General features: G+C 35.0%; 2 protein-coding genes across 4 annotated transcripts; one reads left to right on the forward strand and one right to left on the reverse strand.

The window, feature by feature from the left end:
- Positions 1-26,117: 26,117 nt before the first annotated feature.
- LOC150107618 (uncharacterized) lies at positions 26,118-92,927 on the reverse strand. The gene is made up of 4 exons (XM_090392139.1): positions 92,423-92,927; positions 67,293-67,433; positions 38,207-38,372; positions 26,118-26,370 (listed from the first exon to the last, which is right to left on the reverse strand). Exons 1-4 carry the CDS (start codon positions 92,925-92,927, stop codon positions 26,118-26,120), a joined length of 1,065 nt encoding a protein of 354 aa, XP_090248265.1.
- Positions 92,928-103,030: 10,103 nt separating this feature from the next.
- LOC150107619 (uncharacterized) lies at positions 103,031-228,485 on the forward strand. Of its 3 annotated transcripts, none has more exons than XM_090391980.1 (7): positions 103,031-103,291; positions 132,849-133,105; positions 138,027-138,178; positions 162,547-162,693; positions 174,531-175,161; positions 198,718-199,420; positions 226,888-228,485. In XM_090391980.1, the coding sequence occupies exons 1-7, from the start codon at positions 103,289-103,291 to the stop codon at positions 227,107-227,109; spliced, it is 2,115 nt and encodes a 704-aa protein (XP_090248106.1). In that variant the 5' UTR covers positions 103,031-103,288; the 3' UTR covers positions 227,110-228,485. The 3 variants fall into 3 exon arrangements, with proteins under 3 accessions (XP_090248106.1, XP_090248104.1, XP_090248105.1); XM_090391978.1 differs by lacking the exon at positions 103,031-103,291 and adding an exon at positions 103,530-104,952; XM_090391979.1 differs by lacking the exons at positions 103,031-103,291; positions 162,547-162,693 and adding an exon at positions 103,530-104,952.
- Positions 228,486-288,358: the final 59,873 nt, after the last annotated feature.

The raw sequence follows: 288,358 nt of genomic DNA on the forward strand, positions 1-288,358 counted from the left end.
CCAGATTTTTCTTATATCTTCAATATTTCCGGTTTCAGTCATCTTGTTGTTTATCATTGTTACTGCTTTTGCTGAGAATTCCTTTGTAATTTCTCTTACAGTATCATGGAAGACTTTTAGGTTGTTTTGTTGGTATGCTTCTTGGCATTTCTTAGCTTTTTCTTCTAACCATTTTTCTTTTGCATAGGTTATCAATTTTGCATAGGCTTTTTTGCATAGGTTATCAACTTTATTTTTTTGTACTCTGTATTTTTCTCTATTCTCTTCATTGTTTTGTTGGTTTACACAACAAAATAAATAGAAAGAAAAAAAATTTTCGCTTGGAAAAAAAAATTCAGGTCAGACAGGGTTAATGCTAATCTGATATTATATTTATTACTTGCATGCTTTTGATATAAACAAGGTTATGTTTTAAAATACTTTTTATTATAAGATTTTTATTCATCTGAAATCCACTATACATATTAAAGAAATACAGTATTATTGGCAAAACAATATAAATTCAGGCCAATAAAAACTGACAGAAAATTACTTTTCTAAAGTGCAATCTGGTGGCATTTGAGATAACCACAACAATTTCTTAACAGTACATGAAAAAGTCTAAAAAAGCACTTGTTTAAAATGCAAGAAGAAAACCAGATTAATATCTCAGAATTATTAATCTTAATTCGTAATCTATATAATCCTTTGAATCCTATATGAAATTAAATACACTTCAATGAGTAGCACTCTGAATAGAGCCATAAGTTATGCCATAACTTAATTTAAAAACTATTTAAATTAAGGGGATATTAAATCCCACATTGTTTTAAAACCGAACAAGAAACTCAAAGATTGGAATCAGAGAGTTTCATGCCGAATATAGTATAAAAACTATAAAAGTATCGGCGAATACTAGCGTGAGCCAATGCAAGTAGTCTTAGAACGTAGTACAAACACGGGCAACTCGTTGCAAAGGTGGGTAATTTTTCAGATTCCAATCTTTGAGTTTCTTATTCGGTTTTAAAACAATGTGGGATCTAATATCCCCTTAATTTAAATAATGTTTATATCGCCGAAATGAAGCCTTTATATTTAAGTGCTAAAAACTATTTTATAAAAACTACGATAAAAAATTATACATATACAATTTGGCGTTTAAATACTGCAGCTGGTGGATCATGCAATGCTGATTTTTTACTAATTATTTTTTCTTCAATTTTACAACAACTTTGTATAGGGCATACTGTTTCTGCCAATATTCTTTCGGTAAAATTTTTCTCCACTTTACCATTACTTCTCCTCCGATTTGAAAAGACATTCACATCAAAATACAAAATCACTAGCGTATATTTGAACAGTCAACTATAACTTTGTGTCTATTGTCAATAATCTGAATACATGCATTTTCATTATTTTCTGGATATAAAATCATTTTACATTTCTCACAAATATTTTTCTTCAATGATTTAATAATGCTCCCAGAAATTTAATATGAATTGTTTTGATCAATAACATTTAGTTAATTTTCCTTTGAACTTGTAGACGATGTTTCTTTTAGTACATTATTAACTGCTGTATCATTTCCTTCATAGAGTGAATTATTTTCAGTCTGAATATTCGAATATTCAGAATTTACATTTATTTCACTTAAAATGTCTAAGAGATAGTGATCGTTATCATTTGAATAATTTTTTCCTGTAATGTCTGAGATTACTTGAGCAACAAATTAGTTTTAGAGCTCTTCTGCATTCGAGAGAAGAAGGTAATAAGTTGCTTTTTCTTCTGATTTGAGAGAATACATTCTCTAACGCATCTTGTGAAAACCTGCTACCTATAATGAATTGCGGTTCTTCTTCAAAGCAATCTTTTGACACATTCATTAGAGAAAGGGATGACAATATCAAACCAGTGTTCACAGGTTTCCAGTAGTACAATAAGTTTAGGAGAATAGGTTTCCACTAAAGATATCTTAAATTGATTTCTGGCATCCTTTTCATCATTTAATGGAAGAGTAACTTCACCTATCAAGTTGCCTCAAACAACTGGTCAGTTGAATGGTTCCAATATTGCCTGTTACATACATTATCTGAGATATGCTATGGAAATTTTAATTCATATTAGCAGCATAAAAAAAAAGTATAATGTAAACCCTAAAGTCCTAAGAAGCCCTCTGCAGTTGCTGGAAGGTCAGTTACTGCTTTCATATAATTATATTTAAGATTCTTAAAAAAAAGTTCTGATTCCAAAAAGATGTTATGTTTAATGAAACTTTCTAAAAATCTTTAAGAACACAGAATAATATGCATCATATAAAGGGGCATTCATTTTTAAGAAATATACGTTTCCATAATTTGTTTTTGCTGTTTTTTTTTTTTTTTTTTTTGTTCACCTAATGGAAATTCTCCAACTATGATACTACCACTAATCAATTTATGAAACTAGTGTTGTAACTTATTGGTTCATTAAAAAATAGGAGTGTTGGTTGAGTATATTTTAATTTTGTATAATTTGTCAAACCTTATTAATAACATTACTATAATCTGTATATTGATGTGCAGGAAAGATATGGTTTCTTTCTTCTCCATTGTAGCCATTGAATAGGAAGGTGAGAGAAGCCTAGTTCCAACAGAAGTTAGTAGCTCTAACTAAAATTTCTATGATACCATATTATTGGTGTGTGTGTGGGGGGGGGGGGTAACCTGTGATAGGTAGGTTTCATGTGAGCTGAGGAAGCACCATAAGGGAGATCTGCGATTGTCCAGTGAATATTCTTTTTCTATTGTGGAAGATGAAATCACTAATACCTGTGAGCTGCTGGTCAAATGGGGAACACATCAGTGTGTCTTAGCCAGCTGAAGGTTTGAGCTTGTATCGAAAACATGTTTTTCAAAATGCTTTGTATATAAATCAGCTACAGGAGGGAAGTGCATTACTCTGCCTTCTGTTTGTGTACGGTATCAAGTGAAGAAACTAGCACAGATATCAGAATTGAAGAGATTTGTATCTGGAAGGGATGTATTTAAGTAAAGTTAAGGTGTAGGGGAATATTGATGAATATTTGTTATGATGAATTACATGTTTATGATGAACAACTAATTAATTAGTTGGAGGAATTAGTGTTTTAGCTGTTTAGAGGTGAAGGTAATTCCACTGTGGGACAGGGATAATAGGTTTATGAATTTTCTCAAGTGGACCGCAAAACATTTGACTAAAAAAATCAGTACTAATTAGAATCGAAGGGAAGTGAAAAAATAAGTATAAATAAATTGGAAAATTAATAATAAAAGTTTTATTTATTCTAAGTCATTACAAGACATGAAATAATAGTTGATTATGACAACTCAAAAAAAAAAATAATAAATATAAAAAATATTTTTATAATATTAATATTTACAATAGATAAAGTTTAATTTGAATTAAATGCTATTTTAATAAATCAAATATTTATATATTTATACATTCTAAAAAAAAATATAAACTCTCATTAATAACCATCACAAAAATTTACAGAGCCTCCTGTTAGTTTGAACTTTTTTGTGTTGAAATAAAATACTTATAATATATATATATATATATATACAGGGTGTTCGGGATAAATTTGACATATTTATAATTAATTATATTTTTCCGTAAGTTACATGTATTAACACACACTTCTCTTCATTTAAAAGTTTGGAACCCTTCTTCATTCATATACAAGATGTCAGAAAGGATGGATAGCTGGAACCCACCTGAATCATGGAAGAGAATAACTTGTATCATGATGATTCGTGCCCGCCATCAAAATAAGGATATTACGACTGCTGCCCAATGCTCCCTGAATACAGTAAAAACAATCAGGCATGAACTAGAGACTTGCAATGGTGACTACGAGGATGTAGCAAGAAGAAAGATCCCTAGCAGACGATCTGATTGCGTTCGTACAGCAGAATTCCTCGCAAATCTGCAGGAACAGGTGTTGAAGAACCCTGGCATTGGAATTCGGGCTTTGTTCGTGGAGTTGCTAACTGTAGTCAAGCCCTGGATAACAAGGGTAGCCAATGGTAGGCCGTATGTATGGCAGCAGGATTCGGCCCCTTGCCACACCTCTGGGAAAAGTCAAAAATGGTTGTCTGAAAATTTCTACGACTTCACCAGTCCAAATGTTTGGCCTCCAAACTCACCAGACCTTAACCCCATGGATTATTTTGTATGGGGCGCAGTTGAAAAAGACACCAATCGCACTTCCAGTAATACAAAAGCCCAGTTAATGGATAAAATTAAAACAGTTTTTGCGGCCCTTCCCAGGGAGACTGTAGCATCAGCTTGTTCGAGGTTCCGAAGCAGAATTGAAGCTGTGATCGATGCTAATGGTGGTTATTTTGAGTAAATCTTGTTGATAGTATTGTAATTAACTCTGCCTGTAATGTTTTTTGTCAATTCATTAAATTTAATAGATACAAAGAAGATTTTCTTTTTCCTTACGAAACTGTCAAATTTATCCCGAACACCCTGTATATATATATAATTTTTTTTTTTTGGGGGGGGGGGTATATTTTGAGGAATTTTTTAAATGTTCCTGAAAATATTTGGGGGAAAAATGATAATATTTTTGGGTTAAGATATATTTATACTTGCATAATATAATTATAGTAATTTAATTTCAGTATTATTTTTTTCCCCGACACTTGACATCGTTTATTAGATGGTCAGTGTGTAGTGACCGCAATTGTGACCACTACACACTGACCGTCAACAACAGGCGTCTGCAACGCAGCGCCCGTAGTGAATTTTTAGTGCTCCCTCAGAGAAATTATTGTAAACTGCTTTATTTGTGCCTATTAAGACGAAAGACCACTGATCATAAGTAATTTGAGTTGTTGACGTCATCTAGTTGCGACCGCTCTCACTACCCTTCACACCACTTCTAACCGTTGTTAGAACCCTTTGTTTTTTAATATGTGTTGAATCACTCTCGCTATCAGTGCAATTATAAAATACTTTGTTTACAAAGATATTTTGAATCTTTTATAATGGATAAACGTGAAAGTAAAAGAACGTTCTATTTTAATGACGATTGGGAGGACGAGTATTCTTAATGGCAAAAGTATTTTTTCTATTATACAATAATAGTGTGACTATTTCTAAAAAAAAAAGTAATATAGAAAGGCATTTCAAAACCATTCCTGCGAATTTTAATTTTGACTATCCAGTGAAATCCGAAATATATCCATTGCTGAACAGCGAGGTTTTTTTAGTAAACCTTTGCAACAGTCGAAAACAGCAACAATTGCATGTTCTAAAATTTCGCATTTGCTAGCTAAGAAAAAAAAAACCGTTTACAGATGGAGATTTAATTAGAGAAGCTAGGTTAGAATCTGCAGATTCGCTTTTTGAAGATTTAAAAAATAAAACCGAAATAGTTTCGGCTATAAATACGTTTCAGTTATCAGCAAGAACTGTAACTAGAAGAACTGAATCAATTGCAGTTTATTTAGAAACAGAATTAGCAAATGATATAGAAAAATGTGTTTTCTTTTCGCTACAGCTGGATGAATCGATAGACACAATTAGCAATTTCAACGAAAATGGTATTTGATGATTTTTCTACAAAAGAAGAATTTCTTAAAATTCTTCCACTGAAGGGGCACACTGGAGGAGAGTATATATTTTCCGTTTTTAAAGATTTTGTGTTATATAAAAAAATTACCAATTCACAAATTAACTTCAATTACTACTGACGCTGCACGAGCAATGACTGGTAAGGCAAATGGATTTATTGTTTTGTGCAGACAGGACCCTTTATTTCCTAAATTTATTGCAGATCATTGTCTTATTCATCAGGAATTGTTATAAGCTAAAACTGTCAATTTTGAACATGTAATGTCAATTGTAACAAAAATTATTAATTCGATAAAATCAAAAGCAACTCAACAGGTTATTTAAATTATTTTTGAAAGATGAAAACACTGAAAATGACGACCAACTATCAGTGGTGCTAGAGCTTTTGCCGCCTGGGGCGATCCCTGAGTTTGCCGCCCCTCTCAATACACGCTAACAATACTACAAGAAGTCAAAACGACGTGTAGGGAAATAAATTAAAACACTATGTTTATTTTTGAAGTAAAACTTTAATTTCAACATTCTAAAATGCTATTTTTCTTGCTTTTCTGTTAGCAAAATCGTCTATGACATTGGCGAAGTCTATTTCATAGTAATGTAGGTAATTCCTAATCAATTTTATTTAGAAAAACTCCTTTCACAACTAGCAACGCTTACAGCAATTGTGAGGAAAATTCGCAGTAATATTACAATATTTGGAAATGAATTCGAGACTATTTTAGAATTAACTGCAAAAGTTCACAAAAGGTTCAAAGTGCCGCCCGGGGCGGACCTCCCCCCTCCGCCTCTCCCTAGCTACGCCTCTGCCAATTGAATTACATACTGAAGTGAGGTGGTTGAGCAGAGGTAAAACACTTGAGCGATTTATTATTCTTTTGCCGCAAATAAAAGAATTTTTATTTTCTAATTCTTCGTAAATATCGCCTCTAGATGTAATTTTTACGAAGAATTAGAAAATAAAAATTGGTTAATAGATCTTGGATTTCTAACAGATATAATGGCAAAGTTTAATTATTTAAATCTACATTTACAAGGGAAAAATTCCCATAGTGCTGATATGATTAGTGCAGTCAATGCTTTCATGTGTAAGTTGGAACTATCGAAATCCCATCTGATGAAAAATTCGTTGAATCATTTTCCAAATGTAAAATATATCAATGAAAGTTTGAATAATGAAACATTCAACACTACATCATATATATAAAAATCATACATACACTATTAGAAGAGTTTTCTTCCCGCTTTGAAGATTTTGCGACTTCAGGACCTGTTGTTAGATTTTTCCTAAATACGTTTAATGTTACTGAAGATGATATACCTGCTAAAATTTCCAATTACTTTGAGCTAAGTAATATAGAAAATTTGAAAATGGAAATAATTAATTTACAAAACAACATAATTTTAAAAGCTCGTCATGATGACAAAATTGTAAAAACTTGATGTTTCGAAATATAAATTATCTAAAAACATCGACTTTTTACAGTAGGAATTTACCTAAATCTTCTTGTACAAATGTATTTATTTTTCATGTAAAACTAACTGTATAGAGATCAAAATAAGCCCAAAGGGAATTAACTCGCTCATTGTTTAACAAGAAATGCAGGAGCAGTGAAATCAAGAGCAACCCAAAAATTCGGCATGTTCTTTCAAGATTGTTCACTAGTCCCATTGCAGGTGACCTTCAAAGTCAATATTAAAAGGGCGCGGCACGAATCAGTAAGAAAGGCCCGTAGGCAGGATTAAGGAAGAAAAGGGGAATGGAAAATTGTCAGCGAATGTTCGAGAACAGTTTTCCAGGGTCTCAAAACTACTCGCACGAGGACGTTAGGGATTCCAAAAGCTTAGTCCAAAGTGCAGGGGCACTAGTGTTTAAAAGGTTTGGATCGGAGATGAGAAGGCCTTCCTTTTCTTCATCCTGAGTGATGATCCATCCACGAGAGACTGAAATCGAGAGGTGCCGTTGTTGCCGGAGGGAAAGACGGCGAGCCCCGTCCACAGATAGTCGCCACAGTCACAGCCGAAGATATTCGGAGGCGACAATTTAAGGAGAAATCTTGCCGTATTGGTCCTGAAGCTCTGACGCCCTTTACGCGACCCTACCCACACAGAAATCCTTCGCCGGGCAGTTCAAGACGCCGGAAAGCCTACCCTATATCCCGCCAGCTGCCGCGACTATTCATCAGTGCGCTGTAATGCTTCGAGGAGAATTCCAAAACACGGAATGGAGGAGAGAACCCCCCCCTCAAGCGCTGGAAAGGGAAAAAAAAAAAAGGAAGACACGTACAAGATAGGAAGAGACCCATGTGAGTCTATTTATTCATTAATTGTCTGTGAATTAAGAAAGAATTCTCTATCGAACTGTTGAATTGTTTAGTTTTAAGGAGATTGTATTTAGAGTGTTAACTAAATATGTGTAATCACTAGTGAGTGAAGCATGAGGCAATTAATTTCCCTTGGAGAAAATATTGAGCTATTGAATTTTCATTGGTTATTTATATGTGTACTTATGATTGAATTTTATGATAGAGTATATTCCTGCTATCATATCATTGGAATGTTTGAAACTCAATGTGGATTGTGTGAATATAATTGTCTAGATTATGATTAAGTGTTTTGAAAGGAATGAGATTTTGAGAGATACATTTGTATACATGTATACTGTATTTTAATTTATGCTAAATTAGGAATGCCAAGCACACCTGACGAATTCATATTATGTGTATAACTTCCTGATAGTTGTAATATAAGGTATGCTTGTTGAAAGTCTAACTGAGTGCGAAAGAATATACTAGAGACCAAGTTGAGTGATTGAGAAAGTCTAAGAATTATTTTCCATAAATGAATCTTGTAATTTCATGTGACATGTACAATTATTAAACCAGAAATTAAATTTATTGTTATTGTTGATAAAAATAGTTGTCTGATTCAATCTTTTGCAATGCACTGATCCTAAAAACACTATTCGGAACTTATAGCGAAAACTCCGATGATTAGAAATGATTATATAGCGAGTAATTATGCCATGAAAAATGAAAAATAATTATGCCATGAAAACTGCAAACCTTGGCTAAGATAGGATATAAGTGATTATTTGTTCTACTAGGGTATGAAAGCTTTCTTTTGCCTATAGGGAAATTTCAGAGGCGCAGTCTTCAAACAAATAAATATCTGGAGATCCCAGGCACGAGAAAAATACTTAAGGTAGAATAAGAAAGAACATACAAAAATTAAGTTAAAGAAAATAAAAGGCTTTAATAAATAATTTACAAAGGCGTTATAACATTGTATCACAATGGCGCACCAGAATAGTTAGAAAGCCTGATGATAAGAAGTATTGATATTATTGGTATTGATGATAGAATAAATAAGATATAGACGATATTGATATAGATAAGTGATATCTATATCACTTATCTATATCAATATATATAGCAGGAATAGAGTATATTCCTGCATACCTTATATTACAACTATCAGGAAGTTATACACATAATATGAATTCGTCAGGTGTGCTTGGCATTCCTAATTTAGCATAAATTAAAATACAGTATACATGTATACAAATGTATCTCTCAAAATCTCATTCCTTTCAAAACACTTAATCATAATCTAGACAATTATATTCACACAATCCACATTGAGTTTCAAACATTCCAATGATATGATAGCAGGAATATACTCTATTCCTGCTATCAGGAATAGAGTATATTCTCTCTCTCTCTCTTTCTCTCTCTCTCTCTCTCTCTATATATATATATATATATAATATATATATATATATATATATATATATAAAGAACCCCCTCCCCCCCGTTTACAAAATGTTCTGGAAGTTAGTAGATAGAAATACTCTTCCTATTCTGAAAAAATGTATTCATGTTGGGCAATTACATACAACTGCGAGACCCTGTTTTCAAACATGGCATATTTAAAATCAAAATATCGATCTCAACTTAAAGACTCACATTTGGATAATTGTTTAAGAGCAGGTACTTCAAACTCTATGCTTGATTATAAAAAAATTAGCAGATGATGTTACAAGGCCAGGTTTCTCATTAAATCCTATTGAATTTATATTTTTTTGTATTCATTTATTATTTTATTTTTTATGGTATTTTATATTCATTCATATATGACAAATATGTTGCAAAAGAGAGTTAAATAAAATGTTAAAATTTGAAATCTCATTTTTTCTTAAAAACAATTAGTCATAGAACCTGAAATGAGCTAAATTGGCTGAGATTGATGATGCGTTTCGCTGTTTCTATATAAAATCAAGAGGGTGAAATCCTGATTTTATATAGAAATAGCGAAACGCATCATCAATCTCAGCCAATTTAATCGATGGGTGTTTCGACAGATTGACCGTCATTGATTCCAAGTTAGTTTCAACCTGGCTTTATGGAGAAGGTGGGCCCGTACGAGGCGCCCTCGGTGTACTTATAATTCAATGCACTTATTGAGAATGTTTGAAAAAAAAAACAATAGCTGCTTTTCAAAAGATATAATCCATCTCAAAATAGATAGGAATGCTTCCAATTATTCTATAATCCGAAGTACAATGTAGAATGGTGTTGCAACGTAATAATTTTGTACAATTATCAGGACTGGCAACTGTCCTATCCTGTCAAAACTTAACCCAAAAGATTATTTTTGATTAGTTTAACAATCGTCTACTATCGAATTATTTTCGGATCCTTTGATTCACGCGTTATTCGTTAATATTTCAAATAGTTTTATCTGAACATGACAAAAGACGAAAAATTGGTTCCATCTTATTTACTTCACTAATCATATAACAGTACTTTTTTTTTTCCTAGTCTTACACCTCTTTAAGAGCCTAGATTCCGTCCTGTCTTTCAATGGTTAGATTATTCGTCCGTCTTAAGCTTGTATTATTTACAGATAATACTAAAAGTGTTGCGAATTCCATTCCACTTGGACAATGATAAGGACAGCAATTTAGTTAAAATACGAAACGTATAGTTCCGCTAGATGGCGTCAATAGATGAAAAATGTCTTCTGTGAATAAGTCTTAACGTCCTACACAAAAATAGAATATAATGTGTAATGGATCGACAAAAACGAGGAAAATTGGGGTGTTTATTTGTTTTTTATTTGTTTGTTTAATGACTTTTTCTTTGCCATCTTAATTTGACCATTAAGGTCAAATGATTTTTGACCTTATAACCTTTATGATCTTTCCGGAATTCGAGAAAATTACTGCACATCAGGACACCATTGTTTGAAGGTTTTTTTTTTTTTTTTTTAACTGGGTCTGTCTCATTGAGCATACCGATGACAATAGTTGCTAGCTCTTGGTTTTTTTTTTAAAGAGTTATTGTACAAAATCTGTTTTAAAACTTAACGTCTAAATATTCACCGTGAAAAATAAAAGAGCAATAATTTATTGTCTTTCCAGAAAAGCCAAATCATGCCTGAATAATTATTAATTCATATATTAGATATATATACTGATTAAGTACGTTATTATGATCGCTACGGACTAATAACACGTCGGACTGGCTTTTCCAGATCTGACAAAGTGTGATAGAGAGCACAAAGACAAGCTTTTTTTGAGAGCTGTCTTCAGAAATATTTTCCATTCTGTCTGCAGAGATTCTCAAATATTACGCCAATATTGATATAGACACGTAATGACTAACATGTCTTTGCAGTTCACAGTATAAAATGGCCAATTGGATTGAGATCACGTCAATGAACATAATATGAATGCTTGAAGTCCCTGTTGTGTTCTTCAAGTCAAGAACTAAATTTTAGAAAGAAGAGTTGTAACCTTGCTATTCATGATGTGAATCTACCCACGAAACCTTGTAAATCCATAGTACTTTAGTACCATGGATGGACGCTTTAATCCGCTAACCTTGTTTTAAAGAACAAACCAGAAATGAAAATAAAATCATCCTTTCCTGGTAATATGTAACCTCACGCCTTGAAAAAGTTCCATGTTAAGTTTCTAAAACAGGATTTCTGGATTGTGTCAAAAATATTAAAAAATAATAATAAATGAAAAAACTTTAACCCTTTCGCAGTACACACACACACACACACAAACCTTTTTTTTAATACTTGTTAATTGATTTCAAAAGTTAAAATGAGACGTTCGTTGCTGGCAAACGTCTGAAAAATGTAGCCTTCTGTAGCAAATATACCAACGGCTGTTACTACTGCATAAAATCTTTGCAAGTGGGTCTGACAGTTGCCAACTTTCAAAACCAAGAAGTTTTTTTTATGTAGCTTGTTGACGGAAATCGTGACACTCGTTTTAACTGATATTTTCACTTTTTGGAGCAAATTTGATTTAACTGAACGGAATAATAATTACGCACTTTGTTTTATGAATCCTTTCTCTGCACCATTCCTATTTATATAATATTGTTTTTGTTAGGTCCCCAATATTGTTGTATTCAAATTCGAATAATATTAACGAATAATCATATAATTTTTTATATTTTATAATATAAAATATAAAAAAGATATACTATATAGATATAATATATAAATTCTACTTTAGATAAGAAATATGAAAAATTTTAAAACTGCTTTAAGACTTTAAAAAATTGGATAGTAAGTCCCATACCAAATAATGAAATCCACCCTAAGATAAACACATGCTCGAATTACAATTTGAAGACGTCCTCTTTTGCCTAGTGCGTGTGTGCGCGTGTTATTTTCGAAGTTAGTAATCAATTCTGATGTAGATTGAGAATTTGGTTCAGCTTTTGCATGTGATACTTGAATTGATGAGTCGATTGTGAAGATTGACTGGACTTTTCAGATGATCAGCATAGGTTCTTTTTAGCATTTGTGCAAGGTACGATTTTTGACTTTTAATCCAACTTTCTCAGGCCCTCTCCTGTTCTCTGCCCTGTGCGAGTCAGTAATCTTCTGCCTCCAGTAGGAGATTTCGACTGCCGGTCTACACTTGGTGGTAGGAAGGGACCACAAAACTGTTATTAAATTACAGTACAGGCCTCGATATGGACTTTTCGTTAGCAGACCTTGACTTTAAACAACTGTTCGCAGTATTCAGATAAGCCAGAATATTACTATATACCAAATGGCCGGCAAGAGTAGAGCTCCGTAAGATCCCGGCAGTTGAATCAGAGATGTCATCCCTCTGACCCTCTTCTCAGCACTTCTCAGCACCAAAGAGAATGTGTCAACAGCCAATGCTCAATCATTAGAAGACACTGACAACTACCTGGTAGTCAGCAGGAAAAAGCATAGGAAGGAGGGGCCCCAGAGCCTGAAGCACCGATGGACACAGCGTCACAGCTCAAAGAAAGAGTCCCACCGGTGATTCTAAGAGCAAAAGATAAATGGTCGACAGTTGCGGAGGTGATGAAAAACTCCGAAATTAAGTTCACGTCGGCTAAGAACTCCGATGAAGGTGTCTGCATTCAACCTGAAGGGGCATCAGACTACCTTCGACTTACTAAAATGATGGACGAGCTGGAAATTTCACACCATATATTTCAGCTAAAGAGTGAGAAAAACTTAATGGTTGTTATCATGGGTCTAGTGGAAACGATAACATCAGGAGAGATAGCTTCTGACCTAAAATCATAAGGCCTCGAGCCGATAAAAGTCTCTCGAATGTATCGGGCAGACAAACGTCCCATGTCTCTGGTTCTAGTGGAAATCAGCAAGGATCAGAGAGAGATCTGTGATCTAAAGACGGTTTGTAAACTAGTGATAAAGACTGAACCACTCAGAAGGAAAACATCTGAATCGCAATACCACTGCTGCCAGAAATACGGGCAGGCACAGAAGCTCTGTAGAGCCAAGTACAGATTTTAAATGCGAAGAAGCGAACCCCCCCCCTCTCCTGCTAAGTGCACAAACTGTGGTGGTCCGCATCTGGTGAACTACAAAGGCTGCACACTGTACCCAGCTAACCTGCTGAAAACTAGAATCAGGAGCTCCAACATCTCAGAAGCATACAACACCTCCTGCAGCAGAAAACCCTCTGCACGCTACAACCCACAGGACGTACACTGAAGCAGTTGCCTCGTGCACAAAACCAGCAGAACCCTCTCCAAGCAATCAAAACTCTGATTCTAATTGCTACCTTAGGAGAGATGCTAATTGCTTTCAGCAAAACTATCCCCAACCAGAGTGATACAAACAAATTCCTGAAAAATACCCAAGTCATATTCTCAATGCTTAATAGATAACCGACTATCTCAATTAATTTCATACAGATTGCATTCTGGAATGCTAACGGTCTCAGTAATAAACTCCTAGAGTTAAAAGAATTTGCAGACCACTTTAGAATTCATATTCTCTTAATTAGTGAGACCCATCTTCGGCCCTGCAACAACCCTAAACTTAGATAAACTTAGATATTATTCACTACTCAGAAATGACAGAATTAATGCCAGAGGTGGTGGCACAGTTATATTTGTCAAGAAAAACATCCGTTATAATGAAATCAAGAAAGGAAGAAACTGGTATTGAAATCAACACCAATAACGCAGGCAGCCTAAAGCTATACTCAGTTTATAACCCTCCTGGCAAACCTCTCTTACTTTTTGATCTCTCTCAACTGTTCAATACTAATGAAGCAGCAATCATGGTGGGAGATCTCAACTCAAAACATCCCTTATGGAATAGTAAAAGTTTCAATAATAATGAGATAATTCTCGACAACTTTGCTATGCTAAGAAACATTGCTGTTGCAGGTCCAGTTGAACCAATGCACTACGGAACGTGAGGCAGACCAGATGTGCTGGATATAGCCATTTTCAAGAACACCTCACATCAATTCCAGCTACAGGTGATTAACGATCTTAGTTCTGAACACAACCCTGAACTCATCTCCAGTCAGACCTACACAAGCTTCACTAAATTTAATGTTGCACTCCATACTCTTATAGGCTCAGTACCAACTATCTCCTCTTGTGAAGAAGTAGACATAGGCAATGATCTAGAAAATACAATTCATGCTGGCTTGGAAGCAGCGTCCACCATTACCACCCCAGCTCAAACCAACCTGCTCTGGAAAGAAATTATAAATCTAATCCGTAATAAAAAAAACAAAATCGTCACAATACACTACTCCCCAGGATCGTCAAGAGCTAAATAGGGCAAACAATTTAGTTCGCCATGTGCTCAATGATCACAGGAACCAACATTGGGAAAGAAAGCTGTGTTCCCTAAAAGCCGAGGAAAACCCGCTGTGGAAATTGGCTAAAGCTCTCCGCACAGATCGTTCCAACATGGAGAAAGAGGCATAGTTTACAGAGATGATGAGAAGGCTGAAGTTTTCGCGGACGCCCTGGAGCTACAATGTAGTCCTAATTACACGTATGCGGATTTGCTTTTCATCGAAAAAGCCCACTGACATGTTCGCTGCGCTCTCCGTCAACCCTGCAGGCGTGAAAATATTTGTCATACTTCGCCTATGGAAGTTTATACCACCATCAAGAAATTCAACAGCAAAAATTCCCCAGGAACTGACGAGATTACCAACAAGACTATAAAGGCGCTCCCAGATAAAGCAGTTATGCATCTGGTAGCCATCATAAATGCAATGCTCAGATTCAATTATTTTCCCGTTCGATGGAAACAAGTAGACATAATCCTCTTTCTCAAGCCGGGGAAAGCACTTCAGTTCCCCCAGAATTATAGGCCCATCAGCCTCTTGTCATGCTTGGGGAAAATTGTGGAAAAAATTATTCTCAACCGTCTACAAGATGAGGTGAATAAAAATAGCCTTATCCCGAAAGAACAATTCGGATTTAGTACTGGACACAGTACAACTCAACAAGTCCACAGATTAGTAGAGTTTATAACAACTGGCTTTAATTGGAAGCAAAATACTGGAGCTATCTTTCTCGATATTGCAAAAGCCTTTGATAAGGTTGGGCACAAAAGACTTATCTACAAATTAATTACAGCGAACATTCCACTATACCTTACTAACCTCGTTGACTGTTTTCTAAAAAACCGGAAATTCTAAGTTAAGCTATGTGGAGTCAAATCCTTTACAAAAAGAATCACTGCAGGTGTACCCAAGGCTCGCTACTATCCCCACTGCTTTTAACATCTACGTTGCAGATATTCCAAGCACATCATCAACCACCATGGCTTGCTATGTGGATGATATTGCAATTTTGACCAGATCTCTTATGCCTTACTTAGCTATGCAGCAATTACAAAATGCAGCAAGTAACCTGGAAAGATGGTTTAAGAAATGGAGGATAGATGTCAATGATGGCAAAAGCACCACCTTACTATTTACAAGAAGAAAAACATCTCACTGAGGAGAAATTAAACTGTTCAATGCAGCTATTCCATGGCAAACTAAAATCAAACATCTAGGTATACAACTAGACAATCACCTCAGTTTTAACCCTCACATTGTATATGCCTGCAATAAATCCAATTCCACAATTGTCCAGCTCTACTCTCAACCGAAGAAGCCAAGTTAGCACTGAAAACAAGCTACAGATTTACAAATCAATCATCAGACCCACTTTAACACATGGATAACGGCTTGGGGTCACACTTCCCCCACTAACATCAAAAAGCTACAAGTGATTCAAAATAAGCATTTCCGTATGATTTTTGATGCTCTATGGTTTGTCAAGAATGCTCTCCTCCATCGAGATGCTAACATACCGGATATACCCACGTTACTTCTTGGGACTGCCTCTACATACTTCACTAAGGCCGCTCTCTACCCCAATCAACTCATTCAAGAGTCATCCAACTACGATGAGAACAAGAGATGGAAACATAAGCACCCGAAAGAGGCAGCTCTGCTCATTGGTACAAGCGCTCTCACACGGCCCTAAATTGGGTGAACCAGGTTCTCGATAATCTTTTTTTCATTTATCAACTGCTTAACGATGAAGGGATAAAAATCCAAAGGATTGTCATCCATCTTGCTATAAAAGTTAACAGTTAACAGTTACAATTCGAAGCTGCTGTTATGTTATGTTATGTGTTAATCTCTTAGTTCGAGTTTTATTTAGTATTGAGCATAATTGAGTGTATGAATTTTGTATTGTGTTTTAGATATTCCAATAAACATGTCATATTTACCTGAACCTGAGTCATGCCTGATTACGATTCCAACTTAGCACTTATAAAAATAGAACCTATTTTGGCGGGAAGGATTTAGAGAGTGAATATAATAATAGATTTAAGTCACGACTGCAGTAATCTGAATCTATACGGCAGTTTAAATAAGATACTGTGTAAGAAAGCTAAGAATCTAGTATTGTCTCCTTGAGTAAGGATCTTTTCTACTGTAGGATACTGGCTGCCGCAGCAAAATATAAATTCGCCAGTATCGGAAGAGGAAACAATCCTAGATATAAGAATAAGATTAAAGTAAGAGAAGAAAGAATAAATAACGAAAGGTAAATATATAACAATAGAGCAGCCGGTAGGGTTTTGATTGTATAAGGTTTTAGGTAAGAAAGGATAGATTTAAGTAAACAGCTAATTAAGCATAAATCACATATTATAGCAAAGCATCGACATAACAAACTGGAGATAATTTATTTCACCGGAATTTGCTTGGAGAATCGTTTACGGAAGAGTTCTTATTTTTTAAAAAATTTTGTCATTTCTGTACTACGAAAATGATGGCATCCTGTTACAAAAAATAAATAAATAAATATCATCTGCAGTGAGAAATAGAAAAGTGACAAGTACAGTGATATTCCTGTTAAAATATGATTCCTGAATCATTAAGTAAATAACAATGTGTTGAATTCATGCAAAATACCTCAAGATTGGGGGGGGGAGCTAAAATAATTCCAATAAAAAATAATATAGGATTTTAAATAAGAGAACGGACAGTATTGCCAATAGTTTGTTGTAGAACAACAAGAAAGGCAGACGCGGGTTTTGCTGATTTGCTCACACTGATGCGGTGTTTTTCAAACTGCAGGTCGCTAAATGAATATCACGGGTTTTATAAAAAAAACTAGCATTTTTTTATTAAATGAAATGGAATAAAAAATGTTCAAACGTGTTTCATAGATTGCATGTTTATAACACGTTCATGCCGGGTTTGACGGTAGGTCCTATTCAAGTCGACCGAGTGCATTTTTAAAGTTTACACAAATTATCCCTACACGTAATACGTTGTTGTGATTTCACTGGTGTCCGTGCTGTTACAAGACGGTTCAAGGTGCAATAAAGTCACTTATTTTTCTTGCAACTGCAAGATATTATCTATCGGGGGGGGGGGGGCTTTTAATCATTACACTGTGACATTTTTATTCGCCTTCTGAAAGAATAAGTTTAGCGAGGAAACTATTTATTCCTATGAATAAAAAAGAATCTTTCTGTGTTTTATGGGTAGCACACTTCAAAGCAAATAAAATATTTCTGTTTTCAAATTGTTTTATTTAATGTGAAGTGTGTTTGTCGTATTTATAGCGAAATAATACAATGTATAAATTATAATATAAAATTGCTGTATGCTGTGAATAGGAAGTCGCGATATAAAATGTATTTTTACTTGTGAGTCGAGGTCAGGATAATTTGAAAAACACTGGCTTAAGGAATATAGCTCGCATAATATCCCTTAAACTGTATTACAATTGTGGATATTATAATAGCGCAGACTGTAATAATTTTAATAACAGACTACTGCTTTTTTTGTTGTTGCATATCGCTTTGATTTATGCTTATCTCTCTTACTTCTCCAGGGTTCGCTAAGTAGGGCTCTTGGATTGAAATTCCAGGAAGAAATTAACAGGACTTCAAGTGGTCGAACAACTCCTCAGCTTCCAAAGACACCTGATACTAAACGCCATCGGCCCCAAAGAGATATCCAGACAATTACAGTAACGCCGGTCTTTTCCCAGCATAAATATATAATTGATATGTAAATAAGTCAAAGGACCATTTCGGGAAGTACAAAAAAAAAGCCATTTGATTTTTCTTGGACCATTTCGGGAAGTACAAAAAAAAAGCCATTTGATTTTTCTTGGACCATTTCGGGAAGTACAAAAAAAAAGCCATTTGATTTTTCTTGGACCATTTGTATTATAGACTTTTTTTTTTTAAGGTATTATTTCCGCGAATGTCTCTTTAAGCTATTTAGCTAAATACGAACTATGTGTGTACTTGAAAGATATACTAACCTAATTAGTATATCTGTTGTTTGAAAAACAGATTAATGGTATCATATCTCAAAGTTATCACTAGATGGCAGCACAACCATCAATCAACTACTTTAATATTATTCCATATAAAAAATGGTGTTTTGGGATTTCTTTAAATATTCCAGAAAGTTTTAAGGAAAATTGAAGAGTTCCTAATATAAAGTGTTTTCTTGTTTAATTCACTTTTACGGTTAAATTAAAATGTTAATTTAAGTAAATTAAAATGGAATCGTCAGCCACAGTCATGATTCCCATAACTGAATTACTTTCAAAAGTAAAGAGGGAAAATGGTTTTATTATGTATCACTACAGATATTAATACTTGCATTCATTTTAACGTGGTATATCCTAAGTGATGATTGAATTTAGCTCAGATATAATTAAACCTATAACTTAATTGCGAAAAATTCTTCTCAGATTAAATTTATTCCTATGTTCTGACGAGCGACCATTCCGGTGAAACAGCACTCAGGGAAAAATGTTTTTCTGGTGATGTTTGCGATGCAAATAATCTTTTGTATTAAGTTGTAATTATAATACAATGCAATATACGATATTTTTTTTTAAAAAATTTATAGAGTCGACGATGTCTACAAAATTCATTTTAGCTTCATATTGCAAAATAAATGAAGTGCAGATCGGTGGTATTTGGATAATACAATAGTAGATATTTGAATCTAAAAATAATTTTTTTTTTGCATGGCGATCTTTTATACTTTAATAATTTGTTTTATGCTTGCAAATATCTGAGTTTTTAAAGTCGATGATCTCTGTTAATATGGAATAAAATGATTTACACAGAATACTCATTTTAATTTTAAGCGAAATGAAACTGCCGAAGTTTCGTATGTTTACATAATTGCTGTTCACTTATATAAAAATAAGAATTACAAACAAAAATCAAATTATAAGGATTTTTAATGCAAAACGATCAAGTATATTTAAAAGAAATATACTAAAAGAAAGTATAATTAAAATTTTCCTTACAAATAAACAATGAATGTGGTTTTACATACTGAACCTAGATGGCGCCACATTCCGGTACTTTCTTTTTGAAATTCAAATAGCATTTTAAAAATTTTATTCTTGCAGAATAAAATTTTAAAAATGCTATTTGAATTTCAAAAACATAAATAAATTAATTAAACGAAAATAATAAAGGTAAAACTATTAATAAAAATAGCAAGATTAATGATAAATGAAATGAACTCTAATGACTGATTATCTGACATGCATGAACCACGATCAAAAAAAATATATAAATAAATAAATAAAATAAAATACTGGAACAAAGTTAACTTGCACTATATTACAAATTTCTTATATCATTTAAAATCGTGATTAACGTTTAAATATCGATGTCAAATATCAATTTAACTTTTAAATAAATGAAAATTCGACCAAGTTTTAAAACAAACTAGTTTTACTAGAGAAAAACTGATGTAATTATAATTTACTTTAAACTGAAAAGGATATATTTATATACGGTAATTTACAATTAAGTAAATTTATTAATAATTTAAAAATAATGATTACAGAACTATTGTCATTTAACTTTCAACGCAACTTAATACCAAATGTCAAAATGCAAATGAAAAAGTTGCATGATATATATAAATATATATATATATATATATATATATATATATATATATATATATATATATATATATAATTACACCAAAGGAGGCATACTACCTAAACTGCAGAATTTTTGCTTTGAAACCTAGCAACGGAACAGTTATGACTCATACAAGTATAACGCATGCGCAAACAGTTCATTGAAATTCTCTGTGATTAAGCAAAGAAAAATTTTCGTGGCGCTTGCAGTTTCATTCTCAGTTATTTGGTAATTGTTCCTGAAAAGATTTGTAAATAATTACATAATATTTAACGTTCATCGAATCACTGTATAGATTTATTCCAGTCATCTGTAGGAAATATATGCGACGCATGTAATATAACATAGGCTTAAATAGACCTCTCAATATTATTGTCAGGCAGTTATGCTATTAGAACACTAGTCTTTTGGGGATGTACAACATTTTTTTATTATTTTATTTTCAATATAAAAACGAAGTTTAAAAACCATGTGTTTTGTATAGTGTTTAATGTTCCTAAAATTAGACAGAAATGCATTTTATTCATGAGGACATTTATACGTTTGGAGTAACAACAGTAGTAGACAGTATTTGGGAAGTTGTGACATCTGTCGAATCGGAAAGTAATTTGGATATGTTAGTAATGTGAAAAATTATTGTTGCTTTTGTGTATACTGTTTTAAAGAATCGCATTAAACTGTTTCATATTTCGATGTAAGGTTTGTTTCTATAATAAAGCATACCGATGTACATGGACATCACTGTACACAGAATTTGCGCACTTTTTTTAACGAATTCCCGTCATTTGCTATTATAATTTTATTATTATTATTATTATTATTATTATTATTATTATTATTATTATTATTACGTGACATGTCATGGAGTTCTAGGCCTCATCGCAGGTGGTCACTCTATATTACCCAACACGTTACTCATTGTTTACTCTTTACATAAGCATCATCAACGTAATCAGAGAAGGGAGGTAAATATTTTGTTTTTGTATATATCACGAAGTCTATAATACAAATGTACTGTCTCTCCAAATTTACTTTTCTTCTTATCTCTCCCCTCTGTAAAAAAAAAAAAAAAAAAAAAAAAAAAAAAAAAGACATTCTGATTGTGTTCATTGGTCCTGATTTTGCTTGATTGTTATGTTTTATGCTCTTAAGACACAATAATAATTATCCATAGAAAAATTCAAAAATTCATGATGACAAACTTTTATTAGAGCTCTGTTAATTAAGTGCAAACAATGTACTCAATATGTAATAGCTGCAATAATAAAAACACGTGTGAGGATATGATTTTTAACATAATAACAATATCAAGTATTAATTTGACGATTAATATATTACAGTATCGATATATATCACAGCCTTTCCTTTGAAAAGCAATGTAACTATATTCTGTATAATTATTTGACATCAGGAAACATTGAAATTAACTGACATTGAAGATTTTATATACATGACAAATACAATGACACATACAAATCGTTTAGTGAATGGCATATTGAGAAGCAATTCGTTGAGAACTTTTAAAACGAATGATTTTTTTTCAGCCTCAGACAAATCATAGAGATACATTCTGATAATTCAGGCAGATGCATGTCATAACAGGATGCCCAAAAAGAAGAAAAGAAAAATTGTAATGTGTTCCTAATTAGTGTTACACACGAATAACAGATGGCACTAGTGACAAAGACAAAATCGAAATTATAGCCATAATGCAAACTATGAAAACATAATGGGGGGGGGAAGTTACTAGACTAAGCAACACAAAGCAGTTTTTATTTTCAAAAGCAATTTACGCAATCTGTAATGCAATGTGCTCTACAAACAACTAAATCAGATATTTTGTGTTGAAGTGATTGGATGCAATAGCAAAAGTAAAGTTTTGCGAATGGTTGTCAGGAAACGGTGGACAAAGTTAAATTGCTCTTAGGCATGACTGTTTATTTAGATGAGAAAGCATTCAACTCAATAACACAGTGTGAACCCACATAACTACTAATTCAACTCCATCTGACTTTCGTTTCATACTACATTGAAGGATATGTATATATATCTTATAAAATTAAATACAATCAAGTGTTTCAACTGAAAATTTTATGTACGAAAAAATATATAATAAAATATTGAATAATTATATATATATTTATAAATAAAAACAATAAACTTTTTTCCTGTCTAGTAACTTTTGAATGTTTGCTTTCCTCTTTATAGCAATGAAGGACATTTTCAATATTTGACACTCACTCACTGGCTAAAGTCACGAAATAATAATAATAATAATTCTATAACATAATCGATATCTTAAAAATCTTTAGACCTCCAAAATATGCGCTTGCAACAATCGCCATTGTATTTTTGCTTAGAACTGCGAATTCTGCTTCACGTTTCATCACCTATGAACTTGTAGCGCCAAATTCAAAGTTCTAAATTCGCTGTGAATAACGAAGTGCTTCCTGCTATTTTAATTGAGTCATTTAAAATATATAAGTAAATAAAAAAATATTTAAAATATATAAGTAAATAAAAAATATTTAAAATATATAACTAAATAAAATATTTGAAATATATAACTAAATTAAAAAACTAAATAAATAAAAAAAATCGAGAAACCCAACCATTTTCTGTGCTGTAAATTAAAGATATAGCAAACGATCATTATAGATATAGATATAGACAGACCAATGATAGTAAACCTTTCTCTGACAGAATAATATATATATATATATATACACAGATTAATAATGTTCTTGGTTTATATAATAAAAAAATAGTTTATATATAGTTTTATGCAACATATTAAATAAATATAAAAAAAAGTTGAATATATAAATGAAATATAAATATATCATATTTAATTATTGAATTTATTCCATTTTTATTTTGAGTGTTTATTTTATCTTTTATAACCTAAATATTTAATTGAAATATTTAAATAAAAATATTAAATATCTAAATATTTAACTATTTAAATAAAATAATATCGCTGTTTTGTAAATTGATCCTTAACAACAGAAGAGAATGATAATAATAATAAAAAAAAACATGAGAATTTTATCGAAAAATGATAGGCCTATTGGGAATCGTTAATAAAACCAAAATAAATAAATAATAAAAGAGTCTTATTGGGTACTTCGTTATTCTTGGCGATATATGGAATTTTTCATTATTTTTAAAATAAATAACTTTAGGTTAAGCACTCGTCGAAATGATCTTTATAAACATATTTTCAGTGTTTATCAAATAGGAACAATATTTCATTTATATCATGCACCTCATCATAAAGTTAAACTATATTAGTTTTTATAATGTAATTATTCATTTTTAACATAGTAGTCAGTTAATTCTCTGCTAGGGATGGATTTGCTTTGAGCGATTGCATTAATGTCTTCATTGCTTCCTAACAACAAACATCCTAGTAGAAACACTTAGGATATCATGTAAAATAAATAAATTCGGTTTACTATTTTCTCCATTTAGTATAAATAAATAAGAAACAGCTACAAGAACATTAAATCTTCGTTTGATTATACCAAGTGCATTAGTTCAATGAAATAAAATTTCAATTCTAAAATAACTACTATGTGGCAATTTAAAAACAATGGTGAATAAGAACTACGCAGTTACCTTTTTTTTTTTTTCATTTTCCATTTCAATTAACTGAATAGAACTCATTTAAATAAAATAGCTTGCAATTGAATAAATGAGAAAATAAATAAATAAATAAACTTTGTTCACTTATTTGCTATTTCCAGTTGCATAAATAACTGAAAATAGAAAACGTATATTTTAAATACTAAAATAAATTAATTTCGACAAAAGTTGCTTTAAGCATAACTACCACTTAAGTATTATTTATAAAATTCGAAATAACATATTGAACAATAGATTTTATGAGTGAGTAATATAAATTAATTGATTAATAGATAAAAAAATGAAAAATTATAAATATTTCGTGCTACATTCAGAGAGGCTATGTTAGCTTATATGTAATTACAGCACATAAAAAATTCAAGCACTTTCCATAGTTATTCGAAGACCGTTTCCTTTTTAATCTCCTATGCATGAGATAAAGGTAGGTCTGTTTCTCTGAACTATTAATCACCTAAACTAATTATTCTCTCATTAAGTAGAGTATAGATAGGTACAAAATCCCCCTTAGCAAGATTATATTAGATAAGAAAGGTATAAGGAATGTCCTAAAGGAAAATAGGTGTTTAATATTAGTGTAATAAAAAGAGTATAAAACTGCACAACAAAGATGGTCTGTCGCTATACTCAAACATATTGCTATATGCTACTGTTGTTTGGGCATATTTAGCTATGATATTTATCATAATGACAAAAAAGAAAAAACTATTAAGCTATTACACAGATTCAAGATGAGGAATAAGAATTTTCCTCCTTCCATTTAAGACAATGATAATTTATTTATATTTGCATTTTAATAAAAAAAATTACCAACTTAACGGAAAAACAAACACGCACATATTGTTATCAGAAAAAATATCGAGATTAGGCTTTTGATTCGACGAAAAGGGATATATACAGTACGTAGAACATCAACATTTAACAGAATACAGGGCAGAAATATTTGTAGTTGAATTAACTTCGGCTTTTATTATAAACAGCATAACAATCATGATAGGAAACGACATCGATAAATAAATATGACAGAATTATTGTATTTACACAGCCAATAAAAAAACTGGTGAAAAGTTGGATGTAGACTCGATAAGACGAAACAAACTATTTCCACCAGACAAGTATTTTATTAAAAAAGAAACTTCTGAAATAAAAATAAAGGTGTATAAGTTTACGAGTAATTATATTAAAAATATTAAGAAACTTTTTTTATTAGATTCAAATTTAAATACTAATTTTTATTACAACTTAATTATTATCTTTCTAATTTATTTGCTATAATTAATAAATTCACAAACTAATTTCTTGAAATTACTAATCCAACTTATATGCCCATAATACTTTTTATTACTAAATAATAGAATGATTTTAATAACATATTAATAAATTATTATTATTATATTAAACACTATATTCTATAATATGATATTAAATAATATATTATTTAATATGATATATAATTATATAGCATAAATATTTATATTATCTAGACTAACATTTAATAAATTAGTATATTTTTTAAAGATATAACGAGAGTTTATGAACTAATTACTTGATAAAATTAATTACATGATTAATTTTATATACTAACTCTGTATACTAAGTTTTTGCATACAAGAAGATAATGAGCATCACGTATCCTATTTAACCATGTGAAATGTTTAATAAATGTTTGCACATAAATCTCATTAAATATATTTTCATCAGAATGTGTGGTTGAATTGAAGTATTAAAGAAGTTATAACATCAGAAAAACGACTTCACATTAAAAGTTTATCCTCCGGTCAGTAGGCTGCGATATTTCATCAGAAATTTCTCTCCTAATATGTATATATTAGGAGAGAAATTTCTGATGAAATATCGCAGCCTATCGGAAAGAGAAAAAAAATATTTTTTCCCCTTCCGATTTCATCAGAAATTTCTCTCCTAATATATACATATTAGGAGAGAAAACATATTAGGAGAGAAATTTCTGATGAAATCGGAAGGGAAAAAAATATTTTTTTTCTCTTTCCGATTTGTGTTTTGAAGATCGCACCAGCTACTGAGATGCGATGTTTTTTTTTTCTTTAAAGATTGCCACAAATGACGAAAATTCCACATTTTTCACTATTCTGTCATAACCTGACTACGAGCTCAGAAAGCATCTGCGAATAATTGTTTTCAACACTGAGTGCAGGCAGAGTCACCGTTTTGTCTCCGTCACGAATAGAAACAAGGGTCAAAGTTGGTTGCTGTCCCCCTTTCCCACTGCCGCTTCCTGCCCGATCAACTAGCATCGGAAGAATACCTTCCGTAGCAGTACTCACTAAACATGGGTCCTCTCCTCGGAGGGCTCTACGCAGTAAATTGGACGGCGGTTTCTTTGGTCTGTTAAAAAAAAAAAAAAAAAAAAAATTCAATAAATACATTAATATTTCTATGATTATTTGTTAAGTTCAATGTAAACGATTGCATATAATAACAGCCATTGACATTAATACGTATTATTTATAAAAATGACTTCTATATCGAAACGTATTATCTTTTAAGGAGAGAATCTGATATATTTTACGATATTTGTTGTGAAATTGTGAATGCTACTATGCTATATTTATTTTCCCAAACTGTTGGCGTTATTTTTACGTATCGCTATATTTTTCTATTTATTTATTTTATTTGTTATTTATTTAACTATTTTAGGAATTCCAAGATATATATATATATATATATATATATATATATATATATATATATATATATATATATATATATATATATATATATATATATATATATATATATATAGTTTTATAAATTAATTTTGCAGTAAGAATAATTTTCCATCAGCGGTACCTTTTATTGGTTGTTTGATAGTAACAGCTGAATATTCGATAACATTTGCACATATATTCGAATTACTGCATATATATATATATATATATATATATATATATATATATATATATATATATATATATATATATATATATATATATATATATATATATATATATATATATATATATATATATATATATATATATATATATATATGCAGTTTTTTTTTTTTTTTTAAAAAGTCGTTCTTCCTGCATATCTTAATTGGTTAGTTTTCCATTTTGTTTGTTTGTTTGTATGCCGATTCTTCAATATCATGTTATAATTCTGTGAAAGACATCTCCTCTTTTTTTCTCCTCATAATTCTGTGAAAGACATCTCTCTTCAACCTCTGCAAGGTTGAAGAGAGACATCTCCTCTCTTCAACCTTGCAGGTTGAAGAGAGGAGATGTCTCTCTTCTGACCTACAATATATGAGCTCGAATCCCACTGTTGACATGGATTTTTGAAAATGTTTTTAAGTGGTAGATGAATTGGGAAACAACCGCCCCCCCCCTCTATCTCTCCATCCATCGCTCTCAAAAAAAAAAAAAAAAAAAAGATTCAGTTGACCTTTTACTCGCAGTAGCATTCAAATCCTCAAACAATATCAGATTTTCCTTAACATGCTGACATTTATTTCTAACCATTCTTGGCTCATTCACATCACCGTCCTTTTCCGCTCATGAATTATTTACTTCTTGCCTGCTCACTGCTAATTGTATACGAAATGTTAAATCCTCCCAAACTTCGAATATTATTCCCACATTTAAATAACTCCCCCAAAACTTTGCTTAAAATTCTTCATGTTTGTTATCCATAACATATATTCAGTAATCAATAATCCCTCTTTTACTGAGTCATACTCTCTCTCATTCCATTTTCCTCTGTTGCCTGGAAATGCATTCCTCGCCAAATGCTCCCTATGATCTATAATAGCTATTCAAAACCAAAATCAACAAATTGCCTCTCTCTTATTACATGACACTATGTATCATGCTTTCTATTTTATCCTATCCTTCTCAACCGTCTAGGACGGGTTGAGTCCCTTCCTAATGAGGGGGGTTATTGTCCTATTAATGCAGTCGGTTCACCACTCCTCTGCTGCATCCCCTAAGGGCGATATTCATTACTGTATCTGTGTGTGTGTGTTCACGGGGACGGTTTACCTGCTTGCGGGATGAAAAACTCCAGATAAACTGGAGGGTGGGGGAAACCCAGCTGCCCAAGACCGGATAATTTGGCTATGGCTAATGAAGATCCTTAAGCTCCTCACATCATCGACGGGAATCGAACCTAGGACACTCCTTCCCCACATAGGGTTGCGAATCGCATAGCCACTATGCTAACAGCGCGCACGCTTTCTATTTTACGATTTCTAAAGTCCTATGCAAATTAGCTAATCGCCAAAGCCGGAATAAATATCGCCAGAGTTTTTTTTTTTGCCCTAACATAAAACAGCTTGAAAGACTTTATAGTCTTTCAAGCTGTTGCAACCTTTCAATATTCTCGCATCGAAAATTCTATCTTTTTTTTCCCCCTTAAACATTCAAGACTCAGTACCGCTCAACTAATTCCTAAGGAAATGACTGCGAAGAATAATTTTTAAAGGATATAATTTGTAATTGCATTCTTATAATGAATCATTTTATTATTGCTTGTTTGTTTTGCTTAATTTTACTATGAAAACTCCTATTATAGCGGAGTAAAAAAAATATTCGTCAGTCAGCCTTAAACCAAGAGTGAAAGGGACTGGAATTCAACATACTCATAATGGCCAAATACGCAACTCAAATACACATACCGGCCACTGAATTAGAAACTTTATATTACGTACGACTGCTAATACCGATCCTCTTCAATTCCGTGCGCATAATTCGGTGAGATATGGTTGGGAACAGCCTTCATTAAATGCTTCGGCCAATTGCTACAAGCAGGGCCGGCCATCTGGGGGGTGCGATGGATGCAATGCATCCGGGCCCCACGATCGAGTGGGCACAGTTGGTACACATTTGTGGAAACGTATTTTTAATTTTTTTGTCTTCTAATTTTGCTTATAAGTAAAGGGATTTCATCGAAAGGATTTTAGGACCCCCGGTAATAATAATATCTCTGTGTTTCTCTATTATATTAGGGTTTTGGCTTAATCCTTTTGATGCTTTTATGCAGTGTATAAAAATTAACAAACACGATTTCATTTTTACCCTAAAATGCCTGCCTGATTGATCATTAGTTTTTTTCTAATCTGTTACACATTTATATCATTTGGCTCGTTATTGAAACCGTTGAAAAAATATTTATTATATTCTTTATATATGGTTAGCATGTTAAGGGTTGTCCACTCCTAGAGCAGAGGTGGACAACCCTTAACATGCCTGCCAAACGTGGCACACCAATGACGTTTTTTTTTTTTTTTTTCCAGCACGCAACCCAGGGCTCATCTTAAAAATAATTAAATAAAAAAATACATTTCAAACATCTTCGCTGACACATATTTTAACTTAATATAATACAATTTTATTAAGTACAGCTATACCAACTAAAAATGCAATAATTAATTACACTCTACAAACTGTTTCATAATAATAAGTAATAAGAAAATTAGAAACAAACATCCTGTTTCCAAGCCATCGATATATCTCTGCGATATACTGATGTACAAGTTTTGCCCAGTTTTCTAAAGTTTTCTAAAGTGTATTTGGATTTTATTAAATCGTAAGTCATTAAAATATGGATTGGAAGTATTTATTGTCAATTAATATGTTTTACTTATTAGATATAAAAGCAAATTTCCTTTACGTTGATTTTCGGAAACTAAAATTTTCAGTTTTTTTCGTAAAATCCCCGCATATATTGCAATTGCTATTTCTTGCCTAGAGAGCAGTTTCCTTGTGTGCATCCTACCCAAATAGCACCATCTGCTTTCCCATTATTTCAAGCAAAAATTAGCAGTAATTTACAAGACTTGAGATACTTAATGAAGAATCCTTCACTAATGACTAATGAACAGACAGCCATCGTACTAGGCCAGTAAAGATATGTGCATATGATTGGTGCGGTATTAACAAAAGATCGCGAGAGTCAAAGATAAAGTCAGCAGACAATTTTTGAATTGAAATGCTAATTCTCTTCAACCAAATTCAATATCTGAAAGGCCATAACAATATTCACTATATATTTCCTAGCTTTAACACGTTTACGAATTTTAACGCTTTTTGTTGATTTTTATTGTTGCTCTGCATTTGAGCTGGAGGGACAGACTCCCACACATCTAGTTTTTAGTGTTTGCCAGTGCAACATATGGTTTTGCTTGTGGCTAAATAGCATAGTTTTGGGGGGAAGGGACATGCGATTCATTAGTTAGTGCTTTTATCCCAGCTGGCTCTAATTGCACTATTTGTTGAGAAATATATTACACAGACTGCAAATGTTTGTACCTTATTCAGTGATAAAATAAAACGACCTGCTTTTACTGGCGTCTGCAGATGTATTAGCTAGTATGGAAGGCGCGTGGTTTGCTTTGCCACGGAAAGCGAGTCACTATTGCCATGAGGTGAACGCGATTAAACTTTTTTTTTTTTTCTATAACGAGGTTACACGAAACTTTTCAATTTCTTTTTTTCGCCAAGTAAAATCAGGGGTGCGAGTTATACGCGAGGACCAGTTATATTCCAGTAAATATTACAGTAATAATAATAATTTGTGAGTTCAACAAATCTTCATCATCGGCCTGTAGAGAAAGATAGGCTGAGAGTCAGCAGATAGTAGGAGAGGAAATAAAGATAGAGTGCATAGTGGTAGGGTAGGTTAAAGAGGCCTCAGTTGACCTGTTTTAGCTGTTTGCCCCCCAGGGGCGTTTCTAAAACGGTCGTTGATTTTTCACTTTACAAAAAGGAAAAATCCTAAAAAGGAAACATGTAACAAAACAAAAACAAAAAAAGTACACAGAAAAGCAAAAATTGAAAGTTAAACTTAGAGGTGGAGGAAGGATCTGGCCCGAGTGATGCAGCTCACAAGGAACTGCACCGCCTCGCTGTAAGCCTTCGCCGCTCGGGTTCTCAGGTCCTACCCCACCTGTGATAGCTGAAACCGGTGAAGCTGTGTACAGAAACCCCACAAGGTACTGTGTCTTTCTTTTGTTGTGGGCAGTTATTATTCTTTTGGCCACCTCACCTCACTTCCCTTGGCCATGTCTAGTTTGCAGAGAGCTATGAAGAACATTATTACAGTAAATACGATATTCCAGTAAATACAATAAATACGATAAGTTATTTTTAAAGCTAGCTATGTGAAATGTATTATCAATATTCAGGATTATGAAGTGGTGTCTGCACGTGATTAGATCTCAACTACGTTAATTTCAACCTAGTTAATAGTGATAGATAAGGGTGAAACCGATGTACTGAAGTAAACAAAAAAAAAATAAAAACATTCCTTGAGTTACTTAAATATATTTCCTAGGAAATGTGTTTTTACTTTATGGAAAATACCAAGAATAAAGATCAGAACTTTACCACCTTTGCAACGAGTTGCCCGAGATTATACTACGTACTAGGACTACTTGCATTAGCTCACTCTAGTAATCGCCAATACTTTTATAGTTTACTATATTCGGCATGAAACTCTCTGATTCCGATCTTTGAGTTTCTTATTCGGTTTTAAAACAATGTGGGATTTAATATCCCCTTAATTTCAATAACATTCCTTGAGTGTTTCTAAAATTTTGTAATATTGTAAAACGTATGTACATATTTAACTTTTTGTTAATTCATTGAATGAAAATATTTAATATTATTTATTTATTCGGCAGGCAAAGCCTAACCCATAATGTCCATGCCAAGAAAGTATCCCTCTGGGTGTCAAAAAAGGAAATCAGCAGAAAAGAAAAAAGAAGAAAATCAAAATCTCAAAAAGTCACAAGTAGATTTGTTTTCATGGCTACAAAATAAATCTGACAACGAGAAACTGCTACGACTTCAGCAATTGCGATTCAAACTTCAACTGAAGAAGAAAACTCCAAACAAGCTACACAACTTTTCAACGAAAATGCAGAAACTGGGATTCGTCGAAAAAGACGCGTCTGATTATACAAACGTTTTGGATACAGCAAATAACGATGAAAACAATAATAACGATGGTGATGAAGCGAATATAAATGATCCAGGTTTGAGGCCAAATATTATAACTGATAAATTTAGATTATTTTGTGTTAAAACCGGACCTAAACAACATCATCAAGACGTTAAGAATGTTGAAGGTAGATCATTTTCTACATCGTACTATTTTAAAAAAAAATGCCAAATGGTGAAACTCAGCTTCGCAGCTGGTTAGTTTACTCAAAAGCTCGAGACTCAGTAATTTGCTTTTGTTGTGTATTATTTTCCAAAAGAAGAGGAAAAGATCAATCAACACGATTTATATATGGTTTTAATAAATGGAGAAAACTGTCATCTGTAATTCGAGATCATGAGCTTTCTGTTGGTCACTTTAATTCTTTTATTGCTTGGCAAGAATTACTAAAAAGGCTTAATTTATGTTCGACTGTTGACAGAACAAATCAAATTAATATAAATAAAGAAACGGAACGTCTAAAATTACTATTCCAAAGAATTGTAGATGTAATTCTATTTTTAGCAAGTAATAATCTGTCATTTCGAGGATCCCATGAAACAATAGGAATACCGAATAATGGAAATTTTTTAAGTTTAATAGAATTATTAAGTAAATATGATCCTGTGCTAATGGATCGTGTAAACAGAATTAAAAATACGAAAAAAAAATAATTGTGCATCATTTGGCGCATAATTCCAAGAGGAAATTTTTGCTGCATTAGGTAATGAAGTCCTTAATAAAATTAAAGACGATATAAAAGCATCCATATATTACAGTATCCAAATGGATTGTACTTACTCCTGATATTTCTCACAAGGAACAAACTTTAACAATTATTAGATATGTAAATTTTGAAGACAAAAAATTAATTATAAATGAGTCATTTATGGGATTTATTGAAGTCACTGATATGACTGGTGAGGAACTAGCAAATTCGCTTTTAAAAAGAATAGGTGAGCTTGATTTAGATATTATGAATTGTAGAGGGCAAGCATACGATAACGGTAGCAATATGAAGGGAACATATAAAGGCGTACAATCTAGAATAATTAGTTTAAACCCTCATGCAATTTATGTACCTTGCTTAACACATTCTTTTAATTTGATAATTTGTGATGCTGCTTCCAGTAGTATATATTGTAAAACATTTTTCGGAATATTGCAACGTTTATACTGTGTATTTTCTGCATCTACAAAAAGGTGGAAAATTATACAAAAGCATTTAAATATTACTGTTAAATCATTATGTGATACTCGATGGGAAGCCAAAATAGACGCAGTCAAAGCAGTGTATACACAGTTTGAACAAACTTATAAAGCCTTAGAAGAATTTATTGGTGCAATTAACGATAACACAGCAGTATCCGAAGCTAAAAGTCTACTAGATTCATTACAAGAAATGCCATTTATTTTAAGCTTATCGGTGTGGTTTACAATATTGTCAAAAATTAATAGTATCAACAAACTATTTCAAGCAAAAACAATTGTTCTTGACTCTGCTTTTAATTTAGTGAATAAAATTAAAAATGAAATCCAAAATTTAAGATCAAAATTTAACACATTTTTAGACGACGCAAAAATGATAGCACGAAACTTGAATATTTCCGAAGACTTCCCTGAAAAAAGAATTCGAAAAAGAAAAATATTATTTTCTGAACTAGCAGAGGATGAAGTTTTACTAAACCCGGTAGAGGAATTTAGATGTCGCTTTTTCAACGTTGTGATTGATACTGTTATTGTACAAATAGATGAGAGATTTAAAAATATACCAATGTTATTTCTTATTTTAAATTAATCACTGATATAAAAACATTAGAAAAAAATGAACTAGAAAACCGCTCAAGGGATTTTGTAAAATATTATAGTAAAGATGTAAACGAAGACTTAATCAGGAAATTAATTTGTTACGAGAATTGATCTTGGACAAAAAAAATGTAAATAACGCGCAAGACATATTGCAATATATATTTTAAAAAAAATAGTTATAATGAACTATTTCCAAATGTACTAACTGTATTGAAAATTTTCTTTACGTTACCAGTTACTATAGCAAGTGCAGAGCGTTCTTTTAGCAAATTAAAATTGATAAAGAATTATCTTCGGTCAAGTATGTGCGAAGAACGCTTAAATGCACTTGCTATATTAAGCATCGAAAAGGAAATTGCCAAAAATTGTAATTTTTCGGAAATGGTTAATGACATAGCAAAAAAAAAAAAAAATCGCATATTTAAATAAATACATATTAAGCAATATACGTGTTAGTAAAACTAGGCTCCTAAATAGTAAACCTATTTTTTTTTTAATTACTTTAAACAATAATTAATTGTAAATAGTTTTTGTGCGCCAGTTGGTGAGCCAGATTACTTTTGTTTGTGTTAAATATTTATTTATTTTAATTATTTTATACTTTTGTTTTGTGTTCAGTAAATGTTATGTTAACCTGTTATATTTCGAATGTGTTTTTTTTTGTTTTACTGCGCCAAAATCATTTGCAGGTAAGAGGTTTTACACTACGTTTATTTCGAATCCTTTCATTTTTACCTTTGAAAAATATTTTAGGGTCCCAAAAGGTTTATTGCACCCGGGTGCCTTTATAGAGAAGGTCGGCCCTGCATACAAGACTTCTCCGACGCCAATCTCATTCCTTACAGACTGTCCTAGAACACAGTTATGCCTCTTAGACAAGCAATGTGGGTTATTTTTTCAATGATTAAACACCCAGGATATCTGATATTTTGAGAAACCAGTCAGCTCTACTGTTTTCAGAATCGTGGCTCGAGCCAAACGGGCACCTACAATAAGCCCTTTATCCAACTGGAAAGGGCCTTTGTTTTTATCATTGCGATCAACACTATGGAGGATTACTGACCAGCATCATTTTTAAATATTGCCTAGAACACGTAGAACACTTTATCTTACTGACGCACTTGACCAAGTATTTTGAATATACACTGCACAAAGGTTTCTAATTAGTGGCCGGTATGTGTGACGTGCTCTTAAAACTATTTACATTTGTTATTGTTCACAGTTGAATTTTCCATCGCTGGTAGTTCATTTTCGCTAGAACCATCATGATGTTTGTCACAAACTTACGTTATCCAAAGAGAGCTCTGGATGTAATGTAGGTAATTAATACTACTGTAAAAATCTGACGAGTGTGTCAAAAGTTGGGCAGTTTATAACATAACTAGCTTTCTGCTTGTACTCTCCGCTTCTGCTTTGCCTAATTTTGCTACCACAAATGACCCAAAGGAAATCAAAACTGAAACGATATGATCAGTTTCAGTAGACATTCTGAACACCAACTTTCACTAAATTCCATTCATCTAGCCACCGCAGGATTTCAGTTTGAGTGATTCTCCTGCTATTACGAAATATACCTATGAAGTATGTGTACATCCCAAATCTTATTCCATTCCGATCAGCCAGGGAGTTGTTGCAGTATGTAATTTATACACTGTTTGCTACTTTATAGTTTCACAAATGATGTGATCAACTACTGAGATAGTAAAAAAAAAAAATCTGTATGGATTTCATTTACTGAATTTCACTTAAATCCAGTATGTCATTGTCCAGAACATTTTGATAAACGCCCATAATAATAATAATAATAATAATAATAATAATAATAATAATAATAATAATAATAATAATAATAATATACAGTCTTTAACAAACCAAAATTTTTAAATATTTTATTTCTGAGGAAGCAATAGTTGTTTGCAATTACGTTCCTATAACTGTAGCCACAACTTTGTGAACAATTAAAAGATATTAAAAATATCGTTCCTAGTTCTGAAGAGCGGTAAAAGTTTTATGCCAAATCCATCAATCAACCTGTTTTTTTTATATATTATTATTATTATTATTTCAAAAGAAGTTTCGAATATCTCCAAACCAAGAGTATGTGTTACGCAGCACCAGATATACACCTGCAGCATGAAATGCGCGAAAAGCTATGCTGCAAAGATAACGCTGCCCATTATTAAATTATGCATGCAAAATGAGCCATGTTGCATTATCTGACCCACTTGAACTGCTGTAGGATGCCAACTTGGCTGAGAGGTCAGATTAGGTTTCCGTTCGCCCAATCAACAAACAACGTGTAGGTTTCGAATCAGATCATGGGCCTAGATGTTTGTGAATGTCTTTAAGAGACAGATGATTTTCATGGTCTGGTGTGAGACAACCATCCTGTATAATTATTGACATCCTGAAATGTCTTGAAGAAAGTTCGATGTTTGATCTCTAGAGCAGGATTAGCAGATTATTTTACATTAGCACATCATTCATAGTAAATGTTCTATAGGCTATTCATATTCGTGAGCGGGACTGTCATAAAAAGGGCCATTTTCACCGTCAGGCGTGACACTACTATATTGGGAAAGTGAAGTAGGTATGGAACTGCTTTTGACTTCTCAGCAGGGGTTGCTAGAAATCAATAGCTGACTTTCGGTAGGCCCTAGGCCTGCCGAAAGTCAGCTATTGATTTCCAATCTGTTTTCTACTATAAGATTCATTGAATCTTATAATAGAAAGATAAGTTTGAGCATGGTTTGAGAATGTAACTATAATAAATTGCATGAAGGCGAGTTCTTTTGTAGCTTGATAAATTATGAAAGCGATTATGCTGTACTTGTATAATGTGAAGTCAAGCGTACACCATTCAGTAGGCTGAGGAACTTTGTGGATTCCGCGGCATAAATGCAATTCGACAGTTCGATAATTTTGAAAATTACTGATATAGAAGTAGGGCTTACAATGCCGAGATCCAAATATTAGACGGTTATTTTTTCCAGTATTCAAATGATATAAAAATACAGGTTTTTCGTTATTAATTAAATATATATTATTTATGATTATTTACATAAATGTTATAAATTCTCCACAATAAATCATTAATATTACTGAATTTGCAAAATACAAATTCAGCTTTGTTTGGTACGTATTATACATTTCGCAGTGGCAGACGTACGCTGTAAGTCAAACAATAAACGAAGCAAAAATTCAATTTTACAATTTTGTAGAATCTGAATAGTAAAATGATAATAATGAAGGCGCCCTTCATTATTATCATTAAAATATAAAAAACAGCAGGTACCGTTCCTCATGATCTGAGTCACAATTGTTTATCTCCTCTTATGACAAGAATGTTCCATTTATGAAAGATGAGTTGAGATATTGCGTGCAGAAAGTTTAATGACTTTTCTGTAAGGATGAATTTATTTTAAATTTCTGAAATAACTAGAGAACTGTATAAAACATTGAAACTATATTTCACAGAGACCTACAAATTGGCACCGGTTCTTCAGTATTTGCGAAGCAGGATACTAAATGATAGCGAATTATTTTCCCTACTCAGCAAACATACCGTAAGGAAAATTATACTTCGCTTAATAAAATGTCTTTCTCCTTCAAAAAATGATGATCAGAATTCAACCTTAAGAAACGAAAATAGAACAGCACATCAGCGTTTCCGCAAAATCTTTCCCAAATAAGAAATTGCCTGACTGTAATGAAATACAATCATTAAAAGAAAAACTTGAGTTAACAATTCATGAAAGACTGTTAACTGTTCCTTCCCAAAGTACAAAGCCTAGAAAATATGGTTAAAAAGGAAATATGATTTTTTGAAGATGCGGAAATAAGGGGGTTGGGTAGGGTAAAGCTGCAACTCGTTTCAGACTGTCTCAGTACATTACTATTATCCCGCATTGAATTTGATAATAGTTCAGCTGCTAATCAAACATGTACCAAAGTTAGATCTAATAACAATAACACTATTGAAAAATTGGGGAGGAAAAATATTTAAAACAGGAATTCAAGTAATTCGTATTTTATTTACTTTGTTGTACCTAATTGTTATCAAAATTTATTGAGAAAAATGTTTATTTTGTTTTAGTACTGGTATTAATACCATTTTCGCTGTTTCATAAAGTGTTCATACCGGTATTGTGATCCGTATATAGAACAAAGCAAATTACGTTGGCGCCATCTGTTAACAACAAGTTAAAACGTTTAAATAAAAATTATTTGATGACTTAAAAATGATATGCTCTTATACGGTATTTAATATGATATATTTTCTGTTGTTGTTGTTCTTTTTCCTTGCAAACAAATAAGCAGCACAAACCTTTTAGTATCTGTCACGTTTTTTTTTTTTAAGAATCTTTAAATAGTTTTATATCCTACTTAGATTTCCTTTAATGAATAATAATTTCAGTTAAATAATTACCTTCCTCTTCTTACAACTGGTGCCTGCTTCTTTTCGTCTATTCCTTCAAACAGTTTATGCAGTAGATCAGTGTTTGATACCCGAATAATTCGCGATCCCTCAGATCTAGTGCTCCCTGCACTGCCTTTCTTTTTTGATTCCTCTGGAGGTGTTATTGGACGGACCTCTTAAAACAGAGAAATTCACGCTAATGAGGACATATTAATATCAAATCATAAAGAATAAGAAAATTGATAGTTTTCGGAAAGTGTGGAACAATTCATGATTTTTACAGAAAAAAAAAAACATTCAGGTCCAGACAGCCCCATTGTTTTTGTACAGTACATAATTACAACTATAATATAAGTAAATAAAACCAAAGCTAATTGACAAAGTTACAACATTCAGAAATAAACTTCAAAAAACCTAACATTTTTATAGTTAACGATGTGCTTACCATTGGATAATGAATGAAGATCTTCATTTGTAGCATATTTAATTATGTTAAAATTTGGAAGACGAATTAAGATATCAAAAATAATAAGGAAAGGTTAAGTGAAAATTTTAAATTTTCCTTAATAATTTCAAAAAAAAAAAAAAACTTTGACATCTGCTTCTTATCTCGCAGTTTATTTTCTTGTCTGTCTGTTAGTCATTCCAACTTAGGCATTCTTATTACAGATATTAGTGCACCTGGGGAAGGAGTGTCCTAGGTTCGATTCCCGTCGACGACGTGAGGAGCTTAAGGATCTTTCTCAATCATAGCCAAGTTAGCTGGTCTTGGGCGTGGACAGCAGGGTTTTTCTCTCCAGTTTATCTCGGGATTTTCCTCCAGCAAACAAGCAAACCTCCCCCCCCCCCTGAATGCACATGGACTACAGTCATGAATATGTCCCAGTCAGATGCCGGTCCTGAGCCCGGATAAAATTGGTGAGTGGGGAAAGTAGAACACACGCAATTTAGAAACAAGAATACCTAGAGGCATAGGGGTAGTAACCGCCTTACTTCGTATTACGGTTGAGAAGTCCAACAAGGATACTTGGAAGGCCATAGGCGCTTAAGTGCCTGTTAAAAGTTTCCGATGATGATAATGATGATAAACACGTGACTCGTTATATGGTATGATATAATTTGCTGTGGAGGTGCCCATTGACTTCATTCCAAGGGCTGTACATTAATACTTATTCTTTATTTTATTTACATTATGTAAATTATATTGTCGTATTAAATGTTAATATTAATATGTTTGAATTATGAGCACTTAATACGTAGAGCAGACATGTTTTCTTGTGACACGAGGGTAAGTAAGCTGAAAACAATCATTTTCTTTTATTTAACAACAAACATGAAAAAAAAAAAAAAAACAGAAATTAATCAATATTGTGAAAGAGAATTTTTTATTTTATTTTTTTTTTACTACACAATAAAATTCGCACACATGAATTTTGCTTTTTGTTTACTGTTGAGATGATAGTCATAATATTAGCAACACTGCATGTTTTTAAGAATTACTAACTTTTGCAGCTTTCTACTTTAAAATAAAAGAATAACATGAAATGTTTTAATTATAACCAGCGTATGTAGAGTCAGTCAGACAAGCCATGTGTTTGAATAAACCATGTTCGGATGCAGTCTAACGTAAGGTACCATTTTCACGCCGGCCTTTTCAATGAAGTAATGCATTATTCGATTTCATAAGTAGATAGAGAGGTTTTTTTTGTGTTTTGTTTTTTCTCCTGAACTCGGAGAAATTTTCATATTTCGTCCCTCAAAACAGTAAACCGACCGGAAGAACACGCAATATGCAAACGTACGGCATTTCAGGAATAAAGATTAACCAACCTCTTGCGTCAAAATATGGTTTCGAACACCTGCGCGATGAAGTGTGGGTCTATGTATAACAGTACACTATACTGTGATTTTCATTGCGATATTTATATATAATGACACAGTAGTATACCTTATCAAAACTGGATAATTACATGATGAAAATCAATTTTGAAAATAGATCTCGAATCTTTTTTTCTGAAATGCACTTTCATAGAGTAAGGCTTCATTTCAAGCCAATAATTTCTTAACAGTTTTTTTTTTTTTTTTTTTTGCTAGACGGGAGAAGCAAGAATGCTTTTTATATTTCCAGTTATCTGTAGAAGAAAATGTATGGATGAGGTAATATAGGGCTATAAGCTCTGATCATGGCAGGAGGGTAGCAGCAATAGCCGAGCCTCAGTTAAAACTTCATTGGCTACAGTGAGGATTTTTAAGTAAAGCCTTTTCTAAAAATTAGAACGATCCTTAGACCACTCCATAGTGACCAAAAGATCGTCCAACTCAGCGTTGGCTCCACTCAGTGACAACCCCCCCCCCGCCACCGAGCAGAACCCCCTCATATTTTCCGGGGAAAAGCGTCCACCGACAAGGACACACACGGACCACGCTGGAACCCCCTTCCCTCGCAGGAGACTCAGATTGTTCCCCCAAAGCAAAAACCTTAAGAGAGCGAGACTCTCGAAACTCTGCGTCCCATTTTAGTCACCTCTTACGACATGCATGGGCTGCAGTGGGGTTATTCTTATCCTGGCCACCAGACGGGGTTCAATTAACTTTTTTTTTAATTTTTTGGCTAGATGGGTGAAGCAAAAATGCTTTTCATATTCCCCGTTATCTGTAGAAGAAAATATATGGATGGAGTGAATATAGAGCAAGTTCTGATCAAAGCAGGAGGGTAACAGCAATAGCCGAGCCTGAGTTAAAACTTCATTGGCTAGAACATTGCTATCAATTACCCTCCCTGGGTACCCATTTTAGTCGACTCCTACGACATGCATGGACTAGAGTGGGCTATTCTTATCCTGGACACCGCACGGGTGGTGGCCAGGATAAAAACCCAATCATATTCTACTGAATTATGCTCAGAAAATTTAGGTGATTACGTTATAATAAATATAAATATAAAGCTCTGATCATGGCAGAAGGGTAACAGCAATAGCTGAGCCTCAGTTAGAACTTCATTGGGTACAGTATTGCCATCTATTTCTATTTCCATCTCTGGGTACCCATTTTAGTCGCCTCGTACGACATGCATGAGCTACATTGGGGCTGATACGTAAGTAAAGCCGTCTGTAAAAATTAGAACGATCCCTAGACCACTCAATAGTGGCCAAAAGATCGTCCAACTCAGCGTTGGCTCCAATTAGTGACGTCACCCCCGACCCCCCACCCACCCACCACCAAGCAGAACCGCTCATATTTCAGTATTCCAGGGAGAAGCATCCACAGACAAAACCCCTCATGGGTTACGCCGGAGAATACCCTATCAAGAGACTCAAAATGCTCTCCCAGGGAAACCCTCCGAAATTCAAGCCCCCACTCCGGGAGCAGAATTCCGGAAGAAACCTGAGAGAGCAAAACTATGCATCCATTTAGTTGCCTCTTACGACACGCATGGAATTATGTTGTGGCTATTCTTATCCCGGCCACCACACCGGATAATTACGTTATTTTAACCATTAACATTACTGACAGGATGGTTGAAGCACTAGTGCTTATCTTATTCCCCTTGATCTGTAATGAGAGTTGTTTGGGAATGAGAGATTTGTGAGCAGTTAAGCTCGCCCTCTGAGGGCAGTTTTGTTAGTTATGATCAGTTGAGAGAAGCATAGCCTTCGGTCTTCTGTGTTTGTAGTAATCAGTCTCATTGTAATTGACAGCTTGTACGATTAGTGGGTTTGAATGTGAACTTGACTTCACGAAGAATTTTTCTGCAAGATTACGAAGAAAGGAGGAGATGTATGAAATGCCGGTTTCTCGGTGAATCTGTGAATTTCTGATGAACCACGGTGCATCCAGGATCATCTTAAGGCATTTGTTTTGGATTCTCTGCAATTTCGAAATGTTTAATCTTGAAGTGTGACTCCGTGCTGGTGAGGCGTAGGTTATGACTGCACGTATTACCATCCGGTATAGAAGCAATTTATTGTGTAGGTTCAATTTGCTCTTGCAGTTCATCAATGGGTAGAGCTGTGCTATTACTTTGGAAGAATTGGAGCCAATGAGATTGATGTGCTTGTTAAAAAGGAGTTTCTTATCCATTAATACCCCAAGATATTTGGTCTCTGATTGCCATGGGAACTTATGACCAGAGAGCAAATGTCTTCTTTAATGCAGACCTTTCTTCTTGAAAACAACATGGCTGAGCTTTTGAGGGGGTTCACTTGAATCCTTCAGTTGGTGAACCAGTTAACTAGCTCATTGATACTTCCTTGGAGTCTAATGATTGCTAGGCGAGGGGTCAGCGATCTAGCTAGAATAGCAGTGTCGTCGGCATAAAGGGCCGTAGTAGTTGTTCTTGAATTGAGAGGAATATCTGCCATGTAAGTTGTGAAAAGTATTAGGGCCAGAAGAGAACCTTGAAGTACTCCCGCCAGAATTTTGCGCCTTGATGACACAATTTCATTGAGTTTTACTTGCATGTATCTTTCATTAAGATATGAATATATGAGTTTCACTAGTTTAATAAGGATATTGTTTTTAATTAGTTTGAAGATAAGGCCTTGATGCCAGACCTTATCAAAGGCCTTGGCAACATCCAAAAATACAGCAGCAGTGTGAAGGTGCCAGTTAAAATCACGAGTGATATGTTCTGTTAGTCGGTGAATTTGCTGTACTGTGCTGTGAGCTTTGCGCAACCCAAATTACTCATTTGGGATTATTTTCTGTTGGTCCACTGCTGATTGTAGTCTTGATAGGATGACCTTTTCTATTACTTTGCCAAGACAGGAAAGAAGACTGATGGGCCTGTAGCTTTGGGGAAGTTGTGGGTTATTACCAGGCTTTTTCGGAAGTATAACGTCCGCGATTTTCCAATATGTGGGAAAGTACTGGAATCTTAAAATGGAATTGGTAATATTAACTAGATGAAGTATGGCTTTCCGTTGGAGTAGCTTTATTATTATATTGATAATGCCGTCAGGGCCAGATGCCTTTTTATTCTTCAGCTGGGAAATAATATTTATTAATTCTGTTGGAGATGTGGGGCTGAGGGTTTCTGAATCATCCTTAGGCTGTCTTAGTGCATTTCTAACTTTACGATGAACTCTGTAAATAAGATTGATATTTAAGTTTGCGTAAGATGGGCTGCATTGATTTTCCAAATTGTCAATTAGGGCTTCTACTTTTTCTTCATCTCAGTGTGCAATTCCAAGATTGGTCTTCAAAGGGGGAAGTGATTGTCTTTTGGAACGAAGAGATTTTACAAACTTCAACATGGAGTTATCTTCTGGGTTGAGTTCCATGAGTTTGGATTCCCATTTGGAATTCCTGTGCATCTGGACGACTTCTGGAACCTTTCTGTTCAAGGAGTTTAAGGTTGATTTGTCCTGCGGGACTCTGGTGTTGTGATATAGCTTTCTGGCCTTATTTTTGACCCTAATCAGGTCCATTATCTCTTCTGGGATCGAGTTGGGAGCATGGAAGAGTGGTTTGAGTGACTGATGCTATTGCTGTGTTAATTTGCCTAGTTAAATTGCTTACTGCTTGGTCTATTTCTTCTTCTTTTTTTTTACGAATGACAGGGGGTAGACCGATGTGGACTGGGAGAACTTTAGAGAGCTTGTCCCATGGTAAGAAAGAATGATGGGGAGAAAGCTGATCTTGAAGTCCAAACCTATGCAGGATGGGATTATGATCTGAGTTAAGCTCTTCTACTGTCTCCAGCTGGTATTGATATTTGATGTTTCTGAGGATAACTATGTCTAATACATCAGAACTTCCTGATGGGCTGTAGTGGGTGGGCTCAGTGGGTCCAGCTACTATTGATGAGTTGAGTAACGTGTAGTTAAATAAGGTACGGCCTTTGGAGTTGATTGACGAACTGAACCAAGCCGTATGTTTGGAGTTAAGGTGTCCTGCCATAATTATGGAATCCTTGGAGCCGAGAATGGAGTCTAAGTCTGCTGTCAATTGTGGAATACTGGAAGGATGGTATGCTGCGTAGATTTTGAGTTTGCCTGCATTATTAGTGTGCACCTCCAAACCTGTCACCTCAAGGTTTAGAGTTTGGGAGTTGGTTAGCGAGTTGTGGCTTAAATAATTTTTAATAAAAATAGCTGTGCCGCCTCCACTAGAGTTAAGTCTGTCTGTCTTATATAAAATATAACCTCTTAGTTTTGGGTTGTTTGATGGTCTGAGGTGGATTCACTGATCAAGATTATGTCTGGATTGTATCTTTTTGAATTCTTGCAGCTCGAGAATTTTGTTTATTAACCCATTAACATTCCATGCTATTATCATGAGGGAATTCGGTTTAAATTTTTTAAACATTATAGAGAGCTGTTAATATGGATTGGGTTTCTAGATAGAATCTCTTTCTGGAAGATGGTGAGGTGCTTGCTATGCTGAATTCATGCAGCATTGTTGCAAGTGACGAGGTTAAAGCTGATGTGAGATTTGAGCTTGTTCGCTCTTGCGATGGAGTCTGGGTTCTTACCGCTTCCGCATATGATTTGGACATGGATGAAGGTCGAGTGCCTTCCTGTGAAGCCGAATGTGAGGTATTATGATCTGAAGGGCGACCTGTTTCGTTGTTTGTGTCATTGCTTGGAGGAGCGTGGCTCGTTCTTGTTGATCCACGGTTTTTTGGGTAGAAAAGGCATCCCTTGTAATTAGAGGGATGTGCTCCTCTACAACTGGCACAACAGGCAGGTGTGGATCTGGGCTTGGTGCAGGAGTTAGTTTGGTGACCTTCACCGCATTTTAGGCATCTGTAAGCAGCTCTGCACAGATTTTGGGCATGCCCGAACCTCTGGCATCTGTGGCCCTGCCCTGCCGATGCCTTCTTCCTTAGAGGTTCAGTTGTGATTTTAAGCTTACAAATGTCAGTAACTTCATAGATTCTTTTTTGTGTTGGAGATTTCGACCAATGCCAGTTGCATTGGTGTTTTATCTGACCTCAACATTCTACTGACTTTGGTTGGAGTCAATTCTTGACTGATGAGGTCAGTTGTGATCTCATCAGTTGTGACATCCTCAGCCACTCCTCTTAGAACCACCTTTAAGTTCTTCTCGCATTCTAGTGCAAAGGTGTGGAAGGGCAATTTAGAGTTGTCCAGCATTTTCGTCATCATGCGGTAATCTGTGACGGTGGTAGGATGAATCTACACCCTCTTCAGTATTTCTTGCCCAGGAGAAATTGATATTTTGTTCTCCTAGGGATCTTGAGACTGAGGTCCATTTATCTTTATCTCGAAGGAAACTGGAGGGACCTTTTCTTTTCTATCTTGGGTGACCTGATTTTGGAGAGTTGTTACATCAGCTTCCATTCCGTCTTCCAATGTTCTGCGTCTTTTATTAGATTGTTCTTCCTGTGAACAATCGAACTGTCAGGGAGTCTTTGTAGGTGGAACAGGTGTAATGTCTTCTTTTAGATCTAAATTATCATCTTCAGTGTTATTTACTTGAGTGAAGAGATTCAAGCAACCAGGATAACCCGTTTCAAACTTTAGTATGAATTTGAGAATGTCAAGTGACATATCTTTGTTTAAAAGTTGTATGGCGTCCTTGATATCTTTTACATTCTCCATCCTTGTATATAATGGGGAAACCTTCGAAAGTCTTATTCCTGACGATCTAGGTGGGTAGTCTATTGACAAATCCTTTAGACTCACTCAAGAGTCTACCAGTTAAGAAATGAGTAATCACAAAAATAGACAAAATGAAGAACGCTTACCTCTATATTTATCATTCGAGAAACCAGAAACTATCACACTTATTCAACTACTATGCGAGCCTCCATCTTAAGTTCCGATTACGTTATCCATAAAGTCCTTAAAAGAACTGGCTTAAAGGGGCAAAGCAAGAATGCTTTTCATCTTCCCCGTTATCTGTATAGGAGAGTGTAGGGATAGGTGTTATCGAGCTATTAAAGCTCTGATCATGGTAGAAGGGTAGCAGCAATAGCCGAGCCTCAGTTAGGACTTCATTGGCTACAGCGTTGCCATTCATTACCCTCCAAAGGATTGAATGAATCAATCACCGCATTTCACCGATCATGATCCTTCCGATTACGTTATTTCACGGTCGATTGATCGTCCATTCCCCCGATTATGTTATGTAAAGCTTCATATAATAATAGAGTTATACTAAATGTGATCATGAAAGGTGTTGGAAAGAATATTTCAATGGTTATACATATATCTTAAAAAGTTCAAAGCGTTTTTACCGTATAGTATTAAATTTTTCAAATCAATGCAGAATATGTAAATTGGAATATATTATGGCAACAAAACATTTAAAAAAAAATCGAAACTGTTGAATGCAAAGAAAATTCATATTGAATTATCGTAAGGTTTAAAAGGGATATCGTGAGATTATGAAATGTAGCATTATTACATGTGATTACATTTTTTAATGACAGGTCGTTTTTCTGGGGCTTTTGACTTCTTCTATTCTGTGATAGAGTAGAGGAATTCAAAGCTCTTTCCCCCCCCCCCCCCCTTAGTTTCCAGGGCTGTACAAGATTTTATTTGATTGTGGAAAGCCATACTATGGCCAGACTGCTAAATCCATCCTTCTACGTTTGGAGGAACACCGTTGAGACATCTCATATAACAGGACTAGAGCTAGCGCTATCTCTAGCGACGTTCTCTTTTCAGCTAACTCAGACGAAGGCCGCCAACACATTGTAAACTGGACTCAAACTTCTAACATGCATGTGTGCTATGATGAACTCGAGAGAAAGATTGTCGAATCTAGGGAAATTTCTCTAGATTCCTCTCATATCAACAACAGCCTGAGTTTCAATCTCTTTGACGCACACGTTGCCTCTGTTCAGTACTGGCGCACTCGCGACAGCGCGTAGTATACGTTTGTTTGGAAGTCAAGCTCGCATTTTGTTTTCAAACACGCTACTTTTCTGTTTGTACTTTTCTGTTATTACAATTTTAAGTCTCTGTAATTCTTTATATACTTCTTTGATTGTGATACCTGAAGATGTTGATCAATTCAACGAAACTAGTGTACTAGTAGTATCTTTTCAAATATATCATGTCATCTTTTTATCCCTCGGTATCAGTAATTAAAGCTTTTTCATAATATTCCAACCGAGTAAAAATGAATTCTGAAAATATATTATATATATATATATAATTATTATATAAATTATGTATACAATGTATTTAATGTAAATTATGTATATAATAATTATTAATAATTATTTCCAAGAAATATAGAGGGCTGGATTATATTTTGTACTGCACTTTTTTCCCGCTTCCATTTTAGTCAGCCATTTCAGGTAGTTAGGTTAGCTTATTGTACCGCTTTTTAAAGTGTCTTAAAGGTATGAAAAGAGACGAATATCTGATTAAAAGTTATCTGAGCGATAAGAATGCTCTCGCTCTACATATTCCTTATCCTTATAAGGACTGGCTTCAAGGGGCGAAGCAAGAATGCTTTTCATCTTCCCCATTATCTGTAGAGGACACTGTATAGATAATAAGGTGTTATTGAGCATTTAAAGCTCTGATCATGGCAGGAGGGTAACAGCAATAGCCGAGCCTCAGTTAGAACTTCATTCGCTACAGCATTGCCATCCATTACCCTCCAAGGGTATTGAATTGAATGGAAACTTTTTTGATAATTTAATTAAAAGTTATCTCGGAGATAAAAAGGCGGAAGACTATGTACTTGATCTGCATGTTGGAAAAGTGATCCTGTTGGGATTTGTTAGGTTATATAAACATATATTATATATAAATATATATTATATATAATTATTATATATATTATGTATACAATGTATTTAATGTAAATTATGTATATAATAATTATTAATAATTATTTCCAATCAATATAGAGAGCTGAATTTTTTCTCGCTTCCATTTCAGACAGCCATTTAAGGTAGTTAGGTTAGTTATTGTACCGTTTTTTAAAGTGTCTTAAAGATATGGAAAGAGACGAATATTTAATAAAAAGTTATCTCGAGGATAAAAAGGCGGAAGACTACGCACTCGATCTGCATGTTGGAAAAGTGATCCTGTTGGGATTTGGTAGGTTAACTATGAGATGCACTTTTAGCCCGACAGCCTTGCCTCTATGCGTTGAACTATTCGATCGTCTTCTTTCGTCGTTACTATTAGCAGGCATGCGAGTGAGGGAGCAGAGAAATCTGCCCAATGTTACTCCACGTTGTTTGTCTTATGCCAGTTCATGGATTTTACCCGGTAAACTATATAAAGAGTTTGTGGGTGCGGTGGATGAGCTCGAAGGGTAAAATACCGCGGACATACTTATAGCCATTTCATATATATATATATATTTCTTCTTTTAAATTTAAATATTTCCATATTTAAATTTGCCATCGTCAATGCCTAAATAACTAAAATGTTTTACATGTTATTAATCACATTATATAGGAAAATGGTATTGAACTTGGAGATGTTAATTTCAGCTCACTATACAGTTTTTTCATGCCAAATTTATTACAACAGTTATTTAGTTTGGTCAGAGAACGTCGGCAAATTGGTATTGAATTTATTTAAAAGTATATGAGATATAATGGGCTTGCGCTAACCCTTTGTAAAGAGTCCCTTGTTCTTCTTGTTTACTTTTTTATTTTTTCAAAAAAGCAATTTTTTGAAACATTATATTAAGCTACAAACTCATACGGTAACCTAACAAAAAATAACTATTCGGCAGTGTTTGGAATTATTGTTTCAACTCCTCCATAACGAATTGCCGGCAAAGGTTGGTCGATTGGTAGAGCCTCTGCTCCTAATGGCTCAGTTAAGTAAGTTTGTGTACGGTTAGTAGTTGGAAGGGGTTCCAATCGTTCGATGCTGTTGGCACACTCTCCCTCGATGAGTCTTTGAACTCCCTGGAGGTGTCAAATAATAATAATAATACGCCCAAGTTTGAAATAAAATAAGCGCATGCGCTATCTTTACCTTCTTCCTTCTGGTAGCCAATCGTATGGATAACCAGTAGCCAATCAAATGTACGTTAAACTGGTCTGTATTAAAGCTCTAAATAGAAAGTATGCTTTTATTGAATTTTGGGACACCCTATATAAGATTTTATGTATTAGTCGTTTAAGCTAAAAACGGGAAGGATTCAAGTTCCATGGAAATGTTCATAAATCCATCCATCTGTTCATTGAGCATCCACAGATGCTGTATGGTCACTCCGATGCTCGGTAATGTGCCACACCAGGTCTCGCCATGTAGTTCTGTTGTTTTCTTTTCTGGAGATTTCAATTCTCTGAAGATCAATCACTCCACACACACACACACACACACACACACACACACACACACACACACACACACACACACACACACACACACACACACACACACACCATCCATCCATCCATCCATCTCATTGACGGCCTACCCTTTCCTCTTTCTGCAGGAAATTTAGCTTCTATTACTGTTCTGAGAAGCCCTCCTTCTCAGAACAGTAATCCTTTCAATGTGTCCAAAATATTTTAACTTATCAGTAGGCGATATCCTTATCCTCTTATTCCGTATGTATGTATGTATGTCATCATCATCATCATACGTATCAAGGATTTAGGCCTAGCATGGCCTGTTCCGGCCTTAGAAGTCATCGTTGAATCGTTTAAGAGGAAGTCCTAGTTTTCTTTTTCCTAATGGCTTGTACTTTAAGGCTTGTTTTGGTGATCTTTCTGTTTTCATTCTTTGAATGTGTTCCATCCATTTATGTTTATATTTTTTAATTTTTTTCTATTACTGGTTCTTGGTTTAATTCTTTCATAATATCTTCGTTTCTTTTGTGATCAAATAGGGTACTTTGCAGTTTTTCTCATAAACTTCATTTCTGCTGTTGTTAATCTTTGTTTGTCTTTTTGTTTTATTGTCCAGATTTCGCTTCCATACATTAAGACCGGTAAGGCTAATGTATGTATGTATGGCATTGAAATATTTTGGGGTGGACTTTTTTTTTGGTCAGAATTAAATGTACAACTAACCCTCAATAAAAAGCGAAGCGTAATTTTTTTTGGTCGTTTTGCGAGAAAGTCACGTTAGACAAACTTGACATCACTCTACGTTTATGCGAATCATAGGTGTAGAGTGAGTAGTGCATCGGCATTTTAAGTTGAAATTTGAATAGCCATTTCAGTTAACGCCCAATAATTACAGATGTATTCCCCAAAGTCTCATAATTTATCATTCAACTTAGTTACGAGGAAATTCGTATACGACGTTAGTGAGAACTTGTTACACATCTATTCTAATACTAGATGAATGAATAAATTTTGATTTTTTAAGCCGTATAATTTTTATACTGAGAGAATAAAACAGTCAAGATAATTTGCATTTAAACTGGGTTTTGTAAGTGTTTTTCAATAGCATCGCATCACGTCTTCTTAGCAAATATATAAATCCTTAAAAAAAATCACAATTTTCAAAAATTCTCGGTTTTATTGAAACTGATTTCTATAACAAGAAACAATAAAAAAATGCTATTGTCATGTGGTTCCATTTCTTCCAATTTAGGATAAATAAAAGATGAAAACTTGGTTTTAAAAATATGCAAAAAATAATTTTTTATTTTGATTTTTAACATTATCATAGTTTTCGACTTTTCAGCTTTTTTTTTTCCCTTGAGAATGAAATTACACAAATGAAACACAGTTCATTTTCTTTAGTGCAGTTACTTTTCTAATTAGGACTTTTTTTAAAAATTATCTATATAAAATACTTAAATGTGATATTTCATTTAGAATTTATTAAAATAATATAAAAATCTTTTTTCATTTTCTATAATAAATGATTTTATAATAATACACTTATATAATTTTTATATAGGTATGCTATTTTTTAATGTTTTTATCAATATATATATATATATATGCACCAGAGAGGGGAGGGTAATGGATATGCACCAGAGAGGGGAGGGTAATGGATAGCAATGCTGTAGCTAATAGCTAATGAAGCTCTAACTGAGGCTCGGCTATTGCTGTTACCCTCCTGCCATGATCAGAGCTGTAATAATAATAATCTTGTTAGAAATGTTGGATTCATTCAATCCAAAATACCCTTGGATGGCCATGCTGTTGCCAATGAAGTTCTAACTGAGGCTCGGCCATTGCTGTTACCCTCCTGCCATGATCAGAGCTTTAATAGCTCAATAACACCTTATCCCTACACTGTCCTCTACAGATAACGGGGAAGATGAAAAGCATGCTTGCTTCGCCCCTTTAAGCCAGTCCTTATAAGGACTATATATGCACCAGGTGTGCGATGAATACCCTTGGAGGGTAATGGATGGCAATGCTGTTGCCAATGAAGTTCTAACTGAGGCTCGGCTATTGCTGTTACCCTCTTGCCATGATCAGAGCTTTATAGCTCAATAACACCTTATCCCTACACTGTCCCCTACAGACAACGGGGAATATGAAATGAAAAGCATCGTTGCATTTCATTTCATATTCCCTTTAAACGAGTCCTTATAAGGATAAGGTGTTAATGTAAAAGATGCTTCATGTTTTGCATTGATAATTTATAAGTTAAGGCAAGTCAATTTCAGGTTACCAGTTTTTATGCACCGGTGTGAGATGAAGATTATATTTTTGATTTTGATATGTAAATCTCGAATGTGCCTTAAAGGAATTCATGCACTGAAACATAACTGGAATTTTTAAAATGTAATAATACGCTGAGATCTGTTTTAGTTTTATGCTAGTTTCTAAACTTATTACCAAGTGATCTAAAATATTAGCATATTGTAGGCTAATTTTATCATCAGCAATATTAACACATAATTGCTGTGAATATTTTTTTTTTTTTTTGATCAGGTTCATTTATTTTTTCCATTCCGTTTTTGAATTTGCGGACTTTTATTATTATTTAAGCGAAGTAGAAGAAAGGCATAGGATTAAAACGATGTTTAAAAATGCTAAATTTCGGAGAATTAAAGAAATTCATTTGAGCAATTATACAGAAAAAGACAATTTACTAAAAGATCTGCAAGATAAGATAAAAGGAATTATGTGGAGAGTTTGGCAGAAGAAGCAGAAAGGTCTGTAGCATCAGGACACATTGAAAAACTGTATGAGGTGAAAACGAAAATGTGCTCTGAAGAAAAGAAGCAAGTAAATGCTATAAGGAATAAAAACGGTTTGCTGCTAACTGAAGATTGTTAGAAGATGGCAAGAACACTTTCATGAGATTTTAAATGTAGAAAACAATATAACTGACTAAATTAAGAGGATATTAGATCCCACATTGTTTTAAAATCGAATAAGAAACTCAAAGATTGGAATCAGAGAGTTTCATGCCGAATATAGTATAAAAAACTATAAAAATACCGGCTAATACTAGCGTGAGCTGAATGGAAGTAGTCCTAGAACGTAGTACAATCTCGGGCAACTCGTTGCAAAGGTGGGGAAAGTTCTGATCACTATTCTTTGGTATTTACCATAATGTAAAAACACATTTCCTAGGAAATGTATGCTGTTATTACCTTTGCTGCGAGTTGCCCGCGTTTGTACTACGTTCTAGGACTACTTGCATTCAGCTCACGCTAGTATTCGCCGGTATTTTTATAGTTTTTTATACTATATTCGGCATGAAACTCTCTGATTCCAATCTTTGAGTTTCTTATTCGGTTTTAAAATAATGTGGGATCTAATATCCTCTTAATTTAATTAATGTTTATATCGCCGAAATGAAGCCTGTTGGCTCTTTATATTTAAATATAACTCACATAATTAGAAATTCCTTAATGGAAGAACCGCCTAATAAGCATGGGTTTAAGATATTAAGGATATTAAGGCATGAACAAGTTGGTTTCAGAACAGATATGAGTGCTGTGCATCCTATTTTTCCTTAGGGAACATCATTGAACAAAGCATAAAATTTGTACACGGAAAAATTATGGGTGGATATCGTTTGGAAAAAAAAAAACTCTTTACATGTTATTGGCAAAGTGCTAACGGAATGAAAGATCCGTAGGCCGAAAATATAATAACAGGAGATGAAATTTTTGCCTGAACTAACCGTAAGTCCCAGAAACCGTGTTTGGAGGTATGAGTAGCTACAAGCATTCCAATAAGTGTCACTATGAAACATAGAGAGCTAATGCTATGAATTTTCATGGAAGAGCTGAAGCCCACAAGTTTGTTGACAACAGCGAATACGTATTGTCTATTAGCATGGATCAATGTACTCAAATCCTAAACTATGAATCAATGCAAATCGTTTCAGCTGAGTATGGGAAAACATTTTTAGTTCTTCTCACATATAAAATGTTGTTTAACGTCCTGTACATTGAATATTCTGTTCTTTTTAAGATGTTACTATAACACTTTTTTCGTATAAAATTGTTTATAGTAAATGAAATTTTTCTGAATGAAGAAGAAATGTGTTAACATTGGATTTAAAAACGCGCAAAATATATTCGTTAGAAATACATTTTGCAGATTTTGAAATACGAGGGAAGATCTTTCCAAAAAATAGCCGTAGAATTTGTTCTATGACTTTGGGGATGGACTGGGAAGTGATGTTGAATATCTGCTGCATGCATTTTAACAGATTTAGAATAGAGTGGGGGAATTATTGATGCCAATTCTGAAGAACAGTACTATGAACTATGATTTGGTGATTAGAATTTAGAGTTGTAGAAGTTGGGGAGTCTGGTTTTCCAGATATATAACTTTTGTTGATTTGTGTAGCTTGTCAAATAAGGAGGAGGAGTGCAGTGTACTCTCATTAAAAAAAAAAAAAAACTGTGAGTTGGATTCGCAATCAAGTGCAGCAGGTATTGAAATCATTGCTTTAATTGCAGAGTTTGAAGATAAATATCCATCCACCATCACATGTGATGTGAGACTAGAGAGGAAGATGAAAACACAGTTGCAAGCTTACAAGCCTATATATGCAAACCACATCAAGAAGATGTGGTTTGCATATATGCTCATCTTCTTGATGTGGTGTAAGCAAGAAGACGTTGATCGAAGCCGAAATCCATACTCGCAGTCGATTAGTTCAGAAGTTTCAGGTATCAGACGTTGACTGCTAATTGTTTTCTACAGTACTTTAAAATGAACTGCAGTGAGAGAGTAAATGGTGGGTGGAGATTTCTTGAGAATGGATTGAATATCGGCTAGCATCCAAGCTGCAGGATAGATATCTGTGGAATAGGAGAGAACAAAAAGGTGACACAGAATAGGAATTAACTCTGGAGCACATAAACATTCAGAACAATCGGAGAAATATCTTCAGGACCAGAGAGATTTTTCGTATCCAAAGACAGGATTCTGTTGATTTCTTTAAGACGTCAAATGAAAGCGCTAAATGTTTCAGACATGCAACGTTTAATTCCTTTAGTAACTTTAATTAAAAGAATTACAGATTTAAATCTTTAAATGCAAAATTTAATTTTCAGTGATATGCTGCCATTTACCGAATTAAGCAAGAATTTGAGAAAAAATATGGCCAGAAAATTGGCATTTTCTGGATAACATCAGAGTAGATCCATCCTAATGGAAAAGAGTTGGACGCAGGGTTTAACAAACGTTATGGCCATTCCTTTTGACAAGAAAATAGAAAGCATGAATTCCATTTTAGAATGATGCAAGTTTCTTACTTTTGGCTTATTCAGAATCACTTTTGCATACGTCGATAGTTTGCTTGCAACTATTTCGTGCTTTGATATAAACAAAAATGGTGGATAAGATATTTTGATAAAAGCCTATTATTCTTTGCACAGCCTTGGCACACTTGTTGGAGAAACAAAGCTTAGGTGAGAGAAGAGAATTTAAAATGGAATGGGGGATAAATGTTTCCGTATCATGAAAATTGTTTCAGTGATAATTGCAAATGTTTACATCAGAAGACAGAAAGCAATAATTCAACCAAGGAAATGAAGTACGAATAAAAATATAATTCCAGATATATGGATAAGAGTGATTGTGTGAATGTTGCTCCATAGAAGAAAAAACACTATATTGTTATCTAGATTACTACAGGATGTCGAACAACATCTATAATTACTCAGAAAGGTCACTAATAAGGGAAGAGGTTTAAAATAATAAGGGCTAACTGGAATTCTGAGAAGCAAGTGAAGAATCTGTATACGATCATCTCTTTGATGAGCATTTCATCAAAAGTTGGAAAAAGTCAGTTGGAGTTTTGAGGAAAAACAATATATCTACCCTATATATATATCTACTCTATAATATAAAATGATAAACTTTTTTGTAACGTTTTTATGTCACGTTTTTTGAAACTCAGAGGGCTACCCTGAGTGTCGAGTCTTCAAAATTCGAGTCATCAGAATTCAAGGAAAACACGGGGGGATTGAGCGCTGTAGGCGCCAGGGGGGGGCATATCCCCCTAGTATGTATATATATATATAAGTAATAGAAATAGAAAAATCCTTAGCTCACCCACTGTACTAATGATGTACACTATAGATTTACAACCATTTATGGGTAGGAGTCACATAAAAAGGGGGGAATTGAGGCGAAGAAGCGAAACAGAATTTCTTTTACGAAAATTATGTGTGATTTTGCAAACTGAAATTTTAAACAAATCTCGCTGAGGTTAGAATTAAACACATGTATATCTGTGAGGTGAATCTAGAACGCTTTGAAACAATTGCATTTATCCACATACAGAAGCGTAGCTAGTGGGGGGGGGGGGGGGCGATCCGTCCCGGGCGGCACTAGGAACTTTTTTGAACTTTTGCAGTTAATTCTAAAATACAGTCTCGAGAACTCATTTCCAAATATTCTAATGCTACTGCGAATTTTCCTCACAACTGATGTAAGTGTTTCTAGTTGTGAGAGGAGTTTTTCTAATTAAAAAGTGATTAAGAATTACCTACATTACTATGAAATAGGCTTCGCCAATATCACCGACCATTTTGCTAACAGAAAAGCAAGAAAAATAACATTTTAGAAAGTTTTACTTCAAAAATAAACATAGTGTTTTAATTTATTTCCCTATACGTCGTTGTGACTTTTTTTGTATTGAGACGAGCGGCAAACTCAGGGATCGCTCTGGGTGGCAAAAGCTCTAGCTACGTCACTGTCCACATGTAATCAATCCACTTCTCTTTGTTTGACTTTTCATGATTGCTGTTTAAACTGAATTAAAATGGGAGGACATGGAATATATTGTAATTGATTCTTTACTAAGTCATTACGCATGGAGAAATTAACCTAACTCCTCTGCAGAGTATCATACGATACATTGGCAGTATCGCGTGATAGCAAAATTATTCTTACTGATTTGAAAAATAGATTAGATACTGTCCAGTGTTTAATCTGTGGAATAACTGTATTCTTACTGATTTGAAAAATTTCTAAAGAGTTATTGTTCGGTTGTAATCGCGACAAGAAGAAATGTTAGGTCGAATACTTATTTCTAAAAACATCAATCGTCTAACATGCTGAAAGAAAAATGGAAAAAAGCAAACTTTGGGGTCATTCAAACTTCCAGTAAGCATAGTAATGACATTACACCATATAATGAAATTTATCTACTACCTTACTGACTGAAGAATGCTTTTTACCTGCGTGTGCTGCCTCACTGATGAAATCTGGAGGTAGAAGTATAGTGACAGAGAGTTGGTTTTTGTGGTATGAAAAAATTTCATGATGTACGCACAGTTCAGACCATCGATGTACTTTCCTATATTGCATAAATTTTATGCAGCACTTTTTATATCCTAACAGAATAATGCTATACATCGCAAAGATCACTGAAGCATGTACTCTCTTTAAAATGTGTGGGATTTCAAGACTAACACATTAAGACCATAAAAGAAAAATAGAGAGAGAGAAGGGGAAGAGAAGAAGTATGAAAAAATGATCGTTTTCATGCATACGAATAAAAAACACAGGAATAAGAGTGTAAGCTACCACCACCGATAGTGGCTTACAGATTTTTTTTTCCTTCCGACTTTCCACTTATCGTACTTTATCTAAAGTGTTAGTAAAATTATGAGGCAACCTTTCTTGAAACTTAGAGAAGCACACTGCATATTACAATATTGATTCTGTAACATGAAATATGTTCATAAACACAAACCAAGTGACATAGGCTGTTAAGTAATGAATAAAGTGCTCTGCTGTGTCAACCATGCGATAAATATCACATAACTTGTCACCATTATCTGAGTATCCCTACCGGATCTAACTGACAAGCAGGAACAGTGTGCTGCACCTCGGAAGATCGTAGGCAAGATCTAATCTTATCGCTATACACTATACTATTTATAAGAGTGCACAGCATTTTAAAGGTGTCAGGCCAGGAATAGGAAATTCTCCATAGGGAAATCGACTGCTTTAACTAACAGTGGGAAAGTTTTTAGTACACTGTGTATTCAAAAAAGAGTTTTAATGCACAAATAACGTATTTTCCAAGGAAAGGTAAGAATGAAAATATAAAACGATGCCCAAGCATTCTCTGCATCAGAGATTTTGGAGATAATTAGAAATAGTAAAAAACCCACAAATATATATTTTGTCATTTAGTCAAGATTACTCGCGTCTGTTTTTTTAGGTGATTTTTTTTTAAAAAAAATCTTACTGTCTGTTAGTTACTTATTAGACATCTGAAGTAGAAAAAAAGTCTTGAACTCCAGAACAGGATTCATGATTAAAAATAAATAAATAATAAACAAATAAATATAAAATATTATTCTACTGATTATAATTTATGATACCTTAATAACTCCAACCTGGGTGCCCGAGTGATTAGCGTATCCGCTACGGATTTCAAACCCATCTACGGACATAGATGCTTATGATTGTCTTTAGGTGGGAGATGATTTTCATCGCCCGGTGTGATACCCCCCCCCCCGCTTATAGGAGGCCTGAAATGGCTAGGTCTCTAGAGCAGGGTTTCTGAACTATGTAAAAAATAAGTAAATATACGATATATATATATATATATAATCAATAAAAATGGAAAATAATCCGTAGCCCGCACGAATGTACTTTAAACTTAAACTTTTCGTATTTGTGAGCCAAATAAAATAAATATATAAAAAATCTGTTGCTTGGTGTTGACAACTAAAGGTTCAATCATATGAAACTGTTATTCAAACTATAATTGCTCTAGGAATAGCAATATAAATTCGCAGTAATGGGAATCCTGTATTTGATTTACCAAAGAAGTCATAAAGGCTTCTTTCCAACGATAAACATTAATATTATCATTAAAACCAAAATTATTAAGGTTATAAAGATTTCATGAAATAAAATGAAATTAAAAAAAAAACGGTAGCATACTCCAGAAATATTGATGGTTATGACGATGATAAAATAAAAACCATAAACAACCAAATCGTTCATAGTTTTGACATTAAAGTCAGACAGTACAGGCCGTGACTCCTAAGTACTATATAGAGCAGGGATGCACAGACTTGTTAAGGCCGACGGCCGCATAGTTGCATTGTTACTTATGGGAGGGCCGCCAAAAAAAATTGAAAGTTATCTACCATATATTGTTTATTTTATTTATACCTATCATAATTGTTACAAAAAAGGTAATAAAAAGTAAGTGAATTTAATTTGATGCGTGACATTGCACTGATTTGACAATTGTTTTGATATTTGGTTCGAGTTTTGTAGTAGCCAACCGCAAAATTGATTCTAAATTTTCATCAGTCAAGCGATTCCTATTTTTCGATTTGTTAATACTGTATTCATGATTGAAAAAGTTTGTTTACAAAATTATGTTGAGCCAAAGAGGCTTGCACATTTTAATGCATTATCTAGCAACCATTTATAATTGTTTTTATCGATACAACGATAGAAGTTTAATAAATTGCCTTCGTTAAATTTATTTCGCTGGCTCTCATCGTTTTGAATGTCGATGAGTTCAAGCTGTGCTGATTCGGGTGCATTTTCGGGCAAAATGGCAAAAGGATTGCTAAATAAATCTAGAACGGTTTCACTTTTTTAAAATCAGAAAACCGATCCTTGAAGGCTGATATCAAGTTATCAATCTTTTCAACATACACAGTTTTGAAGTTGACATTGAACTTTTCAGAAACTTTCTTATAATTAGGAAAATGGATGTAATTCCCTGACTTCAGTTGGATTCGAAATACATTTAACCTGCACTGAAAAGACAAAATGTGGCCGTAAAGTTGAGTAACCAATTGATCTTTGCCTGAAGTCGCGTATTCAACGTATTTAAATTATTAGTATGTCAACCAGAAAGGCTAAGTCACATAACCAATCCGAAGTTTTTATGTCAGGGATGTTTTTGTTTTTTCAGTCATGAATTGTATCAACTCATCGTCGTGCCCTCCCAAATGCTGTTTCAATAATGTTACCAATCCAGAATTAGTTCTTATCATGGAAGGAGCTCCATCAGTCGTGATACCTGATAATTTTGTCAGATCTAAATCAATTTTGGAACACTGTTCCAAAAGCCCAGTGAACATGTCATTACCTTTCGTTTGATCTGACAATGAACTCATTCCAATCAGGTCCTCACTTACCTCAAACTCTTGCATTATTCCACGTGTAAATATTAATAACTGGGCTGTGGAAGTAATGTCAGTTGATTCATCAATAGCTAATGAAAAATAGCCAAATTTCTTTGAAGAAGATGTTAATTGGTCCTTTACATTTTTCGACATTGCAGTAATTCTTCTTTGCACAGTCATCCTGTTTAACTGAATTTTCTCAACATTTTTGACTGATTCAGGACAAACTTTTTTAGCACACAGCTATCTCAAGGCAATCTTTAACGAAATCTCCGTCTGTAAATGGTCGGCACCTTTTTGCTATAAGGCGAGATATTTCAAAACTTATTTCTGTTGCGATTTCCGAATCTTGAATTGGTTTTGTAAACATCACTTGCTGACCTGTCAATTCTCGTTTCAAAAATGAAATCTTTTGTTTACGTAGTTCTTCAGGTAGATTTGAAAATGTAGAATGCAGACTTTCATAGTGTCTTCTTATATTGTATTCTTTTGGTATGGCTACAGCACTTTTGCAAATCAAGCACACGATATTATTAAACGACTGCACAAAACCATATTTTCTGTCCAGATATCCCGAAACTGCCGTTTTTCATCCTGTAGTTTGCGTTTCCTACTTGGCCCTGCTTTATCCATTGTAGAATTTATATTTTACGGTTTCCTAGGGGTGATAATTAATTGTAGCAACCGCACCTACGAAAACAAAATACCCATATGACAAATAGACGAATTATAAAATTTGTTAACATTATTACTAACCAATTATCGTAAGTAGACAGGCAATCGTGATGTCACAGCTATTTTGCTTTGAACATGTACCATTTTTAAAAATTACCTGTCGTGTAACTTGTTAAAGTTAAATAATACACGGTGAGGCGGGCCGCCAGCAAATCAACGGAGGGCCGCGATCTGTGCATTCCTAATATAGAGCATGGAAACCTATAACTTAGTTCATCAGTTATAGGTGCATAATCATATAATTATGCACTCTAAACGCTAAAAGTGACTGTTATGATGGCTGATGCATGTGATTTTCATATTCCCCTTTGTCTGTGGAGAGAGTTATTTGATTATGGATAGTGTTTGTGAGCTTAAAGCTCGCCCTTTGGGGGATATAAGGTTAGATGAAATCAGTGGATAGTAGAATGGCTTTTGGTCTTTTATGATTGTAGTGACCACTTTCGTTGTAATCTGTCGCTCGTTTGATAAGTTTATTTGAGTGCATGGCAACATTTGAGAAGTACTTTACTGCTACTGAATGTAGAATGGAAGCGATACAGGGTGTTGGTGTCATGGTGAATCTGTTCATTTCTGATAAATCATGGAGCATCTAGCATCATACGTAAACACTTGTTTTGCACTGTTTGTAATCTTTGGATGTATGGCTCCAAGCCGGCGAAGCATAAGTATTTGGCGATCATAAGATTATTACCATTGGTGGAGTAATAGTTTATTTCTCGCATTTAATTTGCTACGCGGTTAATCAAAGGGTATAGTTGAGCGATAGCGTTAGATACTTTCGTAGAGATGAGTTTGGCGTTGCTAGCGAATCGTAGACCCTTTGTCCAAATGTATATTTGGACAAAGGGTCTACGATTCATGGCTGTAAAAATGGTGTTACAAACAGGTCATAAATGTTGTAAGTGCCTGTGCACCAAATCAGAGTCCGATCAAGTAACAAAGTTGGAATTCTGGGAAGATCTGGATGAAATATTACAGAAAATACCGTAGACTGAACTCTTGTTTGTAGGTTGAGATCTAAATGGACATGTAGGGAGGATCAATGAAGGATTTGAAAGAATCCACTGTGGTTTTGGATATGGAGAGGAAAATAAAGATGGGAAAATGATTCTGGAAATGTCAATGGGTTATGATTTGTCAATTGTTAATATCTTTTTCTGAAAAAAGAGGAACATCTAATAACATTCAAGAATGGAAACAATAGATCACAGGTTGACTTCTTCTTAGCTAGAAGAAAAGCATTAAACGATTATAAAAATTGCAAAGTTATACCTGGAGAATGTCTTGCTGCCCAGCATAAGTTGTTGTGATGGATTTAGTGCTTAAAAGCCAAAATAATAGTATAAAACCATTAACAAGTGCAAAATAAAATGGTGGAAATTAAAGGGGACAAAATAATATGAGTTTAGAGAGAAATTGACAACAAATGTAAGGTGAAACTGGGATGTGGAAATTAATGAAATGTTGGACCAGATGGTCAAGGATATTAAAGTATGTGCAAAAGAAGGTTATTGGAGAAACAAAGGGGAAAGGACTACATCATAGAGAAACTTGGTGATGGAGTGAGGCTGTTCAAGAGGCATTTAAAGAGAAAAGACGTACTTTCAAGCAATGGCAAAGAACTAAAAATGAGACAGATTTTGAAAAATATAAAATGGCTAAGAAGAAATCCAAAAAGACTGTGAGTGAAGCAAAGATTAACAAGTTTGATAAATTATATAATACTCGAGAAGAAGAGAAGGATTTATAGAGACTGGCAAAAGCCAAAGAACGAAAGACGAGGGACATCCAGCATGTTAAATGCATCAAAGATGAAAGCTAGAAAACCCTTACAAAGTAGGAGTATAAAGAGTAGGTGGGGAAGGTATTTTAAGGGATTGTTGAATGAGGAGTTTCCAAGAGAACAAATGGAACAGGAAAAACCTAATATGGGAGTAATTAAAAAGTGTCAGCACTTGAAGTAGAGACAGCCTTAAAGACAATGAAACCTCATAAATCTGTAGGGCCAGATGAAGTCCCTGCAGAAGTTTAGAAGATAATGGGAAAGACAGGAATTGATTGGTTGGTTGAACTTTATAAAATATTAAAAGAAGGTAAGATGCCAGATTCATAGAGATAAAGCTACTTGATACTAATTTATAAAAATAAAGGAGATATCCAAGATTGTGCAAATTACAGAGGTATCAAGCTCATGAGTCACACGAGTAAGGTTTGGGAACAAGTCATAGAGAAAAGAATTAGGATGAAACTTCAATATCAGAAAATCAGTTTGGCTTTATGCCCCGAAGGTCAATAACTGAACCATTTTTTTGCATACGACAACTAATGGAGAAGTATAGAGAAAGAAGACAAGACTTGCACATGATATTCATAGATCTTGAGAAAGCATACGATAGAGTCCAAATAGAAGTACTCTGGAGAGCACTCCAACGAAAATCAGTCTCATTTTATTATATCTGCATCATTCGAGATATGTGTAATGAGGCGGTGACATCTGTAAGAAGTTCCTGTGGTGACACTGAATATTTCCCAGTGAGAGTTGGGCTACATCAGGGCTCTGCCCTTAGCCCAAGTTTGTCTTCATTGATATTCCATGATCTTACTGAATTGGAATGTAATGGATTAAGACTGAGTAAGACAAAAACAGAAGATATGGAGCGTTGTTTTAGTGGAGAAAGAAATGATGAAGAGAATACCTCAGTAACAATCGAAAATTATATTTGGGAGGGAAAAGAAATGTTTAGGTATTTAGGCTCGGTGTTACAGAGAGATGGTGAGATTGATGAAGAGGTAACTGGTAGAATAGCACGGGATAGTTAAAAGTGGAGACAAGCCAACACTGTTTTGTGTGACAAGCGAACGTGTCCGGATTCGTCTAAAGGAGAGGTTCTATAAGTCAATTGTGAGGCCTGCCATGGTGTATGGATCAGAATGTCGGGCTGTAAAGAAAATACATGAACAAAGGATGAATGTGGCAGAGATGAGAATGTTAAGGTGGATGTGAGGAATAACGGGAAAGGATAAAATTAGAAATTAATTTATCAGAGGTAGTTTGGGAGTGATACCAATAGTTGAAAAAATGGAGGAAAACAGGTTAAGATTTTTTGGACATGTTGAACGGGGCTCAGCAGCTGAAAGTGTAAATAGGACTATGAATCTGAATGTGGATGGGAAGAGGTAGACTGAAAAAGACACGGAGAGAAGTGGTGAGAAGAGACATGGAAGAGTGTGGAGCAACTGAAGAAATGACACAAGAATGAATGAAAAAATAATACAAAAAGAAGACTCGCAAGACCGATTCAAATAGATGGGATAAGGCACGACAACAACAAGAAGATATTGCAGTGCACTGCTTTTCAAGACCTGGCAAGAACTTCGGCTTTATCTGCATCTGTAAATACAATACCCTGTTTATCCTGCATTTGAGAAGAGAGATCTGCGTTAGGTTTATATGAAGAGTTTTAAGGGATTTCCATATTGAGTGGTCTTCTTCAGGACTAAAAGATGTGAGTTTGTTTTTCCACTTTTGTTTTCTGCAGTTTTTGAGAACTTCTCTAACTTGATTATTAGGTTTGCTTTGGATTTTTCGATCTTATGGAGCTCGTGTATTGTGATATCTTTTCTGGGTTTTATTCTTATCTCTGACTAAATGCATGATGTCATCATAGAGAGGGTTAGGTTTATGATTCGATTTGGTTATGGTGTACTGCCAGTGCGTTGTTGATTTGATTTGTGAACATTGGTTATTACTTCATCTATATCTTCCTTTTTTTTTCTCCCTTGCTGATCGGCACTAGACCAATATGTTCTGTTCTGGGATTACTTTGAAAAACATTTTTCAAACTCTGAAGGAATGAAGTGTGGTAAGTTGTTCCTGATTGTGGCAAATTTCAGTAAGATGTGGATCTGATAATAGTCCATTTATCGTTTATAGTTAATACTGATATCTGATGTTTGTAGGATAGCAATATCAAAAACATCTGGACTGTCAAGAGGACCATAATGAGTGGGTTCGGCTGGGCTGGCTACTGCTGTGTAGTTAGAAATCAAATAATTGTTTAATATACGTCCATTTTTGTTTGTCATGTAGATCACCTGATATGATAATGAAATCTTTGGTGCCTAGAATGGATTGGCGTCTAGATCTATAATCAGTAGGGTTTTACAGAGGGAGTTGTGGGCGTAAATAATTTTTTGCTCTTTAATAATGGGTTAATCGAAGTCCAACTGTTTTTATCTCGTAGAATGACCGGAGGAATTCTCTCGTTAGTAGTGTTTGTAATATCTCTTTCATTAATTTCCTCATTCATGTGAATATCCTCGGTCGCAGTTTTGGAAACGGGGATTATGAAAATGTTATGAAGATGGCGGTACAATTTTGTAATCTGATATAGTGTTCTTGATTTAAATGTATTTTATAGCTTACCTATTTGAAACTTTCCGGATATTCTCTCATATTTAATCTTTTATTGTGTTTAGTTGAATTATCACTAGTAGATTAAAACAGGTAAGGATCTAATTTAATTTGTATAATTCTGGAAAATGAAGAGATGGACGATTTAGTCCAAAAATTAGATCGCGAGCAGGCGTTCGCTCTTTTCAAGAAACTGTTAAAACGGTTTGAAAATGAATGCCCAGGATATCTGAACCTGTATTCCTTGTCATCTGATACTGAAGACGAGAGAGCTACATACAAATAATGAAAACATTAACTTGGTGGTCATCAGATATGCTTTCCTTATATAGGAGGAAAGATATACTCCCATAATAGTCCTTATAAGGACTGGCTTAAAGGGACGAAGCAAGAATGCTTTTCATCTTCCCCGTTATCTGTAGAGGACAGTGTAGGGATAAGGTGTTATTGAGCTATTAAAGCTCTGATCATGGCAGGAGGGTAACAGCAATAGCCCAGTCTGAGTTAGAACTTCATTGGCTACAGCATTGCCATCCATTATCCTCCAAGGGTATTAATCACCGCATCTCACGGTCGATTAATCAACAGATATATGCTGCATCACTTTGCAACTTTTCATTATAAAGTATGTGCGCTTACAATGGGTGTATTAAAGATGAGGCCATAATTTTAATTATTTTCTAACTTAAATTTATTAAAATAGAATTAAATAAAAGCACCATTAAAACAAACTGGAATCAATAAATAAAAATAAATATTTCTATAGGTGTAACACATACAATCATGCTTCTGTGGTAAAAACAGATTTTGATAGCATCTACCACGTGACACTAAAATATCATCAGGGAATGATAATATTTTAGTTTATCCATGATGATATTGTAGTCGGCAAGATGTTCACAACGCCATGATAAGGAACTTAGTAATACTTCGAAACTCTTCCGTTCATTTAAATCCAAGTGACAACAAATATACACATACCGGCCACCTGAATTAGAAACTTTTTTATGCAGATATAAGTAAACGTTATTTTCACAGCATATATGCAAAACAGTTGGTCCCATGTCACAACACATTCTAGACAACTATTTAAGAATGCTGCTGATCATATTGGCAGTAATCGTCAATATTGTTGATCACCACAAAAAAAAAAAAAAAAAAAAAAAAAAGGATCTTTCGGAGTTCGATAAAAAGTCTTATCGTGGAGCACAATTGAGCTACGATTTAAAAACAGCAGAGCTGATTGGTTTCTCACTTTTCTCAAAAGGTGAAATATCCCGGGTATTTAATCAGTGTAAAAATCACCCACATCGCTTGTCTAAGAGGAGTAAATGACAGGAACGAGATCGCTGTTGTCTGAGAAGGCTTGTACCGACAAACAGAACTTCCTGCGTGCAGCAATTGAGCAAAAAACATTTAATGAAGACTGTTCCTGACCCATATCCTACCGATTCTATGCACAAGAAATTGAATAAGATTTGTATTGGCATTATCATGCCTATACGGAAACCACTGATTTCTGCGAAGAAACGGAAAGTTCGTCTACAATGGTGTCAGGAACACCGTGACTGGACACTGGAAGACTAGAAAAAAGTCATGTGGCCCGACGAATCACGGTATACTTTGTTCTGTTCCGACGGTAGGCAGAGAGTCTGTTGGCGGAAGCCCCCCTCCCACGAAGCAATGAACCCTGCTTATCTTGTGAACACAACTCAAGGTTCTGTAGGTGGTGTTATGGTGTGGGGATGTTCTGTTGGTTCTCTGATATTGCTGGAAGGTCGGTGTCCTCCAAGGAATAAATGAACATTGTTACTCATCAAGTCCATCCTGCAATGTTGACTTTTTATTCAGCAGTTGATGGTTGTTTCATGGACGACAATGCTACTGTCCCTCGTGTAACAGTTGTTCAGCAGTGGCATGACAGGGACTTCCACTATCTTCACTGACTACTACAAAGCCTGGATCTGAATCCCATTGAAAATATATGGGACAATTTTGAAAAGCAGATCTGGGAGAAGTCTTTTTCAGTCAAATATGAGCCAGTTAAAGGCCAGTCTAGTGAACGCTTGATATGTTGTAGACGTAAATGAAATCCAACACCTTGCAAAATCTATGCCAAACCGCATATGTGCTGTAATTCGAACTAAAGGAAGTCCAACACGGTATTAAATAAAAGTTTCAAATTCAGTGGCTGTTATGTGTATAAACCGGCTTTAACTGGTGGGCACGTTCTAAGAAACGAGAGCGAGGAAATATGTAGAACTGTGGAAAAATACAGGATCCTTTAGAAATTTCAAATCACTTGAACTCAAAGAAAAAAACAGTTTAGCCCACAGCACGCTACAAAATTCTAGTAATATACTGTAGATAGAATCACGTACACTCAGTTGTAACTCCTTCAGTTACAAGAAAAGCATATTTTGAAATGTAAAAACAAAAAAAAAAGTAATTTTATAATGCTGAAGATAATACAAGTGAGCTCACCTGAAACATCTTCTTGAGTATCTTGTTTAAAAAGCGGTGGTAACATCGGGACAACTGCAGTGGAAGGAGAAACCTCACATGCATTATTTGGCTGTTGCCAAAACGATTGAGGCAAGGCCCGCATCTTCATGGGAAGAGGTTCTGAAAGGTACATTTGCCAAACATAAGATAGATATACACATCATTTATATTTTTTATATTTCAAGGTGGCGTTTTCAACTAATTCAACCAATTTCCGGGAAAAAAAAAAAAAAATTTTTTTCGGAATTGCGCTAAGTAGACAAACTAGCCTTGATCTCACCCAATTGATAAACCACAATATTCACAATAAAAGTACAACATCTCAAATGAAACATGCAATACTGCGAATTAAAAAAAAAAAAAAAAACGGCAAGTCTTCGGTCAATTTTTGTCTCTTATGTCATCAACAAAACAATTCGTTAATGATTGGTAAATCGTATTTTTATTCTATATTTTCAGAAAACGAAGACTTACTAAAACAGTCCATATGTTGATTTGAGTTATTAAATAATCTAATGATTGATTAAACGGTAGTCTAGTTTTGTGGTTCTAAAAAACAAAACAAAAAAATGCATGCAATTGATTATAAGAATCCGGTGATTGATTGATTGGATTATTAGACAATGACGGTCTAATTTCAGAGAGCAAACAGCACGCTTGATAAGATTTTGTTGCTGATGTAGTAGACTTCACTTTTCATTGTCCACAACGATTCTGTGGATAAAATTAGGAATGGGTAACTCCTGCAATTCTGTCTGTCGATTTTCCTTAAGAAAAACTGCTACCCTTACTCTCTTAGTGGGGGTAGTAGTTACGAACTAACTATTCTTCACTTGAAAAGTCCTTATAATGGTTCCTCAAGATTTAGATATTTGAGCAACTTCGTTTCATGTCTTTCAAACTAAAGATCATTGCTGAGACAACACACAGAAAAATGCTGTCTCGCAAAGATTCCAGCCTACTATAATTCATCTTATATTGAATAGCCTTAAAGTGGGTATAAAGATTTTTGTGGATAATTATCAAAGTCGATATGCACTCAATGGACTTGATTAGAATTACAATATACACCTAAGGTTTGGTAACTGAGGAAAAAGGCAACTAAGGCCAGCGTTAGAATATTTGTCTGTTAATTGTTAAAACAACACATTTGCCTGTTGGGAAAAACTCTTTGAATTTTGTAAATGAGTGCTTCTTTCTTTATATTTGTTAATTTCATATAAAAGGAGAAGGGTTTTAATCCTGTTAACTTGTCTTCCATTGCAATAGTATCTTCAGGATCTTTCCGTTTTACGTCGGCCATGCAGGTTTTCCCAACCAGATTCCTACGACATTGCAGTCATAAGTTTCACGTAGCATCCTATGACTGTAAATTGCGTGTGTTCTTTTGGCACGATTTCCTGTTTTTGGATGAAAAAACCATTTCACCCTCCTCCCCTGTATGAGACCGGCTAACTCACTTCCAAATGAAAAGTCCTGATAAAGGTTGTTCACGTCCTACACGGGATTCGAACCAAGGTCTTTCCAACCAAAGAACATCGTCGAAAGCGAATGAGCTACCGTTTTCAAACTTCACCCTCTTATACTATTCATTTTTCAGATACAGTCATGAACAGTTTTGAAACAATACTCAAATATTTTTCTTCTGTCTAATAATCTGATCAGCAACCGTAGTATATGTTTTCTATAGATTACTATGAATATATGATATACTTACTGTAGTACAAAATCTATTGCAGATTTTCGAGTTACCATTGTTGTAATTACTAAAATGGGGAGGGGTTGGGGGAAGAAGAAGAGCAACAAACCGTCATCAGTCTTTCGAGACTGATGATGATGTGCGCTGTTCTGAGTAGCGTGGTGAAATTTCGTGTCGTCCCACCCGGGACATTGATCATTCCCTTTGTCCAGCGTATCCACGCTGTACTGTATGCGTTACCCGACCGTTAGTCATTTAGTAGCCGTCTCGGTTATTATTATTAGTATTAGTAGCAGTAGTATTAGTATTATTTTACGGTATCTCCATGGAGTTCGGAGACTCATCGCTGGAAGATCGACTGTCGCGGTTTCGTAGTGCTTATGTTCAAGTAACCCTGATTTTTGCTAAGAGAGATTGCTAAGATTCCATTCACATAACTTTTATTTATAGTGTATTGTTATAATTGTTCTATTTTATTATTAGTTATTGTTGTTAATCTCTTACTGTGGCTAATTTATAAATTAAACTTTATCATAGGTATATGTGTATAGAAAAAAAAAACATAATGTGTATATATACATTTAGATATATACATAATATATAGGGTTCGGTACTAACCTCGAAAGTATACACTGAGGGTTTGGAACGTATCCTCGTGAATAAGAGGGGGGGGGGGAAGAGAACTAACTGTACTTCATTTATATTGTACTAGGATCTTTCGAGAATAACAAACAAGTCGTGACAAGATTTTACGAACAGAGGATAAGTGGAAAGTTCTGCTGCTACCAGGGGGATTAGCTAGGCTTTCAGCGTGGCAAATTCGTAGCTAAGTGGCTTTTATAGTGTGACAATTTCGAAAATTGGTAAAATACCCTGCACAATGGCGACCTTCGCACACCGGTGCCCTTGGCAACTGTTCCAAAGCCAATGTGTCCCTATGCCTCTGGCTGTAACCATTTTCAGAATCATCATTCCCCTTAAGTTAAAAAAAAACGGTAGTAAGGTTTTCAGTTTTAGTACTGTTTAACAAAATAAATAAATAAATAGTCTACTGCACTGTATGACTAGGCATGATGTGAGGTACACCTGTTAAACCAAGTAGTACACATTCATATTTTGTATAACAAGTTTGAAAGTTTCACAAATGATACTCATGGATGTGGTTCAGCTTCTACGCGTAATTACACAAGCATAGCTGAACTTTTTATTTTTTATTTTTTTTATTAATACCAGATGAAAGTAGGCAGGCCATCTGGTTTGTAGTTATTTCAATAAATTTGATAGCTGTTTTATTAGCGTTGGAAATATTGGCGAAATTTAATGGCATGCACGCACACTCAATTTCAAATTTACAGAATGAGAAAGAGACGCCAATGATTAAGATTATTCATGTTTGTATTATATGCAAACATGAAGTAATACACTGAGAATTTGTATTACTAATTTTTTATAAAGTACACTATAATGGCACAATATATAATCTAATATTATGAAAATATTATTAAATTATTTTAATATTATTAAAATTAAAATTATTATTATTAAAATTTTTGACTTTTATAATATTATAATTATTTTAGAAAATATTGCATTAACTAGCATTTTAATTGAAATAAATGAAAGTTTGCTATAAACCTAATTATATTATATATATATATATATATATATATATATATATATATAATATATTTCCAACATCCTTTAGAGGGATGTAATGATGCTACCCTCCTGCCATGATCAGAGCTTTATTTATTTATATAGCTCAATAACACCCTATCCTTACATTGTCCTCTACAGATAACGGGGAATATGAAAAGCATTCTTGCTCGCTCATCTAGCCAGCATGGAGAAGTACTAGTAGAAAGCACTACTCGTACTTTCGTACTAGATCTAGTACTTTTTATAAATTTTTAGTGTTCTAGTACGTTCACCAACAGATCTAGTACTTCCTTCCTTCCGAATGATAACAATAACAACAACATGAGAGTTAGACATTTGAGTTTAATATTTTTCTTTTCTCCCACCTCGCCATATGTCACATTCAGTGACACAAGCATGATTTCTCTTTTTCCCCTCCTCCCTCTCACTGTTCGCTAACCTTCTCTTCCCCCTGATTCCATACTCACGCAATCCGACTGGAATTAGCCAATGCAAATATATTCTTCGCTATTCAAACACTTCTCGTGAGTTATAAGATCATTACCACAATGAAAACAAGTGAAAAAAATTAAATATTTTAATATGAGTAACCACCTTTTATTGATGCACAACATAATTTGGAACCCATTGAAAAGATAAATACAGCCGACAATGGTCAGTTTTTAGATGTAGAAAATGTATATCTAGGGGCGTTATAAAGAGTTTGATAGAAAATGGCAACTATTAAAGAGACTGTAGAAGCATTGAAAAAAAAAAAAGTCAAAAATTCATGGTGTTTTGGAATCAAGTTTTGAAATGAAAAATGCTGTAGGAGAACAAATGATTCCTAATTTAGCAACATTAGTTAAAGCTATACTGTGCCTCCATCATTCATCGGCAGCAACTGAAAGAATATTTTCAGCAGTGACAATAAATAAGAATAAAATAAGAAATCAACTACAAACTCCCTTGATGAATGGGCTCCTTTTGACAAAAGAAAAATTGCAACATTCATCAGCTACAGATTTTGCTATTTCTGAAGAATTAATTTCTTAAAATCTGCCACAAATATCGAATAAATACTTCCAGTGTTTTTCTTGCGAGTGGGAACCCCTGTATATATATGTAAATAGCATATTAAATAACTGAAAATCTAATGTTACATTATTTTAAACACTAAAAGGAGAGTTGTAGAGTAGGTGCCCTTCCTCGATGAGTCTTTGGACTCCCTGGAGGTGTCACGTAATAATAATAAGAAGAATAATAAGAATAAAAATGATATGGTAAATCAATACACATGTTAAGTGCTAGAGTTACAATTGGGACTTCTGTTATGATAATTGACAACTGCAGCTCTTGGACTCATAGATGACTACAGTAAAGTGAATTTTGACTTTTTTTCTTTTCATATTTGTCGTACATGTTTTACATTGAGGTCATCTATCATAATGAGGTAGTAATATCGTAAAATGCCCTAAATAGAGTGAAACAAAAGCAAATAAAAATTTAGTACTTTTTTTTTCAGATCTAGTATATATATATATATATTATTATTATTATTATTATTATTATTATTATTATTATTATTATTATTAATAATAATAATTTTACTCGGTGGGAAATATTATTAAAAACTTTTAATGACTAATACCGAGAGATAAAGAGATGACATGGTATATTTGAAAAGATACTACTAGTTTACTAGTTTCGTTGAATTGATCAACATCTTCAGGTATCACAATCAAAGAAATATATAATATATATTTCTTTTAGTGAAAGAGAGTTTTGAAAGCCAGTTTTGGTGAAAGAGAGCTGATGTAAGGCAAAGAGATGAAGGCTCTGGTGGAAGAGGGATCTTCAGAAGTAGTTGAGTGACTGGAGGAAAGAATGGCAAAAAATTCTCAAGAAGTTTAACTTCAGAACTTGCTTTACTACGCTCCCGAAACTTCGTTCAATACTTAGTAAACCTAAAGAGAAACATCTTCCAACTCAGTTTCCAGGAGTGTACAAGATTTTATGTGATTGTGGAAGGCCATACTATGGCCAGACAGCTAAATCCATCCTTCTACGTTTGGAAGAACACCGTGGAGATATCTCCTACAATAGGACTAGACTCAGCGCTCTCTCTAGCCACGTTCTCTTTTCAGTTATCTCAGACGAAGGCGGCCAACACATTGTGAACTGGACTCAAATTTCTAACATCAATGTGTGCTATGATGAGCTCGAGAGAAAGATTGTCGAATCTAGAGAAATTTCTCTAGATTCTTCCCATATCAACAACAGCCTGAGTTTCAATCTCTCTGACGCACACGTTGCCGCTGTTCAGTATTGGTGCACTCGTGACAGCGCGTAGTCTACGTTTATTTGGAACTCAAGCTCGCATTTTGTTTTCAAACATGCTACTGTCTTTTGTACTTGTTCTGTTAATGCAATTTTAAGTCTCTGTAATTTTTTATATCTCTTTGATTGTGATACCTGAAGATGTTGATCAATTCAACGAAACTAGTAAACTAGTAGTATCTTTTCATATATACCATGTCATCTCTTTATCTTTCGGTATCAGTCATTAAAACTTTTTAATAATATATATATATATATATTTTTTTTTTATTTAGTTCGGAATGAGTGACTGAGGTAGGATTTAAGATGTGTATTTTCCATCCCCTTCAAAAAGTGTGATTGAAACAGCAGTTCTGTTAAGTCCTATAGTATTACCAGCACCATATTGCATTTTCAGAGATACTTATGTAGAATAATAATCGATTATATCTCCTGAGCAACATGCTAGTAATTATTGTACTTGTGATCATTGAAAAGCTTGGGCTAATATACTGTACTCCTCTTTTGAGTAATAAACTCATCGAGGAGTGTCGTGTAAAGGTGATGGTGGTTTGCTGTCACAAGCACATAATATCGATAAAATGACAGAGTATTGTCTTACTTAATTCGGTTTATAAAATGGTATAGATGTTGTCAATAAGATGATGTCACTTAAAACTTAATAGGGATCTAAGTTACATTTATATTTAAAAAATTAGCAAATAAATATCAAATTCTTTACGTTAGGTTTTAGAAGGAGGCGTCTAAAGCAGTTAACTGTTAATTACGACCAAAGCAGCTAAAGCCAGTGTATTATGTCTCTAAACTATAGTTATTCTCCCGTCTGTTTGCATGTTTTGTGGGATGAAAAATGCGAGTTTCGGGGATGAAACCTTTCCATTACTGTATGAAATCGTTCATTATCACTAACAGCATCCAAATTGTCTTGAAAAGTCCGGATATAAAATAATAATAATAAACATTACATGTTAAAGGAATATCCATTATCCTAAATTTTGAGAATAATTTTGAGTTATGTAACAATTCTTCTTCTACCAATTACGAGTAACTCAGAAGCAACTCCTAATGTGACGATTTCTATGAAACTAATTCTGCAGAGTTTAATTTACATTCGAAATCTTCGTAATGCAAAAGTTGTCTCATATTGTAGACAAGAGAGAGAGAGAGAGCAAAAGGTGTTTATTATTATAATTTATTATTATTATTATTTTATTTTATTTTATTTTTTTGTCCACATGATCTAGGGAGCGATATCATTTCGTTATGTATTGTATTAAATAGTGTCGTATGTACCGAACATTGCTTGTCCTAGAACAATGTCTTTTTTTTTTTTTTTCACTCAACACACGTTTAGAACATCGACTGTCAACATTGCATTAATTACGTTTAGTGTAGCCAGGGAAATGTTTTCCTAACACAAGTAAAATGCGATATCCAGTAAACCAAATACGTTATCCCAAAATATCACTCAATGGCATTCTGCTTCAAGGTGTGAATCAACTGCGATATCTATTGCGCTGTTATCGAACCATTTTGTCGAACAAATGGAAGGTTGGTGAATTAGTGCAGGTTCTTGAAGAAATCTTGATTCTTTGATCACCTTAGGAAAAATAAAATCAATACTTTGAAAGTCTCCTTGATCGATTACCAAAGTATATTTACTTGAAACAACGTATTAGAATAATGTGTGTGTGTGTGTGTGTGTGTGTGTGTGTGTGTGTGTGTGTGTGTGTGTGTGTGTGTGTGTGTGTGTGTGTGTGTGTGTGTGTGTGTGTGTGTGTGTGTGTGTGTGTGTGTGTGTGTGTGTGTGTGTGTGTGTGTGTGTGTGTGTGTGTGTGGTTACTTGTACAGTGGAAAAACAGCTGCAAAGAACGGAAGGCCCTATATTCAGCATTTTTAGGCAACGTTTATTATCTATGGATAAAAAGGTTTTCCTAAGTTTGAAATGAAAAAAAAAATCAATCTTTCAAGTCTCTCTACCAGAATTTGAGGAGGACATATAGCAGAAATGGATGCAAATGTATTTGAACAACTATATGAGCAAACTTGTTTGATTGTTATTGCAACTGATAAAAGTAACGTTATCACAGTGTTTTAGATCTTTATTTCCAGAGTTGACAGCTCTACAGGAAGAACTTATTTAAGTTTTAAAAACCAGTACCAATGGATTGGATTTGTTCCTGAAAGTTAAGGAACTAGTTGCATCTTTGAAACTGAACTGAGAAGAAATGAAAATATAACAACAGATAGTGGTAGAGACGTGTAGGTTCTAAGACCACGAGAAACCTATGCAACTTTGCTCTGAAACCCGAATGATTTTCTCTGCATCATTTCAGGAAGGCGCTTATTTTGAACTTCATCAAAATGTCTTCTCTTACTTTAAATTCTATTTAAAAAAGAAAAAGAAAGAAAGAAATCGAAGCAGAACATGGTGATGGAATTTTATTCAGCGGTGAGATTATTGAGTAAAGGTGAGTGAAAATGATTAAACTACCCCAGTTAATTGACACTAAACGAAACCCACATCTAGTATCCTTACTGAAGAAACAAAATATCTTAATGAACTTACTTTGAAAATTAAAGGAAAAAATAAAATCACTGTTTAACATATTTCTTATGTTAAAATCAAATTAAAATGGATCATCATGTAGATCATTTTCCTTTAGCAACCTGCCATTGCAATGTTTTATCTCACTACATTGCTTGTCACTGAAAAGTACGTTAGTATTTTCAACAGTTCTTACAATGAATTCGTTTCAATGTTCATCGATTTTCATAATTATCACAATAATACTTGAACTGTTCATTTTTCTTCATTTTTTAAATTTTTTGTTTTTAATTTTCTAACGCTTAATGTTAAGTGTTTACTCCCGAAGACGAATGTGAATCTGGAGGACACACCAAAGGACTATTGACTTCTCCTTCCAAAATAATGGTGTTTCTCTTCTGTTTGACGATCAAAGCTGCACCATTTCTTGAAACTACAAGTAAAAAAATGCAAAGTTCTTCAACTCGCTACATATACCACTCAACAGTTCCTTTTATGCAGTTTGTTCATTTAATATAACATTTTATTTGATTGAATGGATATTATTTCATGTATTCCTTGACATACTGGACAGCATGATTGTTTTTAAGGTGTCGGGAAGTTTCTTTAATACCAAAGGAAAAAGCAATAGCGGATTCATTCCTTTAGGAGTCATTTAAGGAATCATAAAAGGAGTCATTTTGTTCTCGTTCTGACTCTAACCCGAATTTAGAGAAATCAATTAACAGTATTCATACTTCAAGCTTTTATTCAAATGTTTATTCTTCCATTGGTTTGCTGTTTATGTGCATGGGTACACAAAACGCGACCCTATCTCCGAAAATCCTCTTGTCATCAGTCTAAAAATTCAGTTTTTGCAATGTGGATCTGTTTGTCTTGTTACAGTGACAGATTCAGATCACTTGGTCGATCATTAAGTATCCTTTGCTAAGTTATGTGTAGTTCTTGGCTATCTTAAATATAACTTCAATCAGAAGATATTGATGGATCCTCCATGATGCCATGCTCATGTTTTTTTTTGTTTTTTTTTAACCAGCAGCAATTCCTTTCTAGTGAGGGAGAGTGAATCTTTGATCTCTGAAACATCCTCAACATTTGTAAGAAAAAATCAGGCTTCAAGACGGCTAGTTGGTTCACACCACATTATGGAAATAGCAACCTGCATGTTCCTTTTTCTTTTCATCCGTTCAGTCAGATTTATCTGGAGAATTTTCATCATAGTAGGTTACAAATTATGATCATCACCACCACCAACAACCAAATGACAATCAGAATACAAACAGTCTAGTCTTGTTTGACTATGATTGATTTAATTGTAATTGTCACATTATAACAAAAAAAAAAAAAAAAAAAGGGAAATTCACGGAGCTACGATGATGTCTCAAATTTTCAGAAAAACAAATGCGATCGTAATACCTAATTAGATTCAACTTCATATAGAGCATGTATGTTATGATAGCACACTTCAACTTTCCCTGTACTCTTCAGTGCTATAACACTCACATTGGAATGAATTTTGCTAATATTTAATAATCGAGGATTATTTTTACAATCATTTATAAATAATGCTTATTACTGTTTTATTCTAAACAATAAAGTGATGCAATATTTAAGGACAAACCTTAATATTAATGTACTAAGTTCAATTCTTATTCATGTTTCTAAAATTTAGATAACACGTGTAATCTATAATATAATATAAAAAAAATTATGTGGAACTTCTTCAGGTCGAGTGGTGATCCAGCGCGAAACAACCCCCTCCCTCAGGCTTGCCACGCCTTAAATGGACTTCGTAAAACTTTTGGGTCGTACAGTAATGACCTAGCCGGGAGCATATTTTGTACAGAGCCATCTGTTTCCGCACATTTACATTGTCACCTACATACGACTCTAAAGTTCCCGCCACAACACACAAAGAGTAAGGGTCGATAACCGATTAAAGCAAAAAAATTAAAGAATACTTTAATCAAACAAGTTTATGTTGCTAATTAAATAAATTAGGTAACACAAAACTAATTATAACTAATTATAATGTTTTGTTAACTGTGTGTGTTGTGTTCGGAAGATTTGTCTTATTTGCAGATCAAAACCCGAGTTTTCAGGAGTGAAATCTCTGTCACCTTTCCACGAAACCAATTAAAGGCTTTTTTTTTTTTTGAAAACCTTATAATGGTTCTGGCGTACTAGACTAGTTTTGAATCCTAGTCTCTACTACCGAAGAACGAATGTCTTAACTGCACTGTCATGCTACAGTGACATCATCTAAAAAAGATGGTGTAGAACATTACTATGATGAAGTTTACATGGTATAAGTTTTATCATAGAACTTACACAGATATGGAGCAATATGACTCGATGGTCTCCATGTAAGGAGGCCTAAGAACAGGACCGCTCTATCCACTTGGCAGGAGAAGCCTGCATATATACATTAACAGCAGTCATTCTCTGGAGGGTTGTAATCCTGTCTTAAAAGTTTAGTAGGGGGTTAAATGGGTGTTCGTTTCTCTTTCAGAGAGTGTATCTTCTTATACCTTATGATCGATATATCAGCCAAATTCTGTAACCTCAACTCAACTTTGGAAATCTTTCTCAATTATTTTTAATTCTCTTGTGTGTGTGGGACTGTGAACACGTATTCGTAATATTCTTATACTACCATAACAATGCTATAAATTTATACTTTTGGTACTCACACGCTATATTTTATTCTATGATAGTGTTATTCTACTCATTCGTGTTCTGTTAGATAGCAAATTCTAACTAATATTCTGAATTATATATTTGGAATTTGTGATAGGCTTCTTTTTTCTTTTTGATTATTTCTTTGATTGTATCATCCCAGATCTTCAGTTTTTTTCTTTTATTGAATTTTTTGGTCTTTCCTAAGCTTTCATTTGCTGCTGCATTTAGTATCGTTTTTATATTAAGCCATTCTATTTCTATTTCTTCATTTTGTTTTATTTTATCTAGATACTGGTTAATTCTTTGTTCATATAGCCATTGTACATTTGTGTCATTCAATAGTCTAGTTTTATAAACAAATGTTTCAATTTTTCTTTCTGTTCTTGTTACTTGTAGCCATTTAGGTGGTAATCTTAATTTTATTTTAACAAGGAAGTGGTCACTGCTTATTTCATATCCTCTGTGAACTCTAACATCTAGTGAAAATTTTCATATTAAATGAAAAGAAGTAATCTAATATTGATTTCCATCCTCTTGCTGCCCAAGTATATTTATGTATGTCTTTGTGTTTATAGAAGGAATTCATTATTTTTAGGTTATTATAAACTACAAAGTCAATCAATTTTTTACCATTTCTGTTTAGAGTGTGTTCTCCATGTATTCCTATATTATTATTAATTTTCGTGTTTCCAATTCTTGCATTTAAGTCTCCTGCTAAAATTATGTAATCATTTTTATTTATTTTATTATATATGTTTATTTAGCCCTACCGGTCTTAATGTATGGAAGCGAAATCTGGACAATAAAACAAAAAGACAAACAAAGATTAACAACAGCAGAAATGAAGTTTATGAGAAAAACTGCAAAGTATACCCTATTTGATCACAAAAGAAACAAAGATATTATGAAATAATTAAACCAAGAACCAGTAATTGAAAAAATTAAAAAATATAAACATAGATGGATGGAACACGTTCAAAGAATGAAAACAGAAAGATTACCAAAACAAGCCTTAAAGTACAAACCATTAGGAAAAAGAAAACCAGGACGTCCTCTTAAACGATGACTTCTAAGGCCGGAACAGGCCATACTAGGCCTAAATCCTTGATACGTATGATGATGATGATGATGATGATATTTGGAATTTCTTATTATAATCTTTTTTTGGTGTGGGAAAACTTATAAATTTTACTTAAATTCATTGTCATTTATAAACAATTTCTTAGCTTTTTTGTTTTTCGCTAGTTGCATGCATTGCGTTAATATAAATTTTGTGCAAATATAACTTTTAATGGTTCATACACGCAACGAAGTTTATTGCTTAGAAACACGTTAATCCAATTTAGTTGTTTAAGCCTCGTTAACTGTAGTGTCGTGTAACACGGATATATCGTATATTAAAAGCATGTTGCAACCATTGATTTAAATTTCTTTCTTCGTGTATATTATTTATAATAGCAAAATCTAAGTAGTGACAGATCCAGTAATCTTTGTCGAGTATGGAATGAAAGGTATTTTAGTATCATTTCATTTACATAAAAATTGGAACATTAATAATGAATTACTTTTTCATATGAAAATTTATTTAACGTTGCTATACTCGTAGAAGCACTCTGCATGATTTTCTCATAAACTGTGATGCAAAGATTTTTATCTTAATTAAAAATCTATTGTGCTATAAAATTTTATAAAATAGTTTATGAGAAATATATATGAAACAGTTCAGTGAATGGTTTCATAAAAATAAATAAATAAAATTTATTTATATATTTTTGAGATAACTTTTATTTATTTATTTATTTATTTTTAAATTATGACGTGTTTTGGAGGAGAGAAATCAAAAATTCTAGATGAAACATTTATTAAATGAATATCTAGTACATAAACAAAGCAAACACCAATAAATTATAGAATATAGAAAAGTATAAGAACTAATATATTGTTAGCATTATGGTTCCAGATGGTCTTGGGTATGTGATTCATTCAATTCCTTGGAGGGAAATGGATGGCAATACTGTAGCTAATGAAGTTCTAACTGAGGCTCGGCTATTGCTGTTACCCTTCTTCCATGATCAGAGCTTTAATTTAATAGCTCAATAACACCTTATCCCTACACTGTCCTCTATCCTCTACAGATAACGGGGAAGATGAAAAGCATTCTTGTTTCGCCCCTTTAAGCCAGTCCTTATAAGGACTATTATGGTTCCAGGAGGGAGAAAACGTCCTTTTTAGGACTTCCAGGGTAACGAATGGCAATGCTGTAGCCAATGAAGTTTTAACTGAGGCTCGGCTATTGCCGTTACCCAGCCATGACTAGGGCTTTAGCTCAATAACACCCCATCCACACAGATTTTCTTCATTCAGATGACGGGATAACGAGTCAAGGACTCAGTCCATCTCCCAGTTCTTTTAAGAACTGTTAGCATTATCTAAAAACTGCAGCTACAGTTGCTGTAAAGTTTATGACGTTATTGTCAGCCTATGGGATAATATTGTAGCATAATAACGAGCTAGATTTAATGCGAAAATGTATTATTTTCCTTCTAGGATAGTATTTGTTTAATTAATAATTTCCTTGCAACTAAACACATCAAACTAATATTGAAAATAATGATGGAAAAATTCCGTATTTTGATCTTGGTAAGTAAACCTGAAATTCTTAGTAATAGCATTATTATTATTATTATTAGTAGTAGTAGTAGTAGTAGTCTCCGTGTGGTGGACGGGTTAAGAATAGCCCCAATGTAGCTCATGCATGTCGTACGAGGCGACTAAAATGAGTACCCAGGGAAGGTAATGGATGGCAATGCTGTAGCCAATGAAGTTCTAACTGAGGCTTGGCTATTGCTGTTATCCTCCAGCCATGATCAGAGCTTTATAGCTGAATAACACCTTACATTGTCCTCTTCAGATCATGGGGAATATGAAAAGCATTCTTGCTTCGCCCATCTGGCCAGTCCTTTTGAGGATAAGGATTAGTAGTCCATCTATCCATCCAAGGTAACGGATGGCAATGCTGTAGCCAATGAAGTTTTAACTGAGGCTCGGCTATGCTGTTACCCAGCCATGACTAGAGCTTTTAGCCCTATAACACCCCATCCACACAGATTTTCTTCCAATCAGATGAAGGGATAAAGAGTCAAGGACTCAGTCCATCTCCCCCCCCCGGAAAAAAAAAGTAAGAGGAGGAGGAAGGAGGGTAATGGATGCAATGCTGTAGCCAATAAAGTTCTAACTTAGGCTAAGCTATTGCTTTTACCCTCCTCCATGACCAGAGCTCATAGCTGAATAACACTCTATCCTTACATTGTCCTCTACAGATAACGGGGAATATGAAAAACATTCTTGCTTCGCCCATCTAGCCAAAAAAAAAAAATCATCCCCCCCCCCTTTCTTGGAGGCATTCATTCTCAGCTTCCAAGGATGCCCTCTTGTCCTTTCCCCACCCTCCATAAATTGAACAATTCCATCAACTGAAATCCAATATGAACCTTTCAGAAGTTTGTACGTCTAAATCATATCACTCCACTTTCTCCTGTTTGTTAGTGTCTGCAGTCTACAAATTTTCAATCTGTCTTCATAATCATTATTCCACAATCCTGATATCATTTTAACACTTTCTCCACTGTATCAGAATTATCAAGGAAACCAGGAGACCAGATCTACGCACAATAGTCCAAGTGAGGTCTTATCAAGGCCTTGTAGTCCGCGCGGTTAGCCTAGTAGCTTTGCGCTTCGCAACCGTATGCCTGGGGAAGGAGTGTCCTATCAACGACGTGAGGAGCTTAAGGATCTGCCATAGCCAAGTTAGCCGGTCTTGGGCGTGGGCAGTAGGGTTTTTTTCGCCAGTTTATCTGGTGTTTTTCATCCCGCAAGCAGGCAAACCGGTCTGAGGACACACGGATTACAGTCAGGAATACTGACCCAGCCCTATATCTGATTCGTCAGCCTATGCCGGTTCCGGAGCCCGGATAAAATGTGGGGGCACTAGATGGTACTGTGAACTCCCGTAAAAAAGGGGGACCTCAGTATCATCACACAAAATTTATTTTATTTAAGGCCTTGCAAAGAAGAAAAACGACATTCTTATATTTACATGTGAACTTTCGTTTCAGCATTGCAATTATCTTTTGAGTTGTATTTGCAATCTTTGCTACATGGCCCCTGAACTTCAACTTCCTATCTATTAACACTCCAAGATCCCTAGCCTCTTCAATTTCTTCAAGCATAATCCCACCAATATAATACGACATTGGATATCTCATCACACCAAAGTGCATGATTTTACATTTACTGACATTGAACTGAAATCCATTTTCCCATGCCCACAATTCCAGCCTATTCAAATCATTCTGCAAGTACTGCATATCAGAAGCACTCCTGAATGCTCTATCTATCTTTGTATCATCAGCAAATAGCTCAATGTCATCTGTCAAATCCTTCCCAATATCATTAATGTACAGATTGAATAACAGTGCACCAAGGACTCATCTTTGTGGAACACCACTTGTTACCTTAAATCTTGCAGACTCACTTTTGCAGACAAAGACGATATACCTCCCTTATATCACTTTTAGATATCTGTAATTTAGCCATTCTCTTATCCGCACTAATATTCTATAATCCAAACCCATATTCTCCAGTTTATGCAACAGTCTTCCATTCTGTATTCTGTCAAAAGCCTTAGCAAAATCCAAAAGTGTCATGGTGTATCCATTCCCCTTGTCTAGTTCAATGGTAACATTGTTATAAAATGTGAGCAAGTTGCTAAAGCATGACCTTCCCTTAGTAAACCCATGTTGTTCATTGCAAAGTAGATATTCACTGTCAACCCATTTCTGAATGTGAGCCCTAACCAATTTTTCCAAAATCTTCATCACCATTCCGGAGATGCTGATTGGTTGATAGTTGGATACATCAGTCTTTGCACTACCATTGTGCAATGGGATTACCATACATTCTTTCCATTCCTGCGGAATCTTCGGTGTTCTGAGACTTAAATTGTATAGCCTGGTCAAAGGAAAGCCAGTTCAGCTGAACACTCTTTTAGCACCTGTGCTGATATCCCATCAATCCCTATCGCTGAATTCTTATTCTTATTAGAGCAACAGCTCTAATACCTCCTCTTCATACACCTGTGAGTTTCTTCAGAAGAGAAAGCAGTGAACTCAATGTTGCATACTCAGACTTAACTTTCCGTACAACAGTTGTGACTCTTCTGGGCTGCTGCTTATAATATTCATAACGGACATCATCCCTATGCAGACGATATTCCTTCTACATCATCCGTTTCATATCTCTTGCTTAATAAGTTTACACATCCATTTGACATCTATCCGATTTATTCTTCGAACTCTCGGGACACATTCTGATATTGCATCATTTAAGTATTTTTTTAAATGCCTCCCATGCACTGTCAATATTCTTCCCATCCAGCAACCAATACCATTGCAATGAACCCAGTATACTCCTCGGTTGGTCATAATTTCCTGCTTTTGTAGTTCGGCATGTAACCTTTTCCTGAATGAACTATTCATAAACTTAGTCACTTCCCAAGTGAGTACTGCATGATCACTGTCACCAAGCGGAGGAAGAATAGTTACGTCGCTATCTGAAACACCCTCTGACACCATAATCAAATCTTAGATTCGATTTGATCTTGATTTCCTTCTGTCACATGCTGCTTGAGGAAGTTTTCTCGCAACAGCTCAATAAATTCAGTTTCATTCTTCTCATGAGATTTTACTGCTACCCAATCAATATTTGGATAATTAAAGTCTCCCATTATGATTACTCTTTTCGCGCTCACCTTTTCTATTTGGTGACACATTTCTTCATCACTAGCAACCGATCCACCAGGTCTGTAACACCACCAACTATGTAATTAATCTTGTTAGATTCCACCTCACACCAGATGGCTTCAAATTCATTGCCGCATCAAATACTGTTACTAGTATTAAAATCATAGTTCTCAAAACTAGCTGTATTCAAGTCACCCGATATCATTAGCAGCACGCCTCCTTCCTCTCTTGTCCTGTCTGTCCTTCCTAAAAATACTGTACCCTTTACACTCGATACCAGTTAGTATGTCACTAATGCCTACAATCTGAGGTCCCAACATATCTCCATCCCTTTGTTTCTGATACTCCTAGCATTCGTATATAGACATAATAAGCTACCTGCATATTCTTTTGTACACTCTTGTCTGCAGTCTGTATGACACAGTTCGACAACTTGCAGATCTCTATTCTTCTGTAGTGCCTTATGCAAGTAGACATCTTTGCACATGTTTGATGGCTTCGAACCGGACAAACACAAAGTCGAAATCGTTCTCTCCTCGTAATCATTTCCACGATAATGCCCATTCCCGTCATTAGCACAATTATATAACATTCTGGCCCTTACACCCATATTATCACCATTGCTCCCATTACTCGTATAATTTAGTTTCCCCTGACTCTCTGTGTTAGGCCTCATACCAGTTATTAGGTTTTTCAAGACTCCTGATACTATACGCATTCAGGTGTAGGCCGTCCCTTTATACAACTAATCGTCCCTCACACTCCACACATTGGGGGGGGGGTTGAGACAGCCTTCCCCGTGCCCCCCACGCCAGTAGTGTTGCCTTGTGGTACATTGTTGGTGCTTCAGACAAAAGAAGCCCCAGGAATGAATCACAGGCAGCATGAAGATAATGTCTCAAACAAGGCGTCCAAAGGTTTCCAAGCCTCCTGGACTACTTACATTTATGATGAATACAAAACTCCACACATCCAAAAACTCGCATCCATTCCTTCTATACAGCCTACGCATTGAATCGTTTGCCATCATAACCCTTCTTCTTCTTAATTCATTTTATTATATCGAGGTAATATACTGATGATTTTCACTTTCCAACAACCCTTTCATATCCTCTCTCATACTGAACTAATCACTAGTTAAGTCGTCGGTACCTACTACAATTACGATCTCGTTTATTTTCCTTTTCTGTTTTTAAAATGCATGTGCTATATTTTTAATTTTAGTTGCTGGAAAACTTGACGTTATAACCCGCCTCATATATATACTCTTGAAATTTGGACGGTATTCAAAACTTGTAATAGAAGTAACAAAAGTAAGTTACTGTGATAAAGAGGTGAGCCCTATGGTTGAAAATCAAGTAGGAGAGGATTCTCTCTCTCTCTCTCTCTCTCTCTATATATATATATATATATATATATGGGAATAAATTTTTAACTTGGGTATATTGTATATTAGGATAACCAAGCAATTTTATATGCTTGGTTATTTTAGCTCCTAATCCCAAGTATGCAAACAATTGTTTGCATACTTGGGATTAGGAGCTAAAATAACCAAGCATATAAAATTGCTTGGTTATCCTAATATATATATATATATATATATAGAAAGTTTTTACCTTGGGTATAATATACGTTAAAGATATCAAGCTATTTTAAATCTGGTTTTAATCCATTTCACAAGTAAGCAAACAGACAAGTAAGTCAAGATTTTGCCTGCACGTAGTGCAAGACTGGGTGACCCGCACGCAGTGCAAGTCTTAGGCAACTCGTGGTAAAGGTGGAATAAGCTCTGATCACTATTCTTAATGTTTACCCTTAATGCAAAGCACATCTCCTTAAGGAGATGTATGATGCTATGCATTAATGGCAAGCGGGCCACTACCCAGACCGGTTTCGACCTTATGAATAAGTAAAACCGTCTCTAAAAATTCGGACTATCCCTAGGGCACTCAATTGTGGATGAAAGACCGTCCATCTCAGCGTTGGCTCCACTCAGTGATGGCCTTCCACCCACCACCACCACTACCACCGAGCAGAACCGCTCATATTCCTAAGAAAAGCATTCACCGAGAAAGCCCCTCACCGGGCCATGCCGGAAAACACTCTCCCCGGAGACTCAAATTGCACCCTTAAGGCAAAAACCTTAAGAGAGCGAACTCATAATAGCCCCCACCGGTTTCGACCTTTAAAGACCTCTCTAAAAATTAGGACGATCCCCAGACCACTCCATAGTGGCCGAAAGACCGTCCAACTCAGCGTTGTTCCACTCAGCGACAGGCTCACACCGTCACCGAGAAGAACTTCTCAGCGTTGGCTCTACCCAGTGGCAGGCTCACCCCACCACCAGCCAGAGCCATAATTTCAGCGGTGGCCCTACTCAGAGACAGGCAAAAACCTATCCCCAAGCAGAGCCTCTTAAAGCCAGTCCCCACCAGTTCCGACCCCTACGAGGTCTCATCAGTGAGAGCCAGGCTTAGAAATACCAAGGTTAAGTAATACAGAGCTTATAAGTATTTTATCAAAACAAATTACCGAAAGGTGCTTTGACCTTATTAGATAAAAATCTCAGGATGAGAGATAAATGTAGAAAGTTTTTTACCTTGGGTATGATATATGTTAAAGATGCCAAGCTATTTTAAACCTGTAAAAAAGAGTAAAATATATATATATATATATATATAGAGAGAGAGAGAGAGAGAGAGAGAGAGAGAGAAAGAAAATAACAGAGCAGCTTTCGAGTTAACTTCCCTGGTGTTAGAAGAAAATATACAGATCTTAATATAGTTATGAACTGGATTTTTAGCCAGTTTTCAAGCTCGATTTTAACAGAGATAAGTATTTTTTCTCTTTCCCTGAAGAAACTGGTATTGTTTATTCCTTCAATTTAGCCAAATCTATCCTAGAATTCACGCCAATCTGGCACACTAATACTAGTTAGAATTAAGAATACAGGAGCAGTTGAATGACGTCTTCTCGTCAACTTTCTATCTAGAAACGATGATAGAAATGAACACCGATGATGATGTAGTACGGAAAGCAACTGCCTAGTGATTGATAACTAACAGCTTGAAGAATTCCGACCTTCCCTTTAGAAAATAAATTTCGAAAGAATAACTTTTGCCTGGACACTAAAAAAAAAAAAATCACTTGACATTTAGGGCTGAAAGTCCAATAATGAAACAGATAGCTTTGACTAAAGTGATTATTATTAGATTTATTCTTCTGTATATTCGCAGTATATTGGATATTGAATACTGAGCTTACTAATTCAAATACTACAAGGAGTAAGTAATATAAACCGTAATATAATATTAATTTAATAGTTATAATTTAAGAGTAATATAATTTAATATTGACTTCCCTGTAAACTGCGCGCTATAAAACAAGGTACGATTGAACGAACTTTTTGTAAAAAGATTAGAAAATATTTCCTTCAGAAAATGGTTACCACATTCACTTCCTGTTGATTTTTCTCAATGACTCGGCGTGTGGCGTAGAAATTTTTATGACTCGGGTGCATAGGTCAGTGTCATCATACCAAAGACTGCAAACATCCACATTTTCCTCATAGCCTAAGTTGCTTGACTTAATCTAAAGCAACCAGTCAACTACTAAAGGTTTCTAAGTTTTCGAAGAATAAAGATTTTTTATTCTTCCGTATATTTTCAAAGCACCACACACACACACGCACGCACACACACGCGGGGGAGAGAGAGCGAGAGACGTAGGAGCCATGATTATCGAAAGGTAAAGGGGGGGGGGGAACAGTGAAACGTCAGTATCGGAAATGCTAAAAGCAGACGCTGACATATCAAGCACTAACGAATGGGTTACTAGTGCATACTACAAAAAAATCGTTCGACCGCATGCTCGGCAAGGTGGAGAAAAACTCATTGTACTGCTGTTATTGATGATTGTGATACCGAGGACTGCACGAAGGAATATTTTTTGCACTATGCAGAGATGGAAGGATTTCGTTTGTGTAGAATGAAAATATCCCTTTGAACTACACAACATCCTTACAAAACACAAAATGTTATCAGAAGATTTGTTGTTGTTGTTAATTGTATAAACTCATATATGGCGCTTTCTGATATATTATTATAAATAATTGATACTGTCAAAAAAATTTTTTTTTCTTGCAGGTGATTTTTAGACTCAATTGAGAGAGAAACTGAGGTTTACTGATAGATAAGTTACTATTAGTAATGTCGGAATTTGTATTTGGACTTGGGAAAATAGAATGGAACTAGAAAGTTCCAATGTATACAATGAAAATAATAAAATTATGGAAATGTATTATTATTATTCTTCCTCTTCCCCTGAGAACAGGCAAACTGTTCTCAGGGGAAGAGAAAGAATAATAATAATACATTTCAGTATTATTATACTGAAATGTATTATTATTACAGTTTGAGAACAGTTTGCCTTTTTCTCCCCCTGAGAACAAGCAAACTGTTCTCAGGGGCAGAAACCCTCCACCTCCGTATGAGACCGGCTACCTCACCTTTAGTCGAAAGAGACCAGGTAGAGTTTCTTCACGTCAATGGACGGGAACCGAACCCAGGTCTTTCCGACCAAAGTGCTTCGTCTGTATCGACTGAGCTACGGAGGCTCTAAAATTATGGAAATGTATCTATCTAACTATAAAATCTTTGTGATTTCCATAATATCCTTGACAAAAAATATCTATCATATTATTCAGTAAAACAGTTGTGGTGATATACTTGGAGAGAGAGAGAGAGAGAGAGAGAGAGAGAGAGAGAGAGATCCTCAATCAAATCAATATAAAAATAATCTAGCACAGTTATATGAGGGAACGAGGTATTTAAAACTGAAAGTGTAAAAGAGGCACGTGTTTACAAAGATTTACATATGTTTACATATTTATGTATTTACATATACAGTATATGTATATGAATATTTTTTTGTTGTTATTGTTCAGTTGCGAAAACTAATAACGTAGACTGAAGATCCTTTCGCTGAAAGTATCTAATATAAGTTATGAAAGAAATCAGCAAACGAAAGAAATGCTCAGGAATTGCACGAATCACGAACGAAAAAAAACAAGGAAAACATCAGTCTACCGTGCAGTAATTATCTCAGTTGTTGATAGACAGCGAGGGAGAGAAGGAAATTCCGTATTTAGTTCCACAATATGAAGGAAAGGGAATGTTTCCTACTCGGAATTGGAACTGCGCCTCGCCCTGTCTAAATCTTTGGTATTCGAAAAGAGCAAGAATGATTGCTACGATTGCAGAATAATAAATTATTGGGACCAAAATCCCTCAGTAATCCAAGATTATATTTAATTGTTTGGGGTTAGCAATTTATTAAGAAGACGGGTATAGGATAGTGTGAATAATATGGAATTAGTAACTGCGATTGTCTTAAGCTTTGTTAAACAATCGGATTTTTCTACTTATTTGATGTCCTTTGAGTTTCTCTCAAACTACAAGTATGCATTAATTCACTTTCTACCTGGTATTAATTTCATTACCGAGAAATATTGGCGAATTCTGGAATGCAGTTAGTCATCAGTGACTCACAAGGGCAGGCTTATACTTTGAATACAAAGTTGCTTGCAGCGGATCGATGTCGTAATAACCTTCTTGCTGCATTCTCTGATGGCTTCAGATTCATCACAAAGGTGGACGTAGATAAAACGAATTGGTTAAAATATTTCACTGATGCCTAAACAACCAAGAACAATACAATAGTCTAATTTTTCGTTGGTTGTTTTCATTGAAATGAATGATTACCCTCCCTCGGGTCAAGATAAAAAAACGGTACACACATTTTGATTCGAAACAAAAAAATTTAAAAAAATCAGAAAATAAGTGCGCATGAACAAGGGGATAGCTATCATTTAGAGAAAAGGGTGCTCTAAGGCAGTACACTGCTGCCTAGCAGGTCTCCAGTTTGCTCTTTGATATTTCTTTTGAGTACAATCATTGGTATGAACTAATCACTGTATCTTTAGTTATATAAAATAAAATATAAATATAAATATAAATAAATAAAATAAAGCATAATATTGTTTAAAATAAATATTAGACCCTTTTGTAGCTAAGTAAATGATGACGATGCTCTTTGGTTAGAAACACCTGGTTTCGAATTCTGTTCACGACTCAAAAAACCTTTATAAGACCAGTTAATCAATCTCGTTCTCTGGCCGGTTTGTCTGTCTTGAGAGATTAAACTCGCCTTCGTGCAAATTAGAAGCAACTGATAGACAGACAGACTAAGTAGACAGAATTAATTTCGGTAAATTAAATTTCTGTGAAGTCAAGTTTCTTAGCCATGGCAAGGTACTTAACATTAATGGAGAAATTCGATCCGGAAAAAAAAAATGCTAGTATATTTCTTTAATTTTAATTTATGGTGGAGACGCTGAATCACAAAGTTCTTCTGAAGTATAATTTTTCATCCACAAACTCTTAGAAAATGAAATAAACTTTAACTATAATAAAAGTTCGACTAGAACATAAACGAACATGAAAATAAAATAACAGAAATTACTAAAATATTATATAATTACGATAAATATTATATAAGTGGAATAAATATAATACCTGAATTTATATATAATTATTGTAATTAATGACCCAAACAGTATAAAATTACTATTACTAAAATTATTATTGTTATTATTAATTTTTTTTATTTTCCAATAAAGAACTGTTATTGTCTGCAGTTTATTTTATTAATTATTACGGATACTTTAAAAATTAATAAATTAATGAATATTAACTACTTTTTTTAATTATCTAGTATTATTTTGAGTATATTGAGTTTAAATTATTTTAATAAAGTGAACTTTCTTTATATGAAAAAAAAAAAACAGTAATTAAAGTAATACATCAAACCGTTGCATTTTTTTCATGCAGGTATAATTCTTTAGAACTGTCACTTATCTGTGCGCTCAGCCAAGTTCATTCACTTGCTCGCTCGATTTCAGGAAACTGGAAATGTTTTGTATGTGTTTAAAGGGAAATGATTAATTCTAGTTCACGGTCAAAGAACTTCATATTCCTACATTTATTCATAACACTAAGAATAGTCCGCTCGTGTTCATGACAAAACCTCGTAAAATTCTCTTATGGCGTCTAAGAGACTCCTGACGTCATTGCGAAGTAGATAATTAAATTATCGTAATTAGCAATCCGAGATGTAAATTTGATGATATGCTACAAGGTGGTAATTAAAGGTGGGGGGAAGGCCGCATGCGCTTTAACATACTTTAACCTTTCAAAAGATCAAATAAAAAGATAAACTTTGATGAAATGTCCACCTGTAATATTTTTCGGAACATAGATTAATAAAAAAAAATAAATAAATAATTCCTATAAAAACATTATGTAAATATTTATTAAAATATAAAAATAAGGATAGATTTCAGAAATTTAAAACATGTTTTAAATTTTTACATAAAATTTTAACTATCTTTTAAAAGTAACAATAATTAATTAATTAAATAAATAATATAACTCAAGAATTTTTTTCCCCGTGTGATGGCCGGGATAAGAATAGCCCACTGCAACCCATGCATGCTGTAAGAGGCGACTAAAATGGGATGAGTTTTGCTCTCTTAGGTTTCTTCCGAAATTTTGCTCCCGGTGAGGAGGGGGAGGGATTGCCCTGGGAGAGCATTTTGAGTCTCTGGGGGAGGGTGTTCTCCGGCGAGGCCCGTGAGGGGCCTCGTCGGTGGACGCTTTTTCCTGGAATATGAGCCGTTCTGCTTGGTGGTGGGGTGGGCCGTCACTAAATGGAGCCAACGCTGAGTTGGACGATCTCTCGGCCACTAGGGAGTGGTCTAGAGATCGTTCTAATTTTTAGAGAGGTCTTTACTTACATATCAGCCCATGCATGTCGTACGAGGCGACTAAAATGGGTACCCAGGGAGAATAATGGATGGCAATGCTGTAGCCAATGAAGTTCTAACTGAGGCTCGGATATTGCTGTTACCATCTTACCATGATCATAGCTCAATAACACCCTATCCTTACATTGTCCTCTACAAATAACAGGGAATATGAAAAGCATTCTTACTTCGTCCATCTAGCCAAAAAAAAAAAAAAAAAAAAAAAAAACTTTTTAATTTGAAATTTAATTGCGATTACTTTTTTATTTGCAATTTCTTTTTTATAATTAAAAAAAAATGCATTTATGATCCCAAAATACGCAGTTAAACAGAATTCAAAATCTTGAAAATAATTACAGAATTCTTCATAATAGAAGTGCAACAGTTGTTTGTTGAGTCCAGAAGTACAACGAAATAATTGTAGGTTCTTCAATGACTCCTAATCGTTGTAGATATAGAGAATTCAAAAGCTTAATTAAATGTTTCACTATTATCAGAAAAGAAAAAAATAAGTTAAAAAATTTAATTCCTACTTACCCCTTTTAGATTTGGGTTTATGAGTGGGATTACTTTTCTCTTTTAAACAACTTATATCCTGTACACTTATCATCCCACCACTACCGCTAGCTTTTTTCTTTTTCACACCACTCTGAGTATTTTGTAAGAGAGAGACCGATGATAAATCCTTTTGTCTCTCTCCATCACTGTGCACCTTTAGCGCCTTTTCACTCGATGGTGCTTTCACTTTGGTGTTTTGAGACAAATTATTTGACTTCACACGAAAGGTGTGTCCATGATGGTCAAATCCTGGGGTTCTCACGTACACAGGACCACTGGCCGTGCTACTTCCTCCCGGAGATCCAACATCATCATAATCCACTCCGGCAGCTTCGCTACCATATGGTGAGATGTCTTCTTTTAACAATCCACGGAATGTAAGTTCAGACGGGTCCCCAGCTGCATCATCGGAGTCACTATCACTACACCGGGGAGAAGGAATACCTTGCGATGGTTTCCTTTTCCCTCCTACAATCACATCCATGTTTGTTCTAGTTCCGGTATTGGGACATGAGATGAAACTCCACGCACTTTACAAAACTTGAGTTTCGAGGTTGACATTCACCTCCGGTGGCATGTTGTTCATCGAAGATTAATAATTATCCTTTTCATGGGTATCCCTATCAACTGCATCGTTCTTTGCATTATGTAACGCCGAACATTTTCAAATTTTTTTGCAAGGAGTCAGCTTCATCCATTTGAACACCTTTATATCGCGCAAAGATTCCCGGAGATAACTTTAAAGACATTAATTAATTTCTTAACTTATCTCTTTAAGATATTTTTCAAGTTAACTTTTGCATCTTCTGTATCTTATGAGAAATAAGCCACTTGTCAGCTTAGGTTTACCAACACTCACGTACATACATACATATACACACACACGCACATGCACCTTGTTGCTGGGACTGTAGACGATACATACACATTCGTAACTAAGGACCTGTGTCAATGGCTATCACGTGGTTCTAATTCTGTTTGTTCATTGGCCATATTCAACGATCGCGGTTAATACGTATACTGGAACAAGGTTTTGAGTTCAGTTGCTATAACAACCAGCTTTCATTGGAAAGAAAGGTATATTCGCACATGTATGAATAGAGAGGCTTCTTGAAGTTCTTGCGATACCTCGATAAATGTTGCTGCCACCTTGCAGTGACAATAAATCCATCAAATTAATTTGCTTTCTAAACCATGGTACTTTCTTGTGCTTTTGTGACGTCATTCAAAGGATTTTTTGTCGACAAAGACACCGATTGTCAATAAACCTTTGCGGACAGGTGCACGGAGTTCTCTCATCGAAACCACTTCGTCCACAAATTGTTCAAACGGAGTCATCGATCGAAATTTGGTTTGAAGTTTCCAATGAATACACCCAGAAACGATAAACATAAAATGGCTACTTGCATATTGTCGATTGCGAAGACAAAATGTCCAAACTTTGAAGTCAAATCATATTTTATTGTCGTTAAATTAACAAATAAACTTCATCTCAAAATTCTTGTTTAAATCATCAAACATCAAAGAAACAAATCGAAACTTAATTTTTTTTTCATATCTGAAGCAATAAGTTATATCTGATATTACGTATATAAGATCGGATATATTAGTATATTATATTTATCTTTCACTTCATTTAAATCAAATAACATTATCATAAGTACTATTTGGGCAGTTCTCAAGTATGTGATAAAAAAGCACATTTATCACAAATTTTGATTTTAATTTAATTTTTCCATTAGTCACATTATTAGTCCTAAAAAGGACTGGGAGATGGACTGAGTCCATGACTCCTTATCCCGTCATCTGAATGAAGAAAATCTCTGTGAATGGGGTATTATTGAGCTAAAAGCTCGAGTCATGGCTGGGAAACGGCAATAGCCGAGCCTCAGTTAAAACTTCATTGGCTAGAGCATTGCCATCAGTTACCCTGGAAGTCCTCACTTTGGATACTCAAATAATTAATATTTATTATATATTATTAATAATTTAGCGTGTATTATATAAAATAAAAATATAATTTTACTTTTTTTTTGTTAAATAATTAATATTACTTTTGATGGTCAAATAGTTAATTTGACATTTGATGGTCTTACTTATAGTCCTTATAAGGACTGGCTTAAAGCGGCGAAGCAAGAATGCTTTTCATCTTCCCCGTTATATCTGTAGAGAACAGTGTAGGGATATATAATATATAATATAAGGTAGGTGTTATTGAGCTACTAAAGCTCTGATCATGACAGGAGGGTAACAGCAATAGCCGAGCCTCAGTTAGAACTTCATTGGCTACAGCATTGCCATCCATTACCCTCCAAGGGTATTAATCACCGCATCTCACGGTCGATTCTCCACTCTTGATTGTCTTAATTTTGATGGTCAAATAATTTATATTTATTATATATTATTAATAATTTAAGGTTTATTATATAAAATAAAAATATAATTTTATTTTTTAAAATAAATTTTAATAAGAAGAAAATGTTTAAGATTTTATTAAAAATATAAATTAATTTTATTAAAATATTTTTAAAATAGTTTAGCGAATTATAAATGTCGTTGTTTTTGGTGGCAACAGTGATACAGGCTGTTTCTATTGTTACTTGATTTAGATTAAATGTTTGTTTGCTGCGACTTCATTGTCATGACTACGTGGAAAAGCTATTCAGTGTCCTCACTATTCAAGAATAGTCACTTTTTTTTCGAAACTGTTTCCTATTAGAATATCTGTCATCACGCAAATTTAAAGTAGCATATAAGATAGGCGTATTTCTTCTTTTTATCTCCTTGTCTGTAGTAGAAGCATGGAGTGAAAAATTATTTTCCAAATATGCGAAAGACTCAAATTGCACGTCAAAATTGTTATAATATTAAGGTTCAGTTCAATAGAAAGGTATATCACACATGGAGTTCTGACAGTTATTAAGTTAAACTTAAAATCGATATCAACTAACAATAATAACTGTGTGTTATGTTTCAAAATTATCATATCGCAACTAGTAGTAATGAAAAGCAAAATGAATGCGCTTTGCTCAGTTAACAAAAATTATTGTCTACTTATTATGTAGCTGGAGAATTTTGACAAAATTCCAGGAAATAGATTTCTTTGTCTCTGTAATCGATATAGAATTTAAGAAACATCGTATTCTATACCCTGCGATTATTTGTAAACGAATTTGTATCGATCGAATAGAAAACTCTCTTTCCGTGATGTTTCACTCTGGACTTAGCGCTGCTTGTCCTTTTGACGCATGCGTACTAGCCGCGCATATATTAAGCTCAACAAGTAATTTCGCATCAGAGTAGAAACCAGCTAACCTTGAGATGTCAGACCTATTATTATTGATATTTGCTATGAGGTTTATTAATATTGAGAAATATTTTCGAAAGAAGACTGTAATACAGTGGGTTTCGTAGGATACACCATAAAAATAAAAATATATTTTATTTATATGAAAGGAGAATAAGCGAATGCATAAAAATGGAATGCAGGTAATGTTGAAATTTTTGTGTTGATTTCTTTGCATTGCATTCCAAGTTGCATTACATATTACATTACATATATATACATACGTATGTGACGTATAGCTACTTTTATGCAACATAAATGTTGCTGTGATGTTCTGCACAGTTAAGGGATGGACTCGATATTTCATGTATAGAAATATTTTTTCGATCTACAGAATCATAAAAATCTATAGTGCTGTTTGCAGGCCTGTTCGTAAACTATTTTTGTAGTTGATATCTATAACCGATAGGGAAAATACTCATTTGTAATGCAACATGTAATATTTTTCCCAAATCCCCTGAAGTTTAGGGTAAATGTTTATCAAAGGTAGTTAACTTTTTTTTTTTGTCTTTCTGTTTTTAATACCTTGTACATTATTGCTTTTGAAATAAGTTCTACTTAGTTTAACACTTTTAAACTCGTGAGTCATCTTCTATGTACATTTACTTTTCTAAATTTTGTCCTGTTCCAAAACCGTCTCGAAGACAATAAGCTAGGGAGAATGAATGGGAATACTGATACAACAAAATTCGCATCCTCTTTTTTCTTTGTTTTCCTGTCTTCAAGTGTGCACATTGTAGCACTTCGGGGAAAGGAATGTTAGATCTAAGGGGAGGAAGGGCAATGGTCTTCCGTCCGCAACACACCAATGGATTATTTTTAAACACCGTCGACAACAACAAGGCACATGCAGCCTGTCTTATCGCCTTCTAACCGCTTACAGCAAGCATTTGGCCGCGACAGACTGATCTCAGGCCCTCCAGAGCAGCGACACACTGTTCCAAGAAGGCGGGAAGAACAGGGGGGAGGGATTGTTGTGTCGAGTATCTCACACTCCCAAGTCTCCGTGTTTATCTTCTGGCATCCTCATGACATTCAGGGTTTTGTTAGGTATTGTGTTCTACAGGATTGTGTCATTGCAAATGGGAAAGAATAAGAATATCTGCAGTTTAGTTTGCAGCGCAGAATTGTCTTTTAATATGCTTTAGATATTAACGAACATTGATTTTCTATTTTTTATATATAACAATGAATATTGCCAAACAAAACAAATCTGATACTTTCTTTTCCCTAGCTAATTTGCAACAAATTTTAATCTGTGATAATAGTCATGAAAAGTAAATGAGCAGATCCTTACGTTTTTTTTTTTTTTTTTTAGGCTTTGAATGATTTTATATGATTTTATGAAATTTGCATAATACGCATATATGAAATAATTAGAATTTTTTCACATATGAAATGGTATGGAATCAGTTTTAACACAGCCAATCTAAAAATAATGGTTTAATATATATATATATATACATATATATATCATTAATTTCTATATTATTCTCATCAATCCTTCTAATTTTTGAGAGTTTAAAAAAATTAAAAAATTAAAACAGTCTAAAATTTTTGGAAAATTTTTAGATTGTAATTAGCAATTCATATTTATTTTATACAGGTTATTGAATAATGTATGCATTATGTATATCAAAAATTACAAAAGTATATATTTCAACATTATATTATTATTTATATTATATTATTTTTTTTAACATTATAGCATGCGCGGTTAGTCTAGTGGCTGTACGCTTTTCAACCATATTCCTGCCGAAGGAGTGTCCTAGGTTCGATTCTCGTTTACAACGTGAGGAGCTCAAGCATCTTTCTCAGTCATATCCAAGTTAGCCGGTCTTTGACAGCAGGGTTTCTCACCCCCTCACCATTTTATCTGGGGGATTTTTCATCCCGCAAGCAATAATAAATAAAATAAAAAAATCAAGAATTTGCAGTGCAAATTCTTGATTTTTTTATTTTATTTTATTTTATTTTATTTTTTTATAAATTATTATTAAATATGTCAACATGGGGGCCGAAGAAGGATAGTGATAGCAGCAAAGCGAAAAGAAAAATTGTTAGGAGTCACTATAGAGGCGAAAAAAGAAATCATATTCAAACATGAAAATGGCGTTCGTGTCTCGGATGTTGCTATGCAGTTCGGTGTGGCGAAATCAACGATCTGTACAAATGCTCAAAAATGAAGAAGCGATCAAGGGAGCTGATGTTGCAAGAGGAATGAAAGTTCTTACTAAACAAGGATCACAGACGATTAAAGAAATGGAAAAATTGTTGCTGATGTGGATAAACGAGTAACAGTTAGTTGGTGATAGTGTTTCTGAGGTTTTAATTTATGAAAATACGAAGCGATTACACGAAGACCTGTTAAAGAAAAAACTGATGTGTTCAAAGCTAGTAGAGGGTGATTAAAGACATTTAAGGGAAGAAGTGGCATACATAATGTGGTAAGGCATGGGAAGGCTTCGAGTTCGAACCAAGAAGCTGCAGAGCAGAAAAATATGTGCAAGAATTTAGTGACTGTATATATATTATACAGTCACTAAATTCTTGCACATATTTTTCTATTTTATTATATATATATATATATATATATATATATATATTACAGACTGGCAATGGCTGTTCTCTTCGTATAATTAAAACCAGATAAATAACAGACATCATCATCAGTGGTTCTAATAGCTTAAAGGGCCCAAGACCCTCTTTTATGTAACCTGGATTTCTTGACTACAATTTGGGGTAAGGTGGTTACTATATACTTGTAAGCAGGGCTCGACAAGTTATGAAAAACCTTACTAGTCACGCAAGCATTTACTTGCTCAAGGTTTCCAATTTTTTAATATCGCCCAAAAAGTGCCTGCCGTGGTTGGAAAAGTTATTTTTTTTATTAAATAAAAAATATTCTGTTTTGTCCAGTCTTCTGACAGTAGCTAGATTTTGCTAGCTACTCGTATGGTCACTCCCGTACCTCACTGGGTTTTGGAAGTGAAGTCTTCTGATAGAAGTGCTAGTGTTGCAGATGTCCTTTCCGCACAGAGTTAGTCGGACAATCGCAAACATCCATACTCCTGGTGGGATTTGAAAATGCAGCCTATTGGCTGAAGGACTGCTACGACAACCACTCGGCTAACCAGGCCGGCAGATATACTGAGAGAGTGGAATTAGCACAGGGTTTATCTACAACAAGAAACAAAATAAATGGCAGATACAGATGAAATTCATCAGAATTAATTAAATACAGGGGACATTCCTTTACAAGCCAAATTTCTGAAACATTTGAATATATGTTAGGTTACCTGCAGAATGGAGGAGGGGAGGATGCTAAAATAACAACCAACATTTAAGAAAAGAAACAGAAATTTGTGTGAAAATTTAAGGAGTATTAGTTAATTAAATACAGCTTATAAATTGCATTTTAAGATTTAAAATAAAAGAGGTCATTCTAATAGCTAATGTTTTTTTATTAAAGTAAAATGTTGGATTTAGGAAAGACAGACGTTGCATTGATAATACATTTCCACTAAAATAAATCACATAAAAAAAGGTTTGCAAATTTACTCTCAACTGACTTTTACATATTATGAGAAGCGGTTAATAGAAAAATAATAATAGAATATAATAGAAGAATGAGGCTGTCTGAAACACTTACTGCAATTAAGAGCTTCTATGAGGATATTAGCAGTAATACCCGTCAATGAGAGCAGATCGTTTATATAAATCAGGAAGAAGCTAAGTGAAATGACAGAGTCCCGAAGAATACAAAAAATTCTGTAGAGAGAAGGCCATCCACATTTACACATAGGGATCGATCTGAGAGGAAACTGGTAATCTAATTATACAAGGACGAAGGCAATTCATATAATGGTAATTTATTGAAAAATCCTCAATGCCAGACCCCATCAAAAGCCTTGAAGACGTCAAGTGAAACTGCACAAGTTTCTCCAAACCTTTCCATGAAATGAGTCCAGAGGTGAGGGGTGCAGGCCAGGAGATCTCCTGTAGATATAGACATATATTAATTAGATGTCAATTCTCCAAGTGAGTTTTGAAGAAGTTGACTGTTGATAACCTTTCAAATTACTTTGAGCAATATTGAGGTGAGAGCAAAAAAATCAATAGCTTGATGGCAGATATTTACTATCTTTTTTTGGGGAGGGGGAAACTGGCTGTATATGGGCTCGCTTTCATGCTGGAAGGCGGGTGCTAGCTGGGTACAATTTAGTGTGTAGATAATGAAGAACTGGCATTAGTTCAGGAGCATCTCTTGAGCATTAAGCACAACACATGGAATTCCATCAGATTGTGGTATCCAAGTTTTTCAAGAAACTTCTCATGACTTTCTGGTGGAAGGTCAGAGGAGGCATGAGATGCAATGCTCTAGGCAAAGAAGGAGGTAATATGTCATGGTCATCTATGGAAGAGTTAGAAGAGAAGAATGAAGCCAGGACGTCAGTTTGGCCTTTAGGTGATGATAGAGTGCTAACATTAGGATGAGAAAAAAAAAAGTATCATATACACTGCTTAGAAAGAAGCCAACAGACACCATAATGTGAGAAATATACAGCCATAGTGTCCACCTTAATAAGATGTAGAACCTCCTTTCGCTGCAATGACTGCAGCAATTCTACGAGACATACTTACCACAAGCGCAGGATAGCGATCAATGGGAATTTTGGACTATTCTTCCTGCGGCATGTAATGAGGTCCTCGACTGTTGTAAGGAGCACGTCCCTTGAGCTCACCTAATGCTCTAGTTCATCCCACAGTTGTTCAATAGAGTTGATCTCCGTGTACACAAGCCACGCAGTTACAGACACAGTGCATTTTCTTGCTGAAAAAAGACAGTTCGTAGAAACGCCAAAAAGTATTGCAGTGTCTAGAATGTTCAGATACCTCTAAGAGTTCAATGTTCGTGGCATCGCAATCAGAGGTTGGGGCCCAACCAGGAAAAACAGGACCATACCATCTCACCGCCGCTTCCGAATTTCATAGTTGGGGTTATGCACTCTGGTCCATCCGCCACACCCATCCATCTGCTCGGTAGCTGGTGTAGCGTGATTCATCGCTCCATAACACAGCTTTCCAAGCTTTCACGTCCCACTGTACACGCTCTTTACATCACTGAAGATGACACTGCACGAATGTTAGTTCGGGCAATATAGGGCTTCCGTATTGCAGTCCTATCATGGAAACCCCATGTTGTGAGCCTCGGTTCTGAATGTTTTTGTGCAGGTTTGTGTTCCATTCAATGCCGTATCGGCCGGCGAATGAATGGCGGTTTTTACATATTATCCTTCGTAGCGGCCTACGATCACGTTCAGTGAGGGTGGTAGTTCGTTCACGGCGAGTAGCACTTTCAGTTGATCGCCTGCGCTTCCACCTCAGTATTGTATCAATGACTGTTGATTCGGGATGACCCAATTTGTTAACAAATTGGATGACCCAATTTGTTAACAATTTGCCGAAGAGATAGGCCTGCAACATGACATCCTATCATAATGCCTCTTTCAAACTCCGTCAGTTCCCTTCACCCGGACACAGTTGCATTGACTTGGGAGCTTCATATTCCTCCAATATATACAAACTCCGACCACAAACACGTGACTAGTTAGGTGGCACGATGCACCCACCTTGCCCATGAGAGTGTCTGTCGACATCCTTCCATGCAGTGAAGATAGAGCTTGGTAAATAATAAGTATATTCCTTTAGATACTATAACAAGTTATAGCCGTTTTTTTATTAATAAATTGATATATCGAGTACTAATAAATTGATTTTATTAGTACTCGATATATATATTAATAGATAAAGTCTTGGTTTGTCATTATTTTTACATCTTTCTCTCTGTCGCTCCGGGACAGCATGAAAGACAAAGGATCGTTTTCCGTTTATCTACTGGCATCATTATGCTATGCACGATTTTGTTAGTTATTGTATTCGCTCAGTTTGTGTTATTGCAAATTTAGAAGAATAAGAATTTCCTCCACATTCATTTTGAAGCACACAACTTGTCTTTTAATATTCATGGTATAGTTTAATGAAACGTAAAATCAGTGCAGTGTGGTAAATCGGCGCTCGTAGCGAAGATCAGAACTAATGCTCGTAAAAAAGACAAAAGCTCAATACAAACAGCACCTTTTAAGACACGTCCCCTAGGGCGAGGGCACTGCTCGCCCTACCCATGCTACGGCTCCGCGTAAATTACCCAGAGCTTGTTAACTTTTGTTTTATGGTGCTTTGAATGGTTATATGAAATTCAAATATTTGTATACTTATACGAAAATATTTTTTCAGAGACTATATTATTCAGTTACTCTTAGCTAAATTACTTCTATTCTAATTTGATTTTTTTTTTTTTTGCTCTTATTTGAATTTTTTGGAAATTATAAAAGATTTAAATACTAGTACACAGATTTAGTAGAAAGTAATTCATTTAGTTGTAATTAATAGTTAAATACGAATAGAAAATTAAACGTTAACTGATACTTAAATACCAATTAATAATTAAATTGTAATTAGTAATTACTGATTAAATAATAATTTGTGATTACGTAGTAATTACTTAGGGGAAATACGTTCAAATGAGGCTGGCCAAAAGCTTGGTATTTTTCCTTCCATCAGAAATACCCGTTTTCTTAACCCTTCAGGCTCTAGAGAAAGCTCAAGTAAGCCGAAAAATCTACAATAGTTCATAAAGGAAAATAAATCGATGGACTTATTGTCACTATAAAACTGTAAGCGACATTTATCAGTTTCGCAATATTCGACAGTCGTCTACTGAATTAATAATAACATCACTTCAGTTGAGACGAGCGCCATCTATGAAAATCTATTGAGTAATTCACATCTGTACCAACCGTGTTTTTTTCACACCACGTAATTTGAGATAGTGCCATGTTTTGTTTGTATAAAAACAATTTAAAAAATATACCACGAGATGCACCAGCTATAACGTATTGGAAAGAACGTTTATTTTGCAATATGTTCTTTGAACCAATGCTTTCTACGTGAATGTTTAACCGAGCGTAAATAAACACAATCTTTTTATATAACAGTATTTGTAATTGCTTGAAATATGATAGCACATACGTATGGACGGTAAATAAATATTTTGTAATTGATTAATTAAATCTAAATGGCGTTTACTGAGCTTTTTTAAATAATAGGAGAGAGTGAAATTTCTGTTTTTATTGTCTTATCCTAGCTAGAAGTTTATGAATTAAAAGAAACTAGATTAAATTTATGGGATGTTGTGACATTCTAGAATCTAGAGCATGAAAATTGTAATATGATTTGCTTTTCTGTTAGAATATATTAAGACTTGGATCCATATTCTGAAGAAAAGCAGTCGAACGTAACTTCTTGGATGATTCGGTTAATATAATATAAACTTCATGTTGATTTGTTGCCTTGAAGGTATGATATTTGATGCCCTTGAGGACATAAGGTCATTCATGAGGAACTTGTCTGCAACAAGCACAAACAGATAATATTGCATGGTAATAGTTCAATGTTTTGTGTCGTTTGACTTAATCTGTAAGCACACGTGTGATTGCTGCCCATCATAATAATTTGCATCGACTGTATCACCATTGTGTGGGAGTGTCGTTGTAGAAATAAATAGATCACATAGGTCATTAAGTGATCCTAGGTGTGCATCTGTTGTAAGTTAGGTCACTTTACGGCTGCCAAAAAAAAAAAAAAAAAAAAAAAGAGAGAGAGAGAGAGAGAGTGCAGGCGACACCTATTGGTGTGCTAAGAATATAGGGTTGTGGAGAAATGGCATATTCGTCATGAGTGTAGCTTCAAGACGCACGTGTCGTGAATATTTACCCCCTGATGCGACAACCGACGATTTCCAAGTCTGTGGGGTCGCCACGTGGGAGAGCGTTGGGGCGTTTCGTAACTTCCTGCCGCTATAACGATCACGTGGAGCAAGCCAGCAGGGCTAGCCGTTGGCGAAGCTTCGTAATCCTATTTGCCACAGCTGCCCGTTTGTCTCCCGTCGCTGGCAGGAGGCCAGGGGTCGGAGGTTGGTTGCTTGGCAGTCGGAGGCTGCCGATAGTAGAGATAGCGTTATCTTTCTGGCTCAGCCTGCCCTACCAGGGACTTGTCATTATCGCACTGCCGGCCGCCTACACCCATATTCGCAAACAGTGTTCGATGTTTCTCGCTACTGGCGGATGCGGATATCTGACATCCGCCCTGACTACACTTCCGCCGTGGTGCCAATCACGTGAGCAAATTAGAGATGCTGTTCCCTAAAACATACCTCGGCGCTCTATTTTGCGTCCTGGGTCTTCGCAGCAGTTAGAAATTTAAGTAAGAGTCGAACCAATTTCCCCCCACGGCCGCCAAATCAGCGAACGACCTGACCTTGCCGCCATTATCAGTCGAGGACCGCCGAGAATGGTGCCACCTGAAAAGACGGCATTATGAGGTGAACGGCTGCGGGACAGGGAGGGTGGGTGGGGGGAAGACGGACCCAGGGTCGTAGGGTTACGGAGTTCGCCATGCGGGGTCATGAAGTGAGGAAGAAATTTCATAAACGCCGTAAAAGACGAGCGGGCGGTTAGTCTTTCCCCCGTGTGCGCGCGTGTATGTTTGTGTGTGTGTACCCGCGTACGTGTGTGTGTGACCCTATCATCGGATGACGCAGTAAGAGTCGCGTTCTCTTTCCATGACACGTCGTTCTGGATGTCCTCATAGAAGCGTTTTCTTCCGACGGTGTTACATACCTTCACCTTTTTACAGAAAGCTTGACATGAGAAACAGGGAGACTCGAACGGGATCTTGTTCGGGCCTGATCCCCGAGTCTTCGATCGGAACAAATAGTCCATTAGGTCACTGTGATGGCGACTATCTAAGACCTCAATATCGCGATGGAGACGTGGTGCTGGAAGTCGAGTGTGGAGAAAATAGTGGATTATTGTACTTGTCTAAGCTGTGTCAGGGATCTAAGGGACCGTGCATATTGTTCAGGGATATGTGGTTGACCCCAAACGAGTTCCAGTTTATTAGCGGCCGTGAAACTGCTAAAGATTGGAAGAGAAGCATAAGACATCACGGCAAGAGTATGAAATTACTCCTGTCTAAGGGTATCCTTGCTGTACATCCCCCTGCTTGCGACTGTGAAGGATGCAGGATCAGTTCTCCTGTGGTAAGTATCATTATCTTGTTGAATATGCATAAAGAGGTTTAAAGTGTTGGTCACTTGACCACACACACACACACACACACACACACACACACACACACACACACACACACACACACACACACACATTCATGCATGTTGTTTTCCTTTGCACCATATGGGGTAAAGATGGAACGATCCAAGTGTGTGGCATTAATGCCTTGATAAGGAGGAGCTATTTTTTATAAGCAAACAGAGAGAAAGAAATGGTCTAAAAATACCGTTGGGTGGCGCTGTTGTTCTTTACGGAACCAGATTGATAAGAGCCAATGAAAAAGCGGAAAAACTAAACCTCTTTCTTTAGATCTAATTAACGGTTATAATTGATGGTTAATTTAAGTAACATTTAAATTAAATTCTTTGCAAAATATGTATAAAGAAAGTGGCACAACTACACTAGATGCATCTATCCAACATGAAAATGCTTTGATATTAAGGTAAGCACACTTTTTTTCTTTTGATGAATGAATCGTATCGTGTGTTTTCATTTCTAACCGTATCTAATTGCAGTGTATATAGAAAGTCATGTGACTCCAGTTAGATCGGCTGCTATGACCTCTAGAAGGACTTGAACAATCGATAGTTTTGTCATTGGCCAGTGTCATTTGCTTAGACTCTTTCATCGTTTACGTTTCTTTCCACACCTTTCTCTCGTTAAATGTAGTGGTAGTGCCATTAGTGTCTTTGCCGAGTTTCTTTTATTTGTTCTTGTGTTAAAACGTCTGATACTTGAGTTGCGTAGTACCCAACAGTATCAAGGTGTGACTAAATTTTTCTAACAACCGAGCTTTATTTTCGCATAATAAATCGAAGACAAAAAAAAAAATCTATTATAGATTAGCTGCAGATTACTGTTATGAAAGTAAACGTGTAAGATTTCTTGGTATAATGAACGAGAGAGTGCACGCAAATCCCTTAAGGACTTGAGAATATTTATAGACGCTTCATAAAGAGTTTAAATTAAGTTGGTCTCAAGATGGATGTGACAGAATTTTTATTTTGGAAGAAATACAAATATTTAAAAATTGAAATATGGACGTCATGTATCGCACAAGCATTTATATCTATGAAATGTTATTTTGTTATGTTTATCAATTTCTATTTTCTCTGACAGTTTTTTTTTTTTTTTTTTCTGTGAAATAAAGTCTGATTGTTTAGTTCTTATTACAATCAGTGCCTTAAGCAGCACAGTTCTCTAAATAATCAGGATGCAGATCGAAAAAGATCCATTATTTGAGTAATGTGACTTCTCTTTGTGGACTTAAAGCAATTCATTCTTTACTCTTATTAACGTACATAAAACAGCTGATATGAACTGAGGCTATATTTATTGTTTTTAGCTTACAATGCAGGTTCGACCTTGACAAGTTGTATTTAAATATAATATAATTTTAATATAATATACATTGTGTTTTAATATAATGCAAGACCGAACCTACAAGCTTTATGTTGTAGACTCCTTAATGTAGAGTTCCGTATCTTTTGCATTTTTTTTTTTAATAGTTCGAGTTCGATTGGCAAATGAAAAAAAATTACGATTCATCTGTATATTGCGCATGTGTTAATGGAATTAACATTCCTCCATTCATAAAAAAAATGGCTCAGATATTAAAGTTATAATTATTATTATTAGACCTCCATGGAGTCAAAAGACTCATCACAGGAAGTTTCAGGTTACTATGGAAAATAACAGACAAATGCTTTTAATCTCATGGAAAACAAGAAATCAATTTATATTTATTATTATTATTTTATGTGTGTGTGTGTGTGTGAAATTTGAATAGAGGTTTCTAAGAAATTCTGGTTTAGTAAATTATACCAGATACATTGAATTCTTCAGAATTCCAGTTTCTTTAACTTTCTATTTTTTAATTTATTTTAAATTTCAGTTTCTTAAGTCTTTTAGGAGGCTAGAGACTAAGAAATCTTTAAGTTATTCTTCCTAATGGCTATTAATAAATAAACAAATCTGAACTTATTTGGGATTCCAAACCAGGACATTGTATTTCTAAATCATTTCAGCAATGAACATCCGTAAAAAATAAGTGAGTAAAATGCGTAATCGGATGGACACAATACTTGCATACTCACTCAAGGATTACTTTTCTAGATTTTTTTTTTTTTTTTAAATTTTCTGGTATAATCTAGGTTGCTCCTTTGTCAATTGCAATCTCATCAAGGATGCAAGAAACTTTTAGCCACTTGAATTGAAACAGATTTAGTCAGTCACAAACTGAGGTATACGCGATTTTATTTTATTATTTTATAATCTTATAAAACAAATAACGGTAATAGTCGGCTACTAATGCTACTGCACATAAAGGAAATTAAAAACTACCGACCATTCACAAATGGAATATATAAAACGTTTTTTTTTTGTTTTTTTTTTGACAAGAATTCTCCGATTAGAAGTAACTTATGTCATACTTCACACACACACGCACGCACGCTAAGTGGTCATTCTCCAATTTTTCTTCCCTCTTTGACAAGGGACTCCCTTTCCAAACTCAATCGATATCTCTATAAGATCCGTTCGTAAGAATATTAAAACTTTGGAAATAATAATTTTTAGAATCTTCGCTACTCCCATTCATCAACTCCCCCTGCACAAACTTTTGCGAAAACAACCCCCCCCACCCCCCCAGACACAGATGGGAGTGTGTTTTCACCTGTCATTAGTAAGTAAGGTTCTTCGAGTCGAAATGACAGGAATAGCTTGCTCGATGAAATACGGGATCCGCCAAACTTCTTAACCGACTATCCTTCTTCATGCTGTCACGGACTTGGAACGACGCCAATTTGCATCCCTTCACGAAGGGCAACAGGCTAACAACCAGAGGTCATGTGACTAATCTTTCATATCGCTCTTATCACATCATCTACGATAATTAAAATAAAAGGTTCCTAAAATTGCTTTGCTAATTGTAGGTTACCATAACAGATAGAAGTCCAATAAAGATGGTTCTTCAATACCTGATAGCGTATTTAACGACGTCAATGCGTTGCTGCCAAGAGAAACGTCTCCCTTCCCTGAGTCATATGGGTCCTTTCGAAAGGATCCAATACGCTAGCGTACTGCTTGTGAGAATGCCCACCTCTCCCTACCTTCCACCCCTGCAAAACATTGACGTGCCACTAATTGTATTAGATGCCGTTCGCGTACTTGAACCGAATGGACGCTTTTCATTATCACTAGAACAATACAATACACTATACTGACACCCTTAAGCCATTTCCTATTTAGATACTCACCACTCCTTTGGACATCTATTTAATCTGAAATCCTTTATGAACTGTGTTGGCCAGTTGTTATCTAACATATTATATTAACACGTTTGCAATTTAAGAGAGTCGACACCATTTCCCAGTCATTCTTATCTCATAAATCCGAATAAATATATAAAATAAAACAAAACATGCACTATAAACTAACCAGCTTTTGACTATATTTATTTCATTATCTGAATATAAATATAAAAATTGGTGTATCATACTTTTTCTCTGATTACACAAACATTTAATGTTTAAAAAATAAAATTAAAAAAAATTTAATATATCATTACTTTATAAATATATTTTTATAATAAATATTTGATTAGGTAATGCTATTTTTCTGATTTCAATATTTCCTTCTCTCCTTTTTGTCATAAATTGCTACACATAACTACGCTTCAAAGGTTAACAATAAGCACCCTTCACTCTTAGTGAACAACTTTCACACAACAAAATCCGAACAACGTTATTTTAATAACCTGTTTTTATGCTACTATATATTATTTTTCATCTTAATATCTTTAGGTAATTATACCTCTAATCTGTCCAGAGGATATTTAAATTGTCATCTAAAAAAAGAACGATATAATAGAAAGATAATATCAGGTTTTTTTGAGACCCAACCTTCGTTATGAAGAATAATTATCAGAAATTCTTTATAGCTATTTTAGAAAACTGCATATCAACTTTTAAGAATTATATATATATTTTATTTATATTAATTATATCATTTAATTAATTATTTTAATTTTTTATATATATATATATATATATATATACATAATTATATTAATTATGTATATAATTATGTGTATATATTATATATATACACATAATTATATATATATATATATATATAATTATGTTGTAATTTATATATATTAAAAAAAAAACTGAAGATTCATTTAGAGTATGCTGGTTATTATTTCTCGTTAACTCAAATATAGAAAAACAAAATTGAGAAATAATTTTTAAATAAAAAGAAAAAACAGAAAAAGTACTATTTTCGGTGGGAGTAAAAAGATGAGTCCTATTTAGGACTTCCAGGGTAACAAATGGCAATACTGTAGCCAATGAAGTTTTAACTGAGGCTCGGCTATTGCCGTTACCCAGCCATGACTAGAGCTTTTAGCTCAATAACACCCCATCCACACAGATTTTCTTCATTCAGATGACGGGATAAAGAGTCAAGGACTCAGTCCATCTCCCAGTTCTTTTAAGAACTATTTTCACAGTTAATAACTATTTTCTCCTCCTTAATAAAGCTAAAGTATTCATGAAAGAACGCATACAGGAAAATTATTTTTTCATACAGGGATGGAAGAGGAGATATTCAAAGTGTTCGGCATGTTTGTTATTTAATTAGAATGATAGTGAGACTGATTTTGATGTGAACGGACGTATTATTTTAGATTGAGCCTGATTAGTTTGTTTACAAGGTTTTTCACGAAACGCGCATTGCACTGGCGAAGACACAGTTTGTTTCCTGCTGTCTCCCCCTGCATGAAACATGCAAGAGGTCTAATGGCCGTCAGGCCCCACCGCAATGAGGACCAGTGATGGATTTATGGTTTTATTTAGGGAGGTAGGATTTCAATCTCTGGCCAAGTGATTTCGTGACACTCCTTTTCCATATCATAGGACAGCTAGTTGTATTTTATTGCTGGTAGACACCTAAGAGTGTCTACGGGATTTGCTAGCGGACCCTCAAAAGTCCACAGGATTATCTTTAACCTGCTCGGGACACCTGAGCAATCTTTACTCTTTCTCCATCTGTGTCCTAACACATTTCTAAATTATTGTCATGGCAAAACTTCTGAATGAGGCCAAATTCGAGGAAGTATACAAGGAATTCCTCAGACTAGGAAAGCTGCCGAGTGATAATTGGCCAGGAAAAGTCAAGCTCTTTGACACATCTCCCCCCCCCCCACCCACCCACACACACACAGCAGTCACAGAGGACAATATGGATGTCATAAGTGAAGAACCCATAACTCTGACGCAATCAGATTTTGCACACTCCCCAAGTATGGAAGATGATACATCCCAAGACAGCAATTATCATATCTTGGAAACAGATACAGAGTTCCAAATGGTCAAAAAGAAGAGGAAAATCTCCACCAATGTGGAAGAACCCAAAACAACAGGGATAGAAGCACTCAATGGTCCTAAAGAAAAGATACCACCAGTCATATTAAGGGATAAGGAAAAATGGATCCCTGTCACGTCAGCCCTCAGAGAACAAAACATCTTATTCTCATGGGCCAAAAACTCAGATGAGGGAGTTAAAATAAACCCACTACTGTCATGGATTACAGACAAATGACCAGATTTATGGACAATGCTAACGTCCCATATCACACCTTCACTTTACCCGGCGAAAAGAACCTGAAGGTAGTTCTACGTGAGATAGCTGAAAATATCACTCCTGAAGATGTGAGCACTTATCTCTCCAGACAGGGTCTGTCCTCAGTAAAAGTGAGCAGAATGCTGAGATCTGATAAAAGACCAATGCCTTTGGTGCTGGTGGAAATGAGCAACACACAAAAGCAGATCTATGAACTGACAGTAGTATGCCGACTCAAGATTTCAACTGAGCCTCTTAGGAAAAGAGCATCTGCAGGTCAGTGTCATAGATGCCAAAAGTTTGGACATGCGCAAGAATTATGTAAGGCAGCCTTCAGGTGCTTGAAGTGCAGCAAGGGACACCCGACCATCACATGCACCAAGCCACACACAACTCCAGCATGCTGTGCAAATTGCAGAGGACCTCACCCCGCCAAATACAAGGGATGCCTTTCCAATCCGAAAAATCGAGGATCAACAAAAGTCAATCTTGCTCCTCCACGTAACAACGTTTTAAGCAACCAAACAGATCGTCCTCCAGTCCGAAACACCTCGCCTTCAACCTCACAGGAAGGAACAACCATGACCAAAGCATATGCTGAGGCTGCAAGAACTAAGCCTCCTACATCTCTCGAGCTAGAAAGCTCCAACATAACATCCGTTTTAACAGCCTCACTTGCCACTATGCTGCAGGAATTCAGCTGCCCCTCACCATCTTCCAGAAAGAGATTCCTGCAAGGCACTCGAAACATTATAACAGCCACCTGTCATGAGTAATAAATTCAAATCAAAAGCTCTTAAGATGATCGCATGGAATGCAAATGGATTGATGAACAAGGTTTTGGAACTTCAAGAATTTACAACTCGTCTCAGTGCTGATATCATCTTGATTGGTGAAACACACCTAAGACCAGCTAATAACCCAAAAATCCGTGGATACACTATGTACAGAAACGGCAAAATTAGCACAAGAGGTGGAGGCACAGCCATATATATTAAGAGTTATTTGAATCATAATACAATAGACAAGCTGCAAACAGTAAACCTGGAGGTGACCGGTGTGGAGGTACATACCTGCAATGCTGGGAGTCTCAAGATCTATGCTGCTTATAACCCTCCAAGCATTCCTCTGCTGACAATAGATCTGGACTCCATACTTGGTCCAAATGACTCCATAATAATAGCAGGAGATCTCAACTCAAAACACACAGCTTAGCACAGCTCATCAACTAACACCAAAGGTCACACAGTTTTCAACTTTACAATGCTCAACTCTGTTGTTGTGGCCAGCCCTACCGAGTCCACCCACTTCAGCCTTTCAGGTAGCTCGGATGTACTAGATATTGTCATCTTTAAAAATTTAAGATACCAATTCAAATTGGAATCAGTCAACTAATTATCTTTTGACCACAGTCCCATAGTGCTTAATCTAGGTTATCAGATCAATTCTCTCCTCTGCATACATTCATACCATGGGACAAGTTAGCCAAGGTTCTTCCCGATCACATTGGACCGGTGCCCAAATCAGTAAAAAGGAGGAGATTGACACAGCAGTAAATAACTTAACCATTCAAATTCAGAAAGCAATAGAATCAGTCAGAGACAATCCACTGTCTTCCACCCAACCAACCGTATCTCTGAAGAAATCATGGAGCTAATCAGAGCAAAATATAGAGCCAGAAAGAGATACCACAATATACCAGAGCCCCACAAGATAAAATAGTATTGAACAATCTAAACAGGCAAGTCTGGGAAGCTCTTCAAAAACACAGAAACCATCAATGGGAAACCAAATTGGCTAACATCAATACTGAAGATCATTCTGTATGGAAATTCTTAAGAGCAATCCCCACCAAAAGGCAACTCATATATATCCTATATCATATATCCTACCCCCTATACAAACCAAGAAAGGGACAGTTCACAAAGATGAAGAGAAAGCCGAAGCACTAGTAGATAACCTAGAATCTCAGTGCAATCCATCTTATACAAATCTAAATATCAACCTTATGTACAAGATTCATAGTCATGTTAAGATAACCTTAAGACAGAACCCTGTTAACTCCGAACATATCACTCCTACAAATCCGGCAGAAATGATAAATATCATCTCCCATCTAAACAGTAAAAAAGCTCCAGGAGCGGATGGCATAACTACCAGAATAGTAAAACTACTTCCAAGGAAGGACATAGTCCATCTCGTCAACATTACAAATGCCATCTTTGGATTCCAGCATTTTCCTACTACATGGAAAACAACCACCATCATGCCATTGAAGAGGCCAGGAAAAAATCCTCAACTTCCCGAAAGCTAGACCCATAAGCCTATTGTCCAGCCTCGGAAAGGTGACAGAGAAAGTGATCCTCAAGATTCCAAGCAGTAACAGATAAATTAGGAATTTTGCCCTATGAACAGTTCGGCTTCCGTAAGGCCCATAGTACAGCTCAACAAGTGCACCGGCTGGTAGAAATCATTACTAAAAGTTTTAACTGGAAACTCAACACAGCTGCCATCTTCATCGACGCAGAGAAAGCGTTTGACAAAGTATGGCATCAAGGCCTTCTCTACAAAGTGATAAAATTTAACTTACCAGTCAAGTTAATAAAAATAATAAATTCTTACCTGAAAGATAGATATATGCAGGTCAGGGTCGGCGAAACGGTTTCGACCGTTTCGCCCACCCTGACAACAGGATCTCGGCAAGCGTACCTCAGTAATCTCTTCTGGCACCTCTCCTGTTCTCAATCTATGTAGCGGACATCTCTCTGAACCCAAGAACAACATTCACTGCATTATATGCAGATGATACTGCACTGACTGCAAGATCACTGAGCAAACTGGCAATAAAAGACTCCAAACCAGCACATACATTTTAGAAAAGTGGATGGCAGACTGGAGGATCCAAGTTAACCCCCGGAAAAGCTCAGGTATATTGTTTACTAGAAAGAAAATCCATACCATGGAGGACATTTATTTATTGGGAGTAAAAATTCCATGGCAGACTGAAGTTAAATATCTTGGAGTGATTCTTGATAGTAAACTCCTATTCAGCAAACATAGACGTTACATTACCTCAAAGACATCCAAAGTCTTAGCACAGCTCTACCCTATGATCAACAGACAAAGTAAACTGGACACGCAAACAAAATTAACAATTTACAAGCTGGTAATTCGACCGGTCATCACTTACGCATCCCCAGCATGGAGCCACACCGCGAATTCAAACATTCTAAAGCTTCAGAGATTACAGAATAAATGCCTGAGGGTGATTCTGGATGCCCCTTGGTTTATAAGAAACACCCAGATCCATAGAGAAGTTAATATCCCTTATATCTCTTTCCTTCTCCTAAATCTAGCTGAGAAGTTCTTTACTAAGACAAGTAACTATCTAAACCCGTTAATCAAGGAAGCCTCGGAATATAATGAAGCAGAAAGTTACAAATATAAAAGACCAAAGTCTATCTTAAGTTCAGCTAACTTTACTGCCCTCAATGGGCGAGCATATAGCTCACAAACACTCCATTCAAAGTTCATAAATAAATAAAAATTAAATACGTTTCTTTTAAGATAAAAAAAACCCTTCTTAGTCTTAAAACATTTTAAATTTGTTTTCATTATTTCATGGCCCCCCCCTCAACAAAACCGGGCCCCGAGGGGGCCGCGGCACACAGTTTGGGAAGCGCTGCACTGCTCCATCCGAAATTTCTTAGCCTATTATTTCACAAATAGGAAAGTAGTGTACATTTGTACATAATTTATTTTTGAATTACTGTTTAATTTAATATTTTTTTGTTTAATACTATTACTACTATTACTGTTGCTACTATTCATTACTTCTTTTTTTTTTATTTAAACAAACATGTTTTTGGTTATTATAATAAATAATCATTTTATTTTTTACGACCTATAATTCTTTAGAACTGAAACTTAAAATGGTAGTTTTATTTTAACACAGTAGATGGCAGCACAATCTTACCTAGATTTGATTTTAAAAAGTGTCCATCCTTTTCAAGTCTAAAGGCAGAATTTCAGGAAAATTGATAGACTTATTAAAAGAAATCAAAATTTAATTGCTATTGTCACATGATATGCAACTGCTGCTGCTGATAAAAATAAATAAATAAATAAATCACATATCAGTGTTATGTTTGTAGTTGTATATTTGCGATTTCAGAGGTACAATATTAATGTAGTTGCAATAAACAGTGAAGATCTTCGTTTCTTATTAGTTTTAGATTGATTCAGTTTCACATAAGGGATAGCTTGCTAGATGATATGACAGAAAGGAAAACCGAAGTCGAAGTAAGAATTTTCCTACCGACCGAGTATTTTATATATATATATAAATTATCATTCATCCTTTGTGAATTACAATAATCCTGAGAAAATGCCTACTTACTCTGACTATTTTTATTATAAATACTCAAGTCCACCATACGTGTATGAAGAAATCACCAGTTTCAGATTCATTACTAAGTAAGCTCTGCTATCTATCATGCACAGGAAAACCTCCCTCCCACCCAGTTTGTCATCATCTATGTTATGCTTTTTTAAATAAATTATAGAGAATTTTTTCCCGAAGTGTAAATATAGTACATAAAAGCTTCATTTATCAGAGTATATACTTCAGAATAGAATAGAATACGTTCATAGGCAATTTAGATGAATTTTAGGTTTTTTTTTTTATGCAACTGCGTGAGAATTTTATAGGATTCTTTTTTTCGGCATCAATAAAACGCATCATTTAAAATAAAGGAGTGCACTTCGCCATTTGTTTTATTTTTGTTTGATTATAATTTCCTTAACTGGAGAACAGTTTCCAGAATCCCATATGCAGACTGTTACATCCAAGAAGAAATCATTAAAATCTCTAAATATTGCGTAAGGCAAACAAAATTAAATTCAACTATTGATTTATGTTATAAATTTGAAATATGGTGTTAACTGCATAAAAGATGCAAATTACTTCAAAAATCTAACAGAAGCCTAATAGAAGTTTGGAAATATAAATCGAATTTCCAGTCTTTGTATGTAAATTGTTCAGTTTTGTATTAAAGCTCATTTAATTAAACATAAACTGGAATTTTCTGATAAAGATCGTCGTTCTAGGAAAAAAATAATAATAAAAGAGTTTCGTTTTTTTTCTTTGCTCACTAAGGTGATTGTGATATGATGGTTGCCAAAGCAAAAGTCGTTTCTTCTTGGTCCATACACGTGTTACAATCTTCAAAACATGAAACAGATGACAGCTGTAGCCTTATGGTAAGATGTCAGTACATTGAAGCCCAACTGACACCAACAACATTTGGACGTTGTTTTCGTCCCGGAAATGAGTCCATCAGCATGACTTAGAGAGAGAAATTTGAATCGAAAAATGCCACCTTACTTATTGGGATGTGCATGAAAAAAATGTTGCCTATGATTGGTGTTTTTATTGTTTTAGATATTCCGACTGTTATGTAATGTTATGAATGTTATGTTTTACTTATGATATCCTAAAAAAAAGACAAAAGTTTGGAGAAAGGAAAAGTGTGTGTGTGTGTGTGTGTGTGTGTGTGTTAAATAAAAGAAAATTTTTGCTATCTAGTGTCCTCGTAATTTGGTTTCAGTAGTAGAGAGAGAGAGAATTTTCTTGTTCGCCTCTTTTGTCACAAACTGCAAATTGTTTGTCACAAACAGTAACATGCTATCAATCCATGGAATTGATAGCATGTTACATAGTTAACTATTTAGATGATAACCTTCATAGCAATGTTATTGTTATATTCCATTTAACAAAGCTTCGCAAATTCACATACATGTACGTACTTCAACGAATTATTTAAGTAGCAGGATATATTTTAATAAAAACAGTACATTAAGTAGTAAAGTCAAAAATCTTTTTTAATTTTATTTTGTAATTTAAAATATTTTAAATTACAGATTAAAATAAGATTTGAATTATGTTTAATAACATTTGGTAATCATTTATTAGCCGATAAAAAGTTATAGGAATATTTTAATGGTTGATTTTTTTAATATACTAAATAAATTAAATTAGAAACATTTATTTTATTGATTGAAATGGAGAAAACTATATGAAGTGTTATTTAAACAATTTTTTTTTCTCTCGAATATATTTCTGTAGAGAAAATGAAATGAGAAAAAATAACTGGCCCCTCCCCGGCGGGGAATCAAACGGGGAATCAATATACTAGCATATTTTATTAACACTAAAGCATCTATGTATAATCAAAATAAATATATATACAATTATTTCCAATATATACATTTGTACATAGAATGCTTATTCTAATTGGCATTTTGATTTACATTTCTTTATATCTTAATAATATATATTACGTACAATTTATTTTTCCTTATTTTTAACATCATAATCTGCTCAGTGTCTGCTTCTTCCTACAGTCCTTTTTACATGAGTTGAGCAGTATTTTTCTTTTAATGTAACATAACTTTACTATCCATGGAATTCTGTATTATGAATTTAAGTTACCAGTCACATTTCCATTTCCATAAATCATATTTCCTTTTTATAATGAAATTCCTATATTTTTGTGGTATATTTCCAATTACATATGGGATTCGATCTACGTTATTGTCTCTTGTGAGGGGACACCTTTCCTTAAACCTATGTAAGGTTTGTTTTAAAATATACAACAATGGATTTTATATTGTTAACTAATCTGATAATATTCATATATAAATATACATATTTATACATATACACATGCATATATACCTATCATTACTTTACATATACTACGTCTTCTAGGCATATGAACTATTTTACCTATAATACATATAATTATTCTTTCGGAGACACTTCTTTACAGACCTTTGTTATGTTTGACTTGACATATACATTTTGGATTGTACATTATGCATATATAGTTTGGATTATACATTATTAACTTATCATGAAGTGTTAAGTGCTATTTACATATACCACATTTATACATACGCATGTAGTTACTTTACATATCATAAATATTCTTAACATATTACTAAAACTTGTTTCTGCATATCATTACATGGTTTATTCCTTCATTATTATCACTTTGAGATTGCGACTCTCTATATTACGTATGTAGTGTTTGTTTTAACATAGAAGGAGAGAGTTCCATTTTGGCAGAGATTTGAGTTATCCACCGGATCAGTAAAATGTCATCAAATTCTTCCGCGATATAGACTGTCATTGACATTTTTGATACATAAAACTAAACTACAACCTCTATAGTTGACAAATATTATACACAGAACTACAACTAATTATAGTATAAAGCAATTAATGTACAAGTGGTTATACAGCTTAATGAAAAAGTTTACAATACGCTTTTCTTTCGCTTATGTATATTTATTTTATCGTGTATATGTGTGTTTTATGTTTGTTTGTTTTTTATTTTTGGTGGGTCCTTTATTTCTATGATTTGCAGTTGTTCTTCGAATTCTGAGATGAGACCTATTTGCCGCCATTGGTGTTTTGTTATTTTGTTTCTGTTTATGGTATCTGTGATTGTTTCTTTTAATATGTTGTTTATTTTCCTGAGTATGTCTGGTCCTATTTCCCTTCCGTAAATTTTGTCGCATCTGTATGTCCAGATCGAGTACATGGTTGTTATAATGATGATTGCTTTAGTTGTGTTAATGTTACCTTCGTTTAACCCGTATAACGTGTGTTCTGTAAAGAGTTGTTTGTGTTTTATGAATGTTTGAACGTGTTCCATATTCGGGAGGTGTGAGGACAGTACATCATTAAGTGGTAAAGTGTTTCTGGTTGGGGGCAAAAATGACATCTGGCAGGGCCTTGAAGAGGGATCCCTTTCGCTGTGCACTATATTTTGGTGGGTAAACAAGCGTAGTATACTTTGTAGTGGAATGTTTTTAATTTTGGGTTAATGGGCAAATTGAAAGCTTTTTTAAGTGCGTTTGATAGTCTTAATGTCCCTCTTTCAATCTCCCGGTGGCATGTTATGGTATAACTGTGCGTGTGAGTTTGACGTGTGCTGCTTTAGGTCTCATCTTCAAGAATTCGTTTATTCCTATGTATTTGTTAATAAAGTTGTAACCTTCCGCAATCTCGTGGAACATTCTCGGTGTTTTGCCACTCGAATGCAGAACTAACCATTACACTAACTACCGAGGACCATGTTTACTATATTTTAAGATATATTTGATTAATATAAATATGCTAAAAACAAAAATAGAAACACCACAAGTTTACGTTTAATATTATGAAAGGAAAACAATGACTAAATAAATTTTGAAAATAAGAAAATAATTTGAAATTGTAGTGAGGTTACATTAGTGATAATAAAATAAATAACGCACAATAAAAATATAGAGTATAAAATCACAGTGAAAAAAATTTTTTTGAAGTATTCATAGAAATGTTCAGTACATTATTTAAAGAAATAAAAATCACGAACTGGTAAAAAATGGTCTTAAACGAACTATATTAAAATAGGAAAAATCATTCTCATAACGAAGACCGCTGTTATATTGATCTCATAAATTTGTGAGAGTTAAACTGAAAGTGGACAAGAAGACTGTGATTTGTTTTTTGAAGCTATACTGGGGTTTCAAAAGTATTTGTTGTCAGCCAGGTTTCTAGTTGGGGCAAGATCAAGAAATAACTTATTGACCTCTGGTCTTCGTTCTCCATAGTCGTGAAGGTATACTTTTGAAGGATGTTCCAGAGATGGATGTGAGACTTTAAAGACCCAGAATCCCCCCCTACACACACACCTCCCAGAAGAACTTAGTATACGTTGCGCAGAGTTTCCGTTTTTGAAGTCCATAATATAAGCTCGTCCTCAGGCCATTTGCTCTCGAAACCTGCAATTGCGTACACGAGGACTCAACAGATTGCAATTAAGTTGTCCGATCCTCCGAACAAGTGGAAATCAATCTCCAGTAATGAATGTGAGTTCCATTAAGAGTGGTGATGAGCGTTGCTGTAATAGCTGACAAATGCCTATACTTCCTGGTTCGAGACTCTTTCCTGTTTGCTGTCGTTAATTGAGATTTTGGTTGACCTCTTCCCGTAACCCCTTCACCCGATGTGTAGTTAGCGTCTATTTCCTTCTGTCGTTTTCTCTCACTTCCAGCTTCTGTATTGGTTGCTACACCTTCCAATGTCATTCAAAGTGATTGTTTCATGACCTCCCTTTCGCAGTACGCGTGGGCTGTTTTTTTTCCTCTTAGTCAATAGCGCCTGATTAATAATGGGCGTGTGCACAGTGCTGTGTTTATCGAGAGTACCTTCACCATCTCTCTCTCTCTCGTTGACGCACGTGTGCACAAACATGTAAAGTTGTTTACGCGAAAAGTTTTAGTCTCGCTATCGTTCAGTTTATCTTACCTTTCTTCTCCTCTCTTCTTTCCACTTTTATTCTTTCTATATTCTGCTTTCGCCCGAGTTCTCTCCTTCCTGTTCTCTCTCTCTCCCTCTCTCTCTCTCTTTCTCTTTCTTTCTTTCTTTCTATTCTCTGTCTCTTTTTCAATTTCCCGCTCTTCTCGCTCTCGATAGTTTATCTGTTTTATTCCCAAAGACAAAAAACAATTTAAAGCAGGACAAGTTAGTCTATTTACTATTTACTAATATACAATAATTTCTTTCATGACAGTCTTAAAGTCGTAGCATTTTCCACTGGGAAAGTTCGTTTGTTCCACAAAATAAATAAATGAATGAAAAGAAAAGAAAAGAAAAATAACACATCTTCCTCACACTTTCAGTTTACGCATACGGAAATAGTTGACACTTGAAAGACGGATGAATTTAAAACTTAAACCCTTCCCTCACCTAAAAGAAGAGAATATAGCTTAAGGAAGAACTTGAACAAACATTATCTTTAGAAATACCGAATGATAAAAAAAAAAAAAATAGAAAATGAAAAAAAAAAACTGCTAATGAAATGCCATCAAATAACTCCGAGTCTGTTTCTTAATCTTATTCTTTCAGAAGGATTTCTTATGTGAAGCATACTTTCACGGTAGTTAACAAAAGTTCTTTGGGACATCAAAACTTCTATTTGCAAGGAGGATAAAACAAGATCCGTTTTCTTCTTTGAACGCATCCTTTCTTGGCGAAAATCTCTTTTTACTCTGTTGGGCATTAATATTCAGTGGGAGGCATTAAATATACAAAACTCCATTATTTTCTTAGTTCTTCACCTGCTCCAGATCACCACCCCGGTGTACTTGACTCGAAGGGCGACATTCCAATACTCGTTGCCCTAGGGGGGGTGGTGCTCTTTTTGCGTGTATATGTTAAGTCGACCCTGCGGTCAAACGTCTTCAGGTATCGTTATATGTATCGTATCCGTCAACTTCTGGACTCCGGCTATCAGAGTCGGTAACCTTCCTACTTACAGCAGCAGCAGCAGCGCGCGCGCGAGCGGTTAACTAAGATAACCAATGAAATATACAGCTCGAAACCCGATTCAAAAACACCTCCAGGCGTTTTGCGCTCATGTCTCGTATTTAACTGGAAAGAAATGGAGTAATTTTTGTAAAAGTCGCACGACCGAAGCATTATAAATCTTACGGGCAACGCGCACGCACGCACTCACGCACACATACCCATGCATGTATTATCTCCCCTCCCTCCTTCTTTCCTTTACCCTTTAGCTTCCGTAACAGAAAATATACTGGAACTCTGGATTACATAAGAACTAGAGTGAAAACGAATTGTGAAATAATCATTTTTGGATGAAATTGACAAAATAGAAAACATTGTTGAGACAACTGGGCATTTAAGTCACAGTTAAAATTCAGTTAACAAGAGAAAAACAAAAAAAAAAGCCTTCTTGTTCATCGGTAAGAATTCAGGCTGAAAATGAAATAACTAGCAGCAACATAAGGAACTTAAACACAAGGGAAAAAAAAAAAAAGAAAAAGAAAAACGAACAAAATTTCAAAATACAGTTGTCAGTTTTTTGAAACATAGCGCTACCTGGTGCTGGTGGAAAAAGTATTTATGGTGTCATCACTAGAAAGGAGAGCACAATATTTTCGGCACATTTTTCACTTTAAATACATCAGTGTTTGTTGAAAATACATTAGTTGAACTGGCAAATGTACATCATATTCATTGTGCTTAATATTTTGGTTCATAACATCAATTATTATCACATCATCTCTAATTTTTTTTTTTTTATTATCTAAAATCAATTTAATATTTTCTGATGAGTTTATATGCTGCCTTGTGGCAACATTTCTCCTACATAATTCTAGACCACTAAAATTAAAACCCTTATAAGTTCGATTCTAGTTATCGACTAGCGAAACGTTTTAGACCCCTTTTCAATTGGTTACCGAGTTTGTCGTTCTCTAGCACGGATAAATACGATTTTCTTCTCCTAGAAAGAAACTTGGATTTTAATCTGACATCTGAAAAATTCGACCTCAAAGTTCACACGGTTTCAGACAACAATATGAGTTATATTTAGGATCATGTGATGGTGGAAGTTGTCTACCGTACGCTCACCTGATATGTCTAAAATCATCGATAGTCATGAGTTCTGCATTCAGTGGCAGCTAACAGCGAAGACTGGTTGCAAGCGATTTCCAAATGTTAGCTAAAGCTAAAAGAGCTCTGCCTAATCTTCTCTGCTTAATCTTCTTTGGTGATAAATTATTCAAGGATTTGTTTTTATTTCTGGGAAAATGCTTTGATTTCTCTGTGATTAGCCATATTTTTAGTACTATCACTTTATCATAAAATGCCGCTTTTACAGAACCCTTCTACATGTGGCATCATTTAAAGATCATCCTCTCTCTGCCTAATGTAGACGCCGGATCTCCATGACAGTAGTCGTTCTACTAAGTATTTGTTCAACAAAATGTTTAGATGTAGATCCAGGAATCTTGTACTACTTCAGCATCAGAAAGTGGATCATTCCCATTAATCAAAACCGGGTTTATAACCAACCTTATGAAACTGATTCATGATCGAATCCTCATTTTCAGAAAAATTCCACTTTATATGAAATTCTTTGTATGTTATTTGTCATCAGTACAACAATACATCTTGTCGCACTGCCGATTCATAACGAAACACCATTAGAATATCAATTGGCAAGGATTTAGAATTGTGCCTTTATGTTGTTCCATTTTTTAAAGCATCTTTCTGATTATCGTTGGTCTAGCTTAACCTTTGGGGGGGGCGAGTTGAGTAGACGTTTTGCGAATACACACTACACATCGCATATGACCTATAACTGAGCATCTGCAGTGATCGCTAATTCATAAGTAGCACACAACATAAATAAAAAAAATGAATTTGAATTAGGAAAAGATTTTTGGAAATTTTTCTAGTGTTTTTTCCTTTTCTTTGGGGGTGCCCAGGCCCCTTGCCCCCCCCCCCCTCTGGATGCGCCACTGCTCCAGAAACAACTCTATGCAAAATATCTACAAGGATGGTCATGAGATTTTGCACTGCAACAAGCTTAGATGTCCATAAGGTGTGGTTTCAGTAATAATTTATATTAGTATTTGTGAAGTTTTATGTGCATTCTTTTTTATATTCAGTCGTGATGTAATGTTTTTATCTTCATAATTCTTTGAATTATGTTAACATTTCATATATAATCTGTGTAGTGCTCTCTTCTTTGTATGAAAGTTAGTGGGTGCGCCAAATACTATGCACATTATAGATGCCCAACACAGATTAAACAGGCAACAATTATGAATAAAATAATTGATAAATACTTACACTATCATCACTATCTTTGAGGTAAGTTTAGCACTTATCTGTCTGTCGTTTTGTTGGACGAAAAATCCCGAATTTCCAGGAGAAAAGCCCGACAGAGGTTCTTCGCGTCGTAGGTGACATTAGAACCCTGGTTTTTCCTATGAAAATGCATCGTTGAAACCTACTGAGACTCATAAATTTAACATATACGAGACACTCCATTATTTTGTAAAACGCTTTTTTTTTTTTTGTAATATTGATTCAATCTGTAAACTGGTGTATTTTGGGTTGCATCTTCGAACATATAATAAATCCATGGATCATATTTTTGATCGCGTGTGAAGTATTCCACGTTCGAATCCAGTGCGAATGAAATTATTAAAAATAATCACTCCAATAGAATAAATAACAAAATAATAATTTACTTAATAAGTCTTCTAAATGAAATGACTAATGCCATTTCATTTAGAAGACTATTAAGTCTCGGAGTATTTTTTATCTCTTCAATCTTAATGAAGTGCAGTATTATATAACTGGAAATTTTCATGCTACTTCTGACTGCAAAAGAAATGAGGTTTTTCACATTCAGCCTCTGGTACAATCTAGATATTACTTTTATATCCCGAACTGTGACCCAATCAGCCTTTTACAACTGTTACTTTTTTTTTTTCTCCTTCAAGAAAACTGGTATTTGAAATATTTTAATATCTGAACGACGAAAGAATTTGTTGCGTTATTTAACGATTTAGCGATGCGTGGCGAACTTCAAAAAGTGTCTATCGCGATATAGTTCGGGAAAAAAAAACAAAAAAACTAGACAAGCCAAATGTTGAAAGTATCCATATATATATATATATATATTCTGCTAAAATTTTCAGGAATAAATTTACAATAAGAATACAATAATTCTATAATTATTATGTTATCATTATTATTCATTATCATTGAAATTCATCTCTTTCACATAAATACAATCACAAGCACTATAAGTTAACTAACAACCAACTAGGCTTGTAATGTAGTGTAATTTATGATATTTTTATGTGAATCTCACTTAAAAATCCAACGTGCTTCTTTTCAAAAAAAGTAACCTATAATTTAAGGATATAATACAGGAATTCTGCTCTGATGACTAAATGTATTATTTTTCAAGCCGCATCGGGGCTCCAGAAAGAAGGTGGTAATGTCATACTCCGGATAAAACTACACCTCAAAATAATAATTCAACGTACTTTATTCGTAGTATAACTAAACAATTTAAATAATTGAAAAAAAAAAATTAAAAAACTCTAAAACATATTCTTATTTATTATTTTTTAATGTTTCGTATTATGTATTACAATCCAAAGTATGATAAATAATTTTCAAAACTCACGCGCTAATAGAATCAATTATTAGCGTGCGAATTCTTAGGAAATCTATAATATTACAAATTCTTTTCCTGGATACATTTTTTTGGGGGGGGGATTATATAATTGAAATGCGAGTAAAGAGCTAATATAAGATGATTATTATATTTTTCAAGGCTTTTACAATCATAGGACTTTATTTATTTGTCTTTATCTGTGATAAATCACGTATTCAAAAAATGAAACATCTGTGGATATCGAAAGAGTTTCTAAAAATTAAAACAACATAAGAACAACTGTGTATTATAAGTGTTATCTTACTGTTTGCATCTTTCTGTATAAAAATTGATCACTGTATTTACGAAATACAAATTTTATTTCTATTTCGTAATTTTATCTATAAAATTCTCGACATTGCGCTGCTGACAACCTCGAGATTAATAGTAACAAGCCCATTGAAATGTCCGGAGCAAAATTGTCGGTCTTTCGTCCAATGGCATTACGAGGGAGTCAGTAAATCCTTTTACCTGCTGTCTGTCAATAGCAGATACCGAAAGTTCACTAGACGAATGCATTTAAAGAATTCTTTAAGAAAACGCCATTGCAGAAATTGTCTGAGACCCGGTATTGTGGAATGTGGTTCACGTTTACGCTTCTATGACCATGTTACGTCATAATAGCCACGTGATTCCAGTCGTACGTACACACACACACACACACATACACACACAGTCCTGATCACGTAAAGTGCTAACACCATCCACAGGTGTGAGTCGTGTCGCATCTTTTCCTACGAACTTCTCGAATTTAGTTTTCTCTGCCCAAAATTCTCCATCTGCTCTCAATATGTTCGGTGATGGATACAACGTCCACAGTCTGGGTCATGTGACGAGACACGTGCAGCGTTGTTGGTCGGTTACAAACAGTTCGAGCAAGCGTAGCTCAACGGGAAATATCCCTTACGGAGAATGTTGATCGTGTAGGTAAGTCTGAAACTGTACGCCTTGAGATCGGTGACTTCATCACCATCCCCCCGAATCTCATATTCCCTCAGCTTCCCCCTCCATCTGTGTGGCTTTGTATGTAGTACGAAGAAGGCGGCGTTGATTTTAATCCTTTATTGTTGGCCGCTTATTACCTTTAAAGATAGAACTGTTTACGATATCAAAACATTGCCTTGTTAAGTGTGCCAATGCTAGCGTGACGCAGTTTTAATTGCTATTGAGAAGCCTCAATGCGCAGACTGCATTGTGTGTTCAATGTTAACTATTTACAATAACGTTCCGAACGTGATAATGCATTAAATGACCTCTTATTAGCGGCGGTGATAGCAATGAACTTTATAAATGATAAAATAATTTAACAAATGTGTTATGCTATAGAACTTTGTTTCATTTATTAAATTATAATATTTACATACTGCTCTCTCTCTCTCTCTCTCTCTTATAAATCTACATTCTCTTCTCTTTCTTTCCTACTATTTATGTAATATATAACACTAATTTCCATTATCTTTCTATTTCTTAAATAGTTTACTTTATTAACGTAGTGTCTGTTAACCTATTATATTAAGTATGTTATCTAATAAATTAATCATTTAATAACAAAATGATGTATTAATCTGTGTTACATGCATGTGCGACTTCATTAATAGTTTTTTTCACATACTGTTTTTTAAAACTAATGTTGACTATATATTAGTTAGTATTATATATATATATATATATAAGGTGTGTGCCAAAAAAAAAAAAGTCCTTTTTAGGACTTCCAGGGTAACAAATGGTAATGCCGTAGCCAATGAAGTTTTACCTGAGGCTCGGCTATTGCCGTTACCCAGCCATGACTAGAGCTTTTTAGCTCAACAACACTCCATCCATACAGATTTACTTCATTCAGATGACGGGATAAAGAGTCAAGGACTCAGTCCATCGCCCAGTTCTTATAAGAACTATAAGAACTATATATATATAAGAAAAATGAATTAAACTAACGATGTTACAATCAATTTTTAGTGTTTTTTTCAACCTTGGTTATCATCACAAAAAAGTGCAATCCACTAATATGCACAGCATTTCAAATACAAACTTTTTTTTTTTTTTTTTTGGCTAGATGGGTGAAGCAAAAATGCTTTTCATATTCCCCGTTATGTGTAAAGAGAATGTATGGATAAGGTAATATAGATCTATAAGCTCTGATCATGGCAGGAGGGTAACAGCAATAGCCGAATCATTAAAACTTCTTTGACTACAGCATTGCCATCCATTACCCTCCCTGGGTACCCATTTTAGTCGCCTCGTACGACAAGCATGGGCTACAGTCAGGGCCAATCCGAGAGTATCTGATGTCCCTAGGCAAAGAAAATTTAGGCGTCCCTATACATTGTCTCTCTCTCTATATATTTTGTTATCATACTCGTTAGTCGCGACCACTGATTGTTAGTTTGAGGGATACCCTGGAACTTCCCTGCTCATCTTGGGACAGATGCCAGAAGGAGGAAAAATCTCTGCACTTGAGGTTAAGTATACAAAGAGCAGGGGAGTAGAAGAAATAGAGAAAGGCGAAAATAATGTAGGATCATCAGCTAGCACCAGGACAGCTTGATTTATTTCAGTTTTTTATTATTAATCAAGGTTTTACTAATTTTTTTCGAAGTTTGTAATTTTCCCTCGAACTATGTAGCAAAATCTGAGGCCCTAGGCAATTGGCTAGGTTCTTCTAATGATAAAACCGCCCCTGGTTACAGTGGAGCTATTCTTATCCCGGCCACCACACGGGCTTACATACAAACTTAACCGTCATTTAGTGTGACTTCCAAAACATTCTACGATACATAATTTAATCGGACTAAATACATCCATTAGAGATTTCCTAAAGAAGTACTTGCTATCCGTTTTCTTTACATAAGAGAGAAAAATGCAGCATGTAACAACTTGGATAGTTTACAGTGAAAGACCTACCCAACTTTATCCCTTTTATTTATTTATTAAATTCTTTAACCAAATCTAAGTCCAAGTGAGATCAACCCTGTTTTCATTCTCATTGCAAAAAATCTTTAACGAGCTGCCTTGTCACAATTTCCTGTCAAGTTAGTGCCCTATACAGTAAACGCAGGACGCAGGACATATATGGCGCAGAGGGTGAAGCTTGACGCTTTTCATATTCCCTGTTGTCTGTTTCGGGAGCAGTGATGGGAGAGATTTGTGAGCTATTTTAGCTCGCCCTGAGTGGGCAGAAGTGGTTATTCGTCGTTGAGTGTTAGGATGGCTTTCGGTCTTTTATGTTTCCAGTGGTCATTACCGTCATAGTTTCCGGCTTGTTGTATCAGTTGGTTTGGATGGATAGATATCTTCATAAAGAATTTTTCTGCTAGGGAGCGTAGTAGTGGAGAGATGTAGGGGATATTTATGTCCCGGTGGATCTGAGCGTTCCTGATGAACCACGGGGCGTCCAGAATCATTCGCAGGCATTTGTTCTGTAGTCTTTGTAGCTTGAGGATGTTTGTCTTGGAGGTATGGCTCCAGGCTGGGGAGGCGTATATGACTGTGGGACGGATCACTGTCTTGTACAGTAGTATTTTATTTGTTGAGCTTAGTTTGCTGTGTCTGTTGATCAAGGGGTATAGCTGGGCGATAACGTTTGAAGCTTTGGTGCATATGCTCTTGATGTGGCTGTTGAAGCATAATCGCTTATCGAGAAGTATTCCTAGGTATTTTGCTTCAGTTTTCCAGGGAATTTTAGAGTTGAACAGGGTGATGTCTCCTTTGGGGGATGCTCGTCTTCTTGTGAAGAGTATCGTTGTACTTTTCTGGGGGTTTAATTGTAGTCGCCAGTCTTTAAACCATTTTTCTAGATTCAGGATAGCGTCTTGTAGTTTTTTGGTGACGAGAAGTGGTTGACGAGATCTGGCTAGAATAGCCGTGTCATCAGCATAAAGGGCGATGGTGGATGTGAGAGGATTTTGAGGGATGTCTGCCATATAGATGTTGAACAGGATCGGGGATAGCAGTGATCCTTGAGGAACTCCAGCGAGGATTTTCCGTTGGGTTGAGACTGTTTCATTGATTTTGACTTGCATCCTCCTGTTGGAGAGGTATGATTTGATCAGGTGTATCATGTTTAGTGGAAGGTTAGTGATGATAAGTTTGTAGAGGAGGCCTTGGTGCCAGATCATATCGAAGGCCTTTGAGATGTCTAGGAAGACAGCTCCAGTGTGTTGATTCCAATTGAATCCTGTGGTGATGTATTCTACTAGTCTATGGATTTGATGGGTAGTGCTGTGATTTTGATGGAAGCCGAATTGTTCTTCTGGAATGATATTTAATTGGTTGATATGATCTTGGAGTCTGATGAGGATGATTTTCTCAGCTATTTTCCTTAAATTGGATAGCAGGCTGATGCGACGGTAATTTTCAGGTAGGTGTGGGTCTTTGCCTGGTTTGTGAATTGGGATGATGTCAGCCATTTTCCATGACTGGGGGAAGTGCTGCCATTTGAGGATGGAGTTTATGATGTTTGCCAGATGTGCTATGGCTTTGCGTGGTAGTGCCTTGATGACTTGGTTAGTGATGCCATCCGGACCTGGGGCTTTTTTGATCTTGAGATGGTTGATGATGCCGATTATTTCGGTAGGTGAGGTAGGCATTATAGGACTTGGATTGACATCGGGACGATTTACTGTGAACCTGACTTTACGATGGATCTTGTATACGTGGCTGATGTTTAGGTTATCATATGCAGGACTGGATTGTTTCTCTAGGTTTCTTGCTATGGCTTCGGCTTTGTCAGCATCTGTGTATGCAAGGTGCTGTTCTGCTTGCAGAGGTGGGAGGGATTTGCGCTTGATCCTGAGGTTGTTTAGGAATTTCCATATAGAATGATCTGCTGTGGTAGTGCCCTATAAACCGTCATTACAAAATTATTAATGATTTTTCTCTTAAAAAATAAAATGGTATGTTAAATGATTTCAATAAAAAATTGTATTTTAAAGAAATAAAGAAGTATTTTAAAAAAAAGTAAATATTATATTATAATTTCAAAGAAATTTTATTATTTTAAATTTATTATTATAAGAAAAATAACCAAATATGGGTAAATGGTTTTATTTGACATGCACATTTTGTTCTCTTGATTAATGTTATGTTAAAAACGTTTTCAGCTAACAGTAAAATGCTACCGGATTAAGCTCTAAAATTGCTCAAAATATCAATTTGACACACACACACACACACACACACACACACACACACACACACACACACACACACACACACACACACACACACACACACACACACACACACACACACACACACACACACACACACACACACACACACACACACACACACACACACACACACACACACATTATTAAAATGGGGACTTCCCATAGGACAATCAAAAAATCATTTACAGTCTTGCCAAGTCGAATGTTTTCAAATACAAAGAATCATTTTGCAACCATAGAACATTGCTGTAATTCTAAATATCTACGACCATCCAATCAACAGTATCATTTAGCTCGTCTCAAAACCTTGATGGAGAGAATCTTCACATGCATTAATATTAATTAACTTCCCATTAATCTTATTCACTAGAGACATGCGAAGGTCGATTGACGTAACCCCAATGACTTACTTCATGCATTAAAAAAAAAAAAAAACAGATCTGCTGTGATAACCAATAATTATATATGCTCAGTTTTGGTTAACTCAAAACAAAGGTTAGAAGTTCTTTTATCATAATAATAATAAAAGTAAGTAAACAGTGTTTATTGACAGCCATAAAATTTTTAACAACAGAGAACATCTCGCTTGTCTAAATGGGATAATAACAATAATAATAAACTTATAGTTCATTATCAAAAAAAATTGTTTAAACGAGTATTACATTTGCAAAATTATTTCACAGTACCAGATCATATACCCATATCAATGATGGATTACTCTCGCATAAAAGAGAGTGGAGGACAGTCATTTTGGCGGATCACATTACCAAGTTGAGTACATTCTGCAGACAATACACTTTTGCTGAAATTCAAAACTATAAAAGCTTAACAGAGCACCTTTCATGCATGCATATAGAGAATAAAAAAAAATTTGATCTTCAGATTTCTAGAATTCAACTATTGTAGTCATATTCTATCCTCAGTTTTGTATAATATATTATATATAAAATAAGTCCCGTAACGTTTTTTTATTAACCAAATGGAATAGGTAGAACAACTTTTTGAAGACAGATAGGTAGCCAGATTCCATCCTTTAGCTTTCACTGGTAGTGAGAGAGATTGTACAACAGATAACTTCAGCCATTTCGTGACCCTAAACCCTAATGCTCATATTATTGTCTGTAATAGTGTGATAGCTTTACGGTCAATTATTTATTTATTTATGCAGGTTAAAAACAAAAACCTAGTTTTCGGAAGCAAAAACCCTGCTTGTCTGTGCCAAATATCGCCGGAACCGGTCAAAGAAAGGTCAGAAAAAAAAAAGCTCTCTACTCTGCGACTAGAATCGAACCTATAATAGGTTTTCTTTGGGGAGTCTAAAGCTATAGAAGCAAATCCGAGTTTCACAGGGCTATAGAGGCATCAAAATATATAATATCAACTTTACTATACTATAATATAATATAAACTTTATAAATTACACACACATACAATAATTTTCAGAAAAAAACTTATCTCAAATTTATTTGATAAGTGTGACATGTGACATTTAAATTTTTCTGTTTCTTATCTCGTTATTCCATGCACAAAAAGTTAAAATAACTATTGATGCAGAAATTGGACCATTCTTCTTTCGTCATGACAACCAACCACTGCTGCTTTAGTTGAGTTGGCTGGTTGGATAACGTATCTATTCTTCATCCAATAGGCTATGGTTTCGAATTCCGCCTTGGGTATGAATGTTTATGCATGTCTTGAAGATGTAGACAAATTTTTTCAGGTGGTTTATTCATCTTCCCCCACCTGATTATCGGAATCCTGAAGGGAGTTGTAAAAGTTCCCTGTTTGGTCTTTAGAGCAATCTTTAATGAATAATATGTTTACACTCTTTCGTAGTTAAGATGCCTATTTAAAAAATGTGTGTTGTTGTTAGACGCAATCTGTGATCAACAATCCCAAAATACATTTGAGATTGCGATTCTATGCAAAGTAATCCTTTTCCAACATTTCGCTGAAATTCATGTCGGCAACAGGTGTCATTTTGAAAAATACGCGAATCTGTTCTGCAAAATTGCCACCATGAAATGTTGCTTATTCTTTGCGTTAATCCTTCCAGATACTATCAATTATATCAGCGAAAACAGTTCCAAATCATTACACCTCTCTCCACCAAAGTCACAGTTGAGATGATGCACTTAGGTATAAGGCATTTGGAGTCTATGCACCTGTCACACTTACATTCACCATCTGATCTGATCGGAAAAGGATTCGCATCATTTACCGCTTTCATATCGGAACTTTTAATGCTCTATGTACCACTGACGCACCAATGCAATCTGTGCTGCTGATTGCCATGGTTTGATGTTTAACGAATGTTGAACTTCAGTCGCCATCAAGATTGTGCAAATAATTCACGTCCTACTACTATTAACTTGACTATCCCCTCCCCGCAGATTCTGTGGACTCTGGTTGATCATTTCTGTATCAGACTCAAAATTTTCGTACCACCGGTTTGGTCTCTTGGTGTTAGGTTCATGTACGTTTCTTAGTAGAGGTGACGTCCTCATATTTGAAGCATCCTATGATTACATCCTTTTCAGTCTCTAAGATAGGTGCAGTCCACTCTAAAGACATAGTTTGTCTCATGTGTAGCGAGTTCTATTATTATTATTATTATTATTATTATTATTATTATTATTATTATTTTAATGTGAATCTCACTCCATTCATTAAAGGCTGCTGCAAATGTGTAATGCTCGCTCGCTCGCGCACACACACACTAACCCAGTCACCTATGTATTTTTTAGTCTAAAACAATTTCTGGGTATTAATATTAACATTGTGTGTGTGTGTGTGTGTGTGTGTGTGTGTGTGTGTGTGTGTGTGTGTGTGTGTGTGTGTGTGTTGTGTGTGTGTGTGTGTGTGTGTGTGTGTGTGTGTGTGTGTGTGTGTGTGTGTGTGTGTTTGTAACATGGTATTATTCGTTATTAACAGATTTACTTTACTTTTTCTACCCTTCTGAATTTGCAGAACCGCGAGCGACTTGCTGAGAAGCGGCTCTCATCTACAAGTGATCCGCCCAGTTTACCACCAACCACGAGAGCAGATAACACAGATTCTAGTCCAGATAATAGCTGCGAACTCAATAATGGAAAGATCAAAGATGTTACCGGATCGGATTACATCAACTATATCGAAGAAATCAAAACATTGATCCAGATCAACAACGAGAAACGACGGGTCCTCAGGAAAGTCATGGACTACAGTAGAAAATCCAACACAGAAAGGTAGGCTTAATGCAAATTTCGAAAATATTGTAACAAATGAACCATAAGAAAATAGCATCGTAAAGACTCGATCGATATGAACGTATTCAAGTTCTAAAGGGCGAGAGTAGCTGTCCGAAAATTCTTCGTGATCCACAAAGTCACTCTGAATTTCAGTAACGTAGTGAATATTTATATTTCTTTCAAAAATTCTTTCAGAATAAGGAAACGTGAACTTGTATTCAAATAATAACTATAATTTAACATGAAATATTAATTATGAAATAACATGATTAAGTCCTAATTTGAAATCACTTCATAGTTGTTGTAAGAATACATTGTTAGTATATATCTATCGATTCTGAACTAAAAGAGAAATCAAAGCGAAAGGAAATATGTTATTTATCCTAGAGCTTCGATAAGGAATAACTAATTTGTTTTCTTCGGAAAGAAAAAAAATAATAATAACTCGTTGAGGTTCAGATATAACTGATCAGTAAATAATTAACAATGTTTCAAATCGATGTTTTACTTCAAAACATTCATTTTATCATTTTATTAACTGTAAAGGAAAATTACTTTTTCTGGTAGTAATTTTCTCGGTGAAAATTTCATTCCCTTTCGTCTGAGAGCGAAAGTGAATGAAAGTCGGCTTTATTTGAAGAGATCTAAAACAATTGCCTTCAATGGGATTAGAATCCTTCTTTCCAACCAAAGAACTCCTGTTCTTCCTTATTGTACTGTTACGAAAGAGTTTCTAATTCCAGCAAAAATATGTCTATTTCCAATTCTCAATTAGCACACAAGAGAATTAGAAATTTATTCTGAATGAAACTAAAAAAAAAAAAAAAAACTCGAGGAAAAATTCCCAGAGAAAGATCAGGATCTAAATGGACTGATGCAGAAAAAATCCCCTAGTACTATCATAATATCCTACACATCTACATCTTCCATCCCCCCAGGGTACATATCGGGAATTTGATGACGATGGTGATGAAAAATAATAAAACTAATAAAAACAAAATAAAATAAATATAATCAACACTAAAAATGAAAATAAATTCTTTGCATTGCATCCAGTTTCAAGAAGGTCGATGTGAGATTATCTAAAAAGAAAATTGGACAATCGGATTTCTTTGGCCAAGTCTCAACCAGAAGGTTCAGGTAGAAGATGTTTTTGAGTCAAAAGCAGTTCGATTATATGATGGGAATTGGTCATTATATAGAGAAATTATTTATACCGATACATAAGTTGTAATTTAGAACTGAAAGATATAAAGGAAGACAGTTGATATAAAATGATGTAAGAAAAGATTGTACACTATCTCCGCCATTCATCGTATCTAGTTCATGTCGATCACATTATGAAGACAAGTGGCAATAAAGCTGATATCAAACGCGAAGATATTATATTGAACTCTTTACTCTTAAGTATATGGTCATGTGTCTACATCTTAATTACGCTTCTAATATTAATATTAATTTTATAACATTTTATTAAATTTTTTTTCTATAAATTTTGAAAGTATTTAAAATTTTAAAGCATCTAGAAAAAATAATTTTTATACACCCTCTGGTCTTTGGTTTAAATTAAATGCGTAGCAAGGTTTCTCTACTCACTTTTTTGCTCTTCACATCGAATAAAAACTATGATGAAATGAAATAATAAGAAATTGATATGAGATATATATATTTTTTTTCTTTCTTTCCTCTTCTTCTTTCAGCTGCAGCTATTTGTTGTTATTTGAAATAATGGCTGACAAAGCAGGACTTATGAGTATAGTACATTATGTCTGTTAATTGCGTCTGTTCTTCTTCTAGTGACAAACCCGGTTTTTCGAAGAAGAAACCCTCCACTTTCGTATGATACCTGCTAACTTATCTGAAGATAAGTTTGCCAGTCTCATAAGGAATTGGAGGTTTTCCCTTCCCTATAACTCGGATTTTAAACTCCCAAGAACATGGGTCATATAATGGACTCGTCACTAATGGCTTGAATGCAAGGTGTTTGGTAAACTTAATAAAAAAAGGGGGGAGACGGCTACATCTTCTTGGGAGGGTGCCTATGTACAATGTGAATAAAGAGCTGGAATATCGGAAACCTAGAGAGAAAAAAATGGAGTATTTGGATTATGGACCGGAACCGGAGATACGAAGTTGCTACGTACCATGGACGTCCGCAAAAGAGTTTATATTGTAAGAGACGTCGTTTAATATGCAGAAAGAAATTTTTCCTATAATGACAAAGTTTATTACATACAGAGTACTTACATATACGAATATACGGTGAAACATATCACTATGTTTTCTGTAGAGTATAAAGAAAGTTCAGTACAAAATGTAGAGTACATCAATTTTTTTATAAATATGAATATTAATTTTTTAAACTAGCTAAATATTTGTACATTATATACACTATTGCAATAGAGTAATACAGCACACAATTCAATAATAATAATGATGATGATGATGATGATGATATGGAATAATGGAATAATTTTATATAAATATTCTTTTTTTTTCTGCACATTGTCATTTGTATTTATATTTCAATAGTGTTTTTATATATTATGTATTTAGTATAGATAATTTACAATATATAATTTAGTAATGATATTAATAGTAATAATAATTCAGTATCAACATCAGTTTGTTGTATACAGCATATCTACACATATACAGGGTGTTCGGGATAAATTTGACAGTTTCGTAAGGAAAAAGAAAATCTTCTTTGTATCTATTAAATTTAATGAATTGACAAAAAAACATTACAGGCAGAGTTAATTACAATACTATCAACAAGATTTACTCAAAATAACCACCATTAGCATCGATCACAGCTTCAATTCTGCTTCGGAACCTCGAACAAGCTGATGCTACAGTCTCCCTGGGAAGGGCCGCAAAAACTGTTTTAATTTTATCCATTAACTGGGCTTTTGTATTACTGGAAGTGCGATTGGTGTCTTTTTCAACTGCGCCCCATACAAAATAATCCATGGGGTTAAGGTCTGGGGAGTTTGGAGGCCAAACATTTGGACTGGTGAAGTCGTAGAAATTTTCAGACAACCATTTTTGACTTTTCCCAGAGGTGTGGCAAGGGGCCGAATCCTGCTGCCATACATACGGCCTACCATTGGCTACCCTTGTTATCCAGGGCTTGACTACAGTTAGCAACTCCACGAACAAAGCCCGAATTCCAATGCCAGGGTTCTTCAACACCTGTTCCTGCAGATTTGCGAGGAATTCTGCTGTACGAACGCAATCAGATCGTCTGCTAGGGATCTTTCTTCTTGCTACATCCTCGTAGTCACCATTGCAAGTCTCTAGTTCATGCCTGATTGTTTTTACTGTATTCAGGGAACATTGGGCAGCAGTCGTAATATCCTTATTTTGATGGCGGGCACGAATCATCATGATACAAGTTATTCTCTTCCATGATTCAGGTGGGTTCCAGCTATCCATCCTTTCTGACATCTTGTATGTGAATGAAGAAGGGTCCAAACTTTTAAATGAAGAGAAGCGTGTGTTAATACATGTAACTTACGGAAAAATATAATTAATTATAAATATGTCAAATTTATCCCGAACACCCTGTATATATATTACTATATATATTATATAGTAATATATATTACTATATTACTACCAATTTTTGTAAGAAGAATTCTTATTAATTTTTAGTCCTTATAGTCCTTATAAGGACAGGCTTAAAGGGGCGAAGCAAGAATGCTTTTCATCTTCCCCGTTATCTGTAGAGGACAGTGTAGGGATAAGGTGTTATTGAGCTATTAAAGCTCTGATCATGGCAGGAGGGTAACAGCAATAGCCGAGCCTCAGTTAGAACTTCATTGGCTACAGCGCCATCCATTACCCTCCAAGGGTATTGGATTGAATGAATCAATCACCGCCTTATTAATTTTTAATAAATTTCAATAGTTTTGTACATGGGACTAAAATGCTGTATTATTGTGTCTAAAGAAATTCCTATTTTATATATTTATTAAGCTTCTTTTCATATATATTTTTAATAATAATTTTAAACTTCTGCAGTAATATATATATATATATATATATATATATATATATATATATATATATATATATATATATATATATATATATATATATATATATATATATTACTGCAACCAGACCAAATTTTCCAACCTCCCTGCCGAACATTACCTAATTATTGGCACTACTTAACGGATATGAATTAAATGTAAATAATTAAAAAAATTCTTCAAATAATAGCAAAAATGAAAATAAATAATAAATAATAAAAACAAGTTTGCACAAATTTTTGTAAGAAGAATTCTTATTAATTTTTAATAAATTTCAATAGTTTTGTACATGGAACTAAAATGCTGTATTATTGTGTCTAAAGAAATTCCTATTTTATATATTTATTAAGCTTCTTTTCATATATATTTTTAATAATAATTTTAAACTTCTGTACAGTATTTATTTTATTTCTAACTATTCATTCATTCATTCATTCATTTTTATGTAATTTAGAAACTTTGATCTAGAGAACGAACAAGCCACTTCAGTCGCCAATATTCACTTGTCCCACCAGGGCGAAAAAGTATATAACTTAATATGTGTGGAAAGGGAAAATGTTCAGCCCAAAACAGCCGAGAGTTAATCTTTTGTTCGCTACTGCTTTCAGTGAAATCGTCTGGATAGTATTGTGTTCGGTTGAATATGAATGATTTTATGATCTTTGGTCGTAATCCAAATCTTGTGGATCTTATTATAGCATATGTAAAGGAGGTTAATAGTAAAGCTTTCATTTGGGCTGTAATCTGTATTTGTTTATGATTGTAATAAATAAAATGCAGTACAAAAAAAAAATCGAATTTTTTTTTTTGTTTGTACTTTCAGGCTTTCAGATCAAAGGTGTATCTAACATGGCATTTATTTTTTATTTTTTTTCTAGTCCAGAACCAAAGAAAGAAAGTCGCCTGACATCTATAATCGATCAGTTGTTGATTAGCAAAACTAAAGACATGAATCAGATAAACAGTACAAGAACAGTTACTACTGCTGTATCTCCCGATTGCATTCCTGATTCGGCTTACTCAGAAAACGGTAAGTTGCATACTTATATTTTTCAGTGCTCGAATTCTGTTGAATGTAATGAGAATGTCTATTCTCCATAATTGATTGTTATTGGACGTAATGTTTGAAAATTGCAACAAAAATTCATATTAATCAATACAATATAGAAAATGCTTATATTCTTAAGGGGGACACCTCCGGTATCGATTTCTGTAGTAGAAATTCTGCTGACAGCCTGGTATGAGATCACCACGTTGCTTATTGGAGCCTAAATGACTTCAGAAGTTCTATGTTTCTACAATAGGATATGTGGATTATTTCGTCCTTAGTCCATCATTAACGTTTCTAATGTATTATAGGTTTAAAATCTTTAGTTGATGGGAGTTAACATTAAAAAGGTCTTTGTATTCATTACTTTTTCAAATTTTTAAATGATATTAATCGTTTTAAATAAATGTTTAGGTTCTACGCGTTGATTTATGATATATCATTATGAGATTTCCTCATTACAAAGGCTTTGTTTTAAGGATAATCATATAAACATCCATTTTATATAAACATTTCTTATATAAAATCATATAAAAATTCCTTCCCCTTAACTGTTTATTAGTCAAGGAAAAAGAATTGAGAAATGACTTCTTATAAATAAAGATATTGTTAATTTATGTTTGTTCGCAAATTATATTCACAATATACTGTAAATTTATACTAAGATGGCGCTACGATTGCCATATGAACGCAGTTCACTCACAATATAGATAGATAGAAGTAGTTCAAAATGCTGTTTGTTATAGATGCATTTATGAAACAAAATAGTGATTGAATTGCTCTGGAAGATGAGAGTCCAATGGAAATTCATGTCTAAAAAAACGTATATGGACCGATACTGTGTGATCCAGCATCCAACTGTGCCCCCGACGGTAGTGATAAATGGACAACAATAATCGCATCGATACATTGATGAAGGAGAATCGTCTCATCACAACATGAAAAATTTTCAACGTAGTAGATATCGGTAAAGCAGGTGATGACTATCATTAATCATCTCGACTACAACAAGGTTTGGGCATTGTGGTCCCAGCAGAAAATGCTGACAGACGAACACCAAGTGATTTGTATGAATCTCTCCATCTCTGCAAGAATGAAGGGAGACTTTCCTCTCAGGCCATGTTTCATCACAGGTGATGAAACATGGGTTCAATTACGGGCTTGGAAGAAGAGACAATGATGGAATTGCATCATCTCAACTCACCTCGTAAGAAGAAATTCAGAAGACAGTCTTTTATAGGCAATCGTATTCTCAGACAGTGAATGGGATTTCATTGTGGACGTTTTGGAAAAGAGAGAGAGAGAGAGACGCATGAAAGTCTTGCTCGTCTATCCTTTATCATCACTAAGGATGTGGACAGAGCATGCCTACTCAATTTTTTTATTTTTACAGATTACCTCTTTACATATACTTCTTTGAGAAGAAAGGAAGGTAATTTGTAATTTTTAGATATGTTTCACAAAATTCGTAAGCACCTGTTAAAGTTATTTCAGAATTCTTGCTAGAGAGATCTTAAAAGTTGAAATTTGATATTTAGATTTTTTTTAAAAATTGCTGACACATCTCAATTTTTTTTTCTATCCGACTTTTTGCATGAGGAAAAAAAATAGAACTGCCAAAATTATATAATATATTGCAATATCTAATCTCCCTCTTGCTGGATGGAATTTTACTCAAATTTAGAACTTCGGATATAAATATACAAAAGGATATCTAGAAATATCTAGGAGATATCTATGACAGATTGCATGGTGAACTACAAAGTTGGAAATTATGACTAACTCAGAAGAATACTATATTTGGTCTCATAGTATTAGATAGAATGGGAAAGATATCACCAATGCATGGAAATCCTTAAAAAGTGCTTTAAATAAAATAATATCTGAATTTATCCCTAGAGCGCGAAGAACAAATAGGGTGGTAAAGAAATGGATATGCAACTTTATCAAGCAACAGGTCCATAAGAAAAAGATGATGTGGAAGAAATATCCTGTAAATAAGAGAGAGAGAGAGAGAGAGAGAGCAGTTATGAAATATATAAAGCGCAGGCCAGAGCTAAATCGGAGTATGAAAAGAAATTGCATATGCAATCTAAAGTCAATTCAGAAGAATTTTATGGTTATGCCACAAGTAAAAGAAAAATGAATGTGGAAGAATAACTTTACTGAATGTAGATGCACTCTTGTGTCAGAAGTTGACGAGAATGTTCATTCGAACAAGTGCTCACTTGGCTAAGATATATCAATCAGGTGCAGGTGCAGTATGCACCCCCCCAAAGAAAAAGTAAAAAAAAAACACTAGGAAATTTTCCAAAAATCTTTTCCTAATTAAATTTTTTTTTTTGTTTTTTTTTTTACAAATGAAGTAGCGCTCAGGTGGACCGAGCGCTACTTCATTTGCCCGATCTCAAGTTGGTATAAAAATTTTGAAAAACCCTTTGCAATAGCTCCATGCAAAAATGCCATTGATGCAGTTTCGAAGTGTGACAAAATGATATATTCTAAAAAAAAATCAGCTAACGCCTTTTATTCCCTTTATAGGGAGTAGGCGAGGCCTTTATATACCCTATCTAGCTTTCGGAGACTGAGTGGGCAGTTCAGTCTCCATCGGTAGCCAATCAGAGATAGCTGGCCCATGTCTATCACTAATTATAGCAGCCGCCGATGAAGAGGCTGGCAAACAAGTGCTGCCATCTCTTGGTACCTAACCCTAATAAGATATTTTACTCTCTGAAATAATGTGTGTACTACGGTCGATTTTCTTGAGTTTACGGGATAAAAAACCCGAGTTTCCGGGTGGAAAAACCCGCTTGCCCGTGCGGTTCTCCATTCACAATGCAGTTGATATTTTCAGTGCTTCTGCCTATTTTCATTGTCTTTGTCTTGTTATTGCTGACCTTCATACCATATCTATTACAACAGTTATTCAATTTAGTCAGGGAATCTTGCAGACTTGTAGCAGAATTATTTAGAATTATAACATCGTCCGCATAAAGCAAAGAGCTAACATTAACATCTCCAATTTTGATATCATGTTTAATACCACTTTCCTTCATAATGTGATTCATATAGATCATGAATAACAGAGGGGATAATGTACATCCTTGTCTTATTAAAAATATTTGCAACCCTTCCGGTAACAACATGCGTCACTGAAAGGTCATTTTGTACCTTACGCCTTTTAAAAACCTATTTAAGATGTACCATGACACAATCACGATTGAACGGACTGGCTTTGCTATATATATACACAAAGAGATTAATGTAACCACGCCTGAAGTAATTCAACAGCTTTGTAAAAAGAAAAGAAAAGTGGATTTTATTCTTTAAATAAATTTTTATAATCATCTAATGACTTTTATTGAATATGCATTAAAAATATTTTTATCCATTCAACTCGGTCCCCCCCCCCCCCCCACCCGAAGATTATGATCCTGAGTGTGCCACTGCCCAGGTGTATGTAGCATGGCGCACAATGCTACTACTACTTCACTGGAATTAGAGCTAGAGATACATGAAAATGACACTGAAGAGTTGTTGCATAATCTGGATAAGAATTCGGCAATAAGGACAGATGGAATATCTGCACATGTGCTAAAGCAATGTTCAGCCGAATTAGCTAGGCCCTTGACATGTTTGTACAACTTGGGTTTCATCTCAGAAAAAATACAACAGGAATGTTAAAGAATATATGATAGTTCCGTTGTACAAGGCTGGAGCAAAAACTGATTTGTCTAACTACCGACCTATCAGTATCTCTGGTGTGGTACTGAAGATTTTACAGAAGTTGGTGAGAATTCACATACAGAAATGGGTTGACAAACAAGCTATACTCTGTAAGGTACAACATGAGTTTACTAAAGGGAAGTCATGTTTTAGCAATTTGCTCATATTTTATAACAATGTTACGGCCGAATTGGGTAAAGGATTGGATACACTATGATAATATTGAAATTTGCCAAGGCATTTGATAGCTTACCATATGAAATTCTGCTGCATGAACTGCATCAGGGGATGGCTGACAGGTATCAAAAAGTGATATATTAGTATGGATCTGCCAGATTTAAGGTGATCAGTGTTGTACCTCATGGATCAATCCTTAAACCATTGTTTTTCACTCTATACATTAATGACATTAGAAGGATCTAACAGGAATTGTTCAATTGTTTGTTGGTGATGCAAAGATGGGCAAACCCATCAAGGACACTACTGATGTCTAGTACTTAGAGAATGATTTTTATAGGCAAGAAATTTTGGCATAATGGTTATGAGTTCAATGTTAGAAAGTGTGAAGTTAAGCACTTTGGCGTGATGAGATTTCCAACAGCATATTATATTAGAGCGGTTATGTTACGAGAAATTGATTAGGCTAGGGATCTTGAGGTTATGGTGGATAAGAATTTGAAATTCAAAGGTCACAAAGCAAAAATTGGAAATAAAACGCCGAGGATAATTGCAATGTTGAAACGAATCTTGACATCTAAGGATGAGGAAGTCATTCTTCCTCTTTACAAGACCTTGATAAGATCGCACCTGGACTATTGTGCACAGATTTGGTTTTCTGGGTTCGGAGGGAATGAAGAAGTCATGGATAAGGTGCAAAGAAGAGTTACACATATTATATAGGAGTTATGGAATTTAGATTATGAGGACAGATTAAGAGTATGTGGTCTCTGGACTCTGATTAACAGGAATATCATTTGATGAAATTTTTCGTTATATAGAAGGTGAGAAAAGAGCACGGGGGTGGGGATGTCCATGGAAGTTAAATTTTTTCACAGTTAAGAAAGGGGTAAGTGCTAGATTTTTCTCTCGCAGATCAGCGAGTGAGTGGAATAGTTTGCCTCTTGAAGTGGTGAGTGCATCTAGTGCGAACGAGTTTAAGAGAAGGTATGATAGTTGGTTTTGGTGATGTATAGTCTCCCTCGATGAATCCTTAACTTCCTGGGGATCTCAGTTAATAATAATAATAATTTATTTATTCATATGGAGTTTCCTCCCTTTTCTCCCCCGTCCATATTGGGGCGAGTTGAGCCCCCCTCATGGGGGTTAAGTATTTATGGCTGTAGATCCGTGTGTGTTCACGGGGCCGGTTTGCCTGCTTGCGGAATGAAAAGGAAAAAAACCCTGCTGTCCACGCCCAAGACCGTCTAACTTGGCTATGGCTGAGGAAGATCCTTAAGCTCCTCACGTCAGCGACGGAATCGAACCCAGGACACTCCTTCCCCAGGCATATGGTTGCGAAACGCATAGCCACTAGGCTAACCGCATAATAATAATAATAATAATAATAATAATAATAACTCATTATTGTTATTATTAAATTATTATTAAAAATAAATTAAATTTTGGCTTCAGTCGGTCATTTTTCATTGGAAAAATGTATCCAAGTGATATTAATAATTCCGCATTGTTCGAATAAAACTTAATGAATTTTATATTTAGGATCTGTATTAAAATTTATTGAATCGTTTTCCATTTGTTTTCAATCAGCTAAGAAATAGTCGGGATTTAATAAACACGTTATGACTTTTCAAACACTTGTTAGATTTGGCAAAATTGCCACCATTTTATATAATTTTTATATAGTTTTTATAATTTTTTTCCTCTGCTTACTTAAGCAGCAAGCAAAAACTCTTTTAGCCTTTACTAACTTTTGAAAATCAGTGGCAGCAGGTTTCCATGTTTAGCCATCATAGTTATCTGAGCTCACAGCTACTGATGATTTCAGAGATGTGAAAGAGAGAACTCTCCATCTGGTGATTCTAATGCATAACTGCTATTTATTGTCTTGAATAATGTGGGTTTTGCGGTCGAGTTTTTTGTGTTCAGGAAATAAATGCTAGAGTTCTGGAATTAAAAAAAAAAAAAGAAACAAACAAACACATGCCCACTCTAAAGCTTGAATAACTTGGGAACCAGGTGTAACAAAGTAAAAAAAAAAAAGCCCCCAGTTCGCGACTAGAATCGAACATATAATTTTCCTTCTGGAGGTCTAGCATCATGGAATTAGAAACGTTTTTGGTGCACACATGCACGCAAACTTCTCCTTAGACCACACTAATTAACATATACGAACTCCACGGGAATTCCTTTCTGGTGTATCCAAAACTTTTTTCTTTTTTTGCTAAAAATAACGTGACAGTTGTCGAAGCGGAAAGGTTTCTTTAGATTCTAGTAACGAAAAAGTATTTCCATTCTTTCTCATTGTACCTTATCTCCTGTTTCTATGTTTCGGAAGTGAAGACAGACAAAATGTGAAACAGCTGAGAGGTTCTTTTCGTTATAATTTAGAGAATTTTACGGCTTTTCCTAAATATGGGACATTGCAATGAAACAGCGTCTGAGCTACTGTTGGTTTTTGAAATTACGGCCAATTCCACTAAATCTGTGAGCACATGATGCAATATCCAAATAATGTGTTTATGATGGTTGAAAAATCCAAGCTTCCTGGAGCTTGGATCAAACCTTGTCGTATGACACTGGCTGACACCCCATCACTTAAATAGATCTTATAAAGTCCTTCGGTCCTAAACAGGATTCAACTCCATGTCTTTCTTCAAACTGAAAGATATCATTAGAATCGACTGAGCTACAGAGGCTTTGGACGTCTGAAAACTCCAGGTTTTCATGTCGCCATGCTAAAACTTAGCACAGAGACATGGTGATTCTTTGCTAAGATGTTTTATCCTAATTGACAGGAATTTCTTCATGGTTTTGTTTTGACATCTAGCACAGTATTCATATTAGGCAAGAGGACTCATTGCCTAAGTGAAAACAATGTCCCTCAGCAAAGAATTGGATTATTATCTAACGCCGTCATAAACAGCGGATATCAAAAATAAAACTATCAAAAAATTATTGTCATCTAGAAAAAAATCTCTTCACGAAGAACCACAATATTAGGAACATATGTTTCTCTATCATATTGACCCCAATCCAATGCTGAGGCAATATTTGATTATCTAAATTAGACCTGCATTTCACGGTATGCACAATTCTGACGTCTATTGTTGGTGGGTATCCTGCTAGCTCGCATCTGAGACACAACAAATCTCATATTTGTTAAGAGAGACAGAGAGAGAAGGGTGAATTTATTTATTTTACAATTAAGTTCTACGGCCCAAAAGCTATCACGCTCCTCTAGAGCAGGCTTTTACAAACATTCCTCCTTAAGGTAGGATGCGAACCCACAACCTATTGGTTGAACAGCGGGTTTGCTATCCACTCGGCTAACCAGGCCGGCAATTCCTATCTTTTTTGATCATTACTGTATTGTTAGAATTTCGAATCAAAAGTACTAATTTTCATGTAAGTCTTGTCTTTCCAAAATAATTGGATGGAAAATGTATCTTTTTGATTAAAAAAGTCGAATCGAAGCATCAATACATCTCAGAAAAAGAAATGTTTTTAAATGTAAGAATGTGTTTATTTTTCTGTGTCTTCTACGTGTTTTTAAGAATATACCAACATCAGAACTTCTCAGAAGTTCTCAGCAGAACCAGGAATTAACTCCTTTCCGGCAAATATTCATAAGAAGGGGATTTTTAATATCATTTTTAATAATCAAAAATATCATCAGGTTGGTTGGTTATTGTACGAGATGGGGGGGGAGAGTGGAGAGAGTTGTTGGTGCAGAAGTAGTCCTGGTCTGCCTATTTTGGGGGATGAAAGACCAGGATTTAAATTTAGGATGGAGAAAAAAAAAACACTGCCAACTTCTTATGAGGTCAGTTAACTTACCTTTCTGTTAAAAGCCGCTATAAAGGTTCTTCGCTTCCTACTTCCAGGATTCGAACTAGGTCTTTCCAAGTAAACGACAACATCGTTATCAAAGACACGGAAGCTTCAATCCTTAAGTCGACGATGTTTATCTAAGTATCTTATTTTTGGTTCTTATCCGTAAGCCAGGTCTCCGAATTTCTTCTGTCCCAGGATCAGGTTTCCTATAATCAAACTCTTTGTCCAGGTCCTACCTAGACATTCCATATCGTAAATCTCTCTCTCTCTCTCTCTCTCTCTCTCTCATTTTATTTCTTAGACCAATCAACAGACAGTAACGAATCCACTATTCACCCTCGTGATCTTGTCCGACTAGTGTCAGACAAGATCACGTTTTGATCAGGTCAAGTTCTCAAGCAGTCTGTTTCTTTATGCGATGAAAAATTCAAGTTTTTCGACAAGATAAGCAAAACCCTGCTGACTCGCAAAAAAGTTGAAAAGTATTTTTATTTCCGGATAAATAATTCTCACCTAGTAATGGGAAATGAATTTATGGGAAATAATTCCAACCAATGGTCATGCTTGGCGTCATCCTTTTAATTAGTCGTTCTAGGCGCGAAACGATTCTGCCGACATCAATCAATGGATGTTTTTATTTTTATTATTTTGATAAATCTCAATATATGGATTTTCTATTTGCAAGATGAAAAAAATAAGAGTTTCAGAAAGGCCCCCCCCCCAAAGGATGGAGGGGTTCAACCCTGTATTGCGATGGCATGTATCCTTTTATTAGAACACACACACACACACACACACACACACACACACACACACACACACACACACACACACTTTGTAGTCATATACTCTCCTTATATCATTAGTTGTTTTGAAGTATCTTACACAACTCTGTTATTTGTGGAAAGAAACTGGAAGTTTCTCTGGAAAAATCTCTTTCCTACAACTGGATAATTTGGCTTAAAAAAGCCTTGAAAAAATAATGTTTGTGTAATGGATAGAGGACAGAGGCATCTTGACGTTTTAATCTCATTTCCCCATTAGATTTTGCCGATATAAAACAATGCTTCAAATCACACGCACACGCACGCACACAAACGAATTCCAAATGCAAATAACCATGCAGTTTTTTAATTTCGATTGAATAATGATCATCGCAACATTGTATCATGCTGATGACCTAACATTTGTATATATGTGTTTTAACACTTCAGATTTCTTCTATAAACCTAAACCTCAAGTCCCGGGGGACCAAGCCTAATGGCCATTCCAAACCAGATTATCAAGAAATATGGAATGAACATTTTTTAACTTTTTTGCTGTCATACCTTTTTCTTTATGGATGTATTTCTTTAGAAATCTTCTTAGCTCTTAGTTCATTTCTTTCTTTTTTTTTCCAATTAAAAGATGGCCAGCTGGTAGTACAGCTGCTTGGAAACCAGTAGGCCCTGAAGGTTTTGCCGTAAATCACCTGTTCATTATTAACAAAACCTTCCAGGTGGCAATGTTTATGAACTTCCGAAAGAAATGACTGTATTTTGTTCAGTTTCTTTTATGCTTCTTTGTAGCAATTTTCAAGATGAAGTTGATGATTTATTGATATGGAGAAAGAAGTTCATCCAACATTTCGCGATCTGTTTTGAAATTCTCATGAATGCTGTTTCAACCTTTGGAGCTCATCAGGTATAAGAACCACTTCATTAATAAAATAAACTACAATCTTTGTTCGTGTTGATTATCTCCATTTCTATAGCGAGAACTTGGACGGGATCAAGTTCGGCCATTCTATAATGGACTTATCTTATAAAATCTTCTCTGCTGTACGTGGTTACTCTTAAATCCAAACATCATCATTAAGTGCTGGATTTAAGACACACGAAGAAGGCTGTTAGTTGGTGCCATTGCGTGACTAGAGTTCAAATTGCTGACCATCCTGTCACACAAGTAATTATGGGTGTGGCCCTCTGTTGGTAGCGTAGGGTAGCGGTGGGCGACCAAGGACAGGGCAACAAGACTTGTCCCGAGGCACTGCTTGCAATCAAAGAGAGAGATTATTGCACAGGTCACCTGTTCGTAAGGGGTGTTCGGACCAGGTGTGAGAATCACGGGGGAATCCCGGTCGCATCAGCTACAGCTCTACACCCCAGTGAAAGGTTAGCGTGTTAATCGTTGAGGTCAAAGTGTGAAGGACATCTTGGCGGGTTGAATAGGGTTAGCTATCACAAATACGTTTGTTTTATTGTTTTTATGCTCGAGAAACCGGTTCTGGTCTATGTGTGCGTCCCCCGTCTTGAGCTCCGAGGCTCAACTGTCAACCGGACATTTGTAGTCTGTGAATGCTACCAGTACGGCTATGCTCCACAGTGCGAAAGGATAGTTCATGCCTTACGACATATACACCGACACGCCCTTTCCTCCTTATGATTTTGTCCAGGACAGCATTTTCATATAGACGAAGACTTCTCCAGTTTTCCACTGTTTGCCTCGGATACACTGAACCTTAAAATCAGGTATTTGGACTTAAAATTCTTTTTCGAAACACGTTCTTTCTGAAAGAGAAATATTATTATTATTATTATTATTATTATTGTTATTATTATTATTATTATTATTATTATTATTGTAAGTTGCAGAAATTATTCTGAAATTCCCTGGAATAAAATGTTTTTGATTTATGATGTCTAGCGACTATTAATATCTTAACTTTCTGGATCATTTATTTACTATTAATAATTCATTCAAATAACAATGAACTGTTTTCCCACAATATTAGATGTTTAATTATGGTGAGAACTAATAGATCTGAGTATTTATACAATTGCGTGCTGTTTGGAAGAAGCCGGAAGACTTGCATTTTAATTCTCAACAGTTCGTTTACTATATTCGAAATTTAGAGCAACATTAACAAAGCTTATATTTAACAAAACCAAACAGATTATCTTGGATAAAGTTGGTTATATATCTTGGTTATATATATATATCATGGATATAAATGGTATAGAAATATTAGTAACGATCCTAAATATCTCAGTTTTATCAGAATCAGTCAGATGCAATTTTTTTATTAATAGCTTGATATGCAATTGAATGTTTTTTGTAGGTCTCTCTTCATTCGCCAAAGATCCAAGAAATATTATTGCTTAATGTGTTCTTAATATGTTATTACCTAAAAATCTTCAAAATGTTAGGATAGATAAAAGGATCGATCACTTTGCACAAGGTGCTGTCAATGTCGATAACAGACGTCGCTTTAGACTGTAATTATTGAAATGTTTCTACGTCCTTGAAGAAATAGTAAAAAAAATTGTTATTTTCTCAATCAATTCTTTAAAAGTGATGATTGGCTTAATTCCCACTCTGATTCTATATTATCAAACTGTTTTATTTTTATATTTATTTTTCCATGCTTCAAAAAAAAGCTTCATGGTATATTGCGTTCCCGGTTGCAAAATGCTAGCTGATGAAATGTGTGCCTTTAATCTCGGCTATTTACGTGTACCAAAGATTTTTATGCAATATACAGAAAATGTATATTCATTAGCGAATTAAATCGCAAGGTTATCAATTGAAATTGAGGTCTCCCAACTAGTATGTCGTGGCCAAATCCAAGATATGCAAAGACATTTTCCTGGAAACTGGATAATTGCGCAAACTCGAATAAATAAATAAATTCTAATTGTTATGAGTAATATTTTCAGCCTGGTTGTTTCAATATACTTGCAGTTACCATTTCCTGGACTATTTCTTTAGATATAAACATCTGTCTTTTCTCAGTGTAAAAGGAAAAAACAAAATTCATCATGAGCATGTAAATCAACGTGCATAAAAATCTAAAAAAAGAAATAATTCGCACGAAATTGATCTTTCTTACTCAGTCTTTATCGTTTCTGGTTTAACTAGTGAAAACCAGAACAAAAACAATAAAATAAAATAAAATAAAATAAAAACATTTGAGAAGAATAGTTTCAGTCCGACATAGGCTTTCTTAACAGAGCTCGTTGTTTAATATTTATCTCTTGTTATTCTGAAATTAAACTACTTCCAAATAAAAGTACCAATATTTGGATGTAAACTAGATCCATTGAGTGTCCACTGGCTGCTGCCTAGCCTCGAATTTAAAATTTTTCATGAAAAAAAGAAAAAGAAAAATATTATTTACTGATGCCATATTTTGGATAACAGTGGAAACATCACCCTGCGGAAGCCAAACACTGTTACCATGGCAACCTAAATGTTTCTATATGTCGACAAAACTAAACTAAATTCTTAATCTTGAGAATTTAGTTTAGAGAAAAACTCTTAGCAAAAGTGTTAGCATTAGCAGATCGTATTCCATGACGAAATGCGGTAGCGGCTGTGCACGAATTAAAAACGTTACAAAGCACTTTAACAGTACATTCTTTTAGTTTCATCAAAGCACTCTGTTTCGTGAAATTCTTCCGAGTGCCATCCATGTATGGATTTTGACAATATAAGTGAGACAAACTGCCTAATATAAACCAAGCTGAAATACATGATGATGATGATGATGATGATGATAGATGAAAGATGGTACAAAGCGCTTTATCTATTCTGTGAACCACATCTGAAGTGAGTGGTTCACTATTCGTTAGTCCAATGATGAGGAAGGGTTTACAAATTGCAAAGTGCACCTTGTTAATTTGTATTAAAAAATGTGAGAGCCGGGTTCAGCCAGTAGGATGAAGGACAGGTGGTTAGATGTCCCACAGGGCAGAATTATCCTGAACATCCAAAAGTATACACAATTGAAGGTAGGTAATGTATTGCATCAACAGTGATTGATGAATGAATTGTACCATACACGCTCGGTAGATGCCTGATGATGACCTCAGAAGGGGAACTCTAGAAAAATGGCAAGGTCTTTTCTGGAGCGAAGAATCCCACTGTTTTCATATCACTGAAGAGTAGATCTAGCAACAGCTCGGACAGCGCTTTCAATGCAATTGCATTTTCGAAACTAAGAGAGATCTACGTCACAAATTAGAATATGTGGGGGTTACTGATTATATAAATATTAAAAAAAATATGCACTGATGGATAGGTTCCAATGGTAACCCAATTAAACATTTACGAGATGAGTTGGAAAGACACCCAAGAAACTGTAGATCCACTGCCCTGGCTGTATTGAATAATGTTGTGCAATAGGAATGAATAAAGATTTCGGTCTGAAACATCAAAATGACTGCAATTAGCGATTTCGAGGGGACAATGATGGTGCTTCTCTGCATTAAAACTATGTAACCTTTTTGAATTGCTCTTTGTGTTTCAAAATTTCGGGGGGAAAAATAATGATCACTATGCAGTCATCAACTGAATCATGATCTCTAGTTGGAATAAAATATGAATTATCTACAGAGTTGTTTTTTTAAAAGGAGCCGTTAACTACATATGCTTTGAATTCGTTTATTTTAAAAGTCAATAGAAAATATTTCATGATATTTTAATGTAATTTTTATTTTATGCAATTCTCTTATTTCGTTAAAAAAATTATGAAATTGATTATTCCTGAGTTAGAGACTTTTCATATGATTGTACGTACATTCCATAATCTTCTTCATTCAAGAATGTGATGATAATTTAGTTGGTTGATCTGATATGGAGAAGTAAAGTTTTTCTTCCATTGATACTGGGATTTTTCCGGAATCCTGTAAAATAGACAACGGGCCAATGAATATACGCAGTTAATAAATACATATATACCGTCTTCATTGTCATAGGTGCTTCTGCCATATTTCCAATCAATTGGTTGGAAATCAAACTGACTAAAATATCTAATGTTGTTCAGTTCAAACATGCAGCTGCCATTGTTTACAAGCGATTCTAAGGAGCCGTTCCAGACATAATAAATTCAAGAAAGCTCATACCGAATCCACTGCCATGGTTGTTGTTGGTCCTGAAACGAGTATTTAAAAGAGATCAAATTACTATACAATTATCAGTGCTTTATAATTATTAATATAAATGCTTTTCAAATGAGTACTGTTATTCATATACAGGTTCTTATTTAATATTATAGAGGCAAATATATTACTAACACCGTAAATGTTTTCACATAAACTTTAACCAGTGCTACAAGGTATATTTGCTATTAGTTCTAAGAAATTTCATTTGTTTGCTTTTGAATTTTTTCCGTTTATTTTTTGATTATCTATGTATCATTTCCCGTTGTTTATTTCTTGTGCTTGAGTTTCTTGAAAGAAACAAACAAATGGTCCGATGAATACACATCATTCACAGATGGCTATGGATATATTCCACTCGTTTCAAGCCTTAACTCTTTCGAGTTTAATTCTAAAAAAGCTAATAATGTTTTAAAAAAATACAAGATACAACATACATTTTGTAGCTTCATATGATCAACTGAATTACTAAAGTATAGAGCAGAAAGGCTTTAATTTGGCATAACTAAGATACATAAATACATATTATAAATCCATCTATATTTTATAGCCAAATATAGAAGAAAAAAAAAACTTAATAAGTTTCGAAAATTTACTAGAGAGCTTATGAGAATATAACCATCAGAGTCGGAGTTACCTTGCTTTGCGTTGCTTAAAATACATGCGTCCCGTCTAGGAGCCCGTGAGAGAGTGGTCTGAAAAGTTCTCGGCCTAACAATGAAAAAACGAATTTATAATTTCAAAATTATTTTTATTTTTTCAACATAATCACTCTTAAGACTAATACATTTTTACAGCCCCCCCCCCCACCCCCCCCCCCCCCCACCCCCCCCCCCCCCCACCCCCCCCCCCCCCCACCCCCCCCCCCCCCCACCCCCCCCCCCCCCCACCCCCCCCCCCCCCCACCCCCCCCCCCCCCCACCCCCCCCCCCCCCCACCCCCCCCCCCCCCCACCCCCCCCCCCCCCCACCCCCCCCCCCCCCCACCCCCCCCCCCCCCCACCCCCCCCCCCCCCCACCCCCCCCCCCCCCCACCCCCCCCCCCCCCCACCCCCCCCCCCCCCCACCCCCCCCCCCCCCCACCCCCCCCCCCCCCCACCCCCCCCCCCCCCCACCCCCCCCCCCCCCCACCCCCCCCCCCCCCCACCCCCCCCCCCCCCCACCCCCCCCCCCCCCCACCCCCCCCCCCCCCCACCCCCCCCCCCCCCCACCCCCCCCCCCCCCCACCCCCCCCCCCCCCCACCCCCCCCCCCCCCCACCCCCCCCCCCCCCCACCCCCCCCCCCCCCCACCCCCCCCATCACAGAGGAAAACCGAATTTATAATCGAATTAGGAACTGTTTCTTCGCCTCTCTCCCTCGATTCTTGGAGCAGGAAAGATTCCGCTCGGGCGAAGAACGGGTCCTAAGAAGATGACACAGGCTATCAACCATATGCCATATTAAACAAGGGAAAATTAAAGTTGGCATCTATCTCTAACACCATACGTTTTATGAGTTTTTAAATTCACATTATAAATCTCATTATTGCATTTTAATTTAGTCTAATTCGATTGTATTTGTGATTGTCAAGTCTAATTTGTAAACATTACATACATTTGTTTACATATAATACATACATTACATACATTGGTTTACATGTGATACGTATATTACATGCATTTGGTTACATGTGATACATCTTGGATGAGAACTAATTTCTCTGCTTTTATCCCCAAAGCTTATATGTAAGCTTATCTGAGGATGACACCAGTTGGTTATTATTTATTGTTTTTTTTGCTGTGTTGGGAAGCTACGAAATCTATGATTGAGAAATTCGCGCACGCACACGCACACGCACGCACGCACGCACGCGCGCGCGCGCACACACACGCACACACACGCGCACACACACACACACACACACACACACACACACACACACACACACACACACACACACACACACACACACACACACACACACACACACACACACACACACACACACAATAACTTGGAGTGTATTGATGCATCGCTGAACTGGAAGCCTGAACGAATATATTGTGTTTCATTAAGTTTGTATGGTATTTTGGGTGCGTGTTTCTTGTTCATAGTATGTTCTTAGAGCTCTTTTCAAGCTATTGTAGTTTGTAAGGATTCTGTATTCAAAAGGTAATTTGTTTATCATGTCTGGGATGTAGAAGTTTCGCGTGGCCTTTCCGTAGTGATTATTGTATTTATGTGTGATATAATTAGTTATCTGAGGTCTTGTTATACGGTATGTATTTCTGACTGTCTTGTAGTTGGCATCGAAATAATGTTTTAGCAAAGCTGAATAGTGACATAAATGTTTTGCTGTCAGTATTTTGTGTTCTGACATTGCAGTGTATATAAAGTCGTTATTTTCTCTTTGTTCCCAAAAGATCAGTTTTATCATTTTGTACTGTAGCGACATTAATCTATTAATAATAATAATAATAATAATAATAATGTTTTAAACGTTACTTTATTTTTTATTATATTCGAATTATTTTATTTTCTGACATCTTTTTTCAACATATATGATCTAATAATTCTTCTCCTGAGAATCTTTCTATTTATAATTTTTTTAATTTTACATATTTTTTATAAATTTCACTTGATACTGTAATATTATTTTAAATTTACTTAATATCTTTAAAAAAATGAATATTAAATTTAAAATATTCATAAGATTTAAGATACCATTTTTGTTTATTATCAAAGTTTACTTTTATAATTTGGAAGTTTTTCGAATTTTACTGAGATGAACCGACCGTGAGATGAGATGCGGTGATTAATACCCTTGGAGAGTAATTGATGGCAATGCTGTAGCCAATGAAGTTCTAACTGAGGCTCGGCTATTGCTGTTACCCTCCTGCCATGATCAGAGCTTTAATAGCTCAATAACACCTTATCCCTACACTGTCCTCTACAGATAACGGGGAAGATGAAAAGCATTCTTGCTTCGCCCCTTTAAGCTAGTCCTTATTAAGGATAAGGAATTTTACTGACGACTGTATATATTTGTCAGTTCGGAATATATATCTTCCTCTTCTATGTCTGCTGAATCTCAGAACTATTATATATGTAATGGATCTGTGTGTCGTGAGTTGGGGTCAGGAGAGTTTGGAAAAACACTGCTGTGATCAGAGCTTATTCCACCTTTACCACGAGTTGCCTAGACTTGTACTACTTTACGGGTCACTTACACTTGCATTACGTGCAGGCGCAAACTTGACTTATTTGTCTGTTTGCTTAGGAAATGTAGTAAAAACCAGGTTTAAAACAGCTTGGTATCTTTAACATATATTATACCCAAGGTAAAAAACTTTCTACATCTATCTCTCATCCTGAAATTTTTATTTAATAAGGTCAAAGCACCTTTTGGTCACTTGTTTTGGTAAAATACTTATAAGCTTTGTATTACTTAACCTTGGTATTTCTAACCCTGGCTCCCACTGATGAGACCTCAATAAAGGTCGAAACCGGTCTGGGTAGTGGCCCCTTACCTCTAATGCCTAGCATCATACATCTCCTCAAGGAGATGGGCTTTGCATTAAGGGTAAATATTAGAATAGTGATCAGAGCTTAATTCCACCTTTACCACGAGTTGCCTAGACTTGTACTGCTGTAGATAGTTTGGTTCTTCTGCGATGAGCCTTAGGACTCCATGCATGGACACCTGCAATGTAATGTAATGTAATCTAATGTAACGTAATAATTTTGTAATATAAGGTTAAAATAACTGATGGTGGCCGGGATAAGAATAGCTCCACTGCAGCCCATGCATGTCGTACGAGGCGACTAAAATGGGTACCCAGGGAGGGAAATGGATGGCAATGCTGTAGCCAATGAAGTTTTAACTGAGGCTCGGCTATTGCTGTTACCCTCCTGCCATGATCAGAGCTTTAATAGCTCAATAACACCCTGTCCTTACATTGTCCTCTACAGATAACGGGGAAGATGAAAAGCATTCTTGCTTCGCCCATCTATCAAAAAAAAAAAAAAGAAAAGAATTTTACTTAGGACTATATTTGTCAGTTCAGACAATAATTCTAGAGATGAGGTTTTTAAAACGAAGCAAATTTATATTATGTATTATATTATATATATTATATATAATTGATTCTCACAGTGTAGACTCCAAACCCTACGTAGTATTCCTTGCAAACTATTGCAAATCTAGTGCATTTCAGGACGGGATCATTACAATATGAGAAACTTACAAATATAAAGCTATAAATATTGCTGTGACACTTTTTGTGTCACATGGGTTGTAAGGTTTAGGTCCCCTGTCTTCTAGGACTCACGCATTACGGGCTATGGTTCCCTTCCTCTTTACCACAAGAAACAAGTCCTTCTGACTTTGACGTCTTCATTAAAATGAAAAAAAAAAAAAAAAATCTGTTGAGTTGGCGTTTTCAACACTAATAGACTCGTCCTTATAGAATTTTTGCGGGGGCCCAAGGCGGCATGCCTTTAGCAGTATTTCGCAGGCATACGGACGTCTAGCAAGTTATATATTTAGTTTTTTGACAATTGGACTGCGGGATCCAAGGCAAACTGCCTTGCTCACCTTGCCCTAAGACTGGGCCTGACAAACAGAGAATCTTATCTGTCATAGGTGATCCATTACGCATATTCAGAAGATCGCTCTGCAGATAGAATTTCTCCTTTAAGAAGAGTGTGGGAAGGCTTATCCAGATGGCGTACTTATATCGAAGAAGTGCAGGACGTGTGAGCATGTAAAAATGAAGAAATAAATAAAATAAAATCTGAATATAGACTTTTTAATAATCCATCCGTTAGTAATTCAGTTAAATGAAAAGAATTCTATATATTTTATTTAGTTTAATTTAATTTTAGATCTCCATTGAATATCTCAAATAGACAGCCAAATTTCGAACTGAAATAGCAACGAATCTTTTTCGGGGATCAAATCATGAAGGGGATAGATGGTTAGTGAAACTTGAATCAGTGTTTGATTTTTCAAAAAAAAAAAAAATTGTCAGCTACTCAAAATTTGAAATCATAATTCGCCTCTTTACTAAAACGGTTCCGAAACTTAATTCCGGAAAATTGCCGTTTGAGAAATGTGCAGACAACTTCTCAATTTCTTTTAGTTTTATTTTTTCTGAATAAAGTTCATATTTTTTCTTTAAGAAATGAAGCTACTGCAATCAAGATTGACTACATGGAACATGCTATTCGTTGAATTCTTAGCTATTTATTATACAAAATATAATAAGGTGTATTATTTTTTCTTTCGCAATATAATCAAAAATACTCTGTAAAATATATATATATATATATATATATATGACAGAATGATCATTGACTCGGTTAACATACATAGTTTTATGAAAAAAAATTGAATGACTAGAACCGAGATTTAATTAAAAAGGTTTTAATATAAACACACTACTAGTTTCGGCCTGTAACAGCCTTCTTCAGGTGACATTATAAAAGAAAAAACACTCAACATTGAGGGTTAAAAGACTATGAAAAACACTCCACTTCCAAAGATCCGTTCCTTAATTAGCCACCCAAAACCTTGTCATCATCAACTCAAATACCCTGGCGTATATAAAATATTATGTGACTGCGATATTCCTTATTTCGGGCAGACAGACAAATCTGTCGAAATGCGTATGGAAGAACACATGAGAGACATTACTTACAAGAGACAGCGAGCAAGTGCATTATCAAGTCATATCCTCTTCTCGGCTAATCTTAATGATGATAACCAAAGTCACAAAGTCTGCTGGGAAAAATCTACAAACATCTTCCGTTGCAGTGACGAAATAGAGAGAAAAATTGTGGAATCGAGAGAAATCATCTTCAATCCTGTTCATCTAAATAACAACTTAAGCTACAACCTCCCGGATAGTCATTCAGCTGTAATCATGTACTGGCGTTCACGTGATGCAGCAAGTACACACTCTCCCAACAATGCAACAAATGAAAGAACAGCTTCAAATACAACTACAACTTTTTAATGCTAATTATGTATAAAGACTGTCTATGTTGTTCATAGTCTTTTAACCCTCAATATTTAGTGTTTTTTCTTTTATAATGTCACCTGAAGAAGGCTGTTACAGGCCGAAACTAGTAGTGTGTTTATATTAAAACCTTTTTAATTAAATCTCGGTTCTAGTCATTCAATTTTTTTTTCATAAAACAATATATATATATATATATATATTTTTTTTTTTTACAGAGTATTTTTGATTATATTGCGAAAGAAAAAATAATACACCTTATTATATTTTGTATAATAAATAGCTAAGAATTCAACGAATAGCATACGATGTAATACCCTTGGAGGGTAACGGATGGCAATGCTGTAGCCAATGAAGTTCTAACTGAGGCTCGGCTAATGCTGTTACCCTCCTGCCATGATCAGAGCTTTAATAGCTTAATAACACCTTATCCCTACACTGTCCTCTACAGATAACGGGGAATATGAAAAGCATTCTTGCTTCGCCCCTTTAAGCCAGTCCTTATAAGGACTATTTTTTTTTTTTTTTTTTTCCATGTAGTCAATCTTGATTGCAGTAGCATTTTTGGCGTTACGTTGGTAGTGACATTTCGATTTTCAACAGATACTTCGCTCCTTTCATTTTATATCGATTATACCCAGTGGTGAGCTATGGAAATTTTAATTTTAACAAAGGGCACGCATCGTCGAGCAAAAAAAAAAAGCCGTATTTCATACAAAAACGTTTATCAATACAGCTTGTCTGCAAATGCCAATCAAAGAGTATGAGGGTACAATCAACCTGTAAAGGCTATCATTTTTAAACAAGTCTTTCATGATCTAAACATGAAATATTTGCACACAATCATCTGTGTTAATTTGTGTTACATAAGAAAAACATTTTTAACTATCAAAATATAATATGAATAAAATCTTTTATAATCGCACATATGAAATAGTCCGCATTTTTATGAACAAAATAAATTTCTTCTGTTGCGATAGAAGTTTTTATGACAATCTATAAATAATAAATAAATATTATCTAAACGCAATAATATTGAAGTACGTTATATTTCTCTTTTGTTTTTATACTTCAAGTGATAATCAACGGTACCAATCAAATGACATTATTTTATAATCCTATTTATTTATATGCGATTACCAAAAGTGAATTATTTGTAAAATGGTAGTAACAGTAACTATAATATTTTATTTAATAAAATCACTTTGTTAGGTTACCGTATGAGTTTTTAGCTTATTATATTTCAAAAAATTATGTTTTTTTTTGTTTTTTTTTTGAAAAAAATAAAAAAGTAAACAAAATGAAATAAGGGGCTCACAAATTTGAGAAAAATTTAACAAAGGGACCGGGCGAGCCCCTTATAGCTCACCACTGATTATACCCAGATTCTGAGAGAAACTTTTAAGTAACTCAAGAAATAGTGATATTCCAAATCTTCGAATTAGGGTGACACATTCTCATAATCCTTCTCTTCTTCCATTTGTGTCTGACTATACTAAAACTCCCACTGAAATAGCACTTTGAAATGTTCTATGTTTCACAGTACCCATGTACGATAAATTTACATTTACAGTCTTTCGTCGTGGTTTTCATCATACTAAGCAATGCGGGGAAAAAAAAAAAAAATTTTTTTTAACTATGAGATCTGAAGATTTAGATTTGATGCTTCAAATTTTGTAAGTATGTAACTGATACTGCGTGACTAAGTGTCGCTTGTTAAAGACAAATTATCTAGCTTCCTTTACAGGCGATCATTTTTTAACTCTTTTCAAGAAAAAAAGTGTGACCTGTCGACGGTTTTTCAAGGAGGCTCAGAGATGGTAAAGTATGATTAGATGAAGAAAAAAATGTTTTTGTTATAAAATGAAGTCCAAATACAAGCGTGAATAACACTTTATTTATTTATTTTTAATTTTGAAGATTTATTAAAAAGAATAAGTTATTTTTTCCGACTATGCAAATTATAAAAAAAAAATAGAAACAAAAATAATTTTACTCTATTGAAACAAAAAACCCTTTAGTTTAAGAAAAGTTAAAAAATTCTTTCTTTTTAAAGACTAAATGTTTATAATTAGTGTCAAGGGAGCATAGTTCATGAAGTAAATGTATTATGTGTGTCAGTTGCATATATTCATCTGGCAGGTCATATGTTTTGCGGTAGGAAAAAACCAAAGTTTCAGAAAACTTGGGTTTTTCCTAACGCAAAAACTCTTCCACCTTTCTTCGAAAACGGGTTTTATCCCCTCTGATTAACAAGGCCTGCGAAAGGTTTTCCTGTGTCCGATAAGATTCAGACTCAGATCTTTTCATTAAGAGTATGCATCATTCTCTCAACTGCACCATTGTATTTTTAAAAATGTTTTAATTATTTTTTAAACGATTGAGGACATAGTAATATTATCTGTACATGCATTTGGGAGCGGTCATGATCTTTATCTAGCCAATCAGCAGGTATCAATAAATTCAATAAGTATAAATTATGAGCTGTAAGGGAAAAGAATGTTCAAATGGACATACGTTTAATTTAATGAGTCTGACTTGCTTTTTTTTTTTTATGGTAAATCGCGATGCGTTTATGTTATCGTTTCATCATCCCACAGAATGTTCAACGTGGCACCTTTGAAGATTTTAAAAGCTTTTGTGTGAAAGCCCCACTATTAAAAACAATAAAACATTCCCTATAATAATAACCTATAAAGATATTTTGATTCTTTTGTCCTTTTAAATCCAGGGACCGTATTTTCGCATGGCACTGCAGAAAAACGACTCTCATCCACTGATATTTACAACTGAATACGCTTCTGGTTTCAATGATGCATCAGTAGACTAAAAATCATTTTAACTTCCAAATTAGTAGAAGTGAGTGACAGCGATTTCAAATTATTGACAAAATTATAAATGCGTTTTTTTTTTCTTTTCTCTTCAAGTGATATACTTTTTTTATGCGGTATTTGAAAAACGTTCCTCAGTACACTTTAATCGGGGGGGGGATATATGTATGAAATTAATCCTTGATGTTATTGCAATCCTAATTGGAAACTTGTTTATTGAAGCTAAAATGTCTGTATGAACTTGTTCGATTCAATTTTAAAGGTGATCAGCTTTTTTTGAACCATTACAACAGAGGGCTCTTTGAGATACAGAGACAGGACCATCGTATGTATTAATCTTCTTGGTTTCCCTATCAGGTTTCACAGGCTACAAGGGTAGGGCACGTTACGTTGCCTGAAGCAGGGGCCGGGCGACTGGTGAAAATCAACCAAGCAATACTAAGGAGGCGAATTGAGAGAGAGAGAGAGAGAAAGAGAGAGAGAGAGAATCTGGTCTTGGCAACACTGGGACCAGTCACGGATGCAGTAGCTGCTCCTTGAATCGGGCATTCGAAGGTCAGGGCACGGCTGTCCGACATTCCATGCAGGTGTCACGGCCATCTCTGGCCTTCGGTTTTAGCAGCCTATCTGCCCTCGACTGCTCTAGGGGACGCTAATTTATGTGAACTGCCCCCTTTCGCAGAGCATGCAGATGTCAGATAGTCAAGGTTACAAAACCATTAGTTTCGGGGGTTGGGCTCAGGTGCCTTTCATAGGCATAGCGTCTGTGACGTCATTCGTTGCTTTATCAAAAACTCTAAGGACTTCCGACAACTACCTACTTCACTCCTCGCAAGAGATTGCAACACCCGGTTGGAAACTCATTGGGCCATCCACAGAAGACACGAGGGTGGATATTCGGTCGAAGTTTCTGTCTGCACGGGTTTGCTAAGAAAGGGGTGAATAAGGGAATTTTTTCAGACACGGTACATTTCAGGATGATACACTATCGGAAAGTTTGTAATTTTGAGAAGTTTTAGGATATACTAGGCTTTCATCGGAAAAGGTAGATAGTTCGCGAGAGAAATTTTTACAATGAAATAATTATTTAAGCTAAAAGCATCGAATATTCCGGAAAAAAAAATAGAAACATTCTCTTTTCCCCTTGCTCCACAGGAAAAAAAAAAAAAAGAAAGAAAGAAAGAGAGAGAGAATCATATTTGACATCAGAAGAAGATGTAGATACGAAAACATTTAACAGCTGTACTGACAGGAAGGCTTGCGACGAATTTACAAGAGATGAACACAACTCGGTCATGGCTTTTTTGTGTAACCTTTAAAACCTCTCTCAAAAGATGTGAGAGACTTTTCCAAATATTAGCAAACCTTCGTTTCCCCCACGAAGCATCTCCTGTACTAGTGACATCTTTATCTACCACACTAGGACTTCCCCAGTTCCTCCCTAATGTTAACCTCTTTTCTCAAGTGGGTTAACGTCACCCCTCCCTTGAACTGCGTATTTTCTTGCACCTTGTAACGGATATATATCGGTATGCTTTAGAATCTGACAAGTGCCATTTGTTAGCGCGCTCTAACAAATGACACATATACAAAGCGCACATGTGTGTGTCTGTGTATGAGGGTGCCTGCTCACTTCCCGTGGTGTAGCCCGAGGTTCACTTTGACACCCTAGTAATCATGTATCATCGTATAGCAGCAGATACCTCAATGATGTTCTCTTTCTTCCAATACATTTCTGTTATGTAGGGAAGAAATCTTCGCAGATGATAATTTTTAAGACATCAATACATTCATTTTCTAGATCTTACTGAAAAAATGACGTCATGCAATTCTTAAGATCAGTGTATTGTTTTTAGATGCCGAGGAAGTGTTCAGCGAAAACGGCAAAACAAATACAACGGATTGTCTTAAGGATGTGGACACATTTAACTCACTAAGAAATCTCGAAGAAAAGAGTGAATACGACCAAGAAGAAAAAAACACGTCCAATATAGACAGTGCAGGTAATTTACCAAAGAAAATTATTTCAGATTCAGTTATCAAAATTTAATTCTCATAACTTTCTTAGATTTTATTTCTAAAAAAAAAAAAAAAAATGGTTCAGTGATGACTCTGCATCATTCTTCTCCACCAACTTCTGCATAGATTGTTGAGCCAGATTACTTTCCACCATAAAAACAGTCTCGTGTAGTCTTTCAAGAAAACAAAAATATATCGGAAGAATCTTAAATAAAGCGGATTTAAAAAAAAAAAGTCTTTTTGTCTTGATGGTATCTCTCCAAATGTATTCAAAAACTGAGCTCCAGAACTAACCTGCTCTACATTGTCTCTTCGCTCATTTATACTCAGCTGACTCTTATCCAAATACCATGGAAGCCAGCATATATCAATCCTATTAAAAAAAAAAAAAAAAGGAAGACAATAATTTACCGTCAAACTACCATTTCTGTCTCCCTCACCTCCGTTTCTTTTCGAAATAATGAAGATTATCAACAATCAACGTCTTCACTGGAGCTTCGGTAGTAGTCGGTATCAAAGATGACCTTTGATCGACATACCCCAGTTTAAATCCCCCGTCTACGAAGCGAAGGAGTTTTATAAAGTGAGTCAGACGGTCTCATGTGGAAGTAGAAGGATTTTTGTCTAGCAAACTCGGGGTTTTCCCGTAAAAGTGGAAAACCTGTCCGAAGAACACACGCAAATCACAGACATAATAGAATGGCCTCATAGCTTTAGCTTCTCCCTCTGAAATTCGATATAACTCGGCCCACCTTCGCCACCAGAGGCCCATAAGTTAATCAAGGATCGCCAGCATAGATTCTACCACTCTAGATTCACAGCAAATATCTTAGTCTACGTCCCAACACGGATAGGTTTGGAGAAATATGTGTTATTGCTCTTGGTACTTCCAGAGAATTTTATCGTGTCTGGCATCGAGGTCTGCTTAGTAAACTGCTATCCTTTGGCCTACTTTCTACTTTCTGTAACTGGACAGCTGGTTTTCTCTCTTGTCATAGTGGATGGCTTCCTCATCTTCCCCATCTATGCAGGAGTGCTTTAAGATATGTTTATCCCCTATCCCCCCCCCTCTTGTACACAAATGACCTTCTCTTAGTCACCAATAATCCTATCTACAGTTTTTTTTTTCTCCTAATGATAGTAAACTCCATTCTTCCTACTGATTTGACAAACCCACCCTCCAGCATATCAACATCCCAAGATTCCATATCTTCTACAACGAGTACCTTAAACATTGATCTCCGTGCAGTTTTTCAATGGGGCGCGGATAACCTAGTCACCAAAATGCGGTCTTGTCTTCTTTCAGGGAAAAAAAATATCGATTTACCTTCCCTTCCTTTCATTAATACGCAAATAACCTGACAGGATGAGCTCTCTCTCTCTCTTCCCCACTCCCTTAGACTGCCATTTACTTCTAGCCTTTTTTTTTTGGATAAATATATCCCATCAATAACTGTATCTGCTTCTAAAAATCATGCATACTTATCTGTTCAAGATGCATCTCTTCACCCATTCAGTACAAATCCACCTATACTTAGAATAGTGTACACGTATTTGGGGTGGTGCACCAAACACATTCCTAAAAATTCTGGATGCTGTTCGGAGGAGAACGATTTGGCTGATAGACGATTCCCCCCCCCTCTCTCTCTCATTGATAGCTCTTCTGCTCCTCCTCTGTACTCCGAAACAGCCTTCCTACAAAGAAGAGTTCCCAACAGCTGCAACATCCAGCTTTTCGCCATCAACTCTACGCACTGCATGAATATGCTACGGGTTCTTTCACCTCTCGTGTATGCAGAATTGATATTTAAAAAAAAAAAAATTATATATATATATATATATATATATATAGTACAAGTAGAGATATGTGTATGTGCGTGCATGTTGGGTTCATATATGAGTAGGTTATATAGTCACCCAACTGATGTTGTCAATAGAAAATAACATAAATATTCAAGGAGTTATTGTTACAGTGCGCCAATAAGTCTATTTGAGCAATGAAAACTTTTTTTTTGAACGTACTGAAAGATACATGTCTGCTCCTACTTGATATTCCTGATTTATCGAAAACGTAGTATATATATATATATATATATATATATCATACGCAGAGTCTCTGTAGCTCAGTCGGTAGAGACGAAGCCTTTTGATCGGTTCGATTCCCGTCCAGGAGGTGAGGAACCTTTATCTGATGTCTTTCGACTAAAGGTGAGTTAGCCAGTCTGGAGGAAGAGGGTTTTTTCATCCCTCAGAACAGTTAAATCGGCCCTGTGAGCACACACAGATTTATAGCCTTGAATATTTACTACAAAGTAAAGTGCATGTTGGGCTCATATATGAGTAGGTTATATAGTCACCCAACTGATGTTGTCAATAGAAACGATAGGGTCCTCACCACATATACACGTAATGCCCGTAGTTAACCATTATGGTATCAAATCATGGTAGTCCACCTCCTAGATAGGAGATGGCACTTCAAGGGAATGAAAATTATCACATCATATTATCACATCATACACAAGCTTTCACATACTAACGTAAGACAAATATATCATATCATGCATCATGCATCATGCAGACGACAAGGTCATTTTTATCATTCTTTTTTATTCAAGAAAAATATTGGTATATTTCTGTAATTAACGATTTCAACATTGTTTTTCTTAAATATTCATTGTACTAAACAATATATATATATATATATATATATATATATATATATATATATATATATTATATTGCTTTCAAGAAGTAAAAGAACTCTATTAGCTATCAAAAAGTTCTACACTACTGCCTCCGGGGTCAAGGCCGCTACTGTACTAGCTCGAGAGCGAGACAGGAAACGGCTAAGGTTAATACACGAACCTCACTATTAATGTGGAGCCAGGCTGTGCGACTTGTTTTTTGCCTCCAGCAATCTGTAGTTTCAGCACCAAAGGTTTCGAGAGTTAGAAGAAAGAAAAAAAAAGAGTACGAGAAAGAAAATCATTATTTTTTATGTCCATTCTAGTCCTATATAACATCACCTGCCAGTGTAACCAGACAGTCGCTCTGCTGCAGTTCTGTTATGTATAGCAGTTTTATAGCAACAGAGTTCAGATAAATAATAAGGCTTTATAAATTTTAAGAAACTGCGGAAAAGTAATTTTTTATGGAAAAAATACCATGCACTCTTTAATGAGTGTGTATGATTGTTCTAAAGCAGTTAACAAATGAAAATTATTAATCAGAAAAACAATAATGTATCTATTTCTGCTTTATTTTTATTTATTAATTTATTTTGATCGCATTAAAGGAAATTGAATTTTCAAATGTCACCTGTATATGTATATATTAAAATCAGTCTTTTTTTATTCATATGAGTGGATAAATAAAATCAAAAAAAGAATTTAATTATATAATTATTAGAAAGTTTAAAAAAAATTTAATTAAAGGAAAATAAACGAGACACCACTACAAGTGAATAGCTATTTTGATGCCATATAAATAAAACGCTTTCATTTCCGACAACTGAAGTCTACTATATTGTTTCTATCGATCAGCATTGCCTGGTCTATTCCAAGATATGTAACAGGAACTATTTCTACGTACAACCGCGTTGTGCGAACGTAAACGGAAATTCTTCGAAAACAGCTATTAGAGATTATTCTTCGAAATAACAGTTCTTCGAATTATGTTTAGAAGAAGAGATCTTGACGCTTATTACAGTCAGCAGTCAAGAGAAGCAAGCAGTTAACAGACTGTGTGTATACTGTTGATTGCTACTTTTAAACATAGTGTGATGTGTTCCGAAATGTTAATTTATGTGGAGAGCGAGAAAGGAAAACCTAAGTTATATTTGAATGGATATTTATTTGTTAGAGACAAACAAGTGAAGGATAAAATTTATTGGAAATGCGAGCATTTTGGAAAAAAATGCAGAGGACGTGTGATAACTATTCGTGGGATCGTTACCTCACAGCGTATGAAACATAACCACCCTGGCGTTGCTTCAGGTATTGAAGACACTGAGATAATATGCAACCCACGAAATGAAACAAGCAATATAACTGATAGATCGCAATCCACTTGGCAATCATCAGTTGGACATAGTGAGGAGGTTGCAGGTAAGTTTCTTTCTGTTAAAGGGCATAAAATAATTAGTCAATGTATATTTACAAACTTCGTTCCCCGTATCACTACTGAGTTTCTCTCTTTCTGTCTTTTTTTTTTTTTTTAAGAACAGTTTAGCGTTCTGAATGATAGAAGATAGAATTTTATTTTACTTTTCTTTTGTCCCCCCCCCCATTTTGTACAAGACGTAATGGCGTGTCGATGGAGCTATATATTTTTCAATTAATAGGATCTTTGCAGATTTTAATTTTTAAATAATTTGCATCATTATACTATGTCTAATGACAATTTATTTATTTTTCCTTATTTTCATAAACCCATTATTATTATTATTATTATTATTATTATTATTATTATTATTATTATTATGTCACTGTGGTGGCGCTCGCGTTTGCTGTTAAAACAAGAAAGACAGTCAAGTAGTTGCTTCTAAATTGCAGTTAATTTCGTACTTTCTTAGCGCGTAGCTCATTTTTTAAATGAGTTGGTGATAATTGAATCTTTCAAATTCAGATTTAGTTTTATTTATTTATTTATTTGCAGATGCCGTGAATTGCTATATATATAGGCTACCTATGACGCTAGACTTTAGTCTCGAGCCACTCATAATATGCTGACTTTTATTTATTTGTTTATTTTATTTTATTTTATTTTTGAATTTGCGTTTGCACTCTTGCTGAAGAACTATGGTTTGATATAGTGTTTTTGGGTGGAATGAGGAAAGGATTTCATTTCAGTGAACATTAGTTCTGTTATTCGGCCTGAAATTTGGATCAAGCGGTTATCCATTTGACATCCTTATAATGCCAGAAGACACGAGACTAAGAAATACCTAGCCGTAGTTGATCTGTAGTGATTGACACTTGGATAAGGTTGTGGTCATAGTTACCAAGAGGAGGGCTGACATTCACAGTGTATTTCGAAGAGGAACGTGTTAAGAAGAGGTCAAGGGTGTTGACAAGATTTTCAGGATTGGCTAATATTCTGGTAAGTAGATGGACTTACCAGAATATTACCATCTACTTACCAGAATACTAGCCAATCCTGGTAAGTAGATGGACTTGTGTTAAGCCTTTCCTAATGGAGAATACCTTGGCATCCCGTCTTGGAACTGGTGAAGGAAAGCCAGTTGGGTTATGGATGTTGAAGTCCCTAGCGAATATAACCGCACTGTCTGGGCATATCGACTACAGAACATCGAGCTTTAGATATAGTAATCAAAAATGTCAAAGTGGTTATCAGAATTTAGAAAGCGATAGAGATATAAAATGAATACAACATGGTTTGGTAAAGAAACATTTTGAGCCAAAGCATACCAAACGAGCGATTTGTGGTTTTTCTTTCTCTCACCTGGGATATCAGTTTTTATGAATGTACAAGTGCCACCATTGTAACACAAGGAATTGGACAAGGTATAATTTGAGCAGATGAGGTGGTAGTTGTTGAGGTTACCAGTTGACATCCGTTAGGAATAATAAGTGTCGTTCAGATGACTGTAAGGTCATTCTGCACATCTTTTATATTACTACATACTGCCATACTTGTACTCTGTCCATGTACGATACGGCAGACCAAGTGGCAGGAAGATTATTCGCTAGCTGATTGGAAGCTTTTGGATTCGTTAGTAGACTGGAGTGATCCCGATACTATCCAGCGACTGGTCTGCGGAACCGTTTGAATGCTGTACTTTAGAATGGAGGAAGATCCGAGTCCTTACAATGTCTTTGGCATGTGCTTGTAGGATGTTACTTCATGTGAGAAGAGAGGAGAAAGGACGTCAGGACTTGCTCTGGCCAAACATGGCAGCAGGCCACTTCAGGTCTCCAATATAGTAAGGTGGTAGTGCTTCACCTGGAGATTAAAAACATCTACCACATATAGATCTGGTTCACATTTCCTCCAACTAGGGAAAATATGCCTTGCGATGGCAGTTGATTCGCTGAATATGTCAGATCACGGTTTGCGAAACAGGCTACGGAAGCACTAGGTCAACTTCATTGTGAGAGGCTTTATGTTGTAGCCCGACGAAATATGTAAAATGAAATATTCAAAATAATTTATTATGCGAATCCTCTTCACGAAAGGTTGTTAACCTATCGTTTGTTCATTAGTGCAGTGCTTTGGTTAAGAGTTAATATAATCCAAGGAATTATATTACTAACTTAACGTAGAATATTTTCCAGCCACTTCAGGTCTCCACCAAGCACACTGACGATTACACATAGGGCGATGAAATTCATCTATGAATTTTTATATTAAAAAATGAAAAAGAGAGATTTTGAAAATACAAATTAAATAATGTTAAAGATGCAAAATACTTTTAAAAATTTTGTAAAATAATTTTTAAAAATTTATAAAAGATTTTTTAAATATGTAAACTAAACATTTCTTATAATTATTATAATATATATTCTAGAAAAATTGAATTTGGTTTAAGTTTGGATGTCTGCGTGGGGTTGATTTAATTACAAATTTTTAAACGATTCCACATCAATGATTTTCTCTTTTCGTTTACATATACGCCAAATACTTTTTGATAAAAACGAAAAGAGCCACAAAAGCAATATTTGACTTCCTCTTCTTTACAGAATCGCGGACTTGGTTGGGGTTTTTCTTTGACATCGCTACTTGAAGGTAACAAATAGTTCCGACCTACAAAAATGAGAAACCGTATTGTTTTCCTAATTCTTAACCCACTGTAATAAATCTCTCCCCACCTCTCAGTTCAAATACGGTGGTTAGAGCATTTAGTTCTTCTATAGTACGAGATATTTGAAATGCACAGCACTGCATCTAGGTGTGTAGCTGTGAATAATTTTATGTTTGCAAGCTTATATAAAAAGCCTGTTGTGATTCATCATAGTTGTTTGGTGGGACAGAAACTGGATTTTGGGTATTACGGATGTAATCATAAAATGTATATAGTTCACGGTAAAATAAAGTTTTCATGGAAAATTAACATGCGCGTTACATTTATTTGGGGATATTATTTTACGGGCTTTTCCCAATACGAAAGGTTGTTGGACTTTATAAAATGTCAGTACTGGATTGGTAGAGAGAAAATAGAAACTTGTTGACAATAGATATAAAGAATTATCTGTTTAATTTAATATTTTTATATTAAAGAAATCATTAACCAGGAAGTTATGCAAACTAGAATCGCTGATATTAAACTGGAGGTTATAACCGCTTCTTCTGTTATTTATAACTCATTCATCCTACTTATAAATCTGTTTTGTAGGATGTATCAATTCGTATGAAAATAGCTAATGCAAAAGCATTTTGCTACTGATTATCTGCGTAAATGAGTGAGAAATCTAAATGTTCTTTTCAGAGTAAATCTTAACTACTAAATAAACTGTAGTCTTCTTTTACTGATAATAATTTGCAAATAACTCTTCGTGTATAGTAACTGGACACGAATATTTCTTTGCACATTATTGCAAATATAGACACATTTATAAGAGAATTTACATTCTCCCTGAAATCTGAGATGAGGATTAGTTAAGGCATTAAATACATACCGGTTTCTAAAAAGTCTTAAAGTTGAACATGAGGAACCATAAAATGATCTTGTGCATTCCTATTTACATCTATTCATTACTGGAAAGTAATGAATAGATGTAAATAGGAATGCACAAGATCATTTTATCTTTCGTTTGGAGGGAATTCATGCATTTAATTTTCTATGAAATAAAAATCTGTGCATACTTCAATCGAAAGATAAGGTAAATATTTCTTTAGTTCATTACAGAGCGCGCTGTTACCTATAAAGGGAACATTTGTGAAACATAATACCAGGAGGAATCTCTTACAGCTAGCACGCACACGACACCTCTCAAACAAACCTTAAAAAATGCCGATATAAAGGAATATATTGGAAACGTTAATTATATGAAAGAAAATTGATAACATCACAAGCAGGAACCGGACATGGACATGGTTCATACGAGTGCATCATTAAGTCAAAATTTGCAGTACATACTCACTGAACTGGAAACTGGTTGTACAAAATGTGCATAAGTGTGTCCATATTAGAGTCAGTCAATAAACTATCAGTATTTTGTATCTTACGATACAAAAATCTGGCATAAGCAACAAGGTCTTGAGGCTGGAAAACATCGTTAATATATTCCTCAAGGATCCAAAAAAATTTATGGAATTAGATAACTTATTTATCAACTACTAAATTGGATTCAAATTTATGTAAGCGAGATTGAAATTATTTTAATATATATAACATCCGAATCCGCCCTCTTTTTAAATAAATACTTTTTTTACAAATAAGTATAATAAGTATAAAATGATAAGCAAGCTTGTTTTCATAATAATTTGGTTAAATGTAATAATACATTTTAGGACTTTAAACTGACTTAAAAATGATTAATGCAAGCCCTGTTTATTACAAAATTTCTGAAATCTGGGCATTCATGACACATATTATTTTTACTACAATCGAATTTGCTTACATGCCCAAAAATATAACAATTGTAATCCATAAATGTTCAAAATAGCAAATACAATGCTTAATTTCATTTGTATATAAATGGTTTAACTTCATAAGCAACGATTGTACTGTTGTAACGAATATCTACTTGTATATTCTTTCTTTCTCTAAATTTTTAATTTACTAATATTCAAATTTCTTTTAAGCACAAAGAAGTATATTGTAATACAATAATTTAGGCTATTTTTATTGTATAAATCTCTAAAATAAAGGAATATATATTACACCAAACTTTAATTTATATTTTTTGAATTAATATTTTAGATTTTGTGTGTGGTGGCCGGGATAAGAATAGCTACACTGCAGCCCATGCATGTCGTACGAGGCGATTAAAATGGGTACCCAGGGAGGGTAATGGATGGCAATGCTGTAGTCAATGAAGTCCTAACTGAGGCTCGGCTGTTGCTGTTACCCTCCTGCCATGATCAGAACTCGTAGCTCAATAACACCCTATCCTTACACTGTCCTCTACAGATAACGGGGAATATGAAAAGCATTCTTGCTCCGACTAACAGAATCCTGATTTCTATACTTGATATGATAGATATGATATATATATATATATATTACAAATTAACTACTACTACTACTAATAATAATAATTGCACAATATATAACACGAGTGGCATTCTGAAAATAATGGCTGTATTGTGACATCTCCCACATAAAAGAGATATGTCAGCGGGGAAAAAAAAAGTGACATCGCTACTTTGTGTTTATACTCTATTTCTCAGACAGTCTTCTTTTCTACATCCTATAACATGCTTTTCAAGAACCTCTGTAACTCAATCGGCATAGACGAAGCCATTTGATCGAAAAGACCTGGGTTCGATTCCCGTCCAAGACGTGAGGAACCTTTATCTGGTCTCTTTCGACTAAAGGTAAGCCGGTCTTATACGGAGGTGGGGTTTTTTTTTCACCTCGAAACTCGGGTTTTTCGTCTTGCAGAACAGGCAAACCGTTCCCGTGAACACACACACATGTACAGACATAAGACACACACACCTGGAGGCATGAGGCTAACCATCTTATCCTCGAAGCGGTCGCGGTTTCTAATCATTATAGGCCATGTCTAATACGAACGTAACGTGCCACTAGGCCTAATATACGTAAGAGGAGGAGGAGGAGGATAACAAGCTTTTCAAAGCTATCGTAATAAAATACTTCTGGGTCGTTTTACCCATTTTTCTCACTTCGTCATTTTTATATTGAATACTCTCGAGATGTGCTTTCATTTAGAATAATAAAAAGTCCCATGGAGTCAAGTTGGGATCGTAAGAAGGATGTTACACAATTTTAAATCCTATCTATTAATAACCTTTGAAGTGAACACCTCGCATGTGGTTTCACGTTGTTATTTTGCTAAAAGCAAATGGTTGTTCCTCTACACAGATATGATAAATTCATTGTTTAAACTTTGCCAAGGTCTTCAAAAAAGATTTGAGAATTTATTGTAGTTCCTTTCACCATAAGTAAAAGAAACTACAATAAAGGCGTACAAAACAGCGCACGGCAAAACTGTATATTAAACTGGGATAAAAGAATAAATCAAGGTTCTAGTAAAATAGTTTTGTCTATTTTAAATAGATTATAAACAAAGAGGTAAATAATCTTCTTTATGATTCCGTATGCTTCCACACACGCAAGCGCAATAGATTCTGCTTGCGTATACCGGGTGGTAGACTACAACACGCATATAGTTGAATGATGCTCTAAAATTTCACCGCACTCAACGCTCCAAATTTCTTGTATCATAATAAATTATAACGAATATATATCACTTTTTTAAAGAGTCCATACCCTGTAGGCTTATGCAAAAAATAGTCTTAAGTCAACGTCATTATTTAGTTAACAAGGCACAGCAATTAACATCAACTACTGCTCGGTAAAAACTCGAATTCAACCAAACACTTGAATTAAATCAGTGCTATTGTTACACATCAAATTTACTGAACCGTGATAATATGGTTCAAGTTTTCTCACTCTGTCTCCCTTGTAAAGAGTATTATAAGATTTATATTCCACGCACACGCTCCTGTGTGTTGAACTTATTTTCTTTAGGTAATGTTAACAGCCGCAATGATTACACGAGAACTATTAAAAACTTCTGGGTGTAGATAAAACTGGTTTTGATAAACAACAATGAAGTATGCATCTCTCTTTTATAAATGAGCTTTCTGGTTAAAACTCCGCCTATGCTTCGTACGTTGTCCAGAATGTTTCTGAGATCCACCTTCTTCCCCGTGTGCATATCTTAAACTGCAAAGAAAGCGAAATTTTCTTTTGAAGCAATTTAGCCCCAAGCTTCTAATTAATGTAAAACAAACTGATGTATTGTGCTTTATTTGAATCAAATGCAACGTTTCAAACTTTGAAAGACGAAAATGCACGAGAGACGAAAATGCTTATTCTTTCGTAGAATAAACTTGTGCTACACAATGTGATGGTTCTACGAACTGCATCTTTAGGTAGAATTTTTAAACAGCTTGTGGAGTTAGGTAAGTCAGGAATAGTTAAAAATTCTTATAAATGAGGTAAGGATAGAGACATCAATCATTTCTTACTTCTAACCCCTAATTTAAACAAAAACACGCGCTAAGTCCTTACTGAGTTGCTTCCGTTTTCCGGTATTACGATAGGTAATCTGTGCGTGACTAGTGGAGCACCCCACCTTGCCACAGGCGCTAAAAACCCTCTCATGCTACCTCGGTGTGTTTGTCTGTTAAAAAAAAAAAATAATAATGAAGAAGAAAAACAACCGAATATGTAGCAGCATTCGATATGTGATGTAGTAAAATAAACAATACAAAGGAACAGACCTCACTAAATGGCGTAATGGGGACCACACAATGACACGATTGCATGAGTCAAAGGTGGGTTTTTTGACCTGTCTCATAGTAGACGGAAGAAAAAGTCCCAACGCCCGGAAGAATCGACTTGCTCTCCATGCATGGTAAGCGTATGTGCGCGCGCGCGCGCTTTCCACGTTTTATACGTGTGCACGGTCTCTTGCGAAAGCCATCCAGCTTGACGACTCATAATTGGTGCAAGGGCGGAGGTAAGTAATATGGCAGCAAAGACCAGTGCGTGCACTGCGCCGTGTTTTAGGTTAACGCGGGGACGAGTAGAAGGCCACGCGCAACACACTTGATGTTGGTTCTTTTTTCCCCCCCTCTAATTTCTCCTTTCATGTCTCTACAGATTGCCGACCACCTCCCTGCAACCCCCGTGGAACCTCGGAGAGCCCCTGCGACCGTAAGCCTTATGACCTGTCATCGTCCCATCTGGACCTCGCAGAAGAGGAAAGAGAGGCTGAAGGCCTGAGGAACGACGGGGAGTACTTCTGGCCCGAGGGTGGGGACAGCCCACTTACCGCTCCGCCTCTCGACAATAGAGGTCAACAGCCGGTGCCAGGTAGCGTCACTCCACTTTGCTCCATTTCTACGATTCCGCGCCCGGAGTCTGGCAGCGCGATTCGAAGCGATATGCCGACCGACACCCTGGTAGCTTCGGCCGCCGGTGAACCTGCCGCAGTGCCCGTGAAAGACGAGCGGATCTCACCCGATCCAGAGACTTCGCCGCCAGTGTCACCTCATTCTCCCAGTCCTGGACGTGCCTTTCCTGCCGGGGTGGGACTCGGATTCGGACTTCGTACTCCGTCTGGTTCTTCGTCTCCGTTTCTGTCTTCGTCTGCTGTGGATCGTTTTCCTGCCGCCGCTCCACTGAGTTGTGGGTCGCCTGCCATCAAGCAGATGGAAATGATGACCAGGAACTACAGCGACTTCATGAGGAGTTTGGCTGCCAAGTACAACAGCCACAATACTCAAGACAGGTAAGTGACTTAAGTGTTATGATCGCAGCCCTACTGCGATCATCTTTTTATGAATATCTATCGAACTCTGTTTTTAAGTATTGATTTTCTTTCTTACTTTTTATTTATTTATTTTATTATTATTATTAATTTTTTTTTGTGTGTGTTAGTAGATGTGTAGTACACAGGGACCTCACGCGATGAGTCTTGAAACTCTACTATGGTATGATGTAATCATAATAATGATAATGTTTGTGGGCATTTTATATCTAATATCTGTTTTTTTGTTGTTGTTTTTTTAACGAAAAGTAAACTAAAATGTAAAAACAGCTTTTATTTCTCTGAAATAAAAGTGAATTTTCATACTGGTATTAAAAAATAAATACTTATAAGCTAATTTCATACTGGGTTTAGCAAGAAACTATAACTACAGATAAGCGAACAATAACTACTTATAAACGAATAATAACTCTAAGCACTTACAAGTAAATAAGAGTTTATCGATAGGGTGATAAATTTATGTATCATATTATGCCATTATATAAATAAATTTATACTTAAAGTAAGTGATAATGTATTATATTATAAAATGATATATTAGAGAGTACATGGTGGCAACGATTTCCTTTGATGGGAAAGATGCTTTTCAGCTGAAGATAAGTTAGCCAGCCTCATGGAAGGATATTTGCTTTCTTTCTTCTGAAAAACTTGAGTTTACACCCTCCTACAAAGCAAGCATTCAAATAAAATAGCTCCGGATCATTATTCATTAAACACGAATTAACGATTAGCATTTCTGACATAAAGTCCTAAAAAGGACTGGTTAGATGGGCGAAGCAAAATGCTTTTCATATTCCCCATTATCTGTAGAGGACAGTGTAAGGAGAAGGTGTTATTGAGTTATATATAAAGCTCTGATCATGGCAGGAGGGTAACCGTAATAGCCGAGTCTCAGTTAGAACTTCATTGGCTACAGCATTGTCATCCATTACACTCCCTGGGTACCCATTTTAGTCGCCTCGTACGACATTGATGAGCTACATTGGGGTTATTCTTATCCCGGCCACCACACGGGGAAAAAATGGATTATGCGTACGTCTGATTTTTATTAACGTGAATAGATAGATAATTGTAAAATACAGCTATCTTTCTAGAAAGGCGGAGTAAGTTAATTTTCACTGACATAAAGTTCTTAAAAGAACTGGGCGATGGGCTGAGTCATTGACTTTTTATCCCGTTATCTGATCTGAATGAAGAAAATCTGTGTGGATGGAGTGTTATTGAGCTAAAAAGCTCTAGTCATGGCTAGGTAACGGCAATAGCCGAGCCTCAGTTAAAACTTCATTGGCTACAGCATTGCCATTTGTTACTCTCCACTGACATATTGAGCTAAAAAGCTCTAGGCATGGCTGGGTAACGGCAATAGCCGAGCCTCAGTTAAAACCTCATTGGCTACAGCATTGCCATTGTTACCCTCCACTGACATAAAAAGATGGGATAAGTTTTCTTATAGTAAAATTTATAATAATTTTTAATTACAGTATTGTATAATTATAAAAAAATTAACTTTATTTTGCATACAATATATTTTTAACTAAATAAATGAATGTATGTAAAAGTTTTTCATAAGTTTTTATATATTTTTTAAAGTTTAATCAATGCGTAATCACCATGTTTCGTTTTTTTCTTTTTTTTTTCTTACTGTAAGAGGGTAGTACAGTAAGTGTAATCTATTTTAAAACATTTGCAAAAAAAAGTTAAAATTCATTTAATATAACATTACTGATAATCATCTCTTAATATTAAATTTAGATCTAATTAATGTTTATATCTTACTTCGACCTCACACCCCGACGTATAAAAATAACAAGATTTCGGTGATGCTCAGATGTCCCTAACTGACATTAGTTAGAATTACTCCAAAGGATTTTATTAATCACATGTTCTCAACATAATCTGTTTGTTTTGTGAAGCCCAAACCAGAGTGTTTTTATGCAGAAAAACCTTCCTTTATCGTATTTAAACCAAATAATTTACCTTCAATTGAAAACCCTTTTTTCGTCCAAACTGTGCTCATTCCAAGTGAAGAGCAAGATCATTTCGTAACCGCTCTAGAAGCGCTGATGTCATTAAGATGATTATATTATACTATTACAGTTTGAAAAACAACTTTCTGCGATTCCGCCCCCTCGCTTCAGTAAGTTATGCTAAGAAGTAATGAAACGAAAATTATCACGAATCCCAAGTTTCAAGATCTGAAAATTTTATTTCCTTTGCAAGACTTCTTTCTCACAACTGATCTCAGTTGGTGAGTTTCATTTGCTGTGCAGCCACAAATTGACCGTTCCGCCGGAACGGATGGTGAATAAAAAAAAAATAATCCTTAAGAAATTATTAAGAATTAAAAATAATTAAGAAATTTTGTACTGAAATTTACGAAAAACATGAACTTGGCAGTGTACTAGCACGACATCAAAAACACACATATATATATATATATATAATTAGCTTCAATGAGCAAGGTTTCGTGTGAGGCTGAAAAACCATTGACATGAAATCTAAATAGTAGGCCTTATCTAATCTAATCTAATCTAATCCTGTGGCCTCCTCTTTAAGAGGGTTGCAGCTGATGAGTAATCCGCTTCCACGCCTCTCTATCTCTTGCTTCTGTAAGATTCTTGCCAGTCCAATCTTTGATGTTGTCTTTCCATTGCAGTCGGTGTCTTCCTCCTCCTCTTCCCTCCACCATCCCCTTCAATGCTATTCTGGAAAGCTCTCCAGAAGAACCCCTCGTCCTGCAAACGCTGTTTTTCTTCTTTGAATACTAGCTATATAGTCTCTTTTCATTTTGAATCTTTTAAGAACCTCTTCATTGCTCACTCTTTCAGTCCAGCTGATACGATCCATTTTTCTCTAGCACCACATTTCAAAAGCATTCAGTAGGCTTATATAAGTTTATAAGTAGTATTCCATATCATGCATACATAATACAGTATTTTCCATAACTACATTCAAAATATAGGTTTTCAAATTTTTTTAAAATAAAAACTATAATTGACTGTACTAATATCTAAAAAGAATGATAAAGGTTATTTTTTCTAATTATCTGAAATATATCAAAAATATTTGCATTTCATTTAAATACACGTTAATTTTTTAAAAAGAAATTATTATTATAATAAATGATAAATTGATAAATGTATTACGATAGGTTTGACAGTGAAAAAGAAATTACCCTTGGAGGGTAATGGATGGCAATGCTGTAGCCAATGAAGTTTTAACTGAGCCTCGGCTATTGCTGTTACCCTCCTGCCACGATCAGAGCTTTAATAGCTCAATAACACCTTATCCCTACACCGTCCTCTACAGATAACGGGGAAGATGAAAAGCATTCTTGCTTCGCCCCTTTAAGCCAGTCCTTATAAGGACTATAAGGACGATAGGTTTGATTCATAGGTATTCCATATGGTATCTGGAATCTTCACACTTCAATCACTTTCGACAAATTAATATTAATAATTATATAAAAGTGATCATACTGATAATTTTCATTTACAAGAATTTAGTTTATTTGTGTAGCATAGTTTGCATGTTTATGGATTTCGCCAAGTATCATATATTTATTTATGTTAATTCCTTTGACGTAATTTACATACCAGTAGAAACAGAACAAGTTTGAGTTTAAAATAGAATAATGCATTAAGACATTGGATGAAACTAGTTTATTCTGCTATTTTTGATATATTTAAGCTTTTTGAAGTAATTTTTTTATCCATATCATGAACAAAATTAACTTGATAAGATTCATTTCAATGAACGAGTCTTTTAGGTTGCATTTAATTATTTTTCCTTATTTTCAAATGAATCATCCACGCATCAATTGTACTAATTTAAATAAATTCATGTTAAAAATGCATATTTGCATTTTAAAGGAGGTAGGGTATCTATAATTTCATTTTCTCTGTGATTACGATTAACTTTCTAAATATATTGATCTTAACTTGATTGAAAGCGCAAATAAACAGCACCTGATCTATGCAAACCAGCGAAAAAAAAAGTTGGGTAGAAAGCCAAACAGATCCATTCTATATTTGTCTTGTTTTTACAACTTTTATAATTAAGAAAGCAATAATAGAACTGTATAATCATACCCAGTGAAATTTCGGTTTAACTCCTTGTTATTGCAGCAACTCATATTAGAAATCCGTATCATAACTATTATAAGGTACCATTTTAATCTAAACACCAAAAAAACTATATGGTCGGAGTTAAGTTCCTATTAAGTTCGCAAGCGTTAAAAGGAAAGATTAGGGAAGTCGTTAGAATCGTCGTTTATATCAAACTTTGTGGATGTAGACTGATGAGGTTTACAATTAATATGAAAGCAATTAAACCTATGTGGTGATGATGTATTAAGTCTGTCAGGTGTGTGTGTGTGTGTGTGTGTGTGTGTGTGTGTGTGTGTGTGTGTGTGTGTGTGTGTGTGTGTGTGTGTGTGTGTGTGTGTGTGTGTGTGTGTGTGTGTGTCAAGTTTCTAAAAGAAAAAACCTCTGCAGTGGCACAATCGTAAAATGATACGGCTATCACTAAACAATAGGTTACTTTGTATTCCTTCTTAAAGTGATAACACTTGAGGAGTGGGAGATTATAGTTTTATGGAGATTCGAAAAAATTAGTAAAGTTTGTTCGTAGATTAGATATTAGTGAGTTGATGTTATGAGCATCTAAAATGATATCTAACCCTTTCGGTCGTTAGTCACAAAAGCTTTTTCAAAAATCATCATCATGAGCGTATGAATCTGGTAACGCTGGTGAAGGGTAAAGATATGTAAAGACAAAAATTATTGCAGCTGTGATACCATCACGTGGTAAGAAGGGTGGTAGCATCACGTCTGACAATGAAAATGATCTTGATTGTTCGAATGAGGGAGATATTTGCTAAAATACCTGCTAATAACTTTGGAATTTGTTTACATATTAAGGAGTATATCAAATATAAAAAGGGATGTAGCCAAATTACTTACAAAATAATTTTAATTAAGCTGTTATAAAGATCAAAAATGATTTTTTCGGATATATAAAGAAGAATAAATCATACTTTTTCCCCATTAAATTTTAATCAACAGGAGAGTGTTAAAAATTTCGCAATTTCTTACGTGAACTTAGGAAGAGAGAGAAAAAAAGAGGAAAGCATATACTATTTTGTAATCATTTATAGATCTTATCCGTTGCAATAAGAGTAATTTGGCATTGTCGTAGCGCTGAGATATTGGATAGAACGTTTTTAATCTGATAATTTAATATTTAGAGGTTAATACTGAGAAGTAAGCTTTAAATCTTGAGTTGGTTTGGTTGGCAAGTAACCACATTCTTAAGGAAATATATTGTAAGAAAAAAGCTATGAGTGGAGTATGGATCTGATAAATCAGATACTAAGTATAATATGGGACATGTAATGTAAAATAAATTTGCTAGTTAAAGATTTTAACTTTAACTACCAATTCAGTTAGTTCTTTAGTTAAAAATTGAAATAAAGAACTTGGAATGGTAAGATTAATCCGAAAATCTTGAATGCTTCAGCTATGATTATAGAAAATATTAATACGTATTTTGCAAATGAAAATATGAACAATGGAGGATATATTAAGAGGAAAGATAAGATTTCTGATATCTTAAATCATTTGGAAACTGATAAGAATGATGTAGAGATGACATTTCTCCTTTGGTGGTAAACAGATGCTTGTCAGTCTGTTTACTAACTAATCCACTTTTGATCACCTTCAATGACTCGCTAATGAGGAACAGTACCTTCTGATTGGAAATCTGTAAAGGTTATTCCAATTAATAAAAGGCGGTTCATCGAGTAAAGTTTAGAATTATAGACCAGTTACTTTTGAGTAGTAAAACTTGGAAAGATTAGGAATTGTATCCCTATTAGGATATGCCTTTTATGATAACTTGTTGGCAAGACTCAGCACTGTTTCGTAAAAGGCTCCAAATCAGTATGAATTATTACTTAGTGAAATGTAGAAAACAAGAAATTGGTTGACAGATGACAGAAAGCCGAGTTTAAAGGGTGGTCTTCTAAGAGCCAGATAAAAGTTAAGGGTTGAAGCATTTAGGAGATCAGTTTCAGCATCCTTGTTACGTAATATATTCATAAACGATTTAAATTCAAATATTTACAGTAAAATATCTCTGTTGATGAAGTGAAATTGAGCAGATTAGTAAAACGACTTGGATACCTTTACTTCTTTGCAGGATGTTTTTTAATAGATTAGAAGCGTGACCAAAGAAGTCGAGGAATAAAATTTAATCTATATAAATGTATCTTTATGTCATCTGTATTAAACGAAGTCTGAAATTGATTGTATATGATATGGAAAGATATGTTAATGTAAAGATTTGAGTATTTTGATAAATCAGGACTCATACCTATACGATAACTAGTAAAGTTCAGCAGATTGTAAGCGTAATTCAAAGAAGCTTCACTCCTAGAAATAAAGAAGTTATGATATTCTTACATAAAAGAAATCTTAACCTATAAGCATCTGGCAGTGTCCGTGTACCTCATCAACAATCTATATAAAAATTTTATATTTATATAAAGTTAAATTTCATTTTTATTGATTCAGATGGAGTTTTTATATGAAAAGAGTTAGATTGAAAAAAAAAAAAAACATTAGCTGCATCAAATATTTAATACTACGCGTGCAAAGTATGAATTCATCTGATCTGCTTGTAGTTCGGTTTCCTGTAGTGTGATGTGGTGTAGTGTGGTGTGAGAAGCGTATACCCTTTTATCCTGTTCTGCAATTTCCATCATACATGAAAATTCTTATATGAATATTAATGTGAGAAATATTCTAATCGTTGTCATATTTTTGTAATAAACAATTCTCTATAAGCCTTTAAACGAATACACTATAATATGTCGTTCTAGTCATATTATTTATGACGAATATTATTTCTGACATTAGATATTCTGAATATAATATCATAAAACAATGACAAGTACATACCAAATATATCTGTCGTATATATTTCTGCTTATATAAGTCACTGGTAAAGTTTAATATTGGTTTTGGTCATTCAGATTTTTAATGAATGCCAAGAGAATGGAGAGTGTACATCATGATGATTATAACTGTTGGTTGATTAGCTGTAATTTGTTGACTTTATCAAAGGAGATACGGAGAGAAGTTTATATGTTAGTTCGTGGAATATATATATATATATATATATATATATAAAATGACCAAGCATATAAAATTGCTTGGTTATCCTAATATACAATATACCCAAGTTAAAAATTTATTCCCATCAATATCTCCTCCAGAGATTTTTATTAAAACTTAATACACCTTGTTGCAACTTATATAGGTAAAGTTGATAAGGCTTTGTATTACTAAAACCTTCGTATTTAGGGTCTAGCTACTCACTGAGGAGACCTCAAAAAAGGTCGAAACCGGTCTGGGTAGTGACCCCACCCATAATGCATTGCAGTATACATCTTCTAGTGAGATGTGCTTTACATTATGGAAAATACTAAGAATAGTGATCAAAGCTTTAACCACCTTTACAATGAGTTGCCCTGGTGTTGTACCATCTTTAGACTTGAACTTTGTTTCAGGCGCAAACTTAATTGTTTGCATACTTGGGATTAGGAGCTAAAATGACCAAGCATATAAAATTGCTTGGTTATCCTAATATATAATATATATATATATATATATATAGAAGAGATATTAGGAATCTGTTGAACGGAACTAGGTTGCAGAAGTGGAAAATCCACATGTGAACAACAAAATAAAGAAAAGCAATTAATTTTTTATTATTATGAATAAGAATATGAGGTGTGATAAAAAATATCCGTATTGATTTATGCTGTGTGTGTGGAGTAGCACCTTCTGGATCAATCACTGTATATTTCGGAGCTGTAGCTTACGTTATTCGAGAAGTAATACCTTGTAAAGTAAAGTGTGACTGTGTGCTGTGCCCTTTGAGATTTCTGCTTCCATAATGGCAGAAATTCATTGTGTGTGTGTGTGTGTGTGTGTGTGAGTGAGAGAGAGAGAGAGAGAGAGAGAGAATTCTGTTTCACTTGTAAAAATTGCCCTAGATACATTTACGATGTCAATATAGCTATTGGAGAGTACATTGATTGGTTTTCAATCCTCTGTTTCATCCACATTGCTATACACAGGAATATATGCGAAGAAAACAACCCGAGAAGCAGCAGACTAGAGATCAATTTCTTTACCATAACAATGCTCCTGCTCACTTTACAGGAATGACTAGCCAAAAACCTCAAGATTATTTTTGTCTTACCTTTCTTAATCCTCTTATATGTCATCAGTTTTCTTTCTTCATTTCTTTCTTCTTTTTTTTTTTTAATTTTCTTCATTTTTTTCTTTACCTAAAATCTAATTCACCACTGAAGATAAGATTTGATGGGATTATTAAGATTAAAAAAAAGTTGAATATTCATGTCAAGTTTAAAAACATGCAACTTTTTGTTTGCATGTTTTTCAACATGATATTTTTCAACAACAGCGCGAACGGTGGACTCGCTGTATCAAGAAAGATACTTCGAATTAGATTGAATGTATGGAATATCAAATAAATGCTATTTTGGAGATGGAAAAACCACATACAAGTTCTATGTCGAATGGCAGTGAGCTAAAATCCCTAAACGCCCATTGTAATGCACTATAGGTTTATAACATTTCTTGAATGAGAGGGACATAAAAAATATAACTTTTTCGCGTTATTTTCTGCTGTTTTGATTTGGTTGATTCGAATGTTTACTTCTAAAAGTTTCTTGCATAGCATGCAATCTTAGCGCTCTATTAATGAATATATTTGCGACTGCATCGTTTCAGAAATAGTTTCACGCGTGAATTATTGTGCTTGTTGTTAAAACCTAAACTTTAAACCTACTGCTTTGCTTGTAATAATAAGAAGAAATAAGTAACTATTTAATCTTGTAAATAGAACTGTCATCACTGTCAGAAAATAATTCGGCAGCAAAAGAAGCGCTCGAATCCATAAACTAATTAATAAATTCATCAATCAAAGAAATAACTTTTTTTGAATTTCATCTAATAAAAGAGGGGACTTCGTGCAACCGAATTTTGTACAGACTACATTAAAATATCTTTATTTCGTCACGCTCTTCTTAATTATACTCTCTATATACGAACTCTTTGAGATATTTCTAAATATTTATAACAGAGCGGCCTCTTTATTTTCATTAGCATCCCCTCTAGAAGTAAGAAATGTTTTAACCGCATTCGTGGCCTACTTTTTACTACTAAGATATACATTACTATCAGCATAGAACTTTTCATGTAAATGATCCATTTAGGGACGACAACGGACACAATAGGGCAAAGGGTAAAGCGTGATTCAGGTCCTGAAGAAAAGCGTGCACGAATCCCTAATAAAATATCAGTATAAGAATAAAAGGTATTACTATATATTTCATACTCATTCTCACAAGGAAAATTTCTTATTGGAAGTTAGAAGCCTTTGATGTTTGACAAATACAGAAAATATTAAAATATATTTTAAAAAAATCAATAATAAATAATACTTCGGGATTCCCGATCACAATTGATACTTATTCCCAATTCGACACTAACTTGCCGAATAAAATAAAAGTTACAGAATGTTATCAACACGATATTATTAATACACAATATTAATGTTTCGAGTTTGACACAATTGTTCTTAAAAGAACTGGGAGATGGACTGAGTCCTTGACTCTTTATCCCGTCATCTGAATGAAGAAAATCTGTGTGGATGGGGTGTTATTGAGCTAAAAGCTCTAGTCATTTAAGTTAAGGGATATTAAATTATATCTCATATTGTTTCTTAGCCGAATGAGAAACTCAACGAGTTTCATGCCGAATATAGAAACTATATAAAGTTCGGCGATTCCAAGCATAAGCAAATACCTGGATAGAGCAGCACCTGACCCTCGAAGGTAGTGCAAGCTGAGGCAACTCATACAAAGGGTGGAGCAAGCTCCGATCACTATTCTTGATATTTACCCATAATGTGAACTTAACTCCTAGGATCTATATTATTGTTCAACATTATGAGAGAAGGTCACTACCCAGACCGGTTTCGACCTTTTTTGAGGTCTCATCAGTGAGTAGGTAGACCGAGTTAATACCAAGTTTGTAGCGAACAGAACTTACATCCCTTCTATGAGAATTGCCAAGAAGGTGTCCTATTAAATTACTAATTATAATGAAGAGCCAAAGGCTTCAATTCGGTGACATCAACTTATTTAAGTTAAGGGATTATTAAATAAGTTCATGTCGCCGAATTGAAGCCTTTGGCTCTTCATTATAATTAGCTTTAGTCATGGCTGGGTAACGGCAATAGCCGAGCCTCAGTTAAAACTTCATTGGCTACAGCACTGCCATTCGTTACCCTGATTAGTAAGTAAAGGGTAAAATCTCAAAAAATCGGACGATCTCTAGGCCACTCCATAGTGGGCGAAAGACCGTCCATGTCTCAGCGTTGGTTCCACTCATTGACGGCCGCCCCGTCCAAGCACCCCGACGGGCTCCCCGTTTAAGCAGAACCGCTCAGCGTTGGTTCCACTCAGTGTCGGCCGCCCCATCCTAGCACCCCGATGGGCTCCCCGACTCCTGAGCAGAACCGCTCAAATTCCGAGGAAAATAATTCACCGACAAGAACCCCTCAGCGGGCCCTGCCGGAGAACACCTTCCCCGGAGACTCAAGGTGCTCCCTTAAGGCAAAAACCCTAAGGGAGCGAACTCAAAAACTCACACCCAGGATAACAGCAACAGCCGAACCTCAGTTTACTTCCTCGGTTCAGCATTGCTAATTGTTACCCTGGAAGTCCTAAAAAGGACTTTTTTTCAAACCGAGCTGGACACAAATCCTACGTGTTAATTTTATATAAATTAGCTATACTAATGAATTATAGGTGTGTTTAAATAATTACAATTTAATGAAATCTATCCTAATAATTTTAGAAAATATTAGTTAAGAAAATGAATTATTAAAAATTTTAACGGATTTCAATAAAAAAATTCAAAAATTTACAGTCATAGAAGCAAAATGAGAAGATATTCACTTTAACAAAGTTTGGAATAAATACACAAAATGAAAAAGATTAAATTTGTTTTTCAAGTGAAGGCAAAAAATAACTTTATAATTAGAGTTGTAATGAAAAATGTTCTGCAATATTTTCATGATTAATACCACAGAAGAAGTTCACACTTATAGTATATCAGTACAATGAATGCATACTGATATATTAAAAGAAAAAAAACTTCTTAACATTAGATCTAAAACCGTGTAGATTGTACTTTTCAGAAAATATCAGTGGAGAGAATGAACAAAGAGGAAGAAATTTTTGATCTCTCGTTTTGGTGCTGAATAGCCATTGCTTATGTCTTAACATATTTAGATTAGAGGAGAATGAGGGAAATTACAGATGCAATTCTAATGAAACTGACATTGGATTTGCTGTAGAAAATGCAATAAGCAGAAAATGAACATGTGTGCAAGACAGAAAAACTATAGTACATTTAAATCACTGAGGGCTAGGGATGTGGAGGTATTTGCGATTTGTATAGAATTTACAGTTACTTAATCACATGGAGGTAGGGTTTTTTCTCCTGGAAACTTTTTTTTTTTTCATACCGCAGAACGCACGTAATTTACATGAAAAGGACAATCATAGGCTAACCGCCTTGCCTTAGAACTATGATTATGAAATCCAGGGATTGACTGTTATGGGGGCTTAATAGTCATTTATTATTATTATTATTATTATTATTATTATTATTATTATTATTATTATTATTATTATTATTATTATTATTGCACGGGTACCTGCATAGAATATGAAGAAATCGTTGAAGATCCAACTATTCTTCACACAATATTTATCGTACCCCGAATTCATTGACAAAGCACTCATAACTGACTCTTGGAATCCATTCTATTCATTCACCACTCTCCAAACGAAAACTCTAGTCCTCACACCTTTGATAATCCCAGTCTTACCCAATTTCCAGGGATGACCTGATGTGTTGCCCCCTTCCCTCTAGCCAAGTGTTAAAATATTTTCCTGGTATCAATTGTGTAAAACCCTTTCAGTAACTCAAACGTTTCACTTACATACCCTCATTCTATCCTTATAGGGAGCATTCCTAGGCCACTCACAATCTTGGACTCTCGCTGCTGAATCCTCTCCACCATTTCCATATCCTCAAGAAAACCAGATGACCAAACCCGAACACAGTAATCCAGATGTGGACGTATGAAGGCCTTGTAAAAAGGAATGATAACTTCTTTGTCTGTGCTTTTTAGTATAACCAAGTAATCCTATGCGCTACCTTAACAGCATGTTTTCTTAAATTTAACTCGTTATCCACCAGCAAGCCTAAATCTCTAACTTCAATTTTCTGGAGTACAATTCCCGCAACGTAGTTCATCCCAAAATGCATTACTTGATACTTTTTCATGTTAAATTGGACATCCCTTATCTTTTACTCATATTGTCAGCCTATTTAAATCATCCCATATGTTCTCAACACATCGCCTTAATTAACTATTACCCAATTTTGCATCATCAGCAAACAGCTGAATATTTCACTACATATTTCAGAAGTAAAGTAAAATAAATTTAGATGTAAAGTAATGCAAGTAAAGTAATGACGGTGTTTTTTTTTATGAGAAATAAGACATTTTTTAAATTTTTCTAGCATCGAAGTTACAAGATGATCTAAATCCTCATGGAAATGCTTCCCTTTATCAACGTCTTGATAAAGGGAAGGAAGAGAAATTAAAGTGGCATGGAGAACATCGTTTTCTCATACTTATAAGAATTCTTTCAAATGATGTATTCACTGCAGTGGTTGAATAGACAACACGATTCAACTACGGAAAAGAACAAGGTTTAAAAATTACGATCATTCCACTTGACATTCTTATAAATTCCGGAAAAGACAAGGATGAGAATTGCTTCGTGAGACAAGAAATCAACATCAAGTTGTAATCTGAACTGAGAAGAGAGGGGAAATGACAAAACAAAACAAAACAAAAAAACATTATAACATAATTAGAAAGATAACAATGAGTTGGAAATCGGTAAGAGCCACATAAAAATCTATAAAACTTTTCTATTAAAGAAACGTGGCCTACTGATAATGCTGTAGAAAGTAATTATCTCCTTTCCCTTTACAAATGTTTTTAATATTTATTTACGAACGTTCTTTACATGTGCAAGTAGTTCAACAACCAAGATTTCATCGGCATTGTGATATTCGTTTTGTTTTGCATCATATAATGAGACAGTTAAAGGAATTAGCCAACGTTTGTATGGGACTCATGTACCAACTTCAAGAAATTAAGACATGATTCATGTTTATTTCACAAGATAAAGGGGAAGCGAGAAATTTAGTGAAAGAGGTCAATGATCTGTTAAACAATTAGATCCTGTGGGGGTAATTCCAAACTGTACTCGCGTGCTGAGGTGGCTTTTAGGTTGTTTTAAAATATAATGGCACGTTGCACTTGCCCCAATCCGGTTTCGGTTCTCTCCGAATCAGTCTCTTAATGCATTCAAATTAGAGCAAATAACGAGCTGTGATGACCTTTTAACCCGTCGTCAGTTTGAATTTCGAGAAAAATTCGCAAGCACTTGACAGCTGAGCTTAGGATCGTGATGTGTTTATGCATTTTATTATTTCATCGATAACCAAAGTGTTGAGAATGATTAATCATTTTATTCGCTGATATTAATCCTCATCTGTGGCAAGGAGATAGGAAGGAAAAGAACAGAACAAGGAAGTAGTCGGATATTATGATAATCGTTCTTCTAGTAGCTCATTTAATTTTCAACATTCTCTTTTGCTATTTGTTTATTATTTATGAGCATCTGTCAGCCTCGTAGTCTACTATCTAAAAGGGTCTATTCGGAACAGCTTGTTCATCATACAAAGAACGAAGCTCATAAATATTGCAGAAGTCATCACTGGCTGGCATTTTTAAACGGTTGATGACTGACAAATTTGACATTTTCTTAATTGGTGTATTAAGCATTTCTGGACTGAATTAGATTTTGACGGTGATGCTTCCCATCAGGTGAAGTCATCTCTTGTAAAATTGAAACAAAAAACAAGTCGAAAGAAGCAAGAATGAATTGTTAGCCTATATTCTTGATTATTTATTAAGTTTAGGGAACTCGAACTTTTATTCCTGTTATGTTGGTAAAGAATTTTTTCTGTGTTTTTACCTGTCGATTATAAGTAAATGTTAATTATCGATACTTGTTTTGATATCGTTTGAAAATAAGCTTGAAGTCTAATACATTACGAATGCATGAAATATATTACACGAATTATGTTAAAAAAAAAAGTACCGTATTTGTTTGAAAGGTTTTCGAACACATCTTCTCTTATCCAGCATTTGTTAAAATAAACATATTCATATTATTAACTTAAAAAGAAAAGTTAACAGATAAACCGTTTTATTCTAGGAGATTTTGATCTCACGGACAAGAAGATATGCAATTAAGCGATGGTAATGCGAATGTTTCATTAACAAGTAATTTACAGATTGCACATTGCTGTAGTTATAAAATTAAAGTTTCGTCAATTATCATGACCAGAATGGGGAAAGAAAAAGTAATACCGGTGACTTTTGGACAGAGAAATTTGTGTGTGTGTGTGTGTGTGTGTGTGTGTGTGTGTGTGTGTGTGTGTGTGTGTGTGTGTGTGTGTGTGTGTGTGTGTGTGTGTGTGTGTGTGTGTGTGTGTGTGTGTGTGTGTGTGCAGTTTTTCTAAATGTCAGGAAATGTGAAGAGATATGAATGGAAATGGCAGGAGATATGTTGCAAGAGTGATTGCAGCAGAAAGACAAAGAACAATGATGGAACAGTCAACATCTTATGGGAATTGCTGATACAAATAGGCGAACTATGTTTACCAAGGATTTCAACAGAGGTCCGGAAGTGTCCATCTGTTTCAAGGAGAATGTTAAGAACTACATAAATGATTGCTTGTACTCTGCAACTAGAATCTCCCCTCCCCACAACACACACGCATAGTGGCATCAAAGCACTTCCTATTGTCAAATGGTTGTAAGTTCAGACAAAACAAAATGCTTGCTAATTCATACTGATCGATAACCAGAATTTCCAGGCAATCTCCTTGAACTTTGCATAAGTTGCTTGCATGGTTGTTAACTGTGATGACTTAATCTCCTCAGTATACTTACGACTTACATCCAGTCTTGCTTACGATGCTAACCCACTACCTTCGTTGATGGAATCTTCTACGTGACATTGCGACTACTGATCGGTCCAAAAGTGGATCGGAGACCCGCCTTTCTCAGTTGGAAAAGTGTCCACTTCTTCATTGCATATATTATGCCAGGTAGAAGAATATCAGATACAGTCCAATAGATCAGTTGATTTCAATGGTGGTCCAACGAATCAGTTTAACTGTATTGCCTGTAGAAAAATTAGGAAATTGGATGACTGTCTTTGTAGACACCTCGCATATTGAGAATTCTGTATGCCTTAACCGGATAATTTGCATTCCTTATTTTTAAACCATTCTCTTTTTTTTTGGGGGGGGGTCTAGTATTGTTATATAAGTGTCATACATGTGTTAAAACTTTCGTTTCCTGTGTGATGCTATTTTTCTCTAACATTTTTTAGTGATCTTCCTTCATGATAATGTGGCTGAATGTTTATTTACTCCTATACTTGACTTCTAACTCTTACTCTCTCTCTCTCTCTCTCTCTCTCTCTCTCTCTGAGAGATTGTTATTCAGCAGATATTTTTACTATTTTATGTGTACACTGTATTTCGTAATTCTTAAACTAAGGAGACTCCATTCTAGAATGAATTCCTTCATCTTTTACAGAAAAATGAGGAAATCGAAACATTCATTTTAGTTTATGTTATTTATTGGTGCTAACAGAAATAAATTTGTAATCTTATTTGTCATTTATCTACGCAGTGTCCTAACGTTTCTATCCCATGCTACTGAACATCCTGTGTACTGCTGTAACCCATGTCCTGGTGCAGTATGATCTTTGCTGTCCTTGTGCCATCTAACTCCAAATCAATCAATCACTCAACCATATTACTTTCGGCAAACGTTAGCGGCGAGGGGAATATTTATGATTTAGGACAGACACAATCCACTTGTAATATCAGTAGAAATTAATGGGAAGAAACATGGAGACCACAGCAGGGTTGACAGACGACAATAAAGAAACTGAATATTTGGCTACAGAAGTAACCGAAAATATTCTTCTGACAATATTAAGACAATTGCACACCCTTTGATCAGTAAAGCTGTATACATACGCCACCATTCTTCTATCTCCAAGACAGTATCAACATATTTACATTTAAATTTCTATAGTACGGCCGTAAATTTATGTCGACTTTTAAATTTTGCAGGGAGGTGCTGCAATCTCCAAGGAATCCTCTAATTAAAAAAAAAAATAAATAGAATAAAAAATCAGGTATTTATAGACCACAGATAATAAAATATGTAATTTTAACTCACCGCTCAAAGGGTTAATAAGCAGTTTGGGAAAGCACGGAAAAAAATAATAATAAACACAAGTCACACTTCCAAATTTAATTTCAAAAATGATTTTCCCTCGTAAAATTCAAAAAGTTCTTTCAAAACGTGGATGAGGATGTTTCTATAAGGGATTATTTCTACTACTCACTATTACCTCAGCAAACATATACTCAAGATTAATTCTCGAAATCATCCCTTGAAAATATGATCCTAATTAAATTTTCCATCAACGAGACTATGGCTTAGGGCCTTTTTTTTATGTGGACACTATAATCTGTTCTTTCGGAGGGAAGTGGGGGGGGGGTAGATAAAAAAAAAGCGTTTCGAAGTCTACAGATCCCAAGTCTTATTTTAACAGTAGCCAGGAGGTTAGAGTCCAAGCACGTGGCTGCAGTTCGGAGAGAGCTAATGGCAGTCGTTAATGCCTCAGGCGTTGTGCCGTACGGTTTCCCGTCAGGGTGTGAATCAAGATAGATGGAGCCAGTTCGTCACTCGAGATGAACAAAGGGAAGAGCTCTCAGCATCTCTACGTGGTGGTGGTCTGCAGCGTTCCAATGGGCGTTGGTCACCGTCGCTTCGCCGCCACCCAGCCTGTTATTACCTGAACTCCGTTCATCAGTGTGGCACATCGCAGAGCGATAAGACCGAATCACTTCCTATGACGTGCCGCAGCGGACTGGGCGCAGCAATGCTCATGTGACCCAGAGTGTAGTATCACCTGGTCATCCATCATTGTGTGCTTGCCCTTCCCCAGCTGCGGGGAATATAAACATTACAAAACCAAGCTGTACTTACGTGTATACTTTTGAAATATTGCATTGTATGCGGCTCTTGAGGTCGACTGATGAGGAAGCTAACCGAACATGGCTAGCCACAAAACTCTGCACTAACAATTGAAATAGCTTTTGGTGAGATCGCGTGATCAGAATAGCAATCACACACACACACACACACACACACACACACACACACACACACACACACACACACACACACACACACACACACACACACACACACACACACACACACACACACACACACACACACACACACACACACAGAGAGTTTTATTTAACGTTTCGACCGAACGAAATATATCTTCATCAGACAAATCGTAGACGTGCTAAAGTGCTCCGGCTAATAAATGTTTAGCCATAACTTGGATATAGGGACAAATAGGACAAATAGCAGTAATAAAAATTAGATGAATGGTTATCTCGTTTTTAATGAAGGAATTTTTTTTATTTATTTATTTTTCAAGCTTTCTCCGTCAGTACGTGTGTTTTTGTATCAAGTTCTGTTTGTAACAATTCGAGTTTTCACATGACTAGAATATGCAACAAATTAAAAAAAAAACTGTATGTTTTCTCTAATTACACAGAATATATCTAGAAACAATCATTTAGTGATCTAAAAGATAACTATTTTATACTCTAAAAGTCATTAATGATTAAAAAAAATTATATATATATATAATATAATTCATTCCCTTCGTAATAACTCTGAGAATATGATTCTTCTGGCGCTGTGAGAGGGCGCTAACAACTCGGCTAAGTTCGAATTGTGATATCTGTTCTTGCAAGAGGTCTTATTATAATTAATAAATCATAGAACCAAATGTTTCAATTTAGAATAATAAGTCATTATAATAGAGTACATTATGGATCCATATATATTTTATAGTTAAATATGAAATACACCTAAAATAGATATATAAAAATAGAAAGTAACTTTAAAAAGTTTCGAAATTTCTAGAGCTTGAGAATGTAACTTGGTTCGAAACAGCTATTAGGTTAGTGAAATCTAATTTCTTCTTCGGCACTACAGCCCCATCTAGGGTCGTTACCCCCACGCTCAACCATGTGAAACTGTCTTTGAAGCGTTGTGTTCTTAAGACCGCTTAGCCTGCTTTGCGGGAGGAAAATCCCCAGATAAACTGGGGAGAAAAATCCTGCAGTCTACGCCCAAGACCGGCTAACTTGGCTATGTCTGAGAAACATCCTTTGCTCCTCACGTTAGCGAAGAGAATCGAACGCAGGACACTCCTTTCCCAGGCTATGGTTGCGGAGCGCGTAACCACGCTGCTAACTGAGCGGACAGCTTTAACAAAACGGCGAATATACGGGGTCTTGGGCAACTCTTATGCCCAAGGTTATATTTCCATAAGACCTGGAAAATTTTGAAATTTTTTAGTTTTTATGTTAAAAAATGTTTAATTTTCTTGACCAAAAAGCTCCGGAAAGGCTTTTAATTGGATTATATTGATCAAGTGCATATAATAAACAACTAAGTTATACCAACTAGTTTCACCAACTAAGGCTGTTGGCATCTTCAGGGTACATAACTGATGTAAGGCACTAAAAAGTAAAAAACTGTTACAAACTATACTTTTTAGTTTTCTTTCTATATTTGAGTATAAAATATAGATGGATCAATAATATTCTCGATTTTAATAGCGAAAAGAAAATACTTATTCACAAAATAACAATAGATAGAAGTGCTCTGATAGACACCTCTCTTTATTTCGTCTACTAGTGTTATTCTAGCATCGGTTTCACTTATTAGGTGATACGGCTTGCTTCATTCAATCCAATACCCTTGGAGGATACTGTATGGCAATGCTGTAGCCAATGAAGTTCTAACTGAGGCTGGGCTATTGCTGTTACCCTCCTGCCATGATTAGAGCTTTAATTGCTCAATAACACCTTATCCCTACACTTCCTTTACAGATAACGGGGAATATGAAAAGCATTCTTGCTTCGCCCCTTTAAGCCAGTCCTTATATAAGGACTATATAAGAACTTTAGGTGATATGTTGTAAATCGTCTTGTAGGTGGAGATATTTTTATGCTTTTTCTTCCCCTCCATTTTCTTTTGTGGAGATAGAGACAGCCAAAAGGAAGGGAATGGCAAAATCCATGCAATTGATGATGACAAGAGTAGAGTGTCAGACGAAATTAGAGTCCTGACTGTTGGACTAATACTGTAGTATCTGCTCTAACAAATCAAACCTTTCATAATGCAATGATTTGTTTGATTTTTGTCTGTTTACTGTTCAGGTGTCACAGATCCTTTTGCTGCTCCATGAGGCGTAGAGCTAAAGGCTAGTTTAACGAAGGAATGGAGCAGGAGCGGAGCCCCCTCAGCTATTTAAATTATTATTATTATTTTATTATTATTTATTTATTTTTTGAAAACTAAGTATGTTCAACCTTCCCATTGCGAATTACTGTTTTACCTTGCTGCAAATCATTACTCCAGTTATTATTTATTTCTTAAAATTACATTTCAGTAGGCGACCAGCTGTTAAGTACCTTATTATATTGCTTATTAAATCGTTCAAATGTCTACGAAAGAAAATAAATGCGAATTTTTCTGCTCATTAAAAAAATCAAGTCGGCAATCATTGTATGATAATAAATGAGAATGATTATCTTAAACGGGCATTTTTTGCAGTATACTTGGCAGTCTCATTGACCTCGATTCTTGATTGTAAACTGTAATCACAATGTCTGCTATAATTTACGCGAAGTTAACGTTATTCGTGTATTTGAATTATCCATGCTACCTCTTTCCCTTCAATTAGCCTGAATAATTCAGAGTAGTTTGGGGTGAAATTGAAACAGACATGTAAAACGTACCATTTTTATTGTTATAATAGATCCGGGGGAGGGGGGGAGACAATGCTATTTTTCATTGTTTAATGGGGAAAAAAATAAGACTTTCGTAAAGATCGAACCTATTAAAGCCTTATATCTTTAATACTACTTCAGAAGTAGTAACAGATCAAAGGTCATGCAGCAGAAGGTAACAAAATTAATTGTTACCTTCTGTTCAAGTAAGTGCCAACCGTCCATCAGCCGAAGATTGGTACTGAATCAGAGGGATGAAGAAAATGCAAATCCTCAAGGAAAGATGCAAAAAAGGACAATCTTTAGCCCTCGAAGTCTCTACTTTTCCCCACTATACTTCTTTGTGTGGAGTCAAGAAACGTGCTACATTCTACTACTAATGGAACACAAGGAACTTCAAACATCTAAGAGGCAATATTAGATCTAAATGTACGACAGTGAAAAATGTTTAAAACTGGTTATAAATGAAGCTACAATATTTTTTATCGCAGAAATAAAAATGCATCTATTGTTTTTTAATTATTTTTTAAACATTCGTGAAACTCTTAATTATATTATTACTAACGTTCTCAAAACAAACATCCTTAATTTATAGTTATTATTTTTATTTTAACAAATTTTTCGGTGCTGTTTTAACTAAATAGCATCAGTTTACTACATATCCATCCCTCAACGTTCTCTTTTTTCGCTACCTCTGTGTGTAACAAAAAAATAAAAATAAAATTTCTATTCTATTCTTATTTTCTTTGTTTACAAGTTGATAGTAATAATCTTTAGTACTTACGCAAAATATTCACTTACAGTTCTTATAAGGACTGGCTTAAAGGGGCGAAGCAAGAATGCTTTTCATCTTCCCCGTTATCTGTAGAGGACAGTGTAGGAATAAGGTGTTATTGAGCTATTAAAGCTCTGATCATGGCAAGAGAGTAACATCAATAGCCTAGCCTCAGTTAGAACTTCATTGGCTACAGCATTCCCATCCATTATCCTCCAAGGATATTGGATTGAATGAATCAATCACCGCATCTCACGGTCGATCCTTATAAGGACTGATTTAAAGTGGCGAAGCAAGAATGCTTTCATATTCCCCATTATCTGTAGCGGACTGTGTAGAGATAAGGTGTTATTGAGCAATTAAAGCTCTGATCATGGCAGGAGGGTAACAGCAATAGCCTAGCCTCAATTTGAACTTCATTGGCTACAGCATTGCGATCCATTACCCTCCAAGGGTATTGGATTGAACGAATCAATCACGGTCCTGCCGGCCGACATATAAAATAGTCCTTATATAGGACTATTTTATATGTATGTCGGCCGGCAGGACCGTGATTGAAAATAAAAAATATATATCATTATTCAAGAAACTTTATGTGGAATATTAAAAGGTGTTGTAACAATTATAAAAAAACATTTGAAACTTTCATGATTTTTTTCAAAGAATATAACTAAAAAATTTTAATATTATTAGATGCAATATTTAATTTTAGAAATTGAACAATTTGGAAACGTGTCCTTAACAACATTTCACCAAGACGTACACATTTTTGTATGCTTAGGTCTTGTGTAATTTGAAACTGCTCTTCTTCTGTATTATAGTAATTTCTATCCAAAACTAATGAAGTTCATTCCAGGATACGGTTCACTTTAGAAAAAGAAGAAGAAGAAGACAACCAAATAGACCTTTTGGATCAACTACTTATTCGTCAACCGGATGGTTAGTCTACAAATTTCAGTATTTCGGATGTATATATCATTCTTTATGTTCTTCAGACCAACATCTACAGAAAGAATTACAATGTATTAAGTCAAATTTCTTATCGAACGGTTTTAGTAAAGTTTCCATAAAAAAAGTATATTGAGCAATTATAGAATCTTACCTCATGCCATCTCCACGGCACAGAGCTCTCTGAAATGTCGAAAATGTTGTTGACCGTTTTTGCTATTTTACTTTAGCTACTATAGTGGCGCTTTTAAGATTTTTTTTTTTTTTTTAATCTTTATTTTTGTTTTCTTTCTGCACTGGAGATGTATGTGACATTTTTATATTTTGGAAATTCATTGAACCATCGTTCTACGAAGTGATGCAATTTGATGGTTGTTTGAAATTCTTGAGAATTGTATCGAACAAGAGCATCAATAGGAGAATAAAAAAACATGAATTAATCCATGTAGAAGCAGAATATTGTTAGTCTGCCTATTTAAGTCGGTTTATTTTGTTCTTAAACTACTGTAAAGTATTGATGGAATGTTTATCTTGGGAAAGATAAATTTTTTAAATTAACTGTATAAGTGAAACGGAGAGAAGAGGAAGAGTCCTTTTTTATTTTATACAAAAAAATAAAAAGAAAAAGAAAAAAAAATAAATTTGTACACTATACCAATCAAAAACTTGCAGTACAGAACAGTACCTAAATCAAAATACAGACAGTCCTCGACTTCCGTTTACTAATAACAGTGATCCAGGCACGACACGCTTCGCTCACATTTATAACACATAAAATGTGACTCTTGGCCAGTCTTGTACGAAACAAATTTGACAAACTCTTGTTTGACAAGTATGACTTAAAAATCATTTAAAAATTGTTTTACTCTTCTAACAAAAGTAACACTTACTAATATGCAAATACCTACCCACATTTACCCATACCTACTTACTTATCCATATCTAAAGGGAAATAGAATTTGACTTGATTCTTCGACCTACGACGCGAATTTCAGAAACAAGTGTAAGGATTCAATTATTAGAATAATCCGAACAAGTATTTTCGAATTATTCTAATATTGGATATTAATTTTATTATTTTTTTTTATTTTATTTTATAATTTATATGATATTAAAGAGATTTTTATAATAGTTTACTTTTAATCTCGTCTTATATTTAGCAAAAAAAAAAAAAAAGTAATAAAATTAACCCAAATAACTACTAGATAATAAAAGATGAAATTGAGAAAGTTTGAATTTGAGGTTGTAATTACGGATGGGGTATAATGTATTATCAGTTGTATTTGTTAAATCATTGTTCTCCAGCCTGTTTAGGTTGCCATGAGATAAAACCCAAGTTTCTGATAGTGAAAATTGTGCTGCCATTGTATGAGAGCGGTTAGCTTACCTTCATTTGAAAAATCCATCTAAAGGTTATATTTATTCCTCGCATTTTAAAAGAAATTTGAACTCATCATGTATTTGCAGGCGTTAAATCATAAACGTTTATGATGTTGTTGAATTAAATTACATTTAATAGGACAAATTAATATAAACTATAAACTATTTTAAGCATTGTAGTATAACTTTTAGATTTCTGAGAGTAGTAATTGACGTTTCATAAATTTTTCTTCGTAGTTTCCAACTGTGTCCAACAAATGGATTGATTAGGGCCCTGGATGGTCCCTTTCCTTTCAAAACTACCACCCCTCCTCTACTAAGTAGAAGCTTTGATTTAGACTCCAGCCTCAGAAAAACAGAAAACCACAGCTCTCCTCCAGTATTGGGGGACCAAAGGACCTTACAATCTTACACCACCACTACCACAGAATTTCCCTCATCTCAAACGTTGTTGAATCTCGTCCGTACCGCTAGTGCCCAAAGTGCATCCCAACTGGAGAACTATTTGAGGGGAGCTACAAAAAGGTCAGGTGAAGGGGAGAGCCACGCCGATCCACTGGACTTATCACTCAGTGCAAATAAGCGTTTAAGGACAGAGAGCCCATCGTCTTCTATTAACCCTAAGGGACAATCTCCTGGAATTCTGGACTTGAGGGAGGCCTTAGGATCTGTGAAAGTGGAAGGAGAATCAAGGACTAGTCCAGACATCAGTTTGAATCCTAAAGTCGTTTCCAAGAGAGCTTGGCTCGGATTTACAGACGTACATAGTTGTAAAAGTGATCTGTCAAAAGTTTCCCCGAAACCAAGAGGGGGATGTGTATCTTTGTGCCTTGACCACTCTTGTTCTGCTAAATCAGAAGCCGGTGACATCGCCCAATGGACTGTTGACAGTGTTGTCAGATTCGTCACATCCATTGACAGTTGTGCAGAATATGCTGAGGTAAGTTCATGTATATAATTATAGTCCTAACAGTTATATCATCTCTATTCACTTATTTCTTCTTGTTTTCTAAGTTAAGTCGCGCAGCGAACGTTAGAAAAATAATCAGAATTTATGTACAATAAAATATATAAATATATTTAATTTTATTTATGTTATAGAAATGCTGTATATTTAATTTCCATATAAAAACTGTGCATCCACTGTTAAATGTAATTAATTTTCTTTATGCTTTTTGTTAAGTAATTTAAAAAAAAAAGAGGAAATTTAGAGGAAAGTAAAAGAACGGGAGTGGACAATTCAGTGAAGTAGCACTTATGAAAAGACCCTTAGAAAGGCACAAACCAGAAACAGAACATCTACGAGAAAGTTATTAGAACAAATTTCTGGAGAGCTGTCATCAATTAAGCTAATTGCCCTCTTCTCGATAGCGTTAAACATAATTAGGGAAGGTTTTTTTTTGTTATTGTTTTTTATTACCATGCCAAATATGGGAGCAGTATTCCAAAGATAACCCTATTTAGAAATTATATAGTGTTACTTGTATCGTTTCTCATCTGTGTAATTGTCTATAGCAAAAGTGCATACATCTACTAGTGAGAAACGATATTTTGAGTAGAAAGGGACACTGGAAGTTTTTGAAGTCCGAAGAGGTTATGGTCGCATATGTTCGTGTAAGGAAAGGTAAATGTAGGTACAAGGTTGACAGTACAAAGTGAAGGGGAAGGGAAGTGAGATATGATCTTTCCTGCGAAAAAAATATAAGACAGAATTGCGTTTTGATAGCTCTGAGGTTCATAAGGCCTCGTTTTCCAAAGGAAAATGAAGAGATCACTGTTTAATGCATTAGGATCTGAAAGATTTTGAAGACTTGAAATATTTTAGTACTACGAGAATTGTGTAATGTACAAGAAATCTGATACAGCAGGTGTCTGGTTTGGTTTCAATTCAGCTGAATCAATGAAGGCTATCAGATCAGCATATTATCTATCCGGAAACTCAGGTTTTTCATCCCACCTAACAAGCAAGCTGGCTAAAAAACATACTCAGTTAACAATCTCTATGCAAACAGACTTGTTTGCATAGAGATTTTTCTGAGATTATCCTTGCGAAAGACGCTGAAGGAATGTGGTGAAACTATCCAGTATAGTGGAAAGGATTTTAGGATTTTGACTTGGTTATCTATGCGAAAGTTTGAAGTGATTTGGCCTTTTCAAGGATCTGAGGGTACGACTGGCGCTTAAGCAGGAGACAATGCTCCATTTGGCGCTTTCAGTGTTGGACTAGCATTATTTTTATTTATGTATTTGTTGCTGCGAGCTGATGTGTAGGTACACTACAAAACACAGAAAATGTGGTGTAACTCGTGCAGTTACTCGATAATGCGGAACAAAATTTGATATTGATTTGATGTGGTAATGCACAATAGAACTTTTTTTTTTTTTTTATTCGTATGGGGTTCCTCCGTTCCCTTCACCTTTCCTTAGGACTGGTTGAGCCCTTCTAATGAGGGATGAAGTATGTATTTTTTGACTGTAGATCTGTGTGTGTTCACGGGCCGATTTAGCTGTTCTCAGGGACAAAAAATCCGAGTTTCCAGGTGAAAAAACTTCCCACCTCCGTATGAGACGGGCTAACTCACCTTTAGTCGAAAGAGACCAGGTAAGGTTTCTCACGTCACTGACGGGAATCAAACGCAGGTCTTTCCGCCCAAAGTGCTTCGTCGGTAACGACTGAACTACGGAGGCTCAGAACAAGGGTGAAATGAGGAAACAATGAAAAATATGGAACATAAGGGGACATTACATGGGGGGGGTGTAAGAATTACCAAAAATATCACATGACCAAACTGAATATAGTATGCTCGAAAATAATATCACATACCATCAGTACGGCGTTTGATCCCGTCTAAGCAAGACCTGCTCGATATAAGGGTATTTATAAGATTTTGTGACACACACACACATGTTCGATTTATGTCTGATGATGATGATGATGATGTGTGTGTGTGTGTGTGCCAAGACAGTCTTTGGATAGTTTTAGTTTCAAGATATTCCTCCACCACTTGAGCTCTATGCAGCTTTTCATTTCATGCACGAAATGAAAATCTGGACCAACGGCATAACCCCCTCCCCCTACGAAGTCGCTTATAGAATTACAGAATCTCTTCTGCGCACTCCTGTGAAAAACTAAAATTAGCTGTCGCACACATTCAACTCATGCCAACGGTAGCACGCGGTCACCTATTCAAATATGACTGTTACTATTCTACTTCTTTTTATTAAGCTGGAAAGTCCATGTTTTTTACCTTGTTATTTTTATAAGTCTTATGTTTTTTCTTTCTCACCTGAAGAAGTCGGAGCACCGATGAAACTAGTCGTGATTTATTAAAGGTTTTTGTTTACTTTCTCGGGTTCTAGTATAAATATATGCATCCCGAATAAATCCTAATTTCAATAACACACACACACACACACACACACACACACACACACACACACACACACACACACACACACACACACACACACACACACACACACACACACACACACACAGGGTGGTTCAAAATTCCACGTACAAACTTTGAAGGGAGATAGAGAACATCAAAATCAACCATATTCACATAGGAAAGCATGACCGGAAACGCCACCGGAAGTACTAACAGGGCCACAAAGATACAGAAATAACACAAGGCAGTAAGTAGTATAAAAAACTTTATTAGGCGTAACTGAACAGTTCAATAGTAGTTGGATACATAATATGGTTTCACGTCAGGTGCTCAAAGTTACGACCATTAGCAGTGATGCATGCCTGACACCGACGACGCATTGATTGCCGTGCATTTTCGAAAATACCTGGAGTTTCCCGGATATTAGCAGCGGCGATGGCGATTCTTGCCACGAGGTCAATGTTGGAGGCAACAGGCGTTTCGTACACCATGGATTTAAGGGTCCCCCACAGAAAGAAATCAATGCTCAATAAATCAGGTGAGTTTGGAGGGGGGGAGCATGCGACAGGTCCACCACGACGGGTCGAGCCCCAAAGGACCTGTCCAAACACTGACGCACAGAAATGCCAAAATGGACTGGAGCCCCGTCGTGTTGGAACTACATCTGCTGACGCACAGTCATTGGAACATTGTTCAGTAAATCCGGCAGAACTTCTTCCAGAAAGGTCCGATACTTCTGGGAGTCCAGTCGGGGTGGTAACAGGTATGGGCCGACTAAACAGTCAGCGACGATACCTGCCCATACATTAATGGCGAAGCGTTGTTGTGCAGCATGTGATCGCACAGCGTGTGGATTCTCATGGGCCCCCCACACATGAGCATTGTGGTGATTGAAGACCCCTTCGCGGTAAATGAAGCTTCATCCGTGCACAAAACACAAGTTGGAAAATCCGGGTATAAGGCACTTTTCTGCAGAAATCACTGCGCGAATTCCACACGTCGAAGATAATTTTCGGCCATCAGTAACTGGACCCGTTGCAGATGAAATGGGTGTAAGGACTCCGTGCAAAACGCGCAATGCACTGGACCGAGTACTCCTATAGCAGAGGCAACGGCACGTGTGCTTGTCTCTGGATTATTGTCCATCGAATGCAACACCTCCTCTTCCATGGCGGGATTTCGTGTCGATCGTAGCCTCCCACTATCATGCCTGCGATCCCTGAATGATCCATAGTCACACAAATTCTGATGCAAATACGCAAACATTTGGTGATGCGGTACACGTCTGTTTGGGTACCTTTCGCGATACATTCGTACAGCGGCTTGTCCATCACCGTCAGCTAACCCGTAAACGAGGTGCATGTCTGCCATCTCAGCTTTCGTAAAACAACTCATGTTCTTCGTACAGCCTCTAAAGCTTGAATGAGGAAGCCCCAATTGCTCACCTGGAGCGCTGGCGAGCAGCGCCACCTATCACTTTCGGGTGACGTTTCCGGTCATGCTTTCCTATGTGAATATGGTTGATTTTGATGTTCTCTACCTCCCCTCAAAGTTTGTACGTGGAATTTTGACCACCCTGTATAATATATACACTTTCTCACTGTGGGGTCACTATGGGAGAAGTAAGACCAACCCTCCTGTAGTAGGTGAGATTATCATCCAGCAGTGGGGAAGATACAGGTGCGAAGCATGAACCCCACCTCCCTCTCCCCTTCCCACATATATATTATACTGAAACAAAAGTTTCACAAAACATGTGCCCTTACCACATATAATGAAGTAAATACAAAAGCGTATTAAAATTAATGTCGAACATGGTTTTATTAACATTTAAGTAGAACATAGAAAAAAGAAGAAGAAAAAAGAGCCTGTAAAACAGGCCGGGTGGTCAGAATATTTTGGCTGATGAGTATCGCCTTGCGTGAATTCGAATATAAATATATAGTTATAGTATACTGTTTTAAAACTCTCATGTTTTTGCAGTTTTACCCCCTCTGTAGATCAAAGCAATATACAGACGAAGAAAAAAAAAAAGAAAGTTTCCTGGTCGAGTTGTGAAATAGTTATGTCATATTTCTTAAAAACAATTCATTTTTTTATTAAATAATAACACGAAACTAATAAATAATATCTTGTTAATCAGCTTCTGCAAGTAAAATTCATTTTAATTAATGAATAATGCGATACAGTAAAATAGATATAGATATAATGTTTTTTATTAGTCTCCTCCTCTAAATATCCCCAAATAATCCATTGTACATGTTCATAGAAACATTCGATAGACTTTGTAAAAAATAGTCTTTTTAAGAAAATTAACAAATTTACCTTTTAACAAATAAAAAAAATGAAGGCCTTATAAACCAAAATCAAAGAGGGAAATTGACAACTTACTTCTAAGTCTGGAATGTCTGCGTTGATTGATATATAAGAAGATGCTTTGTAAAGAAACAGTCAAACACTGTTGTAACGTAGAAGTGTATACACACAGTAATTCTCGGTGAGAGTACCTCTTTTTCTGGAGTTTCTTATTCGAATTTCTTATTGATTTTCTGTTAATGAGCAAGTGATGCAATCAGCATGGCTCTGAAATGCAATTTCTGGAAATAAACCTTTCTTCTTCTTCTTTTTTTTTTTTTTTTTTTGTCTTACTGAACTTGGTGGACGTGCACAGTTAGAAAATCGTTTAGAAAACCGGGTTCATATCAGCTGTTTGAGCAAAAATCCAATCGTCTGAGTATTTCTTCTCTTACTGTCGTTTTCAATAGTCCATGCCAGTCCCGATTCATAGCAGTGGAATCCTTAAAAGTTTCAAACAATCGAAAAAATGGCAAAATTTGAGGATTCTAATTTTACACATTTTTTATTCCTTATTTGCTATTTCTAATATCAAATCAAGTCGATATTATTATTAACGTCTTTCATCGTGACGGTAGTACTTCTGGAGATGAATAAGAAACAGAAGCCAAAGAAAACAAACACTCACTGTGTAACATTAAGTTTGTGCTTATTATTTCATTTTATATAATAATTTAAATGGTGTATTTAAATTATTTTCAATGTATATACATATATAGATCTAAAAAAAAAACAAATATAAAAAAATTAAATATATGATTTAACCTAAACTTTAATAAAAGTTTCAAAATTTCTATAAAATTATTATTATTACTATTATGGGAATATCATATTCTTATTATAATTGGAATAATTACTACACTTTGCTCTTAGCCAAAAAGGCCGAGAAGTGAAAAGTGTAGTATCTGTTTTTATTAGTTAAGTTATTTTATAAGTTAAGCAAGTTTGAGCGCGGTTAGTAGTTGGAAGGAATTCAATCGTTCCATGCTATTGGCACACTCTCCGTCGATGAGTCTTTGGACTCCCTGGAGGTGTCAAATAATAATAATAATAATTAGCTTAATATCCAACACAGGTCCCATCGGGAAAGACCTGGATTTTCGAATCCAGGTCTTTCCGGCCTAGGACACGAAGAATCTTTATCAAATTTATTCAACCGAAGGTGAGTTAGGTCTCATACGAAGGTTGAAAGAGTTTTTTCCCTCCCGGAAACTTGGATTTTTTCATCCCGCAAAGCACTCAACCGGCCATAAGAATACATATAATAAACAGACATAATACGCTGGACTCATAGTCTAAGTCATCTAAATAAACCAAACCTTGGTATTGTAACTACCTCTGGGTCCTCTTCCATGGGGAGAAATGAACACACACACACACACACACACACACACACACACACACACACACACACACACACACACACACACACACACACACACACACACACACACACACACCAGCGTACCCCAGTCACACGACAAGTTAGGTCCGGACAACAATTAGCGAATCATTGCCTTCCTTCCTCTCCATTTGGCAATGCATTTAATGGTTTAATAATACGGTATGACACAAAATAAAAAAACAGTACTGAACTTCAACTCTCCCTTCAGTACACATATGAAATATGCTGTTCGACTGCATGCACATTAAATTTAGCTGTAGCAATGGTGTTGACGTTGGAAGAAATGACGTTTATTGTTGAGCACTATTTTCGTTCATACGGAGTTGGTAGAGCAAATGGTTCAACCCTATGACATGTTTGTCTGCAGTTTGTTCATTGTTTCCGTAAGCGTGTTCCAAGCAAATAGTGTCATCGTTGCCTTAACCGAGAGGTTCCGACGTACCTGGAGTATTCTGCCGCAATGCAAAAGGCATCCTGTGGAGACCACGAACTGTTAACAGAAATGAGAATCACCGATGTCTGTTGGAGTAAGTGTTACAGTCTCCGAAATGCAATCAACGCCGAACAGAGGTAAAACTTGGGATAACCGAGGTGTCTACTACAAAGAAACGTTAAGGAGCTGGGTGCCGTTTCTTACGTCATTCAGATGGGTCAGGTTTAACAACAACGGATTACGCTGCACGGCAGGAATACTGTGTACGCTTGTCGGTCAGTGTCCATGAAGATCCTCTCTCCATAATGTCTGGTTCTCGGACGAAGCGCATTTCCATCTAAGCGGTCAGGTAAACATACGAACCTAAAGGTTTTTGGATTCTCGTCCAAGAGAAACCTCTTCACAGCGAGGTTACCGCGTGATATGCAATATCCGGCTATAGCATAATTGGGCCCTACTTCATTGAAGAGGGTGTATAACCGTGACCATGAATGACGAACGATGCATCGAGAATTTTGTTAGTGAACCCAGCTGCATAGGATGCGTCGTACAAAAAATATTTCATTTTGTGCACAGGCATTCCAACAGCACGGAGCAACCTATTACACATCACGTGATTTTAGAGCCTATTTATCAGAACACTTCCCCGGGAGGCTCATTTCGAGGTTCACAGAATTCCCGTATCCTTCGCGTTCTCCTAATCTCACGTCACTTGATGCCTTCGTCTCGGGTATGTTGAATAAATGAGTATTCCATCATGACCAGCCTTCAAACCTTGATGAACTAAGGGATAAAATTACACAATATGTCCAGCAGATACCCCAATCCTTATTCTCCAAGGTGACAGAAAACCTTTACATGCGCTACGAAACCTGTCTTGAAAGACAAGGTTTCTATTAAGAGCGCGTAATCTACCGTTTAATGCTTTATTCGACCAATATTTCATCGATAGTTTTGAATGTACATATCATCAGGTGTAAACATATATTTCTTTCTTAATAAACTCGTTTACTCCATAACACATATTGTAGTTATTCAGTACTTTTTTTTTATTCACCAATATTAATTTTACGAATAAGATTTAACCCAAAACATTCCAACTAGCTCGACGTATGCATTTAGACTTTGTAAAAATGTGCCCGTACTACACAGAAGGAGCATAATATACCAAGTCTCACTAGAACGTCTTCAAGCTATAAAGATGCATTGTCATATTTTCTCTTATATTTAATTTAATAAAAAAATTAAATTAATCCAACTGAGTGTCTAAAACGTTCCTTTGGGAGGTTTGTCCATGCTGTCACAATGGAACATTTCCCAATTGTTGCAGATTGGATGGTAGCACGTTGCTGCTGCGAACTGCTCGTTACAATTCGTCCTAGAGATGCGCTTTTGAGTTGAGTCTGAGCTAGTCACCGAAGTAAAGGAAATTAGCTGTCATGTTCCTTGAACCACCTCAACATGCCACGGGCTTTGTGGCATGCCACTGTCTTGTTGAAAGTACCCATTTGACAATGGATAAACTGCAGCCATGAATGGGTGAATATGATCGGCAACGATGTTAAGATAGCCTGTGGTATTCAGGCAGTGTTCAGCTGGTATCAGGGGATCTGACGGTACCAGGAAAATCTTCCCCACACTATCCCTGCCACCAGTCTGATTTGTTGTTACTCGGTAGGAAAGTCCATGCCTCACGTTGTTGACACCCATAAGCATGATAGAGTATAAACCACGACTCGTCAGACCAGACACTTTTCTAGTCGTCAGCTGTCCAGTGTTGGTGATCGCGTGCCAACCGATGCTGTATCGTTCTATTCTTAGCTGACAGCATTTGGATCCGGAGTGGTCGTCTGCTCTTGTATTCCATTTGTGACAGTGTGCGACGAACTGTTCGCTCCGAGATGATGTTCTGACCATCACTGTTGTACTGAGCTATGTTTTGACTGGCTGTGGCCTGTTTCACAATCCTTGCCATTCTTCTTTGACCTTGAGCTGTATCAGTCCACAAGACTGCGATTAGCTTGAAGGTGTCTGGTTATTATCCCACTCCTGATACACCCTAAAAACTGTTGTGAGTGAAAAGCCTAGAAAAGTAGATATTTGTGAGATAATAGCAACAGCACGTCTAGCACCAATAATCATACCACGCTCAGAGTCACGTCTTTATCCATTCCGATCCATTCTGATGCATCACACACACACACACACACACACACACACACACACACACACACACACACACACACACACACACACACACACACACACACACACACACACACACACACACACACACACACACACACACACACACAGAGAGAGAGAGAGAGAGAGAGAGAGGAAGAGAGAACCGTTGGATACTTGTCTGCCTGGTTTATGCAGCAAACCTCAGCCACATGACTCAACGTCTTTAGGAACGGTCTATTTTCCTAAGTGGGGAGGTGTTCTTAATAAAGTGACCACTCAGTGTATATCGGAAAGGGACTTAATTTGACGACTTCAAAAAATGATTGTAGGGTACGGTTCAGGGTAACAGTGACGTGATGGGATGGGATGAATGCGAGACCGAAAACTATTGAACAAATCAAAGCTCAAATTATAAGTGAAAAAATAAAGCTATAGAGATGTTAAGAGAAATATTGGAATGACAAAAGTTACAAGAAGGTGACCTCAATTTTTCCTTTAACATCACTAGCTGTATTTTATTTATTTATTTATTTTCCCAGCTAGAACTTGAGATTTGTGATTTGTTCTAGAGTTTGCCTTTTATATGACAGATGGGGCGATAAAATTTCAAGGAAATAGCACAATGCAATGGTCCACATATACTTCATCGATTAAAGATTTTGAAGAGAGAGAGAGAGAGAATAATATTTGAGTGCCTTTTGTCATTAATCTACAGAAACAACCAAACTTCAAAGTTTATTTGCGAATACTGCGGATGAAGTATTGATGAGCGATTATTTCCAGATTGACAACAGTGCCATTGTCTGAAACTGGAAGATTACCTTTCGGCGAACACAATAAGAACTGCAAGCATTTGCCACGATCTGTATATATTTACTTACTTAAATTATTTTCTGAAACTATTATCATTACTCGTATACTGTTATGACTATGACTAGTTCGCTGCAGAATCGCAATAATCTACGCGTGCCATTGATTTGCAAAATTGCATAAAATCCCGTTCTCTTCGTGATTAATTATCGACATTATTGAAAGTGTTGAAGTGTATCAAGAAAATTTATTTCTGTAATAGAAATGGCGCATTTTCCTTCTTACACTTCTCTATCATGGTGTCTAATCTGTGGATTACAAATATTTTCAGTATTTATTATGATTGCTGCTCAAGGTAATTTATAAGGAAAATATGAAGAAACTTCTATTCTTGTAATATAATTTGAAATAATCCCTTCTAAGTACTTTTTAGGAAAGTTTAGAGCACTGTTTCCTCATTCCTATTACCCAGAAATGTCAAAGAGGTTTAATGTAGTTTTGAAATAGCATTACCGAGTGATTTCTTTTATTGACACACACACACACACACACACACACTGTTACAATTCAAAATTTTTTAAGAAGAATTTTGAAAAGCATCGATATACTATTATAAGGATTACGCTATTACTGTCAGTATTTATTTGTACGGACAAAAGTTTACGTCCAATTCTTTGATCAGTATTAAGTAAAAATATAACGTATGGTTCGTCCACCTAAGTTTACTGTTTTTCTCAACGTATCATTCTACGACAATTATCTCTTATTAACAAGAAGTTAGGGTGGGCTCGCACCGCGCACAGTTCCCACTGCAGCCCCCAGGCTGTTTACCCATTACCTACTCCCTTTCGCTTCCTTCAATTGAAAACGCTTTTGATTCCTCATATGTAAGTCAATTGATCCAGAATGCTGGAGGAGTTTACCTCTTCTCCTCGTGGTATTCTTCCCCCCCCCCCCCAATGAATCACTTAACCAAGATATAACTATGCTCCCGTTACAACCAATCAAGATCTCTTCTTAATATAATTTTTCTCTTCTGATCGTAGCAGGAAAACTAATTTTTTATAGTTTCTCTATCAATTCAGAAGTTAAGATTGCGGGGGGTGACAGAATTTGACTCCTCAAATTGTTAAGTGTGGCCTAACCTGCCAACTTTCGTTATGTTGGCTTTGTTTCAAGAGTGAAAGATCGTTTAGTACGATGTCACTTTTGCCATCACATCAGTCATCATAAAAAGCTTTCGGCCTTTTTAAACATAAAAACAGTTGTACTGGTTGAAATGGTATATTTTCAATATTTAACACGTTCCGCTCATTCCTTTTTATATAATTTTACAAACACTTTCTAATAAAAACAGAAAAAAAATCGACATTTGCTGCTCAAACGGTTTTTCTTAATTATTGCCAAATATTTAGTTTTCTAAAGTAGGAAAATAACAATATCAGTGACAGCTACCCTACCTAAGAAATGAAACTGTCTAAAGCCTTCAACTCCATCTGTACCTGCCTATTAGAGATGAGAATCTTATCTTTTTAATCTTGCTGCTTATTATTGCAACTAAAAGCAGCACTCCCTCCCTTTTTTTATATTATTATTATTATTATTATTATTATTATTATTATTATTATTATTATTATTATTATTATTATTATTATTATCTTATATACTGTAGTCCAAGAAACGACATTCACCGAAGTCTCTCAGGTAAAGTATAGATCTGTCCGACATGCACACATTTTTTTTTTATTCGTGATCTTCAATACACATGAAATTCAAACTCAGTAATATTGAAATTCAACTATCACTTTAGGAGGCAGACGAATTTCTTCACCCGGTATCAGACCACCTCACTGCTTATTTCAGTCCTAAAGTGGCTTGAAAAAAAAAAAAGAAAAAAAGTTCTGTGTTTGATTTCTAGAACAGGATTTCGGGATTATCTATTGGCGGAATAAATTGAAGCTTGTTTTATTTATTTGATTTGATTTGTCTCTCCAAATTAGTATCTTATCTTAGTATCTTGAAAGATAATAAAATTTGTATTTTTAAAAATTTTCAGTGTGCCTTGAACTTTGAACTTTGAACTTAATTGGTTGATGGACTGAGTCCTTGACTCTTTATCCCTTCATCTGGATTTTAGATTGTGGGTGATGAGATTATTGTGGGTAATTTACCCGCTCATTGTGAGCATTGAGGCTGTATCAGCTTTCTCTTGCGATGGCGGATTTCGGTTTTTTATGTTTGAAACGATCTGAGGGCTTATAGTCCGCTGCCTGTCGAACTAGCTGATTTGGGTGATTATCAGTGATTGTGAAGAATTTCTCCGCAATGCTTGTCATGTAGGTCTTAATATCTGGAAGATTGGCTTCTTGATGTAACTGGATGTTTCTGATGAACCATGGGGCATTGAATGCCATTCTTAGACATTTATTCTGTATTATCTGAAGTCTGTTGATGTTGCTTTTGGTCGTGCGACCCCACGTTGGAGAGGCGTAAGTTAGTTGCGGTCTGATTACCGATTTGAAAAGGAGGATTTTGTTGTTTATGCTTAGGAAGCTGTTCTTATTCAAAAGTGGATATAGCTGTGCTATAGTCTGACTTGCCTTAGTGGCAACACTATCCATATGTGACTTGAAGTTTAGACGTCTATCAAGATGAATTCCCAGATATTTGGTAGAATTGCGCCAAGGAATGACAAGGGATGATTTTACCAAACATTTGTATGCTTGTATTCGGTTCTGCTTTACGTCTAGTGAAAAGAACTGCAGAGCTTTTGTTTGGATTAATTGCGATACGCCACTTGGTGTACCAATCCTCCAATTCATTGACTGCTCTCTGCAGCTTGATTGTGGCCAGGTGTGGACGGAGGGATCTGGCTATAATGATTGTATCGTCGGCATACAGAGCGGTGATAGCTGGAGACAGTTTGGGGAGATCTGCCATGTATATGGAGAAGAGTAGGGGAGATAGCAGAGAGCCTTGAGGGACTCCGGCCGTGATTCTCCTCTCTGTGGATCTGATACCGTTGAGTTTTATTTTAAATTTTCTATTATGTAGATATGATTTGATAAGTAGAACTAGTGGCAATGGAATACCAACTTCGTGTAATTTAAAAATTAGTCCATGATGCCACACTCTATCAAATGCCTGAGCGATGTCTAAGAAAACTGCGCCAGAGTGTTGGTGCCATTCATACCCTTGGGTTATATGTTCGATAACTCTGTAAATTTGTAGCGTTGTGGAGTGGTATTTCCTAAAGCCGAATTGTTCATCTTGAATTATATGGTTGATATCTGTTGCCTCTTGAATCCGTGTGAGAATAGCACGTTCGGCTATCTTACCTATGCATGAAAGAAGGCTGATTGGTCTGTAATTTTCAGGAAACTGTGTATTTTTTCCAGGTTTGGGTATTAGGAAAACGTCGGCAATTTTCCATCGCTGTGGGTAATAATTTAGCCGGATGGCATTAATGATGGCTACTAGATGCATAACCCCTTTGCGAGGAAGTAACTTGAGTGCCTTGTTTGTTATTCCATCTGGACCCGAAGCCTTTTTGTTATTTAGTTTTCTTAAAATCTCATATACTTCTGTTGGTGACACGGATTTGTTATTGGATTGGATTGAGGCATTTTGAGTTATTTTACGCACTTGAGTGTGAATTTTACTTATGAAATTTATATCTATATTGATATAATTGGGGCTGCATTGTTTTTCTAAACTGTCAGCAAATGCTCATCTTTTTCCTCGTCGTTGTAGGCAACATTAGATTCACCTTGGATTGGAGGAAATGTAAAACGCTTTGAACGGGGTGATTTCATCATTTTCCATAATGATTTATCCTCTGTGTTTAATTGGAGAATTTTGTTATTCCACAGTTGATTACGATGGTCCTTTAGGGCATATCGAACCTCTCGCATCTCACCATGACGTGCATATGCTTGCGCGCGTAGCAATATGACACTGTGGTAAACCTGGTGTGCATAGTCAACTCTTTCCTTAATATTTATTATGAATCTAATAAATAATTTGGTGTATAATACTTAATTGTTATTATCTTTAATATTTCAAAACTTTTAAAGAAAATAATGAATTTTTTATATTTATTTATTTAAAAATAATTTTATTTTTAATTAAAGGGTTTTTCTAATATTTTTCTAAATTTCTTCTATTTCTAAATACCTCCAACATAGTGAGGAAGGATTCCTGTTGGGCTATGGAAATACGCATTTATTGTTAGGTTTTAGGACACAATTGTATTAGCATAATCCTTAGATTTTAAACTATCTTCGTGTAATAATTCACAGTGGCACACAAATTCAAAGATATTCACAGGCGTTTGAAGGAATACTCCTCTACTCAGTTGTCCATATGATTTGCAAATCCTGTAATAATATTGGTAGACGATAGGGAGGATGACTGGAAAGCCGTATTAGCTAACACTTCAGTATCTTCATCATTCTTTTTTTGTGTCTTTTATAGGCTTTCATTCTGAAACGGAGGATCCATCAAATCTCAGATAATAATTTGCTCTACGGCATATATGCATTTTTTGGCATTCTTGCATTTCTGAATGATCAAACATCCTCAGAGTAGTTTGTTTGATAAGACGCGATTACAAACAGCTGCCTTCTCTTAGAGTCTCCTAAGAACTGCAAACCATTCGGAGTCCACGACCTTTGCACATCACAAAGTACTAGTTAAGAACATCCAATCGCCCAAAGCAATTATGGGAATGAAAGCTATATTAAAACGCTCAGTGGACAGCAGTATAATTTCGTGTTCATATCTCGTATTTGCTAACATCCTCTGACAAAAGTCACCTCCAACATAGTGAGGAAGGATTCCTGTTGGGCTATGGAAATTAACCTGTCTGGTCATCCTGTGCAAGTACCCCTGAGGCGTAGTTTTAATATCGACATTGACCCTTGACTGACCTGTAAGACATCGACAAGCAGAACCTGTGTGCTTTTACGACCTTTCTTTACACAGAAGCTGTGGGAATTGCCTAATCAAACAATGAGTTGTGTTGATGTTTGGGTCTAGAGGTTGCGTCTTAGCAAAGTAAGCACGTTTAATTGAGCTATCCTAAGCATTCCCCGTATGAAAAAAGATCACTATTAATCACTATTTATATAGATGAAATAAATAAATATAAAAAACACTTTCTCACTTTGGTATTTACTTTATAAGTTTATGAATACCGACATCCTCTGGTCTTAGTTCCATCACTTTCATAACCATCGCGTATTTACGCTATTACAAAATATATTATTATTTCAACTGCTGGTTTTTGACACAGATATGTTATTGATAAAGGCAAAGGTGAATGTAGCTTATTTTTACAGTGCTTACCCAATCTCTTCTGTTCGCTGAAGATCAAGCGCTCTGCAAATACCAATAAATTGGGAACAAATGACGCAGACTTAAATTGAATTAAACTGAAGTTTATTTATTACCTAGTCTTTTAGAAATAAAACGTATGTGACACAGAAACGGTAACTCAATCTCTTCTATTGTATAAACATATATGTGTGTGTGTGTAACGCACAAATGTGTGTACAAACTGTGTAAATATGCATTTAGAACGCGTAAACCTGTTTACGTAGCGTATGTAAACATACAATTATAGAATATTTCTGGAAATAAAAATAAACTGTTCGTCAACTAGATATTGTACTACACTCGTAGTGTCATAACAGTAGGCTAATAGGAGAAATCGACTAAAAAACAGCTTTTGAAAATGAAAATGGTTAAGATAGGAAATATTATGATTGTGCAACAACTAATGCTCTTTTTATAGCTCTTTATTTAGCAACCAGACATTTGGAATTATTTATATCTAAATAGGACAGAACAGTAGAATGTGGTATCGTTGTAAAAATTATTTGTAGGTTATGATGTAAGAGGACCTTGTTGGTTATATTAATGTCGCTGAGGGACGGGACAAGCAGATGTATGTTAACAGCTGTGGTAACCCCCCCCCCTCCTCGAGACCCCAACAAGAGATCATTAAGTTGCTCTAGCATACAGAAATAACATCTGCATCCAGGAAATGGTGAAAAAGGCGTTATCAGAAGGCTTTCTGTCTCAAAAGGAGGAAGGTACTTCCTCCTGGTGTTAATCTGGTAGAGATGTTTAAAACAGTGGTCTTTCTTTCTCTCTCTCTCTCTCTCTCTCTCTCTCTCTCTGAATATCCAAAGCACCTGACCTGCTTTAGCCCTAGGGCAGAGCAGCCCGTTGTCTTGTGATCTGTGTCTCGCTCCACCAGTAGCTTGAAATAGGCTCAGCACAGCAACATTCCTCTACACACACTCTGACGCTTCCGTATTTAGTTGGGCGTTGACCGTAGCAACATCCGGCACAGCGGGGCCACTGTTCTAGTTTACTGTGGTTTGAGGAGTCGAACTGTTACATAAAGTTGACGTATAGAGCAGGACTTGCTTTATTCCAGTGGTAAATGCCAACATTTAAATTGTAATAATCTAGTTTCTTTCTGCATCAACCAAACACTAATTGCTACACGTGAGTGAAGGGCTTTTACCTACAGGTTTATACACGTGCTTACAGAAAAGATAACTTACAACTTTTTTCTCCTTCAAAGTTAGCTGAGAACTTTTTTAAATTGGACTTTACGAAAGATATTAATCAACATTTGTTGAATTGAAGCTTCAGTCATATTCATATATATGCATATTTCATATGTATTATGGGAAACTTACTGGACATGTTTAAATAAATTTCAACAAAATATAAAAGGATTTTTACAAATGCAAAAAAGGAATGTACAATTTAGCGATGCAAAAGTCAAACGGTATAGATAATGATAAAATGTAAAGCAATTAAAGGCATATGGAAAATTTAAACTAAGTAATGTAGACATTAGGATCAATAATAATAAAATATAATGTAATATCGAATAAAGAATAATAATACGCTTACGTGTTGATGTGAGTTAATTTGAGGAACTAAAATTAACTGCACTTCGGATCTAAACGTTCACTAAATATACAACATAGACTCGTTTTGTTTTGTTTTTTATCTTCAACAGTAGCATTCAACCTCATATAGGAGCACTGAATTATGAAATATGTTTTTTTAATTCAAAAATTATCTCATTCTAAGTGAACGGTACTGAATTTTTTCTTTCTTTCTTTCTTTTTTTTTTTTCATATTCTTAAGTAAGTCACACAACGTCAAGCTTTAGTTACACGTGTCTAAGCGCTATGAATGCATTACCGACTTATTATATGAATCAGTTTGCGAAAAGAAAAAAAAAAAAAACATTGAAGAAAGCAGTGTTACTGATGATTCACCCGAAACCAAAACGTAGCGTTTAATTCAAGAGACTAACAAACCATATCCTTGAGATGAGTGACATCGAGGTTAATTTTATTTTACTAACCTGCTACTAGTAAACCTAAAACCGTACTAAAGTGTAAACTGAATCAAAGACTATGCATTGTCAAACTTAATATATGACAAATATTAGATTAAATATTGATTTCTCTATCTCATATTTGGATTTGAGATAAATAGGCGTTCAGCAACATTTGTCCACCCAAATACAGAATCTTGCTTATAATGCGCAGTCTCAAAATCTAATAGAATAACTAATTTGTAACAATCATTGAGTATAATGAATATTACTGATAATTAGCTGTCGAATGAGAGGTTATAATAATTTTTTTTTAATAATGATAAAAGGAGTTTACTTTTTAAGGTTAGGGTGGTGGAAAACATTATGGAATGACCCATATCATTATTTGGAAAATTTTAAGAAGAACATCGGTTGGAAGTGGTTTGTTAATTAATGTTAGTTATCGTAAGTTGGGAATGATAATATTAATATATCGATAAATAAGAAAACAATTAGCACCGATCATGTTGATATGATTATTTGAATGTGTTTATGGTACAGTTCAATCAGTCGAATCGGAAGAGCTTGTAATACAAAAATGTCCCCCCCAAAAAAGAACGTATGACAAAAACATTACACAAACGGTGTTGTAATAAATGTACAGCTATAGGGTCCACAAAAAAAAAAAAAAAAAAATCTAGATTGCTATTGAAAACTGAAAGTATATTAAGACTTTCCAGTACTTTGCACATCAAAGAACTATCATGCAGCGTTAAGTTTCAAATTTTCAAACTCTAAAAACTAATCTAAGCCAGTGTCCTTCCCTTTTTAAGCTCAAACATTTTTCAAAAAAAAAAAAAAAAATGTACTAAACGAAGCCATTTTTTGAGATAAGATTGGTAGAGGAATAAGCATTTTTCATTATACACCGTTAAAGTGTAGTTATTTGATATACTTCACGATATTATTTGTACATAATAGTGAAATATATTTATATAATGTAGTTGAATTAATAACATGAAGAATGACAATCCTGAAGAACCCTTTTTAACACACTACTTGCGGGGAGATTTTTTTTTCCGTTGCCCCATTGGCCTTGATACCAGATTAGAGACAGAAAGCAGTACGTCGTACCACCTGTTCGTAAAGAAAGATACTAATGATAAATAGATTATAAAAAAACACCTTCCGGATAGATGAAAATTAGCTTTCTTTTTTTTTTAATAGTATGTTTTCGTAGAATCTCTTGGAATTATACAACTATATATTGCATTTAGAATTTTTGAACTTCATCTTTAGAAAATTCTAAATAAAAAATCTACTGGAATTTATTTAGAAAATGTAGAGTAAAAAACGTTGTCTGATTGAATATTTAGCAATAGAAATTTGATTATTTCCTAACTAGAATCAAGCATGAGTGAACGGACGCTAAATTATTCATATCTCATAAATATTCCTATTTTGTTTCTTCTGTTAAGTATTTGGCTCTTAGGCTTCCTTGAGGTTGTATCTCGAGTACTTTGAAGCAGTTTTTTTTTTTTAAAATGACAAATGTAAAAATTATACACCATATTAAACTGCATTTAATTGAAGTTAAACACGCTGTGTTAAACACGAACAGATGACGTAAACAGATTATGGGAAATCAAAATTTCGTGATCTTCTATCTAAAAAATTAATAATAAACAAATAAAATAAATAATAATAAGACATAAAAATAAACTTATTTTTCAAGACAATCTTATTGTAAGGCAACACTAATTCAAGTGTTTCAAAATTCGATACAGCTTTATGTTCTCGGTAGTCATCTTACACTGATTGCTGTTATATAGTAATAATAATAATAATAATAATAATAATAATAATAATAATAATAATAATAAAATACTGAATTGTGCCTCTATATTGATTGAATAACACACTTTTCTTTTTTATTTATCAAAAATCCAGTTTTATACTTTTTTTTTTTACATTTTCTGTTTGATTGATTCAAGAAATAATTCACTGTCCGTTGTTTTCTCCTTTTTTTCTCTTTTTTCTTTTTATTTATTCTACTAGTCTTCTTCTGTGTTAGAAGTTTTAAAAAAGTATTAGTTATAAAAACATGAATGCATTATGTATAGACAAGCAAAGATGTACGCATATAACAATTCGAATCTGACCAGAGGAATTATAATAAAATTTGGTATTGATGAGTGCTAAAATTTGTTGAGTAATCTTAATTTTGATTTATATTAGACCATTTTAGTGAAAAATGTTTGGAAAAAATGTGAGAAAAATTTGAATATTATGAATGACAATAAATAAACATACAATACAAACATTTACCCGTTGTTTTGGTTGCCAAGTGGTTAGCGTATCCATTCTCCATCTGCTGATGTACGCCCACCATCCTGCTCATTGACTGCTGTTCAAAAAATATTCCATTTGATCTCTAGATTACAATTTGGCCGCCCCCTTATTATTTTTTTTATCTAGTACCTTCTTGTTTAAGTAATCGTTGAAAATTCTTTCAACATCCCAAAATACGGTGTAGTCATTAAATCAACGCTTGTTGTAGAATTTTCCTAAGACTTGGAGATGGAAGTTTGCATTACTCTTTTATAACTGAACCTCGAGAACAAAATGATGCCTTAGGTCTCATCAATCGTTACATATCTAGAATGAAATCTGTTTGGATTCATATTAAAATTATTCAAGATAGCTTTACTTTGTCATTTTCAGTTGTACTTTTCATTAGGTGCCCCTAACCCCTGGTACTTTTCATTATAATGAAAAGTACCAGGGGTTAGGGATTTGTTCATCCGCAGCTATAACTGCGATATGTTGCAACAAACAAGGACGAGAAACATTCATTGGTAATTAATGAGAAATTTCATTTCACGATCATATTGTGGCCTTTTAATTTATTGTCTTTTTCCCACATGCAATCAGATCTTCCCGATCGATTTGCATTTTCATTCCTTCTTCCCATCATACATCACTTATAAAGACTTGCTGCATGCTGCATCATAACTGTAAAATATGATAACAAATATCAAATTCCTCTTTCATTTCTTTTGTTGCTATGTTCATTATTCAGAAATAGTTAATGATCAAAGAAATTCTGTGTTTTTCCCCTCTAAGAATGCCAACTTTTTACTTTGAAAAAAAAAGAGTAAAATATAATTAGCTAACCATAGCTTCTTTGCTAATTGTAAAATATTTCATTATACAGCTTCCATTTGTATTCTTTTTTTTTTCTGTTGCCGTTAAAAAAATTAGGAAAAAATGGAGAAAACTTGACGAAAGTGATTCATGAAAACCAGTCACTTTAGGTCTGTGGTCTTCATTTTGGTGATATCAAGTAGTTTCTTAATCAACTATTTGTTGTTAATATTCCCATATACGTTATTTTGAAATGTCATATGTTAGTACTTTCCTCCCCCTCCCCCTTCCCTAAAGTGGTCATTACTTGTCATCCTGGTTGACCAAGTACATAGTGTTTCCACACGGATGTTTTTGAATGTCCTTAAAGGGGACTGATGAAATCAAGCTCTGATAATAAACTAATCGCATCCTAATAAACCTGTTTGCTCACACACAGTATTAATGTTGTATAAGTTATGTAGTCTCTCGTGAGACTCTGATATATATTAAAAAGTTGTTGTAGTTCAGTTGTAAATGCGAACTATAATTGAAGAAAAAACTAAATCTGAAAAGAAAAAATAACGTCACGATTAAGACCATCAAAGCCATACTACAGCAAGAATCACAGAAGCGAACTAAATGCTTTCTAAAAGATTTGCACATTTAAAGATTTAAACATTTAATTTGGCGTGGAAATTTTAAAAATACAAATCAATAGCTCAAGTTTTTTTTTTTTTTTTTTTTTTTTTTTTTTTTTTGCAATAATTTCAACTTCTTTAGAAAGTGAAGGTTGGTCGTAAGGAAATGTTGAATTTTCTGAGAGGAAATAATGTAATTTTGGTAGGAATGCAAAATTTCTTAGGGTTGTCACAGGGAATATGTATTCGAGAATGTCACATCGAGGTTTATTGTTCTTTAATCATAATTGGTATTTCCAAATATTATTCTGAAGCAAGAGTCTTCATAGCTCCGTCGGTTTCAACGATGCCCTTGGGTTGGAAAGCCTTGGGTTCGAATCCCATCTAGGCATGAAGAACCTTTACCAGGGCTTTTCCTCTGAAGGTCAGTTAGCCTGTCTCAAAAGAAGGGGGGGGGGGGGCAGAGTTTTTCGTCCCGCATCCAGGAAACCTGGCTGTGAGAACACACGCAATTGGTAGCTGATTATTATAACCAATAGCTTTATATTGGATTCATAAGATGGTGCCGTACCTGCCCGTATGGACTTCATGGCCGTTGTATCAAACTAACCCTGAAGCTAACTTTAATCCTGAATCATGAGTAAGTTCATAACGTTCTGTGTGCGTGTTGTTCATTTATAGTTGGGTCTTTTAACTTTCCGCTGATACGGAGTTCTCTATATCCAATATCCGTTTTAAAAGGGGAGATTTCTCTTAAAAAAATCGATCCCGTAACGACATTCCCTTCTCTGTCTTTAACCTCGTGTGATGGTTTATATAAAATAGATAATTATATATGAATGACAGTTCATAAATGAATGATAGTGGTGCATGTTGATCTTGCTGACAGGGAAAAATGGGATAAGAGGATCAAGTGACTTCTGTCTCGAAGTAGTTACCCATTTTTCGGGAATGTTCTGATCTGTAATGTAAAGTTGCCTTTTCGACATGGATTTTACATGGGAATATTTGCAAGATATTTGATATTGAACTGGCATTCTATACAGGCAAGTCTAAATGTTGGGACAAAAATGAACTTCAACATATGTAATGGTCTATTTCTTTTGATTGTTATGGACCAGATAGAGAGCACACCTGTTCATTCCTAGATATTCGTAGAATGTTCGTTTCGAAGAAGACTATAAATATTGGTGAATTAATAAAATAAATAATTATTTATCCATTAGCAAATGATGGGAACTGCCTTTCTATCCCTGGTAGGCAGATTGGACATTGTTATTGATTTGTATTTTTTATTTTAAGAAAATGTGTGAAAAGAAAGATTAGTTATATTGTATTTTGATAGATTTAGATCATCAGTAACTTTTTTTATTTCATAAGAATTTTGGAAATCTTTATCACCCTTCGTCTAGCATTACTATTAAATCTAAATATTATCATGGAGTCCCTTGTAAATCCAAGGGAATACTCATACTATCTCGTTTTCTACTTAGGAGTGTTATTGAGTATCTTGGTTAATAAACCACAACGTGAAAAACAATTAAAGAGAGTACAGCAAAGGATATATATATATATAGAAAGTTTTTTAACTTGGGTATATTATGTATTCAAGATACCAAGTTTATATAAAATTACTTGGTATCTTTAATAAATAATATACCCAAGTTACAAAATTTTCTACATCTATCTCTCATCCTGAGATTTTATTTAATAATATCAAAGCACCTTGTGGCAACTTGTTTAGGTAAAATTCATAAACTCTGCATTACTTCAACCTTGGCATTGGGGTGATTGATTCATTCCATCCAATACCCTTGGAGAGTAACGGATGGCAATGCTGTAGCCAGTGAAGTTCTAACTGAGGCTCGGCTATTGCTGTTACCCTCCTGCCATGATCAGAGCTTTAATAGCTCAATAACACCTTATCCCTACACTGTCCTCTACAGATAACGGGGAAGATGAAAAGCATTCTTGCTTCGCCCCTTTAAGCCAGTCCTTATAAGGATAACCTTGGTAATGGATGGCAATGCTATAGGCAATGAAGTTCTAACTGAGGCTCGGCTATTGCTATTACCCTCCTGCCATGATCAGAGCTTTAATAGCTCAATAACACCTTATCCCTACACTGACCTCTACAGATAACGGGGAAGATGAAAAGCATTCTTGCTTCTCCCCTTTAAAGCAGTCCTTATAAGGACTATAAGGATAAGGAATCTTGGCATCGTCAGGTCTGGCTTCCACTGACGAGACCTCAAAAAGGTCGATACCAGTGCGTCTCTGGCTTTGATTTGAGAGGCTCTGCTTGGTTTGGTGGTGGGGTGAGCCTGCCACTGGGTAGAGCCAATGCTGAGTTCTTCTCGGTGATGGGATGAGCCTGTCACTGAGTGGAACAACGCTGAGTTGGGCAATCTTTCGGGATCGTCTTATTTTTAGAGCCCGCTTCACTTATACAAAGGTCGAAACCTGTCTGGGTAGTGACCATTGCCTTTAATTCATAGCATCATACATCTCCGCAAGGGGATGTGCTTCACATTAGAGGAAAAATATACTAAGGAAAGTGATCGGAGCTTAAACCACCTTTATCACGAGTTGCCTCAAACTGGCACTACGTTACCACGAGTTGCCCCAGACTTGCACTACGTGCCAGCGCAAACTTGACTTGTCTGTTTGCTTACTTGGGAAAAAGGATTAAAAACCTAGCTTATAAAATTGCTTGGTATCTTTAACATAATATATACCCAAGGTAAAAAACTTTCTATATATATATAATGTATATGGGATATATCGGGTTATAATGAGAATGAGATATAACGAAATTATCAAAAAAAAGGCACATTGACAAGCAGAAATGAAGATAGATCTCATTATACTTCTTTAATGTGGTACCATCTGTATTACTGGTCACAGATCTCGTAACCTGAGTTTCTTTGTTAGAAATAAGGAGGAGAAGAAGAACATGATCCAGAGGTGAGTGATGGTGAAAGACCATGGAATGCTCCTTATGAGGATAAAATCAGGTATTTGTGGATTATAGAAATCGGCTGATAGGCGAAAAAGGGATAATATGATAGAGACATATAAGTTACTTGGAAGTGTTTTATAGCATTTAGAGGTAATTTTCAGTATGTGACTAGTTACGGAGGCATAACTATAGGCCTTCCCTGAAAACTGAGGGAGTAGTCAGCAAGGGAGTGAGGACTAGTTTTTTTAATATATTTACTAGGGGGGATCCTCCCCCTTGAATTCTGATGACTAGAATTTTGAAGACACAAAAGGGGTTCTCCCCCCTTGCGCCTGCGGCTCCCCCCTCGAGTTCCGGACTGGTAGGCCAGTTCTCCTTGAATTCTGATAACTCGAAAGTGGGTTCCTCCCCACTCCCCCCCGAGTTCCGGACTAATAGGCCGGTTCTCCTTGAATTCTGATGACTCGAATTTTGAAAAGTCGAAAGGGGTTCGCCCCCCCGGCGCCTACTGTTCCCCCCCCCCCCCCCGAGTTCCGGACTGGTAGGCAGGTTCTCCTTGAATTCCGATGACTCGAATTTTGAAGACTTGAAAGAGGCGCCTACGGAGCACAACCCCCCCCCCCCCCCCCCCCCGATTTCCGGACTGGTAGGCCGGTTCTCCTTGAATTGTGATGACTCGACACTCAGGGTAACCCCTGAGTTTCAAATAACTTGACGAAAAACATGACGCAGAAACGTTACCAAAAAGGCTTATCATTTTATATTATGGGATAGATTTATTTTTGTCTCTAAGGTGGTGAATGAGTGAACTGAGTTGTTGCCAGTCATTTGTGAGTACTTTGTGGAAGATACAAATAATATGATAGCGCTTAGTGAAATATTTAGTGGGCCACCTGCGATGAGTCGACGGACTCCATGGAGATGTCCCTCTGAAAGTTATAAAACTATAATTTTAATATAAAACTTTTTCTGTATTTAATCTTAAAATACATATTAAAGTTTTCAAACAACACTTTAATTAGTGTGTGTGTGTGTGTGTGTGTGTGTGTGTGTGTGTGTGTCAATTTATGTATATTTTTCTGCACTTTTTTTCGTAATTTTTTACGAAAAAATCAAACATGAAAGAAGAAAGACTCCTTCAGTAGCTTATAGGCTGCTTAAAAATTCGTAAATATTTAAAATTATTCTTAAATAATTCTTCTGACTGTTTTTTATTTTTTATATGAAGAAAAATGCATGTATGTATCGATTTATAACAATGTATTTGATTTTAAAAAATATTATACCATTTACAGTATTAACAATTTAATATTTTTTGGATATTTTCTAAAATTATATATTTTAAATAATAATATTACAGAAAAATGGTTAATCATTATCTGATTATTTTGAAATAATTAAAAAATTCTTATTATTTTAAACACACCTTTTAGTATTTAATATTATATTATGTAACTATTAATTAGAATAAAATGTAATTTAGTTCTTGGATTAAGCATGAACCATCTTTTCAGTTACACAACTCGATAATAAATACTCGTAACTGTTCAACTCCTTTTGGAACACCTTCTAGTATAGGAATGACTCAGTTGGAAAAATGGGATATAACGAAATTATCAAAAAAGCCACTTATGCAGCAGAATTTCAATAATCAGAATATTAAATGAAAATGTGTGTCCTAATTTAAGAGGCCTATTCAAAACAAAGAATGGGACTAAAAACATGGACTTTATAGATTCAATGTCCACCGAAGTGTGTTTATCTGCAGCACATCTTTCAATGCTTGTGATGAAAACACTGTCAGCGGAACCACTGTAACACTTGTTTTCAACAATGGTAAAACATAAGGAGAAATGAGTAAGATAACATTTTGCTTCCTGCAGCATCAGTATTAAACAATATTAAAACAACGCCATTTTTGGTAGTTAAACCATGGTTATAGCCCTTCAGATGTTTAGGGGCAGTTATGTATACGTACCATCTAGGGAACCATATATAGTTGAATATAGTTAATATAATTTAACTACATGTATTTTGGTTAAATAGAAGGTTAATACACTCATAGGAGCTTGCAGATTCTTTAATGGAATACACAGAATTTGTCATATAGTTGATTTATTTTACGGTGACAAGTGCTTGTTCTATTTACTACAAGAGAAAATCTTGATCAAAATGTTACTAAAGAAATATAAATGGATTATACTTTATGTTTGGTCTGTAAACTAGAATTTCTGTCGTATATTAGTAATGTGGGAGAGGGTGAAAATATATCTTGATCAGGGTTTCTGGAGTATGTAAAAATAAATAAACATACAAAAAAGACATGAAATTAACAAAAACAGGAAAAAATCTTTAGCTTACCCATGTGGTTAGGAATCATAGACAGAGGGAATTCTATAATGAGTTTAAAATATATTTATATTAAAAGTTTTGAAATATATATTAAAATATATTTATATTTTATATGAGAAATATTTTTTCTGATTTCTATTAGAAATGTAAAAAATGTAACTTAAAAAACGGATATTTAGAATACACCATTAATTATTTTGCATATAGATAATATAATAATTTTGAGGAATTTTTTATATTTGATATTTGAGGAGTGTTTTTTATAGAATGTGATCGAAGAGGTTTTTCTTTTGCTACTGTTGGACGGGAACTTAATCGAACGCTTTATTTTTTTCAGATTTTTTATTTTTTCTCAACATTTCGTTAACGTGAATGGCCGATTAGGTATCTCCTATTTCCTCAGCTTTCTGACCTCATACACGCACACGGATATGGCATTTCTTCCAAATTTCCCATTTGGTCGGCAATGAGTCACTCATCTCTGTGGTGAATCATCACCAGAGACATTCCCTGTCATCATGACGCACGCACTGTGACTCTGCATGATAATTTCGATACACACCACCGGTTTTACCGAGAGACCAAAGTTATGGAAAGTTATTTTCGAGATGTTTATCAAAGAGGAAGATCGGACAAGATTGGAGAGAAATTTCCCGCTTTGAGAGCACCTCCCTGATCAACCCTACTTACAACAGCAGCAAGTCGGTGTCATGCCCATTTGAAAATTCATGCAAGAAAAGGAAGTTAGCTTAAGGGCATCCACGCGTCGTAGCTCATGCCCCTATCTGTGTGTGTGAACCCTGGCAGGTAATACTCTAGGGATTAATGACCTGGGCCATAGAAACAAGCAAACACAGCTTCAATAAAGAAAGAAAAAAAAATCCTGGAGAGTTTTTTGATTAACGTTCTAGTTTATAATGGAGTTCCGCTGTCTTGAACTGGAAGGACAAATCAGGTGTAGTCTCATTCTTGGGTATTTCCGAATATGTCCACGCATAGGAGTTCTTTGTTCGTAAAAACTGTATGCACCGATGCATTCAGCTACAGCTATCTACTTGCACATCCGCATTTATGTCGTGTACCAAAGTGGAATACAAAATGTCACTGGAAGTAAGGTAGAATAACGCTGAAGGGTAAAACGAAGCGTACAATACTCCATCTCCTCCCACCCTACCTATACAAAAAAAATGTTACGTTTTGCCATATTTAACACGAAAATTTGCTCTCGTCACAAGTAGACTTACTGTGATTTTTCTCTACAGAATATCCTGCATTAGTATTATTTATTTATTTTTATAATTTTTTTTATTCAGTTTTGCTTTAAAATATTGTGCACTTTATAATTGATCATAATTCGTTACTAATAACGTGTGTATTTTTTTTTATATAGAAATTTCGAGAACAATCGATAGATGGCGTTAGCCTACCACTATTGACAGAAGAACATCTTACAACTTTTATGGGAATGAAATTAGGACCAGCATTGAAATTAAGGTCTACAATTGCACGACTAATAGGTCACTGTGTGGTGTGTCTCCATTGTATTCATTGCCATAGTGACGAACAAGATAGGAGAAGCGATATTTCTCGTTCGCCCTCCGTAAGCAAATGAAAATCAAAAAAATATCTGTGAATGTATTTACTAGGTTTAATCCCGATGCACTGCTACCAAAGTATAAATTGAATGGAATTAAAATAATAAATTCAACTGGTATGTATAGCTCGTAATGAAAATATAATCTTCAACAATCACTGGAGTTGAAATATGTATTGTTGAAGACTGTTTTTTTCTCTCCGCAATAGAATGCATTATCATTTTATATTTTCAGAAATAAACTCGTTTCAATCCACAGATGTGTTCAGAATTGTGCAAAGTGACTATTTCCCCCCGTCCCCCCTTCAGAAATTGAAACCATTATATTGAAATGGAGATATTCCAAAGACTATTATAGCAAGGGAAAGATAAGCTTGGAAAAGAAAAAGTGAGCTTATGAGTTCTGGATCCTCAATAAAACAAGATATTTGGATCATTCAATCTTGTATATACTAATTTTTTTTTGTCAAATCAATGCCTCCTGTGAGTCCAATAACCACAGTCTTTCATAAAATCGGCAAATCTTTCGCCAATCTCAGAAGAAAAAAAAAAAGAAAAAGGAAGAAATAAACTAAAGTAGGTAACATCCACGACTAATGAATCGAATTCCAATCCATTTTTGCAATCTGAAAACAAGACACGAAAGCTGTAATTAGAAAGATGTTCTCAAATGTGAATTTTTATAGGAAACTTGGAAAATAATTATAGAACTTCGAATTACTGTAACGCACATCTGATTGCCTAGATTTTCTAATATCAAAGGATTCTTAGTAGAGAGAGATCTTAGTATGGTTTTAAGATACAGATTATATCTTAACCATAGCTGCACATGCAATAACAAAAAAAAATATATATATATATATATATATATATATATATACATAAAAAAAGAGTTAAAAGTGTGGCGATTTAGAACTCTGTTATGACTTGTAAGTGACGAGACAGTTTTCCTTTTACCACATGATTAACAATCATTTGTGATGCTTCCTCATTAACTGCAAACGGTAAAGAATTCAAAAAAATGTTAGTGAATTTTTATTCCTCGTGCCTGATATTAATCTGTGATTATATTTGCATATATATAAAGAGTTAATCAATAAGTCTGCTTTGGATGTAGTTTGTGTACGATACTTGATTGAAGATTTTTTTTTTATAAATAAATGTTATCGGCTGTCCCATTCTTCTACAAGTTGTTTGGCTACAAAATGATTTTCAGGGATGTTATCTACTTTATTTACCAGAAACGGTGTAATCTAGTTGAATGTAAACACATTTCTACAATGGTGCAATGTCTATTGAATCTGCACTCAAATGAATGTATTTTCAAACTGTGTACAAATGTTTTATTTAAAAGAGCTAATAAAAAGAAATAAATCGTGAACTTATAAATCAGAGTGGTATTCCTTTTTTTTTTTTTGTCTGTGTTCATGTTTATTTTCAGAAAAACAAAACACTATTGTAAGTCAGAAGTTAACAAGTTTCAAGACAGCGATTTCAAAAATCTGCGCATGCCCACTGCATTCGTTTTTGGTTAACCTTACTTTTAACTAGGATGACACAAAATGGGCCAACGAAAATAGGCTGGTCTACAATTCGAGAACATTACACAATATTACACAATTTCCTCCATCTTTACATCTTTAGAAGAATTAGAACAGGATACGAAGTAGAGAGATTTAGTATGATTTGTTTTACCAACTAATATGTTCAAACCGGAAAGGGTTGGTAAACACTTGCCTATCCTTTGGAAAATTCCTCATTCTAATGGATGTTTTATTTATTTTTTTTATCTTTTATTCTTTTAAAAAATAACTTTGTAAATGATCGCTCCCGATATTATTTTCGCATTTGTTCTTCACCTTACTTTTTAGTTTTCTTTTATTCTAAAGTGAATTAAATCCTGGGCGTTACCAAATAGTAGGTCTGTTTGAAACTGAGTTGAGAGCATTATCTTCAAATGCTTTCATAAAGAAATTGGCCAGAAGAGTAAAAGAAAGCGGATAACCCACGGCTGTACTCTCTATTTGTTTGTAGACTTTCCCTTACCAAATGAAATAAATACTTTGAGTTCATTGTGAACTTACACACAATCGAGACAACTTTCAGCTTGGATTAACTTGAAAATGACTTTAAAGATACCTTCAACATGATCCAAGTTCCTTATGTGCGAAGAGATTTTTTTCACTATTCTGAGCAGGGGCGACTCGTGCATAGGCACTGCGGAACTGCAGCACCCCCAATTTTTCTCGATATATAAATATATTTATTAACATCACAATTAATAAATATATTTATTAATTTATTTATATTTGCTTGTAATATTTAATTTTATCATCAACAATCTTATACAATTCTGTTATTTTGTATAAAAAATAATAAAAATCCATCTTGTAGCACTTAGGAGGGCGAAGGACGCAAGCATATGACGTCATAGTGAGATGCGTGCTATTAGCCTAATGCGGCACTGTCCGTTCCACTGCTGTTTATATGCAGCTTGCGCCAGTAGGAGTGTTCGTAGTGCTTATCGTGTTTACTCCGTCTCTTTAAATATTTCGACATTACAATTAAAGACATAACATCTGTTATAGTTTTTATTTTAGAACATTATTGGGGTTATGATAATGGATTTCATTTTTAAGTAATTTTGAATTATATTAAACTATAATTTTATCGATAATAAATTTAATAAGAAAAAATATATTTTTTCATGGTTAATTATTATTTTTTTTACCATAATCTTGATATTTTATCCAAACACGTATACACTGTACTTACAGTGTGTATGTATATTTCGAAAGATGCAGCACCCCCACGATTTCAAGCCAGGAGCCGCCACTGATTTTGAGAACACTTTTGCTAAGTATTTGGCAAATTTGTAGGTGAGTGTATAAATGCTATACACAACTGGAGAAATGGCATATTCTGTTTGGGGATTTTAGGCGGCCCGTATATATCTGGTGGGGTCTCACATTATAAGACTAATTTAATCATGACTTCTGCAGGAGTCAAGTGGTGACCTTTTTTTTAGGAATCTGTAAATATTTTTGACTCTATTTGCGCTCTACTCTCAAACTCCAATGAAACTCTCCGTATGCTAGAAGAGGAGCTAGTCATGCTGAATTTTAGATTTAGATGGTTCTTCGGCATTGATTAGAATGATTACCTGAATATAACATCTTACTGTTTTTGTTTACGAACATTTCATATGTTTTTGCTTTCTTCATCTCGTTAATGATAGTTATGCGAATATTAATTTTTTCAACGCTAATCATTATCATACAACTGTAAAATCTGAATAACATATAGATAATATAACTCTATATTATTATCACCTCAAATGATGATATAATATAATCAATCAACTCATTCCACTAGATTGTTAGATGTCCAATATATACGCCAATACTACCCACACATGGCAAATCGTCCATTACATTATGGCTAATGCATGCATAAATAAAAATAACAACTTCAAATTATATTTTCAACAGCTAAAGAAAAAAAAATACCAAATATGTCAAGGCTTGCATTTTCAGTCGTTGGTGTATTATTAATACACACCTTTATACAGTGCTTGGAAAGAGGCTAACGGAAATCCTCGTGGACATGGTGCATCGTGCAATGTAACGAGTTGCATGTTTGTAGCCAGTATAAATTGAAGGAATATGATCGAGCCATCCCAGGTCAACAATCACTGACACCATACTGAGATGGAAGCACAGGGAGTCAACTGCAAGGATGATCCTCCACACTTACCGAACGTAACCAAAGGGTGCTAAGGATGATAATATGTAAAAATCACCATTCGTCAGCTGACACGTTGAATGTGTCATATAGAGAAAGGAAGTCCTCTATTTTATTAAGGTGGGCGCCATGGCTGTTTGTTCCTCACACACTATGATGTCCGTTGATTTCTTTCCAATCAGTGTAGATTATGTACTGCTCTGTATAATATTCCATTAACTTGACAAATATCAACCGAATGTGAGCAGTTAATAGTACCCAAACGGGTATAAGAGAGTTTTTATCCCGAAAATCACCTCATCCTAATAAAAATTGAAAATATGAAAGAGAAGGATTCTTGGGTAGATTGTGAGGCTCTTTAAAGGCATGTAACTGATGTTCATGATGATAGATGTTCCAATATTTAAAATCAATAAAAGTCACTCCAGCTTTGAAAATCTATTCAAATGTTCAAGTTCTGATTATAGTTTCCAAACGCAACTTTTAAGATCTAAAAAGCAGCTGTTACAGTTTTCGCCCCATTAAAACAGAACTTAAGCATGTGGGTTTATGAACTTAAGCGTTAGGATTTGTGAGGTAGACAACTTCCTCGTGATGATAGAAGTTTGTCTACCTCACACTCTGTTTCACTTGTAAAGTCCAAATTCATTAATAGCCTGAGATCACTGTCAGTAAAGGATTGAAACATGGAGACTGGCTGCCGACTTGTCTTCTACTTAAAAAGTACCCACTTACTCCATTTGGGAATTAAAAACATAGGAGTTATTTTTATTTTTATTTTATTACATCTTGTAAATAGAGGGTATAGGAATTGATTGAATAAGCATACAGCTTATTGGTACAATGTCTCTGATAAAATGGCTTTTATTTGTATTTGTTTATTTTGTATTCTACACTTACGATCACAAAAATTTATATTTGTTTTACTTTTATTATTTATTATTATCTTTTTACTTTTCGACCCTTTTTTTAGAAGCAAATGCCTAGAAGAAAAGAATGACTGCTTTAAACAATTAAAGGAATTGAAGATCGATCAAAATTAATAATGAAACTAATAAATCACTGACACCATACTGAGATGGAAGCACAGGGAGTCAACTGCAAGGATGATCCTCCACACTTACCGAACGTAACCAAAGGGTGCTAAGGATGATAATATGTAAAAATCACCATTCGTCAGCTGACACGTTGAATGTGTCATATAGAGAAAGGAAGTCCTCTATTTTATTAAGGTAGGCGCCATGGCTGTTTGTTCCTCACACACTATGATGTCCGTTGATTTCTTTCCAATCAGTGTAGATTATGTACTGCTCTGTATAATATTCCATTAACTTGACAAATATCAACCGAATGTGAGCAGTTAATAGTACCCAAACGGGTATAAGAGAGTTTTTATCCCGAAAATCACCTCATCCTAATAAAAATTGAAAATATGAAAGAGAAGGATTCTTGGGTAGATTGTGAGGCTCTTTAAAGGCATGTAACTGATGTTCATGATGATAGATGTTCCAATATTTAAAATCAATAAAAGTCACTCCAGCTTTGAAAATCTATTCAAATGTTCAAGTTCTGATTATAGTTTCCAAACGCAACTTTTAAGATCTAAAAAGCAGCTGTTACAGTTTTCGCCCCATTAAAACAGAACTTAAGCATGTGGGTTTATGAACTTAAGCGTTAGGATTTGTGAGGTAGACAACTTCCTCGTGATGATAGAAGTTTGTCTACCTCACACTCTGTTTCACTTGTAAAGTCCAAATTCATTAATAGCCTGAGATCACTGTCAGTAAAGGATTGAAACATGGAGACTGGCTGCCGACTTGTCTTCTACTTAAAAAGTACCCACTTACTCCATTTGGGAATTAAAAACATAGGAGTTATTTTTATTTTTATTTTATTACATCTTGTAAATAGAGGGTATAGGAATTGATTGAATAAGCATACAGCTTATTGGTACAATGTCTCTGATAAAATGGCTTTTATTTGTATTTGTTTATTTTGTATTCTACACTTACGATCACAAAAATTTATATTTGTTTTACTTTTATTATTTATTATTATCTTTTTACTTTTCGACCCTTTTTTTAGAAGCAAATGCCTAGAAGAAAAGAATGACTGCTTTAAACAATTAAAGGAATTGAAGATCGATCAAAATTAATAATGAAAGATTTTTGGCCAGCTAACTATTTGGTACTGTCGAAATTATTTGCGTATCTGCTGATACATCTCGTATCACAGTCATGAGAGCAACAAGATCTTTATCCTTTTTCACCGTTCTAACTCATAACATTTCGGGTTCGAATCCAGTATAAGATGACGAACCGTTTCGACTAAAGCTAAGTTAGTGATTATTATGCGGAGATAATAAGAACGATTTTCTTTCCAGGAAATTCGAAACTGGTCTCATACTTTTAGTTGTTTTAGCCATAATTCAAGCAAAGAAACCAAATCTTCGGCCGATTTGCTTTCGGGATAATAAGCAAACGTTTCCGAGAGAAATAATCCTCCCATCTTAATATAAGGCTGGTACCTACGAAAAGTCCCTAGAACAGATTTAAAATCTATGTTTTTCAAACCGAAGGAGTAAATGTTACGTCGTCCTTTATCACAAGATGTTTAATGCTTGTTACTTTTAAACTTTTTATAAAGAAAAAAAATACACTTTTTCTTTAAAAATTGAAGAATATTTTAAATATTATTATTAATTTTAATTTTATTAATTTTTTGTTATAAAACTAGCTTAAATAAAAGTTATTTAAACCAATATCAATAATTTCAGATACTTTTGATACATATTCTGTAACTATAACAAATTTATTACAATAACTGTTGTAATAAATTTGGCATGAAAAACCTGTATAGTGAGCTGAAATTAACATCTCCAAGTTCAATACCACTTTCCTATATAATGTGATTAATAACATGTAAAACATTTTAGTTATTTAGGCATTGACGATGGCAAATTTAAATATGGAAATATTTCAATTTAAAAGAAGGAATATATATATATATGAAATGGCTAGAAGTATGTCCGCGGTATCTTACCCTTCGAGCTCATCCACCGCACTCACAAACTCTTTATATATATAGTTTACCGGGTAAAATCCACGAACTGGCATAAGACAAACAACGTGAAGTAACATTGGGCAGATTTCTCTGCTCCCTCACTCGCATGCCTGCTAATAGTAACGACGAAAGAAGACGATCGAATAGTTCAACGCATAGAGGCAAGGCTGTTGTGCTAAAAGTGCATCTCATAGTTAACCTACCAAATCCCAACAGGATCACTTTTCCAACATGCAGATCGAGTGCGTAGTCTTCCGCCTTTTTATCCTCGAGATAATTTTTATTAAATATTCGTCTCTTTCCATACCTTTAAGACACTTTAAAAAACGGTACAATAATTAACCTAACTAGCTAACCTAATTACCTTAAATGGCTGTCTGAAATGGAAGCGGGGAAAAATTCAGCCCTCTATATTTATTGGAAATAATTTTTAATAATTATTATATACATAATTTACATTAAATACATTATATACATAATGTATATAATAATTATATATATTATATATAATATATATTTATATATAATATTTATTTATATAACCTAACGAATCCCAACAGAATCACTTTTCCAATGTGCAGATCGAGTGCATAGTCTTCCGCCTTTTTATTCCCAAGATAACTTTTAATTAAATTATCAAAAAAAAATTTTCAATTTCCAATGAAATGGATTGATTCATTCAATCCAATACCCTTGGAGGGTAATGGATGGCAATGCTGTAGCCAATGAAGTTCCAACTGAGGCTCGGCTATATTGCTGTTACCCTCCGGCCATGATCAGAGCTTTAATAGCTCAATAACATCTTATACCTACACTGTCCTCTACAGATAACGGGGAAGATGAAAAGCATTCTTGCTTCGCCCCTTTAAGCCAGTCCTTATAAGGACTTCAATTTCCAATATGCAGATCGAGAGCATTTTTCTCGCTCAGATAGCTTTAAGACACTTTAAAAAACGGTACAATACAATAAGCTAACTTAACTACCTTAAATGGCTGACTGAAATGGAAGCGGGAAAAAAGTGCAGAACAAATATAACTCAGCTCTCTATATCTATATATCTATATTTCTTGGAAATAATTATTATATACATAATTTACATTGTATAGATAATGTATATAATAATTATATATATTATATATACAGGGTGTCCCAAAATTCACGCAAGATTTAAATTTAGCGCCATTTGTGCGGTAAAGTGTTGCCAACGAGAAAAAAAAAAGACAGCGTGACAGCTGACAGTTCAGGGTTATTAAAAATGGAGCGCTACACGAAAGAACAACGCATTTTCATTGTTGAGCAATATTTTAAAAATAATGAAGGTTTGGCAGCTAGAGTTCGCAATTTTCGTACAAAATATGGTCAGAATAGTGATTTAACTTCATCAACTGTGAAAAGATTAATTAAAAAATTCAAGGAAACTAGATCAATTAGTGATCTTATACACTCTGGCCGTCCTTCAACAAGTCGTTCAACAGAAAATATCGAAGCAGTTCGTGAGAGTGTTGCTGAGAGTCCAGGAACATCAATTCAGCACCGTGGTCTTGAATTGGGCATTTCGAGAAGCTCTCTACAGCGTATTCTCACGAAAGATTTGCATCTTTATGCTTACAAAGTTCAATTGACTCAAGAACTGAAGCCTACTGACCACACAAAGCGAAGAGAGTTCGTTGAATGGATTATGGAACAACAACAAATGGATGCTTAGTTTTCGAACAAAATCATCTTCAGCGATGAGGCTCATTTTCATCTTGATGATTTCGTTAATCGAGAAAATTGTCGCATTTGGGGTTCAGAAAATCCACGAGTGCTTTTTGAGAAACAAATGCATCCACAACGTGTCACTGTTTGGTGCGGATTTTGGGCTGGAGGCATCATCGGTCCATTCTTCTTCGAAAATGCAGCTGGTAAGGCAATAACAGTTAATGGTGCTCGCTATCGCGACATGATACTCCAGTTTTTTTGTGCCTAAATTGCAAGATATGGATGTGGACGACATGTGGTTTCAACAAGATGGTGCCACATGCTATACAGCCCGAGAAATAATTCAATTACTGTATGAGTCATTTCCTGGTCGTGTAATTTCCCGTTTTGGTGATCAGAATTGGGCCGCCCAGATCATGTGACTTAACGCCATTGGACTTTTTTCTTTGGGGTTTTTTGACGTCTAAGGTTTATGCCAACAAGCCCACGACCACCCACGCCTTGAAGGAGGAAATTGAGCGCTGTATCAACGAAATTCAGCCAGATTTATGCAAAACGGTCATGGGAAATTTCGACAAAAGAGTGCGTATATGCCAGCAAAGCCATGGAGGCCATTTACCCGATATGCTATTCTATGCATAACCCTATACTGTATACTTTATGAATCAATAAGAAATTACAATTTTTAATTAAAAATCTGTGTTTTCTATCAAAATTACTTCTTGCGTGAATTTTGGGACACCCTGCATTATATCAGTTTGGTTTCATAGCCTACCTACGATAGTTGGAAAATTAAATTTTGAAAGTGATCACGAGAAGAAGCTCGATTGTTCTCTTTCATATTCAAAGTTTTCAAAGGCAAACTTTGCTTACTGAGCTACGAATATATAAAGCCGATGAATGGTTGTGTTTAGTACTGAAAATGTTGGGTGGATAATTAGCTTCGGATAAGGTTCATGGATAGCCATATAAATCACAAATCAGTTGTAGCGCTTGGAACACAGTTCGAGTAACTCGAGATTAGCTGTGGATGACATCATAAAAAGATTGAAACGTGATGGTAAAAAGAAACCTAAGAAAGAATATATAAAATAACTGAACGTGATAAATGAGTTCTAAAAAGGTTGTGTGTACTTCCAGTCATGAAACAGTATACAGTTTCAACAAAGGAGTGTAAGGTACCCTAAATTGTATAAAGCATTATGTACCAACGATCTTCATGGAAGGGCTGCTGCCCACAAGCGAAATGTTGTTTCAAATAATACTTCGGAAACCAGGATGGTGCAGTACATCGTGATTGTATTAGGGGCCGTTTAGAAGTTGTTAACTGACATGAGGAATCACGATACACAATCTTCAGATGAAATTTTATGATGTTCCTTCCTGATCTGAATACAACCCCTTGTTTTAATGACCTTAAATATGAACAGCGAATGCTATATTGAATTTATGGACATTTCCTTGTTGCTTAGGCTATGGCAGTTCTGTGGTGCAGACTGAGTTGAGAGTCAACATGATAATGGCACCTCGTCATACTTCCAACTATGACAACAACATTTGATGAAATGCGACTTCAGAGGTAGCTTTGTCTATTTGGTAATATCTGCTTTCTACATGCTGTTATCACAAATGATAAAGCGTTGACATATCGGTATTACTGACATTCATTGATTTCGTAATTGTTCTACTGCTAGTAGCAATACTGAGAAGGGGGTTAAGATTTATTTAAATATAACTATTTAATTTAGATGTAAATATCTAAAAATAAATTGGGTTTATTTAGAACAAAAGGTAATTAATGAGATTGTGTAACGCTGGAAGAGATGTGCAGATTTTTCCATCTTCATCCCCAAAACAAATCACAAACTGGAATTTTCAAACTCAAAATTAGTCGGTGATCAATCCTTCGTATTGCATTTGAGTGTTGACTGCCTCTCCTTTCGAAAATTTGCTGTTCATTTTGGGTTTCATCATCAGTTCGGCTTCCCCCCCCCTCACACAAAGATGAACAAGTTTTTTTTTTTTTTTTCTCATAGAAACCAGAGTTATTTTCACCCACTCCCTTCGTTAAAAAGTCAAACTGCTTCGGAAAATACGTGTAATTAAACAGGTTCCTCAGTTACCTTGGAACAATTCCAGCCAGTCCTTTTATTGTGGATTAGTGCAGTCGAGTTCTTTAGGGGTGCAGTGAGATTGAGAAATCACCAATATTACATATGCCTTTAATGAAAATTTGTAATTATTCGAATTCTACTTCAGTAAATGGGGATATGCGTTTCAAGCATGCGCGCGACTTAAAACTATTCCAGAAATGTCTTCGATTGCAACTCTCTCTCTCTCTCTTCTACATGCAATCTGAATGTGTTTTAAATTTTTATTTGAGTTAATAAAATACTTTCAGCGATAGAAATATGAAGCCAGTTTTCCATGCCAGGATCCACTTTTAGTAACACAACGATAAGCTGCACAGTACTGCTTTTAACCCCTCCCCTCTAATGTACTTGCTAGGACAACGCGACATTTGCCCATCTTTTGGAGGGAATCCAGCTTCTCTAACTTAAGTTCGAATCCCATTGATGAAAGAAAAACCTTATAAGCTTTTATAAAGGCTTTATAAAGCCAGTTTCATCTGGAGCTCTGATTAAGAGCTCTGTTTATGACTGGCTAAAGTACAGGGTTAGTTTGTCATTTTTGCAGAAAACAACTGGCGTTATACAGAGAAAAGGAGTCCTTGACATCTTTAGATGAAGACCATCTAAAAGTTATGAAGGCTTACGACTGAGGTACGACGATTCTAATTTCAATACATTACAGATATATTTAAATAAATATTATTTTACTTTTCTTTTTTGAAAAAAATCATCATCTGCTTAAATACGTCATCTGTCTTGTTTCTTTTACTCCTATATTCATGACTTTTCAAGCATTGATTCTATACTAAATTGGGCGTGCGCGCTAACACACACACCCGCACAAATCTTTATGACTGCTTATTTCTAGACTATCTTAAGGATCTCGAGCAAGCGAGTTTTCTATAAACGATGTCTTCAGTACATCGACATTGTCATGATGTGCTTGAAAATGTGACTTTTTTTTTTTTTTTTTGTTAATACTGTATGGATTCAAATTCCATCATTCCTTACATAACCAAGCGTCCTGTAAGGAATGATGAATCATTTCTTACAGGACGCGTGATTATTTGATTGTTTCACCATATATCATTTTCTGTTTCTGAATTACAGTCAATTAGAGAGGGAAGGTTTATTTATTTAGTTTTGCTAAAACTTTCGTATTTTCTTTAAATATATAAACCCAAATGAGAACACAAAAGTAGCCAGTGGTACGTAGGCGTCTCATAACCTCCGATTCCTGGAAATAATTCTTCACCAAAGTGCCAACCAGTATTCTTGCCTATCTTTATGAAAGAATTCTACAGAATAACTCTTGTAGTCTTTTCATTTCTATTTTCAGATTCACTGCTTTCGATTTCCTTCCTTTAAGCCTTCATTGCATAATACGTCAAATTTGACTTTTTCATTTTCACGCCTCTTTCCTTACATCTTCATTTCTGCCATATTCCTCTTAGCATTTTGATTTTTGTCCATCGTTACTGTTCATGTTTTCTTCTTCTTCTTCAGTGGCTTGCTCTTACGAAACCAGAGTTTAGATAACGAAAGAGAGAGAGAGAGAGAGAGAGAGAGAGAGAGAAGAAAAGTGGCACTTCCTTAAATCTCCCGGTAAACCAGTTTTACCACCTTCTAAGTAGCTTAATAAGGAGCAACAAAGAATTATTTATATCATTGCTTTTGGCTGTTGTTCAGTATATTGACAAAGGTTTTTATATAGTAACGTAAAGAATACAGTTTTTTCTTCTTTTTTTTTTGTCAAGAATACAACCGTATTCTTGATCGCAGAAACTTCAGACGCATTCCTAATACTTTTGTATGTATATATTTAATCTTAAAAGAAAAAAAAAGTTAAATTTCAAAATATCAATAAAGAAATGTCAAGCATCATGAAAAAAAATAAGTAAATTATCGAAACACTTTCTGTATATAAATATACTACACTATGTTTAATGTTCCGTTATTTATATTTTCACCTAAAAACAGAAATTCCATTTAAAAAACACTTAAGTTGAAATAGTTTTTTTCAACATTGATTAGAGGAAAAGAATAAAAATAAGAATGTAATATTTTAAAATTCACTTCTATGAATTTACTAAAATAAAGAGCCAAAAGGCTTCATTTCGGCGATGCAAAATTATACAAATCAAGTGGATATTAAATCCAGCATTATTTCAAAGCCAAATGTAGAAACTATGAAAGTTTCGTACGACATTTGACCAGAGAGCTTACGGGAATACACTCGTCAGCATTTACGAGTTGTCCTAGTGTGGACCTTATAGAAAACACGATCGCTTGCCAAAGCGTCCATTTATTTGCCTTTCTTATTTTTCATCATGAAATGAAGCCTTTTGGCTCTTTATTTTAGTAAATACTTTACGCACCGACCGAGAGTTCGCTTACGAAAAATACACCTCTCCGACACTGAGAGTTCGTTAGTACTGAACGAGAGTTTTTGCTCTCTTAAGATTTCCGCCTGGTCTCTGAATAGAACCAACCAGTTCGAAACAGCTATTTCTTTCTATAGATATTCAAAAATAATGCACTATAAATATACAGAAATTTGTATTAAAAATGAAAGACTAAAAGTAGACTAAATTTTTAAATTGTTTTCATATTTAAGCTGACTTTTTTTGGAAAAAGTTAAAAACACCTAAATTATTTATTTTTAACTTGAATATTTATATTATTGATAAGATAATATTCATGTGCATGAGATGTGGTGATTGATTCATTCAATCCAATACCCCTTGGATGGTAATGACTGGCAATGCTATAGCCAATGAAGTTCTAACTGAGGCTCGGCTATTGCTGTTACCTTCCTGCCATGATCAGAGCTTTAATTGCTCAATAACACCTTATCCATACACTGTCCTCTACAGATAACGGGGAAGATGAAAAGCATTCTTGCTTCGCCCCTTTAAGCCAGTCCTTATAAGGATAAGGACTATTCATGTGCATGGTTGTCAGATTGATTGGGGAATCGACCGTGAGATGCGGTGATTGATTCATTCAATCCAATACCCTTGGAGGGTAATGGATGGCAATTCTGTAGCCAATGAAGTTCTAACTGAGGCTCGGCTATTGCTGTTACCTTCCTGCCATGATCAGAGCTTTAATAGCTCAATAACACCTTATCCCTACACTGTCCTCTACAGATAACGGGGAAGATGAAAAGCATTCTTGCTTCGCCCCTTTAAGCCAGTCCTTATAAGTATAAGGACTATTCATGTGCATGCCGGATGTGTCAGTCTTTAATGTTTTATCTATTAGTGATAATTATATGAGTTAATGTTTGTGTGTGTGTGTGTGTGTGTGTGTGTTCTTTATATTAGATATTAATGAGTGCTATCTATCTATCTATCTATATATATAGTAAAAATCTCAAATGCTCTGACTCTAAACTGACCTAATGTTTATTTACAATGGATTGGTAGCGAGAAGCAGTTTAATTTTCAGCCGATAATAGCAATATCAAAGAAAATACTCTTTTTTTTTTTTAAAGATTTCAGCAAAAATTGCAAGGAAGTTATTCTTTAATTATCGTTTATCAAAAAGTTGCTTAAAGCATAAAGCAAAAAATCATTTCGGTGGTTGCCAGAAGGATATCTAATGGAAACTCTAACTGGAATTTGTATTCGGAAAGTTCGTTTGTGATATTTTCCTCAGTGGAAGATTTCCTATTTCTCCTTTGTGACACAGCCAGTTAAAACACACGCGCATTTGAACAGGTGGAAAAAGAAACTCGTACAGATGATGGCTAATTGAAACAGGAGAAATCATCTCGATAGGGCGGAGGCTAATGTGACCTCCGTTTCAACTTGTACATGCGGCCCACCTTGCCCTGCTGTGGCCGAGACCTTCATCTCTGCCTGTCCTTGGTTTTCCGGACTGCTCTACAACCGGATCTTAGGGCTCTCTCTCTTACACACACACACACACACACACACACACACACTGTACGTCTATTGAACCTTTTCGCTCCGAGGTAGACGATGGACCTCACCTAAATCTCGTCCCGCCTTATTCATAGGCACGGCGAACTTTCTGGATCGTCTCCACCCTGACACACCTTGGTCGCTGCCCGCGCGCACTCTGGTATTAGGAAACTAAAACCACAGTGCATAGCAGTGTGGCTGTGAACTGGTTGTGCAGAATGGAAGGGGTCGTAAAACTCGAAGATAACGAACATGGTTGTCTTTGGTTTAGAACGAATAGGTTTCCAATTTTCAAGGAAGTGTTCTGGCTCGTGGAGCACGTTCGCCGTTGATTGTCAGCACACCGAATGGATAAACAACATATGACGATATTAGAAGGAAAATATTTAAAAAAAAAAAGAATTAGAAGTAAATATGGTGAGAGGAGAGTGAGAGAGAGAGGGGGGGGATGCAAGAAAGAGTAGAAGAGATAAAATAAGGGGAAAGAGGTAAAAAATGCAACTAACACAGGGATGAAAAAAAGTATAAGGTGATAATAAATAAAAGAAACGTATGTTCGCAGTATGGAGAGAAAGAGAGAGAGAAGAGGTAGAAAGGGAGCCTGAATAGATGAATAAATAAAATATATGCGTAGGCGTAGTTGTGTGATGTAAAGGGGAGATAGACAGACAGACAGACAGAAAAACAAAAACAAAAAAAAAAGAAAGTGGTATGATAAGACGTAGAGTGAAAGAGATAGAGGGAATGAAGAGAAAGTGTTAAGAAAAGAATAGAGAGAAAGAGAGACATGATTAAAAGTGAATAGTGGAGTTAAGAGTGTATATTGCAGGTTCGTCTTTGTGGGATGATGGCTGTCAGTTTGAATTCCCAGTATTGTATGAATACTTGAATGTTTTCTTGGCAGATGATTTTTATCGTTCGGTGTGAAAGCAATATGTTGCTTACTGAACTCCTGAATTGAGTCACGACAAAAAAATCCAGTCGGTATACTGTAGAGCAGATAATTCCGTGATACTAATCTACTTACTCTATGTGTCCAAATTTCTGTGAATGAATGTGAATGCTATTAAAAGCTTTTATGAAATAATTAAAGAACTGTCAACAACGGGAATAAAAGAAGAAAGTGTTTCTTTCTTTACTATTATTTTTTTTCCCGATGTTTGTTTATAAGTCGTTGAGGTAAGTAAATACATTTGTGTTGTGTGTGCATATTATATATTCATTTTACTTTATTATTATTATTATTATTATTATTATTATTATTATTATTATTATTATTATTATTAAACTCAATTTAGCATTTCTTCTTTTATTTGCATTATTTATTGTTTTTAAATGCAATATTCCAAGAAGCTAAGTTTACGAAAAGTCACTCAACTAGAGAATGGATCCTTGTCTGACACACACATACACACATGTTGGCCTTGCAATTACTTTGCAAAGGATACGCCCAACCAGGTTTGGAAATTCACAACTCTGTTTATCATGACGCATTTAACAAATTTGATCTTTAATTTTAGTTTCAAAAGCGAAGAAGTAAAATTAATTTATTTGTGAAAAAAGGGGAGAGAACTATCCCACAGAGCAAACATTCATCTTACATCTCGGTACAGAATTCGAACCTCCTTCAAAGTTCTGAAATATATCCACCCCTTCCTAAAAAGTTTAGAACTCGACATTTGATTATTCCATAGAAAGAACAAAATTTGTGGCTGATCTTTATGTCGAATGACTTTAATATATAAAGTCATTCGAATTTATATATTAAAGTCGAATTGATAATAAAGGAAAAAAAAAAAACGACCACATTTGAGTATATTACAGAAATCTATTTGGATATGCGAAAACTACCTTCATTTTTGATATTGCGTAGTCAGACTCTAAATAGCAACTAACAACACAAAATAAAACTGTATATATGTTCATTTATTTATTTTTCCATTGTTGGAAGACTTACATGTCATTTCTTATAGAAACTAAAAGAGAGTATACAAATCTTATAAATGTTGCGATTAAAGAGATGCTCTCACCACTTACATTTTTAAAGGTTGCTTCACAGTTTCATAGGACAAAGTTAACAGAATTTTAAATAGCTTAATGCACAATAAACTAAACCAATAATTGTTAAACAATAATAGTAAAAATACCCACTAGGAGATTGAGTATATAGAATAAAAGTAAAAGTATTTGACACAATTTGAAATGTTTACAGGCCGTAAGTCTATATTATTTATCATGTTTAAAATGAGCCTATTTTGATCGTGTTATTATTTTTTTTCTAATAAATTTAGAATGGTGTATAATCGATGTCGTTCTATTTGTGTATCAATTCATAGACACCTTTTAGTTTTTAATATAATAATCATAAACAGAAAAAAGAAGAGAAAAGAACGTTTCCCCGTGTTCGGAATAAGAATAGCGCTGTGTAACCCATGCATGTCGTAAGAGGCGACTAAAATGGACGCAGAGTTTCGAGAATTTCGCTCTCTCAGGTTTCTTCCGGAATTTTGCTCCCGGTAAGGGGGGGGGCTAGATTTCGGAGGGGATTTGCCCTGAGAGAGCATTTTGAGTCTCCGGGGAGGGTGTCTTCCGGCGTGGCCCGTGTGGGGCCTTGTAGTGGACGCCTTTCCCTGGAATATGAACAGCTCTGTTCGGTGGAAGGGTGAGCTTGTCACTGAGTGAGCCAACGGTGAGTTGGATGATCTTTCGGCTGTGGAATGATCTAGGGATCGTTCTAATTTTCAAACAGGACTTTGTAGCTTATGCATGTCGTAAGAGGCGACTAAAATGGGACGCTGAGTTTCACTCTCTTAGGTTTTTTTCCGGAATTTTGCTCCCGGTGAGGGGGGAGGGGGGATTAGATTTCGGGGGGTTTGACCTGAAAGAGCATTTTGAGTCTCTGGGGAGGGTGTTCTCCAGCTTGGCCCGTGAGGAGGCCTTGTCGGTGGATGCTTTTCCCTGGAATATGAGCGGTTCTGCTCAGTGGTGGTGGTGGTGGGAGGGGGGGAACCCGTCACTGAGTGGAACCAACGCTGAATTGGACGATCTTTCGACCACTCGTGATTAGTCCGATAATCGTCTTACTTTTTAGAAAGGACTTTACTTACATACCAGCCTCACTGTAGCCATGCATGTCGTACGAGGCGACTAAAATGGGTACCCAGGGAGGGTAATGGATGGGAATGCTCTAGCCAATGAAGTTTTAACTGAGACTCGGCTGGCATGATCAGAGCCTATAGCCCTATATTACCCTATCCATACATTTTCTTTACAGGTAACGGCGAATATGCAAAGCATTTTTGCTTCATCCATCTAGCCAAAAAAAAAAAAAAAGAACGTTAGTGTTGACCTCATGCTATTATCTCACTTTTTTTGAAAGCTTGTTTTATATTTACTTATTTATAGCGTATGATGATATAACGGCCGTGAGGCCCCCTTTTATGGGGAAGTACGGCATCATCTCAATTCCCCCCCTCCCCTAATTTTATCCGGACTCGGAACAGGCATAGCTGACGAATCAGGCCTATTGCTGGATCTTAAGTATTCCTGACTGTAATCCGTGTGTGTTCAGGGGGCCGGTTTGCAGGAGTGAAAAAAATCCAGATAAACTGGGAAGAAAGACCTTGCTGTCCACGGCCAAGACCAGCCAACTTTGCTATGTCTGAGAAAGATCCTTAAGCTCCTTACGTCGGTGACGAGAATCGAACATCCCTTTCCCAGGCATATGGTTGCGAAACGCATAGCCACTCGGCTAACCGCGCGGACTTTTATATTTACTGAACTCATTACTGTAAATGTTAACATGTGTTGATTTTTCTATACCAGGCTGGCTTTTTTGGTGTTCACACAGTCGCACGTAGTCATGATACATATCTGCATGAAATTGTTACTACTCAAAATGCAATTAATATCAATAATCTCAGGACAATATGCATTCGATCACTATTAGGATATTACGTAGCAAGATCCTACACCGAACACTTTTATTCTTGGGGGTGTGTGTGTGGGGGGGAAGAACTAATGAAATTAATTCAGAAAAATCAGCTGAAAATCTTTTTCTCTACTGGCCAAGAAATGAATCAAGAAAAACCAAAAGCATTATAGAGTAAAACAAAATGTTTGTTAATATTTAAGAAAAGTTTATTTTTTATTTTACAAAACCATATTAACAAGGAATTCATAATTGGCTAGAGCAGAGTAGAGTGATCTGGCTCACCTTTATTATATTTTTTCTAATGTTTATATTTTATTGTTTATTTTCTTTCATTATATCTAAAAGTTTGAATGAACTAAGATAATATTAATTTTAGCATAATTTGTACGTCAATCAAAAACACACCTTTTAAATTTTATTATAGTAATATTCTTATAATGGGAAAAGGATGATTAATCTTGTAGGGAGGGTAATGGATGGCAATGCTGTAGGCAATGAAGTTTTAACTGAGGCTCGGCTATTGCTGTTACCTTCCTGCCATGCTCAGAGCTTTAATAGTTTAGTCTTGTAATTGTAAGAAAAGTAATACTGTATTTTCTTTTCTAAAGGGCAAATTTTTACCCTTTAAAGGGATACATTTTTTGTGAAATCACAAAAATCATTTTGAAAAACAAGAATTATTTTAATGAAGTGATGCACTGACATTTTTTTTATGTCAATATACAGTTTATTTAGTCGAGTAATTAGAACTCAGGAACTAACCTAATCTTGTAGGGAGGGTAATGGATGGCAATGCTGTAGGCAATGAAGTTTTAACTGAGGCTCGGCTATTGCTGTTACCTTCCTGCCATGCTCAGAGCTTTAATAGTTTAGTCTTGTAATTGTAAGAAAAGTAATACTGTATTTTCTTTTCTAAAGGGCAAATTTTTACCCTTTAAAGGGATACATTTTTTGTGAAATCACAAAAATCATTTTGAAAAACAAGAATTATTTTAATGAAGTGATGCACTGACATTTTTTTTATGTCGATATACAGTTTAGTTAGTCGAGTAATTAGAACTCAGGAACTAACCTAAAGTTTGTTATGTTCTCAAGCCGGTGTGAATGCTTTGACATAAATGAAACCTGTATTTCCAAGAGAAACAGTTTTTTTTTACCCCTTTTAGCCGTCAAACAGTTTTTATTTATTTTTTTATTTTATTTTAGAACCTCCATATCTCAGTTGATTTAGACGAGCTCTATGGTTGAAAAAGACCTCGGTTTTAACACCGTCCCTGATGTGAGGTGTTTTCAATCAAATCATGGGCTATCCTGTCTCATACCAAAGTGGAGAGTTTTTCTCCTGGAAACTCATGATTTTCGTCCTTCAAAATAGGCAAATCGTCGCAAACTATGCAAAGCCGTGCAAGGTTTTGCATAGTTTGCAATGTTACCGTGTTGGTGAATTTAAATTTGAAAAATAGATTTGATGTGTTTCTAAAAAAGTGTATTATCGTTTACTTTCAAAAACTGCCGAGTATCTATGAGTATGAATTCTACAACATTGTATAGCAATTAAAGTACCTCAACCAAGTAAAGAATTATTAAAATGTCTTATCGTCGAAAAAAAAAAGTGCGGAAGTCAAACAGTGGGTTTAAAGAACCAGCAAAGATATCGATTAAAAAAATTCCTACAGTAATAATGTAAGATTCAATTTATTTTATCCGTCCTTCTCCCTCCCGCCCTTATAACAAATTCGCGTGACTTTCATAAATAAGATGCAATAATGAACTCGCTGATGCTTTGTAATTCCTAGTCTAACGTATAACGATAACAAGCAAACAAACAAGAACCAAATGGACCTACATCATTTCAAATGTATATTTTGGGATGTCTCGTTTGACGTGTAGCCTCATTCCGTTATACCTTTAATAGGAAACAAACCGCAGACGCTGCACTTCGTTTGTCGTCTGCTCAAGTTGGTTCTTTAATTGTCGATTGTTTTCTACGTGACCCTACGAGCAGATAACAAAGCCTATTGAAGGTAGAGAGACGAAGCACCATTCGGATATGTATCTTAAAACATAGCATAACTAAGATAGTAGCCTCTAGCCTGACTCGGCAGCGATTGTCCATTGTTCCTAGAGCGCCTAGAGGTCATGACTGTATAATTGGCCACATCGTTAGAACCAAATGGAAATAAAAGCATGGTCGTAAGCAGACAGCACGAACAACTACCGAAACAATCTACTTGTCATTATAATGTACACTAGGCCCGACATACTAATAAACATTGATTGTACTGATTACGTTGTATTCTTAAAATAGTATCTCTTACAGAAGAAGGCTTTGGAACACTGATAATTGTGTTATAATTTGGCATCAGCTCATAATTGGCTACCTCTTTCGATATCTTTCCAAGTAACAGTTTTCAAGCACAAGGACCATGCAGTTAAGCGGTTTCTGTGACCATCGATTTAATTAATTTATACCGAGGAAGTACAGGAGTTCGATTTTGAATCCATATTGTTCCATTTGAGGATCATCAAAGAAGGTCTCACTTGTAGATGCAACATTTTTTTTATTTTATTTAATAGCTTATTTATCTTCTAATTAATGAAATTTGAAAATATAATGTTTGATTAATGTTTCCTTACACAGTACACATTCATGATAAAGAACTTCCGGTTATTCACGATAATGATGATGAGAAGGAAGAGTCCAAAACCTCGAGAAACATGAATAAATCATTTAAATATTTTATTATATATTATATATTTTAAATATTTTATATGTAGCATAGAAAGTTCTTGAAGCGCATAATGCCCAAAGGATAATAATGTCAAGTTTGAATAAAACGTACTTGGAGTATCGAATTATTAGAGTTAGGAATACTGATGGCTTTGAATCTATTTGGCTTTCTGCAAATATTTGATGATAAATTCACTTATTAATTTCAGTGTAGCTACTTTTCTAGGTGTCTTGTAAACGATAACCGAGATGCTACTCTATGGAACTTTGTTTTTATACGCAACTAATGTTGCATATCCGTTTTCTAGGAACACCTCCCTGTTGGCGCTTTGTCAAATATCTCCTCTTTCTCTCACAACCACGAAAAAAAAAAGTCTAAACATTCATATTGGGAACCACTCTTCCACATTTTCTTTCTTTATTTATTTAGTTAGTTTATTTGTATTACTTTATTTTCATTTTTTTTAAATTCATTAAAATTATTTTAAAATGTTTTTTTTGTTTTCGATGCTTATAATTTTATAATTATTTATTATATTTTTTATAAATATATAAATAATTATAATAATTATTTATGTAATTATTAATGGAATGACGAATAAATTATTCGTCATGCACGATTATACAATAATTAGCTCTTCTAATAATAATTACACATTTCATTTTCTTTATTTGAGCAGCTGATTGCCCATAATGTGTGTGATCATCCTTGTGATGTCACCGAACTCCTTCGATCACGGTGATTCTTTGATCATACCTCAGGATGAACTCTGCTGCAAGCTTCTTTGAGTTTCTTTTAGAATTATCGGCGAGGAAGCAAAATTTAGTCATGTGTTTAGCCTTGCTTGAAAATACTCAGAGAAAGATTCCTCCCTTCATTCAAAGAATTAAAATACAAGTATCTCCGACGAAGGAAATATGACATAATATCTCTCTCTCTCTTTTATTGTACAGCATGCTTCGATTATTTTCGGTAAAACCTCTCCGAATGTGGCACTTCGATGAACTCTATTAATAGCGTTAGTTGCGTTTCGGTAACAAACTATGTTCCATCTTCTTCTTATTATTCATCTTCTCTGTCACCATTGGCTTCTGAAGCTTTCGAGAGAAAAACATAAGGGGTGAATAGAAATGACGATTATTCATCCAGATCTCATATGGGATTACCCAAACGGAAGGACACCAATACAATACTATCAATACATTTCCTCCATCCTCTCCTAATAGATAAATATCTTTGTTACTCGTGTCCTCCATCGCACATCCTCAGGATCCAGTTGCTCTGTTTCATTTTTCGCCCACCCACCAGGCTTTTCCTTACGCCCACCCCATCACTACGCCCTTGATGAGCTTTCTGCGTGATGGATGCTCCAGGTTCAACTACACAACCTCCTGTGGTGAAATAATGGTGTGTTTCTTCCAATCCTCCTCGCATTCATTACTCTCTCTCTCTCTCTCTCTCTCTCTCTCTCTCTCTCTCTCTCTCTCTCTACAGCAGTATACCGCTCAGTTAAAATCCGACGCATTCATCGCTCATCACTGCTTCTAAATTGCTTACGCAAGAGCCTCAGGAAAAAGGAAATCTCCATCCTAAATTGTTAAATCAAAATCCTTTTTCTTCGATGGTATTCTTCAGTCGAATGAATACAAACTATGAATAAGAATGAAGGATGCTAGCGATTAAGCATTTCGCTGATTAAGCCTTGGCTGTTGGATGGGAGATTTAAAAATTAAAGTTACCCAAATCTTTGGAAGTTTAATACAATCATAGTTATTGAGATATGGTTTTTGAGATTCTAAAAAAAAAGTTTTTCAAGTTTGCATTTGCTGTGGTGAAGCATAGTAGTTCTTGTTTTTTTTTTCTTCTTTCATTTGATTCTGCGCAAGGTATCCAAGGCATGATCAGATAGACCTGACTGACCATAATTGCGACAATTCATGTATTTCTTGTGTTCTCCAAGGCAGAAGTTGGCAGATCTCCCAACTTTGTCCATACAAGGAACCTTGTAAATACCCGAAACAAAAGGGGGAGGGGAGTAGATCTTTAGGAGAGCTGATAAGGGCTACCAGTTTCAAATGAGGTTTGAAAGCGGTACAGAGATTATATTCCTTTAAAGTAACAGCTTTTCTTTCCTGACGTGGCACAGGTATACGAAACAGAAATAGCATTACTGTAATCGGTATATTGAGAGGGATGTAAGATGATGGGATGGAAAACTACCTTGTTCGTCGTTTCGGTATTGTAGTCATTAGAATAGGAAGAAGGTATTGCGAATAAAGGAGAGTTCCACTGAAAGGGAAGCCTGGGCGGAATAGATTGAAGGCTTTGTTAATTCAAAATAAAAATTTCTGAACAATGAAACGAAAGTCTGTTCTTGCAATTGGGAGTTTCCGATTTTGTTTTGGATAAACACATCAAAGTGATTTCGGTAATGAAAGCATACTAAAAATTATATGCAATAGTTTTGGACGTATATGATACTCCTAACACCGAAATGATGTTTGTAAATGATCTCCTTAAAGCTTTCTGTGATTTCACCATCTTCAAAACAGAGGTCTTTCACCATGGATACAAAAATGATCAGCAAATTTAATGAGAATAATGGCGTTTTATTATTTCGGGATTCTACTAAAAGGGACTGTTAATGCGATTTGGTTTGGATCTCTTGTGACTTTTGAATAAGTGTTGGTAGGAGTAGTTGCTTCATTGTACAGTCACAGTCCTTTGTGTCAAAGATTACTATTGCATGCCTTTATTCACGAACTGATTCTTTTTCTTTAAGCCCGAGAGGGTGTTCTAAGTTCTGTGGGGGTAATTTTATCATTCGGTAGTCTTTCAATGCTAATTATATCAAAGGGTAGATTTCAGTCAATTAAAAAAATATTGACTAACAAATATTCTTTTAGTATATTACCTGGGCCAATAGCGAAAAATCCTTTTGGTAAAAATGTCATTTTCGTCTGTTGTTTGGTGATGTTTTGATTTGTTGATTGTATGTGATTCTTAGGTTTATAATGCTTCAGGCTTTTAGAGATTCACTTTTTTGAGTTAATTTGTTCTTGTTCGCGAGATGATAGACTGGTTGTTTAGCATAATTTTTATATATTTAAATCTGATTGATTTAAGTGTATAAATCCTCCCTCCCCACTAGATTTTTGTCTAAGGAAGTCGATAAGTATAATATAGCTTTCTGCTATTTAACTGACCAAATGTTCATTTGGTTCCGTATGGATTCATTGAGCATTTTTCTCTTTGACCTGTGTTCGAATTTCTCTTTATAGTTAATGAATGTGAGAATGCCTTCAATGGATTCGCAACACTTAATCGAGAATCGTTTGAAAAAGTCTGTACATCTGCTGTCAAACATTTACAGGTCTTTATGTTCATTCTGTCGTATCACTGTGGCCCCATATTTGAGTAAGGTGTTTTATTCCTGTCAGCAAGTTTTTTTTTTTTTTTCGTCTTCCATACTTGAACTGTATATTAAGTCAAGTCGCTTCAGTAGGAAAACCTTGTTAAACTATGGTGAAGCATTTCTCAAGGAATGGTTCTTTCAACTTGGGAAAAGAGTGAAGTCTTGAGGATCATGTCAGAACTACCGTATTTACTCGAATATAATTGACACTTTTTTTCCCCAAAATTAAAGTTAAAAAATCGTGGTGCGAGATATATGTGGGGATTTTCGAAACTAAAGATTTTCAGGAAAAAAATAAATAAATAAATTGACGTTTATAATTAAATCCTCAGTATTCATTATAATCTATAATTGCTCACTTTATTCATAAAATGAATGCATTTAAATTTTAATTATCAACGTTATTTATCCGATCGGCCGCTCACCTTCATCACGCGATATACTGGAAGCTTTTAGCGACAATGCTTCAATAATTAAATTAATTATTTCTGGAGAAATCATGTTCCAAGCTCTCAAAACCCAGTTGCACAACAATTCTAATGATAGTCTCTTAATCTTAATCATCGCTGCGCAATCCAAGATCAAGTAGTAGTCAGTGCTGTCAATCCCCCTTTTCTTCTATTGGTTGCTTCCATCTCTATGCATCTCTATGATTGGTGTGGTATTAACAAAATATCGTGTGCGACTCAACGGCAAAATCAAGCCGACGATTGTTGAGTTGAAATGCTGATTTTCTTCAGAAAAATTCCAAATATATATATATATATATATATATATATACATATATATATATATATATATATATATATATATACATATATATATATATATATATATATACATATATATATATATATATATATATATATATATATATATATATATATATATATATATATATATATATATATATTGCAAATTATCTATCCACAAATTCACTTTAGAATTCCCACTTAGTTCCATTTCCTTCCCCCCCCTTGTTTATGTCTATTTTAAATTTAAACTATTTTCTTTGTTTTTTGTTTTAATGCTTACGATTTATATTTTTCTCATGTTTTTTTTTTTAATCCTATCCGCTTTCTCATTTTACTTGCATTTGCCTCAGGGTGACCACCCAGCAAAAATATTTTGTACCAACTTATGCAGAAAAAAAGGTACTAGATCCGAAATAAAAAGTACTAGATTTTTACTTGCTTTCGTTTCACTCTATTTAGGGCATTTTACGATATTACTACCTTATTAACTTAATGTAAAACCGCTAAATTAACACATGTACGAGAAATATGAAAAGAAAAAAAAAAGTCAAGACTCACCTCACTGTAGTCATCTATGAGTCCAAGAGCTGCAATTGTCAATCATCGTAACAGAAGTCCCAGTTGTAACTTTAGCACTTAACATGTGTATTAATTTACCATATAATTTAGAGTTTAAAATAATGTAACATTAAATTTTCAGTTATTTAAAGTTATTTAATATACTATTACATATATACAGGTGTTGCACTTACAAGAAAAACACTGGAAGTATTTATTCATTATTTTTAGCCGATTTTGCTAAATTAATGAACTCTTCAGAAATAGTAAAATCTGTAGCTGATGAATGTTTTAAATTTTCTTTTGTCAAAAGAAGCCCATTCATCAAGGGAGTTTGTAGTTGATTTCTTATTTTATTCTTATTTATTGTGGCTGCTGAAAATATTCTTTCAGTTGCTGCTGATGAATGAGGGGGGGGGCACACTAATGTTGCTAAATTAGAAAACATTCGTTCTCCTACAGCATTTTTCATTAGAAAAACTTTATTCCAAAAAAGCCATGAATTCTTGACTTTTTTCAATGTTTTTACAGTCTTCAATAGTTGCCATTCTCTGTCAAGTCCTTCATAAAACCCCTAGACATACATTTTCAATGTTTAAAAACTGACCATATTGTCGGCTGGATTTATCTTTTTAATGGGGTCCAGATTACGCTGTGCATTAATAAAAAGTGGTTAATCATATTAAAATATTTAATTTTTCCACGTGTTTTCATTGTGGTAATCATCTTATAAAGTGCAAGAAGTGCTTGAATAGCGAAGAATATATTTTCATTGGCTAATACCAGTAGGATTGAGTGAGTATGGGATCAGGAGAGAAGAGAAGAGTGAGAGGCTGAGGAAAAAAAGAGAAATCATGCTTGTGTCTCTAAATGTGACATATGGGGGAGGTGGGAGAAGAGAAAAATTTTAAACTCGTATGTCTAATTCTCATGTTATTGTTATTCCGAAGGAAGGAAATACTAGATCTGTTGGTGAACGTACTAGAACACTAAAAGTGTATAAAAAGTATTACATCTAGTACGAAAGTACTAGTGGTGGTCACCCTGATTTGTGTTATTAAAAATAGCTTCGAATTGAGCTTATGTTACAAAAAAAAAAAAAAAACTTATTCAGCTTTTATTACAATAAATGAAAACTTTCCCTTAGCTAAAAATTATTTCCAGTTTATAGAAAAAAATAAATGGTGTTTGAATATCTACAGAAATGTTTTATTAATATTGAAAAAAACTAATTAAAATAATTAATTTATTTAATTATTAATTAAATGTTCATGTATAAAAGATACTGTTTAAGATATTGAGTGTGCACATATAACTATACAGTAATCAGATATAATAATGATTACACGATTTTATTTATTTTAGCAGCTGCTCGACGTACGACGCGTAATCACTCGTAATGCCACTGAACTCCAAGTACGGTGATTCCCGAATACGTCAGAATGAACTTGGCTGCAAGCTTCTTCGATTTTGTTTTACAATTATCGGCGATAATCACAATTTAGCCGTGTGTTATGTCTATCCATCATGCGTGTAAGAGGTCAGTTAGTTTATTCTGTGGGAAGAAAACCCTGAGTTTCTGATGGAAAAAAAAACAAAAAAAACTTCAACATGTCTGAGACTGGCTAACTCCGTCTTCGTTGAAAATACCCCGATAAATGTTTTCCCTTCCTTCAAGGCATCATTATCAAAACTCCGGCATTCTCACGTGAACGTTCCAGTGTATATATCAAATTTGTAATATATATCTTCCGTTTTGTGTTAGGCTCAATAGCCGATCAAGATCAAGTAACCACTCTACATCTCAGAAACGAGATCCTGCTAATAACAGGGCGGTTACTCCTATCTACCTTGCCTGTTATGGCTATAAATTGCGTGTGTTCTTCTGACAGGTTTGCCTGTTTTGGGATGAAAAGCCCTTTCATAGCCGTATGAGATTGACTAACTCACTTTAATTTGAAAAGCCCTGATAAAGCCTGTTCTTCGCGTTCTAGAGGGGATTCGAATTCAAGTCTTTTCAACTAAAGGGATTCGTCGATACCAACTGAACTGCAAATTTGTAAAATAACAATAGATTTCTAAAAAAAAAAAATAAAATCACTGTCGATACAGTTATTTATCTATCAATAATGGAAACGCGAGAGACGTAATTTGATGTTATCTGAACTGTTCCGAATCTTCTCTTTTTAAAGAATGTTTTAATGAGATGCGATAAATATTGATAGAAGGAGAATTGGCAAGATCTTCGACATGTTCAAACGAAGTTAGAACTAGTTTGCTATAATAATTTGCTCCTGTGAATAAAGAGAAGCGATAATGGTCCACAGAAAGGACACGGGATACAAAAGAAAGTTTCAGTGTCACTGTTTATGCTTTCTTTTTATTTTTTTATTCAATGACATCGATATTTCTAGAGTCATAATACTGAATCTTAGGAGATAAAATCCAGATACTTGAGGTCAAAAGACGAATATTATCTAATAAACAGAAGTTTGATTTAACAATCTAGGATGGAGATGTTCGTTCTTTTTTTCTGAGGATTGGTCTCACATAAGTAATTTAGGAAAGGTGATGGTTGGATTTTAACTAAGCGGGCCTCTATGCTGTAGACAGCAAAGAATGCGAGGAGGATGGGAAGAAGCACACCATTATTCCTAATGGGTGGGCTAAAGAAAAGACTTGGTGGATTGGTGATAAATAAGGCAGAACAACTAGATCCTGATGATGAGCGATTAGAGGAGTATTTGTACCGGTGTTCTTCCATATGGATTCTCATCCGAGGGATCCGGTAAAATAATAAATATCTCTTTATCTCCTTTTATAGTTCTACAGAAAGGTTACTGGAAGATAAAAAAAAAGACAGAAGAGAAGGCGGAGGACACAGTTTGTTACCTACACCTGACTAATGCTATTGGAGGAGTTCATCTGAGTACCAGATTCGCAAAAAGTGTCACCGAAAAGAATCGAAAGATGCTTTAACAAAACCAAAGAAATGCCTCCGTGGCACAGGCGGAAAAACGCGACGTGGTGTCCCTTGTTGGAGCATTTGATTTCCAATATATTGATTTCGAATGATGTGCAGCAAATCAATTTTGATTTTTGCTTATACCGTATGTATATCTAAAAATCGATGGTATCAAAATATGATACGATTCATTTTTCAGCTCTGGATTTATAAACGGGGAAACTGGACACCTTGTCTATACCGTATGCTTTTAAAGAGTACACCGAAACGTCTTGATTTTATTAGATAAATTAAGTACCTAACAAATGAATATAATTTTTACGCATATACATCATTCAATCATTGCTTAATACACTGTTTTGTAATAAAATAAAACAATTTTCATAATTTCTAGTTATATTTTAAATTGATACTGTATCGACAGTAATTTATTTGAAAAAAAATATTTTGTTATATTTCAAATCTATTACGGTCCAGTCGGTACAGACGAACGCCTTTCAATAGAAAGTCTTAGGTTCGAATTCCGTGTAGGGAAGCGAAGACCTTTACCGTTTCTTTTCAATTGAAGATAAGTTAGCGAAATTAGCCGATCTTTTAAGGAAATGAAAGTTTTTCCTTTTCTGAAACTTGGGTTTTTCATTCTGTAAAACAGGCAAATCGGCCAGAAGAACACACACGCAATCAATATACAATGAAAATAGGAGTAACCTCCTTGTCATTAACAGGATCAGCTTTTTAAGATGCCAAATGACTTGGCCGCACAGGCTATTGAGTCTATGAAATATTACAAGTCTGATGTATACATGGAGAGTGCCAGAGTTATGGCAAAGGTACGGGTTTCCTAGTAAGGTCGCAAGTGTATAAGAATTGTTCCTAAGTTCCTAATTATATTCATACACTTGAGACGTAGCTTAAAAAACGAATTTCTCAGAATTGACGGTTAGTTTTGCACAGCAGAGCACCCAGAGGGGGGGGGGGGCACGGCGCCTCCTTCCAAGAAAACGAAAAAAAAAAAACACTAGAAAATTTTCCAAAAATCTTTTCCTAATTAAAATTCGCTTTTTATTATGTTGTGTCGTGTCTTCTGTTTCTATACTACTTATGAATTAGCGGTCACATAAGGTGGGAATACTCTCTGGTTCTCGGGAATCACGGCTGCGTTGAACCCAAGGCGAACGAAGTGGTGCTTGGGCGGACCGAGCGCTACTTCGTTTGCCCGAGCCGGGTCAGAGGAGATCACGGGTATCGTGTATTGGCGATCATTGCAGATGCTCAGAAATAGGTTGTATGGGATGCGTAGTGTGTATTTTCAAATCGTCTACTCAACTCGCCCTCCCCCCCCACACACACAAGATTAAATCCTGAGTGCGCCACTGCTTTTGTATATGCTAAATTGAGAAAGAAACTTTTTATTTTTTTGTAAAGCAAGTGTATGATGAAATGTAAGATTTCTTAAAATGAATGCCGTTTTATGGAAATAAATTGGAACTTTATTTTTGAGGGGAGCAGAGAGAGAATGCCAACCAGCCATCAACTCAGGAAACAGACCTGCCTTAATCCGATCCTGATATCATTAATTTTTCGATTTTTTTATTTTTGAAAAGAGCAGCTTGAAATAAATATGCTAACAGATAATTTTGTTCTCCCCCCCCCCTCTTTTATTCAATTATATTCGTTTTAGTTTTAATTATTGGGATTATAATAAACAATTCACATATGCGTTTGTATAAGTATCGAAGTAAGTGCTCTGCATAGTTCATCAATCGCTCATCAGATGGAGACACGTGCTATTTTTGAATGGTCGATTAACTAAAAATATTGCGGTTTAGTATTTATCCAATAAGCATGGGATTTTAAACTGGCGGCCTCTCTATTATTCTATTATTTTTGCACTGTTATTATTATACTTCTTTATTCGTTTATTTATTCTTCTTTATATACACACATACACACAATGCAGCCTAATTTCAAAATCTGTCATTTGCCATTTACCTTCTATAAATATTTTTTATTTTTATTTTTTATTTATTTTTTTTGCTAGCTGGGCGAGCAAGAATGCTTTTCATATTCCCCGTTATCTGTAGAGGACAATGTAAGGATAGGGTGTTATTGAGCTATGAGCTCTGATCATGGCAGGAGAGTAACAGCATTCGCCGTGCCTCAATTAGAACTTCATTGGCTACAGCATTACCCTCCCTGGGTACACATTTTAGTCGCCTCGTACGACATGCATGAGCTGCAGTGGAGAGCTATTCTTATCCGGACCACCACACGGGGTCTCGTATAATTTTAACATTAACCAGTAACGCTATTGTCAGGATGGGTGAAGCACAAGTGCTTTTCATATTCCCCTTTGTCTGTAATGAGAGTTATTTGAGAAAGGGAGTTTTTGTGAGCAATTAAGCTCGCCCTCTGGGGGTTATATTATGTATGATCAGTTGGGAGTAGAATAGCCTTCAGTCTTTTATATTTGTGGTAATCTGTTTCATTGTAATTGACCAGCTTGTACGATCAGCGGATTTGTGAACTTGACTTGACGAAGAATTTTTCTGCGAGATCGCGGAGAAGGGAGGAAATGTATGGAATGCCGGGTTTCTCGATGAATCTGTGAATTTCTGATAAACCATGGGGCGTCCAGGAACATCCTCAGGCATTTATTTTGGATTCTTTGTAGTTTTGAAATGTTTGATCGTAAAGTGTGACTCCATGCTGGTGAGGCGTAGGTAATAACTGGACGTATGACCATACGGTAAAGTAGTAGTTTATTTTGTAAGTTTAATTTACTCTTACGGTTGATCAATGGGGAGAGCTGAGCAATGACTTTGGAAGTCTTGGAGCGAATGACACGGAAGAAGACGATGTGGACACGGAAGAGGACTTTACACCTGTTTCCCCCTACAAAGACTCCCAGACAGTTCGATTGTTGGCAGGAGGAACAATCTAATAAAAGACGTAGAACATCTGTAGATGAAATGGAAGAGGATGTAACAACACACGATATTCAAGTCAACCAAGATAGAAAAGAGGTCCCTCCAGTTATCCTTCGAGATAAAGAAAAATGGACCACAGTGTCAAGGTCCCTAGGTGAATAAAATATCAATTTCTCCTGGGCAAGAAATACTGACGAGGGTGTAAAGATTCATACTACCACTGTTACAGATTATCGCATGAAAATGCTGGACAACTCCAAATTGCCTTTCCACACCTTCGCGCTAGCAAGCGAGAAAAATCTAAACGTGGTTCTAAGAAGGGTTGCTGAGGGCATCTCAACTGATGAGATCTCGTATAATTCAATTGACATTTATGTCTTTAGGGGTGAAGCAAGATGCTTTTCATATTCCCCGCTATCTGTTGTGGTTACATTGAGGGTAAAATTTATGAGTAGTTTGCTCGCCCTGAATGGGCATGGAAATTATGCATCGCTATAGGAGGTTAATATAGCTTTTGGTCTTCAATGTTTGAATATGTCCCTTGCCTCGTATGCTGCAGCTTGCTGAACCAAATCGTTGGGATGTGTGGACGCCTTTAGGAAGAACTTAGATGCTAAGGATTGTAGGAATGAAAAAATATAGGGAATATTTATATCTCTATGAAGTTGATTGTTTCTAATATACCATGGGGCGTTCAGAATCATTCTCAAGCACTTGTTCTGTACTCATTGTATTTTGATAATGTTAGTATTAGAGGTGTGGCTCCAGGCCGGAGAGGCAAAGGTGATTATAGGACGAATCGTCATCTGGTATAGCTGCAATTTGATTCTGTTGCTGAGCTTGCTATTTCTATTAATTAGCGGATAGATCTGAGCGATGATCGTATAATTCACAGCTAGTGTAATAATCTTTATATAACCTTATACAGGGCCGGCGGAAGCGGGCATGCGGGCGCCGCCGCAGGGGCACACACACACACACACAGGCCCGGATCGTTACAGGGGTGCTTAGATAGAAATTGCATGCGGGCGGAAAAGACCCTAGTGCCGCCACTGACCTTATATATAACCTTATAAGGACTGGCTTAAAGGGGCGAAGCAAGAATTCTTTTCATCTTTCCCGTTATCTAGGGTTATCTAGTGTAGGGATAAGGTGTTATTGAACTACATATATAAATATAAATAAATATAATAAATATATATAAAGACAATGTAGGGATAAGGTGTTATTGAGCTATATATATATATAAATATAAATATAAATAATAAATATAAAGCTCTGATCACGGCAGGAGGGTAACAGCAATAGCTGAGCCTCAGTAAGAACTTCACTGGCTACAGCATTGCCATCCATTACCCTCCAAGGGTGTTAATCATCTATTATCCTTATCCTTATAAGGACTGGCTTAAGGGGGCGAAGCAAGAATGCTTTTCATCTTCCCCGTTATCTGTAGAGGACAGTGTAGGAATAAGGTATTATTGAGCTATTAAAGCTCTGATCATGACAGGAGGGTAACAGCAATAGCCGAGCCTCAGTTAGAACTTCATTGGCTACAGCATTGCCATCCATTACCCTCCCAGGGATTCATCCTTCTCCTCACCAATTCCTTTCCATCGCCTAATCATGTATTTTTTTTGTGTAACTTATTACAGTATAGGGATATTATAATTATTACAGTGTTACACTATTATTATTGCCACATGAGCCATTAAATTATTATTACCGCATATGCACTGTTCATATCCGAGTTACGAAGGTTCTCAGGAACGTATCTCGGGGACTGCCTGTACATTATATTACACAGGTAAACAATTGCTTATAATTCTTATATAAGATAAATAGAAAAAATTAAAAATTAAATTATTATTACAGGAAACATACCGAGCCAAATAGATCTGCAGCCATTCCTATCATTTCCACTTATACAAACAACTAAACAATCTGAGATCTTAATCATCTCTTCCTTATAAGGACTGGCTTAAAGGGGCGAAGCAAGAATGCTTTTCATCTTCCCCGTTATCTGTAGAGGACAGTATAGGCATAAGGTGTTATTGATCTATTAAAGCTCTGATCATGGCAGGAGGGTAACAGCAATAGCCGAGCCTCAGAACTTCACTGGCTACAGCATTACCATCCATTACCCTCCAATGGTATTGGATTGAGTGAATCAATCACCGCATCTCACGGTCGCTTGAATCCTTTTTTTTGTGCTCAATGATTCCCCTATTGACAATTGACATTTATTCTTTAAAGGTGAAGCAAAATGCTTTTCATATTCCCCGCTATCTGTCGTGGTTACAGTGAGGGTAAAATTTACGAGCAGTTTGCTCGCCCTGAATGGGCATGGAGATTATTTATCGCTATAGGAGGCTAATATAGTTTTTGGTCTTCTATATTTAAATATGTCCGTTGGCTCGTATGCTGCAGCTTGTTGAACCAAATCGTTGGGATGTGGATTCCCTTATTCTTAAAAGAACTGGGCGATGGACTGAGTCCTTGACTCTTTATCCCGTCATCTGAATGAAGAAATGTGTGTGGATGAGGTGCTATTGAGCTAAAAAGCTCTAGTCATGGCAGGGTAACGGTAATATCCGAGCCTCAGTTAAAACTTCATTGGCTACAGCATTGCCATTTGTTAACTTATCCTTATAAGTTAACAAATGGCAATGCTGTAGCCAATGAAGTTTTAACTGAGGCTCGGCTATTACCGTTACCCAACCATCATTTGTTAACCTGGAAGTGTAATATTATTTATATCATTCTTATACTAATAAAATATTGGTGTAATTTAGAGAATTAAAAAAAAAAGATTTAAGAAATATTTAAAAATTATTAAATTCATTAATTTAAACTAACAATACGGAGATATTATATCTTTTTCTAATAATTATAAAGTTTTATAACTTATTTTTTATAAAAATAGTCCATATTTTTATAAAAATAAAAATTAAAAAAAACAGCTCATTTATAACTAGAGATAACTATCTTATTAGCTCTGCTGTCAATGTTAGCAATTAGCTGTTAACTGTGAAAAGATCTTCCTCGTTGTAAAAATAACAGCAATAATTTTTTTTTTCCACTAAAAGTTATAGAAATCTTATTATCATGTGAGGTATTTACATATACACAATTAAAGTATCACATTTTTCACCCAATGATACAGTATAATTCATTATTTTTGATAAGACATTTTTTCCATAGATTCTATTTATATTATATACTCTGCTTGGAAAGGGGTCAACAGACATCTCCATGGGCAAGGTGCATCGCGCGATGTAACATGTTTGTGGAAGGAATAAATTGAAGGAATATGATGCTCGCAAGTCAGTGCAACTGGGTCCGGGTGAAATGGCTAGGACAAGGGAACTGACAGAGTTTGAAAGAGGCGTTGTGATAAGATGTCATGTTGCAGGCCTGTCTGTAAGGCAAGTTATTGATAAATTTGGCCAATCCAGGTCAACAGTCTGTGATACCATAATGAGATGGAAGCACAGGGAATTAACTACGGCAGTTGACCCACCACACTTGGCGGGTCGTCTGCTGAGCATGACCGTAGAGTGCTACGAAGGATAATATGTTGAAACCGCTATTCGTTGGCCAACACGTTGAATGCAGAGTTCCGGACATTGGATGGAACACGACTCTGCACACAAAAACATTCTGAACTGAGGTCATAACATGAGATTCAATGGTAAGACAGCAATATGCAATTCCAGCACTACCAGAACAAACATGCAGTGTGATCTTGAGTAGTGCAAAGAGAGTGTACAGTGGGACATGGAAACTTGTAAAGCTGTGTTATGGAGCGACGATTCATGTTGCACCCTCTACCGAGCAGATGGACGGATATGGGTTTCAGCAAGACAATGCATTTCGTCATAAGGCTGCTGTTGTAACTGCGTGGTTTGCGGACATGATGTCACTGCATTTGACTGGCCTCCACAGAGCTCTGATCTCAACCCGATTGAACATTTGTGGTGGAATGAACTGGAGCGTCGGGTGAGGTTAAGAAATATTGCTGCGGTCATCGCAGTGAAAGGAGATCCTACAGCTTTTTAAAATACGCACTATGGTCCACCATACTATGGCACACTATGGTGTCCTTTAGCTTATTTCCAAGCAGTGTAGACGTGAATATATATACACATATGTTGATGTTATATACCTATGTATCATTTATTGTAACACATATTATTATTATTACGTGACACCTCCAGGGAGTTCAAAGACTCATCGAGGAGAGGACCTACTCTCCTCCACCACTCAATTCATCAACTACAACGAACCACAACTACACCAACGCTATCTACCGCCAACTACCACCACTAGTATTTTCACAGGCAATCACAAACATCCATGCCCACGGCGGGATTCGAACTCGCAGCCTTTTGGCTGGAGAGCGGATATGCTAACCACTCAGCCAATCAGGCTGGCAAAATCATCATACATATTATTTAATATGTAATGAAATTTTATATATATATTTTTTTACAAATTTTACACTAGACTTGTTAATTCTGCATGCATTTACAAAACTGTAACTACAATAAATGAAAGGGTTTATTTATATTGATGACTGCGTTTGAATCTTTGAAGCTTGTGTTAAGCTTATCTGAGGATAAGTTGCGCGCGCGTGTGTGTGTGTGTGTGTGTGTGTGTGTGTGTGTGTGTGTGTGTGTGTGTGTGTGTGTGTGTGTGTGTGTGTGTGTGTGAATTACATCTAGAAAAATGAAGTATTTAATGTAAAACATTAATCTTTCATTCTTTATGAGTATAGTCAATTCATCATATTTTTGAATCACGATAGTATTAATAATCAAATTGCTTAATTTTCGTATATTGGTTTGTTGCTGCTTTGGAATTAGCTTGACAGTTAATAGCTCTGATATATATACTACACCTATGCAATAGGATGACACGCATGCATACACACAAAAACACAAATCACTATTATATATCCATAAATATAATAATAAAAAGGATATTTCTGTGAGCAAATAAACATTCCTAGTACACTGATGACAATGAACCTCCGTTGTTAAGTCAGTATAGATGAAGCTCTATAGTCGGAAAAAGCAGGGTTCGATTCCCGTCAGTGGCATGAGGAACCTTTATCTGGTTTCTTCTGACTTAAAAACCTCAGTAGTGTTTTTCAACCCAATGGAATGTGTACCAGACGTTTGCTACGAGGTCATTCTAGCTCTACCAAGGAGCATGACACACAGTTTTTTTTGGTTATAACAGCAAAACATAATCGCCACACCACGGCAGGTCGGCTTGCAAGTCGGCACCATTCAAGCACAGATAGACGGACATTTCGACACACTGCGGCAAGACGTCTGCGACAAGTAGGCCTATACGCCTGTAGTTTGCGTCCTTTTATCGACAAGTCACCGTAGAACACGTTTTCAGTGGTGTTGAATCCATAAAAATTGGACAAGACACCAATGAGCTAATGTACTCTTGACAGGTGAGAGTCGTTTTTGTCTTTCATCAGATTCTAGACGACACTTGATCTGGTGTGAAAGCGATACTGCTTACCATCGCGAGAATGTTCTTGAAAGGGATAGATACCGCGGTGTTGGGGGTCATGGTGTGGGAAGGTATTATGTTTAATGGATGCACTGAGCTACAAGTGATGGAAAAAAGGGACTATGACCGGTGAACGATATTGCAACGAATTTCTTCAACGTCATGTTTGATTGTTCCGTGGTCCTATAGGCGAAGAATCCATCTTTATGGATAAATAATGGCATGGCACATCGTGCACGAGGCAGTAGAGATACTTCTGGAGACCCAGAATATTAATCGAATCGAGTGGCAGGCACTGTCTCCAGATCTCAACGCTCATAAAACATGTTTTGAACCCAATAGGGAGACGCATTGTTGCTGGAAATTCCCCTACAGAAAATAAATAAGGTCTTATTCTTGTTCTGAAGGAGGAGTGGGCCAGTCTGTCTCAAGAACTCCTGAATAACTTGGTGCTAAGCATGGTACGATGCTGTAAGAGCTGCATCGCAGTTCGGGGGTGGACATATTTCATACTGAAATATCTTTCCCCATAGTTTTCTGTACGCACACTGTACATTATTTCCTTAAGTACGCCCTTAGGAAATTTGTTACTTTTGCTTAAAATGTATTGTACGAAATTTATAACACATTTTTTGTGTAATATAATTTATTAATATGCTACCAATAAATTTTTGTCCACATTTAGCTGTAGTCATGATTTTTTTTTTCTTATACAGATAAAAATATCGTTCGTCCTTTGCTTTTGCACAAAGTGCAATGGAAGTAAAACTATAACTAAAATTAAGTAATAAATGAGTTTAACTAAAATGAAACGAAAGAGTTAATATGATATTTTAAATAATTTTCATTTCGCTGTTGCTTTATCCCGTTTAACTATGTTTTTCAAACTTAACACTTTCAATTTTACATTAATCTTTATTAACCCCTTAACATACAAAGACGTCTGTGACACGTCTTTTGTTTATTGCACAAAAATTGATTTTGAATTTGGCTTTCACATATAAATACAACCGAATATAGACGCTAGACAATTTGGCGCCTATTTCCTTTCAGTCGAGAAAAATTGCCAACGGCGTGTATCTGCTATTTCGTTTGCGTTTGCACAAATTCATCATTATTTTTCAAATAATGATGAATTTGATCCAGCAAATCACCCTCGCCCAAAACTCGCCCAAAAAATGACAGAAAAACGACCGCTTTCTGATTTTTAATTGGTACGTTAAGGGGTTAAAGTAATTTATTAAAATATCTTAATCGCTTAATGCAATATGAAAACTTAATTTATTTACTTGAAATTATTTAATTTCGTTATTTCTTCAAGAAGAGCAGTCAATGTTGAAAAAAAAATTCCCTTTACAGATCCTTGAAAAATTTGAGATGCTTTTATTGGTAGAAATACCACAGTAGTATCATTAATTCTTTAATCGTTAGATAAATTATTTAATCGTTCATCATATTAATTCTTTAAACCACCAATGTTTTTATTTTTACGCTGAAAATGAAGGTTATGGATCATACGGTTGTGCTGTTTTATTTATTTAAATTTTATTGTAAATTAACACTTATCACTAATGTGCAATACAGTTATTAACAAAATGAATATTATTTTTATATAAATAAAATTCTGGAATGCTAATATCTGATATTTCCTCCAGTCTCATACTATTTTCAGTTTATATTTGACTACGCATATCAAAGGAAGCAAGTGTCTCCATCTAGCGGTGAAAAGAAACATTTTCGAAGTAAGAAAATATTATTCATGAGAATCTGAATTAGCTGGAAACGTGGGCAGATGTTAAACATCAGGTTTTGAATTTTGAAGTATACTGGAGAAATTGAGGAGAGAATCTTGCATGGGATCTTGGAGATATGGTGGATCGAAATCTGAAATTTAAAGGTGATTAAGACTAAGATTAAGATTAAGATTAAGATTAAGGCAGTTGACAAAAAAAGGATTTCAGGACTGTGGAATGTTAACTATAAGGATAGATGGAAGTCATGGAATCTGCAGAGTTTGGCTGATAGAAGGCGATGGTTTGATATGACTTTTTAAGCTCTTGAGAGGTATTTAACGGATGGATACGAGATTTTTTAGATAGTGGGTTGAAAGAAACAAATAAGGTTTGTTTCTTTCTGGAAAAAACAAACAAATTAATTTTTAAGGAAAATATAAAAATAAAAAGCTTGTACTCTCACTATTCTAGGAAACAATATTATTTATGATTGAACTGAGCTACTGATGATGAACGGATGTCGACTCTCTTTATGAGAAAAAACGTATTACGAGGAGTTGTTAAGCAACTTCCTGTCTTACGTCACGCATAAATGCTAACAAACCACTTGCACAACTCCTCAAGTAAATGCAAACGTAACAACAATAACATATTAAAAAACGTTTAATTTTCTTGGTCAAAAAGCTCTGGAATGATTTTAATGGGATTATATTGATCAAGTGCATATAATAAATAATAAACAACTATGTTATACCAACTAAGGCTGTTGGCATATTTAAGTAAGTAACAGTTAGATAGTTTGTAACAGTTTTTTACTTTTTAGTGCCTTACTTTTTAGATGCAACAATAGCATCTAAAAAGCATCCGAATAAATGCACAACAGTAGCATCTATGCATTTATTCGGGTAACTCAATCAGATTCAGGAAAATAAATGGTGGCCTGATTACTTTATTCGTTTATTATTTTAAATAAGATAAAAAAATTAACTCATCGAAATTTTTAGAATATTTTTAAAGTACTAATTTTTTTTTAATGTTAAAAATTTGTTTTCAATTTTAAAATTTTACTTATTCATATCATTTTGTTGGGCAAGCAGTTTGGAATTTATGCCTCTTTATTTTATTTAATTCTTTCAGTAAAAATATCCATTGTTCTACTTTTCCGATGTATAATTTTTTTTCCTTTATTTGGCAAACCAAATACATTTTCTCTCTTTCTCTCTCTCTCTCTCTCCCTCTCAAGGATTCTAATACCTCTAACCTACTGCTAACATTTTTACAATATTTTAACATTTTACGCTGCTAAAAATGTGGAAAGAATAGGTATGCATAGACCTAGTCGGTTTCTTAATTTTTCCCATTTTTTTCTCGCTATAATTCTATGTTTTTTAAAGCCAAATTTTTCTAAAACTATTGAAGATTTTTGTAAAAATAAGTACAAAAAAGATGGATGTGGGCGTTTATGTAAGCTCCGTTATGTTAATGTAACTCTGTAAAAGTCCTTGCAGCTGACTATTCTAGATAAATTAATAATAATACCCAATTTTGATTTCTTTGCTGGCTTTGGTAAAAATTATTATTTTTATTTAAAATATTTTAGTGAAAGATTTTATTTTATTTAATTTTAATATATTTTCACATTTTAATTATATTCTATTTTGGTTTATAAGCAAAACATGGCGATACTCAACGATTCCACTGTTATTTTATTTTATCATTATTTTTTAAATTGTTATTCTTATTTATTAAAAAAAAAATAAAAGAACCTTGCACAATACCTTGGTTGTAGAGTACGGCGAATAAAAAAACAGCATTGATTAACTATAACGACATATGTTATGGAGTAAAGGGATTTATTAATAAAGCAATATATGTTTACACCTGATGATATGTACATCATCACTCACAGAAAAAGGCAATCTTCTGGCTTCACACTTTGCTTCCAGTGCATGCATAACTGACGATGGTAAATGTCCCCCAACCATTCCAGACACCCAACATAGAAATGCCCACTATATCCTTTTGTCAGGATGAGATCAGAAAAATACTGTTCTAAATTAGACACAAAAAGTCTCCTGGCCCTGATGGCATTTCCCCAATTGTCCTGAAAGTTAGCGCACCAGAACTGACTTCTATCTTATGTCGCCTATACATACTTTGTTACTCCACTGGAATCTATCCACAAACTGGAAATTGGCCTATATCCAATCCATTCCCAAGAAGGGTGACAAGTCACTGCCGTCCAACTACCGCCCTATCTCGCTTACCTAAGTCCTGTCAAAAGTAATGGGAAAAAATCATCAATTCCCAACTCCTACACTGCCTTGAAGACATCCACCTAATAAACGACCGCCAATATGGAATCCGTCGCTGCCAATCAACAGGAGATCTGCTCACATACGTCACCCATCTCTGGACAAATGCTATAGAGAAGTTTGTCGAATCTCAAGTGGTTGCACTTGATATCGCCAAAGTCTTTGATCGGGTCTGGCACAAAGGCTTACTAAGTAAACGACCATCATTCGGTCTGACCCAGGACTTCTGTAGTTTGATTGCCAGCTTTCTGTCTGGACGCACACTGTGTGTAATGGTGGATGGCTCCTTATCCTTTTACCATTCAATTAATGCTGGGGTTCCACAAGGTTCTATCCTCTCACCAACCCTCTTCCTGCTATATATCAACGACCTACTTCAGTTGACCTCCAACCCAATGCACAGTTTTGCAGACGACAGCACACTACACTTTTCGCTCTCATTTGATAAATCTTACCCTACACAACACACCTTAACCTACAGAACATCAATTACCACCACCCTCAGTTCTGATCTTCAAGCCATACTACAATGAGATTCGGATAACCTCATCAATTTCAATGCTAATAAAACCCAGTTCTGTCCTATTTCCCATAAAAAAGAAACATTTTTTCCCAGTATCCTTTGACGATACCCAAATTTCCAGACAGTTTGAGATTTATCAAAATCTCGCTTCTTGGAATTACCCTCACATCAAGCCTCTCCTTGCATAAACACATCACAACCATTGCATCCTTGACTTCAAAAAACTAGGATTTCTCTTTCGCTCAAGACATTACTGAACAGCTGTTAACATTATACAAATCACAAATCCGCCCAGCTATTGAATACTGCTCCCACATATGGGGTGGGACCCCTAAAAGCTCTCTCTCAAAATGCTTGACTCAATACAGAGGAGAGCAATTAGACTTATTAATGACCAACTCTCCCCCCCCCCACCACTTTCGCACAGACGTTTGGTTTCTGCAGTATGTATTCTACAAATATTTCCATGGGAAATGCTCATCTGAAATAACATCAATAATTCCTCCACTCAGTACTAAGCTCGTTGTAACACGTGCAGCTGCTGCGCAACATCCCTTCACAGTACACCTAGAAACAAACAGAACAAGTTCATTTTCCTCCTCCTTCATCCCTGAAACTGCTGCACTGTGGAACAGTCTCCCACCTGCCGTGTTTCCCAAGGAACACAATTTAGAGTAATTTAAATCAAATGTAAACAAGTTCCTTCTTTCCCAACCCACACAATGTACTAATGTACTATAGGTTGATCAACTAACCTCTTGTGTATGGGCACAACATAAAAAAAAAAAAAAAAAAACATCGGTGGAATCTTGGTCGAATAAAGCATTAACGACGGTAGATTACGTGCTCGAAATTGAAATCTTGTCTCTCAAGACAGGTTTCGTAACCCATGCGAAGGTTCTCTGTTATCTTGGAAAACAAGAGTTGGGACATCTGCTGGACATATTTTATCCCTTAGTTCATCACGGTTTGACGGTGGGTCATGGTGGAATACCCATTCCTTCAATAACTCAAAACGAAGGCATCAAATGATGTGAGATGAGGAGAATGTGAAGGTTACAGGAATTCTGTGAACCTCGAAGTGAGCCTCCCGGGGAAGGGGGAAGTGTTCTGGTAAGCTGGCTCCATCCTGTTGGAATACATGTGCACGAAATGGAATGTTTTTTTGCACTACACACGATACAAATTTCTGAGTGAACGGAACCAACACATTCTCGATGTAGTGTTCGTCGTTGAAAGGTGACGGTTATACCACCCTCTTCAGTGAAGTGGGGCCCCAATTATGCCATGGCCGAAAACAGCACACCATGGGGGTGTGCTGTTTTAGGCAGCACACATTCAGGTCTCGAGAAACCAGGAAACCTATAGGTTTCTGTTTACACTGCTTAGATGGAAATGCGCTTCGTCCAAGAACCAGACATTATGGAGGGAGGATCTTCAACTGCATTTTAGAGGCTGTAACACTTGATCCCGCACATGCCCGTGAGTTTCATTTGTGTTAACAGTTCGTGGTCTCTCCGAATGCCCTTTGCATTGTGGCAGAACACTTCCAGCACATCGGAACCTCTCGATTAAAGCAATGATGACCCTATTGCTTTGGGAACTGTTACGGAAACGATGACCAAATTGCTCACAAACATGTAGGCTTGGAACATTTGCTCTACCCAACTCCGTATGAACGAAAATAATGCTCAACAATAAATGTTTTTTCTTCCAATGTCAACGCCATTGCGACAGCTAAATTTAATGGCATAGACTCTACACGTGCTCATCTATTAATGTGCATGCAGTCGAACAGAATATCTCATAGCAAGTGTGCTGAAGGGGGCGTCGAAGTTCGCTACTTTTTTTTTTTTAATTTTTTTTACTCCATACCGTATTTATAGAATAAGGCCGAGAATCGCTGGCTCCATCCTGTTGGAATACAGGTGCGTTTGAAGTTTGTTTGGTCCACTCCGCTTAGTGGAAAGCGCCTCCGTTCTCTCACCATGTTGTGGTTTTGAATCCTGTCATAAGCATGGTTGGCTGTAAATGTATTTAGGTGGTAAGCGATTTGCATTGCGTGAGTCCACCACTCTGCTTAATTTGCTTATTTGAGAGAAAGTACACAAAATTGGGAATGTTTAACATAATTTTTGATATGATACAATAATTAGGCTTACCGTTGATCATTTGGAAACAGGATATTCATTTCATTCGCGAATCTTTTTTTCTAATGTGTTTTAATTCATTCGAATTATAAGAACTTGGACTTTAGTCGAATCACACGCTAACAGATCGCATTGATGTAGCCGAAGCAGTATTTTAATATTTTAACAGCAGAATAGCGTTTTTTTCAATATGGGAATACTTTTTGATGGTGTATTATCTAAAGGTGGAGCAGTTTGGGGTAGAGCGAGTCTGTTTTTGAGAAAGAGGAATATGAATCCAAAAATCGGAACACTTCTTCCAAAATTACGATGTATGGTCGAATAGGAATCCAAAAATGGTCATTTTATGTATGATCGAAAGTAAAGTTTTTCCATTTCGAGTTTCATTTATATAAAATTGTTTATATTATGACATGACGTTGATCTACTTACTCACTTAATTAATTAATTAACAAATGTCTATTAACGCCTTTCGCAGTGTAGAAAATTCAAGGAGTGGTTTTTACTTTGATTATGAATCCAAATTGTTACTGCATTGCATTTCTTCGACTTCGATATTTTACTTTTACTCACTGAACAGAGCTTGCACTGCGAAACCAATCACACACAACCACTTGAAGCCAGCGATTTCCCCATTTTCGGATCTCATAATTATGTGCAGTTTAGTTTATATTCAAATCAGTCAAAATTTTTGTCACTTTTAGCACTTTTCCAATTACTAGATCTCCGTCTGTTTTTCACATTTCAAAGGCAATAAAAATAGAACGATAGTTGCCAATCTATTTTTATTATCCTTGAAATATTATCGTTCTGATTTTTTTATTACCCTATTCACGTGTGAAATATGCTTAGAAACTTGAGAATATTCGATATGGTATAAAATACAGAGAACTCTCTATAAGATAATGGACCTTTGATTTTTATGCATAAGATTGTTATTTTTAATAACAAAAGAAAAAAAAAATCTCCTGGTTCGTGGGTGTGATCTTCGGAAGCTATAAAGGAGTTCCAGAATAGAAAAATATTGCGACATCTTGAGAGCGCGTCGCTGTCATAAAACTGTTTTCAATAACTTATTTGCGTGTTTCATATATTCGCATTCCACGAAAAAAAAACAACAAAACTCATACGTTAAAAATAAAGAAATAACTAGAATTGTAGCGAATTATTGTAAGGTATACAACAAATGATACAATCTTCATTAAATTTACATAAAACTATGTTTTCTGTTGAATTAGTAACGTAAAACACAAAAATTTATACATGTGGGAATGAATGTCAAGTTCATTTCTAATATCTTGATTTTTAATATGATTTTGCCATTGATGCCGTTGGTTCACTCCCCTAATTTTTCTCAGAACCCTCCTATCAGTGGTCTCTAATCTTTGATCAAGTGCATTATTTCTAACCCAACTCCCAGATCCATAACTTAAAATTGGTTTGAACAAAACACCAAACTTGTATACTGCTAGTTTGGTGTTTTGCTATTTTTTCTCTTATTCCATATACTCGTAAATTTCAGTTGGCTACACACGCCGGACAAGCTTTACTTATTCTGTTGTCTATTTCCAGATTTAACCTGCTGTCTTCACTAAAAACTGTGCCTAAAGAGCTGAAATATATTACATATATTTCATGTAATATATTTCAAATATATATTACATATAGAATCTCCATAGGGCCTCGTAGCTCAGTCAGTATAGACATAGCCCTTTGAAAAGATCTTGAAAAACCTGGATTCGATCCCGTATATGACGCGAGGAACCTTTATCTGGTGTCTTTTCCGTAAAAAAAATATCGCGGAAAATTGGGGGGGAACCCCACGCGACAACATGGGAACTTCATTCAGAATGCACCTAAAATTTTCCATGCTCCTACCTATTTTCATAGTTTGTGATCTTTTTCTTGTTGATTTTCATGTCAAATTTGTTACAGCTTGTTCCATTTAGTTAGAGAATCCCTGAAACTTGCACCGGATGTTTTTAGGCGTACAACATTATCTGCATAAAGCAGAGAGCTGAAATTAACATCTCCAATTCTAATATCAGACACCTAATGCCACTTTCTTCATAATGTGATCTGTATAGATGATGATAAAGTGTGAAGATGATGTGCATCCTTGTCTTACGTGTGATTTTACATCAAACCATTTTCCTGCATTTCGTTCAATCTAACTGCTGACTTACAACTTAACTATAGACTACGTATTGCCCTGTATAATATTCCATTTACCCCATATAACTGCAGTGTTATTATTATTATTATTATTATTATTATTATTATTATTATTATTATTATTATTAAAAAACATAACGAATTCCTCTCAAACACCAATACAAGGACACAAATACTCCTATTCATCCCCTTTAAAAAAAAAAAGGTTAAAGCGTGCACATATAGTAGTTGTCTGTGGGCATGTGTGCTCACTTCTATATGCTAACCAGAAAAAAATGACTTATATCTATGTATTTATGCATTATGCATTCAATCGACACCTGGCTCGTCATGGGTTCAGACACAAAACCACTGCTATCTAATAACTTCCTCAGATAAGCTCAGCACAAGTTTTGAGGAAGATAAAAAATGTAATAATAATATTTATAATTCTATACATTCAATATATATAGATATATATATAGAATTGGTTTAGCTTTCAAATGAAGCAGATCAATTTTTAATTTTTTTGTAATTTTCTCTTTTAGCTAGGATTATGGCCGAAGGAGTTTTAGCGAGAGAGATATTAGTATATCGTGTACTAAGTATGCTCCTGCTCGTCTTGTGGAAAAAACCCTCCATCTCTGTATGAGGCCGACTATCCAAAAAAACCTTTATGAAAACTATTCGCGTACTGGATTCGAAACGAGAGATGTGAAATTAACCTTTTTCAACCCAAGGTTAATTTCACATCCTCTGGACCCTCCGTGCTGTCTGAATCGAACGTTTTGAATTAGATCACTGTTAACAGGCTGTGTCATGAATACGTTCTTTGTGTCATCAGCTCACTCCTAATAAGTTTAAGTTAATAATTAAGTTTTTTTACCGAATAATTTAAAAACGGAGAATGAAACCGCTTGATTCTGCGATTTTGGAAAAAAAAAAAAAAAAAAAAAATGAACGTAATAATAATCGGCCCATACAGCCTATATTACCATACTAGCTGCGATACGCAATATTAGCTGCGTAAATTCTAATATATTTATTCATTTAAAGCTATTTCCATCCCCCCACACACTCCCACCCCAAAAATTCTTCTCACTCACACAGCAACTGCTGTTGATTTTTTTTAATCTGCTTCCTTTAGTTATTTATTTATTTTAGTTTTAGTATTGTGATTTATTTTTAACTTTTAAAGCTTTAAATGTTGGTTTTTATTAATATACATGTTTATTTTCACTCTAGCCTTCTCGCAATCCTCTTCTGTTATATCTTTTGGAAATGATGTACTTGTATTATCATCTATTTATAACCAAAGACTGCTAGTTAAGTTAAGGGGATAATAAATCCAGTATTGTTTTATTTAACAGCCGGATACGAAACTCAGAGATCAAAATCCATCGAATCGAATCCATCTTTATCGTAGTAATAATAATATAATGGGTACACCGGTCTGGCAATTCGTTAGTAGAGGTATGTAAGTTCGGGTCACTTAAACCTTGATATTCCAGGGTCTACCTACTCACTGATGAGACCTCCATAAAGGTCGAAACCGGTCTGGGTAGTGACCTCTCCTCATAATGTAAAACAGTAATACATTTCTCCTAGGAGCTGCGTTTTTACATTATGAGAAAGTATTAAGGATAGTGACGGATCTTGCTCCACCTTTGACACGAATTGCCTAGTGTTGTACTACCCAAGTGATGACTTACGCTTAGACTCGCCGATAGTGCTTCGGCATGAAACTCCTAGATTTTGATGGATTTCGATCTCCGAGTTTCGTAACCGGCTGTTAAAAAAAAATAATACGGGATTTATTACCCCCTTAACTTATGTCGCCGGAAAAATAGCCTTTTGGCTCTTTATCGACTGCCAGTTAAGTTAATTCAGTTTATCCAAAATAATCTTATTTGTTCTTTAAATATTCTTGTATTCATTCATCAAATGTAAAATGGCATATAAAATAACTATAAAATGTATTAGTTTAGATTAATAACTCTTTAATAATAGTGATAATGTGTTTCATTTTCCTCATGAGTTTGTTACACATACCATGATAGTTATGAATTTTAAAATAATAAACAATCAGAGTAATTTTCTAAAAACAATTAAATGCTCTTCATTTTTTTAATTCATTTTAGCAGCTGTTTAACGGGCAATGCAGAAACTTCATTCAAGTGACACGTTTCGAGTAAGTCCCTGTTATTATCTGCCTATTATGCATGATGTACTGAGGAGGCCATATTTGTCTGTTCAGCTGAATGAAAAAACTCAGGTTATCGGGAGAAAAAAAAAAACATGCTACCACCATCTGAGATTAATTCAGCCTTAGTTGAAAACTTTCTATAAAATGGTCCTCCCATCCTTGATGAGATTCAATCAAAGTTTTTACAACCTAGGGGTGTTGGTTGATCTTCCCAGTACACTGCGGAGATTACATCTTTGGTTTTGCACAGCATCTTCCAATTATTTTCGGTAAATCATCTTTAGTTCTGGTAAGTTTAAGTTCTTTGACCAGGTAATGACGACAATCTGTTTCCATCTTGATCCTCAGCTTTATTGAAGTATCCATCCGACGGAAACCTAAAGAAAGAAAAAGAAATCCCGATTATTCAACCGGATCCCTCTGATGGGGGAATTACCCATACGGAAGGACACCAGTACGAAACAGTCAGTTCAACGTTTCCTCCCCCTCCTAACGGGCAAATATCCGATGCACTCATGTCCCCATCTCACATTTTCAGGATCCAGTTATTCTGCCTCATTTTCTGCCCAGCCATCAGACTTTTCCTTACGCCAACCCCATCACTAACTCACTTTCAGTTGAAAAGCCCTCATAAAAGTTATTCGGGTCATGGACAAGATTCGAACCCATGTTTTTTCCAACCAAAGGACATTGGCCAAACCAACGGAGCACCTGAAGATAATTTTTTTCCCCTGCATTTAGCGATCAAAATTAGTTTTGGTTGAATTGATTGCTTACTTGCTGTTGTATTGTTGCTTTTATATAAACAGAAAAGGAAGCCGCAGATTTCAAGGAATGCTATTTTTTATGAGTCTACTACCGACTAAAGGTTGGAAACCTATAGTGCCTCGGTATCATGAGTGGACCAAGCGATTTTTTAAAATCTTTTTTATAAAAAGATTTTAAATAATCTTCGGATTTTTTTTTGAATTTCGGAGGAAAATTATCAATTGGAAGTTGATAACACTTTCCATGTTGTACTATCATAGTATAATTTTACATTCTTTGAGGATATAGATCAGGAATTTTTTAATTTCCTTAGATTTTATTTTATTTATTTTGCATTGTCATTTTATTTATTTATTTATTTATTTATTTATTTTTACATTACTTGGATGTATTTTAGAGACTAAACATGAAACAAGCCACCGGTGCTAATGTTTGTATCCCAACACTGAACACAATATAAGTAAGGAAAAGAAGCACACACATGAAGAAGATCATCCCACTTGGCATTCATATGATGCCAGACAATACGCAGGTGACAGTAACTGCGAAAGTGTTGTTCTATGGGAGAAGAAATTAATACCAGATTGTGGTCTCACTTGCCTGACACAAACAACAAAATCTGCAGTATTTGAAGAGTGATTAGGATTATTTTGTTCAGGTACTCGAGTTGTGAAAAATTTTTCAAGTGCCGTTGATGTATAGCAAATGTCTCCTCATTTCTATCTGCTTGATCTAAGCAGTTTTAAAGGGAAGCGTATTGGTGTTATGAACATTAAAACATCTTTAAGAAAAATGTCGCCATAATTAGGACAGCAGGACTAAAAAAGGCAATAAAAAATCAGAATGGTTGGTAGCCATAGGATAAACTGTTATAATTTATAAATATTTCACTGGTCTGCACTGAAAACAAACTGTCTCTGATATGGTCAATTTTTTTCCTGTAATCTAATGTTCACCACATAATACTACGAAATTCGATAATTGTTCCTGGCTCACTGCTGATCTAAGGTAAATATTCTGTAAATTTCAGTTCATTGAATCTTTTCTATTATTATTTGATTACTGATAGTTCAATTCCGAATGTTCAAGATTTATATGTACTTGATGTGTTATATTAACAATCAATGTTTACACATTGATTGTTAATAGCACAACTAATATTTCTGCTATGCAGTAATATAATGATGTAGCAGTCAAATCTTAAATATTTCATATAATTAAGCGTCACACACATGCAGATAATTTCTGGTACTTTTACACTGGAATACTTTCAGGTATACAATAAAAGCAATATTAACATTTATGATAGACATTAAAACAAATATCATAATTTAACCCATTCAAACCAAGTAGAAAAGTTGCCACTTATCTGATTTTGTGCTGAGGAATATTCGAGATATTCTTCATCGTTTAAATATCAAGAATTTAATAAGATTTGCAGAATTTTTCACAGTTTAATATATAATCCATATGAATTCAAAAATTGATTTTAGAAAAATCTGTAAATTTTTTTTTACTTTCTTTATTTATATTAAGAAAGTAAATAAATCAAGTAAAGTAAAATAAAATTTCAATCAAGATGTTTGAAAATCTATCTTCTAGTGAGCGATGTTTTCACTATCCAAATAGTGGCTCTCCTATTTGACAATTGATTTTGAAATATGACGTCATTATCCTCATCTTCAGTATATGCAAGTTATCTGGTATTATGGGAGAATGTGCACATCCAAATGTACACACTCTGAAGAAATATTAATGAAGTCAATTTCTTCACATAATGAAGAAATAATTTTAAATGTTGATTATAGTCCTCCAAAAATTGAAAATAAACATTTCATAATTTATCCTAATAAACTTTAAAATAAATATTTTTAGTCCATATACCATTTCATTATATCCTATATACAATAAACAAATAAATAAATATATAAAAAAAAACTTTGCTTCCGTGTATTCTTCTAAACTTCAAAATAATTCCAGTCTAATACATTCCACTAAATTTTGCAAGCAATTTTCAGCGATTTTTTTGAAAATCAATTATAACTAAAATGTCATTTGCTATGATAGGGAAAAAATTATTAGGATTTCTCGATTTCGAAACGCTTTCGATAATACACTGATTTATATACGTTGTTATCATTGTGACCAACTTGATTCAGTATGTTAAAATTATTCTATTATCATGAATTTTTGAACGATCATTAATAGAGTATTTAAATTGCATTAGCAGATTTTAAACGTCCTGTAAACTTATGAACTGAGAGATTCTTCTATGTTAAAGTAGACTTCATTGACAAACTCTTATGTGCAATCTCTAAAATGCGCGGTCATTCTCAGCACGCATCACTAGTGGTCCTTATAAGGACTGGCTTAAAGGGGCGAAGCATGAATGCTTTTCATCTTCCCCGTTATCTGTAGAAGACAATGTAGGGATAAGGTGTTATTGAGCAATTAAAGCACTGATCATGGCAGGAGGGTAACAACAATAGCCGAGCCTCAGTTAGAACTTCATAGGCTACAGCAGTGCCATCCATTACCCTCCAAGGTTATTAATCACTGATATTTAAGTAAAGTAAAGGTGAACTCAAAAAAATTCGGACGATCTCTAGGCCACTCCATAGTAAGCGAAAGACCGTCCATATCTCAGCGTTGTTTCCACTCAGTGACGGGCTCCCTCACCACCGAGCAGAACCGCTCTTATTCCGAAGAAAAGCATTCACCGACAAAGCCCCTCACCGGGCCGTGCCGGAAAACACTTTTCCCGGAGACTCAAATTGCTCCCTTAAGGCAAAAACCTTAAGAGAGCGAACTCAAACTCTCGAATCTCTTGCGCCCAAGTGGGTAACAGCAACAGCCGAACCTCAGTTAAATCAACCGTGAGATGCACTGATTAATACAGTTGGAGGGTAAGGGATAGCAATGCTGTACCAATGAATCAGTGCATCTCACGGTTGATTTTCATCCGCCCCCCGCATCACTAGTCCTTATATATATCCTTATAAGGACTGGCTTAAAGGGGCGAAGCAAGAATGCTTTTCATCTTCCCCGTTATCTGTAGAAGACAATGTAGGGATAAGGTGTTATTGAGCAATTAAAGCTCTGATCATGGCAGGAGGGTAACAGCAATAGCCGAGCCTCAGTTAGAACTTCATTGGTACAGCATTGCCTTCCGTTACCCTCCAAGGGTATTAATAATAATCACCGCCCCCCCTATCACTAGTAATGCATTAACAAATTAATAATATAAATAGATAAAAATAATAAATTGGTGTAAATAAAGCGTATAAAAACTATTGTTTGAAATGTATATTTTTGTTAATTTCTACAGAAAATATTAATGGTAGATATAAATAATTCAAAATATTATATACATTTTTTATATAAAATTATTATTAATCCCGAATTAAAAATTGTTAAATTCATACATATCATGTTAGTACATGATAATAGCAAATGGATAATTTTAAAATTTGCTAAACATTATACATTGTCACTATTTTTATTATTTTTATTTTATTATTATTATTTTTTTAATCAAATCTAAAATAGTTATTGGGAAAGCAGTGCTTCGCTATGTATTATAGTCTAATATTCCACCCCATCCAGTGTTACTTATGGAGGATTTACCAACTAACTGGTATTTTGAGCTAACTATGAGGAATGCATTGAAGTAATGGATAATTATGAACTGCCGTGATATAGGTCGAGGGTTGCAATCAGTCGATTAGAACAATAGTAATAAAGTAAAAAAAAAAAATCCCAACAAAAATAAAATATTTTTCAATCATATAATGAATGAAATTCATTATATGAGTGTTTTTAAGTTAAATATTTAAGTAAATTTATTTATTTTTATTTCATTTATATTTTTTTCATAAGATACATTGTTAAACCTATTAGTATATCGTGGCCGTGTTCACATTTTGATATGTCCCTCGGGATCTTTTTCCTAAGAACTTAGATGTTTTACAAATAAACGTGGAATGATTCTGGTTATGACATTGAACGAAGAATTTTCAAAAAAAAAAAAACATATTAAGGTATACTGTAGGTAACGTATTCCCATTCGATTGGTGCCGATGAACTGTCTAAACAAATGAGGTCCTTAAATTCACAACTTTTACTATTATTAGGACCATTTCATTGTTAATCACCATGCTTACTATAAAAACTTATATAAAGACAGTTAATTCGTATAGGGTAAGCTAGTTTGTTAGCTTTGTTTGGTTAAGACTGCAAAAATGTGACTTATTTTAATGGCAGAGATATATCACGAAAGATGTGTTGTCATTTAGCTATGTAGCGATGTTTGAGTAGAAGGAAGAGGGAAAACTAGTTCCTACGGATACTTACCCCTTAATGAGCGATATTGAGTTTTCCCAATTATGTAAGAGAACTTACAAACTCCAACGTCAGGGGTTTTATTTGATCATTAGTTGGATAGGGTCGTTCTTACTTGTTCATTGCGTTCTTCTTCTACAGAGAAGGGTAACCATTAATCCAATAAATACTATTATTTTAATGCTAACAAAAATTAAAATATAAATTTTAACGATTATTTATGAGAACTTATTTTATAAATTTTTCAGTTCATAGATTAGGAGACTGTCATTATTTATAACTAATGTTGTAATAACTCAAATTTACGAGTACATTTGAGTTTAAAAAGCTTGTTTGAAAGCTCACGTACGTGTTGAAAAGTATGGTTAATCATAATTATGATAATACTAACAGTTAATAATAATTATTCATAAAGACGTATTCTTTTTGTTTAATAATAGTGTAATAACTTCATTTACTATTCAAATACAAAACCCCGAACTATCTTTCCTGCATTTTATTCTGCAAAAATATGCTTTAACTTGCGCGAATATTTATAGTGAATCACAGTAGTAACATTTCACGAATCTATCTTTGTCAGCTATTGAAGAGCGGAATGCAGTCCAATTACGGAGGTATTTTCTGTGCCTATTATATTCAGTGTGTTGCACTCGGAAACCACTTCACAAGTCTTTCTGCTGATTGCCTCTCAACATTCTGTAGATAAAAAGATCCTGGAAGTCTTCTTCGGTGACTAATGAAAGCAGCTTCGACTATCGTCTGTTGCCTCGAGGCTTTTTATTGTTCTGAGTTTCGATTTCAATGCCTTTCAGTAGAATTTTTCCAAACATTAAAAAGTTACTTTTTAAACTGCACGGTTTGTGATATGGTACCGCATTTCTTAACTTTGTGGTGTAACAAAACCACAATGGCAACAACTATTCTTAATGTATCATTACCATTGGTTACTTTAGTAAATGCATTTACAACAAAGACAGACAGAGAGAGAGAGAGAGAGAGAGAGAGAGCAGTAATTAATTTCGACAGAATGTTCAACTTGTCACACATTCTGCAGATATCGTCAACAAGCGCAAATCGCACAGCTAAACGCAAACCTATTGCAAATTGTGACCGTGGATGAGTTCACCCTTTGTTATTACTATTATTATTTTAATTCACTTGGACCACAATCAAAACAGACATTATGGTTCCCAACCATAAAAGAAGCAGAACTTCTCTCTGCAATACATCAAATCAAACGAAACAAAGGCCCAGGAATTGATGGTATCAGACCTAAAGATAAAAGCAACATGCAACTAGTTTAAGTCCTATCCTACTAAAATTAATAAATAAAATATTTAAAACAGGATAGATACCAAGTATGCTAAAGACCGCCATAATCACACCCATATACAAACATGGAAAAAGAAATTTAATTAGCAATTACAGACCCATAGAAACATTACCAATTATCAATCAAATTATGGAGCGGATCATACTGAAGAAACTCACAGCATACACTGAGATCTTTCATATTATCCCCAAAACACGATATGGTTTTCAGAAAAATAAGGGAACAACATCTCTCTTGGAAGACTTTACAGAGGTAATTAATACCGCCTTAGACAAAAACAAAATTGCCATGGTAGTCTTTATTGATCTAACTAAAGCATTCGATACACTTACACATCAAACCTTGTTAGAAAAGCTGAGGCATGTTGGAATAGACGGGCCTCTTCACAGGTGGTTTACAACCTACCTTCAAAATAGAAAGCATAGGTTGAAATCACACGTATCGGGTCAAACCGAAGCAGAGAGCTACCAGTAACCTGTGGAGTACCACAGGGAGCTATACTCTCCCCAACTCTATCCAAACGCATATTCATGTTTACACGCACGATATTAATCAGCTACCTCTCAAAGGTAAGATATTCCAGTAATATCTTACCTTTTTTTAATATCCATCCATAATAACGCAAATAGCCCAAACAAATATGCAACATGACATAAATCTGATCATAGACTGGCTCACGAAAAACTCCATACACCTAAACTCAGAAAAGACAAAATTAATTATATTCAGAAATCCACTGACTCGACCAGTAGATAATAAATATATAACCGTCCAGCATCCACTTTCCAACATAAAAAACACACAGAACAGCAAAACCACTACAATCACTCAGGTTGAAACAATACGATACCTTGGAATTTACTTCGATGCAGATATGAACTGGAATTGCCACATAAACCATCTACACAACAAACTCCGAACAATGAAGGACAAACTCTACAAGTTAAAAGACACAGTTCCCATACGCCTAAAAACACTAATATACAAAGCGCTATGCCAAAATATACTAAGATACGGTATAACAACGTATGCTTTCTGTGCACCCTACAAATTAAATAGATTAATGTCGCTACAGTACAAAATGATAAAACTGATATTTTGGGAACAAAGAGAAAATAACGACCTTATATACATTGCAATGTCAGAACACAAAATACTGACAGCAAAACATTTATATCACTATGCAGCTTTGCTAAAACATTATTTCGATGCCAACTACAGGACATTCAGAAATACATACCGTATAACAAGACCTCAGACTACTAATTATATCACATATAAATACAATAATCACTACGGAAAGGCCACGCGAAATTTCTACATCCCAGATATGTTAAACAAATTACCTTTTGAATACAGAAACCTTACAAACTACAATAGCCTGAAAAGAGCTTTAAGGACATACTACGAACAAGAAACACGCACCCAAAATACCATACAAACTTAATGAAACACAATATATTCGTTCAGGCTTCCAGTTCAGCGACGCATCAATACATTCCAAGTTAGTGTGTATGTGTGCGTGGGTGCGTGTGTGTGCGTGTGCATGTGTGTGTGTGTGCGTGCCCGCGCGCGCGTGAATTTCGCGATCGTAGATTTCGTAGCTTCCCAACACAACAAAAAAAAACAATAAATAATAACTAACTGGTGTCATCCTCAGATAAGCTTACATATTAGCTTCGAGGATGAAAGCAGAGAAATTAATTCTCATCCAAGATGTATCATATGTAACCAAATGCATGTAATGTACGTATGACATGTAAAACAATGTATGTAATGTATGTATTATATGTAAACAAATTTAAGTAATGTATCATATGTAAACAAATGTAAGTAATGTATCATATGTAATCAAATGTATGTAATAACTGTAACAAACGTATGCAATATAGAGTGATTATATCCATTGATATTGTATATATAGAGTGTAAAATTGCAAAGAAACATCTGTAATTATCATCATTATGAATATTATAATAATATACGTTCTAAACAGTTATTGTTATTATTATTATTTAAAAAATATTTATGTACGAGAAAGTATTTGTTATGCGTAATTGTGTTCATATAATGTATGTAATTTATCTGAGAAATAATAAAATGTTAAAAAAAATTACATAATTCGTAAACCTTGCACTAGGGACTAAACATGCAACTTTTTCAAGTCCCTTTAGACCTCCAATAAGCGGAGGGGGTGGTCTCACACTGGGCGACGAAACTCATTTCCCATCTAAAGACAATCCATTCCCATCTGATTCGTACCGCTAATCTGGTACGCTAGCCATTCGGCCCGTTAATTTTAATAATAGTAAAGTGATATTGAAACCTTGCAATCAAATTAATTTCAGATTACAAATAAATAATGAAACCATTTAAATTAATTTCAAGTTTAGATCAGAACTAATAAAATTGCATGTACACATGTTATTATTATTATTATTATTATTATACATAGGAGATATTATTATATAAATCTATCCTTTTTTCATAGCCAACTGCATAAAAATTAAGAATCTTTCGAATAAATGGAGCAGAGAACTTACGAGAATACATCCATTCGCATCGGAGTTACCATGGCTTACACTAGTTAAAAGACACGACCTCTGCCCAGGAGCCTGTTTTTATGAGTGCCTTTTAGGTTTTACTGGGCTCGAGTGCTCTTTTCTGACCTCCAATAAACAGAGAAACCAGTGAGACACAGAAAAACAATTAAAACAAAAAAATAAAATTAAAAAAATAACGAATACACGTTTACGCTGTTAACCTAGTGGCTGTGCGCTTCGCAACCACATGCCTGGGGAAGGAGTGTCCTAGGTTCGATTCCCCGTCAGTGACGTGAGGAGCTGAAGAATCTACCATAGACAAGTTAGCTGGTCTTGGGCGTGGACAGTAGGGTTCCCCCCCCCCCCACTTTATGCTGGGATTTCTCGGGATTTTTTCATCCCGCAAAGCAGGCAAACTGGTCTTGAGAATTCAACACTACGGACATAGGATACACCGGGGCGTAGGGCTGACCACCTTATTCTGTGAACCGTTAACGGTTTGAAGTCCGATGATTAATTAATCCTCGACACCGCAAGGTGAAAAAGAAAGATGAGAGTAGTGGGGGGTAGGGGGGGAAACGAATACACGAACCGAGCTCGTGTGTTTTAAGTAGTGCCAGCCGAGTCAACTCCAATGCCAAAGGATGTATTTTTATAAGCTGTATGGTCTATTTATTCGATATATTCAGCTATGTAAAAAATGGATTTATAATATCCCCTATTTTTATTAACTTACTTCGCAGAAATGAAGCCTTTCAGGCTCTTTTTTCCAATAATAATAATAATAATAATAATAATAATAATTGAATAATGAATAATAATGAATAATTTTTTTTTTATTGTTCTTTCAAATATTTACATATGTACAGTGATCATCTATTCAGTATATTATTTTACAAGGTTCAGCACTTGGTGCTACATATAATGAGATTTAAATAGTAATGATGATAACAGTTTTATTTTTTTTTAATATAACAATCCTTATAATAATTTACAATTATATTGTTCAGAGTTACATAAGTTGTATAATATTACATGTTGTTGTTTACTTTTTTTTTTTCAAGTTTGAAAAGGTGTGATTATACAACAGTATTTACACATATGCAGTCTAAATATTATGTGTCCTTATTTTCACAAACAATTGTGTAAACTCATGATATACTTTTAAAAGAATTTTTTTTTTTTACATTGCATACATTTGTTACAGTTATTATATACATTACATACATTTGTTACAATTATTATATACATTACTTACATATGTTTACATGTGGTATTTACATTACGTACATTGGTTTACATGTAATACATACGTTACATACAGGGTGTTCGGGATAAATTTGACAGTTTCGTAAGGAAAAAGAAAATCTTCTTTGTATCTATTAAATTTAATGAATTGACAAAAAAACATTACAGGCAGAGTTAATTACAATACTATCAACAAGATTTACTCAAAATAACCACCATTAGCATCGATCACAGCTTCAATTCTGCTTCGGAACCTCGAACAAGCTGATGCTACAGTCTCCCTGGGAAGGGCCGCAAAAACTGTTTTAATTTTATCCATTAACTGGGCTTTTGTATTACTGGAAGTGCGATTGGTGTCTTTTTCAACTGCGCCCCATACAAAATAATCCATGGGGTTAAGGTCTGGGGAGTTTGGAGGCCAAACATTTGGACTGGTGAAGTCGTAGAAATTTTCAGACAACCATTTTTGACTTTTCCCAGAGGTGTGGCAAGGGGCCGAATCCTGCTGCCATACATACGGCCTACCATTGGCTACCCTTGTTATCCAGGGCTTGACTACAGTTAGCAACTCCACGAACAAAGCCCGAATTCCAATGCCAGGGTTCTTCAACACCTGTTCCTGCAGATTTGCGAGGAATTCTGCTGTACGAACACAATCAGATCGTCTGCTAGGGATCTTTCTTCTTGCTACATCCTCGTAGTCACCATTGCAAGTCTCTAGTTCATGCCTGATTGTTTTTACTGTATTCAGGGAGCATTGGGCAGCAGTCGTAATATCCTTATTTTGATGGCAGGCACGAATCATCATGATACAAGTTATTCTCTTCCATGATTCAGGTGGGTTCCAGCTATCCATCCTTTCTGACATCTTGTATATGAATGAAGAAGGGTCCAAACTTTTAAATGAAGAGAAGTGTGTGTTAATACATGTAACTTACGGAAAAATATAATTAATTATAAATATGTCAAATTTATCCCGAACACCCTGTACTTGTTCGCTACAAACTTGATATTAACTAGGTCTGCCTACTCACTGATGAGACCTCAATAAAGGTCGAAACCGGTCTGGATAGTGACCTTCTCTCATAATGTGAACAAAAATACAGTTCCTAGGAGCTAAGTCCACATTATGGGCAAATATCAAGAATAGTGATCGGAGCTCGCTCCACCTCTACCACGAGTTGCCCCAGCTTGCACTACCCTTTGGGATCAGTGCTGCAGTATCCAGGTATTTGCTTACGCTTGGAATCGCCGAGCTTTATAGTTTCTACTATATTCGGCATGAAACTCTTTGAGTTTCTTATTCGGCTAAGAAACTATATGGGATGTAATATCCCTTAACTTAAACACATTACATACATTAGTTTTTCATGTGATACGTACATTACATGCATTTGGTTACATATGATACATCTTGGATTAGAACTAATTTCTTTGCTTTCATCCTCGAAGCTTATATGTAAGCATATCTGAGGATGACACCAGTTGGTTATTATGTATTGTTTTTTTTTTTGCTGTGTTGGTAAGCTACGAAATCTATGATTGAGAAATTCGCGCGCGCGCACTCACACACACACACACACACACACACACACACACACACACACACACACACACACACACACACACACACACACACACACACACACACACACACACACACACACACACACACACACACACACACACACACACACACACACACACACACACACACACACACACACACACACACACACACACACACACACACACACACACAATAACTTGGAATGTATTGATGTACATCGCTGAACTGGAAGTCTGAGCGCGAATATATTGTGTTTTAGTAAGTTTGTATTGGTATTTTGGGTGCATGTTTCTTGTTCGTAGTATGTCCTTAGAGCTCTTTTCAGTCCATTGTAGTTTGTAAGGTTTCTGTATTCAAAAGGTAATTTGTTTATCATGCCTGGGATGTAGAAGTTTCGCGTGGCCTTTCCATAGTGAATATTGTATTTATATGTGATATAATTAGTAGTCTGAGGTCTTGTTATACGGTATGTATTTCTAACTGTCCTGTAGTTGGCATCGAAATAATGTTTTAGCAAGGCTGCATAGTGACATAAATGTTTTGCTATCAGTATTTTGTGTTCTGCCATTGCAATGTTTATAAGGTCGTGATTTTCTCTTTGTTCCCAAAAGATCAGTTTTGTCATTTTGTACTGTAGCGACATTAATCTATTTAATTTGTAGGGTGCACAGAAAGCATACGTTGTTATAGCGTATCTTAGTATATTTTGGCATAGTGCTTTGTATAATAGTGTTTTTAGGAGTATGGGAACTATGTCTTTTAACCTGTAGAGTTTGCCACTTATTTTTCGGAGTTTGTTGTGTACTTGGTTTATGTGGCTATTCCAGTTCATATCTGCATCGAAGTAAATTCCAAGGTATCGTATTGTTTCAACCTGAGTGATCGTAGTGGTTTCGATGTTCTGTGTGTTTTTTATGTTGGAAAGTGGATGTTGAATGGCTATATATTTGTTATCAACTGGTCGAGTCAGTGGATTACTGAATATCATT

The sequence above is a fragment of the Typopeltis vanoorti genome, chromosome 4 (genome assembly GCF_054136105.1).
Source record: "Typopeltis vanoorti isolate ZY-2024b chromosome 4, IOZ_Tvanoo_1.0, whole genome shotgun sequence".
NCBI classification, from domain to species: domain Eukaryota; kingdom Metazoa; phylum Arthropoda; class Arachnida; order Uropygi; family Thelyphonidae; genus Typopeltis; species Typopeltis vanoorti.

Coding starts and splice junctions, on each gene's coding strand:
- LOC150107619 (XM_090391978.1), top strand. CDS start 104,473: ATGACACGTCGTTCTGGATGTCCTCATAGAAGCGTTTTCTTCCGACGG. Junction 133,106..138,026: donor AGAAAATCCAACACAGAAAG/GTAGGCTTAATG, acceptor TTTTTTTTCTAG/TCCAGAACCAAAGAAAGAAA. Junction 199,421..226,887: donor GTTGTGCAGAATATGCTGAG/GTAAGTTCATGT, acceptor TTTTTTATATAG/AAATTTCGAGAACAATCGAT.
- LOC150107618 (XM_090392139.1), bottom strand. CDS start 92,927: ATGGATGTGATTGTAGGAGGGAAAAGGAAACCATCGCAAGGTATTCCT. Junction 38,373..67,292: donor TACTCAAGAAGATGTTTCAG/GTGAGCTCACTT, acceptor CTCTGTTTTAAG/AGGTCCGTCCAATAACACCT. Junction 26,371..38,206: donor CCAGTTGTAAGAAGAGGAAG/GTAATTATTTAA, acceptor TTTTTTTAACAG/ACCAAAGAAACCGCCGTCCA.